Source organism: Acartia tonsa, chromosome 2, assembly GCF_053477335.1.
Source record: "Acartia tonsa isolate MP-2025a chromosome 2, ASM5347733v1, whole genome shotgun sequence".
Lineage (NCBI taxonomy): Eukaryota > Metazoa > Arthropoda > Copepoda > Calanoida > Acartiidae > Acartia > Acartia tonsa.
The window spans coordinates 13,923,757-14,212,114 of record NC_137261.1 but is presented as its reverse complement, the minus strand read 5'-3'; the positions used below and the strand labels follow the sequence as shown (position 1 = coordinate 14,212,114).

Genomic DNA, 288,358 nt, shown 5'->3' with positions numbered 1-288,358 from the left:
CCACTCAGAATGAAAATCAGTTTTTTTTCATGTATTTTCTATAAATTTGTGTGTCGACTGCAATTATTAAGGCAAAGTGTTCTTAATTTTGGCCGAATATTATATATTAAATGTTCATAATTAAGAACAGTATGACTTAACAAACGCATTTGACTAAACCTAAACACAGAACTTTAGGGAAATACGTGAAAAAATGACACTCTTTTTGAGAAAACAAGGAGGACATTCGTAAAAGCAAAGTTCATAATAGCTTATTGATGACCGTACTAACTTTATTGTAGTATCAAGAATCCTAAAAAAAGTTACAGATTATAATGATATAGGTGGTAATTTTTTTCTTGTATTTTCCGTAATGTCAAATGTTCTTATTAAGTCAAGCTATTCTTAATTTTGACCGTTTCATATATATATTATACATTTGGTCAAAATAGGAACAGTTTGACTTAATAATCGTATTTGACTAAACACTAACACATAACTTTATGAAAAAAATTACCCATTTTATACTGTTGTAAATAAATAGTCGATGCAAGCTAGGCATTGAAACAAATATTTGGATATTATTTCCGCCTGGCAGACATAACCAATATTGGACATTCGGATCTTCTGCAGTTCGCGGTAAAATGCTCCTGGTAACGAATATCTCCAACGGCTTAACGTACATCATGTACGTCAAGTCCATACAATGTGTTAAGAAGTCCTACGAACAATCTAGAATAGCCAAGATCCAGAGATGCGCATGCATAAAACAACTATTTTTCGCGAATTCATTTGTACAGTGGGATAACTGTGCATTATTTATTCCAGATTTTTTGTAGGCCTTCTTTCGTCGGTTAATATTCTGTGCAAGCAAAATCTATACGTTCCACCGTTTGGTCGTTAGCAGCCTTTAAAGTCATAGATTTTTGGAGATATTCGTTACCAAGAACTTTTCACCGTGAACTGCACTTGTCCCGGACATTCTATACTTTAATTTATTCTTCAACAATCATGTCACATACAACAAGAGAAGTCGAACACAGGGATCTAAAGGGATAAGACAATAGCCTATAAATTGATGTACATCCCCAATGATAATACATAAAATTTCCCTTTCGGTATACTAAAATTACTGGCTGAAACGATTAAACACTCAACTTAATGAACCAATCAATCAAAATGTAAAACAAGTCTCCAAAGTTGTTAAGCCAATGGATAAGAAGATGTTATTATAAAACTTTGGTGACTAGTATAATAAACAGCCCAATGTCCCCCTCCCTCCCTGGGAAATAAAGGTTTCGAACTTGTTATAAAAATAATATTAAAAATGCTTGTTTATTTTATTGAAGTCGAAGGTTTCTTCTTCATTTAGGTATAGTCGCCAGTCCAGTTTTGATAGCAGTATAATTATATAAAAATTATACAGCATGACCCTCAAAAATGTATTTTTAAGCATCTGCAGCCCTTATTTCTCAATGAATTATAAAAAAAATGCATATGTCCTTGTTCTCCATAGTATTCCACATAAGTAGATATAAAAATATTTTTTTTACCTCCATTAACACCGGAGATTTTTAGAGCTAAAGTTTTGAAAAAGTGACTGAGAAAAAGAATTTTTTTTTGTTTCTCTTATTTTTTGGATGGTTATATTATGTTTTTCTGGCAACTGAATAATGAGACACAAAGAAAAACAAGTTAACTAATTATTTCTTTTTTATTCCACCAAAAAATATCAATTTTTAATGGCAAAAAATACTACTGAATGAATTGATTATTTGCAAATTTTAGGTTATTTATTAACCCTTATTTGAGAAAAGGATTAATTATGACAGTTGCTCCGCCTACTTTTTTGACATCTCAATAATTTAATAGGGGGTTAATTAAGCTTTTTAGACAAAAAAATCATTATGTATTAATTTTATTTTCTTTATAACTTTTTTGTTATTAAAGTTAGGATTATGAAACAAAAACAATTTTCCTGCTATATTCATAAAGATTTATTTGGTTTTTTAATCTTTGAAAATTTTGCCTAATAAGTAAGTTTTTCAAAATATCATTAAACTAAAAAGACTCAAAAAATATGTGTAAAAAAATGCTTTTTACTCAAAAACTAAATTTTTTATTTCATTTTTGTATAAAGTTTCTGCTAGTAACAAAAATAAAAGGATTTCTACCCTAATTTTGCTAAAAAAGTCGTTTCATGTTAAAAGTTACTTTTTCCTCAGTCACTTTTTCAAAACTTTAGCTCTAAAAATCTCCGGTGTTAATGGAGGTAAAAAAAATATTTTTATATCTACTTATGTGGAATACTATGGAGAACAAGGACATATGCATTTTTTTATAATTCATTGAGAAATAAGGGCTGCAGATGCTTAAAAATACTTTTTTGAGGGTCATGCTGTATAAAAATACTAGAATTGACCTATCAATGTAAAATTAGGCCTGATGATTCCTGCAACAGATAGGTACAATTTAGAAAGTGTAGCAACTCTGCAAACATTACTAGGAGGTTAATGTTGCCATTTTAACATATTAGTTCTTTAGATACTTTTAATACATTTTATCATATGATGTTCTTATTATATTCATTTTGGAATATTTATTTCTATTATGTTAAGTAGGATGTTATAAGCAAAGCATCTCTACTATTAAGTCATAAGATGTAAGTATGCCATTCTACATTTAGGGCTTCCTGTATTTAAGTAATTTTTTATTAGCTTTGTATTGATGTTCTTTGGAATAAAACTTTCATATGATTAGATATATGTTGTTGGGGAGGGGTTAGATAACTCTATGTCCCCATCCCAAAGACATTGTGCCGATTATCAATTGGGTCTTTGTCGGGAATATTAACAATGCCAAGTAGCAGAAAACCATTTGCTATCAGATGTATGTATGTAGCCATATTTTCTTAGTGTTGGACATAAGTAGTCATGGAGTAGGACGAGAGACTTTTGTATGCTAGCAACAAGGGTAGCTCAAGGTCCACGCTCAAGTATAAATACTTGACCCGCTGTCTCAAGGGACCTATTTTTTATTACCTCACCGTCGCCGAGTATGGCAGGTGTCCCAAATTAAGTCACCATAATGAATGACGCTCTCCACAGAGGAGCTTGGGTAAAGGTTGTACTGAAATTATGTACTTGACTATTGAGTATCCAAAATACCCAATTATCACCCTTCTTACACAACCAAGGGGAAGTTGCGTGAATGAATTACGACTGAGAAATTTGAGTTGCCACATGGGGACTTGAACTCGAACTCTAACCATCGTAGCTCAATGCGTTACCACTGAGCTACGACGCCCCTTATTTGCTAGCAGATAAAAAATGTCCTTGGAAAAGAGGGACAGGTAGTTATCTATATATATATAATATCTGTACTATAGATCTGTTGTTAAAACTGTGTTTAAGATAAAGCATGTTGTTTGTACTCTAAAAAAAGTTAATTTGACTTAAAGTTCTTTAAACGATAAAAGTTAATGCAAAAATAAACATACTTTTATCTATAAAATGTAGTTTAGAAAGTAAAAAACAACTTAAACCAAACTTTCAGCTAATTTGGAAAAATTTTAAGTTTAAGATTCCAAAATACGTTATAGAGTACAATTCTACCAAATAATCTTTTAAAATTGTACTTTATTTTGCAACAAGGAAATACGAACGAAGAAAGTGAAAAATGGAATTGACCTATATTAGGTCTACATTCACCTATAATATTATGTGTTAATGGAAGGATAGTAAAAAAAAACAACATTTAGCAGGCGAACCAACAAATATTATTTTAGAGAAGTTTACTAAAAAAAGTTTCCTTAAAATATTAAATATTTCTAAAAAGTTTAATCCAATTTTTTTAGATAATCTTTGCACAGTACATATTATAATATTTTGCTGACTCTAAAACGTCGGCTTAAGATTTTCAGGAAGATTCCCATAAAAATTTAGTGTTTCTTTAAAATATTCATACCTTTATATTATATTCATAAAGAAGTATTTTTTTTATTCTATAAGGTTGGGTGCAAGCTTCCAGTCAAAATAATTATGACCTTTTCAGACATATAAATAGGGTCAAAATTAAGTACAGTTTGACTTAATAAGCGCATATGACTACAACCCAACGATGCTGTGAGTATTGGTGCAAAAAATGGGGACATGATTCCAGTGACGTCATATTTTTCTTTCCCGAAAAAGGGAAGGGGGAAGAAAATCTCTTCAAAAGAGATGGGGAAAACCCCCTCTTCTCCCATCTCTTTTTTTCTTCCCCCCTTCCCTTTTTCGGGAAAGAAAAATATTACGTCACTGGAATCATGTCCCCATTTTTTGCACCAATACTCACAGCATCCAACCCAACACCAAACTTATGGAATTACATGAAAAAATGACACTCTTTATATTATTATGCACTCTAGATGATATACAAATAGGGGAAGATATATGTCAATACAATTCATGTTAATTTCAATTTTTTTTTGTATGTGGGGATTGATTTTTTTCAATAAACTTGGTCTATACAAGATTTTCTTAGAGGTACAATAGCTATCTACTGACTGACCGTTTATAAATAGGAGCTATAGGACATAGTTTGTACAAAAAGGCGATTTGATTTGTTCCACTTTACATTTTCGGAATATTACCAAATTCCATGGGAAATTTGGTCTGTCGTGTGTTGTTCTAGGAATCCAGAAATTTTGTCAAGTCAGTTATACGTATGAAGGTTCATATAAAAAGACTTATAATCTAGGCCACAGAATTAAAACCTTTTCCAGTATGGCTTCAAAACCGATCAATATCCGCTGGATTATAACCGGTTCTCCGCCATACTGAAAAATTATGTATAGCATCGTATTACAATCAATTTTTTAACGAATATTGACATAAAAATCATAAAATTAAAACTTGTTTTCAGACCATTGAACAAACAAGGCTAAGAAAACTGGATTTCATTTTGATAACCGAGGAAAACTTTAATACGATGCGATAAATAACTATTACAAATTTATTTAGTAATGATTGACTGCCTAACCTTACATTATTCAATTTTTAAGCACTAAATTCCAGGAAGTAAGGGGACAATCAGCTATTTATTACACCAGTCCCCAAGGTTTTATGATAACGTTTTCTAATTTGTTGGCTTATCAACTTTGGGGACTTTCAATTTATATTTCAGTTTTATAATATAGAAATATTTGCAAAAAAATCCAATGAATTTTGTCTCTATCTAAAATGTATTGAACTGTGTATTGAACAAACAATGATTTATAAAATGGAATTCCCAAATGTTCATTTATTTTCAAAGATTTTTTTTGGCTGTAAACAAATCATCACATTCACAAGAATGACAATATCCCAAAAAGCTTCTAAAATCAGACGGTATAATAAATAATCATTAATAAAACTGACCCTACTCTGGGAGGGAGGGGGAAATTTAATATCCCTTTTTAATGTTTTTTGCCTATTATTTTGATATTATCCTTATACTAAAGTAACAAAATGTTTGTTTGTCTTTGTGTCTGTGTATTCTCCTTAACAGGGTAGCTTCTCATAGGTCCCGGGAAGGTTTATAGCTATTTTCTTGGGGTATAGGACACCCCCAACCCGCACAAAAATTAAAAATACCCCCCCCGAAAAAAAAAAAATTAATTTTTTTAACTAAAATTAAAAATGATATGGGGTGCATACCCCCCCTCAAAAAAAAAAAAATTTACACCACCCAAAAATATTCAAATTCGACTCTCCATCCTCAAGTGCCCCTAGAGGCCTCTATGGGCGTAGCCGCTAGTGAAAGATAAAGTTACAAAATTTTTAATCGACACATATATGCGACTTTTTCAATTTTTTACCGCCGATTGATATACCGGCTTTTTTGAAATTGCAACTGAAAAGTATATTAATAACTATCATAAAGCTGGTTAATTGAGAAAATTCTAACAAACATAATCAATTTAATCCCCTTTTATTTTTTCAGGTTTCTTGCCGTTAAAAAAATTGTATATGAATATGTTAATAATTGAACATAAATATACTATTTAAGAACATAATTACATTTTAGGTCTTGCTTAAAATATTGTACCTTATTGTCCTAGGAATCATTATTTCAAAATTAGACGGAACAAGACATTTCTAAAGTTCTATAGGCTAGGGCAACAGCCTTATACAATTCCCAATTTGTCCAATTTCTATTATTTTTATCGCATATGACAGGCAAAAAATATTTTGCAGAAAAAAGCTGAGAAAAGTGACGAGAAAATATGATTTGATAAATTTAAGTGCATCGTAATGTAGAATATTAAACATGGGAAAAATGCCTTTTCCTTACTCAGGGTATGAAAAAAAATATAGAGGAAAGTGAAAAATATAAAATAATTAGGGTTGTTGTTGTTGTAGCCATGATTCTCTGAAGTTAGGACTCAGATGCATACGGAGACTGGAAGTGAGAATCCTTTGGCCAATCTTAGATTGGTAAGCTTCGCGCACAGCTGATTGTATTCTATGGTACATTACAAGCTGACCCGCAATTCTCGTGGATGCTACTCAATTATTACATCACCCTGGCCTAGAGTTTTGGCAGGTGTTCCATATTAAGCCACCCTAATTAATGGCACTCTCATACGAGGAGCTTGGATGAGGGAAAGCATGGTTAGAGCTGCTTGATTTGTAGAATCCTAACTTCCTACAAATCTCCCCCCTTACAACCCTAGGGCATCTTAGGGAAGGTTGCGTGATCATAATCTCACAAATTGCAACATTATTTGTCAACTAAGTGCAAATTCTATGTGGGGACTTGAACTCGGTTTCACCCAACCACAGCGTAGTGCGCTAACCACTACACTATGGGACACCCTAATATTAGGGTCGGTTCCAAGTCCGTCCGTCTGGAACGGATAGCTTTATTCGTTAATTAAAGTATGTTATAATTGTCCCATTGATTTGAAATTTTGCATGGTGATTTAGAAAGCATAGCAACTTTACAATTGTTATCAGAATGTCCGTACGTTTATTTTAAACATGTTGATTTTTTATTTTTTTAACAAATTTTTTTTTATGATTTTTGGGAATAGTGATTCCTAGGATAACAAAGTACAATGTTGTAAGCAAGGCATCTCTATAATCAAGTACTACACATATCAGTATGTCCTTAAACATTATCCTGTATAAAGCAGTTTTTAAAGAAAATTTACTTACAATTTTGTTTCGACTGTTATACCTATTCTGATTATTAGGTTTTGACAAGTGTTAATATTGGTTTCTCCTACCATTTCAGAGTTTCGCTTTTATGGACGCTGCCATCCTTGTTCAGTGTATGATCAAAGGCAAATACAAACATACAGCAAGATTTTAAACAATTAGATTTTGTTTATAAAAACAAACAAACAAAACTTTCTTAAAAATGGTCAATAAATGAAACATGAATTAAAATTTAAAGAGTAGTTAAATAGTTTGGTTTAATTAGAATTCAAAATTAAAGGTAGTAAATTTGACATATTCTTACATCCTCACTACTTTACCCATTTTCCACAAACCCTCGTAAGAAAAAAAATCTATAAGTTCGTCAGTCCGTCTGTCCGTCTGTCCGTCCGTCCGTCCGTTTGTCTGTCCGTCCGTCTGTCTGTCTGTCCCTTAGGATATCGGTAAACACTGAACCGATTGGATTCTACTCTTAAGGGAATATACCTACTGGTCCTGTGGTGGTTTTAGGCTATTTTCTTGGGGGGTGAAACACCCACAACCTCCTCAAAAATAACCCCCCCCTTTTTTTTTTAGGCAGTTGATTGAAAAATAGTGGTTGCAGCAACAGAGGTACTTATTTTTTTAAATTACCTAATGGGGCAAAGCCCCTAAAGGCTAGGGGCGAAGCCGCTAGTTTTCAATAAAGTAACCTAGTTAAAAGTGTAAAAATCACAGATAATGAAATACTTTTTACCATAAAAATGTACTTAAAGCACATAAATTTCAATCCTTTCAGATTTGAACATATTTACATTTAGAAGATTAGACGTGCATATAAAAAAAGTTTTCTTCCTACAATAGCTATTTTATTAATTGTTTGTTTATTGCGTGTTAGGTTAGGTAAATGTTAATGATTACCCCGCAATTTTAGGAAATTTGCCCCGCAGGGTTGGAGTCCCTTATTTAAGCAGCACATTTTAAGAGAACTTAAAGCAGTAGAGCAGCTGCGAGTATGTCATCAAGTCAAACTTTCAATTTCAACATTTTTTTAACAATCTTCGGCTTTTAATTTAATCTTTAATGACAAGCCCTCAAAAACGAGCAAATCTTACTTTTTTTCAGAAAAAATTATTTTGGTTGAATATTGCTATTACATGTGTTTAATTTTAATGGTTGAACCATGATAGAATTATCTGAGACGGATTACGAGATAATCCTCCAATATAATGTCCTCCTACCACTATTTACATATTTTTTTTTTAAAGCGAAGCTTTTCTATAGTTAGGGTCGGCCCGTCCGTCCGTACGTCCGTTCGAGACAGTTACCTTTTTTCGTTAATTTAAGCATTTTAGAATTGTCCTATCTATTTCAAAGTGTGCATGGTGATTACTGTATTAGTTATTTACGATTTAGAAAGCGTTGCACCTCTATAATCATTACCAGATTATCTGTACGTTAATTTTAAACATGTTGATTTTTCTACTTTTTTAACAACAAAAATTTTTATGTAATCTAATTATCCAATTAATATGATTTTTGGTATACTGATTCCTGGGACAACAAAGTGCATTATTATAAGCAAAGCAACTCTATAATCAAGTCCTAAAATGTAAGTATGTACATAAACATTATCCTGTATCAAGAAGTTTTTCAACAAATTTATTCAGAATTTTGCTTTGTCTCTTATTCATTTATATTCTGATTATTCAGTCCTGACACTATACAAGTGTTAATGTCTGTTTGTCAAACCGTTTCAGAGCTTCGCTTTTATGGATGTTGTCATCCTTGTTTGTTTAAACAATTCTACCGTTTACAATAACTCAATGACTCAATGTAACACCAAAAGTATAAAGGATAGATTATATTTATCAAGGTATACCATTTTTTACTTACTTAGCCTTTCTTTTTTACTTTTGCTTGCTGAAACTTTGTTGTAGACTTTAATGTACTTCAATCACTAACAAAATAAATCTAAAGGGACCAGACAATGGCAAATACATTTAATGTACATTCCCAAAATGATGACCAAAATTACCCTTCATGTATATTAAAATTGAAACACTCAACTCACTCAATCAAAATTCACTAAACTCCCAAAGTTGTTATCGTAATGAATAAGAAAACGTTATTATAAAACTTTGGGAACTATTGTAATAAAAATCCCATTGTTCCCTCTATTTCCGTATTTCTTTACTAACCCAACCAGACCTAAAAATTCAAACCTAATTTGAAATGCTTGAAAAGAAATATAAATTTATTTCCTATGTAATTTGGTAAAGTTTTTATTCTTGTTAGATGTTGTCTCTTGTATATTTTAGCATATTATATTTGTATAGACGCACGTAACATATTTATTTATACAATACACCACAAATCAATATATCACAAACTTGTTCAAAACTTTTCAAATACCTTTTTTGTATCTAAGCGTCTGTTCAAGTATTAAGGCATATTAGTTCTTTGTTTTCCTGTCATCATTAGATAATAAATTGACATAGAGGGATAAGACAATGGACAATAAATTGATGTGCATTGTAATTACCCTTCCAGTGGGATACCAATAAATTGCAATTCATTGAACTAAGTACCCAAAGTTTTCGAGTAATATAACGGGGTTATAAAACTTTGGGTACTCTTCCCCCCTGGTATCTGGATCTATGGGTCTACAAGTTGTAGGTAAGCTTTATATTGGACATGGCCAGATTATTTTCTTTTTTTTACATTGGTCTGTAAATCACGCTAAATTTTTACCCGTCTGCAAAAAACGATTAGATGTTCTTTCATTATATTACGACGTATATTTTATTCATTTCTCAATAAGCTTTCTTATTGAATGAAATGTTCTTGTTCTTGAGAGATCTAAAGGGATAAGACAATAGCCGGTAAATTGATCTTAATACCCTATGATGATACACAAAATAACCCCTTCTTTAGATGTGGTTAAAATGTTTGGACACCTATTTTATCGAACGAACCAATCAAAACTCAATAAAAGTCCTTAAAGTTGTAAAGCCAACAAATAAAAAACGTTATTATAAAACTTTGGGGACTAGTTTAAAAAACAGCCCATTGTCCCATTTCTCTCTGTGTTATTACAAACTTGTATAACATATTGTAATTTAAATATTTGCTGTTTACTTCTAAATAAAATTTATTTATAGTTACTCCATCATATTTAATTCAGTGTAATTTTTGTGTATGAATATTAAAAATCAATTGTACTTAACTAAAAAGAACATGCAATATATTTGTGCCAATTGCTGAGCCGTTTCATATGGTTCTTCATTACAATTAATCTTCCTATGGTTCCGTTAAAGTCTTTATAACTACTTTAAGGAAGAGTGCGAATCGCCCCAATGAAAGTCCCCAATAATATTTTTTTCTTCTTTTAAAAAACTAGAAGTATGAAAATTCATGTCCTTCTTCTCCCTTTCTTCAAATGCCTCTTGGGGCGTAGCCTCTAAAATTATATATAATATTATGTTTATAAAAATAGAAAAAAGAGAGGAAAGCGGCGCTATGACCGACCATGGGACAAGGATTACCTCAAGTATTTTTCTCCTCATATCCAAGTTAACACACATTCCGAGCAGAGTGAAGCTTAGAGCGCATTATCGCTAGCTTAGCCCAAGAAATTTTCTTATTTTTCATGTTTACATGTTGAGGGAGACAAGTATAAACGACCATAAATACTCATAGAGTAGTTTCGCTACTTTAAATATTCAGAGAGAGAAGGGACAATGGACTGTTCAATACACTAGTCCCCAAAGTATTAAAATAACGTTTTCTTTATAACAACTTTAGGAACTTTAGTGAATTTTGATTGATTGGCTCAATAAGGTGAGTGTTCAAATGTTTCAACCACTATTTTGAATTTAGGAGGGATGATTTTGTGTATCACTGAGAATGTACTTCAATAAATCTGCCATTGACTTATCCCTTTAGATACCTGTTAAATATTAGTCGCGTGTCTTTTATTTGTTTGTGTGTACATTAGCGGCTTCGCCCCTAACCTCAAGGGGCTTTTCACCAACAGGTAATTTAAAAAAAATAGAAAAAAAATATTTTTCTGGTGCTGCCAATTTATATGAAGTAACTGCCAAAAAACAATTGGGGGGGGGGGGTTGTCCCACCTACCAAGAAAATAGCTTAAAACCACAAAAGGACCAATAGGTATATACCATTAGGAGTAGAATCCAATTGGTTCAGTGGTTACCGAGATCTTAAGCTTTAGAGGGACAGACAGATATCGTTCTACTTTGTATTATAGATATATTTTCCAGCCATTAGTTGTATCTAAACTATCCTCAATGGTTTGTAACAAATATCCATTCATACTGAACTTTTTATAATCAAAGCTACTCTAGACTTAAATCTGAACGTCTGTTTGAATAGCGGCGTTGGGAAGAGTTCTCATTATGAAAACAGTCATTTCATAAAAAAAAATCGGCATCAAGAAGCATGCATTTAAGCCAATTTCTAACTTAATGAAAAGACACTTACAGTTTATTTGATTCAAAGCAACAATATTTGAAGCTAATGTTGTTACAGGGACATCCAAGCTTTTTATTTCGAGGGGGGGTGGGTATAAATAGGGTGTAATGTATGCACTTTAGGGGTTAAATTAATGATATCAAAGTTTGATGGGGGTAAACACCCCTTAAACCCCACTCTATGATTTGTTAGTCCTGGGACTATGACTTGAGATATGCTTGTATTGTATTGTTCATCCTTGTTTATCTATCAGAAAGGTCAGCCAAGCATTCCACAAAGATTTATAGTCTCATAAAAAGGGTAAATACAAGGTTTGTGGGATTGTATTTGTTGGATCAGTAATATTTGACATAATATCATTTAACATAAATTCATTTCACATAAAACATTTGACATAAAATCACTTCACATAAAGGTACATTTGACATAAAAACATTTGCCATAAAGGTACATTTGCCATAAAGGTACACTTCACATAAAAACGTTTCACATAAAGGTACATTTGACATAAAGGTACATATTATATAAAGGTACATTTGACATAAAGGTACGTTTGACATAAAGGTACACTTGGCATAAAGGTACATTTGGCATAAAGGTACACTTGGCATAAAACGTTTCACATAAAGATACATTTCAAAGTCTACCCGAGGTTGTCATTTTTTTCCCCGAGCATGGCAACCGGTGAACAGAATCTCAGTTCTGCACCACAAGCCTCGCACGACTGAAGTTCCCATGTCTATACAGTCATATTTATATGAAAATATTTTTAGAAGATTTTTGAATTTTTTTTGAAGATTTTCCATTTTTTTTAAAGATTTTAGAAAATTTTATTTATTATTAAAAGAAAATCTTCAAAAAAAAATTCAAAAATCTTCTAAAAATATTTTCATATAAATATAACTGTATAGACATGGGAACTTCAGTCGTGCGAGGCTTGTGGTGAAGAACTGAGATTCTGTTCATCGGTTGCCATGCTCGGGGTACCTTTATGTGAAATGTACCTTTATGTCAAGTGTACCTTTATGTCAAATGTACCTTTATGTCAAATGTACCTTTATGTCAAGTATACCTTTATATGAAATGTATCTTTATGCCAAATGTACCTTTATGCCAAATGAGTTTATGTGAAACGTTTTTATGTCAAATGTACCTTTATGTCAAATGAGTTTATGTCAAATGATACTTTATGTCAAATGTTTTATGAGAAATGAATCTATGTGAAGTGATTTTATGTCAAATATTACTGATCCGTATTTGTTGCCCCTCCACCACATTTGAAAATAAAGGCCAGTTTAAAATACAAATTTCTTTCAGAGAGAGAGGAGACATTGGACTGTTTTATACACAAATCGCCTAAATTTTATAATAACATTTTCTTATTCATTGGCTAAACAACTTTGGGGAATTTATTCAATCCTGATTGGTTGGTTCATTAAGTTGATTTTCCAAACGTTTTAATTGTCTTATCACTTTAGATCCATGGATTTCTCTATTATAAATATGATAATTTAATTTTTAGAATTGATTCAAAGACAAGATTAAGTAGGTAAATAAACAAAGATTTTTAAAGGAATAATAAAGAATGTATATGATGACATATATTGCTGGAGACCTGGAGGATCAGGAACTACTGGATCATAATTAGAACCTGAAATTGACTTGAACACCTATGTTTCACATTAGGATGTATTACTTTAGAATATTATAATATTTTGGTAACATAAAAAATATTTTTTCTCTTTACCTGGATGACCCAGCTAGTTTTGCTGGCATACTGTGCCCGCCAGGATTGAGATTTTAACTCTTAGTTATGCGTCATACACATTTTTAAAATTTACTTAGTTGTATCTCTCTATCTTTAACACAGAGAAGGTGAGACAGAAAAACTTGAGAGGGGGCGTTCAACAATATATTTTGGAAATAGGTGGGAAAAAATGCACAGTCATCCCAAACTAACTTTTATAGTCTCACCAACTATTTAATATTTTTAGAAGTGTAGTAACTCTATATAGATAGGATATACGTCCGTACGGACAGTCAGACTTGGTACCTACGCTAGATCTTTAAATCTCAGCGATGCCTGCAGTAAGCAGATTTTGAAAGCAGCCCACCTAATGGCAGTGGTGAGCCGGGAAACACTTTGGAAACATTCACCAAATCACTGCAACTCAGCCGGTGGGTGTGTCCCGGCTAACCACTGTTATTTTGATTTGGAGATCAATGTTTTACTGACAGCAATGGCACAGGCAAAATAAGAAACTTATTTTTTTAAATTTTCATTGAAATTTCTAGAGCCACCGCAAGACAAAATTGTTCTTGTTATAGCAAATATTTAGAACATTTTCTGTAATAATAGCAACAAATTCCTGACAAAAATCTTGAAAATCTGTACAACAATACTTTCTCCTAACATTCTTTTTGTTATTAATATAATAAATAAAGGGTCCATTGGTTGTTAATATAGTTATAGGTTCGAGTATCTGCCCAAACAGTAAAATTGTGGAAACTTATTATACTATTACTATTATTTAACCCCAAAAGTCAACTAGCATTCTAGATTTATTATAACATGGATCTTAAACGAGATTTTTATCTAAAATACAAAGTAGCTTGATGTCTATCTGTCTGACTGTCCCTTAAGATCTCGGTAACCACTGAACCGATCGGATTCTTCTCTTCAGGGTATATACCTACTGGTCCTGTGGTGGTTTTAGGCTATTTTCTTAGGGGGTGGGACACCCCCAACCCCCCCAAAAACAAAAAATCCCACCCCATTTTTTTTCAATTAGAAAGTAGTGGGGGCACTTTAGTGGAGGTACTTATTTTATTTTTTTTTAACAGAAAGTAGTGGGGGTACTTATTTTTTTTTTTATTACCTCTTGGGGCAAAGCCCCTAGAGGCTAGGGGCGAAGCCGCTAGTTTCTCTTATAAAGTGGAGCACGCAAAATAACAATTTTCACCTTCCACTCCAATTACCCTATCCTCTCTCTCCTAATGGATGAACGAACTGACCAATAAATGTGTTCCTTGATAGCAAGCTAAATTGCCCCCTGTTATTATATCTCCGTATATTCTTTATCTAATTCTAGAATTTCTACATCTTAAACTTTTGACTTTCTGTAAGGCTACGATAAGAAAATGTGCCTATAATTCTGATTCATAAAATGGCCGTTTGCCTGTTTGTTATTTAATATTTCGTTAAACGTTAAATCAATTGGAAGACAGTATATCGGTCTTGAGCAGGTTTAGATCCATGTTTGAAAAGGACAGCACCTTTTATTTGTCCCTCCAAGACAAATTGTGGGTATAGTCCATTTCGTTACAACACCTCTTAATCGGTGTTTCACAGGTTTTTATAAAAAAATCACGAAACCTATACGTGTTTTTCAGCTGTCGTTGGGGGGCAACACATCGTAAAATTGACGACCTCTCCATTTGCCCCCCAAATATTATTTTAGATTTATTTTGCTTGTTGGTTATACCTTATTCCTGGGTGTTTCATCGTTTCACATTGGCTTTTGACAGGTTATTTTAGGTTAGGATAGGTTAAGTGATTGCCCCGCAGGATTAGGCAATTGGCCCCGTAGGGTTAGAGCCCCTCGCAGAGGCTAGAAATAGGAAAAAATCTGCTGTAAATATACGAAGAAACGCCCCTTAAGAAGCGTTGTAACGAAAGGAACTATACCCCAAACTGTCCTTCCTAAAATTATATCTTCATCTTTAAAACTAAAATTTTCGCCTCCCTATAAAAAGGGAGGGGGGGGGGGGCGCACTCACTAGTAATGTAATAAATTTGACAAAGTAAAATATACAAATAGTCTTTTTGAAATATGTCTAATTTTGTAATGCATGGTAATATAATGTCATAAATATATGTAATTTTACATGGTGGAAATGTAATCTTTATTTAAAACCTCAAATATTATAATAAATGTGCATATTTAAATATACAAACATATGTATTTACATTAGCCCCGTTCATTATAAAATTTTTAAATATTCTTTGGTTTTTCAAAATAGAGGGGGCTGGTTATGGAACAACTTATCCAATTTTATTAAAGAAGAAAATACAACACAAGACAAGGACGTCCAAGCTTTTTTTTGTTTTTTTTTTGTTTACAAAATCTCAATAAGGGCAAAAATATAAATAGGTGGATTATTCTCCCCCTAGATAAAATTTACCTGTCTTTAAACCATAATACAAAGCGTCCAAATTTGTTTCAGGGGTTTAAAGATATTTTTGAGATTTGTCCCTCTTTATAATCATCATGTCTTTATTTGACAGCTAACAGCTGATTGATGGTAGAATTATAATGAACCAGTTCTAATGTGTACATATTGCATTCCACGTGTATCTTGTATTTCAAATTCATATAAGAGGCAAAATTTTAACAACCATTATTCCCAGAATATACAGGTAATATGTATCACAAAAAAACATATTCCTAAACTATATTGGCAGTTTGAACAAGGATGACAACAACCAAAAAGTCAAAGCTCTTTGTAATCTTTAAAATAGCAAATAATGCTCTGAAGAAATGATATAAGTTTAAGGGGAAGTTTTGATTAAATGTCTGAAAACTTCTAATCAAAATCAGTTTTTTAATAATCTCTATTTTATACAACAGCTCGGCTCCTTAAAATCATCTGATATAAAAAAAAGGATTAATACAAATGTCTTATTTGCTTAATGATGGCAAATAAGCAGAATAATTTTGGCCTAATTAATAAGTTGCTGATTTGATGAGGTATAATCAAATAATCAGATAAACAAATATATGTATAAATATATACATCCTTCTGATAAAGTAATATGATGTTTGTCTCTCTGTTTGTTTGTACTAAAGGATCTCGGGTTCTCCTTTACAAGGTAGCTTCTCATAGGTCCTGGGAAGGTTTATAACTATTTTTGGGGAGGGTACCACCACCCTCCCAAGAGAAATCGCCCCAGAAAAAAGTACCCCCCCAAAAAAAAAATTCATCCACACCAAAAAAATCTTTTTTTCTTAAATCTAAAATAAAAACTAAAAAACTGATTTAACTCCTCCCGCCTCAAGTGTCCCTAGAGGCCTCTAAGGGCGTAGCCGATAGTATACTTATAATTTTATAACATTCCGTTGTACACCAACCAAAAAAAATATATAAAAAAAAAATCAGTGGTTTCCGTCAAAGTTCAGAGAGCACATAACCCCCTACCTTAATTTTGAAAAAGATTTAAATAAGTGATGTGGCGGTATTTTCATTTTTTAATTATAGTACCCAATATAACCTAACCTAACCTAACCTGACCTAAAGACACAAACACGAAAAACTACCTTCCCCCCTTATTTTCAATTTATTTCAAATTAAATGGGTTGATTCTGCAAGAAGAAACCGCCTAAAATTCTTATTTGTTTATGTAAAATTAGTGGGACATTGGAAAGTTTTATGTCTGACGTCATAAAAATTCCCCAAAAATTGGGAGATGAGAGGAGATGTAGGAAAGAAACCCCTAAAAAATAGATGGATAATAGACGTATTTTTATGACGTCACAAATGACAACTTTCGCTGGCCCAAAATTAGGTTCAGGAGATTCACCTATAGCTTAAAATGCATACAATATATGGGCAGTTTATGAAAAAAAACTATAAAAATAGAAAAATTCTAAAGATAACTTTTACTTCCTGACGATTTCTTGGAATAAATTTTCTGGTAGGCTTTATGTAATGTGATAAATGGCTGGATTTTATGTATTTTATATTTGCATGCCTCCCTTTGTATTCTATTTGAATTTCAAGGTAAATTAAGCATTACAGTGGCTTCCCCTTATGATGCTCATTCAAACCTGATGAAATGATCTTGATAGTATTATTTTATATATTTTTAAAAGATTTCCTATAATTAGGGTCGGTCCATCCATCCGTACGTCCAAAACGGCTAGCTCTTTTATATAATTTTGATATATTATAATTGTCCTATCGATTTTAAACTTTACATGATGATTCTTAAAATAGTTAGGTATGATATAGGAAGCGTAGCAACTCTATAATAGTTACCAGAAAGTCATTAAGTCCATTTCAATCATTTTTTTTACATTTTGACAAATTATTTTAATAATATTATTATTATATAATTATCCTATTCATCTGATTTTTGATATACTGATTTCTATTACAACACGGTATAATGTTAAAGCGGAGCATCTATATAATCAAGTCCTAAATATGTCAGTATGTCCTTAAACAGTATTCTGTGTTTAAGAAGTTTTGCAACAAATTTGCGTATTATTTTGTCATAACTTATATTTTAATATTTTGCATAATCGGTTATGATACTCTACAAGAGTTAATGTTCGTCTGTCATACCGTTCTTACACTCTACAAGTGTTAATGTTGGTTTGTCCTACAGTTTCAGAGCTCTCTTTTTTTTTGGATATTGTCATTCTTGATATAATAAAGATCGAGGGATGGTATGTTTAAAAGCGGATGTGTAAAGAATAATCATTTTTTTTTAAATGTATGATGTACTTCATAGCTAATTAATATTTAATAATATTTGCTGATTTGTACGAATGTTTTAGGTTTCACTTGAAACAAGGTTACCAAATCTAAAAAATTACTTTAGGAAATAGCCAACTTAAAATTCATATATGAAATGTGTGCTAAGAAATAAGACATTTTTAATATTTATCCTGAAAACTTCGTTCTTTAATCACTAAGTTTTGATGTAGGTTTTCATTTTTAAAAGCGAAAATTTTCTATAATAAGGATTCGGTCTATATGTACGTCAGGAACGGAGAGCTTTTTCATTAATTTAGGCATGTTAGAATTGTCGACTTTTATACATTTATATTCTGATGATTCAGTTCTGATACTATACAATTGTTTACGTTCGTTTGAGCTACCGTTTTAGATCTACGCTTTTATGGATGTTCTCATCCTTGTTGATGTATGTACACAGTGAGCATGAGTAACATGATTTTTATTTTTACGCAACAGGACGTAACAGACCAATGCAAGGTAAACAAAACTAAGAAGTTATAGATAAAGTTCATCTTTATATATTATAACAATCCTATATTGGATAAACGAAGTGTTCAATAAATGATATCCTTATTAGCAACCTTAATTAACGACATATTATCTATATATATTCTACTTCCATTATAATTAACGGCAGTTTAACTTTAGTAAAGCAGTTAATCATGTTTGAAAATCTACCTAACATTATTATTCTTCTATCTATTATATAAAGTAGTTTTTGTTTATCATTTTATATCTCTCTGACCATTGCTGTATACATTAAGGGAAACCATAATACAAGTCCTAAGGTGGTTTTAGGCTATTTTCGACCAAGCCGCTAGTCTTATTACGAAGAGTTTCCGTGAACCATCATATAAGTCCTTTTTAAAATATTTCTGATAAAAATCATTAAAACACAAAAGAACGTGTCCTAACTTTTGTGATTTAAAAAAGGCTATTCGGTCCTTTTAGTAAGTAGTAGATGTAAAATACTCCATAGAATTTAGATATGCAATTGTTTTTATTGTAGACATAAAATTTTTGAAGTAATTTAAGTTTTTAAAAAAATAAGTTGGTTTTAAAGTACTAAAAAATAAGAAAATTGTCATTATGAACATTTGATAACTTACTTTTTGAATTCTGTTGAGTAATTATTGAAAAATTTAATTTGTTGGAGCCCGGTAAATCAAAATTTTGAACTTTTGGAGCTCGTCACGAATGGGTTAAAACAGAATCACAAAAGTTAGGACACGTTCTTTCTGAAGAAACTTAATATTTACAGCAATCCGGTTTATATCAAGTGTATTGATAATTCCTATAGTTTTTTTGTTCCTCAGGGTCAACTATCAAAATTGCAATAGATTTAACTGCATTGTTTGCTTCTTTATTTTTTTGAGAAAAATTGCATTTAAATTTACAAATTAATAAAAAATATAACATAATATTTTTAAAAACTTTTAAGCACTTTCCGTATCTCTGGTTTGTACGCATAAGAAATAGTTAAATTAAAAAAAAAGAAAAGAGTAAAAAAATACTTTTTTGCGATCAATTACGTACTCTTGATTGTTTTGAAATTACTTTTTTGATTCCGATATTAAAGAGCTACCCACAGGCAGGGATCCTGTACTGACTTTCAATTGGGTCTTTGAATATCAGCCAATATTAAATAATAAAACAGCCAACTAGTTATAAAAGAGCAAAAAGCAATTTGCTAGTAGACTAAAAAGGTATTCACCCCTTAGGCCAGGTAGTTTTCTGGGTTATACATCTTTATTTATACATTTACTGTTCTGATTTCCCTGCTTTATATGAATGTATACAAATTTCACAAAGTTTTGCCTTCCTGACTTTTGTAAAAGTTTTACCACATACAAGACCCAACAAACCATTTTCATGTCTTTATACCCAAAACAGTTGTACAAGGAGAACAAACAAAAATACTTAGGAGGGAGGGAGGGGACATTGTGCTATTTGGTATACTAGTCCCCAAAGTTTTATATTAATGTTTTCTTATTCATCGGCTTATCAACTTTGGGGATTTTTCTTGAATTTTGATTGGTTGGTAAATTTAGTGTCCAAAGGTTTCAACCACTAATTGTAACCTACAAAATTGAATTTTTTTGAAATCATCATTAGTGATGTACATGAACTTATCGTCTATTGTCTTTTTCCTTTAGAACCCTGCAAAATTCACAAAAATTACTCATAATTATTCCAATAATAAGAAGTTAACACTAATTATGTTAAAACACAAATTACAACATCCATAAAAGCGAAGCTCTGAAAACATTCAGTAGACCAAACGAACATGAACACTTAAAGCGTGTCAAAACTTATTAAGCAGAATATCAATTTAAAGGTATAAATTACTTCTACATTAACTTCTTGAAAAATCGCGCAAATACATGGTTGTGTTCAAGGAAATACTTAAGTGCTTGATTGTAGAGATGCTTCGCTTAAAATATTGTACCTTGTTATCCTAGGAAACATTGTTCCAAAAATCAAATTAATATGGTAATTAAATCACACGAAATTGTTGTCAAAAAGTTAAAAATCACCATGAAAAGTTGGAAATCGGAATGCCTTGGCCCTAAACAGGCGCAACTCATTACCATGCACATTTAGGACTTCTCAGACAAAGGTCGTTCAATCAAAGGGTTGATTGTCTGATGGGTGTTACTAAAACTAATACCCCAGGTGTTTGTACAGAAAAGAAGACAATTGGCTCCCCATGGGTATCCTGGCTTGTTGGATCATGGCGTTTAAATGTCATGGACGGCCGTATGAGGAATTGACGAGCTATACAAAATAACACTAAATAAAAATTAATTAAATTATAGATAGTTATGAAATATCAAATATTTGATATTACATTTTTAGATGTAACTCCAATTTGAAGCGATTTATGTTTTAAATTTTCAAAATATGTCAAAAAGAACTTTATCTTTTTATGTATATTTTGACATATAAAATTATAAATGATTTCAACCATTATTTCGACCTTTTTTACTTCAAGGTTTCTTTAATGTCCTTTTTTCCTTCTTTTCTTTTATTAAATATTTTTGCAAAAATGCGCGCAGTTCAAACTAAAGAAATTTAATTAAACAATTATTAAAAATTAATGATTTCTGCTTTTTTGTAAAATTGAAAAATCTAGAGGCTTTGTGCAAAATTTGACAGAGAAAGTTTTGTCCTTAGGTAGCGTAACTTGCTAAGGATCTAAAGGATTAAGACAATGGCCGATAAATTGATGTATGTCACCAATGATGATGCACAAAAATACCTCTTCTGTAGATTAAAAATATTGTTTGAAACGTTGAACACTCAACTCAATAAAACAACCAATCAAAATTCAATAAAAGTCCCAAACATGAACCTAGTAAAAGTGTCTGACTCTGATTATGACGTAAAAAAAATTAGCCAATGAGAGGCCACTATAAATTTTACCATTGGTCAGATACAGTGTATTCTGGCCTCTCATTGGCTATTTTTTTTACGTCATAATCAGAGTCAGACACTTTTACTTGGTTCCCCAAACATTATTAAGTCAACGAATAAGAAACATTGTGGACAAGTGTAATAAATAGCCCAATATCACCTCTCTCCCTGGTTATTATCGCAGTAATGATAATCTGCAATATTTTGAACTTAAAGAAAACAATAAACCATATTATATAAGCAATAAAGAAAATCCCCCAACTCTAAAAAAATAATGTTTGACAATAGTCAGAAGCAGCTCCCAATAAAAAATGACGTTATACATTACAAATGACCAACAATAGACCAGTATGCAATTTACCATTGGGCAATATATATGTATACTATCATTGGTCATTTGTATTGCATGGCATCATTTTTATTAGGCACTATAAGATTCTTAAAATTTAGCATTAATCAAAAACATATCATGTAAAGAAAACGAAGCAGGGGGTTTCATGGAATTTTTACAGTAGTTTTTCTCCTGTTTATAGCCCCTGAGGGTCCGATTTCCTAACCTGGCGGGCCAATCATTAACATTTACCTAAACTAAAAACCTATCAAAGGCTACTGTGAAAAAAAGGCTACAAAACCCTGCTACTTTGTTCTTTTTTCCATGATCCAACTTTTTTTAACCGTTCATACCCTATTATAAAGCAGCTTCGCTCCTTTAAATCGGATGGCTCAATCTTACTTGACAAAATTAACAATATAATGGAAAGAAAACATTAATCTTTTGTAAGAGATGTTAAAGTGGTATAGACTTGTGGGACAATAGAGACACATATAAGCTCTGTATGTATCTTATTTCCTTCCGATATTCAAGCATACAGATAGAAAAGGTAGTGTACCTACATTAAAACCAGAGGACAGCTTATATTTTGATATAATCTTAAAAGTTGTTTACCGCGTCGAATTATAAACAGCTTTCCGCGGATATTAGAATGAAAAATTATAAGATTAAAACCAGTTTTGTTAACCCCGTGTTGCCGATTGCACCAGATAACAATAATGGCTTCAATTAGGTGATTATATTTTAATATTCGTTGAAAATTGCCTGAAATCCTATTCTATACGTGATTTTTCAATCTGGCTGAAAATCGTTTCTAATCCAGCGGATATTAATCGGTTTCAGAGCCATTCTAAAATATTTACTTATTTTCTTTTCGTCAATAATCTTGGCAGGCTATTATTAAAAAAAAATGCAAAACAATAAATTTAAAGGGTAGGTTGATCATATTTTATGGCTTGATGTAATGATTCTTGCCTATACTTTTTATTTTACAACAATTATAGAACGTTCTTTTATGTATGACATTCTCAACTGTACAAAAGTATAATATACATAAAAAAGTTTTGAGAGATCACAAAGAACCATGTAAAAGGGTATAAGACCTAATAATGAAGTATATATTCAAGGAAAATGCCTGGTTATTCTATTTGAAAATCGATAAAATTATTTAGTTGTTATGTTGTTGTTAAAAAAATAGACAGAGTTAAACCAGGAATGAGGTATAGCCAACAAGCAAAATAAATCTAAAATATTATTTTTAGGGCAGATAAAAATGTCGTTTTTATAACCAAACATTGCCCCCCCCAAAATTACCAAACATTGATTCATTGTATATTCAGACAACTACCCGGATCCTCCTGTTGGGGACTTTTAACGTCTGCTAGCAAATTGCGTTCTGCTCAGGGTCCTCGGTAAGGGGACATATGGGCGAGGCTGCTGTAAAAGTAATGAGTTGCGCCTGTTTATGAGGCATTCCCCCTCCTTGTCATTTCTAACATCTTTAGTTCTGACGCGGTGTTGGGCTAAAAATCGAACTTATCACCTTCCCAACAAAGAGCGAATGCGCTACGTGTTAAGCCACGATCTTTGGTCTATTAATGATTGATGTAAATATTGAAATAGCTACCTGACCTTTCATCTTTGGTAATCTATGTTTTTAGCTTTTAGGTCAATTCAAAAGAGACAGCATAATTTGTCACAAGGCACGTTTCTACTATCCTATTTACGCTAAAAAGAATCACTGAATAACCCTCCCCCCTCGATTTTATTACCTAAACAAAGAATAACTTTTTTGAATATTTCTATTTAGGAGGGTTGACTTCCCATTACTTCATAGGGCGAAGCCGCTATTTTTCTACAAAGTGTAGATAAGTGCTTGTGAAGCTGCAAGTAATTGAAATTGTTTAGCGTATGACTAGCATAAAAAAGAAATATAAATTTAACCACTCAGCCGATGTCATGGTCCATCTAGGAGTTCACAGAGTGATTTCCAAGCAATCATCGATATATTGTTGGAGTCAACCATCATCGCTTTCTCACGCTCAGGACATGACATTCAACTCATCATCATGGCTTAGCTATGATTAAGTTTTGAAAATGAATCAAAGGATATATACTACAGAAATGATTCTGTGAAGTATAATCTTATCAGACACCGATCTTTTTAGGATATATGTCGAAAAAAACTATAGATAGGTTGCTGACCAGCTCTAAACCTCCACACACAGCTTGATTCAGTTGCTGTGTCGCCTCAGAAATGCTATCTTTATACTTTTTCAAATAGCAGGTGATACACTTTGTTGATGTAACCTCCGGTTGGAGGTCTTCTATTGAAAAAAAAGAGACGCCTAGTGGCCAAATTATTGTCTACATAACACACGTGTTTGTAGAGAAACTCTGCAGCTGCTCCTTGGCAGGTTATGTGTGAGTAACTAAATAGAGGTTAATTTTATTATAGTTATTTGCGGCGAGAATGGACACGTCATTACAGTTACTAAACTACCTAAATTTTTCCCCCTTCTGTTTTCCTTTTTTCAAAAATAAACGTAGTTCAGACACTGTTAGACTCTATTAATATAGCCGGGACACTAGTTCTTACGTAACCTAACCATATTCAGTCAAATAACCAATATGTGCAATTTATAAAAATAAAACAACATGTTTTGTTGAAATATAAGTCGTATTATTTTAAATTAAGGTAATCAATTTGCCAAAGATCAGCTCTTAACGTTTATGATTTCTGTTTAAGATCTCAATTTTCATCTATTGTATTTTGGATAATTTTCCGCGGATTTAAAAATCAAAAGATTAAGGACTAAAGCCTGTTTTATTAGACCCGAGTGGCAGCGGCCAGATCTAGCTATACATATATTAAATTCATAATTAAGCCTGTTTTATTAGACCCGAGTGGCAGCGGCCAGATCTAGCTATACATATATTAAATTCATAATTTTATTTTAATATTCTTGGAAAATTGTTTGTAATACTATGCTATACATGCTTTTTTAGTATACCTGACAACCGGTTCCAATCCAGCAGATATTAATCAGTTTTGAAGAGGTACTGGAAAATATTTTCTGTTAGACTTTGTGATTCTTAAATCCTATCAAATTTTATCGAGTAAAATCTAATATTTTTTTTCGATGAGTATAATGTTGCTGTTGCTATTACAATGTAGCAAAGGATTTAAGTTGAAATGTTAAATTTGGTACAAAAGCATTGTTGTGGGGATTTGTCCTCAAAATAATAGGTTAAAGGATTATTCCAGAAGACTGGAGCTTGAAATCATTAGCTTGGGTGTATATGTATTTATCATAATATGTACTCAGAGAGGGAGGAGACATTGGACTGTTTATAACACTAGTCCCCAATCTTTTATAATAACGCTTTCTTATTCAGTAGCTTAACAACCTTGAGCACTTATTTAAACTTTGGTTCATTAAGTTGAGTGTCTAAATGTTTCAACCACTAATTGTAATCTACAGAAGTCGTAATTTTGTGTATCATCATATTGGGGATGTACATCAACTTATCAGCCTTTGTCTTATCCCTTTAGACCCCTGGGGTATATGTACTATATTCATTTAGATTTACTATTTCAAATTATGTTACATTTAAATCATTTATTTAAAAGATGTATCTGTAAAAAAGAAAAATATAAATATTTTATCAGAAATGTTCACTTTTGAAATAGTATGGCAGCTGTCACTTATCTACGACGTTTTTGGTATTCTTTTATAAAATGAAATATCTTTGCATTTAAGAATATAGGGGTGTTTAAAATACAGTATCCACGCAATAATTTTTATGCATACTATTCCAGTTTTTTGGAATAATATTGTTTTTATAGTGTCAATAGTGTTTTTAAACTTATTACTCTTTATAATTACATTTTTTTAAAATCACGAAATGTTTCTAAAAAAATTACCCATATACACCTAACAAGTTAGTTGTCGATTTAAGGTCCTTTTGATTCTTACATATTCAAAAAAACCTTTTTACCAGCTAATAATCATTTTAATTTCTTAATTATTTTTAATAAAGAAAACTGACACATATTCTTGGTTTAGAAAATGACAACTCTCTAATATTTGTCTTTGCGTGTCAGGAAATAAAAGTAAATAAAATGATAAATTACAGCAAAAACAGTTGGCTGCAAATAAAGGTATTAAATTATACCCGTCTCTCTCTCTCCATACTTCACTTGATAAATTACAAATACTCGAATCAGAAATTCAAATATGTTATTTTAATTCTATAGTCTGGAAACAAAATAACAAGGCTCCTTCCATGTCAAAGAGTGAAATAGCGTCCCAAAACAAAAACAACCTATTTTGGCTGCCCAGGCATCTAAAGGGATAGGACAATGGTCGATAAATCAATGTACATCCCGAATGTTGCTAAACAAAATCACCTCTTCTGTAGTTTATGATTAGTGGTTAACGTTTGGACATTCAACTATATGAACCGACCAATAAAATTTCAATAAAAGTACCCAAAGTTGTTAATCAAACGATTAAGAATGTTTTAAAAAAACTTTGGGGACTAGTTTAATAAACAGCTGCCTTCTTTGCCAAAGAGTGAAATAGCGTCCCGTGTCGATGGAAATATCATGATCATGAATCTATCGTCCTACGGACAATCTACCCATTTTACTTATTTATTGTTTGATTTATACTGTTAGCGACATAAAAACAGTACGAACCAAAGACTTTAATAATGTACGATTTTTAATCAAGACTTACAAGGTTACAGGAGAAGTCTTTGGGAAAATAACAAATAATAATTTATAATTGTAAAATATACATTTTTGGGCTGGGTATCGATTTTATTTTGATTTGATTAATTAATTTACTTAGTTTACTATTAATTATCTATAATTTTGTTGCAATAAAAAAGGAAGGAAAATAATTCACTTCATACGTGTTAAAGGAAACATGTAAACTTATGTACATTATTATGTAATTAGAGAGTTGCCACGCATAAGGCATCTTGCTTCATAGTTCCAGGAACCACCATTTCAAAATAAAATAAAAATTGGGGTTTGACACATAATTGAGATTTTTTGAAATATCTCCAGCCTGGCGAGCACAGGATGCCAGCAAACCTGGCAGAGCCACACTGATAAAGAGCAACAATATTTTTTTTACCTAAACAAAGAAATCTATGTTACAAAAATGAAAAAAAAAATATAGGCGTTAGAGTCAATTTACGGTTCCAGGTATGATTCTGCAGGTCCTGATCCGCCAGGTCTTTAAATGACTCGTGTGACCGCATTTTTTTTACTTAAACTTGGATTTAAAATAAATCTTCTAAAAATATGAACCATAAATATTAATGAGAAAAGTTTCTAAATTCAAATTTTGTCAATTTATTGCATGTATATATATTAATTACTCTTTTGTAGTGGATTTCGGACGTGACTTGCCATTTTATAATTGAATTATTCTTTTTTTCTATTTAAATGAATTGTTACACATATTTTAGTTTTAGTATGTTTAATGATTTCCAAAATAACAAACATTTTTCTAAAACTTAAAGAAATGTTATTGATCAAAGGTCACATATAAGAACTAGAACATTTTGCAAGGATTTTTGCAATGTATGTAGAATATACGTGGATATTATGACAGGGTAAAAAATTCAGGCTACTATTTGCTCTGCCATCTATTAATCAATTCGTTCATCAAGTAGGAGGGGAGGGAATGGGGTAAAGGGGCTGGAGGGAGGCCAGCAACAAGTTTCACTATATTAAAGTACATAATAATCCGGTGTAAAATCCAAGTAATAAAGAATGCATTTATCTATATCACCAAGTAAAATGATGTCTGTCTGTCTGTTTGTAACGAAGGATCTCGCTGACCGCTGAACCGATTGGGTTTTCCTTAACAGGGTAGCTTCTCATAGGTCTCGGAAAGGTTTATAACTATTTTGGGGGAGGGTACCACCACCCTCCCAAGAGAAATCGTAGCCGCTAAAATTGTTTAAAGTATCAAGGAAGCTCCATTTCAAATATTTTATCTGCTTACAATTAAAGTCATCAATTTGCCTGAATAAAATTCGTTGAAATTAAGAACAACATTAAACATAGAAACTGAGATCAATTGCATTTCTGTCTATTTCGGGTACAAATGTTTAAAGTCTATAGAACCATTTGTTTTACGTGAAAAACAGACGTTCTGTTTTTATTTATTAAAAATATTATCTTATAAATAAATTCATAGCATCTACTTTTATAAAATTTAAAGAAAGTTTCTTTTTGCATTTTTGGATTATGAAATAGTGTATAACCAAGGCTTTCGGGATTTTACAATGGACGATGTAAAATCTGAACTGTAAAATGTTTCATATGTTTTAAACTTCCAATGGTATCTTTAATCAGTGTGTAGGACAGATTTATAGTATAGATGTATATACAGATAACTTCCTCCCTCCCTCTTTCAATGCCCTTTTTCGTCTGCTACCAAATTGTTTTCTGCTACTTAACTGTGTTAATATAACCAGCCCCATTGGTTGATTTTCAATGACCCAATTAAGAGTCGGCAGAAGGACACTGTGATGGGGAGATATAATTATTTAACCCCTTCCCCATCTATTGTTTACTCTAATGTGTGTAAAATATAGTATGAAGTCAAGTTTTTCTTTCATTGGCCTTTCCCTCCCTGTGTATATCGAAAATCCATATTATATTTGGGCTTCATATCAGCGAGGAAATTTTTAATCATTCTGATATTTATATTTGGGAAAATTCATTGTCAATTTTTTTCAATTTATACGTGTGTTTTTTTAAACCGATTTATTTATAAATTAAAATAATATTCAGACTACAGATGTAATATTCTTTCATTTAGACTATTTTTTCTTTATAAGTATGTCCAGACTTTTTATACTGAGTTATCATAACAAATAGTCAAAGTATATTAATCTGCCCTGGTTTACTTTGAAAAAAGTTTTGGATCATGAAAAGAAAACGAAGTAACGGGATTCGTCGTATTTACACAGAAGCCCTTCTACTATTTCTAATACCTTCGGGTGGCTCAAAGAAGGTGTCTTAACTTTTATTTTTATAGCTAGTCTGTGTTTTTAGTAAGTAGTAGATGTAAAATTTTCCATAGAATTTAGATATGCAATTGTTTTTTTAAGTAATTTAATTTTTTTTTTTAAATGAAGTCAGTTTTAAGGTACTAAAACGCAACAAAAAAAGAAGAGAGTTGCCATTATAAACAAAAAAAAGTAAGATCCTTATTTAACACCTTACTTTTTAAATTCTGTCAGGAAATTATTGAAAAAATCGATTTTTTAAACCTTGGTTTAATCAAAACTTTAAACGTAATTATTTCCTATCACAGGGATAAAAATATGGGTGCATTTATACCTAATATATACTAATATAATATAATATTCTCATATAAATTCTTTTATTGTAGTTAATTTACTATTTTGTAAACTTTTTATTTCAATTTAGCTTAGAATGGATTTGTAATATTTTTCTCATTTTAAAAGTATATAAAACACCTATTTCTTATGCCTGTGTAATTATATATTCAAGTTCAAAATTTCTATTCTTGTGGGTTAAGAAAAATAGATTTTTTCAATAATTACTTGACAGAATTTAAAAAGTAAGGTGTCAAATTAAAGATCTTACTATTTTTGTTCATAATGACAATTTTCTTCTTTTTTTTGTTGCGTTTTAGTACCCTAAAACCGACTTAATTTAAAAAAAAATTAAATTACTTAAAAAATAAGAGGTCTACAAAAAACCGACTGCATATTTAAATTCTATGGAAAATTTTACATCTGCTACTTACTAAAAATAAAAGTTAAGACGCCTTCTTTCCTAGAAATGACCGATAAATTGATAAATATCAAAAATTATGAAATACAAAATTACTGCTACTGTAAATTACAATACAATGGTTGAAACGTTTGGACACTCAACCTTCTGAACAAAGCAATCAAAATTCAGTAAAACTCACCAAAAATGTTGAGTTAAATAATAAGAAAATGTTATTATAAAACTTTGGGGACCATGGTGAAATATACATCCCAATATCCCCTCCCTCCCTGTCTGATACCTATCTATAGATAAAGTATGGTATACTTGACTAGACCTCATCAATGTATCATCAATTTTCAGATAAACATTACAGTTATCAAAACAAAATAAATGATCATAACTTATTAAGTATGCTTGGCAAAGCTTTTTTACAAGTCGTTGTGTCAGTGAACTAGTTAGTATGATAAAAACAAAGCATTGTTATTTTATATTACCACTAGAATGAAGCATAAGATTAGCTAATATTTTGCCTCTAAAACGCATGATTTATTTGACTGAGGAACAATGTGTATAAAAGTTTTTCTTTATTTTACAATTCAAATTTTCATCTAATAAAGTAGTATTCAAAAAGTTGTTATAACAGGGAATGTGTAATTAAAAATCGACACACACTTTGTACCTGATATAATTACGGAAATAGCTGCGCTATTCTTTGATTGTAATCATCCTTATTAAACAAACGGCCCTGAACAGTTAGGTTTATCATATGGAAAGGGAAAGGTAGATACATCATTAGTAATACAGGAACATAAAAAATGTACATAATCATCTTATACCAACAACGATATTAATTCGAAAAAAATCGCAAAACCTGTACGTGACTTTTAAGCTGTAGTTAGGGGTGCAACACAGTAACAAGTATAACAGTATAACAACAAATTATGGATAGTATTGTCTAATGCAGTTAGGAGGTTGGTCGATAATTATGGTTTTGTCCCTATAAAAAAAAAGATAATGTATAATTCCAGTTTCCTTTCTCTTGTTAATAATATTATTTTTTGTACCATTCCACTTTTACTGGAGACAAAACTGGAATGGTGCATTTGCTATTTTTAGAACTGTCGAACAAGCTAAGAAAAGACTTTAAAAACAAGGACAATCGTGGTCACATAAATAGCAGCAAAAAATATTTTTAAAGCAAATAAACAAGATACAAAATCACAGTCAATTGGCTATTCATTGTATTCAAGGAGGACTCATTCTTTTTTAATTAGTGACCTAAAGTCAGTTGGACCTAATACTTCTGCATTTGCTTATGTTTCATATAAACTTTCTATCTCATATGCCATAAAATTATGTTAATAATTTCAGTATTACACTTTATAATTATCTTCTACGTTTAATGATCTTGTTTTCTAATAAACAAAAATATAATTATCTGTATCTATTAAAAGAAAAAATATGATACATGTAATTCTGGATTCATATATTGAGATATTATTGGCAGTAACTATCATTTTACCAGTGGAACATTTCTGGACCCCCCCCCCCCCTAACTTGTAAATCGTAAATAATAAAAGAATGATTCTGACAAACAATTATGAAACTCTACAATACAAAGTGTTCGAAAAAATGAGCCATGTGAAGTCTTTTAAAGATGTTTCCTTTTCCATTTCTCCTCTCATCTCTCCCTTTTATGACGTCACAAGGCAATTTTTTTCGGACACTTTGAAAAGTCTCAACAGTATTTTTTTTTTTTTTTCCTCTTCAATGACATCCCAAAACCATATTTATCTCTCGTTTATCCCAACAAAATACCTAAGTTTTCTGCTTTTAAAGTTGAATCTCTAAATCATTAAAAACATCAATAACAAAAATATACGGACGGACAAAAGAGTCAATAAGAATTATATGAAGGATTGAATCTTCCTAAAATATTTTAGACTACTTTTTTATTGACAGCTTTAACATAACATTTCTCCGAACGAATTCCTTTTTGAAATCCACATCCTAATGGATAGAAAGAAACTGTTATTTAGTAAATTTTTATTCATAATTGGAACCATGGACTGACAGACGAAAGGACAATCATGTGTAATTATATTGTAGCTTTGTTCTTAAAAGACCATAAGCAATCAATAAACAAAATAGAAAGATGTCTATCTGTCTGTTAGTCTGTCTGTCTTAAGCTTAAGATATCAGTAACTACTAAACCCATTGGGTTGTATTCTTCAGGGAATAAACCTTCTGGTCCTGTGATGGTTTTAGGCTACTTAAAAATTAAAAAATATCCCTCCCCCAAAACTTTTAACATTTTTTATAGACTAAAACAAATAAGTGGGGTTGTAATTATATTGTAGCTTTGTTATGAATAGTACCAAAAGCAATAATTTCATAAAATATGAGGAGGTTCTATGAGTGGTCGACTTGTGTTATGAGAATTTGTTGTATTATTTGTAAAAAGCTGCATGGATACCATAATTATAAAGGTAATTATTACGCATACATATGTAGTTTGGTATGCATACAAAAATAAGTAAAATTTATACGTTTTAATGAATAATATCTTTCTACTTTTCCTTTTCTTTTCATAAAGCTAATTTCAGCTGTCGTTGGGGGGCAACAAATCGTAGAATTGAAGATTTTTTATCGCTCCCCCCCCCCCCCCACCAACTATTATTTAGATTTTTCCGCATGTTGATTTTACCTTATTCCTGTCATTTTCTTACCCTTTGTTAGGGCTTGATTTTATATGGGCCTTAATCTTATATACTATAGTCGAAATTGGTTGAATATGAGCCAAAATTTTAAATTTCTTATAATAATTTACCACCACACTTATTAGTACTTTTTACAACCATTTTCATAATTTTTTTTATTTTATGAAAAATATCTAGAAAACAAGGCAGAAACATCCATGAAAGCGAAGCTCTGAAACGGTATGACAGACGAACATTAACTCTAGTAGAGTGTCAGAACTGAATATACAAAATATAAATATATAAGTTTTGACAAAATTATACGTAAATTTGTTGCAATTGTGGTATCCGCCGAGGATCAATGGCAGACACCGGAGTTCAATTAGATTACGGCAGTGTGACAGACGTGGACACCTTACTATAGAGAAGCTACGCTTCTCTAGCTTTCACTAGATAATGATCAACATCTACTTTCAGTTGTCACTTTATTGAAGGGTTAAGAGATACTGGAGTTATATACAACAAACAATAATTACATGGATAGGAATAAATAATCATAACATAAAAGCATAACTAATACATATACAATGGTCAGTTTGGGCAATAATGATTCCCCCATCCCTGGAAAGGGTGGGGGAGAATTAAGAATACAGTTAACCATAATAAACATGACAGATTCAAATCATTAATTCTAAGCGTAGGGAGGGGGTCACTAGACCCCTTCCCCAGGACTCGGGGGAGGGCCATTGACCCTCCACCGAACCCCAGATCAGGGGTGCCATAGACATGGCTCACGGTTGCCGAATACCACAACTCTCCCCTCGGAAGGCTGGGAGATGATTTCCCTGCCAGACTTCCGACAGTGGTTGAGGCCTTCGGCCCGCTCCTTAGGGCTAAAATATATATACAAACGATAATGATTCAATGGAATCCTAGTGGTGAGTATCTTCTTAGGGTTGATGGGCTCCCAACGTGGGATAGAAGGCAGAGGCTGACTTGGGTTGGATACGTGGGTCAGCACCGGCAGGTATCAGGTTTGGTGGTGGCACATTTGTTGCTGGAACGGTCAGCAGTGGGACCTGCGGGTTGTTGTTGGCAGCGGCTGGGGCACTGGCTGCCAGGTTGATTGTCTGAGCAGCGGCCTGTCCTCCTGAGGGGCCGCGGGGTCTGCCAGAGGGCGGTCCTGGCCTACCTGGGCGGTCATGCCCGCTGTCCGTTGATTTCATAGACACCATTTCCTCGGCTGCTTCCCTGCCGATGGGAATGGCATCCCAGTCCACTGAAAAGTCCCGGGACTTGGCATGGTTGAGCCTGGCTCTAGCCATCGCCTTCTTATACAAGGCTGGGTGGTACAGGAACACTTGTGATATCGCATTCAGGGCGGCCCGGACTCCTCCTTGTGCTGCTGCCAGAGAAATGATGGTTAGGTCCCCCAGCAGTTTGAGGATCAGCAGCAGCAAGCACAGGATGGCGGCGCCATCTCCCCACTCGTGGATGGCTTGTCTAAATCCTGCCCAGACATCCAGGGCTGCCTCTCCTTCCTCCGCCAGTCGGTCAATGTTGTAGGACACTATCCCATGGTCTCCTGTGGCCGAACAGCTGCCTTGCTGAACGCAGGAGCCATAGGATAGGCCGGTCAGCATGGCACTCTTGTATGCTGGGAACGCCAGCAGTTGTTGCCAGTCGTTCAACTCAGCCTGTGAATACAAACCACCTGAACTGAAGTCATCTAAGGGGTCTGTCAACAACTGCTTAGGTGTATCCAGCGGGGGTGGCCTCTTCTTGGGAGCAGGGGTTAACTCTATCCAGCCTTCCTCCGCGTGCACAGTCAGGGGGTAGGTGGAGGAACAGGGAATCTTGGTGGCGTGCTCACTGTATACCCGCGTCACAGCGTCTACAAACCCTGTGGGCTCCACTGGCACTTTGTCCCAACACTCCTTGTGTTCGCGGACAACATACTTGTGCCTTTGGCAGGTCAGCTGCAGCAGGATGTCTCCCCTCAGTACCGAGAACGTGCTCCCCTGGACACGCACCGGGTGGGCCGGATCTAGTTGCTGGAGCTTCCAGCAGTTGGCCGCTACTTCTTCTGCGGCAGTGCTTCTCATGCGTGTTTCCAGGGTAAATCCAATATAACCTGCATGGATCTGTGCTTGAAGGGGAACGTCCACATCCCTGGCCGACACTCGGGGCAGCGCAGCCGCGGCTGGGTCAGCTGCCACAAACAACGCTGGATGGTTGGTGGCATGGGCCTCGAAGTCGCAGTTCACAATTGAGGTGGGGCTGGTCATGTTGATGAAAAACTGGGCCTGATGGTCAACCAGATATGCATCCCTCACCAGGCTGGGCTGGAGGCTGCGGATCAGCCTCAAGGGGCAATCTCTTCCCAGGTGGTCCCACACGTAGGTTGCTTCCCCAGTGATACAGGACAGCTCAGAATGGGGACAATCGAGGGTCAGGTGGTCAGACTGGGACTCCACCCGTCCATCCTCCACCACATAGGTCTCCTCCTTGACCAGCAGCCGCCGCTCCTGGAGCACTAATTCATTGCGGTAGAGCTGGCCCTCATAGTGGACGTCCTCCCCCTCGCAACCCACCCCCTCGGGGCTGTTGACGAGGGCGCCCACCATATCAATGGTGAAGAACAGGGGGTGGTTCAGCTGGAACGTCAGTGGCTGGGTCTTGCCTGGCAACGTGTATACTCGGTTCCTGGCCAGGTCTCGGCACGCTTCTGGGTCTATCTTGGTTGGCCTCATGAGGGTGGGGACCGAGGTCACCTTGAGGTGACCCCATACCCCACACCTGAATGTCCACTGGGACACGGTGAGCTGACAGCTGAACCCAGTGGTTTCCCTCACCTTGACTTGCTGCAGGACGTGGATGTCATGGCCCAGGGGCACCTCCTGGTGTAGGGGCTCCGTGTCACACATCTTTTCTTTATTGTAAGACGTGACATGGGTGGGGTTGGCACAGTCCCACCCCACCAGGACGTAGCTGGTTGTAGGCCACACGGCTGCCAGTAGGAGGCCCCACAGGACCATCCACCAATGGGAGAGGCTTCCAGGTAACCATCTTCCTCGTGCACGCGGCTGGGGATCTCCGGCTCTGGTCACGGCTGCTTCTTGGGGCTGGACACGGCTGGGCTGCTCCTGGCTAGACACAAATTTCCATTGAGCGTTATCTGTATGCGGCCGAGGCACCCCGATACCCTCCCCAATGACAGACTGGCAAGCGACTGGCACTTGCCTGGGTGTCGGCTCCCCTAGCCCTAAGTGCTCCCTTCCCTGGTCCAAGGCATGCCCAGTGGCATGGGGCTGAAGTGCATGTGGCACAGGCTCGCCCTTACTCAATGCCCTCCCCTGCCCTAGGAACTCAGGTGCATGTGGCACAGGCAAGTCCTTATTTTCCCAATTTTCAATCTCCCCAGCCTCAAGTGCAGGGGGCACAGGCAAGGCTGGGTGTTTACAAGGTTTTGGATTCAATACATTTAACAAATTCAACTTATCCTGATGGTGAGCCGCTGGGTTCCCTTGGCTGGTAGAGGGCTCTGGATGGCATGTAGCTGGACTCTCCCTGCAGGCTGGTGGCGCTGGCTGGCATGTAGCTGGGCTCTCCCTGCAGGCTGGTGGCGCTGGCTGGCTGGGGGTGACGGGTGTCACCCCTTCCTCTGGGACCGCTGGCTCGTTCCAGGACTCAGGTCTCTCGGTGGCGGCGACGGTTGTCGCCCCAGACATCAGGTTGGAGGCTGGCTCGTTCCAGGATCCAGGTATCTCGGTGGCGGCGACGGTTGTCGCCCCAGGCACACGGTGGGAGGCGCTGGATAGCACCCCCCCATCATCCCAGGTGGCGACGCCGGGTGGCGTCCCATACATCGATGCAGAGGTGCTGGCTAGCACCTCCTGCCTCTCTCGTTCCGCGGCTGCCAGGGCCTCCCCATACACCGTCTCAGGGACGCTGGGCAGCGCCCCTCCACTCTTGCTGGGTAGGCTCAGTCGGGCAGGTTCCATCATGTTGAGGCTGAAAGGCTGGGGCCTCAGCACCTCTGGCTCGGCTATGTTGTTGGGCTGTATCAGCTCTGGCCCCAGATGGTTAAGACTGAAGCCTAGGCCAACCCGGTTGGGCTCAGCCGCGCCGCCCAGTACGTTGATCCTAGCTGGGACAGTCCCGAACTGCGGCATCCCATCGGCTCGGTCCGCAGCTCTGGGGGCGGCTGCTTGCGGTGGTGGTGCTGGGGGCGCGCTCCCTTCCATATGGGCCACTCTGCTGGGCTTCCCTGGAGGGGCACCTTTGTCGGCGGTGCGCCTGCGGCTGGCTACCTGGGCCCAGTCAGCTCTACACTCGGCCGCCGTGTGGCCGTCATAGTGGCAACGCTCACACTTGGCAGAACGGTCACGGCGTGGCTGGGTGCGCCTCTCCTCTAGGCTAACTTCCACAGGCGTTGGACAGTCTCGAGCTCGGTGGCCTCTCCCCTGGCATCGGTAGCAGCGGCCTGGAACCTTGTCATCTGGAGCGACCTTCCCCATCTGGTGGAGACCCGGAGCCAAGGAGCCAATCTCCATTGGCTCCGACTCGTCATATTGGGGCAACTGGATGCAGGCAGATCCAGTCAGCCCGTCGGTCGAGTCCACTAAGCACACACCTTCCTTCAGCTGCTTAGTAACCATGGTCACGGTGAACATGGCCTTGCGAGTGTACTCAGGTACACTCGCAATTTCATGGTTCATCATGAGGCGTTTTACATTGGCGTTACGAATTCCACGGTTTAATTCGTCCACCAACAATTCAAGATCCTCATGATTGTAGGCGTCCCTATACAAGGCGCACTTTGTTGATATGTACGCCTGTATAGGTTCTGTCGAGTGTTGCTTGTAGTCCCTAAACGCTTGTTTAAGCGTCTGGGACTCAAAAGCAGGGCGAAATAACAATTCACACTCGGTCTTGACCTGTTCGTAGGTCAAGGCTTGGCCTGCCTCGCCAAACAGATGGGACGCCATTTCCGCCGCTTGCCCTACCAATGACAGTAGTAGGGCGTTGCGGCGGTTGAGGGAATCATGAGGTGGCACGCGGTAAGCCGCCCATGACATCTCCAGTCGGCGGATATGTGCCGACCAGGACTGCTTGGGCGGCCCTCTATACTGCGGCAGATTGCTCAGCATCAGCTTGCGGTACTCGGCTGGGGCCGGCTGAGGGTCATCCTGGAGCCATACTGGGGCTTGGTCACCTCCTGGGACTTGATGCTGGTCCATTGGGTCAACGGTGAAACGGCGGGCACAAAGTTATACAGGACTACAATGAATGGGTTGTCACTTGAGGCTTCCTAGCCTAACAGCCAACACTGTTTGTATCACTAGGTTGGGAGTTTTAGTTGCAAAGATATAACTTAGCTGTGCTTATCAATAGTTAGGTGTTGAGGTAGATAGATGTTGAGGGTCTGAACTGCTGTCAGGAACTGATTGGGTTTTCCCTTATCACACTAGAGCTAGGAGGAAAGAAACTTGCAATTCTTTATTTGCTAAAAATACCCCTGTTAGATGCTATGGAGTAGCTCTGCTCTGGTGTGAAAGTGTGTGTGTGTGTGTGGGTGTGTGTGTGTGTGTGTGCGTGGAATCTTCTGTCCTTGTAACGCGCGTTCGCGCCGTCAAATCCGCGCACACGGGGAAAACGCGCTCTCACCCCTCAGCTCGCTCCCTCATTGGTCCGCTTCGTCCGTTGGATTTATGATGTTTTCCGCACTTTGTTGCGTTACCCGTGAATGGCGCTCTGTATATCCGATCGCTAGCTCCACACTACAGACGGACTTAGTCTAGTGTGGGTAGGAAGGGGGAAGCGCGTAAGGGGACGGGGGTAACTCCGTCCGTTCCCACTGTGAGGGAGGGGGTAACTGTGTGCTGGTGTAATGGGGCCTCTGCTTCTTAATCTTAGGCTTATCTGTTATATAACCCTGATTGTATTTGTCTTCAAATGGAGAGGGGCCCCCTCCCCTTCCCTTGGAATAAGGGGTGTATTGTTATTGTGCTGTGGGCTTGAGATTGTTTTGATTATATTACATCTAGCTTTTATTGCTGTCCTTATCACAATTGCATAACAGATTTGTTGACCAACTCTGTTCTATTTTTAGCTGTTATCACAATACACAGTAATCCAAGCCTGTTCTATTCTTAGATTTATCACAACACAACAATTTGTTTGCCAAGCTTTGCTCATAAATCTATTGTTTGGTCATCACATTAGGGTGGTAATCCCTGCAAATGTGATATAATATCTGTCTTCTAGATGGGTGGCTGCGTTGTAGCTTCTCAGGATACTCGGGGTTGACGTAGTTTTTCTCTGTTCTGGTGCACTACACCCGTATGTTAGCTCGCAGCTTGCAGCTATGTGGCATGTTTCAGCCTATCGGCGGCAGGGAATGTCCCGTCCTGCTAGCGCCACTGGTTCGGATCCTGCTATTTCTTGCAGTAAAGTTGGCCTATTTTCAGCCGTCTACACGTATTTGGCTTGTTTCAGCCGGTCCGCAGGCCTGTTTCAGCCCTTTTGGCGCTCAATTCTCCGTTAGATATCAGCGCTGCTCGCGGTTATTCGTCAGATTTCGCTGTTTTGCTTCCACAACTGCCGGATGCAGAGTTAAACTTTGCTGTCCAGGGTGGGTAATTTCAGGTTGCTTGCGTCAGTTTTGCCAGATTCACTGCTGGGAGTACCTTAGCCTCAGATGCGCGTCTGCTCTACACTTGTGGTTCGCCGTAATCTCACACAGCTGTCACCAAAGTTGTGGTATCCGCCGAGGATCAATGGCAGACACCGGAGTTCAATTAGATTACGGCAGTGTGACAGACGTGGACACCTTACTATAGAGAAGCTACGCTTCTCTAGCTTTCACTAGATAATGATCAACATCTACTTTCAGTTGTCACTTTATTGAAGGGTTAAGAGATACTGGAGTTATATACAACAAACAATAATTACATGGATAGGAATAAATAATCATAACATAAAAGCATAACTAATACATATACAATGGTCAGTTTGGGCAATAATGATTCCCCCATCCCTGGAAAGGGTGGGGGAGAATTAAGAATACAGTTAACCATAATAAACATGACAGATTCAAATCATTAATTCTAAGCGTAGGGAGGGGGTCACTAGACCCCTTCCCCAGGACTCGGGGGAGGGCCATTGACCCTCCACCGAACCCCAGATCAGGGGTGCCATAGACATGGCTCACGGTTGCCGAATACCACACAATACTTCTTAATTACAGAATACTGTTTAATGACATACTGGCATTTTTAGGACTTGATTATAGAGATGCTTCGCTTATAATAATGTACCTTATTGTAATAGGAATCAGTACTCCAAAAATCAAATCAATCGGATGATTATATAACATAATTTTTTTAAAAATAAACTAATAACTAAATAAACTAACCAGTTACCATACTAAGAAATCATACTTACACAGAACATGTTAAAAAGGATAATAATATTGAATTTTTGAGACTTTTTTGCGTTCATCAATTAATTAAAATACCAAAAGATCCTTAGTATACAATAAGTGTTAAGTCCAGAGAGTAACTCTTAATTGCAATAGTCCCCAAAGTTTTCTTGTTTGTTAGCTTACCAACTTTAGGGGCTTTTATTGATTTTTTTTCTGGTTGGTTCATTAAGTTGAGTGTTCAAACGTTTAACTACAAATTTTAATCTACAGAGGTGTAATTTTGTGTATCATCATTGGGGATGCACATCAATGTTTTAACCATTGTCTTATCCCTTTAGATCCCTGTGTTGAGTGACATTGTAAGAACACAGATTGTTTAGTCTGTATGTTATCAATAAGCTATTGTTTAGTATCATACAAATATATTCAGAAACTTTTTGTTCAAGCAGCCAATCATTTTTTTTTGTAGCGAGGCTACTCTATAATTTACTTTGTCCGTCAGTCCGTATGTAGTGCTATGGGGGAAACGTGATTTTCTCGGCTCCTATACAAGATTCCTGTGACATATGCCCATCTAACCTATACATTGTTTTGTCCATCTGTCTGTAACTTGGGGTGCTAGATCGATTCCTAGATTTTTAAGTTTTCGTGATTTTAAAGGTTGCGTATTTTAAAGGTTTTCCATTTTTTCTATTTTATCATGTTAAATGTTGATTGTATGACACTGCTCTATAGTAAATTTGGCTCAATACCAGCTGAGTATCCACATGGATATTCAGCTACTATTGGGGTCATTTTTGGATACTCAGCTACCATTGGGAAAGTGTGAGGATATTCAACTACCATTGGGGAAAAAAGTTTTTAAACAATTATTTTGGTTAGCTTTTTTGTTAATCTATACATGTTAGAATTGTTCTATCGATTTAATACAAAAGGTACGATTTAGGAAGCGTAGCACCTCTATTATAGAAAGTCCGTCGGTCAATTTTAAACATGTTGCTTTTCAAAAAAATTTTTTCAAATAATGTAATAAATGAAAGCAAAGTTTTTCTACATTTCTAGGAAAATATATCAACTCTATAAAATCGTGGCTTTAGGGAGTTTTGGTCCATAAAAAATATTGGATTATTAGCCATGTAGATTGATTATTTTAAAAGCGAAGCTTTTTATAATAAGTGCCTGTGCGTCTGTCCGTCCGTCGATTTCAAACTTGGCGTTATCATTCCTGTAAAGCACATTATAAAGAACGTAATTACCAACAAATCAAATTGATTATTGTATGCCCAAATACGCTTTAAATTTTTTTGTCATCCTTGTTTTAAAGTGCAAGGTGCAATAAGTGGGTGGAGATTTTTCGGCTTCTTTGTCCAACTTAAATTCAAGACAAAAGCATACGTGGATTGATTTATATCTAAGTGGTATTTATTATTTATAAGTTTGAGGATATCTAATTTATGGAACACTGATTCTTATTACGAAAAGGTACACTGTTATAAGCGAAGCATCTCAATAATCAAGTCCTAAAAATGTAAGTATGTCCTTAGTATGGCAGTAGCATATACTTAAGCAGTATTGAACAAATTCACTATATTTCATTAGAATAATTTTAAATAGACTTATGCATTATTATCCTGTTAATTTTGGTTTGTCCTTTCATTTCAGAGCTTCGCTTTTATGAATTTTCAATAATTGGTTCCTAAATCTGTATTAAAGTTAATGCATTAATGTGCTTTATTGTCATGAGAATCAGCATTATGAAAGGATATAATGAAAATACCAATAGGAAACTATTGTGGATATTCAACTAACATAGGGAAAAGGTGTGGATATTCAACCACTCTTGGGAAATATGCGTGGATACTCAGCTACTATTGGGGAATTTGTGGATACTCAGCTGGTATTGAGCCGTAATTTTTTTCCCAATGTCAATTCGTAATTTTTGAGCTTCGCTACTTATGGATGTTGTCATCCTTGTTACATTTATGCATTTATTTACATCCTAATATAAAAGTAATAGAATCTCTGTCTGTCTATCTGCCTGTTTGTACCGAAGGATCTCGTTAACCGCTGAACCGATATAGTTCTCCTGTACATGGTACTTTTTCATCCCCGGGAAGGTTTATAACTATTTTGTAGGAGGGTACCACCATCCTTCCAAATTAAAATGGAGGAGTGTACACTGGGGTCGAAACCGCTGGTTTTAGATAAAATATCAAGGCATGGCAGCTTGAGCCGCATTTATCGACCATTGTCTTATCCCTTTAGATCCATGAGCATAATATTTTAGAGAAAGAAAGAAAAACAAAGTATAAGTTTTTATGTTTTTGAATATTAAAATTTTGAATGAAAGCGCAAATTAAAGTATTAGCACGAACAAGTTGATATTAATTAAAAGCAAATATTTAGCTATATAGTACATTCAAGTGTTCACCCCGCATATAATTAATTTTCTCCATGAAAATATGTTTTAACCTTAAACAGATTTGAAAAGAACGAATTCAAATTTGAATTTGACAAAGGATTTAATTTATTGGAAAAATATATATTTGATTTATTAATCTTTTCTGCCAATCTTTTGTCATATTAGAATTTAAAATTTATTTTGTTATAAAATTTTTAGTATTTTTTCTCTTACAGTAAAATCGAATAAAAATATCTTGCAAATAACAAGAATTGCATATTAAAAAACCATTCAGTATGACTAAAATCTCGCTAACCAATGAACCAATTAAATTACCGATTTATAATAAAGCTAATTTTTAGCGTTTGGTTGATTTTAGACTAATTTTTCTACCCTTTCAAATATAGTTCATTTAAATGTAATTGGTTTATTGTTTGTAAAAATCCTTCATTGTTTACCACATTACAAAAATCTAAAAATTGGGAATAGACTTATCGTATCTCATTATAAAAAGCTTTCCGCGGATATAAAATGTACATTTATAAGATTAAAACCAGTTTTTTTAGCCCCGAGATGCTGAAGTCATGTGCAAAAATCTGGTTTAAATCTTTGTACATGATTGTACATATTCGTAGAAAACTGAAAATAAAATGATGCTAGACACAATTTTTTGTATGGGTGAGAACCGGTTCTAATCCACCGGATAATAATCGGATTCAAATGAATGCGAGGAAATAGATCATGTAGGCAAGTAATTACATAATAAGAAACGTGTAAACCTAAGGTCATAAATTTGATGGTGCCCATAAATCAACCACAACCCTGTGTACAACATTAAAATAATAATATTAATGTTCCAAGCTAAATATTACGCCACGTTTACCTATCTAGAATGCAAGACTAAAAGAAGAATGATTACTTACAATTAAATGAACAGTTCTAAAATGTTCAGATATTGTCCCTTTCGTGACAACGCCTCTTAAGGGTCGTTTCATCGTATTTTCACAGTAGATTTTCACCTATTTCTAACCCCTTCAGGGGGCTCTAATCCTGTGGGGCAAGTAGTGTAACCCTACGGGGCAATCACCTAACCTAACCTAAAATAACCTATCAAAAGCTACTGTGAAAATACGATGAAACGCCCCTTAAGAGGCGTTGTCACGAAAGGGACTTAACCCAAATGTTCTATACCAATATACTAATTTAAAGCTTATAGTTAACTAACCCAATAGGATCATAAATTCAGGTATTTAATTCCATTTTAAAAATTGTATATAAAATGAATATTGTATTTATATTTAAAAATTTCACCTAACCCTATTTATATATTTTTTCTATCACACTTTGTGTAAAAGATAGATTGCTATAACTAACTGACTTTTAAAATCTGCTTATTTACGTATCTGAGAGTTAAAACTTTTTTTTAAATTCTCCATCCTGGCGGGCATATGATGCCAGAAAACCTTGTGGGGTCATCCAGGTAAAGAGCAAAACTATGTTTTGACTTAAACAAAGCGTTTTATAGGATCAAATGCCATTTATCAGTATATCATAATGAAAGGTAATCTATCTGAAATAATAAGAACTAACAATCTGAAATTCATCTAATAGCCTATATGATTATAATTATCAAAATATGATATGATTAAATCCTATAGTAGCTTCACTCTGACATATAATAATAAACCATAATCTGTAATCTATCTGTATAGTCTATAGGATTATAATTATCAAAATATGATATGATTAAGTCCTATAATAGCTTTACTCTAACATATAATAATAAACCATAATATGTAATCTATCTGTAAGACTATAGGATTATAATTATAAAAATATGATATGATTAAGTCCTATAATAGCTTTACTCTAACATATAATAATAAAACATAATCTGTAATCTATCTGTAAGACTTTAGGATTATAATTATAAAAATATGATATGATTAAATCCTATAATAGCTTTACTCTAACATATGATATGATTAAGTCCTATAATAGCTTTACTCTAACATATAATAATAAACCATAATCTGTAATCTATCTGTAAGACTATAGGATTATAATTATAAAAATATGATATGATTAAATCCTATAATAGCTTTACTCTAACATATAATAATAAACCATAATCTGTAATCTATCTGTAAGACTATAGGATTATAATTATAAAAATATGATATGATTAAATCCTATAGTAGCTTTACTCTAACATATAATAATAAACCATAATCTGTAATCTATCTGTAAGACTATAGGATTATAATTATAAAAATATGATATGATTAAATCCTATAGTAGCTTTACTCTAACATATAATAATAAACCACAATCTGTAATCTATCTGTATAGTCTATAGGATTATAATTATCAAAATATGATATGTTTAAATCCTATAATAGCTTTACTCTAACATATAATAATAAACCATAATCTGTAATCTATCTGTAAGACTATAGGATTATAATTATAAAAATATGATATGATTAAATCCTATAGTAGCTTCTCTCTAACATATAATAAAAAACCATATTCTCTAATCTATCTGTAAGTCTATAGGATTATAATTATCAAAATATGATATGATTAAATCCTATAATAGCTTTACTCTAACATATAATAATAAACCATAATCTGTAATCTATCTGTATAGTCTATAGGATTATAATTATAAAAATATGATATGATTAAATCCTATAGTAGCTTCTCTCTAACATATAATAATAAACCATAATCTGTAATCTATCTGTAAGACTATAGGATTATAATTATCAAAATATGATATGATTAAATCCTATAATAGCTTTACTCTAACATATAATAATAAACCATAATCTGTAATCTATCTGTATAGTCTATAGGATTATAATTATAAAAATATGATATGATTAAATCCTATAGTAGCTTCTCTCTAACATATAATAAAAAACCATAATCTGTAATCTATCTGTAAGACTATAGGATTATAATTATCAAAATATGATATGATTAAATCCTATAATAGCTTTACTCTAACATATAATAATAAACCATAATCTGTAATCTATCTGTATAGTCTATAGGATTATAATTATAAAAATATGATATGATTAAATCCTATAGTAGCTTCTCTCTAACATATAATAATAAACCATAATCTGTAATCTATCTGTAAGACTATAGGATTATAATTATCAAAATATGATATGATTAAATCCTATAATAGCTTTACTCTAACATATAATAATAAACCATAATCTGTAATCTATCTGTATAGTCTATAGGATTATAATTATAAAAATATGATATGATTAAATCCTATAGTAGCTTCTCTCTAACATATAATAAAAAACCATAATCTGTAATCTATCTGTAAGACTATAGGATTATAATTATCAAAATATGATATGATTAAATCCTATAATAGCTTTACTCTAACATATAATAATAAACCATAATCTGTAATCTATCTGTATAGTCTATAGGATTATAATTATAAAAATATGATATGATTAAATCCTATAGTAGCTTCTCTCTAACATATAATAATAAACCATAATCTGTAATCTATCTGTAAGACTATAGGATTATAATTATCAAAATATGATATGATTAAATCCTATAATAGCTTTACTCTAACATATAATAATAAACCATAATCTGTAATCTATCTGTATAGTCTATAGGATTATAATTATAAAAATATGATATGATTAAATCCTATAGTAGCTTCTCTCTAACATATAATAAAAAACCATAATCTGTAATCTATCTGTAAGACTATAGGATTATAATTATCAAAATATGATATGATTAAATCCTATAATAGCTTTACTCTAACATATAATAATAAACCATAATCTGTAATCTATCTGTATAGTCTATAGGATTATAATTATAAAAATATGATATGATTAAATCCTATAGTAGCTTCTCTCTAACATATAATAATAAACCATAATCTGTAATCTATCTGTAAGACTATAGGATTATAATTATCAAAATATCATATGATTAAATCCTATAATAGCTTTACTCTAACATATAATAATAAACCATAATCTGTAATCTATCTGTAAGACTATATGATTATAATTATCAAAATAAGATATGATTAAGTCCTATAATAGCTTTACTCTAACATATAATAAAAAACCATAATCTGTAATCTATCTGTTTAGTCTATAGGATTATAATTATCAAAATATGATATGATTAAGTCCTATAATAGCTTTACTCTAACATATAATAATAAACCATAATCTGTAATCTATCTGTTAGACTATAGGATTATAATTATGAAAATATGATATGATTAAGTCCTATAATAGCTTCACTCTAACTTATAATAATAAACCATAATCTGTAATCTATCTGTAAGACTATATAATTATAATTATCAAAATAAGATATGATTAAATCCTATAGTAGCTTCACACTAACATATAATAATAAACTATAATCTGTAATCTCTCTGTAAGACTATAGGATTATAATTATAAAAATATGATATGATTAAATCCTATAATAGATTTACTCTCACTGTGGGCTACAATTGAATCAAGACAAAAGTAAGTGCCGAGCCCTGGGACCTATGTAGGGTGAAAATAGACATAAATTCTTGATGATTGCAGGTGGAGACAAAATATTTTAGCGGGGTCTTTTGGTTTTTTTTCAATTTAAAGTTCTGAAAAAAAATTGAAAAAAATATAAAAATCTTTAATAAAAAACAAACAAAAAATAATTTTCAATATTTTTTTTTACTAAAAGATACAAACAACTTATATAAATACTATAAGCTTAAAAAAAATCACAATTTTCAAATTTAGACTTTCAATATAAAGATTTGTAGAAAAAACCTAACAACAAATTCTAACATATTTCTGATCAACATAGCAATAAAACGTCTTTTGCAAAATCTTTATCATCAAAAATAAATAGCACTTACTAAAGACTTTTTTTCATTTAAACTTATACTTTTCACATTATTTAACTTTAAAGATTGATTTTTTCTAAAAGAAAGGTTGCGTGATTTTTTTATTCATAATTAATTGCCTAATTTTGAGATTCAGATAAAAAACTTTACTACTTTATATTACTGGATAATCTTATAGCAGCGGCTATGCCTCTAGAGGCATATGAGGCCCTTGGGTTGGGGGGGAAGTCGAACCACCCCTTACAATTACAGTTTTTTTTAATGAATAAGTCAAAAACATTTATTTTGGAGAGTTAATTCTCTTGGGATAGTGGTGGTACCCTTTCCTAAAATAGTTATGAACCTTACCAGGACATATGAAAAGCTACCATGTAAAGGAGAACCATAGTTCACAAAGACTCACGTAGAACCTGTTACTTTATTATAAAGATACATATATACACAGAAACTCTACAATCAGAGTATGTCTGTTTGTTCATCCGTCTGTATAAAAACAATACAGAACATATTTATTTTGCTATAGCGGCTACGCCCTTAGAGGCCTTTAGGGGCACTTAAGAGGTGAAGAAGGGGTTGAATTCAACAACTATATTTTTATTTCAGGCTTAAAAAGAAAAAGTTTTTTTTGTGTGTTGTGGTCCTTTTTTAAGGGGCGATTTATCTTCTCTTTCTCAAGAGAAGTTATAAACCTTCCAAGGACCAATGAGAAGCTACATAGTAAAGTAAAAAAAGAACCATATCAGTTCTTAAGCATCAGAAAGATGGACAAACAGACATCAATCTATTTTGTATCATAAATAGTGCTTTAAAGCAGGGAGAGAAATATCATCTGGAAAAAAAAATTTTCCTATGGTTTAAAAGTTATATCCCTGTATAAAAAAGATAGGATGTCCGTGTGTTTCTCTGTCTGTGCCTAAAGTTCTTGCTAACTGCTGGACCAATTTGGTTCTTCTTTATTGACCTATCTTTTAGACTGATAATAGGATCAACATATTAAGGAGTAGTTTAGTGTCTATTAATCCTTATATAAAAGTAACAGTTTCTGTGTCTGTATGTTTGTGTGTGTGTGTGTGTGAGGGTGTCTGTCGGTACCGAAGATTCTTTGTAACCGCTTAACTGATATAGTTCTTCTTGGTTCAAGTTTTTCATGGTCCTGAGAAGTTTTGAGTTTGGAAAAAAATAGTTCCTATCCAACATTTAAAAAAAACTTTTTCTTTTACATACTAAAACTGAAAGTAGGGAAGGGGTCAACTTCCCCCCACTTGTCAAGGGCCCCTAGATGCCTCTAGGGGCAATACCGCTAGTGATAAAATAATTTTTATCATTAATTAAATTGTTCTTTTTCCATTTAATAAAATATAATTGTAATTATCAACCTCAAAGAATATCCAGAATTAGGTAATTGGATTTAACAAGGGAAAAAGACAACATCCATAATTAGTGAAGCTCTTAAGTTTAAAAGAATACAAATAAAGAAAATAGCAAGTGTAACATACAGATACAAAAATATATTAATCAGAGCGAGATGGGACAATGGGCTGTTTATTAGACTAGTCCCCATCGTTTAATATAGGAATTTGTTATTCGTTGGCTTAACTACTTAGGGGACCTGTTGCGATTTTTGTTTGGTTGGATTAATAAATTAAGTGCCCAACATTTCAACCATTAACTGAAACATACAGAAGGGTTATACATGTATCATATTTGGGAATGTAAATCAATTTAGCGGTCATTGTCTTATCCCTTTAGATCCCTGAATAGTAATTAAAAATGATCAATGGTTCTTTTTTTTCTATGTAGCTTCTCATTGGTTCTTGGAAGGTTTATAACTTACTTTGGGAGGGTACCTCCACCATCCTAGGAGAAATCAACCCCTAAAAAAGGACCCCATTTCACACACAAAAAATAACTTTATCTTTTTAAGTCTAAAATAAAAATCTAGTTGTAGAATTCAACCACTTCTTCCCCTCTCAAGTGCCCCTAAAGGCCTCTAGGGGTGTAGCCGCTAGTACCAAATAAATATATTCTGTAATGTTTTTATACAGACAGATGAACAAACAGACATACTCTGATTGTAGAGTTTCTGTGTATATATATGTATCTTTATAATAAAGTAACACGTTCTATGTGAGTCTTTGTGCACCAAGGGATCTCACTAACCACTGAACCAATATGGTTCTCCTTTACATGGTACCTTCTTATATGTCCTGGTAAGGTTTATAACTATTTTGGGGTAGGGTACCATCACTATCCCAAGAGAATTAACTCTCCAAAATAAATGTTTTTAACTTTTTCATTAAAAAAAACTGTAATTGTAAGGGGTGTTCGTCTTCCCCCCCAACCTAAGGGTCCCTATATGCCTCTAGAGGCGTAGCCGCTGCTAGTAGAGTATCCAATGATATAAAGCAGTAAGGTTTTTTATCTGAATCTCAAAATTAGGCAATTAATTATGAATAAAAAAATCACGCAACCTTTCTTTTAGAAAAAATTAATCTTTAAAGTTAATTAATGTGAAAAGTATAAGTTTAAATGAAAAAAAGTCTTTAGTAAATGCTATTTATTTTTGATGATAAAGATTTTGCAAAAGACGTTTTATTGCTATGTTGATCAGAAATATATTAGAATTTGTTGTTAGGTTTTTTCTACAAATCTTTATATTGAAAGTCTAAATTTGAAAATTGTGATTTTTTTAAAGCTTATAGTATTTATATAAGTTGTTTGTATCTTTTAGTAAAAAAAAATATTGAAAATTATTTTTTGTTTGTTTTTTATTAAAGATTTTCATATTTTTTTCAATTTTTTTCTCCGAACTTTAAATTGAAAAAAAACCAAAAGACCCCGCTAAAATATTTTGTCTCCACCTGGAATCATCAAGGATTTATGTCTATTTTCACCCTTCATAGGTCCCAGGGCTCGGCACTTACTTTTGTCTTGATTCAATTGTAGCCCACAGTGACTCTAACATATAATAATAAACCATAATCTATAATCTATCTGTATAGTCTATAGGATTATAATTATCAAAATATGATATGATTAAGTCCTATAATAGCTTTACTCTAACATATAATAATAAACCATAATCTATAATCTATCTGTAAGACTATAGAATTATGATTATAAAAATATGATATGATTAAATCCTATAATAGCTTTACTCTAACATATAATAATAAACCATAATCTGTAATCTATCTGTAAGACTATAGGATTATAATTATAAAAATATGATATGATTAAATCCTATAGTAGCTTCACACTAACATATAATAATAAACCATAATCTGTAATCTATCTGTAAGACTATAGAATTATAACTATACAAATATGATATGATTAAATCCTATAGTAGCTTCACACTAACATATAATAATAAACCATAATCTGTAATCTATCTGTAAGACTATAGAATTATAACTATACAAATATGATATGATTAAATCCTATAGTAGCTTCACACTAACATATAATAATAAACCATAATCTGTAATCTATCCAAAAGACTATAGGATTATGATTATCAAGATATCATATGATTAAATCCTATAATAGCTTCACTCTAACATATAATAATAAACCACAGTCTGTAATCTATCTGTAAGACTATAAGATTGTAATTATCAAAAGTATTTGCCTTGTAGGACATCGTCTGTGCTTTTCAGGGAGACAGGGATGTAAACCTATGAGATAAATAAACCTTCCTCCAAATTATAAATGATAATAATGTTATTGATTGAAGATTTAAAGTTAACTTTTTGAAAATTTAAATTCTGAATTGAGAAGAATAGTGTAACATTAAATTATATCTTTCTTTAACCTATCCTTCTATTCCTGCAAGTTTTTCACTTGATACATTGCAAAGGTGCCAATAAAACTGCAAAAGACAAAAGCTTTGTAGCTAAATCTACTTTACTGGACAAAAACACACATGGTAATGGTACATATAAACTATTTGAAATTAGGGGCATCGTAGCTCATTGGTAACGTACTGTGGTAGGATGGTGAGTTTCGAGATATATCCCCCTGTGATACCTTGAATGTCGCAGTCGTAATACATTCAAGCAACTTCCCCTTGGTTGTTTAGAAAATGTAATCTCAATGTGCTGGGACGTTAAGCCTGATCTATCTATCTATAATACAAAGTTGCTTGATGTCTGTCTGTCTTTCTGTCCGTCCGTCCGTCTGAAGCTTAAGATCTCGGTAACCACTGAACCGATTGGATTCTACTCTTCAGGGTATAGGGAAAAATCCCCCCCCCAAAAAAAAATTCTTTTTAAAACTAAAATTAAAATTGCCTCCCCCCCCAAAATTTTTTTTTTTAATTTTCTTTTAAATCTAAAATACGAAAAATTGTTTTGATTAAACCTCTTGGGGCAAAGCCCCTAGAGGCTAAGGCCGAAGCCGCTAGTAAACTATATAAAGTGCTTCACCTACTCCATGACTACTTAGGTCCAAACACTAAAAGAACCATGGCTTCACACACATGTAAAAGTGGAAATATTTTTTTATATTTCAAGTAACATTGAGCAGGATAAAAGTGCTAGTATGTATATTAAATTAGCAGTTTTGTTTTTTTTTAACTTTTTTTACAGGTATTTATGACAAAAAGCTTGACATTAATTTTGCTTTGCTGTTTATGGATATAAATATCATATTTTTTGTTGTAGTTTTGTAGGCACAGAAATCCTTTCTCTCTCTCCATCCATCTCTATCTGTCCTTGTCCCTGTTTTGCAACAAGAAAAAAGTAAAAGTATTCCTTTATTTAGTTAGATACACAAAACAATTCCTGTGTTTTGGTAGCGTTAAAGTACTATTTTATTTTTATCTTAAAAGTTGGGTGTCGTATCCTCTGAAATATATCCAGCTGTTATTGCTTTTTTTTAAAAATATATTGTTTTTGTTTCGATTAGGCTAGAAATATTTCCCCTTACTCTCTTCACAAAAATGTATTCATGTATTCAACTGTTTCTTTAGTTCCAATATTGGCATAAATATTGATAATAAAAAAGCTATAAATCTGTTGTCTTCATTTGATGTTGGAAATTTGGCTGTAAAAAGTAGTGTGGCCTGCTGTAATTGTAACTTTTTATTTTAGTTTTCCTTTATGGATATTTTTTAATGAATTATCCTTATTATAAAGTAACGGGATGTATGTCTGTCTGTTTGTCTGTCTTTGTGTACCAAAGGATCTCGTTAACCGCTTAACTGATATGGTTCTCATTACCAATGTAGATTCGCATAAGGAACCTTGTAATAGTGTCTGACTTTTATATTTGTGACGTAACAAAAATCCATCTCTTTTTTAGGGGTTTCCTTTCCCAACTCCCCTCTCATCCTTCGATTTTTGTTACGTCACAAAGATTAAAAGTTAGACACTATTACTAGGTTCCGCATAAGTCCTGGGGAGGTCTATGACAGTTAATACCAAGATCAGGGTTAAAAACTGAAACAAGCAAATCTTCAAGTTTACATATTTTAATTCTCCCACTACCTATTCAATTATTTTCATAAATTCATAAAAATCGGCAGATACTGTTAAAAGTTAGTGAAGAATTTAAATTTGTATATTCCTTAAGTAAAAGAATTAGGATGACTATCAGTCTCGCGGCCTTTATCTGCTTGTTTTATACAAATAGAAAATAAATTACTTAGGCTTTAACACAAGAAAAGTAGCGCAAATACTGTACGCTTAGGGCATTTCCTAATACCTGTATATCCTAATACCTTAAGGCATATCCTGATACCTGCATATCCTAATACCTGCATTTACTAATACCTTAGGGCATATCCTAATACCTGCATATACTGTTACATTAGGGCATATCCTAATTCATTAGGGCATAACCTAATACCTTAGGGCATATTCTAATACCTTTGGGCATATACTAATACCTTAGGGCATATCCTAATACCTGCATATCCTAATACCTTAGGGCATATCCTAAAACCTGTATATCCTAATACATTAGGGCATATCCTATACCCTTTTATCCTAATACCTTAGGGCATATCCTAATAATTGCATATTCTAATATCTTAGGGCATAACCTTATACCTTAGGGCATATCCTAATACCTTAGGGCATATCTTTATACATTAGGGCATATCCTACACCCCTATATCTTAATACCTTATGACATATCCTAATACCAGCATATCCTAATACCTTACGGCATAACCTTATACCTTAGGGCATAACCTAATACCTTAGGGTATATTCTAATACATTAGGGCATATCCTAATACCTGCATATCCTAATACCTTAGGGCATACCTAAAGCCTATATATCCTAATGCCTTAGGGCATATCCTAATACATTAGGGCATATCCTACACCCTTATATCTTAATACCTGCATATCCTTAGGGCATAACCTTATACCTTAGGGCATAACCTAATACCTTAGCGTATAACCTAATACATTAGGGTATATCCTAATACACTAGAGCATAACCTAATACCATAGGGCATTTCTGATACCTACCGGTCACACTAAGTTCTAAATTTACTCTAGAAATAGTTTTTTCTCACTTAATTTTGTGAATTGTAAATCTAAAACATACATTGCTTGATTGTTGAGTTGACCTAGCTCTCTAAATCAAACATATTATTATTTATTATTTCTGGACGCATTGTTACATTTAAATGTCTGAACTAGTTATAAGTTTTGTTAATGCTAAAGCTAACTAATCCTTAGCCAAAAGTAACAGTAAAAGTCCCCTTAATTTCTATCTATTATTCGTTTTTTGAAATATATAAAAATGGGGACTGGGGATCGAATCCGCTAGAATAATGATTAAAGCTATATAAAATAAACTAAACATATTTATTTGTTGTTTTACAGTGAAATGGTTGATTTAATTTTGTGTATTCAGGGTGCTGTCATTAACACACAAATTCACTAATTACAACACAATATCCTTGTAGTTTATTATGGTACAGTATTAACTACCACAGTATTTTGTCTTATTCACAATTTCAAGCATATCAAGACAGAGATCTAAAGGGAAAATACAATTGCCAATAAATTGATGTACATACACCCCTAATAATGATACACAATTTATCCACATATTTATATTACAATTAGTGATCGAAACTTTTTGAAACTTAACCTAATGAACCAACCAATCATTGAACGTCCGCAAAGTTCTTAAGCTAACAAATAAGAAAACTTTTGGGACTGATTCAATGAACAGCCCAATGTCCCCTCTCTGATTTTGATATGAATTTTCACTTATAAGTCGCGGCTTAAAGCCAAAAATTTAATAAGGCCGATCTAATAAGTAAAAGATAAAAAAGACTTTTTTGACTTTTAAAAAAAATTATATTTCAGAACTCCACATTAATTTTGTTCATTTAAAAATTGTTATAATATTAAAAACAAAATAGGTATTAAAAAAATATATTAGAATTTAGCAACTAATAAACGTATTTTTTTAAGTTGGTACAAAATTGATATTATAAGTGTAAAAGTTACTTTCAAATAGAACATAGATAGTTCATTTAAAGAAAATAACAAAGTATCTGAAATCAATGAATTACTATATAAATAAATTTATTATGAAATGGGCTCGGTTGCTGTCATTCTCCCCAAAAATCAACATGAGTAAGAAAACGTTTTCCACAGAGGTCATATTTATATGGGAATTACTTACCCCACACATAAGTTCAGCCGCAACTGACAGAAATTGTGTTACTTTTGCAACTGAAAAATATTCTAAAATTATAAAAAAAATATTAGGTTAATCTATAAGCGAACGTTTATTATTTTTGTCTTATGTTACTTCATTGTGCTTTTTAGTTTATTATTTTTGATAATATTCTAATTTTCTATTGAAATATTTATTTGTAAATCTGCAGATGGCTAGCTAGAGATATTGGCTAAAAATACAACAGGAGTATTTTTGCAATATTTTTCTTACAAATTTGCTCAACACTTTCATGTGTAAATAACGTTATAGGTACATAAATCACATTTTTTATTGCAGAAAAACAAAAATAAACTAAGGAACAAATATCTTTTCTTGTAAAAAGTATTTTTTATTTATCCTAATTTATGGCAAAGCAAAAAATACAAAAAAAGAGACAAAGTTTGATTTTTCCTTCTTCAAGTAATCTTACTTTGATACAATTGATTATAAAAAATACAACTTTTTCTTTGTTATTTTCAAGTAATTTTCACCATTTTAATGTTTCTTTACTAAAAAATATGCTGCTTTTAAAAAAATATGTAACTGATTTGATAATACATTTATGAAATATGGTTAATTTTTTAATGTTGACAAGGATTAGATGTAACTGATCAAAAAGTTTCTTGGTATCTTTAAATCCGTCTGAAGGCTGCTTGATTAGATACTATACTGAATACTAGATCCTTAGCTATTAACTATGTATTTTGCACAATTATGTTCTTGCTGAATAATAATATTTTATAGAGCAAATTAGAGTATTGGTGAGTAAACATTCAAATTAAGCAAAATTTAATATTTTCAATATGACGTAAAAGGGATAATAATTTTGTAATTAGCGCAGCAACACTTCTTCAGATAAAAAGTACATTTTCAGTAAAAATTGAAATATGTGAATTATTTTACAAGCTGTTTTTTTAAATCACAGCAGATATCGTAAATAAATCATTAATTAATGATATTGAATCTTAAACACTGTTTTTTTTAATTGTATTGAGCAAAAAGTCCAATTCCTCAGTTGACTTATTGCAGGAATAAAGACAGGCCTTAGTTATAGAGTAGCTATACAAATTTTTAAGAGGGACAAAATGACTCAAAAATCAGCCATGTGACAACTTAAAAATGATTGATTTTCCATCACTTTTTTAGGGTTTTTTTTCCCACTTCCCCTTCCATCTCCCTCATTTTTATAACGTTGCATGGCTGATTTTTAAGTCACTTTGTCCCTCCACAAAATTGGCATTGAAGTCAAATATTAAATTTATTGAAAAATGAAATTGTCTAAAACTATTGAGTAAGTTGTCCAATTAGATTTTGTCATTTTTCAATTTATCCAATTTGTCTCATTTTTGTTCCAACCCTTCTAATAATCAGGGGTAATAGTGGAATTGTATTCTGAATTTTTTTTTTTTTAAAACAGGGCGCAAAGACTTCAGACAAGGGAGTTTTCAAATTTCTACAAAAAAATGTAAAGTGCCTCCAAAAAAACCGTCATACAATAAAATGACCAATGAGAGGCCAGTATAAATTTTACCATTGGTGAATTACAATGTATACCGGCCTATCATTGGTCATTTTATTGTACTACGTCATTTTTTGAGGCTTTTTACGCTGTTTCAAAAATACTAATTACTTTCAAAAGATATTAAGAAAAATATAAAAAGGTTGAAAACCTTATTAAGTTTAAAAAGCCTTCTTTTTTTACCATATTACTATAAAATCTAAAAATTGGGAATAGTTATTTATCGCATCTCATTATGAACAGCTTTCTGCGGATATAAGAATGTAGAATTATAAGAAAAAAACTGGTTTTTATCTTATGATTGTATATTTTTATATTCTTAGAAAACTGGATTTAATACGATGCTAGTATGGCTGAGAACCGGTTCTAATCTACCGGATAATAATCGGTTTCAAAGCGATACTGGACAATATTTTGTTCCAATGTCTATCCACAAACTATCCCCACATTGTCAGTGTCTATCAGAGTAAAATGTTACAAAATAATATAATTGACCTACAATCTTTTCTCCCCCTATTTTTAAAACAAGGAAAATAATCTACAAAACATTTATTGCAAATATGAATAAGGCATAACGAACAAAGACTTTTAAAAAGATCATTTATCTTTTGATTTCAAAAATACCTCTTCCGAAAACTAGGAAAAACTAGCTATGTATGTATATATATAATATATAACAATCCCTAAGACTTAAAACAATCATTGGACCTAATCCTACCTAAAATAAAGAACCTAATCAGTTCATAAGTTCTTATTCAGACAAAAAAATACTTCTTTATAAAATTGGATGAAAAAATAAGAACATCAAAATCATTTTCTAAAAACTTTTTAAGGACCATACAAAAAACAAGGATGACAACATCCATAAGTAGCGAAATAACAGATGAACAAAACAATGTGTATATTAGATGGGCATATTATATAATGGGAATCTGCACTAAATATTCCAGCTGTCTATCTTGAATAGGAGCCGAGAAAATCACGTTGCCCCCATAGCGTGACGGACTGACGGACAGACAAAGTGAATTATAGAGTAGCTTCGCTACTAAAAAACAAGGGTTTCCATGAATGATTAAACATTGCTCTTTCTTTTCCCGATATTATTATTTAATCCTTACTTTCAAACTTTTTATTTATCTATTTCTAATTCTCCGTATAGGATGATACCATCCATTACAAAATTCATAAGACGGAGGCCAAACAATCAAATAAGACAAACGAACATTAAAAAGTATAGATAGCTTTATATTTTGAAGAAATGGAATATTATTTAGAAGTTTAATTTAAATTCTTAATGTTTTGTCAAATGCTTTGTTAAAATCAAACTGTTATTAATTAATAAACATTGTATAGCTCTTTTAAAGAACAGGGATCTACAGGGGATAAGACATTTAATAATTAATTTGACTAATTTGATAAATTAATGTACATCCTCAAAATTAGATTACAATTCGTGGTTGAAACGTTTGGACACTCAACTTAAAAATATAACCAATTAAAACCATTAAAAGTCCCCAAAGTTGTTAAGCTAACGAATAAGAAAAAGTTGTTGTAAAACTTTTGGAACTAGTGTAATAAACAGTTCTATTTCCTCTCCCTCCCTAGATGCATCCCACACAGAAAGAAGAAGGGGAAGGGGGGGGGGGGATTGTAAATTTTTTCTCTCAAGGGAGTTGCTTTACTCTGACCCCAAAATTGATTCTTTACAAAAAAATATTATGAGATATTTGTCCTTGTTCAAAGCGTCTAATATTTTACATGTATAAATTAAACAAAATACTGCTGCAAGCCTCAGGCGTCATGTTTTATAAATTATTACTTACTATTATTTGCTTTATAATAATGTACATAATTTCCTAATCATTATTTTATATTTTGTTAACTTATTGAATCAATGTATGCGTAAAAGGTCTTTTATTTGAACATTAAGGAAATAATCTACATAGAGAAACAATTAAATTGACTGGCTTGGTAAATTCTGCATAGTATATAGACTATAGTGGATTTTTACTAATTTTTAAAGCTTAAAAATTAAAATTTCAAGAAAATGTCGCATAAAAAATGTTTAGGTCTGTTTTTTAATTATACCTTTTTACACTATCAAATAATTTTGGTTTAATAAACTTTCAGCCAAAACTTTTTTCTTTTGAAAATACAATTAAAGAAGGGGGGGGGTTGACTCCTCCCCCCCCCCCTCTAACCTCTAAAGGCGTAGCCGCTAGTTTAGATTAATGTCTTTAAAACCCTGTAAGTTATAACTTCTTTGTCTAAATATATTTCATTCAAGAAAAGGATTGCATTCAAAATTGCAAATCAGAGCCAAGAACGCATTTTTGTATACTACTGCAACCCACAAAAATTGTTTTTGTGCCTTTGTATTTTATCAATGTATTTTTTTTTTGTCGAGGATATGTCATCCATGACCACTTTTGATTAATACAGCTAAATAGTTAATATGAATAATAATATATGCTATGAATTATGTCAGTCCTGACCACTTTTTACTAATGTATTTCGTTGACAAGTAACGTTTAAGGTCTCGCTTTGACAGGGTAGTATAGCCAAAAATACTGGGCTTTTGGTCTATATTTTTTATCATAGATAATAATTAGATTCTCATGAAGAAATACTAGAATTATCAGTAAATGATTCTTTGTTCACTGATATTGAAAATTTTAAAGTGTTGTCGTCATAGTGCTTAAAATGATATATCTAAGTTCAAAAAGGCATAACATTTGACATTATTTTTACAAAATTAAAAATCAGATAGTCTACTAGTAAACTATGACAAGTTTGTGAACCTAGTTGTTATGCATACATCAAAAAACCTGTCAGTTTTTAACAGATTTATATAACTTAAAACCCTCACCTATTTTTGTTTGTGTGTGACTACTCTTCAACTTACTTAGTCCGTCTAATTCTTTAATATTCAAAATTAAAATCATAGGGTATTATAATAATTCATTTCAAATCTATAATATATTCCTAAAGGAATCATTTTGAATTATTGAATTACTTAGCCATGCACTTCATTGTTGTAGAAAGATGAATGCAAAAATAGGAAATAAAGTAATAATCAAAAAGTATTTGTTTTTAATATTGATGCAAAGAAGTATAATAGCCTAAGTTAATAAAACAAATCTAGAATTGACCATGATCAGGAATAGCCAAAATAACTTTCTTATTTGCATGGCTTTGCCGCCAGCATTCAGAGGCTACATATTTTTAGACGGATGGAGAGGTCAGAAAAGTAGCCATTAACAATCTCATGACTTTTTAATAAAGATAGATTGTCGAAAAATATTCAGGTGATATGTAAAGCTTCAGTTTAGAGTTTGTTGTAGTGTTGGATGCTTGTGAAAGTTATTAACCCTTACAGATCAGGGGGAGGGGGTCTTTGAGCCCCCCCCCTCTAGTTTTTTCAATCTCATTTTTTTGTAGGTAAGATGGAGAGCTGTAACTTCATGACTTTTTAAGTTTAGTAATTATACGTCGGCAAGAGTTGATTTTATTAGGATATCTGGTCTGTGTCGGTCGTGGTCTCCGGTAAGTCGGTAGGGTAGCAAAAAAATTAGAAAAAATTCTAAATAAATCTTAATTTCTACATTATGACTTTTGTGTATAAGGAAGAAACCTAAAATTTTTTTGGTGAATACTTAGATATCAATGACCTTCTGAGAAAAGTGGTGTTATGACCGTTTGACCGCTCCCTGACCGACTTTATGACCGATTTTTGTCCGGCTTTTACTACAGACATATATCATGAATATCGTGACTTCTATTACAGCTAGAGACCTAATTTTTTTTTGATAAATCCTTGAGCAATAATAAACAGATAAAAATATTAGTTTGCGCCGCCAACCGCCGTTTTACCGCCGTAACCGCCGAAAATGGCGGTTTCCGTTAATTGCCGTTTTTCGGCGATGATCAGAAAAAGCAATTTTTTTGTTATGAAAAATAAAAGTTCGTCCTAAAATTTGGTCATCCTAGCTGCAAAATTGGCCGCTCTACAGCTGTTTTAAAATTTAGCGGCGTACACATGAACCACCAGAAAAAAAATTTACGTCTTTATCTGTACCAGGAGCCAAGATAGAAGGGGGGGGGGCTCTTTGAGCCCCCCCCCCCCCCCTCCCGATATATTAAGGTGGGAATTGGGGCCCGATCTGTAAGGGTTAAACAAATTGTAGATACGGAAAATGTCTTGTGTGACACAAAAATACGTCTAAAAAGGAAGGATGAGAGGAGAAGTTGGAATTGAAACCCCTAAAAAAGAGATGAATTTAGACGTGTTTATATGACGTCACACATGACACTTTGAGTATCTCCCAATATGTATAGACATATTTTTTACAATATTATTTTATTGTAATTTTTTAACACCCCAGCAGAAGGTATTATTTTGAATATGTCTAGAACTATCCTTTGTTGCTCAAACTCTAACTCAAAAACCTGACGAAGCCCAATCTGTACCATTTTTTGCACCACTTTTGATTCCTCTGACATAATAAAAATGAGGGATTCTCCATCTCTTACATAGGGGTTTTCTTTCCCACTTCTCCTCTCATCTCTCTCATTTATATGACGTCACATGAAGCAAAAGTGATGCAAAAGTGGAACACAAGTGGTACAGATTGGGCTTCGTCAAAAACCTCCCAGGCTATAAGCGGGAACGCTACTATCTACATAAAAGACGCGAGCTGTCAAAATTTAATAAATGTGGATACGAAAGGAAAACAACAATTAATTGCACTTTTAGAGGAGAAGGTACCAAATTGTTTTTTGTATATAGAACCATGTCAAATACAAGTGGAAAATTTGAGATTAATTGTTTGAAAATAAAAGAAGTATATGGAAGATTCAAGGATACATGTATGGATGATAATATTACTTTTCCCCTTAAATATCTGTGAGTTTGAGGTCAGGATAATTCTACCCATGAATATGATTGTGAAAAAATATCATATTATTCATCTATGATACAAAGTAGCTTGATATCTGTCCATCCGACTGTCTGTCCTTAAGATCTAGGTAACCACTAAACCGATTGGATTTTACTCTTCAGGGAATATACTGGTCCTGTGGTGGTTTTACGCTATTTTCTTGGGGGGTGAGACACCCCCAACGCCCCCCCCCACACAAAAAAAAAATACCTCCCCCCCCCCAATTTTTAAAGAATTTTTTTTGCATATTTTTGTAAATTCGCCATTTATTCGCGAAAATTGATGACTCATTCGCAATTTTTTTCGGCTGGGATAATAGAAGATTCCCGTACTTATTACTTACATCACATTATTTTTAAGCACTTTCCATTTTTTAAATCAAGAGGAGGCTAGGAACGAAGCTGCTAGTAGACATACAACCTATTATGTTTAACATATTTCAAACTGAACCACTTAATAATATGTAAATTATGATTATTTGCTAGTGTCTTTGTCCCTAGTGCACGTGGTTGATTTTCAATTTTAGTTGGAGGGCTAAATTGTTAATTTTTGTGCTAGTGTGAAAAATTGTACACCCGTTTCAAAAGTATTGATACTATATAATCTATGCTAGTAACATATGCAGTTTCTCTACACATTTAACGGATAACAATTTTAGGAGTATATTAGTGTTTTCCCCCAAAGTTCCGAGAAAGCACATAACCTCTTATTTTGAAAAAAGTTCAATATAAAGCTTTTTTATTGTAAGGATCAGTCCGTACATCCGTAACAGTTGGCTCTTTTGTTAATTTAGACATGTAAGAATGGTCCTATCGATTTCAAACTTTGTATACTGTATAATTTTCCTATTCATCTGATTTTTGTAATATGGATTCCTAGGACTAAAAGGTACAACATTAATAGCAAAGCATCTCTAAAATTAATTCCTAAAATATAAGCATTGCTTCAAACAGTATTCTGCAACAAATTTACTTACAATTGTCTTGACAATTATACTCTACTTTTTTAGTTCTGACACTCTACAAGAGTTATTGTTCATTTGTCCTGCCTTTTAAGAGCTTTGCTTTTTATTGATGTTGTTAATTCCATTAATATTGCTTGCCAACACAAATTGTAACTAACTCTGTGCACAAATATGGAGTGTTGCAGGGATCTCAAGGGATAAGACAATGGCCGATAATGGATGTAATTGTACATCCCTAATGGTGATTCACAAAATTACCGCTTCTTTAGATTACAATTAGAGGTTGACAATCAACTTAGTGGACAAACCAATCCAAATATTATAAAAGTCCTCATAGTTGTTATTCCAACCAATAAGAAAACATTATTAAATATATTTGGGGACTAGTGTAATAAATAACTCAATGTCCCCTCCCTCCCTGGAAAAGATGAGTTTTATAAAGTTTGGATGATAATTATGGGATGGTATTATACACAATGCGTGTCAAACTTTTGTGCTGATATTATATTAATAAAATACTGTAGTAAAATTCTTACAAATTTAGAGTTAGTTATTAATATCCGCAATTCTTAACCATATTGTAAAATCATGTATAGCATTGTATTACAGACAATTTTCCACGACAACTAAAAAATTTAAACCATTTTTTTTTAGTCCAGTCGTTTTAATAATTTAATTTTTCATTTTGTATACGTGGAAAACTGCGTATTATACGAAATAACTTGATAGAATTCAAATCGATATTATGTCTGCCATAACCCCCTTTTTAGTAGCGAAGCTACTCTATAATTCACTATGTCCGTCCGTCCGTCAGTCAGTCCGTCCGTAACGCTATGGGGAAAACGTAATTTTCTCGGCTCCTATTCAAGATAGGCAGCTGAAATTTTTAGTGAAGATTCATATGACATATGCCCATCTAATCTATACATTGTTTTGTCCGTCTGTCTGTTAATTGGGGTGCTAGATCGATTCCTAGATTTTTACGTTTTTGTAATTTTCTCGATTCCTGTTCAAGATAAATGGCTGGAATTTTCAGGGATTGAATAAGTTTAGATTTTACATATTTCGATTAAGTTTTATTTAGATGCCTTTATTGGTTGGGGTGCTAGATCGATTCATAGATTTTTAAGTTTTCATGATTTTTTCAATCCCTATACAAGATAGACAGTTGAAATTTTTAGGGATTGAACAAGTTTACTTTATACATAATTCTACCTATTTTTATTAAGATACCTTTATTGGTTAGGGTGCTAGATCGATTCCTAGTTTTTCAAGTTTTTGTGATTTTCTCAACTCCTGTTCAAGATAAACGGTTGGATTTTTTAGTGATTAATTAAGTCAACATTCTTCATATTTTGACCAAGTTTTTTAAAGACTTACTTTTTTTTGGGGTGCTAAATCGAATTTTGATTTTAACGTTTTTTCTTATTAGCTTAATGCTTCAAAAAAACATAATACAATATACATTTTAAAAGGTTTCATGATTTTTGTTATTGAAGTTTTTTATTACATACTCTATAGATCATTTCCAGTTGTCTATTTATAGTTTTTGAGCTTCGCTACTTATGGATGTTGTCATCCTTGTTTAACGTCTAAATGGACCTGAGGTAGATTCTTAAAAAAATTTGCCCCACTAATCGCTTAGTGAGGCAAAATTGTTTTCGTGAAAAATTCTCCAAAATCACATTAAAAATCTACAAAAATTAAATAAAATCTTATGTTCATAACCCTTCTATGATTTTGTTTAATTTTTGTAGATTTTTAATGTGATTTTGGTGGATTTTTCACGAAAACACCTCTGTTAAGATTACATGTCAACGCTTTTCTTCTAGGTTTTACAGAGCTACAGCTAGGTACTCTCTGGAAAAAAAGCATATTTATATCAGATTGTATTTGCTACAGTGTGGTTTTGAAATTTTCATAAATTTTTAAAACAGATATTTTTTTTGTAGTAATTTTTTTTGTTGGTACTTGGCAACATTAACTTCTTTAACCCTTGTTGGTCGGGGGCTCGTAGATAAATTGCAAGATAAATCCCAAATAATGATGCCAAATTATCCCTTTTGTAGATCACAATTAGTGGTTAAAACGTTTGGACACACAGCTTTATGAACCAACCAATCTAAATTCAATAATAGTCTCTAATTTATGGAGAGAACGAATGAGAAATCGTTATTCTAAAACTTCGGGAACTAGTGTAAAAAATAGACTATTGTTTCTTCCCTACCAGGATAAAACGTTATTCATTTTTGCTTACAATATATCGACACAAATTCATGAAAAATTTAATTTTTAAAAGAAATAGAAATAAAAAAAAATATTTGGTAAAAAAATGTCCATACTGTACTTGCACTGCCTGGCATCTTATTGCATTTCTGACACCAAATTGCAAAAGTATGATAAAATATCTAACATTGACTTAAAAAGGTTTGAAATTATTTCTAAAGCTTGTTTTTACATTTATTTTATTACACGAGGATTTATTTTTTTAAAGAATAATAAATCTTTGATTATCTGGTCTTAAGAAATAATTATTTTGAAAATTCAATAATCTTCTTAAGTCTAAAACAAATTTCGTCGTATTTTCACAGCAGCTTTTCTCCTATCTCCTGCGGGGCTAATATTCTATTCCTCAGGGGCAATCATTAACATTTACCTAACCTAACCTAAAATAACCTATCAAAAGTAACTGAAAATACGACGAAACCCGCTACTTTGTTTTCTTTCCATGATCCAAATTTTAAATTACAAGAATTACTAGTTTTACAAATAAAGAAGGCTGTTCGGACACAATAAAAATTAAGTAGCTGCATTACAAAAAAAAGTTTATATTAGGTATTATGTTTGTAGATATTTAGAAAGTTGTTAAACTTTTCCAGAGTAAGCAAACTATTATCATCTTGCAACCGATTTTGAGGTGTAAAGCTGCTCCATAGCTGTTTCTTTTGTTCTTCTGAAAGTAAAAGACTGTTATATGTTAAAGCTAACTTTTATTTTAGTGTATGTAAGCATTTAGTTTTGCAATGGGCTGTGTTTATTAAACTAGTCCACAAAGTTTTATAATAACGTTTTCTTATTCCTTCGCTTAAAAACTTTGAGAATTTTTTAAAATTTTGATTAGTTGATTCATTAAGCTGAGTCCAAACGTTTTAATCACAAACTGTAATACACAGAAGGGGTTATTTTGTGTATCATCATTGGGGATTTACAACGATTTTTCGACCATTGTCTTATCCCTTTAGATCGCTGTATTGTACCAGTATGATTCGAGATTATTCTACAGTCTAAAGTTTTTATTTTTATTGCCAATAATATTGGAGAATAACATTCTTGTATGGTTAGAAGAGCTGGTGTAAAAAATTGTTGATAATCTGTAATCCGGTTGTAAAAATATAGAGAGTGTAAATATCCCTGCACATGTAAATAAAGGGACAGGTAGCTGACACTTTGTAAAAATATAGAGAGTGTAAATATCCCTGCACTTATAAATAAAGGGACAGGTAGCTGACACTTTGTAAAAATATAGAGAGTGTAAATATCCCTGCACTTATAAATAAAGGGACAGGTAGCTGACACTTTGTAAAAATATAGAGAGTGTAAATATCCCTGCACTTATAAATAAAGGGACAGGTAGCTGACACTGTGAAAAAATATAGAGAGTGTAAATATCCCTGCAATTATAAATAAAGGTTCAGGTAGCTGACACTTTGTAAAAATATAGAGAGTGTAAATATCCCTGCACTTATAAATAAAGGGACAGGTAGCTGACACTGTGAAAAAATATAGAAAGTGTAAATATCCCTGCAATTATAAATAAAGGTTCAGGTAGCTGACACCTTGTAAAAATATAGAGAGTGTAAATATCCCTGCACTTATAAAAAAAGGGACAGGTAGCTGACACCTTGTAAGAATATAGAGAGTGTAAATATCCCTGCACTTATAAAAAAAGGGACAGGTAGCTGACACCTTGTAAGAATATAGAGAGTGTAAATATCCCTGCACTTATAAATAAAAGGACAGGTAGCTGACACCTTGTAAGAATATAGAGAGTGTAAATATCCCTGCACTTATAAATAAAGGGACAGGTAGCTGACACCTTGTTCAAATACTGGCCCCTAGCCTCTTAATTCTTTGCCCAATGAGAGAGTGTTTTTTCTTTAATGTAAGGTCCAAACGGTTCAGTGGTTATTTTAAGCTTTAGATAGACAAACAGCTGCCAAATAGACATCGATCTACTTTGTTATAGATAAGAAAGGTAAATATCCCCGCATTTTCTGTTAATAAATTGATAAAAGACGTATGTAATAACCTGCAGTTACGGCTGTGGTAAATTTTGCGGCTAGCAATCCCTCCGCCCCTACAAGATAAATCTAAATCTCTGATCTATATTCTGGGAGTGTTCTACTATCTAATACATCTTTAACTGTATAACAAACATTCGCACAGAGAATTTTACATCAGAATTTTTTGTTTTATACTAGTTCAGACTTTAGATAGGGAGTTTTCCTTAATTATTTCATATAAACTTTCATTTTGATTTATTAAAAGTAATATAATAATGGATATAGGAGACACTTAAATATATATTGACAGTGAAAAATTGTTGTCAATCTAGCTTGCTATTATGGACGTCATTTATTGGTCAGTTTGTTCATCCATTAAAAGGAATGGGGGTAGATACATTTTACAAAAAATGATTCAATTTTCTTCAAATTTTACTTGTTAGATTCTGTCTTAGGTAGCTTTTTTTATTACCGAAAATATAAAAGGGATAATGATGAATTTAACCTTGTTCTCCCACTTAAATTTCTTTTATAGATGTACAAAAAAATATTTAAGCAAAAAGTCAACAAAGACTTTTGAGGAAACCAAAATCAGCTTAAAATTTAGACACCCAACCTGTTTTCTCATTAAGGCTTGAACAGTCTAATTCCTCTGACCAAATCTCCCTCCATTTCTTTCTGCATATGTTCAATAGTTTGCTTTTGTTGTTGTATTTCATACAGGGTGTTCAAATTAATCTCAGAATAGAAAAAAATCAAACCCACACTTTTTTTATGAATGTTGCGATGAATTGTATTTTACTTTAAAAACAATAACATTCATTTATTAGTTCTTTTTTATATAAGCTATGTGTAATGTAATACTCTGTCAAATCATATGTTTGATTTACATAAAATTTTAAAGTGTCAGATTCTAGGGGACACCCTGTAAGATTGAGCTGAATTAATAATTCTTCTGTCTGAGTGTTGTTCACATTTTCTTTTTCTTTCAAAGCTTATAACACACTTTGGCATAATACTTAGGTTGCAAATAGAGTGCCTATACATTTCTATCCCCCCCCCCCTTCTAATTTAAAGATTTTTTTACCTTTTTTAAAAGCGAAGCTTTTCTACAGTTAGGGTTGGTCCGTCCATAAAGGTTAGCTCTTTTCGTGTAAGAACTTTGCATGATGATTCTCATAACAGTTGGGTACGATTTAGGAAGCGTAGCAACTCTATAATCGTCCATTTGAAACATGTTGATTTTAAATCTTTTTAACAACATTTTTTTATGTGTTATATATTTAGTTCTGACACCCTACAAGTATTAATGATCAGTTGTTCTGCCGTTTCTGAGCTTCGCTGTTATGGATGTTGTCATTCCTGTTTCTGTTTAGTTTTGTTCATTAACTTCTAGTTAAAATAATATCTGTTAGATATTTGACATTTTGTTGAAGATGATTAAAGTCCCAATGGTAAATTACAGTGTATACATGCCTCTTATTGGCTATTCTGTCGTAAGACGTCATAATCTGTGAAGGGACTTTAATCATTTTCCATTTTGTTGCACTACTTTTATTTCAAGTTCTGAAAACATATGCCTTTTTTAGAGCCATGCTATTTATACCAATATTAATTTTTAATGTCCAATATTACCGCATAGAAAGGAAATATTTTTAATGTCTTTATTATGACGTAGCAAATAGTATCTAAGCCAACAAATCATCTCATATTTTTCTTAAAGCAGTGGCTATATTCTTCATTAGTTCAGGTTAGAATCTGTTATCAGAGAGGGAGGGGACAATGGTATATTTATTACACTAGTCCCTAAAGTTTTATAATCATGTTTTCTTTTATTTGTTGGCTCAACAAGTTTAGGGACTATTTTTGAAATGGTTATTTTTTGTATCTTCATTGGGGATGTACATCAATTTATCGGCCATTGTCTTATCCCTTGAGACCCCTTAACTCTCATGCTCAGGGGCGTCCAAGCTTTTTATTTTGGGGGGGGTAACATTTTTTGAAGGGGGGGGTAATTCGTTTTGGGGGGGGGGGGTAAAATGGCGAAAATTTTTTTTACCCCCCCCCAAAATTTTTACCCCGGGGGTAAAATTTGCTTGGGGGGGGTAATTACCCCCCCTGAAATCTGTTGGCAGGGGTAAATTTAGTTTACCCCCCCCAAAATTTACCCCCGGGGTAAAATTTTATGGGGGGTAATTTAAATTTGATTAAATATATAGTATAAAAAATGTGCGCGAAGCGCGCAAAAATTTTTTTTATTAGAGATTTTTTATTTTGGGGGGGGTATTTCCCCCCCCCAAATTGTTTGGGGGGGGGTAAATACCCCCAACCATTTAGCGCAAAAATTTTTTTTATTAGAGATTTTTTATTTTGGGGGCAGTATTTCCCCCCCCCAAATTGTTTGGGGGGGGGTAAATACCCCCTCCTAAATGGTTGGGGGTGCCTACGGCACCCCCAGGGTAGGGGTAAATTTTAAATGGGGGGAGTAAAATGAAAAATAAATTTTGGGGGCACCCCCAAAATCGTTTGGGGGGGGGGTAATCGCCCCAATACCCCCCCCCCTTGGACGCCTATGCTTATGCTCTTTATGACTCCTTTAATAAGAGAGAGAGTAAGGGGGTAAATTATTGACCAAATAGCAGATTTTGTGATTATTCCTCTACTTTTGTGTTTTGGATAAACTTTTTCAACATTTTAATAAAGGGAAGTAAATTCAAAAAGTTGTTGTAAGCTTACCAAACTATTTTCTTTCAACAATATCAAGTCATTCTAAACGGATGAGAAACTTTCCTTAGTTTTAAAAATGTTACAAAATAGATTATAAATACCAATTTTTAAATCATCATAAAGATAGGTATACTTTTCTAAAGATTTTGATATCATTATGCGAGTACTATTCTGGTAAGCCGAGCGTTCTCGGCCCACAGGGTAACGAGTTCGAGTTCAACGAGCCCTAGCCTTGAATTATTCTACCAAAACAAACTAGCAGGATTTAGTCATACAGAAATTATATATTTAACTGAATAATATTTACAAGCAATGATTACTATATATATACAACAGATTATAACAATGGTTAGGTTTGAAGGGGGTGTGGGACGCTAGGGCTTAGCTCCCGGCGGTAGACAGGCTGTGGGGGCAGCGGTGGTAAAAGGGAAGGCAGCGCCTCCCGGTTATATAAGCGCGTGAGGGGCGCGTGATAGTTGCATGTTTGAGCCCCTCCCCACATTTAGGCAGGCCAGTTTGACCGCTAGATAGCGGGGTCAACATCGGTCATGAGATAGATGGTGATATAATAAGATTAGTGCAGTGGGTTTGTTATGATAAGTCACAGCGTAGCAACTCTGTAAACTGCCTGTCCGTCTGGTTGTCGTATTACCACAACCTCCCCTTCAAGGGTTGCGTGGCTCTCGAGCCACCAGGCCTTGAACCTGGGGATACGACAACCTATGTCTGCGCAGGACAGGCTCTTCCTGGGGCACAGCCCGATGGAGGACAGCTCTGGCTACACAGGCTCCACGGGACACTCGTTGCTCGGTCTGGCTGTGGTTGGATATCAGCATTGTCAGCTCCTGGTTGGCTTCTAGACGGGGGTTGGCGACGGCCAGGCCCCGGCGCTGGAAGTTTTGCCTCGTCTGCAGGACTAGCTCTGCCTCAGCGGGTAGCTGGACACGGAGGCCTAGGCTAACTCTGGTGGTTCCCAAGGGGGGAATGACGATGGGTGAGGGCGCATAAAATTCCATGGGGGCGCCTGCTTGGTTCAGGTTGCTTGGCCTCCTAGCCCCCACACGGATAGGGATGGCTGTCATTAACAGGGGGCACATGGCTTCAGCTTCGTCCTCTGGGGCGGCCTCTTCCATTGCAACAGCTGCTTCTCCTCCTACAGGCTCGCTGCTGGCTGGCAGGTGCTCCATGTCGGTGTCAGGATTCCAGATGGCATCTCTGGGTGGCTCTGGAACCGGCGGCGGCGGCGGTGGTTCGTTGGGTTGCTCCTGCAGGTCCTCTTCTACTGGGTCACGATCTTGGCCGCTGGGCTGTGGGGCGGCTGCGGCCGGCTGGTGCACTGGGTCGCCAGCTGCGGGCGCCGCCGCTCCAACCGGCAGCTCGGTGGCATCCTCGTCGCCGTCCACATCAACTTGAATGTCTGCTGGAATCTGGTGGGCAGTCACATCTCCAGTATATTTGCGCAGTCGGCCTACATGCGCAGTAACCTCCGAGATCCTGGCTATTGGGGAGGCAGGTTTGATGACATAATGGACTTCTGTAGCTTTCCTCACTACCTTCCAGGGGCCAGTCCATCTTTTGGTGATCTTGGCTGCCTTCCCTGGCACCAGGCGGGGGGCCAGCCACCAGACCAAGTCTCCAACCTCATACTTGGCCGTGCCTTCGTAAGCTGCCGCGCTCCTCTGGATGGCTCCCTCCTCCTTCTGCTGGATGGCATCATACACTGCATAGTAACGTTGCAGGAGGGCTTGGACGTTGGCTGGAACCGAGGCATATTCTGTTTCTGGCAGCCGGAGCACCATGTCCACCGGAAGCTTGGCCTCTCTCCCAAAGAAGGCTAGGAACGGGGTCACGCCAGTAGATCTGCAGGCCTTGGTGTTGTAGGCGAAGGCAATGGCAGGCAAGTGGGGCTCCCAGTTGTTGTCGTCTCTGTCTAAGAACAGACGCATGCCGGTATTGAGCGTCCGATGGAACCTTTCCACTCAGTTGGACTGTGGGTTGTAGGGTGGGGGATGTGTCAGGCCAATCTCAAGCCTGGAGGCCAGTTCCTGGAATACCTGGCCGGTGAACTCCATCCCATTATCGGAGTGGATTTTCAGGGGGCATCCAAACGTGGCCAGGTGGCGGTGCAGCAGGGCTTCAGCCACCGTGAGGGTGCGCTTGTTGGGGATGGCGTAGAGGCTGACAAACCGGCTGAACCCATCTTGGCAGGTGAGGATGTAGCGGTTCCCAGCTGGGGTCTCTGGCAGCGGCCCCACCAGGTCGATGAACAGGACTTGCTGTGGATACCCCTGGCGGGAGGGTACATGTATCCCTTGCTTCAACCTTTCCTTGGTAACCTTCTGGACACATTCAGGACAAGTTTGAACCATCAGGCGGACGTCACGGGCCAGGTTGGGCCACCAGAAGTGCATGGCCACACGGGCGATAGTCGCGTCCATCCCAAAGTGCCCTGCCATGGGGGTCCCATGGGCTAGAAAGAACGCGTCCTGCTGGAGGGCCGAAGGCAGCAGGTATCTTGTCCGCTCCCCTGTCAGGGTCTGGTCGGTGGTGGTGAGGCAACCATGCTCGTCAAGTCCCAGGGCTGAGAAGCGGCTGGCGTACTGCTGCTCGTCTCGGTCCTTGCCGCGCAGCTCAGCCTTGGTTGGGGCTCTGCCATCAGCCACCCACTTGCGGACACGGAGCAGGAGGGGGTCTTGTGTCTGGGCTTCTAGTACTCTAGCTGGGTCCAGTCGGGCGGCAGGGGGCCGGCTGGCTGCGGACTCCCCTAGCTGGCAAAGGTTATGGAGATACTCAGCCTGCTCTGCTAATTCTTCGGCGCTGGCTGTTGGCATGTTGACGTCCTCCCGGCGGCTGAGGGCGTCAGCGTTGGTGTTCTGGGTGCCAGGACGGTGGCAGACAGTAAAGTCTAGGGCCGCTAGCTCCTCTTGCCAGCGGGCCACCATTCCTGTGGATGTGTTCAGTGACTTCATCTGCAGCAAGGCTGAGGAATCAGTGTTGATCTGGAAGCTGCGGTAGGACAAGATGCCGTGGAATTTCCGGATTCCATACATAATGGCGGCCATCTCTCCCTTCCAGGACGGGTAGCGAGTCTCGGGGTCGGTTGTCTTGCGCCCCACGGCGGCAATCAGCCTCTCCTTGCCATCCTGGCATTGACTCAGAATGGCAGAGATAGCGCGGCTGCTGAAATCTGTGGTGAGCTGGAATACCGCTGGCAAGTCAAACCTGGGCGGCGCTCGGATGGGGGCTTGACGGAACTTGTCCTTGAGCTGCAGCAGCTGGGCTTCCATCTCAGGTGTCCAGGTTAGGGTCTTGGCCGTCTTCTGCCGATTCATCTCGTAGGTGAGGTCGGCATACTCTGGGATGAACAGGCGGTAGTATCCAAAGAACCCCAGAAGCGCCAGCAAGTCTTTGGGGGTGCTGGGGGCCGGCCAGTCCAGGATGCGGTCAATATAATCCTCTTGCATGGCTATCCCCTCACGGCTGAGGGTGTGGCCCAGATAATCCACCTTGGCTCGGAACAGCTTAGTCTTGGCTGGCTTGAGGCGGATTCCTCCCCTGCGGTGGGCTTCCAAGACCTCTCGGAGCCTAGCCAGGTGGGCCCAGGTATCCTGGTGGAAGGTCAGGACGTCGTCAAGGTATGACTGGAGGTTGGCTGTGCCTAATGGGTTTAGGACCCCTGCAATAAATCTAGAATAGACGGATGGTGCCGTAGCCAGGCCAAAGGGCATCCTTTTCCATTGATACAAGCCTCTGGGGGTGGTGAAGGCGGTGCAGGGCCGGCTGTCCTCAGACACACGGATGGTGTAGTATGCGGCCACCGCGTCCAGGGCACTGTAGACGCGGTGCCCTCCAGCTCGTTCTACCAGCTGCTGGATCCTGGGCAGAGGGTAGCTGTCCAGCTCCAGGCACTTGTTGAGGGCTCTGTAGTCGACGGCCCAGCGGGTGCTCCCGTCCTTCTTCTTGATGGGCACCAGGGGGCTGCTCCAGGCGGAGTATGACGGCTCTATGACTCCCTCCTGTAGCCAGGTGTCCAGTTGTTTCTCCAGTTCAGCCTCCTGCCGCGGGTTCAGATCCCTAAATCTCTGGCGGATCGGCTGGGTCCCTGGCTTGAGGCGCAGCTGCAGCTCGACTATATCGGTGCAGCCGGGGGTAGAGTTGGAGAAGACGTCCCTGTACTCTGATAGCATGGTCCAGACCTCCTTCTTGAGCAAGGGGTCCTTGCGCAGGAACTCGTTGTCTTCCATCTCAAGGGCCTCCCACAACTCTTGCATGTCTGGGGGCTCAGCAGGCTCTTGGAACGAGTGGAGACTCGGGGGAGGCTTATCAGAAACCTCTAAAATGTCAGGCTTGACCAGCTCCCCTGCCACTGGGAGGCCAGCGTCCAGCAGAAGGGGCGTCTCCCCTTCATTCACCACCAGCACTCGAAACACAGTGGCGGATCCAGGCCTGTGGGCATACAGGCCTTCTGGGATGACAAGATCCTCCCCAAACCGCTGTTCTGGGGCAGCTAGTTGGATGGCATCCTTGGTGCGGTGGCCTACTAGCTCAACAGGGACCGCCATGACACCGCGGCCAGGCAAGACCACCCGCTTTGCCGTGCGCAGTTGGGGTGGCTGGCCGTCAGTTGGAGTGACAGCGCTTAACCTATACGTGGCTGGGGTGGGACCAGCTTCGGCTCCGGGACCCACCGGCCGCGACTTGACGGGCTCGGCCTCGGGAGGGGCTGACGTGTCGGAGCCAGGTGTGGCTCCGAGGGCGTCCGGCCACGATTTGACGGGCTCGGCGCTGGGAGAGGCCAAAGTGCTGGGTCCAGCCTGGGCTCCGTGGGCGTCCGGCCGCGACTTGACGGGCTCGGCGCTAGGAGAGGCCGAGGCAGCGGAGCCATGCATGGTTCCGGAGGCGGCCGGCCACGACTTGACGGGCACGGCGCCGGGAGAGGCTGATTCCTGGGAGTTGAGTGTGGCTCCGGGTACATCAGACCGCGACTTGACGGGTCTGGACTCGGGCTTGGCTGGTGGACTGGCTGGAGGTCCCAGGTAGAGGGGGCCAGGTGGACACGGCTGGCCGTTGATAAAGGTGTCGGCGGAGAAGATTGGTTCTGGAGGGCTGGCAATCTCAGGGAACGTTGTTGGCAGGTTCTCCCGCGGCACCTTGGGCACTGGGGGCAACCCCATGGCTAGCAGGTTGGTCCCCCTATGGGCGTTGAGCGCAGCATCCACCCAGTGCGTGCCTTTCTCGACCACACGCGGCTGCTCTGGCAGCGGGCCTGGCAGAGGCCCCTCATAACTCAACTCTCTCTCGGCTGTCTCTCGGTCAATGGGGACGCCACGGAGTGGGATAAACTCCCCACGCACCCACAAGCAAGGTGGTTGCATGTCGAAACAGAGCCTAGTTCCGAACTCCTTGAGAAAATACCCTCCTAGGTTCAGAGGGTGTGAGAGGTTCCGGACCACAGTCACGTGGTAAAGATGGAGTATGAGAGTGTGTGAGACTGCCATATATAATTCTTTCAATTTTCCTATTACCTGGAGGGGTTGGCCTTCCTCGTTAGCAGTCAGGATTTGGGTGTTGTCCGGAATCAACATGCGTTGCACGCCCATTGCGTGCATGAGGTGTTCAGAAATTACAGCAGACCCTGGTACACGGTTGCCAGAATCGATCATGGCATCAACCTGTACATGCTGGGCAGGGTCAGGAGTAGGAAACCTCACCCTGATATGGCAGGGGAAGTGGAGGTCCTGCCCTTGAGACAAGGGGGCCTCCCGTTCGGCTGGGGTTGGCAGAAACTTCGGTGGTGGCCGAACCGCAGCTATGGTGGTATCGCTTACCATGGTGGCTTAGACTGTAGCTTCGAATCACTAGAGCTTATTAATTATCACTGGGTCAACAATTTTATATTTATTTTTATCACTTGGTTGACATTTATACACACTTATGTGTTGTTATCACTAGGAGCTCTAGGTGTGATTCTGGAAGCACTGGCAGCAGGGAATGTCCGTCCTGCAAGGTTCAGAGGGGTGACGGCGGTAGGGAATGACCCGTCCTACAGCGCCGCTGGTTCGAATCCCGAAAATGGCGGCAGGGAATGGCCCGTCCTACAGCGCCTCGGGTTCGAATCCTGGAAGGCAGCGGCAGGGAATGTCCCGTCCTGCCGTGCCTGTGGCTCAAAATCTGCTATCCGTCGCAGTGGTAGGGCTTACTTGTGTGCTGAAGCTTCGCAGCCACACATTGCCTTCTCAAGGAGACCAGCACCCAGCTGTCTGTCTCGTAGGTTTGGCCTGGGTGTCCTGGGGCTTGTCCCAGCTACACTTGCCAATTTAGACTCAGTTCTGTAGCCGTCTGAGCTAAATTATCCGATTACCGTGGCTGCGCACCTAGCGCTACTCCTACACGGCACGGAAAAAGCGTCTTAACTGGCGCTTTTAGCAGGCTAAATCTGCTTGCCGTAGGCCAGAGGCCCACATATTGCGTTCAAAATGATGGAAATTCGACCTAAAAAGGCCGTCTCGCGGGTCAGTTGGCTTCTCAGTTGGCGGCTGATTGTCCCCTTACTTGCCAAAGGGTCCAATCAGAGGTAGAATAGGCTAGTTTCTGTAAGGCTCGATTGAAACACGCTGACACCAAGTTCTGGTAAGCCGAGCGTTCTCGGCCCACAGGGTAACGAGTTCGAGTTCAACGAGCCCTAGCCTTGAATTATTCTACCAAAACAAACTAGCAGGATTTAGTCATACAGAAATTATATATTTAACTGAAAAATATTTACAAGCAATGATTACTATATATATACAACAGATTATAACAATGGTTAGGTTTGAAGGGGGTGTGGGACGCTAGGGCTTAGCTCCCGGCGGTAGACAGGCTGTGGGGGCAGCGGTGGTAAAAGGGGAGGCAGCGCCTCCCGGTTATATAAGCGCGTGAGGGGCGCGTGATAGTTGCATGTTTGAGCCCCTCCCCACATTTAGGCAGGCCAGTTTGACCGCTAGATAGCGGGGTCAACATCGGTCATGAGATAGATGGTGATATAATAAGATTAGTGCAGTGGGTTTGTTATGATAAGTCACAGCGTAGCAACTCTGTAAACTGCCTGTCCGTCTGGTTGTCGTATTACCACACTATAATTAGGTATAGCCATATAAATCATAATAATAAAGTAACATGATGTCTGTTTGTACCGAAGGATCTCGCTAACCGCTGAACTGATATGGTTCTTCTTTACAGTTAGGCTTCCTATTGGTCGATGGAAGGTTTTTATCTATAAAAAATGCACCTAACCCTCCAAGTTTTTTTACTTTTTGTTTTTTAAAATGGGAGTTATGTGCCCCAAGAGGCTTTTAGGGGCGTAGCTAGATTTAGTTTAACCCGTTACGAAGGTTTCTTTTACTCATAAATTAGGACTTTTATATTAAAGCTGGTTTCAGGATGTAAAGAAATGTTATACAAGTAATGAATATTTACTTTATTATTGGTTTGCTTGCGAATAAGCAAGGCTAGGCAGCCGTTTTGTTTGAGAGCCGTTGACAGCACAGAAAAATCCATTAAATTTTTATATTCTGGTTGAGACTGAAAATCAGTTTAGAGACTAGATAGATTTGTGTTGGTAAAATGTTGGCTAAAATAACAGTTTCCATTTAACATGGTCTACAAGAGTAGTGTAACTGAATTAAAACTGCAGGTTTTTTTTATTAGTGGCGTTTAACTGGTTTAAAGAGTTGCTGATCATATATATCGCCTGTCCAAAATTGGTAGATATTGCTGCGGCTCACAAGGCATGCAAATAAAGAAGCCAATCAACTAAACCTTTAATGGTATGGTAATTGTTTTTCTCTTCCTGTAAGTATTTTCTTCTCAATTATGTCTGTGAATATACATACACACTGTAAAAAAAAATTAGAAAAATTTAGAAATCCTATTATATAAAGCAGTAATCTTTTTATGTCTGTAGAAACCACTGAAAAGATATGGTTTTACTTTAAAATAAAGCTCCGTTTAGCTTAAGGTAAGGTTTTTTACTATTGTGGGGTCTGGTATCCCAACGCTCCCTCAAAAAAAGATCCCCTTTTTTTCACTTTTTTCTTTTTAGAAACTTTGGTTGGGGGTCGACTTATAGCCCTTCCACCTTAAGTGCCCCTAGAAGCTTCTAGGGGGGTGGTTACTAGTTTTTATTATAATTATTTTTTTTCTTTTTCTTTGGGTGAACATGAATGATTAATATATTAGTCTAGTTAGGCAGTCCTAGACACTCCATAGCTGTAGCATGCCATCTCATCTTACAAACCAGCTGCAAACTAATAACACTTCCCGGAACGTAGTACCAAAATTTCTAGATGCAGTATTTTCGGATCTACTTATCCTTCTTTCTGAAGCAGCTTATAGTGCCTGATAAAAAATTATGTTATACAATACAAATGACCAATGATAGGAAAGTATATGTTTTACAACTGGTCAATTACAATGTATACTGGCCTATCATTGGTCATTTATATTTTATGACGTCATTTTTAATTAGGCACTAGGGTGGGTCGATTTCGGACATTTTTTTTCTAAGACCAAAGCGGGGATCTGCAAATGATTTTTATGAGTATAATACATCTCTGGATGATTTAAAATTTATTCTAAGTCTTAAAACCGCTGACGACCAGACATTCAATTGTATAGCTATTTGTAAATGGGTGTCGAAAATTTATTGAATCAGAACTATGGCTTTATGGTGCTCCCAGGAAAGGCATTGAGGAGTAGAATCAGGAACCTTTGATCGTTTCAACAAATCTCGTTCCTAGCCTGAGAAAATCTCAAAAAACCTCTACAAATTGGACAATTCTCAATAAACCTTTAAGAATGGTGGTTTAGTCATTTCTAAAGCTAGGAACGAGATATTTTGAAACGGACAAAAGTTCCTGATTCTACGTTTTAAGGACTTTCCTGGGAGCACCATGAAGCCATATTTCTGATTCAATAATATTTTTACTCTCATTGACAAATAGCTATACAATTGTATGTCTGGTCGTAAAAGGTTGGTAAATAAAGGGTAAGGAAGCAAAATATGATTTTGACTGACTTATAGTCGGAAATTTATTATATAACTGGGGAAATGCACACAAATATTTAGCCCTCTAGCACTACTAGGAACTGAGATAATAAGTGGATAGTACTTGAATGTCGTCTTTGCATATTTTTTTTTATCAATTAAATATATTTTTAAGTAGTTGCATTCTAAATATCAATTCTTTAAAATTCTTTTTTGGTCAGAAATTTTATTTAAGTTGGTTTTATATGTTGCACATCCCCTCTTTGTCTAATTCCGATATGAACCCGGTCTTTTAGGCACTATAAGCTACTTCTTTCTTTAGAAGAAAATGACTAATATGTGTTATTTGTAAGTAGACATATTTTTTTAGAGTTCAGGATATAACATTGCATAAATGTAATGTGAAATACATGCTAATTGTTGCTGTTTACATTTTGAGCAATTTATATGTCTGTGTGTCTCATAGTTTCTTCACATTTTCCCTGATTTAAAACATTTAATGTTTAATTTGGCATTTATAAAAAACTTCCCTTTTCAATTTTTGGGGTTAAAGGTCTTTTTCTGAAAGTCATAACTTTGAACATTAAAAGGGCCTAGGTATTGCCTTGCTATGTATGTAGCACATATAATGCTTTGTGTTCTAGCCCATTAAAGGTTCCAGGACAAACGCAGAAGTGACAAACGTCTGAGTGGACAAACGGAGGAGTATCTAAGATATAAAGTTAATTAAGTATTTTTCTAGGTTAGGTTGGGTTAAGTGTCCAGTGTCCACTCAGACGTTTGTCAATCCTGTGTTTATCATAGGACCATATTAATGACAAATTAAGTAATCATTACAAAAAATAAAAAAAATAGTTTCCAAAGCTTTATGTCTTTGTCATTTATTAATAAATTAACTTTAATGCTTTATTGAAAACATAATAATTAATTAATGGCAATATAAACAAAGTAGCTTGATGTCTGTCCGTCTGTCCATCTGTCTGTCCGTCTGAAGCTTAAGATCTCAGTAACCACTGAACCGATTGGGCTCTACTCTTCAGGGATTATACCTACTGGTCCTGTGATAGTTTTAAGCTATTTTCCTAGGGGGTGGGACACCCTCAACCTCCCTAAAAACTGAAAAAACCACCCCCCCTAAATTTTTTTTTACATTTTGTGTAAAATCTCAGTAACTGCTGAACAAATTGGGCTCTACTCTTCTGGGAATATACCTACTGGTCCTCTGGCGGTTTTAGGCTATTTTCTAGGAGGGTGGGACACTCCAACCCCCCTAAAAATAAAAAAATCCCCATTTCCAAATTTTTAATTTTTTTTTTTTTTTGTAAACAAAAACCAGTAATTGGGTTGGGGTAACCCCACTGCACCACCCCGTGCGAGATATACGCTGAACAACCTGGGTTAAATTTTTACGAATTGAAATTTTTGTGCATACGGCGCACAACCTGGGTTTAATTTTACCAAAGAGTAATTCGGCAAAGAATAACTTTTTTGAAAATATAACTATAAAATTATTCTGGAGGGTTGACAGTTTTGTTATCCCGAGGGGCCAAAAGACCGGGCTAACAAAGCTTGTATTAATTTTATTATTTTAATTTTAATATTAGTGGAAAATTTTATGTAATGCGATACTACACATGATTTTTCAGTATTGCTAAGAACTGGTTATAATCCAGCGGATATCAAACGGTATCGAATACTGGAATAAATGAACAAAAGTTTGAAAGTGTATATTTAGTGTTGATGAAACTATATATATGAGTCAAGGTGGCAGAAACAAAGTTTTAAAAACTTATATTTGACATTTCAATAGGTTGTACAGATCAAACTCTTCAGATTCACACAAATATTTTATTCACAATTCTTGACAAAGAAAGGATTTTCTCCAAGTTTAAATGTTGGTTTGTAGCTAATGTTATATTACTATCTTGACGAAGTACCACTTTTGCACAACTTTTAATTCCTGTGACGTCATAAAGTGAGGGAGATGAGAGGAGAAGTGGGAAAGAAAACCCCTAAAAAAGAGATGGAGAATATGACGTCACAGGAATCAAAAGTGGTACATATTGTGCTTCGAATACTATCTTGCCTAATTAATCACCCTGTAATGTGACTATTTTAAAGACACCCTAATGCAACACACATACATGATCTAGTAGTATTTTCTTTTCAATGAAACACCCTGTACAATGACTATTGTTGTGACACCCTAATACAACACACATACATGACTTTGTTGTATTTTCTTGGCTAATTGAAACTCCCTGTATTTTAACTAATTCTTGTACACCCTACTAAAACACACATACATGACCTAGTTGAATTTCCTCGCCTAATTTTAAAACACAGGTTAATGAGAAAAATCTTTAAGAATCTTTAGAAGTATTTTAATTTGAATATAATAACTTTTTTTTCAATTGCATTTATTACATTTTATATATTTGACCATAGCTAAGGCAATATTCGTAAATATGATCATATTTCCTTATTTTTTTAATGATTCATAAAAAAAATTACTACAAAAAGTATTAAATGCGATTTCACCATATAGTTGTCTCAGTGTTTAGCTTCGCTTTTATGGAGTTTTTATCCTTGTTTTTCTATATTTTGTGCAGATAACTAAAGCAGGAATCTAAAGGGATAAGACAATAGCCGACTAATTGATGTACATACCAAATGTTAATACACTAAATTATTCAGTAGATTACTGTTGAAACGTATGGACACTGAATTAAATAAAACAATTAAAATTAAAAGTCCCCAAAGTTGGTAAGCCAACGAGTAAGAGAACGTCATTATAAAACTTTAAAGCCTTGTGTTATTGACAGCCAATTGTTCCCATTCTCTCTGAACTAAAAGACAACTTGCGGACATAAAATAAATTGTGTAAACATATAATAAAGCAGAAAGTTTTATTATTTTCATTAATAGTTATAATTCCCGAGACACTAGTTCATAATGAAACAAGCAAAAAAACTTTGAGAATTCCTTTTGACTTAATCTGAACCACTTTGACACATAAATCCTTCAAAAAATCATATTTTTTAAAGAAAATTAAATTTAAACTACTTTTACTTAAAGTTGACATAAACCAGTGAAATTGTATGTCAACAATATAATATCAGATTTGATAATAGTTATTAATTTATTTGTCTATTTTAACCCTTAACGGTCGGGGGGGGGGGGGCGTTGAACGCCCCCCCATCCGGTTTTTACTATCTCATTTTCTGTGTGTGAAAGATAAAGAGCCCAAACTGCTTGACTTTTTAAGTTTGGGTATGACACATAACTGAGAGTTGGAATTTTTTGAATATCTCCATCCTGGCGGGCACAGGATGCCAGCAAACCTGGCAGGGACATCCAGGTAAAGATCAAAAATATTTTTTTGACTTAAAGCATTTTATCTTACCAAAATACTAAAATATCCTCTACTAGTACATCCTCATATTAAATACAGGTGTTCAAGTCAATTTCAGGTTCCAGGTATGATCCTGCAGGTCCTGATCCTCCAGGTCTCCAGAAATCTTTAAAAGGCTCCTGTGGCCGCAATTTTTGACTTAGAGACTTCAAATTTTAAACTTAAGCTTTTCTTACATGTCTACATAATGTATTAAAATTTCATAAAGATCCTTCAAATTTTAAACTTAAGCTTTTCTTACATGTCTACATAATGTATTAAAATTTCATAAAGATCCTCCGCCGTTTTCCCGCCGACCGCCGACTGCGGCGGCTGGCAGCTGTCAAGTACAGCTGCGGCCGCTGAAATTTTTGTTTTGATATTTCAAACATAAAATTTACATAAAAATAAACATTTTCTGCAAAAAAAATTTTCTTCTAGCTTCAAAAATAAAAAAATTACAGCCGTTTGAAATTTTTAAGTAAAAAAGGACCTAAAAACAAAGGTTGTTAAATAAAAGGGTGAAGGAAGCGAAAATTGACCTTGATTTACTTAAGGTCGAAAATTCATCATAACACAGGGGACTTGCACAAAAATTTTTAGCCCTCTAGCTCTAATAGGAACTGAGATAATAGGAGGGGGGGGGGGCGTTGAACGACCCCCCCCCCCCCCGACTGATTAAGGTGCGGCAAGGGGCCCGACTGTAAGGGGTTAAAAAAAAATAATTATAAGTCTAACCCCTATGGGATTGTATTCCTGTGAAGCTTTTCTAACCTCTTCTTAACCTAACCAATTAAAAACACAAAAATAGTGGCCCAGTTGCTATTTGAGGGAAATCTTCAGTAATCCTAACTAAAACTTTTTTATCATTCATGTTTTGACCTTAACATATTTTTTGTCATGATTTTTTAAGCAAAATAAAATACTTAATAATACCAGAGAGAGATGGGACAATAGGAAGTTTATTACAATAGTCCCCAAAGTTTTAAATTGACGATTTCTTATTTGTTGACCTTTGGAGACTTGAGTGAATTTTGATTGGTTATCTCATAAAGTTGAGTTGAGTGTTCAAACGTTTTAACCACTACTTAAACCTAAGGAAGGGGTAATTTTGTGTATCATCATTGGGAAATGGGATGTACCTACATTTCTCGGCCATTGTCTTATCCCTTTGGATCCCATTGTAATTTCCTTTGGCTTAAAAACCAAAATTTATTGACTGTTAGTTTAAAATTGGTCAACTACCTTCACATTTTTACTCATTACCCAGCAAAACTTAAAAAAAAGGTAGCATGCTACGTTGTTCGATATCTCAAATGGTAGCTCATGAATTACCACCTAATTGTTTTGGCGATAAACGTTGGAAAATCGGCCTTTCAAGCAGAAAGTAGCATGTGAGTTCGCCATCAATATCGTAGCAGATTATAAAGCCTCTCAGCTATTATTTCTCACTTCTTGTACTTTTATTCTCTCTCTCTCTCTCTCTCTCTCTGTCTCTCTGTCTCTCTCTCTCTCTCTCTCTCTCTCTCTCTCTCTCACTCTCTCTCTCTTTCTCTCTTTCTCTCTTTCTCTCTTTCTCTCTTTCTCTCTTTCTCTCTCTCCCTCTCTCTCTCTCTCTCTCTCTCTCTCTCTCTCTCTCTCTCTCTCTCCCTTTCTCTCTCTCTATCTCTTTCTCTCCCTCTCTCTCTCTCTCTCTCTCAATTTATGCTACTATTGTGCGACTTTGCTTCATACTCTGATACGATATCGATGGCGAACTCGCATGCTACCTTTTGCTTGAAAGGCAAATTTTCCAACGTTTATCGCCAAAAAAAATTAGGTGTTAATTCATAGCGAATGAGGTAGCATAGGACTCGGTACTTAAATTGCACGAGCTCGCAGGCGACTCTATGGCAAAATATCTTGCTGGATAGCATTGAATAGTTGTAGGATTAGAGTAAAACACTAGAGGTAGGAGGGGTTAAACTGTATGTTCCCATCCCAAAGACCTTTTGCCGACTCTCAATTGGGTATTTGAAAACCAACCGATGATGTCGTGTATATTAACACAGCCAAATAGCAGATAGCAATTTGCTAGCAGAAGAAAGTTGTCTGGTTAAATATCTATACCGTAAATTTTGGTATAGGAATAAAAATATTTTTTTTATATCAATGATGTCATCCTTATAAATAAAAGAAAAAATATATATGTCTCAAACAAAGATATAGGAATTTGAATATGGATTATGAATAATTATATTGGTGGTCTTGCACTTTCACACACTTTATAGGCAAATTAATTTTCGATCTAGTGAATAACACATTTTGTGAACTACAGTTTAATGGTATCTCCAATATAATAACATTATTCCAGTAAAACGATTAATATCCGCTGGATTAAAACTGGTTCTTAGCCATACTAAAAATCATATATCACAGACAATTAAGATATAAATCATAAAATTGATAAAATATTTCTAATCTTATGATTCTTGATTTTATTATCCGCGGAAATCTGTCTTTTATACGATGCTATACTTCTAAATTTTAAGAAAAATTAGTCTTGCCAAACTGTTAAAATTCTTAAAGTAAATATATTTTCAAAAGTATTGAACTAGTAGAACTCTGAAATTGAATAAATTGGCCATTCTCCTATCCCATATTTCTGCATCTCAGCTACATACATAAATATAATAAGGTTAGTTTATGTATCAAATATAAAAGGACAATAGATTGATATTCTTTCATATATAATATATACATCCATACAAACAAATATACTTTAGGACCTGCGTTTTTTTTTGTGTGTGAGCAAAGAAAGTGGTAAAATAGACAGCTTACCGTGGATATTAAAATAAAAAAAATATTGGATTAAAACCAGTTTTGTTATCCCCGAGGGTCCGATTGATTGGTCAATTCAGATGTATACTTACCTACCATTGGTATCTAGTCTGTCATTGGTAATTTGTATTGTATGACGTCTTTTGTATACGCACTATTCAGCTTCGTTTTTTTGAAAAATTTTAAGCTGTTGTCTGGTTTCTGTGCTCCAAAATTGCAGAATTTGCATATATTTAGTATAAATATAGACGTAGAAATATCCATAGACACAGTGTTTCGCCCTTTTAGAGCTCATCAGTATGGCTCAATTCATCAGAGTTAATTTTGCACGTGGCAGGCTTGAACAATAGAATTATTAGAGAAGAACTATAGTGTGAACCCTTTTTTCGTAAATCTGACAAAGGAACTCCTCCCGCTGACAAAACACCTAAAAAATTTTCGAGTATATAATTTCTAGAAAGCTAACTTTATATTAAGGAATTCAACAATACATAGCTAACTTATTAAAGGATTTGTAATATGCTTTACACTATACTAGAAAAATAAATTTTTACAGGATATAATTTATGTGAGAAAAGCTTTATCTTAAGAAATACGACTATTTACAGCTGACTCTTTATATGAACAAAATGAAAAAAAAATATGCCCTTTCTTCTTACCCATATGTGTACAGTGTATACACAGTACAACGCTAGATCCTGTTGAAAACGTAACGAACGTACTGTTGTATTGCTATTTGTTGTTATTCTATTTTTATATAATTTAGTTCGAGGTAAACATGAAACAAACTATGTATTTTAAATGTTTATAATAGATATGAATTACGAATTAAAGAATATAAATCATGTACATTTAAAGTCCGAAGTATTATTTTTTTGTTTTAATAGAAACTCAAGAAAAAACTATGATTTTATTAATTTAAATTCATAAAGGGATTTTTATTATTTTATAACGATTGCAATAGATTAAGCATATTTATTATTAATGCACAGATAAAACATAGATGCGAAACAACAATATGAAGGCAGTACTTCATGTGATGGACTTGATTCGAGTAAAAGTTGAAAGAACAGCTCTAAATAACTCTAATGTGTAAAACTAGAAAATTTCAGTTTAATTTAACCAATGACAAGTTATTAAAGTTCTGCCATCCTCCTGCAGAATTTCACATTAGACATTATTTCTCTAGAGTAATCACTCTACTGCTTGAACTGGGAACCCTTAGATTACCAGGCCAACACCCTACCCATTGCGCCATTACCCCATGGCGAGTAAGGAATGAAATTTCGACCAGAGAGCTCAACCAACTTATGATTAGTTGGGGGCCTTGCACTTATAGCTAATTAGTACGGTTTTTCATTCCCCTGAGAGTGCTCTAGTTTAGCCTAATACCTTGTAGAAATAAGTATTTGATTTTATTAAAACAAGGTATTGCTTAATGGAACGAAAAACTATTCTTGGTTTAAAAAAAAAATCATAATAGTATACAATAACATGCAGAAAATTAAAACACTTTAACTTTAATAATATTAATTATACCCCAAGAGTCAAAATATATATCACATGAAATTGAAAGATCCTGTATCCCTGACTATATCCGCATAATCAAGACTTGATAAATTAATCTACATCCCTTTCATTACCCAAATATATAGTCCCTGTATCTCTAACTAGCTCTTCATAATCAAGACTGATTGATAAATTAATCTACATCCCTTTCTTTACCCCAATATATAGTCCCTGTATCTCTAACTAGATCTTCATAATCAAGACTGATTGATGAATTAATCTACATCCCTTTCATTACCCAAATATATAGTCCCTTTATCCCTGACTAGATCCACATAATCAAGACTGGTTGATAAACTAATCTACATCCCTTTCTTTACCCCAATATATAGTCCCTGTATCCCTGACTAGATCTGTATAATAAAGACTGATTAATTAATAAATCTACATCCCTTTCTTTATCCCAATATATAGTCCCTGTATCCCTGACTAGATCTGTATAATAAAGACTGATTAATTAATAAATCTACATCCCTTTCTTTACCCCAATATATAGTCCCTGTATCCCTGACTAGATCTGTATAATAAAGACTGATTAATTAATAAATCTACATCCCTTTCTTTACCCCAATATATAGTCCCTGTATCCCTGACTAGATCCACATAATAAAGACTGGTTGATAAATTAATCTACATCCCTTTCTTTACCCCAATGTATAGTTCCTGTATTCCTGACTAAATCCGCATAATCAAGACTGGTTGATAAATTAATCTACATCCCTTTCTTTACCCCAATATATAGTCCCTTTAACTCTAACTATATCAAATAATCAAGATTGATAAATTAATCTACATCCCTTTCTTTACCCCAATATATAGTCCTTTTAACTCTAACTATATCAAATAATCAAGATTTTTTTTTTAATTCAATATCTTTATTTCTAATGAAACAAGTCATGGAAACATAACAATTACTTGATTACGTTCAAATACTAGAAAATCATAAATTTTGTTCAATATTTTAAACTGGTTTTACTCAGTTGTGATTATTTTTTTTGAATATTTTCTAACAACTCTGTCCCACTGCCCGGGATATTCTCTTTTCATTTTGTTAACCACAAGGCGGACCTGAATTTGATTACAGGTACAACTTCTGCCGCACTTGCCACTTCGGACTGCATCTGGTGCCTCGTCCTTCAATTTGGTTCCTAAAGAGTCACAAGCGCCCACCCCAACAACACAATCCACATTTTTGGACACAGCTGTGGGAATGAAATTCTTCAGTATAAACTGGACGTCTCTGTCAACCGAGCATTTCATAGAGGCAGCGACACCAACACAGATCAAAACAAGTAAAACCTTCATTTTTATAAATTTAGGATGATTAAAACACTTTATTTGACAGATAATAATAATGAACTGACAGATAATAATAATGAACTGAAATAATAATAATGAACTGAGATAATAATAATGAACTGATAATAATAATGAAATAATCAAGATTGATAAGTTAATCTACATCCCTTTCTTTACCCCAATATATAGTTCCTTTATCTCTGACTAGATCTTCATAATCAAGACTTGATAAATTAATCTACATCTCTTTCTTTACCCCTATATATAGTCCCTGTATCCCTGACTAGATCCATATAATCAAGACTTGATAAATTAATCTACATACCTTTCTTTACCCCAATATATAGTCACTGTATTCTTGACAAGATCCACATAATCAAGACTGATTGATAAATTAATCTACATCCCTTTTTATCCAAATTTATAGTCCCTTTATCCCTGACTAGATCCACATAATCAAGACTGATTAATATATTAATCGACATCCCTTCCTTTACCCCAATATATAGTCCCTGCATCCCTGACTAAATCCGCATAATCAAGACTGATTGATAAATGTCTCTTAAGCATTACAACGCATGTAGTGTACACATATTTGATACTTATATTTCTAGAAGCGTAGCTATTCTTCTTTTACGTCCATACGTCAGTCCTTTTCAAACAGAATATGATTTTTTTCTATCGAATTTATGTTAGATATATGTTACTCTATGATATAATATTTTAGCATGTTGTTTTGGGCTACAAAAAGGACGAACATATAATAATAAATATACTTCATCTAAAAAGATAATATAGGTTAATCAAAGATGAGAACATCCATACGAAGCAAACCTAACAATTATATAGAGCATGTAATAACAATTGAAATATTTGCATGATATAAAAAGCTGCTTAGAAATCTGATTTCTCAAATATACATCTATTTCAATAATTTAAAGACAGACAAAAACTAACTAAAAATAGATGATAATTTGATTTTTATAAAAAAATCCATAAAAGTTGCAAATGAAAGTACGTACAGGTTAGTTAAAGTTCAGTCATCTATATGAAGAATCAGCCAAGAAAATCATAGTTTGTCCATATCATTTTTAAGAACAGACATGTATGTATTATTTAACAGTAGCTTTACTACTAAAAAGCTTGATAAAAATGATAATATATAAGGCAAACATAAGTTGTATGTTGAGTTATAATAATAATGATATCTATTGATGAAAAGTCATACATTGTCATCCATACATACTTATCTTTCCCTGATATTTTCCTCAGAGAGAGAGAGAGAGAGAGTGGGTGGGGACATTGGCCTGTTTAATACACAAGTACCCACATAAGTTAAATCGTAACGTTTTAGGTCTTGTGAAGGAAGCGAAGTTGCGGGTTTCGTCATTTTTATAACCCCGCGGGGCAATCATTAACATTTACCTAACCTAAGATAACCTTTCATAAGCTACTGTAAAAATACGATGAAACCCGCAACTTGATTTCCTTCATATGACCCATGTTTTCTTATTCGTTGGTTTAAAAACTTAGGGACTTTAACTGAATTATGATAGGTTGATTCATTAAGTAAAGCGCACAAACGTTTTAACCACTAATTGTAATTCAAAAATGGATAATTTGTGTACGTACAACATAGTATCTGCCATTGTCTTATACTTTTAGATCTCTGGATTTTCCTTCATTTTCCATCATAATAATACAATCAGTATTTGGATATTCTTTTAAGGTTCAGGTAGTATTCGCATTAAAGGAAAACAAAATAGGGGGAAGGAGTTAAATAACTGTATGTCCCGACCCTAAGGACCATGTGACTACTTTCAATTGGGTCAACCATAGAGTCGGAAATATTAACACAGCCAATCAATATAAAAGAGCAGAAAACAATTTGATAGCAGACGAGTAAGGGATCAAGGTTGTTGCCTGGTTATATCTCTATATTTATAGATTTATTGTATACGAGACCGTGGCTTAACATGTAGACATCCGCTCATCGTCAGGGGTTGGTAGATTCGAACATTGGCACAACATTACAAATCAACAAAAGACATACCAACGTTTCTACTGCTCCTGTGACAGATGCTCAACATGAATTGCTATATTTGTCTAACTCATTACCATGCTGTGAACGAAAGCAAAGCCCGTTCCAATGAAGACAATGTTATAAGCTTGCAGTAGAGTTGCATAATTCCCTATTATCCTAAAATGAAATAAAGTTTTCTTTATTTTCACTATATTACAATTTTTTGTTTTTCCAAAAAGGGAATAGGTGCTTTTAAAATATTCCATAAAATTGTGATTAAGCTTCTAGTCAAATGGGCTTATTATAAGTCTAACTGTTCTTAATGTTGACCAAACGCATATTCAGTGGCGTGCGAACCAAAGGGGGCATTTGGGGCAATCTCCCCCCCCCCCCTAGCGACCAAAACGCCCCCCCCCCCTGCCCCCCCCTAAATGTTGAAAATGCCCCATTTTGCCCCCCCCTGGTAAACAAAAATGCCCCTTTTTGCCCCCTACCCTACAAAAAGCAAAACTATCCCAGTTTCCAAAAAAAAAGATCAAGAAATACTCAACAACAAAAAATTTTGGCGCTTCGCGCCAAACAGACAGTTACTATTCAGTTAACCTTACCAAATTTTTAAATTAGTGTAGAAATTAGGTTATAATCTTTTTTCACTGAACATAACAAACCAGGTAATAGGAAGTATTTTATTTTGTATAATCTAAACTTTTTACCAAAGAAATTTTGTACATCCCCAATGATGATACACAAAATTACCCCTTATATAGATTACAATCAGTGGATGAAATGTATGGAGACTCGACTTAATTAACCAACCAATCAAAATTCCATTAAAGTCCCCAAAGTTGTTAAGCCAACGAATAAGAAAATTTTTATGAAATATTGGGGACTAGTGTAATAAATAGCCCAAAACCCCTCCCTCCCTGCATATTTGAAGAAAAAAATTGCGCTGCGGGCCCTTCCAAATGTTTTTATTTTATATAAAAAAGAAACAGCATTGATATTTATCTAAGCCTTTTTCTCAACACTGTATGTCTGTCTAAATGAATAACTATATATGATGTCATATTATTTTCAGGATAAGTTTACCATTTTTTTTGTGTACATACCCTTACAAAAAGACATGTTTTTTTTTATGGCAATTTTCATTAAAAACCCTTAAAACTAACTACACTCTATATTCCTAACTTGATAAAATACGCCACTCTTGTTGTCTTTAATTGATTTTAGTTTTATATATATTTTCAGGTGCGCTTCACGCACCGCCCTTATAAATCATTGGAAACACCACTTAAAGGGACTGTGAACGTAAATTTTTCTCATCTTAATATCAAATCTTAACATTATCTCATTCATAATATCTCACAGATAGAGCAAAACGCGCTTTTGTTTGCTTAAAAAACGGCTTTTTCCGACGATTTTTATAAGGTAAAGGGAAAGGAAGAAATTTTCCGTATTATATAAAATGTGCATTAAATTGCTTTTTTCTCCCATTATAGCTAAAATTAAACTTTTTCACATAGTTCTTGACTTTTCCTAACGGTTAAGCTGGCTTTTAACATAATCCTTGCTTTAAACCAATGTAAAGTTACTTAGAAATTGATAAAATAAGCAATATTTTTTATTGAAAACCAAATAAAATAACAAAGCTAGAACAGGTTATTTTATTAGTATCCAATTAACTTTAGATGGCCCATCTCTCGCCCACCTTTAATTACAAATTTGTAAATAATAAAGACGCAATATTTCTTTATAAACAGTCTTATAAAAGTGTAAACTAATTATTGAAAGTGGGTTATTTATTGTCCAACACAATAAAAAAGGATATTATTATTTCAAATAACCTATGAGATTCAACCCTTTGTAGACAGTGAGGTATTTTTTTGTCAATAATACGAATTTAAAATAGGTCTTTATTACCTAATTACTAAGTTATAAAAAATCTAATTGGCAATCTTATATCATAAAATAAATCTTTAACAGTAAGTAAATTGTTTCAACTATATATGACAAGTTAAATATCCCTACAAACATTATAAGAAACAAAAACATTCAGATTTTCCCTGTTTTTTCCCTTTTCCCTCCCAAAATACCATAAAATCAAGGCATTATTCTTGGATATTTTTGTTAATAGGACGTTTTTGGTTGATCAGTGTAGTGAAATGTGATTAGAAAATGTTAAGATTTGATAATCAGATGAGAAATATTTACGTTCACACTCCCTTTAATCAAAAATTAGCAGAGTTTTAAAGTGCCATTTAAAGAGGGTAGGATATGTTGATATAACTTTTAGCTTCTCTATAATTCAATATGGCTGTCAGTACGTAATGCTAAGGGGGAAATGTGATTTTTTAACTGCAATTAAAGATAGAAGGCTAAAACTTAATGTTAACATTCCCACCATTATGGAGTATAATTAACTATTAAAAATTCATAGAGGTCAGACTGCTTTTGGCTATTTTTGTATCTTTTAAATTTCGGGTATAGTCCCTTTTGTGACATTGCCTCTTAAGGTGCATTTCGTTGTATTTTCACAGTAGCTTTTCACCTATTTATAGCTCCTGCGGGGCCAATTGCCTAACCCTGCGGGGAAATCACCTGACCTAACTTAACCTAGAATAACCTATTAAAAGCTATTATGAAAATACGACGAAATGCCCATTAAGAGGCATTGCCACAAAAGAGACTATACCCCAAAGTTTTCCATATTTCTAAGAGATTTTTATATCTGTAGATGAAAGGACAAGAAATTTTTTTTATTTTTTACATAGTTCTTTATATCTTTGGTTTTTATGGTACAATAAATTTTTTTGTGGATTATAAGATTTAAAAAAAATAAAATTTCTCGCTTTTTCGAGCATCCAGTATGTAATTTACTTTGACTGCCATCACACAACATACAGGAAAAGGATTTGTGACTTTTTCTATCTAAAATATATATTTATTTCAAAAGATGCTCTTTAAATCTACTTGTCTGTATTCTTATTTATGATTTTTTGTGCTTTGCTACTTAAAGATGTTGTCATCCTTGTTGTCATACAATAAAGAAATATTTATAATCAGTTTTACATATTAGGTTAATTTTTGGTAAATTATTTCCAAAATAAGTGTTTTTATCTCCCCCCCCCCCCAATTTTTTTTAATAAGGTTATTCATCCTTTCTGCTAAGATTTTATAACATCCCCTTCCACCCTTAAAAAATGTTTTGTGGGGGGTGGGGGGGGGGGGGAAGGTTAAATTATCTTCTGTACTTTTTTTTCGAAGATGCTTTCTAGCTCCCTTCTCTTCGGTCATTGCAGGGTGGGGAGAAGGGATGGGGGAGAAGAGATGGGGGATATAAATGGGAAATAGGGATGGGGGAAGGGATGGGGAAGAAGGGATAAGGACTAGAAGGCCCATAATCAAATAATCCCACCCCTTAAAACGCCCTTATTTAAAATTAGTATATATAATCAAAATGCCCCCCCCCCTAAAGCAAAGTGCCCCCCCGTGGCACTTTGATTTAGGGGGGGGCAAAATTTTACAAAATCTCCAAAATGCCCCCCCCTAGACAAAGTGCTTCGCACGCCACTGCGCATATTATAATTAAACGCATATTTAAAACCTGTTTGACATAATAAGCGCATTTGGCTGGAATCTTACTCACAACTTTACGGAATTTTGCGAAAGTTACTTTTCCTTTTACTATTATAGATTTACAAACCAAGAAATATAATTCCTATTTTAAAAAAGAAATTATCTTTGTAAGAGAATGAAAATTAATTCATTTTATTTCCGACAGTTCATGTAATGTAACAAAAGTAGAAACAAATTACCTTATTTTTAGTTTATTTGTAGGCGAAATGAAAAATGTTTTTCAAGCAAGAAAGTGTATGAGAGAGAATGAGAAGGAAAGAGATAGAGAATTATAAGATTGCACTTTTTATATAAAGATAATCGTATGAAATATGTCCTTTTGTATGGGGTAATAAATTTAAGTTTTTTGCCTAGTAATGCAATGTAATCAAGGGTTGTATATAGGACGTGTCACCCGCCATTTCCAATAAAACTAAACAACAACCATAACACCTAATAAAAACAAGGATGACTGCAACCATAAAAGTGAAGTACTGAAACGATAGGACAAACGGACATTAACACTTGTATAGAGTCCGAACTGAATAATCAGAATATAAATGTATAAGATTCAAAGCAAATATATAAGTAAATTTGTTGAAAAACTGCTTGATACAATATAATGTTTATGGACATACTTACATCTTTATGACTTGATAGAGTTGCTTTGCTTATAACATTATACTTTGTTGTCCCAGGAATCAATATACCAAAAATCAGATCAATCGGATAATTAGATCACATAAAAATTTGTTGTTAGAAAACTAAACAAATTAACATGTTTGAAATGGACGTAGGGACTAGTAATGATTATAGAGTTGCTACGCTTTCTAAATAGTACCTAACTACTAAAGGAATCACCATGCAAAGTTAGAAATCGATAGGACAATTCTAACATACCTAAATTAACGGAAAAAAGCTATATGTCTCGGACGGACGGACCGATTTTAATTATAGAAAAGCTTCGCTTTTTAAAAGCTATAACAAAAACATATTATTTTCATTCTAAGCTCAAATTAACAACTTTTGAACGCCATTGAAGTTTGATAGGCCTCATTATCATTTACCATAGAGTGCAGCCAGTCGGCCTATTATTTAATACCTATATTTGCAACAACTTTTACCACATAGAATCTTCAATTTTTTAACATTGGCAAAAGGGCCTGCTTCAAGATCAGTGTCAGATCTATATATGAAATACACGTCTATGGGTGAGCTCCTTGTTAATATAGTCAACAACCCACAATTTGCAGACTCATACCATCCGACCCTTGCAAAATTTACCAGCTGTGAGCCCGCAGCCCGAAATCTAGGCGATTGGAAAACCCTGGCTAAATGTATGCAAGTGTGTAAACATAGAATTACATTTATATATTTTATTTAAATATGCACATAAGATTTTAGTTGCAAAACAGCTCTCTATTATGTAAAATAATTGAAAAATTTGGATAAAAAGATCATGAATTATGTATATTTTCCATTTTTTTATATTTGCTGTTTATATATTTGTTTTATAAACCTTAAACGTTGAACTTTTAATATCTTTTCGTTTATACAAACATAATAAATATCTAATTTCTTTCTTACAGACAATTATAAAGTAATTTTAAATAAAAATAGAAAATAAAAATAGAAATATTGTGCAGCTTTTTAACAATTTTTAAGTGATTTTAGTTAAATATTTTTTGTAATGTATATTTTGTATTTTTGGCACCTTTTTCTACCTTAATAATTTCATGTATTAATTTGTTTAATTCATGGTAAAACCTTAGGGTGCTGTGTCTTTAGCGAGTGTATAGTAATATAGGTGTTATATTGGAAGAGGGGTCTTAAAGAAATGATAAGCCCAGAAACAATTATAAATATCCATTCACTTAACCTATTTGGAGAAAGTAAGGATTACGAAATATAATAATTTTTCTCTTATTTATTAGAAACCGATTAATATTCTGTGAATTAGAACCAGTTCTCATCCATACGAAAAAAATCTGTCCAGCATCGTATTATATTCAGTATCTACGAATCTAAAAATGTACAATCATAAGATTAAAACCAGATTTCTTGGCCAGCGCCTTCGGCATCTCTAAGCTGTTTATAATAAAATGCGAGAAGTAGTTTATCCTTAGACAACCATCTCTTAATTTAAGAAGTTATTTTTTGATAAATTAATCAACTTTTGCTAAAAGTTTTTTTTCCCAAACTTATTATTTATTTCAGTTTTCCTTTTAAGATACAAAAACTATATATATCTGAACCTATTTTTAAGGGATACAAGGAATAGACATTAGCCGCTAAATTATTTTCTTGGTCCTAATTTTAATGTGTAAAACTCTTATAAATGTTGAAGTTTAGAAGGGTTTTAGATAAATTGAATTCCCAATGAATCCCCCCTCCTCCTGATATTTATATAAAGCTGTAGAATAAGAATACGATTCTGAGCAAACAAAAAGTTTTACAAGAGTTTTCCAGTGGAATGTTTAATCTACCTTGAAAAATCAATAAAATCCCTTATACTTTGTTTGGGGCATAACAGGACCCCCCTTTCCCCTAATCCACCAACCAAAATTTATGATTTTAGAATAAACTATTTATGACACATAGTAAAATAGACATACATATATACATGACAGAAATAATCACAAACAAGCGGTAAAATTGATCATGATTAATTAATTACAGTATAACAAGGTTAATAATATCCAAATAAGACAAAAAAATGAAAATACGTGTCAAAGGACTAAATAATCTCTCTCAAGGTGATATCTAATGTAGAGGGGGGACGGTAAATGATTGCTTCCCAAAATCTAAATACAACTTTTTGAGAGGTAATTGGGTTTACAGTGTCCCACCAATAAATTTATTATTTTTTTCATCATACTTTGGAATTTATTTTAATTCTTTTTGTCCAATGTCTCATACAGCCTCATCATATTAAGTCTTTTTCAATTTATGAAGCAAAAGATCTTGAAAAATACTGGTCTCAATTGGTTGTACTTTTCTGAAATACTATATAAATATTTTGGGGCGGTTTTATGCTATTTTACTGACCTTTTCCAGAGATTTTGGGGGGGAGTAAGCAACAGGTTCATTTTAAAGTTTAAAGTCTTAGGCATAGGGTAAATGCTCCACTAAAAAAATAAATTTGGAAAACAATTAAGGAGGGAGAGTTTAAAGGTTACCGCAACAAGACCCTGGGAAAATGTCTAAATATCCTAGTCAATGGAAAGGAAAATGTATAAACCTCAGATTTGTCAAATAATTTTGCTGCTCTGACCTTTCCGTTAATACATTCAACACATTTTCTATTACAACATAAAAATATATATAAAATTTGCTTAAATATAAATTGGTAACCATACACAAATTAAAATTTTTTTTTCAGCTTTAAATGTTAAATTTATTTCTTCAAAATGAATTAAGAGATCAAAGGAAATATTTAATTGTGTTCCATTATCAAATAGAAAACGTGACTGATAAAATATGATATTTTGCAACTGTTTGACGATTTTGCGTTTAATTGATTTATTTCTTTTATTAGTATTAAATATCTTCACCCTAATTCTATGGTTGAGGGTAAGCCTTCTTCTATGTTTTCTTGTATTTTTATTAGTTGCTCTAAAAACAAATTTAATTCTTGAGCCATTTAAATTTCAGGTAACTTTGGAAGGTGCAAAAAATACACAAAAGTATACATTATACTCCAAGCACAATAAATTTTAACTTTTTAGTTGTAAACCTGACACAAGAAGTAACTAGAAAGACAAGTTGACTTTAATAGTATTAACATTCACATTTTGTCGCTGACTTTTTGAGTTCATTTTGATAAATCATTCTATTATATCCTCAAAAACCTTGGTTTATAACTTTAAACATAGTTTGATGAGTAGACAGACAAGATATACTATTTTATCTTCAGATAACCTGTCCCTGTCCCTAGGTACTCTGTCTGATGAGTAGACAGACAAGTTATACTATTTCATCTTCAGATAACCTGTCTCTGTCCCTAGGTACTCTGTCTGATGAGTAGACAGACAAGTTATACTATTTAATCTTCAGATAACCTGTCCCTGTCTCTAGGTACTCTGTCTGATGAGTAGACAGACAAGTTATAATATTTTATCTTCAGATAACCTGTCTCTGTCCTAGGTACTCTGTCTGATGAGTAGACAGACAAGTTATACTATTTTATCTTCAGATAACCTATCTCTGTCCTAGGTACTCTGTCTGATGAGTAGACAGACAAGTTATACTATTTTATCTTCAGAATTCCTGTCTCTGTCCCTAGGTACTCTGTCTGATGAGTAGACAGACAAGTTATACTATTTTATCTTCAGATAACCTGTTTCTCTCCTAGGTGCTCTGTCTGATGAGTAGACAGACAAGTTATACTATTTTATCTTCAGATAACCTGTCCCTGTCCCTAGGTACTCTGTCTGATGAGTAGACAGACAAGTTATACTATTTTATCTTCAGATAACCTGTTTCTCTCCTAGGTGCTCTGTCTGATGAGTAGACAGACAAGTCATACTATTTTATCTTCAGATAACCTGTCCCTGTCCCTAGGTACTCTGTCTGATGAGTAGACAGACAAGTTATACTATTTTATCTTCAGATAACCTGTCTCTGTCCCTAGGTGATGAGTAGACAGACAAGTTGGAATTTCTTACATCATTTCTTTTGCTGGAGATAATTATTATGAAAAACAAAAATATGACTTTAGAAGAAAAAAATATAATTGCATGAAAGTTATGTATCCTTATACTAAAGTAACAGGATGTCTGTGTGTCTGTCTGTCTGTGTGTCTGTCTGTGTGTACCGAAGGATCTCGCTAACTGCTGAACCGATCGGGTTCTCCTTAACAGGGTAGCTTCTCATAAGTCCCGGGAAGGTTTATAACTATTTTGGGGGAGGGTACCACCACCCTATCAGGAGAAATCGCCCCTAGAAAAAAATTACCCCTCCCGAAAAAGAGACTCCAACGAAACATAAACCAATTATTTCTGTAATTAGATATTTTAAATAAAAAAAAACATTCAAAGTGCTACTAGAGGCCTCTAGGGGCGTAGCCGCTAGTATCCTACATAAAATTGTAGGTTTTTTTTGTCAGAAGCTTAATACATCGGAAATTGCTGGTCCAAATGGGATTTATTTTTTAGTTAAGCTTTATATATGTCATAGAATGGTTTTAAGTTATTTTTCTATCCTTTTTCTCTCCATCCCCAAAGGCTAGGGGTTAAGCAGCTGGACAAATGTTTGCTGTTGGTTAACAACCTTTTAAGATAGGTTCGATCCACTAAGTGAAGATTTTATTGACTTTTAACACTAAATTGTCAGGGGGTTTCTAAAATATTATTTCCATAAAAATAAACATTTAAAAAAACACTGTTCTTTTGGCTTTAAAATAAGAAAATAACGTAGCCGTTTATTCTTTTAAGTAAAAAAGACCTAAGAACAAACGTTGCCAAACCTTAAGGGTAAAGAAAGCAAAATATGAGTTTGACTGACTTATAGTCGGAATTTCTTTATACTTTGCTATCCCAAAAGATCTCATATAACCTAACTTTTTCCTATTAACATGAAACCAATAAGTTTTTATTAATGTTATTCTCCCTCTGTGATTCTTCCTCTTGCTCTTGAAGTAATCAAGTGCTACTTTAGATTACAACAGAGAAAGGGTTAGATCATCAAATTCTAGAGAAATATATCAAAGAATGGCTTATTTAATCAAGGAATAATCATAAATAATCGAAACCGATTAATATCTATAGGATTAGAACCGGTTCTCATCCATACGAAAAAACCTATGTCTAGCATTGATTTTATCCAGTTTTCTACAAATATAAAAATATTTAATAATAACATTAAGACCAGTTTTTCAGCCCGTCCCTTCGGCATCTTGGGGCTAAAAAAATGGTACATAATAATTGCACCATTTTATATCCGCGGAAAGCTGATTATAATACGATGTTAAAAATAACTATTATTATACAATATAATTATTTTTGGTTCTTGATATTAGCAAAGTGTTTGACGGCTACTGATAAAATAGTAAATGATATTTTCAACTGTGCTCGGCAGACGCGCTTCAACCTCAAATTTAAACTCTTTTGCATAAGAAAAAAATAAAATTCCAATAATATATATTGTCTGATTTTAGAAACAGTTTTAGACATCCATCTGAATTTAAAGTTATAATATGACGATTTTCTGAGGCTTACACGCGGCTGACGCACTACTGCCGAGCCTTGATTTTAAATGATTCAATTTTAGTAGCGCAGTAGGATAATATAGCAAACCATTCTTACAAAAGTTTTAAGAAAATTCATGACAATGAATAATTTTTTTGTGTTCTACTTCAAAAATTCCCAAACATAAGTTACTTAAAATTAGTAAAATAAATAATATTTGCAATTACTTCTTAAAACGAATTATTTGACAATAAAATATTACTAAAGCATTGATTAAGTTAAAAAAGTAGAAATTGTATTTGATTCTCGTGTATAAAAGGATAGGATAATGAATGTTAAAGTACCTTTTCCACAACACTTCCTTTAATTTTACTTTTTTTGAATAAATCAGGCGACATTTCCCTCTCCCTGCCTGCTTTAAATGCACATTATGCGCAGAGAGAGAGAAAGAGAACAATGGGTTGTTTATTACACTGGTCCCCAAAGTTTTATAATGAAGTCTTCTAATTAGGGGACTTTAGTGAATTGTAATTGGTTGGTACATTAAATTGAGTGTTCAAACGTTTCAACAACTAATTTTAATTTACAGATAATTACAGGTAATTTTGTGTATCATCATTGGGGATGTAGATCAATTTATCGGCCATTGTCTTATCCCTTTAGATTCCTGCAATGCAATGTATGTTTTGCTATAAAGTTAATTACTATTGTCTATTTATGCATGAAAACTAAACAAGGGCTATAGTGCAGGGAGAGAGGGGACATTGAGCTTTAAATACGCTGGTCCCCAAAGTTTTATTATAATCACGTTTTTTTTATTTGATGGCTTAACAACTTTGAAGTGGATTTTTGAGTATTCAAACGTTACAACCACTAATTTTAATCTACTATAGGGGTATTTTATGTATAATAATTATGAATATACTTCAATTTATCGAGCATTGTCTTATCCCTTTAGATCCCTGGCTTTAATGTCCATAACAAGCATAATAAAGCATGCTACAGAAGGATGTCAATGAATTACAGTTATCCTATCCTATAAAGAAGTAAGGTATTTTTTTTTGTCCGTAGCTTAAGATTTCGAAAAGTACTGAACAGATTACGTTTTCCATAATATGGATGTCCCCAGGATGGTTTTAGGCTGTTTAATTACTATAGTTTGGTTTTAGGCTATTCTTCTACTATTTTTGCTTCTTCGAACATCTAGGCGCTCCTAGATGCAAGAAGTGAAGCCACTAATTTTGTAATAAAGGAATTAATAGGTAGTACAAGTTTTACAATTTTCAAATTTTAAGACAAATAGATTCTGAATTTAAAGAGATGTTTTGACTATTATCTAAAAGAGTAGATGACAAAAGAGACAATGGTCTGTTTATTACACTAGTCCCCAAAGTTTTATAATTTTAAAGTTATTCTTTTCGTTGGCTTAACAACTTGGGGGACTTTTATTGAAATTTTAATGGTTGGTTCATTTTAACCACTAATTGTAATCTAAAGAATGGCTAATTTTGTGTATTACTATGGGAGTTCCACATCAATGTATTTGCCATTGTCTTATCCCTTTAGATTCCTGGTCATCAACAAATTATAGAAAAATATTGTAACCCGAAAATTTGAAGTTACATGATTATGCGTGTTTATATGTAATTGTTTCCCAGGGATAAGACCTTGGCCTATAAATTGATGTACATCCCTAATGATGATACACAAAATAATCCCCTCTGTAGATTATTGCATCGTATTATAGACAATTCTCCACGGATAATAAAATTTAAAATTCTAATTCTATGTATATAGTCATGTTAGCATATGATGGGCCGTAGGATTTCAAGTTTATTTAATTCAAAATATTCTTTATAACATATGTATTCCTGTTATGTGGGATGAAACATGCGTGTGCTTTTGTGTGTGAGTGTTTGTGTGTGTGTTTGTGTGTGTGTATATTTGCGTGTGTGTATATTTGCGTGTGTGTGAAAATAATCCCTAAGATTGTTGCAATTTTGTTGCAATCTTCAAAATTGAAATCTTTCGCCATAATCATTTGAATGTATAGTTATGGCGACTTCTGGCAAGCCTATCTCACTCTTACATTCACACACAAGGATCTAAAGGGATAAGACAATGGCCGATAACTTGATGTACATCCCCAATGATGGTACACAAAATTAAACCTTCTGTAGATTACAATTAGAGGTTAAAACCATTGGACACTCAACTTATTGAATCAACCAATCAAAATTCAATAAAATTCCCTATAATTGTTAAACCAACGAATAGAAAATGTTATAATAAAACTTTAAGAACTAGTTTATTAAACAGCCCCTTCTTCCCTGTAATCACACACACACACCCTGCTAAATTTTAGTCTTGCCATTGAATCGAATAAAAAATATTGCAAGAATATTCTATTTTGATGTTATTTGTTAGATATAGAATTCTAGTAGTAATCTTTCATGCTTAAATATAATGAATTTTAATATTAAAAAGTTGGCATTACTTACCATTTCACTTCTAAGTTTAACAGTGCATCCTCACACACAAATCCATATATTTTAGGTCAGGGATCTAAAGGGATAAGACAATGGCCGATAAAATCTTGTACATCCCAAATGATGATACACAAAATTACCCCTTTTGTAGATTATAATTAGTGGTTGTAACGTTTGGACACTCAACTTTATGACCAAACCAATCAAAATTTAATAAAAAAAGTCCCCAAAGTTTTTAAGACAATAAATAAGAAAACATTATTATAAAACTTTGGGGAGTAGTGTAATAAACAGCCCAATGTCCCCTCTCTTCCTGATTTTAGGTTCATTTTTCATATCTGAATGTTTTTCTTCGATGGATATTGCACAATTCATTAATTTGATCATTGTATGCAGCTCATAAGGAAAAAGGATAAGAGGATGAATACTCACCCCTTTTTCATGGTAAAATACTACTTCCCCATCCCTAAATTTAGAAGCAGACGAAAATCAAAAACCGCCCAGGGCTTTTTGTAAGTCAATCATAAATAATAATGTGAATAAAAAGAAAAGGGATATTTAGCAAACAGCCGTGGGCGGTCAGAATCAGCTGAATGTTTATTATGAAAAAGATTTCCCCCTTTTTAGAAATAGAAGGATTCATCTTTCATGAACAAATTTTTTAAAATAAAAATAAAATTCTATGTAATTTTTAATTAAAACATTAAAACGAAAATATCTAATCTAATATTCTTGCCCTAAATAAGGAAATAGTAAAAAGTAAAAAAATATTTTTTAAAATAATTTTTAATCCTCCCATTTGAAAAGTAGTGGAATAGCAATAAATTTTAGCGCGGCAACATCGCTAAGTAGGCCTCTAGGCCCACTGCCTATTTTCGTCTTCTAGTTGCTTCGATTCCTCTCTTTTATTTTTTTCTCTATGATGCAGCTACTCTGTATCTTTGTATAGTGGTCGCAGCTACTCTGTAACTTTGTATAGTGGTCGCAGCTACTCTGTAACTTTGTATAGTGGTCGCAGCTACTCTGTAACTTTGTATAGTGGTCGCAGCTACTCTGTAACTTTGTATAGTGGTCGCAGCTACTCTGTAACTTTGTATAGTGGTCGCAGCTACTCTGTAACTTTGTATAGTGGTCGCAGCTACTCTGTAACTTTGTGTTTTTTTTCCTTACTTTTTGGACATACTTACAAAGAACTTTTGATATAAAAATAAACATTGCTAGCTTCAAAAATAACCAAATTGTTTTAATTGACTGATTCTGTTTTTTTATGACAATCACTTTCTTATTTGATTTTGGTAAACAAAACTATTTCGTCAAGCTAGGGTCAAAGCCACTAGTTTCTTTTAAAGCGAAGCTTTTCTATAATTAGGGTCGGTCCGTCCGTAACGGATAGCTTTTTCCGTTAATTTAGGCATGTTAGAATTGTCCTATCGATTTCATACTTTGCATGATGATTCCCGTAATAGTTAGGTACAATTTAGAAAGCGTAGCAACTCTACAATTGAATACGGATTCCTATAACAATAGAATACAATATTATTAGCGAAGCATCTCTATAATCAAGTCCTAAAAATGTAAGCATGTCCTTAAACAATATCCTGTATTTAAGTAGTTTTTCAACAAATTTACTTACAATCTTCAACTTTTAGATAAATTAATTTATATTGTGTTTATTCAGTCCTGATGCTATACAAGTGTTAATGTCCGTTTGTCCTACCGTTTCAGGGCTTCGCTGTTATGGATAATGTCATGTCATTCTTGTTTTTTTTTGTAAAAATTACCAAATATGGCAATTTAGTAAACACTTTTTAAAACAAAATAAAAGGCATTTTACAGAAATCCTTTCTTTTTATTTTTATTTCATTCATTGTTTGAAAGTATAAACAGGATTAAATTTTGATTTATTGTGTTATCTTTATATGTATTTGTATAGTATAAAGAATATGGATAATAAGGGTATCAGCAGCCGCGTAGTTTTAACTGTGAATTTAGATAGAATAATGAATATTTAATTCAATGACAATGGTCTAAAAATTAATGTACATCCCCAATAATGATACACAAAATTACCCCTTCTGTAGACTAAACGTTTGAACAATCAACTAAATAAATTAACTAATCAAAATTCACTGAAGTCCCCAAAGTTATTAAGCCAACGAATATGAAATTACAAAACTTTGGTGAGTGGTGTAATAATCAGCTCATTGTCCCCTCTCTCTCTCTCTCTCTGATGAAAACTGCTCTTTCCCCTTTACTTACCCCTTAAAATTAAATATTCCGACTAAATATTGTTTATGCTTATGTAAAAAAAACTGTTTAATGATTAGCGAAAAAATACCAACTTATAAGTGGCTGTAAAATAAATTGCAAAAAAAATGCAAATTGCTTATTTAAGATCATGTATTTCTCGAATTATATTGGCATTTTATTTATTTTGTCACCTTGTTAGCGGCTGCTATCATGACTTGGCGGCTTGTTGCGGCCAATAATTTGAAGAAAAAAGAAGTCAAATGCAGATGCCAAGCCTTAGAAATATTTGTTAAAATGTGCAGCTGTTTGATTCACATATCATGACATCATGTATAATAGGAAATCAGGGAAAATCTCATATTTGTCAATTTACCATCAAAATATCCTTCCTGCCAATTTTTTTTTATCAAAAAGAAGGAATTTTGTTATTTTTTTCTGGATAGGTCAAAATCCCAATAAAACTGCTCTATTATCAAAATATGCCTTTAAAAATAATGACATTGAATCAAAGTAAACCACAACAAGGATGACAACATCCATAAAAGCGAAGCACTGAAACAGTGGGACAAACGGACATTAACATTTGTAGTGTCAGAACTGAATAATCAGAATAAAAAAGTATAACAGTTAAAGCAAAATTGTAAGTTAATTTGTTAAAAAACTGCTTGATACAGGATAATGTTTATGGACATACTTACATTATTAGGACTTGATTATAGAGTTGCTTCGCTTATAATATTGATCTTTGTTGTCCCAGGAATCAATATACCAAAAATCAGATCAAACGGATAATTAGATCACATGAAAATTTGTCGTTAAAAAAGTAGAAAAATCAACATGTTTAAAATGTACGTACGGACATTTATGGTAATGATTATAGAGTTGCTACGCATTCTAAATCGTACCTAACTACTACAGGAATCACCATGCAAAGTTTGAAATCGATAGAACAATTCTAATATGCCAAAATTAACGAATATAAGCTATCTATCTCGGACGGACGGACATACGGACGGACCGACCCTAATTATAGAAAAGCTTCGCTTTTAAAAATTATATGCAAACACAATTTTTATAAACTTGACTATAAATTCAACACAGAGTCAAATCAATAGAGTTTAAAGACAAGGATCTAAAGTGATAAGACAATGGTCGAAAAATTAATGCACATCCCCAATGATGATACAAAACATTATTCATACTATAGATTACAATTAGTGGTTGGATCGTTTGGACACTCAACTTATTGAACCAACTAATGAAAATTCAATAAAAGTTCCCAAAGTTGTTAATCAATTAATAAGAAAACGTTGTTATACATCTCTGGGGACTAGTGTAATAAACGGCCCTATGTCCCCAATCAGAAAAAAATTCTAGGAAATAAAGAAATAGGTCTTCCATTTGCGAAATGAAAGATTGTAATAAAAATCATGAATAAAATCAGATTAAAGAACACATTTAGATTTTAGTATTTTAGATTTTCAATATTTAATGTATATTATATTTTTAACATGTAAAGGAAACACAGAATTACTATTTGATATTAAGCAAATGATTTTCTGTATGTCACTACTGTATTTCGTCACTAGCAGTTAATTTCATTATAAATTGATTTGATGAAATATATGTCTAATCGCTATCTAATCGCTATGAAACAGGTGTTTGTTTTACTTTTTAAGATGGTTTTCACCAAATTAGGTTTAGAATAACCATCAATCCCACTGCAAAGACATTTCTTAAGACACTAGCCTAGACTTTCTTCAAGAGTGGTGAAACTTTGAAACCCTTCATTTTACCCCAATCAAAATTTTAATAAAATACTTAATATTAAGCCCCTCAAACCTTTGAAACCCCTTATTATATATCTTACCCCCTCAAAATAAAAAGCTAAACGTTTCTGGTGTCTCGTTATTGCTTTTAGCCTAACCAACAACCCTACTTCCTGATGATTTAATGATTTAAAAACCTTACAACTCAAAACCTAAGAAAACAATACAATTGTCCTACATGCTAATTTTTTTTAAAATCTACGTTATATTCTTATAATAAAGTAACAGGATCTGTGTGTGTCTGTCTGTGTTTATATACCGAAGTGTCTTACTGAAAAGATTTGGTTATCCTTTATAGGGTAGCTTCTCATAGGGCTTTGGATGGTTTTAACTATTTTGAGTGAGGTTACTAACACCCTCTCAATAGTTATTGACCCTAGAAAAAAATCCCCCCCCCCCTCCTAATTTTTTTTTTAAATTTTAAAAACTATAATTGAAAGTGGGGTTTGGGGAGTGTCGACTTCCCCCACCCCTTAAAGGCTCCTAGAGGCCTCTAGGGTGGGTTTTATTGTATTATTTAAAAACTTTGAAAAATGTGAACTTAAAAATAGGAAAAAATATATGTGTAAATGCACTACAATACTCAGCGGAATTACTTTACAAAACTTGAATACCAACAAATTTTCAATTTATATCGACACATTTCAGTTTGAGGAGAAGTTTTTGAAAGCCACGTCAAATTTACTTTCGACTTTTGTTCACTTTTTTTTCTTGGTGGATTTTCAGGTAAAATATAAGCTTCTCTCTCTCTCTTTAATAGGGTGTGTCAAACTGGTGATTTATTTTCTAAAAAGAATGTGTTACTGATTTATTTTAAAAATCCAATGTCTGTTATTTTAACACTGACAGCATCAAAGTAAAATAATAGAGGAGGCACAAGCTATATATAACTCTACCAAAGAACTAGGGACCCTGTGTCGACTTTTAATTGGGTTATAAAAATCAGCCAATAGCGTTAGAAATATTAACACAGCAAAGTGGCTACAAAAAAAGTAGAATGTAATTTGCTAATAGACGAAAATTGTCCCCATCACTGCCGAACCAGCATTTTTGATCATCTTCTGACGGCTGTAAGTCTTTTTTTAAGGTAACTTTATAAATGACTTTAAAGTGCCAGAATTAAACTAAAAACTCTGATTTGTAGTTATGTATATGGTTTAGATAACTTAAACTTAATATTATAATAGTAGAATTGTAAGTTGTTTTGAATGGCTTAAGGTGACCAGTGCATTTTTGATATCAGACCACTCTAAGATTTTCATACAATAATTTTCATAGACTTTTGAAGTTCAAATATTTTGATGTTTTGATATCTAGCTTATACTGTTTCGATTGATATCAATTAGAAAACTGTGCAACATCTAAATCCTTAGATAGTTTGAAACTCTCTAGTTCCCCAATTCAAGGAAAGAATTGGAAGTTCTGTTTCTCTGTGTGTGTATTTATTTTAAATTCAACTTGAGTATATGTCTTAAATTTAAGCAATTTACATTTATATACAAAATAATTGGGCAGGCAAGCAAATTTTACAAAGGTATGTTTTGTCATAGAAAAGCTTTTTTTATAAATAAATTAGTTGACAGTCCGTCAGTACAAAATTGTATTAACTTAGTTGGTATAAACATAGTGTAGCAGAACAGACTGACTTATATAACAGCTTAGCTTAATTGCGATCCCTTTGATTAGCTTTAATCTAAATATTTTATAACCTTTTAATATTAAATTGAATATATTACATAAGTTTTTGCAGTTTTTACAACAACAGCAAAAAAACATGAGAAACCTATGAAATAATTTCCGTTTGTCTTACATAATTCAAGTCACTTCAAGTCAATTTTGCAAACAGTTTAAATATTCGACAATGGCATAAAAATTATTAAATATCTTTTTTAAACGAGAACAATTTGGTTGGATTTTGTTTAAAGAATAGGATTAGAAAATGTAAAAAAACAAAAAAGTATAAATAACAAAGAGCTAGCTTAGGAACTTTGGGGACTTTTACTGAATTTCGATTGGTTGGTTTATTAAGTTTATTGTTCAATCGTTTCAACTACTAATTTTGATATACACAAGGGGTAGTGAAAGTGTCCTCATTTGAGATGTACGTACATTAATTTATCGCCCATTGTCTTATCCCTTAAGCTCCCTGATTAGAAGGTATATCATAGTATAGTCTAATCCAGTACCTGTCACTGTCCTTATTCATCATGATAAATTCACCCAATATCAATCTATGGACCTTTCAGACCACGATGGTCTCCTACAAAAAGAAAGTCAATCTATGGACCTTTCAGACCACGATGGTCTCCTACAAAAAGAAAGTCAATCTGTGGATCTTTCAACAACTTATAGACCACACTGGTCCTATGTACAAAGAAAGTCAATTTATGCACCTTTCACCAATTTACAGATCACGCTGGTCCTATACATAAAGAAAGTCAATCTGGGGACCTTTCAACAACTTATAGACCATGCTAGTCTTCTGCATAAAGAAAGTCAATCTGTGCACCTTTTAACAAATTATACACCACGCTGGTCTTTTACACAAAGAAAGTCAATCTCTGGACCTTTTACCAACTTATAGACCACACTGGTCTTCTACATAAAAAAGTTAATCCTCCACAAAACTAATATTCTCTTTAATGTATCTAAAGTGTAAAATTATAATCATTGATATTAAAAAGCTGAATTCATACAATTTTACCTGCAATTTTAGGGTATTTTTGCTTCAACCTTTATCAATCTTGATTCCACAGTGAAATTACTTTATATGAAGCTAATAATAAAACATGTCCTCAACAATATAATACACAGCCTTTACAAAATGTTTTTCTTTCTTTATTTTTTAGTAGTGTAGTAATTTTATACTTATTTTTGTAAAACCTGTAAGTTTTAAACACTTTCAAAATAATACTGGCACCTACCAAAGAAGATATCTTCTTTGGCACCTACCGTTTTCTAAACTCGATTTACCATTTATTACCTTAAAATCTTTTATCATATATTAAGTGGTATCCTTAGAGATAAATTGGTTTTAAACATAAACTACAATAATAAAAAACAATCAAATAAATTTTTAGTCCAAAAGTTTGAAGATCAAAGGTTGTTTACAGCCTAATCGAATACAAATTTTAAACTTACAATTGGAACTAGAGGATGAAATAATTTCAATGTCTCTCAGAATAATTTTACACATAATATTTTTGGTAAATACTAATTATCTACTTTAATTTTTCATGTTAGGTAGGTAGATCACATCGGAGAGGTTACTATATGAGTTATAATTATATGAACAAAACTTTTATGAATCGTCATTAAAATAATTGATACTTAATCGTCTATGCAGGTGTTTGAATTTACGTGCTAGGTTTTATTTTATGTGCTTGTAATTCGCAAATGATATATAAATACGGAAAGAACGTATTTACAAAACAGCTTTGCTCTTAGTATTGGAAAAAAATCTATTTTGCATATTCAATTAAAATCACAATTATAATTTTCTACAAGTTATGTCTTGTATAATATTTTAAGTAGGAAATAAAGAATATCTATTTGGCGCATCGTATTATAAACACTTTCTGCGGATATAAAAATGTACAATTATATGATTAAAATAATTTTTTATCCCCGAGATGTAAAGGCACAGGCTAAAAAACAGGTTTTAATTTTATGATTGTACATATTTTTATTCGTAGAAAACTGGATATAATACGATGCAATCCAAAACTTTTCGATATGGCTGAGAACCGGTTGTAATCCACCGGATATTAATCGGTTTCGAAGCGTTACTGGAAAGTGTTATCATAGGCGTTGCAGTGAAAATTACTCAGGGATAAAGTAAACAGGAAATACGTCGATGATAGGAATTTTTAAGCATGGGAAGAAAATGAATTAGCGGGTTTCATCGTATTTTCATAACATAAAATAACCTATCAAAAGCTACTGTGAAAATACGACGAAACTCGCTACTTCGTTATATTCTCTTTGACAATTTTTATACTTAGAGCAGCAAGTTTACATAAAAATAAATACAAATAAGACAAATGCAGTCAAATTTGTATTAGTCGCGTGGTAGAGAAAGACAAAGGAAGCAGCTTATAGTGCCTCATACAATACAAATGTCCAATGATAGGCCAGTAAATATTTTACTAGTTGTAAATATAAAGGTATACTGGGCTATCATTTGTATTGCATGACGTCATAATTTATTAGGCACTATAAGCTGTTAGACAAAGCCAATCAATGCTGCAACCATATTTAGTCTTTAAGCCAACAAATTTGAATTCAGTCAATCTTGCTCAGCCTGAAATACTCTGAGCCCCAATCAGCCTAAACAACACTAATCCAGGAGGCTTTGTGGAGGAGTGGGAAAGGAAACCACCAAAAAAAAAGATAGATAATCCCTCGTTTTTATGACGTAACATGCTGATTTTATTAGGGACTTTTTTCGTCTTCTTTTTTTGTCTATTCTTTAGTTCCTGAAAGTTCTATAGCATTCAATTTATTAACTGCAACTAACAGAATCATAACTAAACAAGCTGAGTTATATCCATTAGAAGCGTAGCAATATTCAGCTAAAAGAAAATATTTTTCAACAGAACAAAGTACATAATAACATAATACAAATTTATGGTGCAAGAAAAAGATAGAATATTTATTAATTACATGATAAATTCATTTTTTTACCTACTCTTATACAAGATACTTAAATAAACAATGATACATTTTTTGAAATTATCAAAGCTTTCTATATGACCACAAAAATACACTTCTATTTACCGCCCCCCCCCCCCCCCCCCTTACCTAAAATATGCACAGTGCCGCTAAGTCACATGAGTGCCATTCTGATCTTCTGTCGGATAAACGATTTATGTTATTAATCTTATGATATACATACATCTAGCATACGTTTTACTAAGCATCTAGTAAAATATAAAGTGTGTGTGTAAGGTTAAATGTAAGTTAAGAAGATTTTTCGCTAATATGATCGTCCTAGTCAAACCTTGTCACTTGTTTTTTAACTATAGAGTATCTACGCTTCTATAATAACTAAATGCAATGGTGCAATTTCCTTTAATAGTCATTTTCATTCCAACTATGATTTTATTATATGTTTATGGGTATGAATATTAGCAAGAATATGCATGGAACGTGGAGTTTATCAATGAAATATGGAGACAATTACATGCATTGCGTTATAAGGGCACCAAAATACCCCACGGATATAAAGGGATAAGACAATATATTGATGTACATACCCAATGATGATACACAAAATCACCTCTTCTGCAGATTACAATTAATGGTTGAACCGTCTGGACACTTTTTGAATCAACCAATAAAAAATCAAAGTCCACAAAGTTGTTAGGCCAACGAATAAGAAAACATTATTATAAAACTTTGGAGACCAATGTAATAAACATCCCAATGTCCCCTACCTCCCAGAAAATGTCCGCGGTTGTCATCATTACTTCAGTTAGTTTGTATAAATTCATGTAAGATCTTGTGAACGGCTAAATATATAATAATAAGGTAAGAGCTTGTATGTTTTAAGGTATTACCTATCCAAGTATTAAGTAATTTTGTTTGTTTTAGATAATTCTTACCACCTGAACCGATTGAGCTCCTCGTTTTAGGAAAGCTTTATATTGATCCCATGATAGTTTCATGCTATTGCATTTTAACCCCTTACAGTCGGGCCCCTTGCCGCACCTTAATCAGTCGGGCCGCAGCTGTACTTGACAGCTGCCAGCCGCCGCAGTCGGCGGTCGGCGGGAAAACGGCGGCGGATCTTTATGAAATTTTAATACGTTATGTAGACATGTAAGAAAAGCTTAAGTTTAAAATTTGAAGTCTCTGAGTCAAAAATTGCGGCCACAGAAGCCATTTAAAGATTTCTGGCGACCTGGAGGATCAGGACCTGCAGGATCATACCTGGAACCTGAAATTGACTTGAACACCTGTATTTAATATTAGGATGTACTACTAGAGGATATTTTAGTATTTTGGTATGATAAAATGCTTTTTTTAAGTCAAAAAACATTTTTGCTCTTTACCTGGATGACCCTGCCAGGTTTGCTGGCATCCTGTGCCCGCCAGGATGGAGATATTTAAAAAGTTCCAACTCTCAGTTATGTGTCATACCCAAACTTAAAAAGTCACGCAGTGTGAGCTCTTTATCTTTCACACACAGAAAATGAGATAGAAAAAAGCGGATGGGGGGGCGTTCAACGCCCCCCCCCCCCCCGACCGTTAAGGGTTAAAATTTTAATACTTTGGTATTTAGGCAATTTTTCGAACCCTATCCAGTATCCACACTTGTAGAGCACTTGTAGATGTTTTGGGCAAAACCGCTACTTTCGTTTTCTTTCTCACTTCTCCTTTCATCTACCTCATTTCTATGACGTCACATGTATGATTTGTAAAAGAATTTTTTCCAACCTAACCTAACCAAAAAGTTGTTTTAATCAACATATCCTGATTATTTTTTAAAGTTTTGGTTAAATAGAAAAAATCCCAAGTAATTCTACGAATATTTCTCTCGTACTAAGTTTACTGTCTGTGCAAAAAGTATTTCTTTTTAAAAGAAGAAAAATCAAATCCTCTCTGCAAAACCCAAACTTGACACGTAATTTGGGGAAGACACTCGACTCGAGTAGTGAACATTTTCCCAGTTGATGAGTAAAATTAACCCGGTAACATTAAATAAACCTAGCGCTCATAAGAAGACATTCGTAACAGTAACCAATAAATTTAGATCATTTAGATCAGAGATTGTCGTAGATACGGAAATGAGATAGCGCAAAATGGCACGAAAAAAATCAGAGGTTGTCCAATTGGGATGAATTAAGTGTATGCATTTTAATTTTTTAATAGCAATTTGGAATTAGTCTTGGAAATATTTTCGCTGCTGCTTGAGGCAGTGCGATGCCAGTCAAAAGTAATTTCATTTTCTAATCTAAAAAAAGATTATTTTTCTTGACTTGGATAGCAAATCTTATTTTTTTTTTAAGCCAGAACTAATCAGTTCTATAACAACCGTTTTTTTTTTTTTGGGGGGGGGGTAGTTGTCTACTCCTTAAGTAGGAAACTGCTCGAGTCTTGACTCTTTTGTGTAAACAAGTTACAAAAGAAAATAAAAAATTATGTGTTTATGTTTTTGTTTAAGGTAGCGTTTAAAATAAAACATTTAATTTTTTTGATATATTGCGTACATTGTAACCAAAAGACTTTCCAAAGAAAATAATTAAAAAGACTACAAATTTCAAAAAGGTCCACGTTCAAGCTTTCTCTTATTAAGTGGGGAAGGGGGGTAAAAATTTAAAATTTTAAATTTTTGGGGAGTTAATCACCCCCTTCACCCTCCCCCCCCCCCTTGAACGTCCCTGTAATATGCATAAAAAAATAACTAAAATCAATAATGATTTTAAGTGTAAGTTAGGTTTTCTAAATTAAATTTTTGTATTTTTATACAACACATTTTTTATTTACTATATATACATTGTATACATAAAACATACATAATGTGTAACCTAACCTAGCCTAAAACCATCCCTAGACCTATTAAAGAAACTTCAATTAAACAAAGAACTAAATCGGTTCAGTTTTTTATAGAAATCTTAAGCTAGAGACAAAAAAATCTTACTACTTTGTGTAATAGGATATATTCATAGCAGTTTGAACTTAGCAAAGTGTTTGATTATGGTTATATTTAAAAACAATATGATTAAGATATGATTTATACACTAGAAAAATACATTGCTAAGTGGCTGTACAGAAAATAGCTTTAAACCATCCCAAGACTTAAACCTAAAAATTAGATAGCCTAAAACCCTTCTGGAAACCTCAGTGAAACTTTCCTAAAAGGAAAAACTCAATCAATTCTGTAGTTATCAACATCTTAAACTTCTATCTTATCTAACAACACTCCCCCCCTTACATACGAAAAAAAATCTATGATATATATTCTAGCTTTTATATAAATAGCATTTAGGGGCTTTTTATTTAAAGGGGTCAGAAAGGGGCTATAAAAATATTCTAAAACCATCCCCAGGCTTAATATACAAAATACAATTGACAAAAATCAAGAAAACGCAAGGGAAAGGTTAATGGTTGCTTAGCAAACGGAGAGACGCTTGCAAAAAAGTAGCAATGCTTCTGACAATAAAGCATCATGTTTATTGCAAACATTCTCGTTATGTTGAAATCAAATGATGCAAATGCCGAATTGCCGAAAAATGTGAAATAATGCTTGAATTTAACGAGCATTCTGTTTTGTGGCTTGGGGGTTGGGAAACACCCCGATTTTAAGTTAGTTGAAAAAATTTCTTTTAATCTTTAGATTTATCTTTTATAAACCAATAATTTAATCTAATGAAGGGATAATTTTTTATTATCATATTGTGGGACATATTACTTTTTGGCCATATTCTTTTCCCTTAGATCCTAACCATGAATATTTTACTATACATACTTGATAGCCGATATATTTAAGTAAAGAATTTGTAAAAGCTGTTTATAGTGCCTTTAAAAAAAGGGGAAATCTAAAAACTTTTGGCTGAAGTATCCCCAATGATGTCATGTTACAATAATCTATTACTCTAAAATGATATCATTCGGGACACCTCGGTCAATAGTTTTTTTTTATTTATCCCCCTTTTATAAGTACTATAAAGAGCATAATAAGCCTTTGGTTGAAAAGAGGCGTTTCTTTTGCATATTTTATCGGGGACTATTCTAACTACAACCTGAGATTTAACTGTTACATGTAAGAATAGGCATAGTATATCTAGATCATCCATCCGACCAGAATTTTCTTTACATTTGAAAATGGATTTTTAGCAGACAAAAAACTTTTTTTTTGTTATATACATACTATGTAGATAATGGCGACGATTTTTTAAACTAGTCATAACTAACTTATTATATGATTTGTCATATGCTTTACATTATACTAGGAAAGCAATTTTTACATGAATTAATTTACCCAAGAAAAGCTTCATTATAAGATATGCTCTAATTTATAGCTGACTCATAATGCGAACGAAATGGAAAAAATATGCCCTTACGTACACAGATCTGTAAAATATTTTAACCAATGAGATTTCTTGAATGTACCTTTAGTAATCTCCTATTGGCTGAATTAGACAGTATATGTCTTTAGAGTATCTCTATTCATGTGCTAGACAAGTTGTTCACTCATAAAAACAAAGTACAAGCTAAATATTTTAACCAGACAATAAACATAAAATTTACCAGGCATAACAGCCACAATATAGGTAATATATAGAGGGACAAGAAATTAAATGAGTACTAGCAGCTACGCCCCTAGAAGGTCCTAGGGCAACTTAAGGGGGGGGGGGGGAGTCGACCTTTTCATTTTAATATTGAAAAAGAATAAAAATTCATATTTTCATATCCCTTTACATTTTAGTAAAGCTTCTAGCAGCTATGTTAAATAAGCTTATATTTTCCCCTCTTGATTCTTAAAAGATTATTTGTTTCGTGTTCATTTTTTCGAAACAGCGTCAAGTGCCTCAAAAAAGGACGTCCTACTATTAAATGACCAATAATATGCCAGTATACATCGTAATTGACCAAAGTTAAAATTCATACTGGCCTCTCATTGGTCATTTTAATGTTTGGCGTCATTTTTTTGGTGGCACTTTACGCTGTTTCCATTTATTATAGTACGTCTATTGCAAAAAACTCATAATTTTACCTCAGTAAAGGCTAAAATTTAAATTATCGCATTTTTCTGTCTGAAATAAAATTCGCCGCTACTTCGTCGTTAGCCTGAAAGGATTTAAACCGAAGAAAGGGCGAAAATTAAATCTATCAAATTATATCAATAAAGATATAACTATACATGGTTTATTAAAAAATTATCCGACCCTGATTATAAAAAGGCTTCGCAGAAGCTAAATTTAAATGGCCTTTATAAATTATATATTTATTATATGGCCTGTACAAAGATATTAGTTTGACGAGGTAGTCTATGACTGAGATCTAAGATCAATAGCTTTTAAAACTAATGAAAACCTTTCCTATTATGCATACATTATTTGCTATTGTTCATATGAATTAGAAAATTCTGCTACTTTGAATATAATTGTTCTGGATTTTCAGAATTATTTCAATCAATCAAAAAGACAATTATTTTCTTTAAATGAATGATTAAAGAAAACGATATTTTTTATTATAATTTATTCAATAAAACTATATTTCTTTATAAAAGATTCATTTAGTTCATTCTAGACAACTACAATTGTATGGAATTTGAATTGATTATAGTGTAACAAAGCAATGGATCTACAATTCTCCTAATATATGTGCTTTCTTAATAGTTAAAGATTTAGATATATGCCTTTCTTACTAAATATCATACAGTATAATGACTTTTGGCCTACCATAGCCAATATATTGACAAAAAACCTCCTTCAAAGCTATGAAGAGAAAGATAAATAAGTCGCTCTATTACACTTTACCCAATCCAAGTTCCCTACGATACAATGCTTTACAGAAATTAAACTATTTAATAAATCATCCCAATATTAATATTAAGAAATAAATTTATTTCTGTTGTGGCCAAAATATTGTTAATACATTTATGAGAAAAAAAGTTAGGTTTCACGAAAAAAGTTTGTTAAGCTGAGAAATGTTAGTTTGTATGTAAAAAGTTAAACAATAAATTAGCAAATATTATCATTAGTTGGTTTTCAACAAAGTAAATCATAATCCAAGAAGCGCAGCAGTAACAAGCTAACGTTATATTATTATGCAAAAGTATTGGTAATGTTACGAAAATTCATGTTGGGGGGAAGGAAACTGTTTTTATGGACCGCGACGGACAGACGTACGTACAGCCGCTAGTTATTTTGTAGCACCGCTATTAATAAAAGGTGAAACAAAATAATAGTTTTTTTAAATTTAATGACAAAGCTTATATTATCCTGTTGTGACGTCATACATTTCGGGAAAGGGAAAGGAGAACTCCATTTCTCCCAACTCATTTTAAGAGATTCATGTTGGGGAGAAGGAAACTGTTTTTTTGGACCGCGACGAATTGACGTACGTACAGCCGCTAGTTATTTTGTAGCACCGCTATTAATAAAAGGTGAAACAAGATAATAGTTTTTTTTAATTTAATGACAAAGCTCATATTATCCTGTTGTGACGTCATACATTTCGGGAAAGGCATTTCTCCCATCTCATTTTAAGAGATTTTCTTATCCAGAAATTTATGACGTCACAACAGGACAATATTGGCTTTTTCAATTCAATGTGTTTATTATTTGCTTTTGGACTAGAGTTACCTAAAAAAAAATATCAAAAATTTAAATAAAAATTTTGATTGGTCCTTTAAATTACATATTTTTAAATAATTTGGCATTTAAAAGAATATATTAAGTACTGCAGCACCTCTAAAGGTCTAAAAGTCCTTATAACATTGTAACAGGATGTCTGTCTGTTTTTTTGTACCTAAAGATCTTGCTAATTGCTGAATCGCAGTTGTTCTTTTTTACAGGGTACCTTCTCATAGCTCCTGGGAAGATTTACAACAGTTTGAAATCGCCCCTTTAAAAAAACGCCCTGCCAAAAAAAATATAAAATAGAATTGAGTTATCGAATTCAACTCCCCTCTTCAAGTGCCCCAAGATGCCTCTAGGGGCGTAGCCGAAAGTATCTTATATTGTATTAAAATTTACTATTGTTTTCACGTATGCTTTCTTGTGGTGCACTACTTATGGATGAATTGTCCTTGTTTTTTTACAAAGTTAGATTATAAAAAAAAATAATTGTTTTCTGAAATGAAAAACAATAATTAATTTTCTATTAAGTAATATAAATGTATAACATCTACAATGTATGATACAATATAAATAAAATTTTTACTTTTAATTACAGTTGAATTAATCATATAATAAGTTAGTACATAGTTGGTTAGTAGGTAATATAAGTGGATAATTTTTTACTCAAGTTGGTATTTTTATTTTAGTTGACCCTAAGTTTAAAGGCAAATTTATTAACAGTTTTCCATGGATATAAAAATTAACAATTGTAAGATTAAACCCAGTTTTTTAGCCCCGAGATGCTGACGGGCTACAAAAACTGGTTTTAATCTCATGATTGCACATTTTTATATTCGTAATATGGATCGGTTTCGAAGCAATACTGGTAAATGTTTCAAAGTCATCAAACATGAGAAAGCTAGTTTAATCCCATATATTACTAAATGTGCAATACATATACTTATTTCAGTTTATCAAGTCTATTATTAATTAATTGTGATTAGTTTATTCAAAAATCTACGAAAAAATAGTATAATAACCACTCAAGTAAACAATAGTCCACTCATATACCCTACTACATATATTAGTTGTAACACAATTGGTTTAAAAGTTTCTTCTTTGAAGGAGATGAACCAGTAACAGTAAGCATCCTGAGATTACATTTAAAAGTCAATTTATTGAATTCTAGGTTTTTAAAGAGATAAGACAAAGGCCGATAAATTAATGGTAATATCCAATGATGATACACAAATTACCCCTTATGTATTTAAGATAAGTGGTTGAAAAGTTTGAACACTCAACTTAATAAACTAACCAATCAAAATTTACTATTGTCCCAAATTTGTTAAGCCAACGAATAAGAAAACGTTATTATAAAACTTTGGGGACTAGTATGATAAACAGCCCATAATATCCTCTTTCTCTCTCACTAATTTTAATCTAAAAAGGGGTAATTTTATGTATCATCATTAGAAAATCATCATTGAAAATATAATACACCCCTACAGTGAATCAAAATAACGTCGAAATGTGAAAATGCATAAAAAGAACTGATTTTATTCATTATCAAGACTTCAGAAAACAAATTTTGCAAATATGATAATGCTTATTGAAAATGGGAATTGCCATAGATATTTTGGAAAATTCTGCCAGTCATATAATTTGATTTTGTCATTGGTCTTTTCATATCAGCCCACACAGCAAGACCCATGAGAAGTGAGTCAAGACTAATTTAGAATTGTCCATTATTTATATATTGGGATCCTCACATCACAATATTATTCAATAAGGTATATAATGAGAGTCGTAACCATCTGTAAATCAAAACCCGTATGGACCCTTCGAAAAATTTGGGTCTAGTTTAGACTTCCAGTTGATTTCTAAAATTGTAAAAGGTTGAAAAGGTTTTAAAAGGCTCAGAGGCGGCTGAAGCCCGGATGCTAAGACATTCTCCTTATTAATTCCTATCATGAATTTAACTAGGTTGTAACAATGGGATAAGACAATAGCCGATAAATTCATATACATCCAAATAATGCTACACAAAATTACCCCTTTTATAGATTAAAATTAGTGGTTGAAACGTTTGAACACTCAATGTCATAAAGCAACAAATCAAAATTCAAAGTCCCCAAAGTTAAATAAGAAAACGTTATCATAAAACTTTGGGGACTAGTGTAATAAACAGTCCATTGCCCCCCCCCCTCTCTCTCTCTCTGAGTGGTTTGGGGAAATCTTAGTTTCTTTTTAAAAATAAGGATTCTCCAAATTCGATTATAAAATTTCCTATTCAACATTTCCTCTTTTGCCATAATATATTTTAAAATTTGGAAAGTCGTACAAAATTTAAATGTTATATAAGGAATAGTTTTAATCTTATGATTGTACATTTTTATATTCGTAGAAAGATGGATATAATACGATGCTAGACATAGTTTTTTCGCATGGATGAGAACCGGTTCCTATCCACCGGATTCGAATGAATACGAGAAAATATATTTTTGGTTATTAACATTTATTTACGTGGTTTCATGTTAAATTGTGACAATTTTCTATAGGGAATTAACGACAAGGTTGAAAATTTTCACCCACTAAGAGTTTAAATATTTACATAATATTAAAAACAATTATTCCGATAATAAAAAAAACCCAACTAATTTGTATTTAAAATATTACTGGGTTTTATAGTCTCTATATTTTTATAAAATATTTTGTTAAGGTCATGAAAATTCAGGAGGGGAGGACAATGTTTTTGTTTTTTCTTTAAAAATTCTATAACAGCCCAGAGCCGTTAAACTATGCCTAACATTTGTAAAACTAGGCCCGTTTTAAATTGCGTTGGTCTTGCCTAATTTCAGCTTTGTTGTAAGATTTACATAATTCTATTTTTTCTCGTCAAATATCCATAAAGTTAAAAAATAGATTTCTTTATTATAAGTGTTGAATATGGTTCAGAAATAAATGGTCGTCAGGGAATTAGTTGGTCCTCAAGAGTAGAAAATAATAAATGCATGTTTGTCAGGGATCTGAAGGGATAAGACAATGGCCGATAAATTTATGTACGTCCCCAATGATGATACACAAAATTCTGTAGATGAAAATTAGTGGTTGAAACGTTTGAACACTTAACATAATGAACTAACCAATAAAAATTCACTAAAGTCCTCAATGTTGTTAAGCGAACGAATAGGAAAACGTTATTAAAAACTTTGGAGACTAGTGTAATATACAGCCCATTGTCCACTCCCTCTCTGGCAGACAGAGTGACATAAAATTGAACGCCGATATAGAAAAGCTGTGCTACTAGAAAAAAAATATATTTAAATATAAAACCTTCAAATCATATAAATACATATTTCTAGAATGTTTTGGAGGAAAATAAAGTGTACACAATGTTTGATATTCAAGAATTTTCCTTCGCAGTAAAATCTGTTTATTTTCCATTATTACAGAAGCAAAAAAATTTACGTATCCACGGCCGAATATAAATTATTAATTTAAGTGACTTTTTTCCTGTGGTGAAAATTTGTATTGATGGTAAGGTATTGGCTGAACTGGTTTTGTCATGCTGTTTCCGGGGCAGAATCTCACCTGAAATAAAATAGAATTATATAAAAAAATAAAAATATAAATTTTAGGAAATATAAATAAAAGAATATAGCAACAGATCTCGCTAACAGCTAAACATAAATAGGTTTCCCTTACATTTGAAGGGTCTAATAATTACAGGAAAAGTTCATACCTTATTTTCTGGGAGGGTATCTTAAAATAATCCTTGACCCACCAAAGAGAAGTAGCACCTAGAAAAAAAGTACGCCCCCCCTCTCCCAACCCCAACCCCGAGTAAGAGTAAGAGCAAGTCGCTACAAAAGAGCAGAAAGCCATTTGTTAGCAGACAAAAAATGTCTTTAACAGGGGATCAGGTTGTCTGGTTATATACAGGGTGCGCCACATAAATCCGGACTTTTTTTAAACGGCCATAGCGCTAAAACTACTTAATCAATCAGGACGTTTGACCCCACTATAAAAAGCTTAGGTAATGACCTTTTTGCCCATGAAAATCTTTGGACGATGGAGGACGTGTACGCCGAGCTGGCCGCGCATATGTTCAACAAGGCAGATTCGAATTGCGCAGATAAATTACCGTGGATTTATGACTTGGGCCTACTAAATCTGACCTCAGCCCATCTGTAGGTGAGATGGACTAATGAAACTTTCTGGAGATACTACCAGATATCTAGTGAAAACACTAGAAAAGACTAGAGCTCTCTATCCCAGCTGACTTGGCTGTAGTGCTCCGACAAAGTGGATCGTGGTAGATTTTAAGATGTCAAAAACGTCAAAAATCTTGAAAATTTCTCGGTTCTTGACTTCAGGGGCCCATATGGAACCTTGAAACTCGCTTTAGACTATGTATTGCGCTAATAACCCTATCTTAATCTTCATGCTATTTTTAAAAAGGTATAAAACGTTGTTCTAGCTAAACTGTGGCCCAAATGAGAGCCGCTGTGTCAAGGAGTAGCTTTAAAGATGGGTTAATTTGGATCCTGCTGTTACTCACTCCTTAAGGATATGTGGCCTCCCAGCAGCCCCGATCTTAATCCAATGGATTTTTGAGCCTGGAGCGCCATTAAAGCATGAACCAATAGACGCGCCCATACCAAGAAGACCTCTCTCACTGCTCCTATCATGGAGAACTTCGCCTGCTTGAACAGGGACATGGTGACCAGGGTCGGCGGGCGGTTCAGGGGGCGGGTAGAGGCGATGATTGAGGCTGGCGGCGATTTTATTGAATAATCTAATAGTCATATACCTAGTTTGCTTTCCAGTTTTTAAAATTTCATAAAATCTTTAAAATTGACGGTTTTATGTTCATTTGTTTAAAAATAAGAAAAAGTCCGGATTTATGTGGCGCACCCTGTATCTATACTTATAGATTTATTATTTTGATAAAACTTTTTTTAACCTCTTCTAAAACACTTAAATAATGTAATTCCAATCTAAGTAATTTATTTATTGTATAAATTTCCATTAAATTTACCATTTAATCTTCTATTTGTTGTTTTGTTATTGCTGCGCTTTTAATGGATACAAATGTTCATGTTGTAATTTAATTTGTATTATAAAAAAGTAACTCAGACAGAAGTAGTAATTCATATTCCAGTATCGCTTCAAAACCGTTTAATATCCGGTGGATTAGAACCGGTTCTCAACCATACTGAAAACTTATATCAAGCATCGTATTATATTCAGTTATCTACGAATATAAAATATACAATCATAAGTTATATTCGGCATCTCGGGGCTAAAAAATGGTTTCAATATCATAATTGTACATTTTATATCTGCGGAAAGCTGTTTTTAATACGATGTGGGAAATAACTATTATCTTATTTGCTGTAGGGAAACAAATATAGCTGATTTAAATGTATCTCAAGGGGACCACCAAGACGCTTGCTAACCCTCTCACTCGCTCACTATTTTCTAACTTAGTTCTTGAATAAGCATAGATGGAGGGAACAATAGTAAATTACGCAGGTACCCAAATTTTTAATCCTGGTTGGCTATAAAAAAAATAAGTTTATTGTCTTGTCTTTGAAAGGTGTAAATTTGTTTATTATTATTGGTGATGAACATCAATTTCCGTTTTTAAGCGTTCATTGTCTTTTTTCTTACGTTTTTTTTATTTGTCAGAACTTTTACATTTGAGTTTTTTTTTATTGGGGAGGGGGGGGGGGGCTTCTTAATAGTACCAATGTTGACAATGAGAAATTTAAAATTTAATTTCAAGAATTTATCTAATCTTATTACATACACTCTTTTTATCATTTGTAATGTTATATAACTTATTTCTTTCGGTATTTTTTTTAAAGAGATTATAAAATTGTATATTTTTTATGTCTTATTATTTGGATCTTACACCAGATTTACATATTCTCTAATAAAGTTAAACATGCAGCGGGCTAACATAATTAGTATATTGATTCAACTTTTAAATTTTAAGCAATCCGTTTTCATTCGTCTAATTTGTTTCTGCTGATTAATTTCAAAATATTATATATACGAGAGTTTTGTTTCAATATTGTAATATGAGTAAGTATTGGAATAAGAGCTGTTTCTGGTTTCTCATATTCTAGAGGGTGCTTATAAATCTTCAATATTGTCTTCTCATACATATATCATTCAACACAAGTAGGAAGAGAGGGGGCATTAAGCTGTTTATTACAGTAGTCCCCAAAGTTTTATAATAATGTTTTCTTATTCTTTGGCTCGACAACTGTGGATCCTTGTATTAAATCATGATTGAAATGGTTGGTTCATGGGTTGAGTAAGTGTCCAAACGTTTCAACCAATAATTATAATCTACAGGAGGGTTTTGTGTATCATTATTGGGAATGCACATCAAATTAAAGTAATTCAATAATTCCGAATTACAAATACACTATATGTATATTGATATCGCAAATAAGCGCCAAAAACTATTTTACGGGTATAAAACCCATTATACTAAAGTAACAGGATATCTGTGTGTCTGTGTGTCTGTACCGAAGGATCTCGCTAACCGCTGAACCGATCAGGTTCTCCTTAACAGGGTAGCTTCTCATAGGTCCCGGGAAGGTTTATAACTATTTTTTTGGGGGGTGGGACACCCCCAACCCCCCCAAAAAATAGAAATCCCCCCCCCCCAATTTTTTTTTTTTTAAACTAAAATTAAAAATGATTGGGGGGGGGGCACCCCCAAAAAAAAAATGTTTTCGCCCACCCCCAAAAATTTTTTTTATTACTTTTTCTTTTAAAATCTAAAATAAGAAATTGGGTTATTAAATTCGACTCTCTCCTCCTCAAGTGCCCCTAGAGGCTTCTAGGGGGCGTAGTAGCTAGTGGTGTATAAAATGCCAAAATATACACAAATGTTTTGTAAGAACTAATGACTTTATATAAAGCAATCTATTGGACATGATGGGCTTCAAAGATTTTTGGATTGCCTATTTCATTTAAATTTAACTCTACCTATAATCCTATTGACTTATTCTTTAATTTCCAAACTCGTATACACACACACATACAGATACTATAGTTTCTGTATGTGAAGTTTACATAAGACTAAGCAGGTATTTTTACAAACTGAAATAATTTTTAAAAGCGAGGCTTTTCTATAATTAGGGTTGGTCCGTCCGTACGTCCGTCCGAGATAGATAGCTTTTATTCGTTAATTTAGGCAGGTTAGAATTGTCCTATCGATTTCAAACTTTGCATGATGATTCCTTTATTAGTTAGGTACGATTTAGAAAGCGTAGCAACTCTACAATCATTACCAGAATGTCCGTACGTCCATTTTAAACATGTTGATTTTCTACTTTTTTAACAACAAATTTTTATGTGATCTAATTATCCGTTTGATCTGATTTTTGGTATACCGATTCCTGGGACAACAAAGTACAATATTAAAAACGAAGCAACTCTATAATCAAGTCATAAAAATGTAAGTATGTCCACAAACATTATTCTGTACAAGCAGTGTTTAAACAAATTTACTTACAATTTTACTTCGAATCTTATACATTTATATTCTGATTATTCAGTTCTGACACTATACAAGTGTTAATGTCTGTTTGTCCTACCATTTTAGTGCTTCGCTTTTATGGATGTTGTCATCCTTGTTTGAAATACAGATAGCTAAAACTGTTAAATCTGACTCTCAAAAAAATGATATGGTTAATAATAGTTGTTTTAACAATTATCTCTTAAAATTCCTAAATAATTATGATACTGTTCGTTTAAAATACATAAAATACCCCTCCTGTAGATTTAAATTGTTTGAGCACTTAATAAACCAACAAATTAATATTCACTGTCCTAAATCAATAAGTCCCCAAAGTTGGTAAACCAACGAATAGGAAAACGTAATTATAAAACTTTGGGGACTAGTGTAATAAACAGCCCATTGTCCCCTCCCTGACTTGTACTACACCGCTAATTATAAACACAAATATTTCTGTGTTGTTTTGTCTGAACAGAATTAATACAAACTTTGGATACCGCAGTAAATCTCTAGAAAGATACACTTTCATGAAATCAATGTAATAATTTTCTTAATATCATCTGCAATAAATTTCTCCCTTCTAGCACACATATAGCAAATAAGATCAACTGAAAATTGGTTTCCTATTTGTTCCCTAATTTCCGAAGTTGTACGACAGATAACAAAACTATTTTCAGCTACATCATCATTAAAAATAAATAATAAGACGACACATTATACATTCAAAATTTTAATTTTTCAAATTTTTTTTTTGGAAGTTTGAAGCTTTTTTAGCAAGTAGTAAATATTAAGATAGGATGAGAGTGATACGTACAAAATCGAGAAACTAAGATTCAAATGACCGCAAATAAGATTGGACTGTCTAAGTAATAAATATTATAATATTAGAGATTCTAACTAAAAACAAACAAAATTTTTATAACAAAAAAGTATTCAAAAAATATTTGTTTTTCCATGGATCTAAAGGGATATATCCCCAATGATGATACACAAAATTACCCCTTTTGTAGATTAAAGTTAGTGGATGACTCGTGAAACACTCAACTTTAAGAACCAACCAATCAAAAATTACTAAAGTCACTGACGTTGTTAATCATACGAATAAGATAACTTTATTATAAAATTTTGGGGACTAGTGTAACGAATAGCCCATTGTCCCCCCTCTCTCAGTCTCCAAGTACACATGGATAGAACAAGAAACGACAAATAATCCTATATTCTTTACGCCTACAAAAAATCTGTATGTAGAAAAAAATATATACAATCAAACACTTTGATAAAGTCTACAAATCATAGGAACATGGCTTTGTAGTGTTACGTCTCTAAAATCTAGTTCCCTATTGTCTAACTTCAGAAAGGGGAGAAAAAAAGACAAAACTCATAATTTTTCCTGTCTTTCAACGTTAATCTAAAGGTTATAGCCAAGATAATAAATATCTAAAAGTTTTAGTAAAACTAAAAATCAAAATGTTAACAATATCATATATCAAAACAACTTTTAGAAAACTAAATTATTTTTAGACTAAAACAAAATTACTTTTTAGCTGGCTTTTCTTAATATAAATTTTCATATTATTTTTATTTTTACTGTGTAATATTTCATTTATAATTAAACAATATTTTATTTATTACGGTCGCGTTACTAATATTAGCGTAGCAAATAATTATTTCAAAATAACAAGATAAAAACATTTCTGCATGATATATCTTTACGAAGTAATTTCTAGAGGCAGCAATATCAAAACAAAGAGGAAAATTGTTTTTGTAATAATGTTTTTTTTATTATCAAACAAATGTCATAAAATAATAAAGAATTAAGTAAAGTTTTTTTCCCCTCAGAGATATGTAATAAATAAGTTTTTTTTGTTACTTTATGTTCATTTTAATTGTTTAATTGTTTTAGTGCATTACTCAAAAAAAAATTTTATGGATACCTAGCTATGCTTATTGTTGAAAGTATATTTCCTACAGCAATACACGAAATAAATTTTTTGATTGTACGACCTTTGTCTGGAAATTCAATTAGTGAATAATATTCATTTTGGTTCCAGTACAAACGCAGTAGTGACAAACGTCGGATTGTACAAAAGCATGAATGTCTAAAACAGTAAATTACAGGTTAAGTTAGGTTAAGATATGAATATACAAATAAGCACAAGGCAGGTGTTACATATTTTTAAAAAAAACTGTAAAATGGTTTAAAATAGTTTAGGTTGGGTTAAGTGTTCACTGAAACATTTTTCACTCCTGCGTTTGTCCTAAGACCATTTTAATATCTTTTATTATGAGGCCGATGGGGCCGAAAATAGAACCCATTATTTCCCTGACCTAAAAAAAAACTTTTTTTATAATTTCTATTTTATTAAGAATGTTTTCATCCTTGTTTCTTAATTTTTATTCCAACTAACCACAAAGTCCGCAATTGTTCTTGACTTTTAAAGCAGTGTTTAACTGCAAAAATCTTGCAATTCTTATTATTGCATTTTGCAAAATTGTGAATTACAGGTTGCTTCATGATTGAATTTTTATTGTGTTTCTAAATTTAGTTTTTGGGTGGTGGTAATTTCTTGAGTCCTGTCACTCACTCTGTTCTCTGTCACAGTGTAATTAGTAGAGTATTATTTACACTCAGGGATATAAAGGGATAAGACAATGGTTGATAAATTGATGTAAATCCCTAATTCATTAAATTACCCCTTGTGTAGATTAAAATTAGTCATTGAAACGTTTGAACACTCAACTTAAAGAATCAACAAATCAAAATTCACTAAAGTTCCCAAAGTTGCTACGCCAACGAATAAGAGAATTTATCTTAAATTACATTAAGTATAATATTTTAAATATCATTTTAAATTTTGGGGACTAGTGTAATAGGCAGCCTATTGTCCCCTCCCTCTCTGATTTTTACACTGCAAAATAGTTTATTATAATAGTAAAGAAGCAACAAAAAACTTATAGAGTTTAGATATACAGTAATGCAAAGAAAAAAAATTAATCACAGATAATAATTCTATAATAGTTATAGACTATAATACCACACTCTTTAAAGGCATTGTCATTAAATTACTAAATACAACATATTTAAATTACTTACTTAATATTAAAAAAAAATACAAAAAGATCTACAACAAAAACTATAATGGAAAAGAAAGGGTATTTTTTGCGTATTATATGTAACTTTGTGTGTTAGCATTTAATCAAATGCTCGTTTAAGGTCAAATCATTTATAATTTTGACCATTTTATATATATATACAGTTGGTTAAAATTAGGAACAAAGTGACTTAATAAGAGCATTTGACTACAACTCAAAACCACAATTTATGATATTACGTGAAAAAAATTATCCTTTTTTACTATTCATGTTAGCAAACTCATTAGAATTATAATTTAATAATCTAATTTTTAGTCACTTTGCATTTCTTTTGTTGGTTTTAATAATATTAATCTAGAAAAGTGAAGAAATACAAAAAAAGGATGGCATGACAAAATCAATAAAGAGTTCCAGATTTATACATTAGATGGGGTTGCCAAATATAAAATTAACAAAGATAACAACATTTATAAAATCGAGACTCTGGAACGTAAAGTAAACGAAAATTAACACTTGTAGAGTTTCAGAACTGAATAAGCATAATATAAATATATATAAACAACATAATAATTTATTTCCAAAACTGCTCAATTACTGCATTAAGGACATACTTACATTTTTAGGACTTGATTTTAGAGATGCTTTGCTTATAATTTTATACCATGATTTATTAGGAATCTTTATTCCAAAAGTCAGATCAATTGAAAATTATAACACACGAAAAAGGTTAAAGATCAAAATGTTTAAAATGAATGCACGGACTTTCTGGTAATGATTTTAGAGTTGCTACGCTTCCAAAATCGTATCTAACTGTTATAAGAATTATGACAATCTCCATTTGTGTAATAGTTTTTTTAAGAAAAAAAAATATTTAAAATGCGTTGGAAACCCTGTTATATGGTGAACTAATTTATTATCTATTCACGTTTGTCAGCTGTTAGTGTAATTTCTGCATGAAATGGTTAATTTTCTCTGCAGCGCTATAAGTATTTGCATCCCTTGCTTGTTTGTTGTTAGTGTAGAATAAGCGTGTATATTATAATAGGGGAAAAATTGTAGTAAATTTAGGTTGCTATTACACCTGTCATTAATTGGTCAGTTTGTTTATCCAGTAGGAAGTGAGGTGATTGATTAAAGGAGATGGAAGGAAATACTCGGTAATTTAGTCCGCTAAAAGTTTTACTTTATTAGAGAACATGATAATCTGGTGTAAAATTCAAGTAATAATAAATCCATTATATGAATAGAGTTAGTAGTTGTTTTATTGTTAGCGTTTTACTTTTTGAGCAGCTCTCAAGGTTGCTGCATTCATTCATTTTATAAAACAATAAATATATATTGAACAAATTATCTAACTGTCTAATACTGGATTAATAAAGTCAATTTAAAGATACAATAGGTTCCAAATCTATACTTACAAAAGTTTCCTAGAGTTTTGTTTTAATTTATAGCACCCTTCAAAACTCCACATAAATAGAACAATAAAATTGTATAAGAGGGACATGGACACACCTTCCAAAATTTGAATAGTGTTATGTTTTCATTTAATTATTCAGAGAGAGAGACTGTTTATTACACTAGTCCACAAAGTTTTATTATTCGATGGCTTAACAACTTTGGGAACTTTTACTGAATTTTGATTAGTTTTAACCACTAATGGCAAACTTGAGAAGTTGGATTTTGTGTATAATCATTTATCGGCCGATATCTTATCCCTTTTGATCTCTGCTTACTAAATGATAAACAAATTCTGTAAGTGTAAACTATTACATCTTTGTCTATGCTTCTAAATAATTGTATCAGTGTAATTTTATTATATAATGTTGAACAGTTTGGGGTAAACTTTAGAAAGGGGGAGGTCATTTTCTAGTAAATTCCGTAAAGGTGTGTGTGTTATAAGGCCTAAAAATAGTAGTAGAACGATAAGGTGCTCTATATATTTGTATTCCCTATTGAATAGAACAATAGGGAGCACCTTATCGTTCTACTACTATTTTTAGGCCTTATAACACACACACCTTTACACACTTTTACGGAATTTACTAGAAAATGACCTCCCCCTTTGTTGCTGTGTCATCACATATAGATATAGGCCACTCAGTACTTATTATAGTAAAGATACAGAGATAGGTTACCAGAAGAAAATGTATATTTTTTTTGTATGTTTAAGTTTTTCTTAATTCTTAAATATTAAAGTGAAATTAAAATATCTTTTTAGCAAACTACTGAAGTCACTATTTTAAATCTTTCTTTATTTGATTTTAAATTTTTTAATAAATAGGCAGAAAATTAACAAGCATTGTATTGCATATCATTAACAATTTCTTATTCTTCAAAGTGGAGACAAATTGTAAGTCAGAAAATATTAAGAAAATCCTTTAATCCTTTTTATGATTGAAGTCAGTAACTATGGCTAATATTGGGGCAAATTTAACTACATTAAAACAGCATAAATGTAATTTATTTGAGACTTTGCTTTGTTAGTTTAAATATTTAAATCTTTTCAGTGGTTGATATTGTTTGGTTCTCCACTTTAGAGAAGCTTTTAATACTTTTCTCCTTGGTTTTCCACCCCCCCCTCAAAAAAAAAAGTTTAATACAGAGCCCTATATACTAGGGGTCCATAGGCTAGTAAAGTATATAACTTAAAATATACCTTATTTATGAAACTTCATATAAAAACAGCCAAATATGCCATTTCTTTATGCATTTAAATACCATGAATCAAGAAATTGTATAATGGATTTTGAATATATCTGACATTTATTTGTAAACTTATCTAAAGTAGTACAAGCTGCTATATAACTTGCTTAAATAATAAAAAATTAAGGCGTTAAATAATGCATCCGTGACTATGTATAATTATATATAAATAGTGTGTGTAAGAGAAGGAGGGGACATCAATGTGGATGTAACAATTCATTGGTTATTGGCTCATCCCTTTAGATCCCTGGGTGTGTGTGTACATATTGGATTATGGGAATATCAAATTACAAGTGTCGAAATGTATATATGATAATATTCAGTAATCATGGGAGAACTATTTTATAGTAGCGGGACAAAGTGTTTCAAAAATCAGCAATGTGACGTCATAAAAATGAGGGAGATGAGAGGAGAAGTGGTAAAGAAAACTCCTAAAAAAGAGATGGATAATCATTAATTTTTATGACGTCGGTAAATTGTCGTCAATTTGGCTTGCTAAATTGAAACTTTTTTATTGGTCAGTTCATTCTTTCAGTAGGAGAGGAGGGTCAAGATTATGGGGTAAAGGGAATGGAAAGGCCGGGAAAATCATTATTTTATCCCGCTGCGAGTTTTACTTTATTAGAAAACAGGATCCAAGAAATAATAAATCCATTTTTTTCTAATTAAAAATCAAGTAGCTATGTTATGACAAAGAATCTTAGTATTTTTATAGCATAGCTTTGCTGCGATTCTAATCCAAAACTTACCCATAACAACATGTAATCTTACAGTAGCTTCGCCCCCAGAGGACGGACGGCAGGTGTAGTCTCCTTCGTCATCCCTAAAATCAAAATAATATTCATATTTGTATTAGCACAGTTTCTCTTTAACATATAAATATCATTTTAGATGCATGCTAGATATTTGTTTGAGGCATTAGCATAATTGGTAACGCGTCGTCTATATCGGGCGCGTGACATTAATGGTAAGAGTAAGGGGAATAACTTGGCCCATAAACAGGCGTAACTCATCACCATACAACGGTCCTGCAATCAAAGGGTTGCATTGGTTGCATATCGAGCAAATGGAAACTTTACACTGAAATTATAAAAAGCGGAGTATGTTTTAAGGAGCGTGGAGAGATCTAGAACCCGAAGCGAAACTTAGCCCCTTAGAGGTCATCTTGTTAGTTTATTGGGTTTATACTTTTTACTGGCAAATGTATTTCTACTGTATCTGAAAAAAGTAATACTGATTTTTATCTTTATTTAGACTCTACACTTTTTCAATGATTTAATTGATTTAATTTTCACCTTCCTACTCCTCTTATAATAGCTAAATTAATCATCCTACGAATAAATTTCAATTTTTCTTAATTTTGCCATAAAAGTCAGATTATTAAGGTTGTTTTTCTTTTTCTCAATTTTTTATGAATTTATATGAAGATTAATAAGAAGAGCAATGAAAAGGTCTTTCTGTTATTTAAAGGATTGTTTTGTATGTATGATAAATTGTCATTGAAAAGATAAAGAAATAATTAAAAAAACAAAAGCTTTACTAACTTTAATTCTCTCCTAAGACTAAGATTCATAGTTTTATTTTAGTTTTATTTGATTTATTGTAATGGTGGTTCGCTATACTTTGTGATGTTTGTTCTTGTTACAAGACAAACAAACAAGCAGCAATACTCAGCTTTACTATTCAATCACAGGGATCTAAAGATATAAGACAATTGTCGATAAATTGATGTACATCCCTAATGATAATACACAAAATTACACCATCTGTAGTTTAAAATTTGTGGATGTAATTTTTGGAAACTCAACTTAATAAACAAACCCATCAAAATTCACTTAAATCCCCAAAGTTGTTAAGCCAACGAATCAGAAAACGTTGCTGTAAAACTTTGGGGACCAGTGTATTAAACAGCCCACTGTCCCTTCTCTCCCTGATTTCATCATCATACAAATAACAAAAATATTTATAATACCACCTAGCACAATTATCAACTAGACTTAGCAAACCATAATTTATATTCTTTATTTCTTTTCAAATTTTAAAATAAATCCGTCCATACACTTCCAATACGGACAAAGATTTTTGATATAACTCATGTTTTTATGATGTTTTAAATGATAACAATCCACAAAAGTGCAGAAGCATTTTGTTTTATTAAAAGAATGGAAAAGAGAGAGATAGTTATGATTACTACAATTTGGATAAAGGGTAAGAATATAGAGGAGGATTGTGGGGGAGGGGTGCTGTAATGCAATTTGTTTTATAAGGGTAAAAAGATGAAAGGAGGGGTTCATATGACAATAAAATACAGGGGTATAAACATGGTCGTACAACGCAGGAAAAAATTAAAATTTGTAATAGTATGTATTATGTAACTTTTCTTTAATACCAACCTGTCCACCTGTCCGTCAAATCATACGTAATATCATTTAAAAAACTCTTTATATTCAGAAAAAAATAATCAAAAACTTCTGGCTAATTTATTGAAATTACCAAATGTTTCAAGTTTTAATTCTGCAACATCTTAAAATATATTTTTTTTGACTTGCATGTTTTTGAGTTGTTTTGTATTAACATGATATTGTAATATCATGCGATGCAATGCAATTTAAGTGGCCGCGAGGTTTCATGCCACCAGAACCAGGTAATCACATCAAACATCATATTTAAATAAAACTTTTAGCACTTCATTTATGTCAAAATGACGGTTGGAAATTGCCAACTCTTACCAACTTTTCAAAGCTGATATTGACATGATTTTTACTTTTTTTCAAAAAAAACGCGCGGCTAGAGCTAACTACACATTAAGAACACACTTCTTCGTAGAAAATATATTTCGCTTTATTCAAGCCTTCTCAATTCTAATTGTTTGAGAGTTTATGTACAACTTTTTAAAATGCCATATGAACTGTTAGATACTAATTTATACAGTAAAAGCAAACAATTAGAAAAATATAACAACATTAACATTACCAATTGAAGCAAACTAAAGTAAATATTCTAACACAATTTTAATGGTTTTTATCTACTAAATAAAAGATTAAATTATCTTATTAAATATGCAGAATTATAAAATTACAGACTACAAAAAAAATAAAATTAAAAATAAGAAATATGAAAAAGTGTATTTTCCAATCTCGTAATTAAGTGTTAATATCTTGCAAATCTAGTTTTCAAGCATCACTTAACTGAACAAAAGTCTATTTATAAAATGTAATTTAAAATCAGAAAAAATATATAAATCATATCAATTTACAAGTGTTATTATAAAATTGTGGAGTCTTAATTAAGATGAAAATCAGTATCATTATTTACAGATACAGTACACCTTTCTAGACTTTTGACAGAAAAAAGTTTAAATACAAAAAAATAATAAAATGACCTCTTGACTTTAACTTTATTGTAGTTTCATAAAAAAAATTATTAAACTAAAAAATCACGCAACCTTGTAAGATTTATAACGTAAAAATATAGGAATCGATCTAGCACCTCAGCAAATTAGCAAATCTTAATGAAACTTTGTGGGGATATGTAAATTGTGGAGTTATTTAATCCCTAAAAATATCAGCTATCTATCTCAAATAGGAGAAAGAAAATCATAAAAATCTAAAAATCTAGGAATCGAACTAACACCCCAACCAATTAGCAAATCTCAATAAAGTATGCCTAATATGAAAGTATTCAATCCCTGAAAATTTCAGCAGTCTATGTTGAATAGGAGCCGAGAAAATCACGTTTCCCCCTTTCTGTCTCAGACAGACAGACGGACGGACGGACGGACGGACGGACATTTCGAATTATAGAGTAGCTTCGCTACTAAAAAATATTATGTAAATTTAAGTTAGGAGAAAAGTCGGATATTAACATCATCTTTTTACAGTTGGAATTTATTTGCAGGACAACTAATTCAGCTATCATAAGAGGAGTAGAAATCAGAGAGAGGGGACAATGGGCTGTTTATTACATTAGTCCTTAAAGTTTCATAATAACGTTTTCTTATTTCTTGGCGTAACAACGTTGAGGACTTGAATTTTGACTTATAAAGTTGAATGTTCAAACTTTTCAACTTCTAATTTAAATCTACATAAGGGTAGTTATTTGTATCATCCCTAAGTAGAAAGGTAGAAATTAAGAAGAAAAGTTGTTGCAATCTAATGTAACTTAGTGGTCGGATGTTAACACTGCAATTATGAAAACTAAAGTTTCTAACACCTAATGCAGTGGTCAATATACAAGAAGTAAATTCATTCTGAATGTCGAAAAATTACAAAGATATTATACTTCAGACTAGCAGCTATGCCACTAGAGGCCTCCTGCCTTCATTCAATATCGGTTTTAAAAAGAAAAAGTAAAAAAAGATCCTTTGCTAAAGACAAAAGGAGCTTACTACTTTATATAATAGGAAAAGAAAGCATAGAGTCAAAGTATACAGTTTATAGTTTATGTCGACGTTATGGTAATACGTAAACATGGTCATGACTGATATGATATCGACACACAGTGACATTATGACTACAGTGTTATGTTGATATAATAACAGCAAATCTTTTTAATCTTGCTATGTAATTGTTTTCTCTATATATATCCCTTCCTTCTATAGACCTATGGTATGAATGGTACTCTGGTTTTGTAATTTGTGTTATCATAAACCTCAAGTTAATAGTAGGCAACTTACAATACAACTACAATTTGGCAATCTAAAGATATAGGACAATGGCAGATAAATAAATGTACATCCCCAAGGATTATACACAAAATTACCCCTTCTATAGATTACAGTTAGTAGTTGAAATGTTTGAACACTTAATTTAATGAATCAACCAATCAAATTTAGTCATAAAACTTTGGGGACTAGTGTAATATATAGCCCATTGCTCTCATTCTCTGACAAGAGGACAAAAGTGATAAAATTTAATTTTTTTTTATCAAATTGGAAACACACCATAGTTGATATTATGACTATTCAGCATTTTGGTGTAATAGAAGATAGCACTAAAGTGCTTTACATTGATTAGCATGGTTCAGAATTATAACAAAAATGAAACTGTTTGATTTAAAATGATACTTTATGCTGACTAGAGATGTTCAAAATAATGATTAAAAAGGTTTAATAGAACATGGTACTTTGTTTACTAACCTAAATAAAAAAATAATTGTTGCATTGAGTTCAGGAAACTCAATAATTTTTTTAGATTTGAAAATAAATCATAAAAGGGCATATATATATGCTGCATTCAATCATATTTTTAAAGGTTAGATACAAAACCCTATATTATTACTTTATTATTTGGTTTAAGGTAAGCAAAAATGGTAATATTGGGTTAGGCTACTTTAGTGTAGAGTTGTGTAAAGGTAGGCAATAATAATAATATTGGGTCAGGCTACTCTAGAGTAGAGTGGTGTATAGGTGCGCAATAATGGAAATATTGGGTCAGGCTAATCTGAAGTAGTGTGGTGTAAAAATAAGCAATAATGGTAAAATTGGGTCAGGCTACTCTGGAGTCTGGAGTATATTGGTGTAAAGGTACGCAATAATGGTAATATTGGGGCAGGCTACTCTGGAGTAGAGTGGTGTAAAGGTAAGCAATAATGGTAATATTGGGTCAGGCTAATCTGAAGTACAGTGGTGTAAAGGTAAGCAATAATGGTTATATTGGGTCAGGCTACTCTAGAGTAGAGTGGTGTAAAGGTAAGCAATAATGGTAATGATGCTATGATTAATAATTCAACACACACCACACACACACACACACACACACACACACATACATATACATACGTGTGGGGAATCATCTCTCTATTCAATATTTTTAAGATTCTATGCCCTTTTCAGGAATTATAGGATTTGCCTTAATCAAGAAACCTTCAGAAAGCCTTATTACATTCTTACAGTCAACCTTCAAACGGGGCAGGTAAAGAAAATAGCACAAAACCATAGTGAGACATTTTTTAAGCTGCTTCCCTGAAAGGTACAATAAATTTGGACTTGTATTTTCCGATATGTTCAGATAAAAAAGCAATACACTATGTAAAATATTTTAATGAAAATTGAAGATGAAATTGTACACAAACAAGCAGTATTCCTTTATCCGTGATCTGACATTGGTTGGCTAGAAATAGATGTGCACAAAAAGGTTTACTGCATCAAGCTTTAACATATTTTGTCTTCTCTTCCTCTCTCTGTATATTTTTCATACGTGTATCTTGTATCAAAGAGTCAATTTAGAAACATAATTTCTATATGCCAGCAAAAAAACATAAGATATTGTTTTCTAAATTTCATCATATGCTGTGTTAAAGTCAAACTGAATTTAATTGTATGATTTCCTCTGATAAAACTTCAAAAAGTAACAATTAATGTCGGTGTATTCATAATGAGGTTGCGCTAATAATGCTATAATATAATACTAATACTTAAAAGTAGTAAGCTTTTTTTGTTGAACCGATATATTTCTCCTTTGCAGTGAAGCTTCTTATAGGTCCTGATATGGTTTTAGGCTATGTTATTTTTATAAATAAGTCTGGGTATGGTTTTACGCTACGTTTCTGCCCTTCTATATCATTTCTAAAATAAAAATTAATCAGACTTACTTGCGGACAGGCTCTATGGAAAGTATGCTGACCGCTGTGCTGTCTCCAGCTGACTTGGTGCGCACCTGCACTCGACCATTCGCCTCCTCCACCAATCTGGCACCGGATCTATACCTGGAGAAAAAATTCCAATTAAATAAAAGGTCATTTTATGCAATAGCTATATTAGTAGCAATGGAAAGTTTCATTTTTTACGAGAAGGGGATGAAGGGATGAGAAGAGAAGGGGGAAAGGAATCCTAATAAAAGAGAAGGATTTAGATGTATTTTTATGACGTCACACATGACACTTTCGAGCGCTTCGTCATATTGTCAATCAATTTTTGATACCATTAACGTACCTTGACGTTGTAACTGGAAAACCCCCAAAAAATACTTTTTATAGTGCCTATAAAAATGACGTCATACTGGCCTACCATTGGTCAGTTAAAATGTATACTGGCCTAGTTAAAGATCATTTATAGATTTACAAAGAAGTTACACATTTTAAAATAGTTAAAATTTATAAAGAATCTAATAACCTACATCTATCAATTTAATTAGCCTACATAATATTGTGTTGAATTGTTTCATGCATTGTTTGGCAATAATTAAATAATAAATATACACTATAATTAGTAATTACAACCTTGTTAACAATATTAATATGTTAATTGTGTTCGATAAGGTAATACAAATATTTTTGATTGATGAATGGGCAAATTAATTGGAAATGTTAACAAAAAATTGATTCTAAAAATTCTTTTTAGTTTTAGTCTATTGCAGCTCATCGTATTGTCATAATTGGCCTTGTATTCAGGTGTAAACATTTCTAGAACAGTTATTTATCACTTCGTATTATAAACAGGTTTCTGCGGATATAAAAATGTACAATTATAAGATTGAAATCAGCTTTTTTTAGCCCCAATTTGCCAAAGGCATGAACAAAAAAACCGGTATTATTCTTATGATTGTACATTTTATATTCGAACTAGCGGCTTCGCCCCTAGCCTCTATAATTACATCTTCTATTACTTACCCAGCAGAACTGATCGCAAATTTTTGTACCTACCCAGCAGGAAAACATTTTCTCGTTTAAATAACGAATTCGCAAAATTCGTAAGAAAATTAGTCTAATGTGTTCTCAAGAAAATTACTACTGGTGCTGCTCATAGTCTAATGTGTTCTCAAAAAAATTATTTTTTTTTTTTGGTGGGGGGGTAAATTTTCATTTTTTGGGGGGTTGGGGTGTCCCACCCCCCAAGAAAATAGCTTAAAACTACCACAGGACCGATAGGTATATACCCTGAAGAGTAGAATCCAATCGGTTCAGTGGTTACCGAGATCTTAAGCTTCAGACGGACGGACAGACGGACGGACGGACAGACATCAAGCTACTTTGTATTATAGATAAAACTGGACATAATACAATGCTATAGATAGTTTTTCAGTATGAGAACCGGTTCTAATCCACCGGATATTGTTCAGTTTCGAAGCGATACTGGAATATGATTTGTAAATAGAACAATAAAACATGTGTTTCTGAACTTGACTACACTCAACTTTAATTAATATTTAATATCAGAGAAATGATATATGTATCATATGAGTTGGGAGGATGAAAACTTACATTTTCTTAACAAATCTATTAAGATTATTATTTTCCCTCCTTTTAAATGGTCATCCTATTATATAAAGTAGTAAGGTTTTTTGTCCGTATCGAAGGATATTGCTAACCGCTGGATCGATATGGGTCTCCTTTACAATGAAGCTAATTATAGAGCCAGGGAAGGTTTTAAGCTGTTTTTGGAGAGAGTATCTGAACCCTCCAAAGAAAAACCACCCTTTAAAAAATTACCCCACAAACTTTTTTTCACTATTTCTTTTTAAATAAAAAGTAAGGGGCAGAGTCCACTTTCCCCTGCTCTCACCTCAAGTGCTCCTAGAGGCCTCTAAGGGGCGTTGCCGCTAGTGCCGATTATATAGTATTAAAATAAATTAGTCATGTCTGACATAATGACGAATTTTAATTTATCACATTATTGATTATCATATGGCTTATCATAAAAGTGATCATGATTGACATATCATCTAAAGTGTAATAACATTAAATATGGCTAAAATAATCAATAAAATTAAGATTTTTATAATTGGTAACTTTAATAATAGAAAATTTAGTTACTACTATTCTAGTAGTAAGATTTTTTATCCGTAGCGAAGGATCTCACGAACAACTGAACCGATATGGCTTTCCTTTGCAGTGAATCTTCTAATATTTCCAGAGAAGGTGTATAACTATTTTGAGAGGGTTCTCCACCCTCGCAAGATAAACAATCTCTAGAAAAAAATACTTCCTACCCCCCCCCCCCCCAGCATCTCAAGTTCCCCTAGAGGCTTCTAAGGGTCGTAGCCGCTAGTATTCAAAATAAAGTGTAAAACCCGTATCCATAAAGAGAGTTGAAACATTTTAATCCTCCAAACTAATGTTTGTTAGTGTATGTGTGTGTAGATATATTAATTTCTAACCCAATATAAATCTGGCCACATTTGGTAAATAACATTATGTAAAATATTAAACAAATACATATTTCAAATTAAATGGGTAAAATATGCATTTTAATTTAGTTTTATGCATACTATCATTCATTAACAAGAATGATAGGCTTCATAAAGGCGAAATTAAAAAGTGAACTAATTTGTGAAAAATCTGAAAACTATTGGTAATAAAAAATTAGGAAATTAGGATCATGGAAAGAAAACGAAGTAGCGGGTTTTCACAGCAGCTTTTGATAGGTTATATTAGGTTAGGTTAGATTAGGTAAATGTTATTGATTGCCCCGTAAGGTAAGGTAAGGTTATGAATTCGGCCCCGCAGGGGCTAGAAAAAGGAGAAAAGCTACTGTAAAAATACGATGAATTCCACTACTTCGTTTTCTTTCCATATTTCAAAAATTGTAATTCCACAAAGACAGTTATGTTTAGCAGTAGCGCAGCGGAAAGAAAAGAAAAAAAGAATATAAAAGGAAAAAAGTTTAAAGAGGGACATAAAGCCTTACCCTAATATCAGAGTTATGGCGCTACTATATAAATATTGTAGATTTATGAACTTCATTTTATATGAAAAAAAGCAAACGTTGCAATATGACAAAAAAACGGCTAAAAAACAGTCATGGGGTTGGTCTGACATCAAAAAAGTAGTAATTGTAATTAAATGTACCAAATTTCAACTTTACTTCTTGGATATATTTAAAGGAAGATCCTAAAGCAGCTTATAGTGCAATACGTCATGCAATACAAATGACCAATGATGGGAAAGTTAAGATTTTACCATTGGTCAATTACAATATTTACGGCCTATCATTGGTTATTTGTGTTGCATGACGTATTTTTTTATTTGGCACTATAAGCTGTTCGAAGATCCAGTATATCATATTTAATAATTTATATTATATTGCCCTATTCCCCTAAGTGATAATATCAAAACTTATTCCCTTATAAGATAGTTATTATTTACAGTTTAAAAGCATACTAGTAAAGTTTTTGTCATTAGTGTTAAAATAAATCCCCTATAGATTTTGCTTTATTTCCAAAGATAATAATAGTGTATAGTTTAGTTTACCAAACTTATGTTTCTTCAAATAAACTAGTTTTATAAATAGCAAAATAAAATTTGAAATAATAAGCAGGATATAAATATATATGTTTGAACAACATTTTAAGTAATTTTTTTGCAAAACTGCTTGAATAAAATTTACTGTTTAAGGACATACTTACATTCTTAGGACTTGATTATAGAGAAGCTTCGATTATAATCATTGTAATTGTAATGCGATGTCCTAGGAATCAGTTGTCCAAAAATCAGATGAATAGGATAATTACAATACATGAAAGTTTGTTGTCAAAAAAATCAGCATTTTTTAAATGGACGTACGGACTTTCTGGGAACGATTATAGAGTTGCTACACCTTTTAAATTTTACCAAATTGTTATAGGAATCGTCATAAAAAAGTATGACATCAATAGGGTAATTCTAGCATGTCTAAATTAACGAAACGAGTTAACCCTTACTGAAGGACCGACCCTGAATATAGACAGGCTTCGCTTTTAAAATAAAGAGTTTCTAATAATAAAAGAATTAAACGAAATTTGGTGGTTTTGTATGAATACTTGCTCGTCTGTTCCAGTGATTGTTATTGTAAACAAAGGTAGTAGGACATGCAAGCCTAAACTTTAAATAGGAAATAATAATCCATAATAATGGTAATAATAACTAATATTTAATGTTAATAGGAATTTAAATAATTGTAATAATCATAATTATTTTTAAATTTATGATAATTTACCATATGTCAATTTTTACAAAATTAGGTTTTAATATTTTTTCCATAATAATCCAAATAATGTCTTTAAAAAAATAACCTCATACATCGAATTGCCAATGATAGGCCAATTTACATTTATATTGACCAATGGTAAAATTTATACTGGCCTATCATTGGTAATATATATTGTACGGCGTCATTATTTTATGGGCAAAATAAGCTGCTTCAAGTTATGTTATTTTCTATAATCAAAAAAGCTTCTTGTATATTTTTAATTATGCCTTTTTTTTGGATAAAAATCACTATGCGATTGTGACTGCCCACTGCAATGGTAAAGGACAAAACATTGGCCAGCCCGCCACCACAAAATATTGGTTTTAACTTCAACTTTTAAACAACTAGATTCACTTGAAATAACATCAATTTAATTAAGATTGCCCGAGAAAATATTACGTTAGAAAAAATTATGTTTCGTTTTTTTTATTTCTTTCAACAAATGAATTGATTAACCTTTAACGCCCTCCCCCTATTATCTCAGGTTCTATTAGAGCTAGAGGGCTAAAATTTGTTGTGCAATTCAGATTCTAAGTAAGTCAAAGTAAATTTTCGCGTTCTTAACCCTTTCATTTAACAACCTTTGTTTTTAGGTCGTTTTTTACTTTTTTAAACGGCTGTAATTTTCTTATTTTTGAAGCTAGAAGAATTCTTTTTTTAAAAAATGTTTATCTTTATGTAAATTTTATATTAGAAATATCAAAATACAAATTTCAGCGGCTACAGCTGTACTTGGCAGCTCCCAGCCGCCGCAGTCGGCGGTCGGCGGGAAAACGACGGCGAATCTTTATGAAATTTTAATGCGTTATGTGGACATATAAAAAAAGCTTAAGTTTAAAATTTGAAGTCTCTAAGAAAAAAATTGCGGCCACAGAAGCCTTTTAAAGATTTCTGGAGACCTGAAAGATTAGGACCTGCAGGATCATACATGGAACCTGAAATTGACTTGAACACATGTATTTAATATGAGGATGTACTACTAGAGGATATTTTAGTATTTTGGTAAGATAAAATGCTTTGTTTAAGTCAAAAAATATTTTTGCTCTTTACCTTGATAACCCTGCCAGGTTTGGTGGCATCCTGTGCCCGCCAGGATGGAGATATTAAAAAAATTTCAATTCTCAGTTATGTGTCATACCCGTACTTAAAAAGTCACGCAGTTTGGGCTCTTTTCTTGCACACACACATAAAATGAGATAGAAAAAAACCGTTAAGGGTTAAAACCGATACGATTCCCCTTTACAGTTTATCTTCTCATAGGTCCTGGGAAAGTTTATAGCTATGTTTGGGAGTAGTAACCCCTCCCCCCCCAAAAAAAAAAATTAACAGCAGTTTGAATTTATTTTTTTAAAACTAAAATAAAAAGGGAAGGGGGGGGGGGGTTGAATTGAAACCCCAATCACCTCAAATGCCCATAGAGGCCTCTAGGAGCGTAACCGCTAATATCATTACATGTATCTCTTAATTACAAACAATGACGTAATGTTAATAAGTTTAAAACATATATTTCCCCTGTGTGTAATGTATAGACACATTATAAAACATAACTTCATTTTATAACAATAATTGTATTTTTACTCCAATAAAAAAGTTTCTCAATTAACAGTCCAAACTAAGTAATAGAAAGTTTGATTGTTTGATCATAAGTTTATTGGTTGTACAATAAATCTTTACTAGCGGCTTCGCCCCTATCCTCTAGGGGCTTTGCCTCAAGAGGTTTGATCAAACCAATTTTTCGTATTTTAGATTTAAAAGAATTTTTTTAAATTTCTTTGGGGGGGGGATTTTTTTTTTTTTGGGGGGGGGGGAGTTGACCCCACTATTTTTTGGGGGGGGAGGTGGATTTTTCATGTTTGGGGGGGTTGAGGGTGTCCCACCCTCCAAGAAAATAGTTATAAACCTTCCCGGGACTTATGAGAAGCTACCCTGTAAAGGAGAACCCGATCGGTTCAGCGGTTAGCGAGATCCTTTGCTACAAACAGACAAACAAACAGACATACATCGTTCTACTTGTATAATAGACAAAAGTTGTTTCTACAGGATGAAACGTACGTGAAACTAATAGATATATTTAATCTAGATGATACATCTGACCCCATTTTTCGTCAAACTTAAACAAGGATTTTTGAAGACATAAACCTTTGTTATATACGAGATATGGGCGACATTATTTGCGACAAAATTTACTCTATAAAAGCTTTATCCTAAGATGTGCAACATTTTATAGTTGACTCAAAATGCAAACGAAATGAAAAATATATGCCCTTTCTTACCAAGCTCTGTAAAATGTTTCAACCAATGAGATGTCTTGAATGTACCTTTAGTATTCTCCAATTGGATGATTTAGACAGTATGCCTCTAGAGTATCTTTATTGTTAAAGTTAAGAAATAAGATAAAAGATTATCCCTCTAGCTCTTTTATAATCTTTTTCCTTGTCTGTTAACCAGAAAAAAAGACAAAATCTTATTATGTTTTTTTTTTTAATTTATAAAAAAAAACAACATAATTTCTATAGTGGATCCGAATATAACATAAATCGTCACGTATTTATATGGACAATTTCAACACAAAAAAAAATTATGAAGAAAAGCATTCTTTAAATGATTATCAATTATGTACTGTCCTATTCTAATATCTGCAAAAAACTGTTCATAAAAAGACGCGATAATTTGTTATTAAATTCCTTTTGTTTTATTACTTTTTAAAGTAAACTATTTATTCGTCTCTAGCTTCTAGGGAAGAGCGAGGGTGTGAGGAAAACAGCCTAAATCCTCCTTAAAACATTTATAACGCTCCCCTTAAAAGTGTAACCCATTCAGACAACTAAATTCCAAGATCTATTGCCTCAGACAAAAAACCTTACTACTTTATATTATAGAATAGAGTTGAGTAAATGGACTGGGCGAAAATAATAATTTTTGAAACCATCACTTGCATAATATTACTTTTTAAGTGAAAAGGTGCTTAACTACGGGACAGCAGAAAAAGTGTCATGTGTGACGTCATAAAAATACATCTGTTATCTATCTCTTTTTTAGGGTTTTTCTTTCCCACTTCTCTCATCCTTCCTAATTAGACGTGTTTTTATGACGTCACACATGACACTTTAAGCTGTCCCCGCAACTACTAACAAATATGCTTACCAGAAAACGTAGGTAGGTTTCTTGATACAGTTTGATATTGTACACTCCAGGTGGACAGGAGACCCTGACATCACATGCTTCTCCGTATCCCCGTTCACTGACACTGACGGTACTGAAAATGAATAATTTTGTCAGGGATCTAAAGGGATGATAATTTGATGTGTATAAACACAAAATTATCCCTTCTGTAGATAACAATTAGTGGTTGAACGTTTGGACACTCAACTTGATGAACCAACCAATCAAATTATCCAACCACAGAATAAGAAAACATTATTATAAAACTTTGGGGACTAGTGTAATAAACAGCCCATTGTCCCCTCCTTCCTGAATTTTGTAAAATCTGTTGAGTGAAGCTACTATGTAATTCAGTTAACTATCATTGTTCTATTAATTGATTAACCATCTATAACATAATGTTAAATTAATATAAGCAGGTTAGGATCTTGGAAAGAAAACAAAGTAGCAGTTTTCATCGTATTTTCACAGTAGCTTTATTCCCATTTCTAGCCACTGCACTGCGGGGGCTCTAATCTTGCAGGACAATCATTGACATTTACATCGAAAAATAAAAGCTACTGTGAAAATACGACGAAACCCGTAACTTCGTTTTCTTTCCATGAGCTGTATATTTTTATTAGGAGTTTTAAAAAATCTGAAGCACTAATACACAATTTTTAATGGTTTACATAATTTTATAAATTTAAGAATTAGAAAGATGAAATTTTCAATTATTTGTAGAGAAGCAAGTTCAATTTTAATTTCTCTCTTTGAACAAACATCTGAAATGAAAAGTATTTAAGAATGTTATTTCCTCAAGTTTAAAATTGTTTCAGATTCAGGCTTCTATTGTTTAAGCAAAAGGCTTTTAATATTTCAACTCTCTTTCTACCTTTCCTCTCTCTCTCTCTCTCTCTCTCTCTCTCTCTCTCTCTCTCTCTCTCTCTCTCTCTCTCTCTCTCTCTCTCTCTCTCTCTCTCTCTCTCTCTCTCTCTCTCTTTCTCTCTCTCTTTTTCTTTCTCCCTCTCTCTCTCTCTTCTTCTCTCTCTCTCTCTTTGTTCCTTTCTGATTCATACTTTACTCTTATTTCTACCCTTTTAAATTAATTTTACCTTTTCTTATTTACCTAATACCAATTTTTTCATTCTTTGAATTATGAGTTGCTCTTACCAACTAAATTAACCTAACTCCATTAATTTATTTCTTTATATCGTGCTTTTTTGTCTCTCTTTAATACCTCGAGCCATCTGACTTTTCTATCTCTTAATCTGTCTGTCGGTCTATCATTTTTTTGTCTACCACTTTTAATGTCCACATATCTATATATATCCTATGATAAAAACTAGTTTCTTATATAAAATAAAATCTAGGAAATTTGAGGATAATGGCAGATTAAAATAAAAGATTAATTACAGTTTTGCGTCACATGGCTGATTTTTGGGACACTTTGTCCTGCTACCACTTTTAAACCCCCGATTTTGTTTGCCATCTTTTACTATTAAAATCTAGAAATCTATGACCGTTTTTGATCCTGTTTAGCTAGAAAAGCTAAACATTTGAATTTTAAATTGGATGGAAGGGAAAACTATTTATCATCCATTACCCTTTCCCTGACTCCCCTGAAAGATTTGAAGATTGACCAGTGATGGGAAGGGACAGGACAGGATATTAGATACCAGAACATTAAACAGAGGTGGATTCTTAAAAAACTTTTTGGCTCACTGCCTCCCTAAAATTAGTGAGGCCCGTTAAAAAATTTTGTGAAAAATCCTCTAAAATCGCATAAAAAATATACAAAAATTAAATAAAATCATTAAAGGGTTATTAATATAAGATTTTGTTTAATTTTTGGAGATTTTTAATGTAATTTTGGAGGATTTTTTACAAAATTTGTTAGCGAGCCTCACTAATTTTAGTAAGGCAGTGAGTCAAAAAGTTTTTTAAGAATTTACCTCAGATATCTACAGGGTGTAAGAGCGTCATTTTGTTAAATTGGGTAAAGCTTCCAATCAAATGCGCTTATTATGTCAAACTGCTATTAATTATGCGTTTAAGTATACTACGCCTTTGGGTAACATTCAGTACAGTTTGACCTAAATAACGCAATTGACTGGAAGCTTGACCCCAATTTTACGGAATATTGCAAAAAAAATTACGCTCTTTGTTAATTAATTTTAATATATGGCTCAACTCAAATGTAAATCATGAAAGGTTTTAGAAGTTTTTAAATGACGGTTTTATTCCAATAATACACACTCAAAATCTTCATATACAAAAGAATTATTATTTTTCATGTCTACATGGTAGCAAACTGGTTCTAATCTATTGGGTATTAATCGTTTTCGAAGCCATACTGGAAAAATAATTCCAATCAAATCTTTTAAATATAAATACTTTTGCATGATTAAAAATAGCCTAAAACTTACCAACAACTGTGAGAGAGAATATCTTGCTGATCATGGGATTTGTGGAGACTTGACATTCAAATTTTCCAGCGTCCTCCGCCTTGCTAAACTTCAGCCTTAGTCGGTACTCCCCAATCCTGAAATAATTTTAAACTTGTCAATATCAGGCATCTAAAGGGATAAGACAATGGCTGATAAATTGAGGTACATACCCAATGATGATAAACAAAATTATCCATTCAATAGATTAAAATTAGTGGTTGAAACTTAATGATAAAACCAATCAAAATTCTCTAAAGTTTCTAAAGTTATTAAGCCAACAAATAAGAAAACGTTATTATAAAACTTTGGAGACTTGTTTAAAAAAACAGCACATTGTCCTCTCTCTTTCTCTGTTGATATGGTATTCAAATGAAGATTCGTTTAACTTTTTAACAATTTACAGGTCTTCAAGAAAATGCTAAATAGTTGAATAAATATTGTTAAATTCATTACTTTATTACTTATGAAAAGGCCTACATAGTTAAATAGGTTTCAAGTAGTAAGTATTTAGGTTGGATTTAGTGTCGATGTAAATATCAATATAATATGGAGAACCATATCGGATCAGCGATTAGATCCTACGGTACAAACAGACAGAGATCCTGTTATTTTTATATATGGATATCATAACAAAATTTATCTATTTAAAATAAAAGTTCTTTTACAAAATATTAATATTAAATAACATTAACATTTTGTTATTTTAGTATGTAGCAATATTAAAACTTGTCAAAGATTGGTTTTAGAATTTTGTTGAGCCCACAATATTGAAAGTGGTTTGTAAATAGCAATTTTCACTTGAAAATATTGTCATCCTTAAAAATTTGCAAATATTTTAATGCAAAAAAAACCAACAACAATATTTTGCCTCAAGAGCATCTTATACAATTTTTGTGTTATGCAAAAATCTTTATAAATATATATTAAATTTTGGGTTCAAGTGTTTTTTAGCGTGTGCAAAGAAATTTTCTGGGGGATTGGCAGAATGAAATGCGCGAAGCCCTAGAGGATTTCAATTCTAAGAATCAATAAATGTAGTATTTTAGACCGCATCTTTGTGTAATTGGGAAGAGTGTATAAAAATCATGTGACGTCATAAAACTGGGTAATTATTAATCCCTTTCATAGGGGTTTTCTTTCTTACTTCTCCTCTCTTCTCCCTCATTTTTATGACGTTACATGGCTGAATTTTGAGACGTTTTCTCCAGTTACACCTTTTCCACCAAGTTTCTTGAGTTTCATGCGAGAAAGGCTTATATTGTCTGCGTCTTCTGAATTTTAGTATTTGTTAGTTTCGCTTCTTAAAGAGGATAACATTCTTGTTTAAATTTATGCAATCCTATTATACAAAGTAGTAAGCTTTTTTTGTATGTAGCAAAGGATATCGCTCACCGCTGAACCGTTATAGTTCTCCTTTACAGTGAAGCCTTGTATAGGTCCAGGGTAGGTTTTTAACTATCTTAGGGTAGGGTATCTCCACCCTCCCAAGAGAAATATTTTTAAAATCCTAGGGTTGGTTGATTCCCCTCTCCCCCCGAAATAGTTCCCCTAGATGCTTCTAGAGGCGTATCCGCTAGTATGTTAAAAAATAAGATCTAAAATATTTCAAAATATCATCAAGTGACCTTTTTCTCTATTGGAATGCACATTTTTGAAATATTGAAATATTTTCTATTCTAATGATGTCCTGTATTTTTGTAAAAAAAAAACAAGTATGATTGGATCCATGAAGAGTCGAAGCAACTTTAAAATCATAAACAATATAAATATTTTGAGGCATTTGACGTTTTATTAAGAACTAGCAGCTACGCTTCTATAGGATTTTAGGGTAACTTGAGTGGGGGGTTTTTTAACACAAACCATTTTTTTGTATTTTAGATTTAAAAATAAAAAGCAAACAAATTTTTTGTTGTTTTTTTTGTGGTAGGAATTTTTAAGTTTTGGTTCTACTTTGTATTATAGAAAAAATCCATTTATAAGAGATATCGAAGCTATAATTTCAAACACAAAAAGTATACCTTAATGTTATTATGACAAAGTTCTTTGTTCAATACCAACGGACAAGGGGACGGACGAACGATCACTAAATGTAGGAAGCTTCACTTTTAAAAATATTCCAATATTATAGATATTGATGATTTCTGGTTGAGGTGAAATAAGCTGCATGTTAGTCAGGGATCTAAAGGGATAAGACAATAGTCGATAAATTGATTTACATTTCTTATAATAATACACAAAATTACTTCTTCCGAAGATTACAATTAGTGGTTGAAACGTTTGGACACTCAACATATTTAACCAACCAATCATAATTTAGTAAAAGTCCCCAAAGTTGTTAAGCCAACAAACAAGAAAACTTTTTTTGTAATACTTTGGAGACCAATCAAATAAACAGCCCATAGTCCCATATATCTCTGATTTTACCGGTTTTAATTCAAAATAAAAACAAATTTATACTTGTGATAGAAATAGCTGTTAACTCTTTTCCGATGGTGGGGGGGGGGTTCTGAAATTCATTATTCATGCGGAGGGTATGGGCTCCTTTGACCCTCATTGTTAAAATAAGTGATGTCAAAATCTAAAAAGCAAAGTTGCATCTAATAAAAAATCAGGAAGATTGACATCTATTAACACACTTTATCTGAGAGGCAAAAAGAACCTTGTGGATGGTGAAATGTTCCCCCCCCCCCCTCAACCTCTAATGACCTAATATACTAAATTTTTCATTCAATAATTCAATAAAAAAGTATGTATTACTTCTTAAAAAAACAGTTTATAAGCTATACATATATTATGTTCAAGAAATGGTCGTCGCAACTCCAACCCCCCCCCCCCCTCTCTTTTTTTAATAAACAGATGAACAGAATTTTGTACTTTTTACATAGGGTGAAACTCAATGTCTTATCCCTTAATATAATTTAAAATGATTAAACTTACTCCATTAGTAAACAAACATTAAAGATTCTATATGTAGTCTTTTTTTTTAATTTTGCTGTTTTATTTTGACACTGGATGCCAACCATACTTGCATACACCTTCTAGCTTTTGTTAAGTCAAGGATAGTAGGATAGTTCAATGGATAATAAATATTTTCTCAGTTTGATTTGTAAATTAATGTTTTGAAGCTAAAAAATATTAGGGAAGGAATAGTTATTTATCGTATCGTATTATAAACAGCTTTTTGCGAATACAAAATGTACAATTATAAGATTTAAACCAGTTTTGTTAGACCCGAGATGCCGAAGCACGGGCTAACAAAACTGGTATCAATATTATGATTGTATATTTTTATATTCGTAGAAACCTGATATAATACGATACGATACATGATTTTTAGTGTTGCTGAGAACCGGTTCTTTTTTGTCCTTTTTTTCGTGAGTAAAGTGCATATATATTATCTACATAAATTTTCACACAGTCAGAAACACTGACATGTATTCACTTATCTTAATCGATAGAAACAAGCAGGTTTTTTTTATATTTTTTATTTCAAATTTTGCTTGTTGATTCCTATGACAGTTACATACGATTTAAAAAGCGTAGCAACCTGTAATAGTTACCAGAAAGTCCGTATGTCCATTTTTGACAACAGTTTTTATATGATATGATTATCCTTTTAATCTTTTTTTGGAATGCTGATTTTTATTACAACAAGGTACAATGTTATAAGCGAAACATCTCGATAATCAAGTCCTAAAACTCTAAGTATGTCCTTAAACAGTATCCTGTATTTATGCAGTTTTGCTACAAATTTACTTATAGTTTTGTTTTGACTTATACATTTATACAGTTATGACACTCTACAAGTATTAATGTTCGTTTGTCTTACAGTTTCAGAGCTGCGCATTCGAGGATGTTGTCATCCTTGTTACATTTCCATATTCCGAGTGAAGAGTGTTTCATTCCCCAACTTTTCGACAATAAAAAATGATAATTACTATTATCTAAAAATAATTCACACACAGAAAAAATTCAGATAGATCTTCAAATCTTCTAAAACCTATCTCTATCGCTGCACCAAAGCGGTTACATTCAATTCTTTATGCCAAACTAATAAAACGGTTCATTTTTTACATATGCACAAAAAAGGAATGATTTGAAAGCAGACCTTTCTTGAAATTTTTTGAAGAAAAAATACTGAAAAACTCAAATATGATAATTAAAAATATATTTCCAGTATGGCTTCGAAACCAATTGATATTCGCTTGATTAGAAGCGGTTTTAGCCATACTGAAAAATCAAGTAAAGCATCGTGTTACAAACAATTATCCATGAATATTAAAATTGAAATCAAAACAAGTTTTGTTAGCCTCCGGCCCCTCGGATTAACAAAACTGGTTTAAATCTTACACTCTTTGCTCTTAATATCCGTGGAAAGTTGTCTATAATAGGATGCGATAAATAACTATTAACTTTTTTATGGGAAATTAGGATGTATTTTAATTATGGTTTTAAAGTATAGAATAATTCAGAGCAAATTTAATTAATTATTTTTTTATCTTTGATCCAAATTAAATACCTAAATTATTTAAATTTTCAAAGTACAAGATGAGTAAAAAAGAACAAAATTATTTCAAATTCTAAAATTAGATATACGTGATTTCATTATTTTGATTAATTATTTAAGTCAATTTTTACTTTATTAAATATTTTTGTCCAACTTTCAAAGTACAAATGTTTTAAAACTTTTTTAGTTTGAAGGTTCAAACGGTTCTGTTGAACCCGTTAGCAACTTATTTACTTTTGGGACTAGTGTTTAAACAGCCCAGTGTCTCCTTCCTCCCTGTAAGACACCACTGATAAGAAGCTCACAGGTTTAGTACAATTTAAGGGTTGGTTAATAATACATAAACCAGTAACTGGAAAAAATGTCTCAAAATCAGCCATGTGACGTCATAAAAATGAGGGATTATCAATCTCTTTTTTAGGAGTTTTCTTTTCCACTTCTCCTATCATCTCCCTCATTTTATGACGTCACAATCCTAATAAAGCTTTTATACAAGTTATAAATATATTTATGTTTATATTATTTACATACAAAAAGTAAAAAGAACAAAATTAAATATAAAATAAATATATGGTGTTCTAATGAATAAGTTAAATTCAATGAAATTCATTCAATACAATATCTATATCAATATTTCCAAATTTAAGCCTTATTAATTATAATACCTTTCCTAATTTTATCAAACCCCTAACCTTTTTTACCAAGACATTTTTTTAAAACCTAACATTTTAAAACATTTTTTTTGTGATTTTGTAAGAATCCTGTAATATTAAAATGCATTATATTGAAGCCATATTAGGGAATAAATATACGCCTTCTTTTATATATAGACATTGATATAGGTTTAATACACATAATGTGTGGTATAATCTTATTAGCATTATCATATCAATTATAATACAATCTTTTTATTCTATTTCAGCAATACAATTGTCTATAGAATTATTATAACTATGATAATTATTTGGGTCTTTGTAAATCAACCAATAGAGTCGGGATTATAAACACAGCCAATTCTCTATAAAAGAGCAGCAAGCGATTTGCTAGCAGACGAAAACGTATTTAACAGGGGGATCTGTTATGATGAGTTGTTCAGCAAAAGTTATGCTAGTTTATTATAGCCAGATAAGGACAGCTTTCCAATGATGATACACAAAATTACCCCTCCTGTAGATAACAATTAGTGGTTAAAAAAATGGACACTCAAATTAATGAACCAACCAATTAAATTCAATAAAAGTCTACAAAGTTGTTAAGCCAACGATTAAGAAAACGTTTTATAAAACTTTGGGAACTTGTGTAATAACAGATCATTGTCCCCTCCCTATTAGATTGTTACAACTCTCTGAGACAATGGGCCCTGGTTTTAAGTGGGTGGAATCCCAAGTGTGAGGAATTCTAATGGAATCAGCAATAAGAAATCAGAATCTTGATATGTTCAAGTACTCTTATCACCTTCACTTACGAGATTACAGCCAAATAGTTTACATAATACACAAGTCTATTCACTATATATATAATATCGGCTAGGCCTCTAAGGGCACTTTGATTTCAGATTTAGATTTTAAAACCGGGGTTACTATTTCCTAGAACAATTTATCTTAGGAAGGTGGTGAGAACCATATCGGTTCAGTGGTTAGCAAGTTTCTTCTGTACAAGAACACATATAGACATCATATTATTTTTTATTCAGAAAAAGTATAATTGTGTCCATAAGTAGTTCATATAATAATATTAAATACAAATTATCATTAAACTACTCAAATATCCGATCAAAAAGACCATACATATACATAGAAAACCATAATTAAATAGAAGCTGTGCTATCTTTTTTAGTAGCTGGACAAAGTATCTTAAAAATCAGCCTTGTGACGTCATAAAAATGAGGGATTATCCATTAGGGTGGGTCGATTTTGGAATTTCACATTAGTAGACATTTGCAAGGGATACTTGGCCAATATAAAACCCTGTGAAACTTGAAAGAGTTTTTTTAATCCAAAAACAACGGGCGCGCGGGGGGTATAAAATGTGCCCGCCCCCTTATAAAACCAAAAATTGAAATTCCTTCAAACACAGGCATGTTGCATATCAAAATGACCGCATTGAAATGCTGATTACAGATCTGAAAACCGTTTTGAAAAATATTAATTCAGTCTGAAATGATTTTCAAATAACCTACCAAAATTAACAATTTTGACTAAATCAGCTGTTTTTAGGTACCTAATGAGGTCTTATTCGAACTAGGAGCAATATTTTTCCAAACGGTTTTCAGATTCGTAGTCAGCATTTCAATAAGGTCATTTTGATATGCAACATGCCTGTGTTTGAAAGAATTTAAATTTTTGGTTTTATAAGGGAGTGGGCACTTTTTATACCCCCGCGCGCCGGCAGCCATAAGAGCCAAGTCACTTTTGAAACTTGAATGGGGCTTATCATACATATATAAGACTTCCACAACTTATGATGACAGTAAAATCTAAAAAAAGGGGGAAATGGGCCCACCCTATTATCCATTTCTTTTATAGGTTTTTTCCCACTACTCCTCACATCTCCCTCATTTTATGACGTCACATGACTGATTTTTTAGACTGTTTGTCCAGCTACTCTTTTTTACTAAATATTTCAATTCATATACAAACTTGTACTTTTTACATTTTAGCAAGAAATTAATTTGATTAAACCCACAAACTAAATTGTATGGTTTATAGGTCGGTCAGATTTTTAATGTATGGTAAAAATAAAACAACTTGTACTGAATTTTCCGTAAAATATGTACATAATTTTACAAATATAGTACACACAAATTTAGATTTTACAGTTGGGAAAATGATACTATCTATACTCACTTAACCTATTCAATAAGATTTAGACAAAAACCTTTCTGCTTATATTTTTGGGTATAATTTTTTTTTCTTTTGAAATGCTTTGTTTTAGTCATAGAAATCTGTTTTTTTTTATAATTGAATAACTTATGTCTTTGGCTGCTTGATCAGGAGAATCTACAAGATCTTTTGGTCAAATTATGTCACAAATGCTGAGCTTTTAGAGCCTAGTGATATGTCAGACATCAAACTGACAATAAGACAGAGAAATTGGAGATTGCTGGGGCACACTCTAAAGGAAAGGAAATGGTAATTTAACCAACTAGGTCTTGGCTTGGAATCCCAAAGGAAAAAGAAAACCGGGTAAACCAAAAACAACCTGGAGAAACTCTCATCTTTCAGCTATGCCTTTAGTCTTGCTAAATCCCAAAAGATTGTAAAGTCATTGTGCGTGATCTATGCTCTGCGAAAAACTGGCTCTAAATTTGACAGCTGCCATGATAAAATCAAATCAAATTAAAGTTGTGTATGATGATAAAAGTAACTTCATTCTAGCATCACAAATTTGTATCTGCTACATTTTTTAACATCCTTTTAAGAAAAGAAAGAATTTTCAACTCATATGTTGAGAATATTTTGAAGAAAGTGTACAAGTTTGCTAGCTTGTGATGCCCAAACTTTGAAAAGGAAAATATCAACTTTTATTAGAAACTGATTGTCTCAATAATCTCAAACTTTTGTCCACACATTCACATATTTATGTCAAAACCTTTCTCAAAAATTTTCACAAAATGTGACAAAAAAAGGTGAAAATCTTATTCAAAATAAGATTCAGATAGATATTGTTAAAGAATTAAAAGATCTTTTTATTTCATTTATACGTACAAATGAAACGATGCATGTCAGTCCATCTAATTGTTTAAAGCACAACATATTCTATCCGCTAGAATGACTGGGTTCTGCATTTTTAGAGATTATACATAATGGTTATTCATTCGTTGATTTTATTCCCTTTTCCTCAAAAGCTATATACAGGGTGGAGGAAAAATATAAATTCTGACTTTTCTAATTTATAAACAATTAAACGAACATAAATGAATATGAAATCTTCAATTTTAAAGATTTTAATGAATTTTAAAATCTTGAGAGCAAAGCATACATATACTACCAAACATAGAAGAATCAGATGAACTCCAATTTAGTTTCCGAAAGTGTACCTAGTGTCCACGTCCTATCTCGAAATTTGCTATTAGCTAAAAAAGCTTCAAACTTCCAAAAAAAAATTAAAATTTTGAATGTATAATGTATAAATCGCTTTGTTTTCACAAATTTCCGGAGTAGCTAAAAAAAGGGTCTGCAATAATTGGGTTATCTGCTGTACACTTTAGGAAACTAGTGCTAGAATAGGAAATCCATTTGGAGTTGATCAAGAATCAAGTACACCAGGAAGGAAAGGGACAATGTCCTGTTTATTACACTGGTCCCCAAAGTTTTTAATAACGTTTTCTAAATTGTTGTCGTAACACCTTTTGGAACTTTTAATGAATTTTGATTGGTTGATTCAATACGTTTGAGTGTTCCAATAATTGTAATCTACCGAAGAGGGAATTTTGTGTATCATCATTAATGATGTACAATTTATCAGCCATTGTCTTATCCCTTTAGATCCCTGAAAGTACACACGTGAAAACTTAAGGTACATAAATAGAATACTAGGTATAGAAATATTCATTCATCAATGTAATCAATTTCCTATACTTTTAGTTAACTATATATAATTAGAACTTTATTTATTCTATAATATAAAGTGGAGCGCTTTTTTGTCTGTAGCGAAGGATCTCACTAACTGCTGAACGGAAATGGTCCTCATTTACAGTGAAGCCTCTTACAGGTCCCGGGATGGTTTTAGGCTATTTTTATAATAAGTCTTAGTATGATGTTTGGCTATTTTTCTTCCTTCCATATCCCTCCTAATATAGAGCCCCTACTTGCTAGGGGCGCAGCCAATAGTAGTATATAATATGGTTATGAATCATTGGTTTCAATAGTCGCAATAATAGTGCTTTTAAACTTCTAGCGGCTGAACCCCTTTTCAGGTGCTCTATATTTTAAGGGGTTAGGAATGGGTAGTAAATAGCCTAAAACCATAACAGAAATATAGTTTTTTTTAATAGCCTACTACCTTGTAATGTGTTTAAAATCGGTAATGTTAGTTAGCAAAATCTTAACAGAAAACAAACAAAAAATCACTACCTTATATCTTATGATTATACTTTGTACTGCTAAATTTCACCTTAAAATTTATTCTTGAAGATTAAAGAAATTTATTACAAAACATTAAACTATTTTTTTCTGTTCTTTTTGTACTTACAATAAAATGTTTCATATTTAATTTTTAAGTAGAATAAGGTAGAACACTATTTTTTTATGAAATTATCCTTTTATATAAAGTTGTACGTTTTTTTGTGTGAAGCTTTAGATCTCAATAACTACTGATCTGGTTGTTTTCTGTATTTTACATAGGTCCTGTGATGGTTCTAGGTTAATCATTTTTAAGTCTTAGTTTTAGACTATTTTCTGGTTTCTTTCTGTCCCTTTTGATAGAGAGCTCCTAGATGCTAGTACATTATAATTGAGGTGCATTCTCTATTCCAAAAATCCTCGATTTAAATTAATTCAAATTATATAAATGTATCTTTTAACAAAGATGTTCACGAAGGGAAAATTGCAAAAAGGAATCAAATATCTCTCCACCTTTTTAAATATTTATAAAGTTAAGATTAAAAAGGAAAGACGGATCAAGTCAGTTTTATAACGGAAGGTTTATCGCATCATAAGACACGTCATAAATTCACAAAATAGTCATGATCCTATAATATGCCGAGAGCGAATGAATAAACAAACGCCTCTAACTTTATGGTTTGGACTTGGATAATTCTATTTTTTTTACAGGCTTGTTATGATAGTTTTAAAGATGTGCAATAAAGGACTTTGATGCTGTTAGCATCGTTTAAATTGCATTATTCTTCCCTCATATTTTCGACATGATCCGAAAAGGCAAAATTGTGTAGAATCCTTTCTGATTCTGTATAATACAGAAGAATAAATTAACACCCTCTCCTCTAAAACAAGAATAAACTTCATACTTTTAAACGTTGGAAAATAATAGCCACAGTCGTTCCGTTAAAATAAGCTAATAAAAGTAATATTTATATCACAACAAGATATTTTTAATGGATTTTGTAAATATGAATTTAGTGGATTTTTGTCCACAAAACTTATCAAATTTTTTAAAATAAATGAGGACTTCTTTATATTTCCTTCTTTTTTTACTGTTTAATACTTTCCTATTCTTTTTCATAAAACTATTGATTGCTTGTTTATAGTACAATATTTATTGGCAAAATTGTACTATTCATAAAGATAATATCATTTTAAGTTTATGAAAAGCAAAGTCTGTTTTTCTATGGGTAGAATATTATTTTGATAAAGAATATATTCTGACTATTCAGCATTGGATAAAAATTCAATTAGTGTTAGTTAGACTTTAGCAGTGCATTCGATGGAAACTGAGTTTTCATAATATTTTTCCAATATTTATATAAGATTTCTGTTTTCATGCCTTAATTCAGGCGATAGTTTTAAGGTGAATCTTTTAAATAGCCAAGACGTTAGTTTTATGAGGTACTACATAAATTTTAATACTATCGGTTGCGCCCCTAGTATCTTCGGGCACTTTTTTCCAAAGGAGGAAGAGAGTTAGATAGCCTTAAACCATCCCCAGACTTATATTTAAAAGTAAAATATAGCGTAAAACCAACCTTGGACCTATTTAAGGCATCCCTAAAATAAAGAACTCCTTCGGTTCAGTGAATAACATTTTAAACAGAAAACTTTACTATTTTTACTATCTACCAGAATAGATTGTTTTGACTTAATGCAGATAATTAGATGTCAGTGCTGATTTGTCTGATGTTTACGTCGTTATTATGACCAATATGACATAAGATATTAATAATATGACAACGATATTATGAATATATTTAGAGTTATACGACAACAAATTATCATGTACTTTAATAAAGTAAAACTTGTAGCTGGCTAAAAAAAGATTCCTTCCATTAACCCCTTTACCTTATCCCGTCCCATCCTACTGGATGAACAAACTAACCAATAAGTGATGTCCATGTTAGCAACCTAAATTGACGACAATTTTTTCCCAGTCTAAACAAAATTGTATCAAAACTTACTTGTTTGAGATGAGTTCAAATCTATCGTCGTTGATAAATTTTTCCTTGCCAATGTAGATAGGATATCCATCTTGCTGTCGCATCCAGGAAACCTAAACAATAGTTTTTCACAGATTTGTTTCTTATTAAATATTACGAGAAGCTACCCTGTAAAGGAGAACCCGATCGGTTCAGCGGTTAAACATAAACATAAACAAACAGACAGACAGACATAGTTCTACTTTGTATTATAGATTACTAGCTGCTTCGCTCCTAGCATCTAGAAGCTATTTATTCGACGGAGTAAATAACGTTAAAGCAGGCTTAGATACAAAAAATTTGATAGCCTAAAACAATCCAGGGACCTATAAGAAGCTTCCATAAAAAGGGGAACTTAATCTATTCAGAAGTTATTGAGATCTTCAGCTTCAAACAGAAAACCTTACTACTTTATATAATAGGATATATAGATTTGTTTATTTTTCGATTTGACCCTTTAGTGTAAAAATGACTCAGTGGCCTTCTAAATAAATATTGAAATAACTTATGAAAAATTAAGCTATATCATGTAGCCCTTGGAATATTTGCTTTTTAGATTTAAGTCTTGCAGGGTTTTCCGTTATATTCTGCCCTTGTTTCTAAAAAAGCTTGTCTGTTATAATCTGCATATTAATATAAATTATGCCTTTACAAGTAAGGTCAATGAGACGTAATTAATTTTTGATAAATTGGACTTTTTTTGTAAAGAAAGTAATTTCCGCTGTTGTCTTATACTTATACTTGTCCTAAATAATCGTTCACCAAAAATAAAACAGATTCTTTATTAGCATATCAAGACTGTGTATAAAGTTTAACAAACAGCAGTCGCATTATTACACGCCCTCAAATTTCAAAGATCTGCTGCAGCTAGTTAGACTTACCTCGTAAGGGTATGATTCTCCTTCGTTTTTTAAGTGATCATCTAGAGAATTCAGAGCATCCTCCGCATGTAATGGGATAGGATAGTCTAACACCCATGGAGAATAAGTTAAGTATTATCAAACAGCCAACCAACCCTCTTTATTGCACGACCTTTTTCAGAGAAGTTTTAACTGTGCATGGTAATGAGTTTCGCCTATTTTAGGGCCAATACATTCCCCCTACTATTTTTATACATATCACGCACCTGACATAGCAAAACTTTAAAAAAGAATAAAAATGACAATTTAATTTAGTAACCATCTTATATTTTTTTAGAGTTACATTCGAAGGCACTGAAAGCATTATTTGTCTACCTTTATTTGCAACCTTTCTCTCTTGAGAATCTGGCATTGAAAATAGTGATATATTCCAGGAATCTAAAGGGATAAGACATTGGCCGATAAATTGGTGTAATTCCTAAAGATACTCAATTATCATATCTGTAGATTAAATCTAGTGGTTGAAACTTTTGGACACTCAATATAATTAGCAACCAATCAAAATTCAATAAGATCCCCAAAGTTGTTAAGCCAACGAATAAGAAATCTTTATTATAAAACTTTGGGGACTAGTGTGATAAACATTCCAATCCCCCCCCCCCCTCCCTGGATATATTCTATATAGAGAAGTGATATATACTACGTCAGGTTTTTCCCATTTTCACGCCCATTGAACATGGAATGTTGTACATGTAATATACAGACAGACAACAACCTAACCTACAATATCCTCAATTATTTTATTGGATCATTTAACCTCTCTCTTTTTAAAGGCAAAACATTTAGTAGCAGGGCTCGGCAGCCGCTTGTCAGATGCGTGTAAGCCTCAGTAAAATCGTCATATTAAAACTTTAAAATTCAGCTGTAAGTCTAAATCTTTTCCTATTCAGAAAATCTATCTTTTTGAGAATTTTTTTTCACACTAGTTTAAATTTCAGTCTTATACGCGCCTGAGGCGCGGCTGCCGAGCCCTGAAAAGTATTTCAACATTTCTGAGAAGATTAATCTTTATGCTATAACTTATTTTCCGCAACAATTTTTCCTACATTATACTTGGTAGAAAAAAGAAGAGCATCAAATACATTTTACAGGAAATAAGATTTTAATTTGGCTCTTTTCTGACAGTTTTTGATTATAAAAATCAGCTGAAACACACTATATTTTTTTAATACTTTTTTCTATCCTAAAAGGGTCCAATTTAAGAAGGAAAGATATTTTCTCTACAACATAACATCCTGGAATTTTTCAATACCTAAATTCCGCAATCTTTTATACAAATTAATGAAACAATTTGTCCATGTTACTACACAGTTTTACATCAGAGGTTAGTTCAAGGTGAAGATTTGGATCATGGAAAGAAAACGAATTAGGTTATTTTATTTATATTGATATATTATTTTAGGTTAGGTTAATGTTGATGAGTTCCCCGCATGGTTAGAGCCCCCCGCACTGGCTACAAATAGGATAAAGGCTACTGTAAAAATACGACGAAACTTCCTTTTAATTACATGATCAGAAGCTTTTTCAACATTTATAGCGTGTTCGAACGTTTATCTGTTGGTTTGTAATGCTTAATTAAACTGCATTAATTAATTAAAATGTTTCGACTTAAGTCTAACATCCTTTTGAAACAGTTTTAACAGAATCATCTTGATACTTGAAAATCTTTTTTATGTTTATAAAATTACAAATACAAACTGTGTATAGACGTGTATTTCTTATATTTTTATTTTAAATATGGCCAAAAATTTAACACCCATTGATAAATTTGTTAAATTTCTAAATAACTGAATTTTTTGTTTAAATTCTTTTCGTTGAAATTTTAATTAGTTACTTTAATTAATAAATTTGTCAATTTGGTGCTAATTATCATTAAGTATAGGTTAAATTGTTTAAATTTTGTACAAAATTAAGAATAAGTTTTAATACTTTAAAATTTATAAGCAATTAATGTTCATATGTAGTAAATAGAAATAACAAACATATCATAAATGAGTTATTTAAGCAAACAAAATTTAGCATAAATGGATATTTAAATCCCAAGGTATTAAATGATCGAGCGTTAGCTCATCATTTAATACCGAGGGATTTAAATATCCATTTATGCTAAATTTTATTTGCTTAAATAACATTCTATTGCAACAAAAAGGTGATGTTAGCAAATAATTTCTTGAATAAAATCATAAAACGTTTTTTCATTTAATTTTCATTTTTTTCACTGTTGTGTTTTTATTTGACATTAAAAATAAAAATCATAAAAAATCTTCCAAATCAAAGAGAAAAAATCTTTGAATTATTGGTCAATTTAAGTTCAAAGATTTTTTTATTGTAAAAAGTTAATTTTTAAAAAATATTTTGGAAAAAAAATCTTCTAACAAAAAAAAATTATCATAATCCAAGATGGCGTCAATACATGTAAAATAATATTTTCAAAACAAAAAATTAAAACTTGAATATCTTTTTTCACAGATTGAATTTCAAAAATCGGTCTGACAGTTTTTCCAAAGTCAGTATGATCTATCGAATGAAAAAGGTTTGAAACTGATAGAACATTTATTTATACTAAAACATATTTTTTCTCCCGTTTTTTCCCACACTTCAAAAAAATGAAATTCAATGAAAATTAAATGGTTCTCACGTTAAAAAAATTTTCTCACGGGTCCAAAAAATGAATTTAAATGAAAATCATATGTACCATTTAAATCAAAATAAATGGTTCCCACATTCTAAAAATTTTCCCACGCTTGACATTCTTGAAAAATGCTAAATTAATGGACATTTAAACAAACCAAAGATCGCGTTTTTTGCAATGGAATGAAAGTTTATAACTGATATAATTTTACAAAAAAATATACTTTTTAGAAGTTCCTAATTATGATTAGGATTAAGGATTCCTAAATTTAATAAAATGTATTTTTCTACATTGGCAAAATGTACACTCTTAAACTACTGAATAAACAAATTAAAAAACTTAAAAATCAGCATGTTTAAATGGACGTCTGGACTTTACTATATGATAAAGATTATAAAATTGGTACGTTTCCTAAATTATACCTACCTGTTTTAGGATAAATCATGAAAAATATAGGACAATTCTAACATGTCTAAATTACTGAAAAGACCCTAAATATAGAAAAGCTTCGCATTTAATAATCTAATCATATGACTTACCGTTTGATTTGCCAGATTATGAACATGACAGTTGAAGAAAGCGACCTCTCCCTGTTGTACAACGACGCCCTCAGTCTCGTCCCCAAAATATGGTTTGGATACGTACTGAGGACTTGGATTTCCAACTCCTAAAAATATGAAAAATATTAGGCTTTAGATTTTTTTTACATTTTTTGTCAGTTTATCTGTATGATTTTGCGTTATTTACATATCTTTTTGTAACGTAGGTATTCAAGACCTAGAATTTGTCCATACGTATTACGTACGTCAGTCTGCCCTTATCTCTTAATGGAACTCGTTTTATCTTTACTGCAGAATAAAATATTGACAAAAAGACAGGAACACCTTATAGTGCATACCGATAAAAAAATTATACAAATGACCAATGATAGGTCGGTATACATTTTAATTGACCAATGGCAAAATGTATACTGGCCTATCATTGGTCATTTTTATTGCATTGCGTCATTTTTTTATAGAAGCTGCTTCAGGAAGTGGTGGCAGTATAAGAAAAAATTGTTACATTGAAGTGGAAAGAAAAAAAAAGTTTTACCAAGTACAATAATCTCCATTAAAAATTCATTAATATAACACCAACAATTTGGCAGTAAAAATTTTGATATTTTATGAGAAAAATTATATATTTTGACTTTAGTGGACCTTTAACTCTAATGTTTGAAATTCTTTTAAAACCTTCAAAAAACAGGGAAGTTGCACGTTATACATTTTGGATTGGTGAAACAACAAACAACCTTGTTATAGAGAGGCTTTGCTGCTAAAAAAGAGGAAAATTGGGAGAGAAGGTTAATATTATAAAAAGCCTGCAAATTTGATAAATTACCCGCCATTTCATTTGTTCGTAAAATACACAATATATTTACAAAAGGGCGTGCAAGTGGGGGGTGTCATTTATGCACTTTATGTAAACGCTTCCAGAGTGGACACAAAAAATACTTATTTGCTTATTGAGTTCCAAACAGAAAAGTTTTGCTCAAAAATAACATGGCAAAACTGTTTGTGTGTGCATTTGCTTTGCATTATTTTTTTGTGTGCAAAACTGTCAATTTTGAGGAAGTTAGCAATGGTGGATGGTGCCGTGGTGGTGGTTAATTGTGTGCAAAGTGCAAAAATGAATTAGTGGCAATGCTATTCAATGCTTATGGTGATTCTGTATGGGTCAGGTTATACCTTTGGTTTAAGTTATACTTGGTAGTTATTTGTTAATTCGATCAAGGGCAAGTATATTAAATTGACATTAAGAATATATCAAAAAAAAAAAAAATGACAACAACTTTCAGTAAGAAAAGATAAAGTCATTTTCTTGCCAAAATTAAATATATTGAATTGCTAAGAATAAAAATACTGGTAGTAATGCCTGCACACCCGAAAGCTGTTGTTAATTTGTAAAAATACATAATTAGGCACATTTGGTAAATTTGGTAGATTAGAATAATTGGTTGCCATAAACTCTAACAAAGTGGCACATACACACACACACATGTGCACACACACATACATGTGCACACACACACACATGTGCACACACATTTGTGTACAAACAAATCCACACACAAATGTAGCAGGAAACTAAAGGGATAAGACAATGGCCATACATTGGTGTGCATCCCAAATAATGATACACAAAATAACCCCGTCTGTAGATTAAAATCAGTGGATGAAACGTTTGAGCACTAAGCTTAATAAACCAACCAATCAAAATTCACTAAAGTTGCCAAATTTGTAAGCCAACTAATAAGAAAGCGTTATTTAAAAACTTTGTGGACAAGTGTGATAAACGGCCCATTGTATACACTTACACACCCTATTACTTACAAACACACACGTACAATCACACCAAAATATGTGAAAAATTTAGAGCGTAAGTAATAAATATAATGGATAATTTTATAAATTAGATGGCCAAATAAAGGGACTAAAGACTTTTTCAACCTTAAGTAAAATAAAAATAATAAAAGATAAATGAAAAAAAAGACTATACAATCTTTATATGTAGAATGCTATTGGTTTCGCCCCTAAAATATATGAGCCCTGTGATTAAAGCAGAAGGTGAGGACACAAACATAGCTTAAAACCATTCTAGGGCTTAAATCTATAACCAAAAAAGTCTAAAACCATACTGAAGATCTCCTTAAATGGACAACTCATTCGGTTCAGTAGTTATTAAAATCTCAAGCTACAGACAAAAAACCTGACTACTTTATATACTAGGAATGATGTCCTGCTTAATCTTATTAAAGTAAAGCTTACCATTTATTATGAGACAAAGGAATGAAAGAAAGAAGAGGATAAAGTCTCCTGGAGGCCGAACCAACACCCAAGCCATCTCCTGAAATAAAAAATATGAATTAGTACAATAATAAAACAATTTTATACCAAAATATTTTACAGCATAGTATATAAACCCATTGCCTTATAGACTAACTAGCGGGGCTTTGTATTCAAACTGATACGTAGGAGACGAAAGGTATACAATCTACAATAAAAATAGCCTAAAACAATCCTATGACATACGTGAAGGATAACTGAGTTTAGTCTAGGGCCTCTACAGTCAACTATTTTTAGGCTAGTTATAAGAAGAAAAACAAATATAAAATACTTTTTTAATAAAAATTAAAAAAGAGTGTTTTTAATAGGAGGAATAGTGATATCAAAAGGGAATTGCGAGCATTGGTTTAATAATTGGGTTGGAGGAACAAAAAAGTACCAGTACTTTTAATTGTGAGATGCTTAGAAACTTTGTCCTTTATTTAACGCACGTATATTTAAATATAGATTTGAGTTAATCAAACCCTTATTTTAATAAAGCTGTGCTAATAAAAAAACAAAGAATAAGATGCGTTGGAAAGTGTCATGTGTGACGTCATAAAAATGCGCCTAAAAAGCAGAGAAAAAAGGAGAAGGGGGAATGAAAACCCCTAAAAATGAGATGGATTTAGACGTATTTCTATGACGTAACACATGACACTTTCCAGCGCAATTTCAAGAATAACATGACATCTTTATTTCTCACTATGTCCTAATCTAATCAATTAACAACTTCTTCATATCATACATGGATAAAGAGATAGATGGTGATACATTAATTCAATTTATGTATTAGGTTTATTTATCTGTGTATAAAATATTTTGACATTGATATTAATAAAGCAACAACTATGCGAAGAAAATTAATTTATAGCTAGTTTTATCCTATACCATTATTGTTATTTGAAGACTTTAACAAAAATGTTGATCCTCCAAATATTTAAAAATATATAGGTAAAGGGATAAAACACAAAGTTTTTGTGACTTCTGTCTATCTCTATCTATTATATATCTCTCTATTTCTATCTATCTATCTTCTATTTTTTCATGCTCTAATTATCTAACTCTGTCTCTTTTTCTCTAATCAAGGGATAGGACAAAGAATAATAAATTAAACTTCTCCTGAAATCTTTACTATTTTGTATTATAGAGACATTATTGTATCATAGGACATAAAAAATATTGTTCTAATATGAAATGTAAATTCAGCTTTTTAATCTAAAGTTGGCTCTTTATCCAAAATAAGACTTAGTTACTTCATTTCCTGCCTATACTTTTTGGCAATCTCTTTTTCAGCATACAAATCCGCACGTGAACTAGAATCAAATGCTAATGAGAGCTCCCTAAAATTAGCTAGGAAGACCTACACACTAATCAAAAAGTCTGCTCTCTCCCTCTGTACAAACAAAATATACAGTTGTACAGGGTGGCTCACAAAAATAAAAACAAAGCGAAGAACAACATAAATTTTGACACCTGTCATGGGATTTTTAACACCCAACTGAAAGGATCTAAAAGGATAGGGCATGAGTCCATGAATTAATAAACTAATGGTGATACACAAAATTACTCCTTCCGTAGATTACAATTATTGTTTGCAACGTTTGGACACTAAACAAGTCCCCCAAATTGTTAAGCCAATGATTAAGAAAATCTTATCATAAAACTTTGGGTACTAGTGCAATAATTCAGTAATAATTTCACAAACTTAATAATGTAATCCTATTATTTTGGTCTGTAGCAAAGGATCTCGCTAACCGATGAACCGATATTGTTCTCCTTTACAGTGAAGCTTCTTATAGATCAAGGGAAGGTTTATAACTATTTTGGGGGATGGTATCTCCACCCTCCCAATAAAAATGACACCCCCCCTCCAAAAAAAAGGCCATCAAACCTTAAATTGAAAAGAGGTGGGTTGATTCTCCCTCTACTTTTCCCTACTATTTAAATGAAACAAATCAATTTTCCCAAAGAATATGTTAGTTGTTCACCCTGTATGTAAATAAGTTAATGATGAATGATGTACTGACAGCTTTATTAGGATTCAAGTACCGGATCTGAGCAAGGGTTATTAATCAACTTTTTACAAATATTATTTTCCTTACATTTTAGTTCTATTGTATGTCCGTTAGTCTAGACGTTTAAAAATAGGTAAAAAATTAAATTTAAACTTTAGGTATTTTTTTCTAAAGTATGTATTTATTTATCATAAACGTATCTTTGCATGATGACTTCTGTAACAATTTGGTACGATTTAGCAAAACATGCTATTTTTTAACTAAAAAAAAATTTGCAGAATATAATTATCCTATTCATCTGATTTGTGGAACAATGATTCCTAGGATAACAAGATACAATATTATATAAGCGAAGCCTCACTATAATTAAATTCCAAAATGTAAGTATGTCCTAAAAATATTGCTGTATTTACGTAATTTAGCAACAAGTTAATTAATTTATATACACTTTTATTCATAGTTCTAACTCATATAGCAACCGATAATTTAAATTTGAACTTAAACAGACATATCAAATTAGATATAGAGTAGCTTTGCTACTAAGAATATAGATGTGATGTATTAATATATTGACCCTAAAAAGTTCAGCCGCAAAGAAGCCTTAAATTTAAACCCGTTTAAATACATTGAAAATTTTCTTAAAAGTGGGACTGCCAAATTTGAATGAGGTTTATACTTTCAGCTGATTTTTAAAATTGTAAAAGGTTGATTTTAGACGAGCCCTACATTTCAGAGAGAGGTGGAGGGTTGCTTGTGGTCCATTATAAAGAAGTTAGAATCTAAGATTTCTTTCACAGCATAAATGATGGTCAGTTGAATTTGAGTTGCCGACTGTGTACACAGTTTCCTCGGTGTTTCCTAGTCCTATCTCAATATTGACTACTAGCTAAAAAACTTTAAACTTCAAAAAAAAAAATAATTTAATGTATAAACGAATTATACATTAAACATTCAAAATTTTAATTTTTAAATTTTGATTGTTTTGAAAGTTTTTTTAGGTAGTGGTAAATATTGAGATAGAATGAGGAAACACCGAGGAAACTGTGTACACATTCGTCAACTCAAATTCAGCTGACCTAAATGATGGATATGTGTCTACTTTTTTCTTTTTATTATTAAAAGTATCTCTATTGATATTGTATACACATATCAAAGGCAGGGATCAACAACCAACAAAATAATTATTAATTATAAACCAAATACAATTAAAACCAGAAATGAAAGGTGGATCTTTCTAAAGAATTGGTTTAAAAATCCAGCTAAATTTTATAGCTATTATATGACGTTTTCACCGAAAATCGGCTCACGCATAACTGCTGAGATTCGATAACACACAATTTTCTTTTATTTGGGCTTTTCCACTTGATATTTACTTCGACACTACTTCGAGTTGGTTAATCTGAAGTTTATATTAGGTTGTTAATTCGCTTACGAAGTTAAATCGATATTGTGAAGTAAGAATTTCTGAGGTGAATAAATGCTTGTCCTAGATGGAGCATAGATCTATGAATTTAAACAAGATAAATGTCTTAAGAACCTTTCACATTTAACCGTCCCTATCTCATGTCCTTGACAAAAAAAGTGATGTTGTACGGGTCCTCCAGTGCATGCATTAGGTCACACACAAAGATATGAAAATAAATTGAGTACTCACAACTAAATAGCAGGGATATTAAGGGATAAGACAATGGCCGATAAATTGTTATACATCCCCAATGGTTATACACAAAATTATCTATTCAGTAGATTACAATTAGTGGTTTGGACACTTAACTTAATGAATCAACCAATCAAAATTCAATAAAAGTCCCCAAAATTGTGAACTCAACGTTATTATAAAACTTTGTGGACTGGTGCAATAAACTGCTCAATGTCCCCTCACTCCCTGACCAAATGGTCTTATTTACCACTATATGAAGTAACATTGCAGATATGTATAAATATATATGAAGAGGTATATTATTTGTATATACATTATACAATATACATACTTTTGTCTTAGTTTATTTGTGAGATTCAAACAAAGGAGTTAAATATAGAGTCACTCCCCTTCTCATACTTAGATGTCTTATCTTAATATAGGAATGTAAGAATCATCGTAATACGGATAAACCTTACTTAAAGATTACTGGCCGTTTTTTTACTTTCCTAGTATGGCTGTCTTATCCTAATTAATCTTTTTTTAAACAGCCAGGGTTATTCCCTTTTTCTTCAGTAAGAAACGTAGTTTCTTAATTTATTACATTAATTTATTTGTTGATAATAATCACTTCATAATATTGCACATTTATAGACAAACATAATGAATTGGAGATTTTGATCTTTATTAAAAAAAAAGAACTTATAAGTTTTCTTCCATTTTAGTGTCGTGAATTTAAGTTGTCTGATAACTAGAGTTATATTATTCATCAAAGTCTATAGTTTTCTGTTTTGTCTACAACGCACAGCTCTAATGTATATATTTATAATTTTGTTTGTGTTTCCCACTTGAAATTATCTACTTTATCATGTCTACGATTCTACTTGGCTTTTAGGACTAATTAAAAACTATCTTATATGTTTTTAGTTCTCCTCGTCTTTTTTCCTCAATTTATATCTACCTTGACGCATTATAAATGAAATAAATTATGTTTTATATATGTTAATGTTATTATATATTATGTCAATTGTCGTAAATTGATCAGTTATTGGATATATATATTTGGGTATCCATGAATTTAACAATCTTAGAATATGAAAACCAGATCATATGATATTCAGAATAGCAAAACAATGAGCATCACAAATAAAGGTCCCCAAAATTAGCTATTGGCATTATTTATGATCCTAAAGTTTTGGGTAAACCCAATTAAATGGCATTGAAGTATTTAAATATATTACTTACCTTTAAAGAGCTTCATTTTTTCGCAATATTCTGTAAAATTGGTTGCAAGCTTCCAGTCAAATGCGCTTATTAGGTCAAACTGTATTTAATTTTGACTAAACGTATAGTTTAATTTAACTCATAATTAAAAACAGTTTGACCTAATAAGCACACTTGACCGGAATCTTGCAATACAACTTTTCTGAATAATGCGAAAAAATAGAAATAGAAGAGTAGAAGAATATTCTGAACCCTTTTTTCGTCAAATCTAAGAGAGAACATTCCTAGCAGACAAAAGTATTGTTTACTTTCGACTCAAGCTGATGTGGATTCTTAAAAAATGATAGACTCGCTATTCGATAGTGAGGCAAAATTATTTTTGTGAAAAATCATCCAAAAGCACATTAAAAATCTACAAAAATTAAACAAAATCATATGTTAATAACCCTCTTAAGATTTTATTTCATTTTTGTAAATTTTTTTATTCGATTTTGGAGGATTTTTCACAAAAATAATTTTGCCTCACCAGCGAGTTGCCAGCCTAACTTTTTTTTTAAGAATCCAACTTTGTTTCAAGCTTTCAAATTGTAAACGAAATTTTTGGGCAATTAATTTTGATTCCGCAAAGCTTTCTACTAAGAAAATATACTGTTAACAGCTGACTTTTATGTATGTATGAAATGAAAAAAAACATGCCTTCGTAGGAAAATGTGTACATAATTTCAACCAATGAGATCCAATGTAAATTCCGATGCGATTCTCCTATTGGCTCAATCAGACATTCCCTCTCTTTCTTAGTACCTTTATTTGCGAAAAGAATGACGCTCTTATATCTGGTTTCTTTTTCCAACATGGCCTAATAGTTGGAATATATATGTGTTGACTATCATAATAAGATTTAGTCTTTACATGCAATATGTGCAATTACCTTTATTCATATAATCATATATTATATACACACTATCCAATATTCTTAGTATTCATATTATCTAGACAAATATCAATAGTTATTTTGATATAAATCAAGAATATCAAAACAGGACAGACAATAATTGAAGTATTAAATAAAAGGAAACAAATACATAAATTTCAATTTAACATTTGTTTCAGTTTTTTTTATCTAGCTAATGGTGTTTTGGTTTCATTATATTTTTCTGGTATTAAATATTCATTTGTGGAAAAATGGTTTTTACTAGACTTTCAGGTTTGAAATAAACAGCAAAACAAGGATATAAGAATCCAATATTTAATAACAAAACGCGGAATAATTAAAATATTATTCAATCACAGTTTGAAAATAGATATCCCTAAAGGATTCTTCATAATATTAACTTTGTTTTTATCTATCCATCGGCTGAAGCAATCGATAAAAATTTTATAAAGCTTGGATTGTCTTTAAACATTTTTTTGCAGATTTGTTTAAATGAATATGAAATAAAGTAAATCAAAAGAATGTAATTTCTTTTACAAATAAATATGAAGTTTATTTTCGTTAATGACGTGTTCGTTGAACTAACAAGAACTATCATGTCTATAAATAGCGCATTATACACTATTACATTAAATCTCAGCATTCAACTTTCTTTTAGAAAGATTGTCTGCCTTATGTATAGATGAATAACCCAGACAAATGCCTGGTTCAAGTGGTGGGGACCTTATTCGTCTTCTAGTAAATTGTTTCTGCTCTTTGTAGTGACTTGGTTATGTTAATATTTCAGACTCCTTTGGCTGATAGTCAAAGACCAAATTGAAAGTTGGCAAAGTGTCCCCAACAAGTGAATATAAAGTGATTTAACCCCTGTCCCCTCTATTATTTTATTTTAAAAGACTATCATTGTATTTTACTAGCGTGGTGACAGACCATTTGAAAAAAGTATCTACTCTACTTAAAAGTTGGTAAATACTTTAAAAGGTTTATTTTTACTTTCATATTTGAACTGCGCGAGAGAAATAAGAGGATTATTTCTTTTCAAATGATGCAAAATGGTTTAAATTGAAATATTTACATCATTAGAAACTTATTTAGAAAATAAGGGACGAAAAGCTTTTTTTGAACTTGTAGGCTTTCAAATTAAGTTCATAAGACACATAATAAAAGTAGTTGTTCATTATAGTCTTTCTGCTAAAATAGAAGCTTTTTGTAGTGCCTAAAGAAAATAGCCTAAAACCACCACAGGACCAGAAGGTATATTCCCTGAAGAGTAGGATCTTCAGGCAGACAGACGGACAGACATCAAGCTACTTTGTATTACAGATAGAGTTTTGAATGGGCATTATTGCAAGTAGCTTAATTTGATTTGATATCTGCATTGGAAAAAAGGAAATCATACATAGCATTTTAAAAATATTAAAGACAACCCTATTTGTAGGACAGATTTACCCTAAAAACCTTATACATATATTATTTAAAATTGAATTAAATATTTTATGATATTCCATGTTTTTTGTGAAAAAAGTGAATCAAATGTTTAAAATAAATTCTTTCTTTTCAATGTCAAGAATTTTATTCTTATACCTCCAAAGAAGGAAAATAGCTATTAGATTGCAACTAAGGCAATAAAAATAAAACTATTATGTTGATTGGTTGTTTCTTTTATTTACCTTCCCAATAAAAAAAAACTACAACAAAAAGCCTTATTTACAAAATGTCTTTTACAGTTTTTTCTGTATGAAAAAAAAATGTGAAAATTGCAGCCACTTACCAAATAATTCAATAAATAAACAAGGCCCGGCAGCCGTTTCAAAGTGCTTCTTATTTTGAAGAAAAGAAAGCGGATTTCTGCGGTTCAAAGCGTGGAAAAAAAGGCACGGGCAAATGCGGTTGTAAATCGTCAATAAAAATATTGTTGAGCAGCATTTTTAGAATGTTGAAAATGTTAGAAAATTAAACTAGTTTCGATTGGAAATTAATAAATGGCCTGGTAATTGAAAGCGCTGAAAATTTGATAGGATACTCCTAACAAAAAGATGGATTTAGACTTTTTTATGACGTCATACATGACACTTTCCAGTTCTTCTGATAATGGTGCAAGTCCGATGTGACAGTTTATTAGAAAGCGCGACTGTACTCAGTTGCGGGTGCCGAGCCATGATAGAAGATATAAAAAGGAAGAAAAAACTGCATTGCAATAATGTTGATGATAATGAGAGATGGCTGTCGATTGATTCATAAATTTTCTCCACTTTCCTGCTAAATTATTAAAAGAAAAGATATTCCATAGTTAGGCTTTTCATACGACATAAGTGATAAGTCATTTCAGCCATATTTACATAAGAACAAAGACAATCGACATCCTATTATATAAAGTTTTGTCTGCAGCAAAAGACTTCTCTAACAGCTAAACCAATATGTTTCTCCTCTACAGTGAAGCTTCCTATAGTCCTAATTTGGTTTTAGGCTATTTTAAATATATGAATAAGTTTGCCATTGTTTTTAGCTATTTTTCTACCCGTCCATACCTCTTCGATAGAGCTCCTAGATGCTTGGGGCACAGCCGCTAGCATTTTATATAATATTTTGTACTAATTACATGAACTTCAGTTCCATTAGTGAGGTTAAATGATCAAAACAACAAGAAAAGTTATGTCCAAAATGGCACAGTACTAACAAGTTATATAAAGTTGTAAGGTTTTCTTGTCTGTAAATTAAGATCTCCATTAAACTTCACATTGGTACCCAGATGGATTTAGGCTATTCATTTTAGATGAGTCTTGGGATGGTTTTAGGCTACTTTTCTGCATTTTCTATCGTTTAAAATAAACAGTCATAAGATGCTAGGGTCGCAGACAAATTTAGGTTAATTAAAAAGTTCATAATTCAGTTATGTTTGAATACAAAAATTAACAAAAGAAGATAAATCTCTAATTATGCAATGAATAATTAAGCCATTAAGTCATTAACTGCTTAGACATGATTACAAATCTTAGTTTCATAGTAGCTTCGATATTAAATGGTTAAACTTCCGCCATTAAAAATAATTTCCATGCATCAAATGCACAATTATATTTCAGACAACAAAAAACAAAGCAGGCCAACTAAATAGTTTGGAATTTCAATTGATTACAGCTTAGTTGAGATCTTGGTTTTATGATATTTTTTTTATAAATATCATAAAGAAAGAATATTTTAAACAAAACGGCCCTAGGACAAACGCAGGAATGAACAAACGCCAGAGTGGACACTTAACATAACCTAACCTATTTAAAACCATCTTATAAGATTTTTAAATGTCTAACCCTAGCTAGGGTTTATTTCTATATTCATATCCCTAACCTAACCTATATAGAAATACTTTTATTATTTTAGATGTTCCTCCGTTTGTGTACCCCGACGTTTGTCACTCATGCGCTTGCCCTGGAACTTTTAAAAAGAATATACATGACCGTCTAAGCTATTTAAAATCAATCTAAATAACGCACTTTTAGCTTAATAAATATTTTTGTCAAACGCTGGTAGTGGGGAAAACTACAAGTTTACAGGAATCTAACGAGATAAGACAATGGCCAATAATTGAAGTACATCCCCATGACTATACACAAAATAACCCCTTCTGTATATTACTATTATTTAAAGTTGTTAAGCCAACAAATGGAAAACGTTACTGTGAAAAACTGGGGACTAGCGTAATAAACACTGGGGACTAGTGTAATAAACATCCCAGTGTCCCCTCCCTCCCTGACAAGTTTACCACAAAGTTGTGATTGAATAAAAATATGCTGGCCATTCACTTGCGCATTAATGGATGTAGAATATACGTGGATATTATTACAAGGGGAAAAATACAATCAATTTAGGTTGCTAATTCCCCTGTCATTTTTTGGTCAGTTTGTTCATTCATAAGGATGGGAGGATATGGGGTAAAGAGGGGGATATATTAGTTTTTTAATTTAGCCGGTTACAAGTTTCACTTTATTTTCGAGTTTTATCAAACCTTCATTGTATTTCATATTCGCAAAAATAAAAATAAAAGGTGTTTCATGCTATTGTATAATGCTGAAGCAATGCTGAACTAATAATATGCAGTTCTGATAATTTAAAAGTATCATACATTTACGAAAGTAATTACACACCAAAAAAAACACTATAAACTAGAAAAACACGACAAAACATCCATTAAAACCTCGGGAAATGTAGACATAATCCAGAAAGAAAATATTTTTAACAATAAAAGAATTATTTTTTTGAAAAACTTCTTCAAATCCCAATTGAGCCCAAAATTTCCCCACTCTCTTCTATATTTTGTTCTTAATTTATTTAGTGTACATGGTACAATTACAGGGTTAAGACATCCCCAAATCTCCCTTTCTTATCCCTACCTCTTTTTTTATTAATAAGTTGTGGAGGGAGGTTTTTTAAATGGCCCAATAGGCACTTCAGAGGATAGTGCTTTTTTTTCTGAGAACTGAGAATTTCTTTTAAAAGCTGATGAAACAATAATGAGATGGGAGGAAACAAAACAAAAAAGAAACAAGAACAACTATTTTGATGAAAATTATAATTCTTTATTATAAACTAGCAGCTGCGCCCCTGGCATTTAGGGGCTCTATGCTAAAAAAATAGGAAAGAAAAAAAATTGCCTACAACCGTAAAAGAACCTATGTAAAGATTCTCTGGAATGGAGAACTAAATCTGTTCAGCAGTTATATAAATCTTAAGCTGAAGACAAAAAATCCCTACTGCTTTATACAATAAGATAGTATAGTATTATTGTATGAAAATAAAGTTTTGTTAAATTACTAGTGGGAATTAATTGAACTTTTTAGGGAAGCTTTTCAAATGTCCTGGGGTTGTTTTGAGATAAATTCCTGACCCAACATCCCCTAGATGCTAGGAGCGAGGCAACTAGTTAAAATATTATTGAGAATTTATTTCGAATGTCAAAAAGAATACAAAAGAATTATCAGGTTTAAAAAAAAATAACAAACAAATCTTCTTTGAGCAGCTAAACACAGGATTAAAAAAGAGTTCCAGAAAAATACTGAAAAAAATGCAAAAAAAATAATCTTTATACTTATTTTTATTAATATTTCATTAACATTTTAATGCCAAATTATACAATTTAAAAAAAAAACTGGATTAAAATTATAAATATTGTAATCTATAGAAGCTCATGTTTAGCTGGACGATATCGGTTCCTAAGGACCTTATTGTAAATCAATCAAGCACTTCTGGATATATTTCAACTCCTGAAAGAAAACCAATCTTTTTATGTCACCGGCCAAACATAGTAGCAGTAAAAATGATTTTAATGTAACGTGAGTTGGTCCAGATTATAACTCGACAATTAGCAAAACGTTACCAATAACGATATTGGCAAAAGTTTTTTTTTAAAAAATATATATATCCAGTTTTATTTTTGGCAAAATATACAAAGCTTAATAATACTCAAAGTGACGATAATATGTGTCAAAAAATTAATAATTCAAATATTTTTCTACGTCATTTTCAACAACTTTATTGTTAAAATTATTATTATTAGACATTTTCTTCAATATTTTAAGGTTATAAAAGCTGGCGTTTTTTGCTATTATGAAATTTGCTGAATTAACTTACATATGCCAAAACGTGACACGAATCTAGAGAACACCTACTTTACAAAAAGAAATGTTTGTTTGTCTGTTATATTACAATACAATTTTAATTACTATTTTGTGCTGAAGCTAGAAAGTCACCACTGATATGTACTTGTAAATGTGTTTTATGTAAATCATAAATCTACATGGATAAGACAATGGCTGATAAATTAATGTATATCCACAAGGATGTTAAACAAATTACCCCTTCTATAAATTACATTGTAATGGTTGACGTTTGGACACGCAATTTAATGAAACAACGAATAGGAAACAGTTACTTTTAAAACTTTGGGGACTAGTGTAATAAACAGTCCAATATCCCCTCCCTACCTGTATCTAGATACTACATGTATTTTATGGATGTTGTCATCCTTGTTATAATGTAAATAACTGCTGGAAAACCTAATAATGTAACACACATAAATTATAGATTAAAATATCAATATAACCTAGAAAATTATGCCAAAATTGAAAACACGTTTACTCAACCTTACCACTCAACCATTTTTATCCTATAGAGCTTATATTTGACATGGATTAGGACTTTTTAAAAATCGTTAAATATATTTTTATATATAACAATGATACTTAAGTAGGGAGGAGGGGGAAGCGTGTTATTTTTAAAGGGATAGGTTTTTTTTCTAGGGTGGGTTTCCTTCCCTTCCTAAATATAAATAAACAAGGATGACAACATCCATAAAGCAAAGCTTTTAAACAGTTAAGTAAATTGTTAAAAAAAAACGGTCAAAAAATGAATTACATTCTTAGGACTTGATGTAGAGTTGTTTCTCTTAAAACATTGTACTTTGTTGTCCTAGGAATCAGTATCCGAAAAAAATATTTTTTTTAGTAGTTTTTTTTTACTTTACTCTACTTTATTTCTACGTTATTTATGAATAATAGTCCTATGTTTATGTAAACTATAAATAAGAATAATGATAGGTGAAGGAAAGAGGAACAAATGTGAATCCAGGCATGGCATATCTGTTATGACTATTAAGACAGGTTTATTCAGGAAATATACTCTATAATGGATGTGATACTTATATACATTTGTCAGATTTATCAAAGCATACTATGAACACAAGGATGACAACATCCATAAAAGTGAAGCTCTGAAACGGTAGGACAAAAGGGCAATAACACTTATAGAGTGTCAGAACTGAATAATAAGAATATAAATGTACAAGAGTCGAAGCAAAAAGGTAAGTAAATTTGTTGTAAAATTGTTTGATGCAGGATAACGGTTATAGACTTGTTACGCTTTCTAAATTGTACATTACTACTATAGAGACCACCAAGCAAAATTTGAAATCGATAGGACAATTTTAACGTGCCTAAATTAACGAAAAAAGCTATTCGTACGTACGGACGGACGAACTGACCACAATTATAGATAAGCTTCGCTTTTAACAAGGATGACAATATATGTATAAGCAAAGCTCAACATGCAATCATTATCAAATAGAGAATAATAACTTATTTGACATTTAAGATATTTGATAGAAAACCAAACGAAAATTTTGTATAAATCTATTTTGATAAGGTTGCTACGATTTAGAACAGTAAATAACTGTTGCGGGAATTTACTGGCCAAGTTTGAAATCGATGGGACAATTCTAACATTCTTAAGCTTAACAATAAAAGCTATAATAGTATGGCTTCGAAACCGATTAATATCTGCTGGATTGGAACTGGTTCTAAGCCATATTGAAAAATCATTAATCACATCGTATATTATAGGCAATGTTTGATAAGTAATAAGTAATCCTAAAATTAATAAGAGTAATTATATAAATATTTATTATACTATCTGAGGAAGGCTGTCTTTAAAACAATGCGATAAAAAACTATTGTAATAATTTGAATTTGGTCACTCCTAATATTTACAATTTTGTTATTCAAGTCATTTCAACATTAATATTCAATATTGTTAAAAAATATTTGCGAAATTGATGACACACCCAACCTTTTTTTCTTCTGTGATTGCACAGATATATTTCTGATTAAACCAGAATACCATACAATAATATAGACATACAATAAAGATAAAAAAATTTGTAATAGTTATTTATAGCATCGTATTATAGATAGCTTTCCGCGCATATTAAAATAAAAAAAATTTAAGATTTAAAACAGTTTTGTTAGCACTGGAAATAGGGATAATTCTTTCATGTCAAATTAGCAATCCGTTAAGTACGGACAGACGGAAGTAAGGAACAAACCCAAATTATAGAAAAGCTTCGCTTAAAAAAAAATGAAAATGAAAATTAGAAAAAAAACGAACAATAAAGTTCTAATTTTTATGTTATACTTTCATATATTTATCTATAATACAAAGTAGAACGATGTCTGTCTGTCTGTCTGTCCGTCTGTCCGTCTGTCTGTCCGTCTGAAGCTTAAGATCTCAGTAACTACTGAACTGATTGAGCTCTACTCTTCAGGGAATATACCTACTGGTCCTGTGATGGTTTTAAGCTATTTTCTTGGGGGGTGGGACACCCCCAACCCCCCCAAAAAATGAAAAATAACCCCCCCAAAAAAAAAAATTTTTTTTTTACTTTTTCTTTTTCAATCTAAAATACTAAAAATTATGTTGATCAAACCTCTTGGGGGGAAAAGCCCCTAGAGGCTAGGGGCGAAGCCGCTAGTGTTGAATAAATCAGAGAAATCCAGACAAGATTCATTTTCTGTTAGACGGACATCTCAACAATGGATGAATTGGAATATTGGCAAATCAGACAATTGGACTTAAAAATAGCCTAAAACCATCTTTGAACTTTGAGAAAGGTTAATAACAGTAACTAGTCTCAGAAAACACTGTAACAAAACGTTATTAAAGATAAAAAAACTTACTTTTAACAGATTCTGATTTAGTTTTATATGTTCTTTAATTTACCTGAAATTACAATAAGAAATATGAAAAATTATTTATTTTAAAAATAATACTGTAAACTTTAAAATCAATTAGTGAATTTGATTGGTTAGTTCATTAAGTTGAGTGTTCGAACGTTTCAACTACTAATTGTTATCTAAAGAAGGAATATTTTGTGTATAATCAATTGATCTGCTATTTGCTTATCCCTTTAAATCCCTGACTTTTTTGTCATATTTCCATATAGAAATATTTAGAGGTTTGATAGTTGCCATGACCTCGGTCTGTCCTCTTATATGTAAGTAAGAAGGCCTAGAGAGATAATTTATTCTGTACAAGGAATAATCTGTTGTCATAATATTGAGATATACCAGGGAGGAAGGGGACATTGGGTTATTTAGTTTACTAGTCCCCAAAGTTTTAAAATAACTTTTTCTTATTCGAGGGAACTTTAGGGACTTTCATTAAATTTTGATTGATTGGTTGATCAAGTTGAGTGTCTAAACGTTCAACCACAAATTGTAATCTACAGAGGCAAATGAACATTAATTGCTATATTAATTTACATAACCTTCTCTCTCCAAAAGATTTACCATCTACTAAATTACAAATTTTACATATGTACACAAATTTATTAAAGAATTTTTCTACAGTTGACCTATACCCGTGTCCTTGATCTGTAAGGACAATCAAAATATTATAAGAAAACAATAGAAGACGAATAATACATACATGCATAATAATATTTATATGCTTATCACTTCCGCAGAGTGAATCTCATTGCTAAATCATCAGAACCGCAAATCATTACTTTTATACTTTTCCTCTGCTAATTAACTCCCGCCCTTGATAATTGGGATCATGGAAAGAAAACTAAGTTGCAGGTTACGTCGTACAAAAAGTGCAAACAGTAGGGTCCGACAGGGAAGGAGTTGGAATCTCGACCCCAAATTTTTCACAGTAGCCTTTCTCCTATTTCTATGGAGTGACTTCGCCAATATTGTTTTTTTTTTGGGTGGAGGGTGCTATCTACATTTCTTCAGTAAATAGTTTTCATTTTTATTCACTGTATTAATTTTTATCTCTTGTTTTATCTGTTTTAATTAAACTTTTTAATTAATTGAAATAAACGTAGCTTAAAACAACACAGGAGGTGAGATCTTAAGCTTCAAGCGGACAGTAGACTATGACAGATGGACAGGCAGGCAGAACAGATATTTTTCGATAATATATAAAAAGCACATTATACGGAGATGAAAGTACACGAATAATATTCTAGGCATATACCAAGTAAAGTGAGGCAGCGCCTTAGTTGGGCCAATATAATAAGTAGCGCTCCTACGTCATACCTACGTCACACGTCTAAAAAATGTTAAGTTGACAAGAAAAATTGCTGAAAATTTAACTTTTCATCAATATGTAATAACTCATATTCAAAAGGAAATGGAAGGGCTGAAAAATAACATAAAACCATACCAAAACTTATTCATAAACAAATAGCCTAAAACCATCTAAGGCCCTATAAAAAGCTTCACTGTAAAGGAGAACCATATCGGTTCAGCCGTTAGCAAGATCTTTTGCTACAGACAAAAAAAAGCTTACTACTTCATATAATAGGATTAGGCAATCTCCTATAAAATTGCCTAGGCTAGCAATACATTTACGTAAGACTTAGGAAACTCAGGCTTGTCTATGAAATTTTGTAGGAATATCCCATTAAAATTGTATTTAGCTTAATGTTACTGCGCTACTTATGGACAATACTTTTCTTGTTATATTATCTCTTACATTAAAATATGCACCCACTCTATGTGTATAATGTGTATAATGCAACACACAAAACACAAAATTAGGTCAACCAAGATATTTGCCAAATTTTTTTTAAGTGGGGCAAAGCTACTCTGTTTTCAATTGACGTGAGCTTGCCTGTCTGTCGGTTCGTCGATGCTTTTAAGGAGCTCTGAAAGGTAATAATCATTATGAATCAATAGATAAGCCCAACTAATTGATGCGAATATTGCAAGTAATCTCAAACTATGTATAAATTTGTTTATCCCCAAAATATATATTTTTTATATCTAATTACACAGAAAAAATTGTTAAGTTATCGTTCCAATATTTTACGAGATCTTAACATGTATAAACATAAATATACATATATAACACATACAATTACAATTTAATTAGGAAATTAATTGCTTTAGGAAACTTTGAATGTTGATGTTCTTGCTTTATTCATAAAATGTATGTTTATAAAAGGCAAAGTGCACAGAAATGATGATGATAAAAGAATGCAAAGGCCCTGAATTTTAATTGACTTTTTCAAGCATAATCAAATTATGAATTTATAAAGAAATGAGGACAAAAATATCCATAAATAAAGAATTATAATGAGAGAAAAGAAAACTATAATTCTATAAATTGATAAGAAAAATAAGTATGTATTTGAAAACATATTGTAGAAAATATTCCCAGAATAAAACAAAAAAGATTGTTATGCTTTTAGTATAATCTAAGTTCAATTAACTATTTACTAAAATTTACTATATAAAATTGGAAAATATTCTAATATCGTATGCTTGTATTTTCTTTGGTGTAATGGTAACTTGTAGCCTATTATATAAAGTAGCAAGGGTATTTTGTCTGAAGCTTAAGATCTAAATACCTACTGAAGTAATTGGATTTTATATTTTAGGTAAGCTTGTCATAGGTCATTTTCAGATTTAAGGCTGGGGGGGATTTAAAGCTATTTTTCTAGGGCAGAAAAAAAAGATACAAATTTTTCTCTTTTTTAGAAAGTACAATTGAATAAAGTTTTAGACGTGAATATGAAATGGATATTCCCACTACTAAAATAAAAAGTGTAGAATTTATTTTTTTGAAATTGGAAAATCCTTGGCATTATTATCTAAAATAACAAAAAAATATATTTTTGTGTAATACCAATTCTTCTCTTATATTAACTTATTTTGTATTAGCTCTTAGTAGCCATTCCTAAACTGAGTACAGCAAACTAGAGGAGATACAATAGCCAATCGTAATATTTTTAAATAATACAATATAAATAATAAGTCATGAGATCAGAATAATATAAGAAATTTCAACCAGGGATCTAAAGGGATAAAACTATGTCCGATAAATGGATGTACATCGCCAACGATGATACACAGAATTAACCCTTTATGTAAATCAAAATTAGTGGTTAAAACGTTAAAGATTTAACTTAATTAACCAACTAATCAAAATTCATGAAAAGTCCCAAAAGTTATTAAGCCAACGAATAAGAAAATGTTATTATAAAACTTTGGGGACTTTTGTAATAACTGCTATTTGTCTCCTCTCTTTCTGCGGTGCTTCACTAATAAAATAAGAGATTTTACCAGATATAGTTTACAACAAGAAATAAAAATACCTGACATATTTTACTCTACGTGTATGTAAATACCTATGCTGCAAAAACATAACTAAAACGACATAATAGAATGCCAAATTTCAACCTGTTTTTGCAGACTAGGCATTCTTTGCAGGGTTAAAAGACAATTTAAATCATAAAACAAGTAAAGGCTAACATTATCTAATTTTTAAAATTTAATTTGTCAAATAAAAGTTAAAATCAATACATTTCTACAAGACAATTTTATCCGTTTATTGCTCAGTAATAACAAGATCATTTGTTATTGAAAAAAGAATTTGAAAATTAATTATTAAAAAATATTGATAAATTGTACTGTAACGAAGGAACTTGCTAACTGCTGGACCGTTAGGACTAACAAAACTGGTTTTAATCTTATGATTGTACATTTTTATATCCGCAGGAAGCTGTACCTCTCATCCGCTTTATATATAAAGATTTATTTTTTACTTTTAAGACTAAAATTACCCACCACCCCTTATATTTGCATCTGGTGGCGTAGCTGCTAGTATTACATAAAGTAATAATACAAAGTTATTAGTATGGCTGTAACTATTTATCTATGTCCTAAGTTTCAGTGACCTGTTGGCTATTTGCAAAAAATCATTAGTCCTGCTATGCCCACATACGACCATTTGTATAGAGAAAGTTCTTCTCTTTTTTATCTGTGTCTGTCTGTCTGTTCCAAAGGATCTTTTTAACCACTGATTCTCTTTTACAGTGTTGCTTTAAATAGGTCCTGGGAAGGTTTCTAGATATTATATGGGAGGGTACCACCAATCATTCAAAAGAAATCACCCATAAAAAATGGCAAATCCTAAAAAAATCCTAAAGGGAATAGAAATGCATATTGGAACACATGAATATCTATTTGTCTACCATTAATTTACCTACAGTATTTCTTTATTTGCTTTATAATATGAATAGCGGCCACGCCCCTAAAGGCCTCTCAGGGCACTTGAGGGAGAAAGGGGGTTTGAATTTTAAACCCTTTTTTTATTTTACATTTGTTTTAAGTAAATTTTATATTGGGGGTTATTTTTTAGGGTCAATACTCTCCCCCAAAATAGTTATAAACCTTTCCAGGACCTGTAAAGGAGAACCATAACGGTTCAATGGTTAGCGGGAACAAAGGCAAAGGAAGAAAAAGGGGCTAACATTCTCCCCACTCTCTATTGTTTTCTGACAATAAATACCAATGCTTTACAAAACAATGAATGACAAACAATTTGTCTTTGCCCAAGACCTTCACAAATATCAGTGATTTGCCAGTATGGCTTTGAAACCTATCAATATCTGCTTGAGTAGAACCGGTTATCATCAATATAAAAACAATATGTCTTGAATTGTATTATATCATGTTTTCTACGAATATACAAATGTAATTGTACAATCATCAGATTAAAACGAGTTTTTTAGCAAGTGCCTTAGGCATCTCGGGGCTGAAAATTGTTTCAATCTTATAAATGTACATTTTATATCCGCGGAAAGCTGTTTATAATAAGATGCGAGAAATAACTATTCTCGGATACAGGCTTAGGTCAATCTAGTATAAAAAGTTCTCCACATATGAAGCTTAGGATCTCGGTAACTGCTGTGCCGATTGTGCTCTCCTTTCTTAAAGGGAGGGAGGGGACATTGAACTGTTCATTACACTAGTCCCCAAAGTTTTAGAATAATGTTTTCTTAACAACTTTGGGAACTTTTAATAGATCATAAAGTTGAGAGTCCAACCACTAAATGCAATCTACAGAAGGAGAAATTTTGTGTATCATCATTTAAGATGCACATCAATATATCGGCCATTGTCTTATCCCTCTAGATTACTGCTTTCTTTCCTGTAGGGGGCTGGTCAATCATCAAATGAAATATGTTATGATATCTACAAAAAGGGGCAATTTTATACTTTTAAGTACAACTTTAGTTGTTATTTGTTTATAAAAATAATAATAAAAAAGTCTAGCTAATCTTTTTTGCAGAACTGAAACCATATAAAAATTGTTTAATCTTTCAATGACTTAATATTTTTAATTTGCAAATCTCAGCTGAATTAATAATAAGCTATCTTTTCAGGTCAGTTATGTATCAATATGTTGTTGGTGTTTTCTTGACTGCAGTGTTCTCTTCTGCAGTTGTATTCACTCCCTTGGCAAAATTAAGTAGGGTGGATACACCCCATATGTGTCCAACCCCCCCAAGCCCTTGATAAAAAAATAGTTATGTGGTTGTCAAAATTGTCGACCCCCACCTCTGACAAAACCCTGAGCACGCTCCTGGTTCTCATGTATAGGGCTGCAGGGAGGGAGGGTACATTTGGCTGTTTATCCAACTAGTCTCGAAAGATTTTTATTTATGTTTTTTTATTCGTTTGCTTAACAACTTTGAGAAAGTTTTAATAGAATTTTGATTATTTGGCTTATTACGATAAGTGACTAAACGTTTCAACCACTAATTGTAATCTACAGGAGGATTAATTTTGTAAACCATCATTGGGGATGTACATCAATTTATCAGCCATTGTTTTATCCCTGATAGGGATGTGATATCATAGATATAAATGAAGAAACTAATTAATAAAAATTAAATTATTTTCGACAGAAAAAATTATGGGAGTTTAATATTTAAAATAGTCTTTAATTTAGAGGGAAGAGTTTAAATAAATTGCAATTTAAAATAAGAAATATAGAGATCTTATGATTTTTCAAACTTAAAACATAGTTTTAATAGGTTTTGCTTTTTTTGTTTTAAACACTTTCACAATTTTTGTAAAAATAGTTTTACTAGATTAAGTGTTTGCCTACACTCGATATTCAAGAGTTCTCCATACTTGAACAAGTTGTTTTCACAGCTATAGAAGAGAGAGGAAGAGAGAGACCTGATAAAACATTAAACAAATTTCATTTCAAGGACTTAAGACGGTTAGGCTGCTGAAAATCTTCCTTTCTTCCAACACCAATATGTATTACATGTATTATTATATGTACATATATAAATGTAAAAACAGTTAGGCAGCTGAAGAGCATACATTTGATTTAATTAGCCAAGAGAAACCTATCTAATTCTTAAATTCAAGAAGTAGTTTAAAGATCTGATATAACACTATCATAATTCCATTTCAGTGGCCTCAGACGATTAAACAGCTGAATTTTTCTAATCACAATATTACGTCATTACTTATAAAATCGATAATTTAAAAAAGGATGATTTAGTTTACATAGAAACTATCTTAAATAAACAAATATTAATTATTTTATTTCGCTTAAAATATAATCAGGATTTTAACTGATATTAGTTTGTATTAACTAAGAAATTTCTAAGGTGTTATGGTTGTCATAAGATTTGTTAATTTTAACATGAAGTCAAAAACAATATTTAGATATTTTTTTTACTGAATGAAAAAGAAGCATTCATATTTTTCCTTTAAATAATTTAGCTATAATATAAATTTAAACCATTAAATATGTATTATTTAAAATCATGAGCTCTTTTTATATAGTTCAAAAGATACTTCTCTTAATATAAGATACATATAAATATTATTTTATAAAGAAAATCTTTCAAGAAAATAGAAATAAGAATTATAATTTTATGTTTTGTACTCTTGTCTATATGTGTCAAGGATCTGAAGGGATAAGATACTAGACGATGCATCAGGGAGGGAGGGGACATTGAGATGTTTATTACACTAGTCCTCAAAGGTTTATGATAACGTTTTATTATTCACTAGCGGCTACGCCCCTAGAGGCCTCTAAGAGCACTTGAAGAGGAGGGAGTCGAATTTAATAACCCAATTTCTTATTCAAAATTTTTTTTAAAGTAAAAAAGAACCTAGTAATAGTGTCGGACTGATTATGACGTAAAAAAAAGAATGGGAATTCCAGTGTCCCCTTCCTCCCTGAGTTATGTACATTGTAGATGTGACAAGGTACCCAATGGGAGGTATGGAATTCCAGTGTCCCCTCCCTTCCTGAGTTATGTACATTGTAGATGTGACAAGGTACCCAATGGGAGGTATGGAATTCCAGTGTCCCCTCCCTTCCTGAGTTATGTACATTGTAGATGTGACAAGGTACCCAATGGGAGGTATGGAATTCCAGTGTCCCCTCCCTTCCTGAGTTATGTACATTGTAGATGTGACAAGGTACCCAATGGGAGGTATGGAATTCCAGTGTCCCCTCCCTTCCTGAGTTATGTACATTGTAGATGTGACAAGGTACCCAATGGGAGGTATGGAATTCCAGTGTCCCCTCCCTTCCTGAGTTATGTACATTGTAGATGTGACAAGGTACCCAATGGGAGGTATGGAATTCCAGTGTCCCCTCCCTTCCTGAGTTATGTACATTGTAGATGTGACAAGGTACCCAATGGGAGGTATGGAATTCCAGTGTCCCCTCCCTTCCTGAGTTATGTACATTGTAGATGTGACAAGGTACCCAATGGGAGGTATGGAATTCCAGTGTCCCCTCCCTTCCTGAGTTATGTACATTGTAGATGTGACAAGGTACCCAATGGGAGGTATGGAATTCCAGTGTCCCCTCCCTTCCTGAGTTATGTACATTGTAGATGTGACAAGGTACCCAATGGGAGGTATGGAATTCCAGTGTCCCCTCCCTTCCTGAGTTATGTACATTGTAGATGTGACAAGGTACCCAATGGGAGGTATGGAATTCCAGTGTCCCCTCCCTTCCTGAGTTATGTACATTGTAGATGTGACAAGGTACCCAATGGGAGGTATGGAATTCCAGTGTCCCCTCCCTTCCTGAGTTATGTACATTGTAGATGTGACAAGGTACCCAATGCAATGGGAGGTATGGAATTCCAGTGTCCCCTCCCTTCCTGAGTTATGTACATTGTAGATGTGACAAGGTACCCAATGCAATGGGAGGTATGGAATTCCAGTGTCCCCTCCCTTCCTGAGTTATGTACATTGTAGATGTGACAAGGTACCCAATGGGAGGTATGGAATTTCAGACCTGATAAAAATCAGAGTGTATACGTTGCTGCCATAAAGTAAATACATGATCCAAAGAACTTGGATGTCTTTCCGAATGTTTGACAAAAAGAAGCACATTAATCAAAAAAATTTACATTATAAATAACAAATTTTTCCAAATATTAGTCGATATATTTTGAACAATTGCTACATTTATGATACATAATTCATTTTGAAATCAACTTCACTCATTGTGCTATAAAGAGGATCATTAGTTAGGTGGTGGGTTGTAGTCAAATGCTCTTATTAAGTCAAATTATGGAACATTCCATTTGGTTATAATAAGAACACTTTAACTTAATACGAGCATTAAACTACAACCCAACACCCAACTTTATGAAATTATTTGAAAAAAAGACTCTTTTTATTAAAAATGATTACAGTTAAATGAACCACCAAATAAATAGGTGTATATGTATCAAACTTTAATTATCTTACAGAAAAACAACTACAAAATTATTAGGATAATCACTAAAATTGGTGTTATTTTTCACAATGTACAAACACCCGCAAATCTTATCTTATTCTAGGTGACAAAATTATGTTTTCTTTATTTGAAATGTAAAAATATGAATTATCTCTCTTCTTTATCAGCTTTAGGATGGTGGGGAAATAATACCCAAAGTTTTATAAACATGTTCCTTTAGTTGCTTAAAAACTTTGGGTACTTTATTTAATCTTGGTAGTTTCTCTTCTTTGACCTTTTTTACCAAAAAATGTTATTAAATTAGTTATTCAACTCTATGCATGTCATATTTTATCCCTAGAAAACTTAAATTAAAATGAAATTGACAGAAATGACTTCCTGACTATAAAACTTAAAGTTAGGCTTTCTGCGCAATTAATATGAACAAGACTGCATGCGACCAAAATAAGAAATGTTTAAGGGATCTCATCAATAGCATTTTTCCAGTATAGCTTCGAAGCTGATCAATATCTGCAGGATTAAAAACGGTTCTCAGCTATACTGAAAAATCATGTGTAGCATTGTACTACTGACAATTTTACACAAACATTAAAATAAAAATCATATTACTATTAAACCAGCTTTGTTAGCCAGGGCCTAACAAAACTTGTTTTGATTTTAAAACTTTTTTCAAAGTTCGCGGAAAACTGTCTATGGATAAATTAGCATGCAGAGTCCTATATTGAACGCAGCTAAGTTTTTTAGAACTTACTAATTATTTGTTGCATTGCTTATCACATAATAACCAAATTCATTGACCTAGATGTATAGAGTTTGCGCTTCTATAACAACAGCTAGGTTCACGAGTGGATTATAGTATACACTACCAGATATCTACAAGGAGAATTTCGAATATAGTATTAAAGATTTTTTTTTTTTGATAAACTTTAGAGGCTGCTCTTTGCTAAACGGGTCGCAGTTCATCAGAAACGTCATACCAAGCCCCCCCCCCCCACACACACACAAAATTCTGCGTACTTTGCGGGCTGCAATCATAGGTCTATAGAGTTTTTTTTTTCAAATTCAAAGATGCATTTAAATAAATGACAAGTTGTATGGTCCTTTTTTTTATAAATCCGTAGAATCAAGAAGTATGTTCGTTTTTTCTAATATTATATATTAGTATATTATCAATATTAGTCTTAGGATTTTTTTTTTTAGCTTTTTTCTAACATAAAAGTTGATAAGTTCTAACATTTAGGTATGTTTCTTGTTAAGACTGATTTTTTTTTTTTTTTATGTAAACGCAAAACAAATTATCTTGTACTTATATAAATCAAAGAAATAGTACAATTTTTTAAGTATAAAAAATTTCAAAACTATTACTTTTAGAAAACCAATTTATGAAATTGTAAACCGTAATCCATAACCGTCACTGGTTAAGTTTATGGAAAGTTGCAAATATTTACATAATATCTGCAACCCCCCTTTTTTTTATTGTTTTCTGCCAAAAGTTTGGTGGGCCATCACTTCCGCCTTCATATAGAAAACATATCATTACAGTTTATTATGCTAATAAAGTTTTTTGTATTTAATTTTTAAAAAGATTTTATGTTATATATTTTGACATTTGATAACCTGAGGTGGATTTTTAAAAAAATTTGGATCCCTAAATTAGCTATGGTAGCCAAATCACAAAACTTTTTTTTGGTGAAAAATCCTCCAAAATCACAAATAAAAATCAACAAAATTTGAATCTTATGTTAACCCATTAGTGCCGAACTTCCCCCCTGTCGTCAGAATCACTTGAAATTTTAAACACAGCTTCCTTAAGGGATTGTAAGACATTTGTATTTTTAGATTTTTTGATTTGTGGCATACCAAAGAAGTTTTTTTTTTGCGTCGTTTCCGACGCATTCGGACTAATCATTTTTCCCATGCGTCTATTATGTACCATATCGGACTAATCATCTTAGGCTTTTACTGTATAATCTATTAGTTGCTTCGCCCCTAACCTCTAGGGTGGGTGGGGAATGTCAGAAAAATAGCATAAAACCATCCCAAGATATTTATAAAGCTTTCCTGATAAGTAAAACCAATTCAGACCCGAAATTTCTATAATCTTTAGCTTCAGACAAAAACCTTACTACTTTATAGTATGGAACACTATACTAGCAGCGGCTTCGCCCCTAGAGGCATCCAGGGACCCTTGGGTTTGGGGGGAGTCAAACCCCCTCTTTCAATTACAGTTTTTAAAGAAAAATTTTTAAAAAATAATGAGAGGGGTTTATTATTTTCTAGGGGTGATTTCTCCTAGAGCGGTTGTGGTACTCTCCCCCAAAATAGTTATAAACCTTACCAGGTCCTATGAGAAGCTAAAATGTAAAGGAGAACCATATCAGTTCAGTGGTTAGTGAGATCCCTTAGTACACACAGACACATGTATGTAGAAAGTATTTAGATCCTGTTACTTTATTAAAAGGATACATAACACAGATACTCTACAATCAGTGTCTGTCTGTACGTCCATTCGTCTGTATAAAACAATTCAGAATATAATTATTTGGTACTAGTGGCTACGCCCCTAGAGGCCTTTAGGGGCACTTGGGATGGGGAGAGGTCATTGAATTCTACAACAATATTTTTATTTTAGATTTAAAAAGAATTAATTTCATTAAGTTCATTCTATTTTTTCTTGTGTTGGGGGTCTTTTTTAAGTGGCGATTTCTCTTTGGAGGGTGGTGGTACTCTCCCCCAAAATATTTATAAACCTTACCAGGTTCTATGAGAAGCTACCATGTAAAGGAGAACCATATCGGTTCAGTGGTTAGTGAGATCCCTTTGTACACAACACACAGACACATGTAGAAAGTATATCCTGTTACTTTATTAAAAGGATACATAACACAGATACTCTACAATCAGTGTTGGTCTGTACGTCCATTCATCTGTATGAAACAATTCAGAATATAATTATTTAGTACTAGTGGCTACGCCCCTAGAGGCCTTTAGGAGCACTTGAGATGGGGAGAGATCATTGAATTCAACAACAATATTTTTTATTAAAAAAGAATTAATTTCATTAAGTTAATTCTATTTTTTCTTGTGTTGGGGGGTCTTTTTCAAGGGGCGATTTCTCTTTGGAGGGTGGAGGTAACCTCCCCAAAAATAGTTGTAAACCCTCCTAGGACCTATGAGAAGCTACAAAGTAAAAAAAGAAGCATACCAGTTAAGCAGATACACAGATAGATACCCTTTCACTTTATTACAATGTTTAGCAAAAAAATATGATTTTGTCGACAATTATATTGAACATGACAACCCCTCAACCCCCCCCCCCCCATCCCCTATTAATCCTTAAAGTTTTATAATAACTTTTTCTTATTTGTTGTCTCACCAACTGTGGAGAATTGTATTTGTATTTTGATTGGTTGGTTTATTAAGTGTCCAAATGTTTCAACCACTAAATGTAATCTACAGAAAGATTTTATGGTATAATATCCCTGAGTAAGTACATCAATTTATCGGCCATTGACTTACTATTTTAGATCCCTATCCAATACATTTTTTTGTTGTAGCGTAGTTGTTAATTATTTGGATGCAATTATATATATACAGACGGACTGATGTACAGACAGACCACAATTGTAGAGTATTTGCGCTATTTTTATGAATATATTAACAGCTAGGCTGCAATAAAAATTACGGAAGTATAAACATATTTACAGTCTTTAATTGGCTGTAATTTTGGATATATAGACAGACATACATACATTCCCTAGTTGTAGATAGCTATTATTGATTTGGATGCAATTATGGAAATACAGACAGGTGGACATACAGACAGACCCTAGTTGTAGATTATCTGCGCTACTATTTTTATATCCTTAAAATAAAGTAACATGTTATTGTATGTCTTTGTGTGTGTACCAAATGACCTTGCTAACCACTGAACCTATATGGTGCTCCGTTACATGATAGCTTCTACTAGGTCCTGGTAAGGTTTATAACTATTTTGAAGGAGGGTACCACCACCATCCCTTAAGAGAAATCATCCCTAGAAAATAAAAAATTAAAAATAAAAAAAAAAACTTTTTCTTTAAAAAATTGTAATTGAAGAGGGGATTTGACTCCCCCTGCAATCTAAGGGGCCCTAGATGCCTCTAGGGGCGTAGCCGCTGCTTGTATTGTATTCCATACTAAAAAGTAGTAAGGTTTTTTGGCTCAAGCCAAAGATTACAGAAATTGAAGATCTGAATTGGTTTTACTTATCAGGGAAGCTTTATAAATACCTTGGGATGGTTTTAAGCTATTTTCCTGACATCCCCCACACGTCCTAGAGGTTAGGGGCATAGCAACTAGTAGATTACAGGAGATTATACAGTAAAATCCTAAAGTGATTAGTCCTATAAGGTCAAAAAGGACGCAATGGCTAAAATGATTAGTCCGAATGCGTCGAATACGACGCACAACAATTTATCCAAAAAAAGTATATAAACTAACTAAAATTAAAGAAAACTTAGCAGAAACTAAAAATATATAACAAATGCTATAATTAATTATAAATAAGTATGTTTAAATTCTTTAAAAGAAAAAAGTTAGACCTGGTGTGGAAATTTTTTCCTATTTTTTCCACCTCTGCCATGAAAATATGATTTCATCTGGTCATCGAATGAAGTGAGAGGCCAAGCAATGTAGAGGACAAAACTTGAAGCTCTATTCAGTTACTTACAAACATTTAAAAAGGACAGCATAAAAAAATAGAGTGATAGTATAGGTTTGAATTTGTGCGTCGTTTAAGACCCTATTGTCATTAATGGGTTAATAATCCTTCTATGATTTTAGAACACTTTTCTTTAAATTTGTACAAAATAATTTATTTGATCTGGCTACCTTGGCTTTATTTTTTTAAGAACCTACCTCTGCTGTTTTCTGGTTTATATTTCAAAATTATGGTTTCAGTGGAAGTGATAAAACACCAAAAAGTTTTCATTTGTGTAGTATATAATATGTGTATATACATAGATATATTAATGTCTAGTGCATGTTATTTATACTTATTTTACCTACTTATATAAAAAACTCTTTAAACTTTCGCTCATTTATTAATTGCTAAATAAAAATCCTCAAAAACTGTTCAATAAAAAAATTTAAAACTATTTTTTAAATATTTCAATAATAAATAATGTGAAAAATAACGAATATGATTAAAAGCAGGAATTTTGAAATTTGATGAATTTATCTTTTTTTACACATTAAAATTATTTTCACTTAAAATAATTAGTTAATAAAAGTTTTTTTCCGTAAGTTTTGTTTTATTTCATGTTACAACTAATGTCCATAGACAATAAATGGAAAAAATAGTATATTTGCTATTTAAATAGTTTAATACTATAAAGTTTAGTAAATTAATGTTATAAGTTAAAATATTAAATTAAAGCAAATCAGCATTTGTATGTTTCTAAATGAAGGATAAGAATGAACGTTCGACTACAGCTAGAAAGTAGTGTCACAGCAAAAAAATGAAAAGTTGGCATTTAATTTTATATCCTTTTAATGTTTTTTTAGCAAAAAAGTTTTGAAATTTATGCAAATTTAAAAACATTTCTTTTTAATTACACGAGAGAGACTTACTTCAAAAGAATGAAAAGTATAAAACAATTAGAGAAAAACAAATATCCCATTAAATGCTTTGTACCTTTTACATAAAAAGTTTTCAAAATATAAATTGTAATTGATTATATTGAAATTTCAATAATTCTGACAAACATAAAATAAATGATTGAAAATAAATATTTAAAAAAAAATTGACGTTGTTTCGGTATGTTTTTCTTGTATTCCCTGGCAAGTTCGAACCCATTAATCCCTGTTTCCTTACACCAAATTTCCTAGAGAATGAGTGTGTTACGCGGCATTCCTATCTATCTCCGCGCGGCGCGTGGCTTGTAAACAGACAAAAGAAACGCGCACTTTTTCTTTGATTAGTCCCACGTGAAGAGCTACGTGATTGAAAATAATGTATTGCTTGAATATACATGTGCTCTGATGTGTGGAATATCTCAAATAAGCCTTCTGCTTAGTTTGACATCATAATGTGGTAAGAATTTATCTTCAATTCTTAATAATAAGTGTAGTATGGTATATTTTTACGAAGAAATTTAAAACATTAATTTTTCAACAAATAGACCATTTAACTGCTAACTTTTGACATACAAATATTTTCCTTAATTTTATTGATCATTTGAATCCAAAATTATCAATTTCTGATGCTATTTAATATGTTTCGTGCCAATTTAAAGTTTTTTAGAAATTTTATATTTTTAATTAAATTGAAATCACGCAACCTCGATCTACAAAAATAATAAACCATTAATATTATGTAATTAATTTTTATATTTTTGTTTTAGATTCACTGTTTTCATGGTAATAAATACACATTCGTAAACATTCACATGTTGGTCATTCGGAGGGCTTGGAGATTAAGATTTCGTGAACGGCAAGGCATGCGTTCCGAAACAATGAAAACAAGACAGAACAGATGCAGCTAAGAACATTCTGTGAAGTTTTGTGAATGTGTTGGTTGTGATACCTTACCACACATTATTATTATAGTCATAATCAGTACAGTTAACTTTAGTGACAATTATGGGTCCTAAAAAGAATAAAGGTGAACAATTGAGTAAGCGGCTGCGTCCAGCCGTTGATGCCCTAACCAGTGAGCTAAATAGAGTGATGAAGTTGGTCAGTGATACTTCAGAACTTAATGTTAGACATCTCACTAAGGAATCAATCCTTGTCCATGACAAGTTCGAGACATTTGACAGCATCATGGTCGGTTTTAGCAAGCTTGGTTTGAGAATCCAAGAGCTTGATGAGTTTAGTGACATTTATTCTGATATAGTTACTGTACAAAAAGACTATAGTTCTTTGAAAGATGCTCTTGATGCTATAGAAGAGCTTAGTGACATTCAAAGTGTTGTTGATGTTGTTGGTGATAATTTGCCTAACCATCAGGCTGAACTTTATGATCGATGTTTGAAGATTGTGAAAGTTATTAAAGGGCCATACTTTCCCTTGCCTGATGCAATTATAAACACTTTGTCTGCTTTGATGAAACGTCTGGCTGAGGTTAAGCTTGAACCTGTGAAGCCACCCACGACGACGGCGGGTGCCTCGACAGCATCGCCATTTGTGTCACCGTTTGGCACACCACAGTTCGTCGCCGGTTCTATGTTCACGCCAGGATATATGAATCGTGTCGACGAACGTCTTCTTCCATCTTTCGACGGCCTGGAAGCTTCCTATGTAAGTTTTAAAGACACTTTTAAAAAGCTTACTGTAGGACAAGACCCGTCGTATTTACAGTTATTGTTGAGCAGTGAAAAGGTCTGTAAAAATAAAGAGCTTAGACTCCAGTTAATTCAGATTCAATCGCATGAATCTCAGTGGGCCTACCTTGACGCACGTTTTAAGTCCAAAACACGTCAGATGCTCTGCCTTTTCAACCAATGGGAGAAGAAGTCTAAACCGTCGGACTCCAACCAGATTGTGACTGTGTTAGCAGAGTTTGGCGGAGCAGTTAGCCAGCTGGAGCAGCTGACTAAAGATGATGAAGATGATGAAGTTACCACTAGCCAGTGGTTGACTGTGATACTTCTTGAGATGTTATCCAAGAAGTTGCCACGTGATTTTCAAGATAAGCTCAATTTATCATTGGGCTCGATGGATGTCCCAAACGTCCCAAAGCTGTTAAAGATTATTGAAGAACAGCGTGGCGCCATTTTAATGAGGTGTTCGACTGATATGGACACCCCCTCTAAGAAGAAAGGTAACCCTGCGACAGCCGCTACCGCCGTAGGTAAACCTGGTAAATCTAAGATGAAGCAGTCATGTTTTGTAAATGGCTGTAATGATATGCACTTACTTTACAAGTGCCCAAAATTTCATGACCTGTCAGTGTCAGACAGGAAGAGTATTGTGGAGAGTGCTGGATGCTGTTGGATTTGTTTGCAAAAAGGGCATAAATCTGTGGATTGCCCGAAGGCAGATGTAATAGGCGGCTGCAAAGTGGACAATTGTGGTCAGGCCCATAACAACCTTTTGCATGAGAGTGTTGATATGGCTGCCGCCGTCTATGAAGTACATACTTCCCCTAAGGCGAACCTAATGTTAATGTTACAACAGTTAGACGTCGTTGACATTAATCGCCAGAAGGTCCCAGTGAACGCCATGTGGGACACTGGTTTAACTACTTCAATGGTAACCCAGTCACTTGTTAATAAACTTCAGTTACCTTTTACTGGACGTTCAGCAAGAATTTCTCTAGCTGACGGTGAAGTTAAATGTTTCCCGACGGTCAAGTTATGTTTAATTGATCGACACAAGAATTATCACATATTGGAACCTGTGGTAGTGCCTCTCATTGGTCCTGAAGAGGCGATCTGCTCCATAAATCCTGTGGAGGCAGCTGTTTTGTTTGATATGAAACCTGAAGATTTTACTTTGGTTAATGGGCAGGTTGATTTGCTCGTAGGGCACCTGCACCCATCGATGTTTCCCTACTCTGAACGTTCAGTAGGAGAAACCATGCTTTACTCCAGCCTGTTTGGATCTGGATATTTTGCTGTTAGTGCTAATGGTTTAGCAAAGAGTAGGTATGTTGTCTGCTCAGATGTTCAGCCGCAGCCGACTGTTGGTGCTGCTTGTGATGCTATTATTGAACCTGTTGGTTTTGCTTGTAACGCGGCTGATGAACCTTTTGGTTCTGCTAGTGCCGCAGCCGTTGACAACATGGCTACGGCGGGTGTTGCCGTGGCTAATATTGATAATGATGTTAGTTGTGCTGCAGTTATTCCTGATGATATTGGTAACGATACTGTAGTCGTTGATAACTTTGTTACGGCGGGTGTTGAGCCGCTGAATGATTCGGTTCCAGCCGGACAAGAGCCGACGGGAGTTTCGGTTCCGGCTGGACAAGAGCCGATCAGAGTTTTGGTTCCAGCTGGACAAGAGCCGACGGGAGTTTCGGTTCCAGCTGGGCAAGAGCCGATAAGAAATTCGGTCTCGGCCGGACAAGAGCCGACGAGAGTTTCGGTTCCGGCCGGACAAAAGCCAGTAGATGATTCTAAGTCTTATGACAGCCACACTTTTATTACGTGCCCTGGTGGTGTTATGAATCAAGAATCGACTTGGTTGCTGCCAAGCTGGCCGCCCGACGCAGGGTAAGAGGCCTGCCAATGGCGGGTGGAAATATGGCGGGTGTTGCCGCCAGAAAGTCATTGAAATTTTCAAACCACACATATCTAATCTACAACATGAATTATTATGTGAAAATGATCTTTAAAGAAAAAAATGTCACAAGTTATATATTAGGCTTGTGAAGGGAACCAAATGGGTTCTGTAAAGAATAAGTATTCATTATTCAACTAATTTTATTGTTCATACCTAAGCACAAAAATTCTACAAAACTGTTTAGACTTTTAAAGCAGATTTTAAAAAGATTTTGTTTCTTTAAGTATGATTTTGAAAAGCAAAAGTTCGTGAAATGATTTTTGCAGATTTTAAGTTGAGAAAATTAGATTTTTTACAAATTATTTTTCTAGTTTTTTTTATGGTTCACGTTTACTTAAAAAATGTTATTTCTCAGATTCTCATATGAAATAATGCATTAAAGTAAAGAACACAACATGTAATATTATTATGATAATGTTTAAAATATTCCTCATTATTATTTTAAAAGATTATCGCAAAAAATCAAGATATTTGTTTAAATTTGTAAGCAAATCAAAGATTTTCTTTCATTCCGGAGGCAGAGATTCTTAACAATTCATGTACAAAGTTTTTTTTGTTCACTCCGGAAGCTGGGATTCCTATTAATCCACGCATAAAGATTTTTTTTCATTCCGAGAGCAGAGATTCGTAGTAATATACGTACCTAGCGGTTTCGGACAATTTTAAACCTTGAGAAAATACTTTAGCAATTATTTTCCTAAGTATATATATTTTCGTTCATGTTTAAGCATTTATAATAACGAACGCGATGTATGGTATTATTAAAATATTGATTATTATTTTATCTGAATGCCACAGAATTAATTTAAGATAAACTATGCATATTTTAAATTAACTTTACCTTCATTTTTATCGTATATATTAAAATACTGCTTCAATGTATTTATTTTTTAAAAAAGAAATTAACCATTTCTTAAGATTTATAAGTAACGCAAATTTTGATACAATTTCGTTTAAACTTTCAGATCGATGCAAGATTTTTTTCATTTGAAATGCAAACTTAAGTTTTTTATACGTTTACGCAAGTTTTTTCAATGATTTAAGTCTTTTCGGGACCAGGGATTTTTTCGCGGAAAATTTCCTAGGTACCTACACAGATATAAACATTTTTATCCTTGTTGGATTGAAATTTGATATGATAAGAAATTAACAAAATGAGATTTTACATCATTTAAATATTTCTTTATGATTTATTACAATCACATAAATAATTTAATATTATATGCATATTAAAATTATTACTATTTACCTTTGAACTGATGTACTTAAAGAAAAATTGCAAATTCAGCATTTAGAGAAGTTCTTTTCTTATATTGAGCTTTTGTTTTATTTTGGTAATTTAATTTGCATATTTCAATTGCAATTTTATTTTACGCAATTTTGATTCACGAAGATTTAAAATTATGAAATTTTAATTTTCCGATGTTTGATGATTTTTACGGTCATATTTATTTAGATTTAAGTATCTATTTTATTAAAACATGTTAGATTTAAGGATCTTACCTATCTTATCTTAAAAATGTTTAGATGTAAGCCCGAGTATTTTTCCGCTGGAAACAATGCTAATTATTGAGAAGTTTTTTATGAAATTTTACTTTTCTTTTCTAGCAAAAAGATTTAGTAGAAAAAATGTCATTATTTAATCTTTCTTTCTTTTGATGAAAAAAAGTTTGAGTTGATTATTTAATTATCGATGCGATTTTTAGTATAAAAATCATTTACCTATTTTATTATGTAGGTGCCTAATTGAAGTTTAGGTACTATTGATTATTAATTCATGTATTCGCAATTACATGGTCTGTAATTCTAATTTTATTGAGATTATGAGGCCATGATATAATGAGATGTGTGAGTGGTAAATGTGCAATTCATGTATATTGAATGCTTTTCCCATTCCTTATTCCTATCCTTATGCGGTAGTGGACTCGGTTTGAGTTATTGTGGTATTCGCGAGTTACCATAATTAATTTTAGGCCTTATGGCCATAACATTTTAAACTCTTGTGGTTTATGTGTTGTGAGATTGCGATTTCGTGGACACTGTCTGCACGCATATTGCAAAGATGAGGTATTGTGTTCGATTCCCAGTGAATAGACGGGTGTGTTTCGGTATGTTTTTCTTGTATTCCCTGGCAAGTTCGAACCCATTAATCCCTGTTTCCTTACACCAAATTTCCTAGAGAATGAGTGTGTTACGCGGCATTCCTATCTATCTCCGCGCGGCGCGTGGCTTGTAAACAGACAAAAGAAACGCGCACTTTTTCTTTGATTAGTCCCACGTGAAGAGCTACGTGATTGAAAATAATGTATTGCTTGAATATACATGTGCTCTGATGTGTGGAATATCTCAAATAAGCCTTCTGCTTAGTTTGACATCATAATGTGGTAAGAATTTATCTTCAATTCTTAATAATAAGTGTAGTATGGTATATTTTTACGAAGAAATTTAAAACATTAATTTTTCAACAAATAGACCATTTAACTGCTAACTTTTGACATACGAATATTTTCCTTAATTTTATTGATCATTTGAATCCAAAATTATCAATTTCTGATGCTATTTAATATGTTTCGTGCCAATTTAAAGTTTTTTAGAAATTTTATATTTTTAATTAAATTGAAATCACGCAACCTCGATCTACAAAAATAATAAACCATTAATATTATGTAATTAATTTTTATATTTTTGTTTTAGATTCACTGTTTTCATGGTAATAAATACACATTCGTAAACATTCACATGTTGGTCATTCGGAGGGCTTGGAGATTAAGATTTCGTGAACGGCAAGGCATGCGTTCCGAAACAGACGTAGATATTTGGACTCTCATTAGATATTTTGACTAAAGGTGTACAAATTACTCTGTATGCTAATAATTCTGTTGATATAATACCAGCATCAAGGCAAAACATGGAATGCCCCCTTGTTTAGTAACAAATTACACTGCATGCTACTGTAATTTCAAGGTATTGTTTGTTCAACTTTTTCTCTCAGTGTGTCACAAGAAAATGGAAGGTGATACAATATTACAAAGTTTGTCTACTGTTTTTTGTAAATCAAAAAATAGGAATCTTTTTTTTACTAAAACATCTTTCATTTCTAATTTTCAACTTAAACTTCAAAACTGTTTTGATATAATCTATAATACAAAGTAGAATGATGTCTATCCGTCCCTTAAGATCTCAGTAACCACTGAACCCCTAAGATTTTACTCTTTAGGGAATATACCTACTGGTTCTGAGGTGGTTTTGTGGGGGGACACCCCCAACCCCCATCATCATCCCCCACCAAAAATTTTTTTTTTCTTTTTTAAAGAATTTTTTTCGCATATGTTTTACAAATCCGCCATTTATTTGCAAAAATTGGCGACCCATTCGCAATTTTTTCAGCTGGGTAGGTAGTAGAACATGTAATGATTCCCATACTCGCATTATTCTTTATGGCACGTACAATTTTTCTTTTAATTACCTCTTGGGGCAAAGCCCATAGAGGCTAAGGGCGAAGCCGCTAGTTCTTTGTAATCTAAGAAATATTTTACATTTCAAATGTTTGATATTTTGAATCACTGACAATTGTCACCTTTTCTCCATGTTTTGTTAACCTTTATAATCTCCAGACATCATACAAAGATTAACACACGAACACATACACTCTCATTTTTTCTTTTTCTCTTAACAACTAACAAAAATGAATAATAAAGCTTATTTTTCAAGCTTCTCATTTTAGTAATTTAATAAATTTGATGATTAAAATTTGAAAATAAGTCAATCCTTAATATTTTTTATAAGCTTATAATAATGATATTTATTGATGAATCATTTTACAAAAATTAAATAAATAAAATTACCCCTTATATAAATAAAATGCTTTAAATTACCAACCAATGAAAATCAATAAAAGTACCAAATGTTTTTGGCCAACGAATCCAATAACGCAATAATAAAACTTTGAATACTAGTGTAATTTACAGTCCATGCCCCCTCCCTACCTGGATTTAAGTGTTATTTTTCTGAAAACATCTACATTCCCCTGGAGCTAAGCAAATATAATCAAATAAACCTTGCTGCTTGTATCTGCATAATAAACTTTATAGTAAAACATGGTGGGGGTGTGGAATCACTTCCCCCAAATGTATCAAATTGTCAGATTCTATTTCTGCAATTCACCTATATCCTATTATATAAAGTATTAAGAGTTTTTTGTCTGAACCTTAAGATCTCAAGAACTTTTGAACCGATTGGGTTCTCTATTTAGAGAAACTTCACATAGATCCTGTTTTGGTTTTAGGCCATTTTATTTTCATATTTAAATCTTGGTATTGTTTTCACCTATTTTTCAGCCTCTCTGTTCCTTCAAGTACAGATTCCCAAGATGCTAGGGGCGTATCCGCTAGTAATTATCATAAAATATTGACTCTTATTTAATTTTCAATGTCTCTTTTTAGTAGCGAGGCTACTCTATAAATATCAATGTGTCCATCTCTCAGTATGTCTGTAGTAATACACTTGGAACGTAGGATTGTCCGTCATGGTATAAAAGACCAATCAAATTTAATTTCAAAATGTTTCGTATTTTTTTCTAGACAATGTTCATTAATGTTTATACACAAAATTACCCCTTCTATAGATAAAAATTAGTGGTTAAAACGTTTGAATACTCAACTTAATGAACCAACCAATCAAAATTTACTCAAAGCTGTTAGTCCAACAAATAAGGAAACGTTATTATAAAACTTTGGGGACTAGTTTAATAAACAGCTCATTGTTCCCCCTCTTTCTCTAATTAAACATATGCAGAAGTGAATGTATACACTAAACAACATGTAATATCAAAATTACACAAGTTCTTTTACTATTTCATTCTTTATATTTGAAAATTGAAATATAGTATCAAAAGTTTTCCCATAAAAAGCTGTTCTTATCTTATCTTAATTCTAAACTCCTGTTTTTTTTTAAATAACAAGTCTATTTTCGGTAATAGTCCCTTTCGTAATATCGCCCCATATTGGGCGATTCGTCGTATTTGTAAAATGGCTTTTTATAGGTTATTTTAGGTTAGGTTAGGTTATATTGGGTTTGGTGAATGCCCCACAGGGTTAAAGCCCCCCGCAGGGGCTAGAAATAGGAGAAACGCTACTGTGAAAAATACGAAGAATCGCCCCCATATGGTGCGATGTTACTAAAAGGGACTATACTCTGATTTTTATTAAAACAAGATGTCTGTAAATCTGTCTGTATGTCTGCAAAAATATCCCTTACGGTAAAACTCAAAAAAACAGGGATCTAAAGGGATAAGACAATGGTCGATAAATTGATGTACATCCCCAATGATGAAAGACAAAATTACCCCGTATGTATATTACAATTGGTGGTTGAAACGTTTTGACACTCAACCAAATGAACCTGCTAATCAAAATTCAATAAAAGTCCCAATAGTTGTTAATCCTACGAGTAAGAAAACGTTATAATAAACAATAAAACTTTGGGGACTGGTGTAATAAACAGTCCATTGTTCTCTCTCTCCCTGCAAAAAAATGCACCTACTAAGTGTAATTTAATTGTCATTATTATAATATAATTACCATATTTATATATACGCAATGAATAATTAATATTATGTTTGTTTTTCTCTGAATTTTATTTTATTACTGTAGCTACTTTTTTATTTATTTGTTGGTTAACCAACGAATGTAAAAATCTTCTAAAATAAGAAGAGAAAATTGACGTTTAGCCAATTTTCTATTAACAAAGCATCGGTTTTATTTTTTACTTGAAAAGGCACAGACAACAAAAATGTGAAATAATATTTTGCTGCCCTTGTCATGAGGAAGGTCCTCCTTGTTTTTCCCTTCAATGTTTTTAAAAACATACCTGTAAAAACAAAACATATAACTATTATTTTAAAAGCGGAGATTTTCTAGAATTCCTTACTTTAAACAGACTAGAATTATACTATCGATTACAAACTTTACATGAAGATTCTAATGGCAATTAGGTACAATTTAGGAACTCTATAATCGTTACAAGAATGTTTGTACGTCCATTTAAAACATGCTGATTTTTTTACTCGTTTGACAAGAATTTTCTGTATGGTATAGTTATCCTATTCATCTTATCTTTGGAATACTGATTCCTAATACTTATACAATGGTTTAAGCGAATCATTTCTATAATAAAGTTCTACTAAAAGTGTAAGTACGCCCTTAAACAGTATCCTGTATTAAGAAAGTTTTGCAACAAATTTACTTACAATTTTGTTTAGACTTATGTATTAATATTCTGCTTATTCAGTTCTAACACTCTACAAAAGTCAATAGTTGATTTTCCTATTGTTTCAGAGCTTCGTTTTTATGGATGTTGTCATCCTTATTTACATAACTCTAAGCCGCATTTTGAATAGTACATATTTTAAAGGTACAAAAAGTTATATCTTGTTAAGTTTCTATATTTAAAACGATAAAACTACGTTGTATTAAATATTTTGTTTTTTCTTTTATTACATTCTTCTAAAATCCTTGTTTTTTTTAACTTGTTGTTTTTAGTACTTTTTATACCTGTAAAAATACTAATTATACTGCTGCTGTGTCAAGCGCGTAACATTAAGAAGAATTCGCTTGAAAACTTGCATTACAGTTCAAATATAGGTAAATTTGATAGTAAAATTAAATAGCGATTTTTCGGGTCATCCTTATGTGAAAGTCTGTCCGTCTGTGTGTGTATGTCTCTCTCTCTCTCTCTCTCTCTCTGTCTGTACCGAAGGATCTTAGTAACCGCTAAACCAATAACGTTTTTTATTACAATCAAGCTTCTCATAGACCTTTGAAAGATTAATAATTATTTTGGAGAAGGCGCCTTTGGAGAAAATAAATTAAGGTGTTTCCATTCCATAAAAAAAGTATATAAATCAACGAAATTCAAAGGATAACAATTAATTTTGTCTTGCATAACATATTGAGCAGGCTTCCTTTTCGATAAACAAATAAACTACAAAAAAGTTATTATAGTAGGTTTACGGAATAATGTGCATTCACTAACGCATATGTATTAAATCAGTAAAACAATCTGAATCGCAATTTTAAACAAGCCTTTATTTCTCCTCTGATTTGCTTTGTTCTCATTATTAATCACTTTATATTTTTCTAATATGTCTTTTTGCTAAGAAAAAACCACAATGCAGAATAGGATAATCTGCAGAATTGATTGCACACCCAACATAATATGTGATATTATAAAGTTTGTTATAAAAACTTGTTAATTGGTGGACTATATGGGAAAGAAAAGACTTTATCAAACTTTTTATTGTTTTCTCAGCTTTTTGCTGATAAAGATGTGTTCAATATCTCCTCCACCTTTAGAACTGTGTGCAATAAAAAGGGCTGAAGTTTTCAATAAAGCAAATCTAACTTCCGTTTCCATGCATGAAAACCTTATAATCTGATGCCAATTTTTAAGCGTAGCCGCTCTATATCTAGGATTAGTTTATAAGTTATCCTTAGCTATATGTTATAATAATTTACAAAGAACTGCCCACTTTTCATGAAAACAATAAAATCAAAATATACAAAGCCCAAATTGTGTCAAAAATGATCCATGTGACGTAATAAAAATGAGGGAGATGAGAGGAGAAGTAGGAAAGAAAACACTTAAAAAAGAGATGGATTAGCCATCATTTTTATGACGTCATATGTATGATTTTTGACACAATTTTAACACAATTTGGGCATTGTCGTCAAAATAAACCTTTGAAATTGCATAACGATATAATGCCACCAATTTTAACAAGGATTATCGGACACTCTTTTAAAAAGGTTATCAAGTGGTAAATCTATTAAAAACTTTTTCCAAGATTTTCTTTTTTATATAATAGGTTATTGATATCGAACAAATAAAAAGGTAACAGAAAAAAAACATATGATTTTGGCCAAGTTTAACCTTTATGTAAATATATCTTGTCTACATTCTACTTTTTACTACCTGTTAAAAAAAACTAGACTTATGTAAAAATTCTTTTCAGAACAAAACCTGCATAAAATTAGCCTTGCATTTTCTAATACCTTTGAATAAAATATCCTAAACTTACTCTTTGGTATTCAATTGCTCTACAAGAAAACACAAATTTCATTTTCTCAGAAAACAGCAAAATAATTAGAACAAAAAATAGCAAAATAAGTTGTTTATGAGTACAATAAAAATAAATTTATTCATAAATTCTGAATTCTTGAAATTTTGCCTTTTTTGGCTAGGAAATATTTGGGGAGAAAAAAATTATTTGTAATTGTTATCTCCCTTCATTGCGAGCCCAAAAAAAAAGAGAGAAAGGGGACAATGGGTTGTTTATTACACTGGTCTCCAAAGTTTTATAATAACATTTCCTTATTTATTGGATTGACAACTATGTGGAATTTAGTGAATTGTGATTGGTTGTTTCATTAAGTTGAGTGTTCAAACGTTTTAACAACTAATTTTAATTTACAGAAAGGGTAATTTTGTGTATCATCATTAGGAATTGCATCGATTTATCGGCCATTTCATTATCCCTGAATTTTAAACCTTTAATTTTTTGCTGCCTTTTCAGTCTTTTTTGTAATATTGTATGGATAGGTGCAATTTGGTGCGATGCACAGAAATACAATAAATATCAGTATTGTTTAGCTTAAACTAAAATAGCACTCTATACCTTTAGTATAAACGGGAAAATCTATCTCAGAGATAAAAGAATATGCTCTGTCTAGCTTACAGATCTGCAGTATTGATGTATATACAAAAAATTATCTTCTCTCCTTTTCCAATGACCTTTTTCGTCTGCTAGCAAATTGTTTTCTGCTACTTGGCTGTGTTAATATTCCCGTTACCATTGTTTGATTTTCAAAGACCCCATTGAGTTTCGGCACAAGGTCTTTTCTATAGGGAAATACAGGTATTTCACCCTTTCTCCCTCTAGTGTTTTACTCTAATGTCTAGCCCTATCTAAGAATAATAATGTTAAAATATTTTCCTAATAATTTAAAGATAAAGGAAAAAAAATTATTCAACTTAAATATGTGATTTAATAAAGAGGGTCATTTTTCGCTTAATTCCATAAGGTTGGGTTGTAGTCAAATGCTCTTATTAAGTCAAAGTGTTTTTAATTATAGCCAAATGTATTTTTATTTTAATTTGTCCATAATTAAGAACAGTTTGACTTTATAAGAGCCTTTGACTGCAACCCAACACCCAGCATTACTGAATTACACAAAAAATTACCTTCTTTGTATTTGAATTTTATGATTTAATTTTTATCAACTCAATAAATGTCTTAAAATGTTAGTTTTTAAGCATTCTTACTTTTCATTCTTTTCGTTGATTCCAATATATACAGTGAACAAATTGTATATATTATATTTTTACATTTTTACAACGGTATACTCTCTGAGGCTTTTTTATTTAAAAAATTGAAAAGGAAAACTCAAAACCAATTAAACATCTTTCCAAAATATTAGATTTCTTTGTCCAAAAAAATATTAATTTAGAAATGTGATATAGTTTAAGACTAATTGCTTTTCTTTGTAGCAGTCATATCGTTAGTTTCAAAAACTAATTTACGGCTTCAAAATATTAAAATTGGTGCCAAATATTGCTAAATTCCCTAATTTTCATACTGGGGGTTAAACGTGTGAAAGAAAGGGGTTAAATAGGTATTTGATAAATATTGAAATAGCTATACATTTTCATACGGCCAGGATATCGTTGTAAATCACTAATTATCCCTTTCAAAAACTTAGCTAGACCGTTTAATTTTATTGGGCAATTTGAGTTTTTTAAAAAATAGTGGATTTCTCAAATAAAATAGCCTGTTCATATGATCACGGAACCTTCGCATATTACAAAAAAAAATTTCTAGCAAATTTTTTTTTTTGTTGAAATATACATGAAAAAAATAATGGAATTAAATACATGAAAAAAATTTAAATAGATATAAAATTTGTATAATAGATAAGATTTTTAACACTGAAAGGTTTTTTTACTTAATATTTACTTAATATGCACGTCATTATAAAGTATAAACATTGTTTACTGAAGCAAAATGTTGTCCAGATTAAATAGTGATTGTCAAAGAACCACTTTATCTTGTTTGACTTGTAATTTTACAGTTCGTATTTGTAAAGTAACGGCACTGCAGAAAAAAATTTATCTTCAGTTAAAATTTCCCTCCTTTTTATGAGGTTCTTATGATAATACTCCACCCCCCCCCCCCCCTCTTTAACAGTTCATCTTAATAAACGGGTCAACATATGGGAGAGGGAGAGGATTAAGAATCAAATGAGAGATAAAAAACAAGTATGACAACTTCCTTAAAAGCAAAATAGTAGTACAAACAAACATTAACACTTGTATTTTGTCTGTTGTTATAACTGAATAATCAGAATATAAATGTTTAAGTGAAAACTAAATTATAAGTGAATATTATAGAGTTGCTATGCTTTCTAAATTGTACAATAGAACAATACTAACATGCCTAAATTCTAAAAAATCTATCTGTTCCAGATGTACAGACGGACGGACGTGCAACCAACCCCAATTATAGAAAAGAAAATTATGATAAGAGATATCAGTAAAGGACGGAGCGGCCTTGATTATAGAAAAGCTTCGCTTTTAAAAATTAGTCCTTAGAAACACATTCTTACAAAGGTATATCTAACATTGTCTCACATAAAAGTTAATTTTTAAAAGCGAAGCTTTTCTATATTTAGGGTCGGTCCGTCCATACGTCCGTCCGTCACTCCGTACGTCCGTCCGTAACGGATAGCTTTTTTTGTTAATTTAGGCATGTTAGAATTGTCCTATCGATTACAAACTTTGCATGATGATTCCTGCAGTAATTAGGTAAGATTTAGAAAGCGTAGCAACTCTATAATCAATTTTGCATCGACTCTTATACATTTATAATCTGATTATTCAATTTTGACACTATACAAGTGTTAATGTCCGTTTGTCCTACCAGTTCAGCGCTTCGCTTTTATGGATGTTGTCATCCTTGTTGTTTCTATAAATGCTCATATTTAAACTTCCTATTGTATAGGATTATGGGGGGTGGGGTGTGTTCACAGGGTTTTTTACCCCCCCCCCCCCCCATATTCAATTGAATATGATTTACTTTACAAGGCATAGGAAAAAAACAAGCCGTTCTTATTTTCTCCCTTCCTGAACTACAAATGAATTCTTAAGAGCAACTTTTTTTATAGGGAGGGGGAGGGAGATTAGAATATAGAATTAGTTTTTTTCTTCGGCACCTCGGGGCTAAAAAAACTGGTTTTAATCTTATAATTGTACATTCTATATCCGCAGAAAGCCGTTTATAATACAATGAAAGAAATAACTATTATTGTCCATGTTTTACCTTTTACTTTTATTTTGGCAGAAAATAGAAGTAAATCATATTCAATTGGATATGGGGGGGGGGGCAACTCTGTTTAACTTTAGCCAAATAAAGGAAATCGGAGGGTTTATCAACAAGGATGACAACATCCATAAAAGCGAATCAGTAGTACAAACAAACAATAACACTTGTAGATTGTCAAAACTGAATAATCAGAATATAAATGTATAAGTATAAACAGAATTATAAGTTAATATTATAAAGTTGTTCCACTTTCTTAATCTATCGGTTCTAGATGTACTGACGGACAGACATGAAACCAACCCCAATTATAGAAAAGCTTTGTTTTTAACAGCAGTAGATATAATTAACACCCCTTCCCATAAATCTTTACAATAGGAACTTGATATGTTTAAATATGAGCAGTTTTAAAAGTTAAAAGAAACAAAATTTAACTTTTCACTTAATTAAGAAGCTTTATTGTTCATTGGTTCAGTGGTTAGTGAGATCCTTAGTTAGAGCATGACCTGGACCTTTCTAGGGAATAGGTAGAAAGCAATCAATTACAAATCTGCAAAATTAATCTTTTTTTTTAAATAGAATCTGTTTGTTTTGTATTGATTCTCTGCTTGTAAAACTTATATAATAAGCTTTTTTTTAAGCGAAGCTTTCTATGATTAGGATCGTTCCGTCCGTTCAGAACAAATAGCTATTTTTTGTTAGCTAAAATTTAAATTGGATAGGGAAATGGGCGGAGATATGTTATATATAGAATCTCTACTTATACTTTTGTCTTTCCAACCCCTTCAGTATTCTCATGCAATAATTTTTGTATGCATTAAAACAGCTATTTTTTTAGAAAAATAAAATATCATTTTGTATGTAATAAAATAAAAAAATCAACATGTTTAAAATAGTTGTACGGACATTCTGGTAACCATTACAGAGTTGTTACGCTTTCTAAATTTTAATTTTAATATGAGCATTTATAAAAGTTATAAAAACAGAATGACAACATCCATGAAAGGGAAGCTCTGAAATAGTAGGACAAACAAACATTAACACCTGTAGAGTGTCAGAACTGAATAACATTATACATTGTTGTTCTAGGAATCTGTATTCCAAAAATCATATCATTCAGATAATTATAATGCATAAAAATTTGATGTTGAAAAACTTGAAAATCAACATGTTTGAAATGGACATACGGACATTCTAATAACGAAAAGAGCTAACTGTTACAGACGTACTGACCGACTCTTAAAATAGAAAAGAAGTTGAGGTTTTGATTTGAGCAAGGGGTTGAACTGGAAACCTTACTTTTAATAAAGCAGAGCTTTTCTATGATTAGAGTCGGTATGTCCGTCAATTACGGTTAGGTATGTCCTTTAAACAGTATTCTGTATTTAACAATTTTACAAAAAAAATGACGTATGATTTTGTCAAAAATAATACAGTTATAAGTCCAATCAAACGAATGAGAAAACGTGATTATAAAAGGTTGGGTACCAGTATAATTTACACTTTACAGTCCATTCAATCCCTACTTGCCTTCCGGGTTTTTAAAAATGGACAAACAATGAAATAATATGAAATATACATGGATATATTGAGAAAGAAAATTTGTAGTTAATTTAGCTTGCTAACATAGAACTCGTTTATTGTTCATTAGTTCATCTAGTAGAAGGGGAGTGGGTAGATTGGGGGGTGGGGGGTATGGTTATTTTAGCCAGCTATGAGTTTCACTTTATCATAATACATGAAAATATGATGCAGCATCCAAGTAATAATATTTCCGTTGTAGTAGCGCCTCTAAAATGGAATGGACACACACACAAATAATCTATGGTTCATACCCAGGAATCTGAGGGGATTAGAAAATGGACTTTGCATTGATGTACATCACCAAAAATTATAAATAAAAATCTATACAATATAAAACATTGGTTGAAAAGATTGGGCACTACAAGTTCGGACCCTACCAATCACAATTCAATTTTGTTAACCTACGAGTAAAAAAACTTATTAATAAAACTTTGAGAACTTGTGTCATTAATTATCAAATGTCCTTAACAGTGCAGTGGTCCTTTTTTGGGATAGTATCAACTTTAAAATGGATTTATAATTACTTGGACATTACATCAGATTTTTATGTTCTATTAAAAAGTGAACTATTCGGCGGGCTAAAATTTATATCTCCCCCATTCCTCTTCTTTACCCCTTCCCTTCCATCCCGACCAACAAAAGTGAGGGAATATTGCAACCTACATTTTTCTCTTCTTGTAGTCGATATAAACCAATAAAATTGCATGTTGACAAGGATATTGATCAGAGATCTAAATTGATAAGACAATGGCCGATAAATTGATGTACATCGCTAATATTAATACACAAATTTACCCCTTTTTTTACTACAATTACTACAAATACTCTTCTTATATTTATTTAAGTCTCGTTGTAAGTAAAAGATCCCTCCCCTCCCCCTATTATGATGTATGATATATGATGAATGATCATCGGTCAACTTTTGCTAAAAGAGATGGGGGGGGGGGGGGGAGTTCAGTATAGGTCAAATGAAAGTTAAATCCTAAAGGGTATTATTTCCTTCCATCCAAAGTTGCAAGTCAAATATGAATATGAAGGGGGGGGGGGTGAGGAATATTTTTAAGGTTTAATTATATCAACAAGGATCACAACATCCATAAAAGCGAAATGGTAGTACAATCAAACATTAACATAAGCATAAATGTATAAGTATAATCAAAATTATAAGTAAATATTATATAGTTGCAACGCTAACCCACCCAACTCGAACTCTCATTGGTCTGTTTGTTTCGTGTCGTCCGACAGATTTTGCGCTCTCCTTGGTTAGGCTCGGAATTGGTAAAGTTAAAGCTAAGAAGATGTCTTTATTTATATTACTAGTAAGTAGTAAAGAGGAGGGAGGGGACTCGAGTATTATTATTATAAAGTCTCCTGTATTTATTTAAATGTATGATTTATGGGGATTAACCCTCGGAATATGGGGGGGGGGGTGGTGGTAAGTAACTGGTAACATGATATTACGGTCAGCCAAGGTGTTCGTACAGAAATGTTGTAAGAATTATTCTTTAGAAAATTCAAGCTATATTTTAAATTTGAGAACTTAAGTAACTGATATAGATATTATATTAATTATTATAAAAAAAAATTTTGTTTGGTATATTAGATAAATAAATAGCTATTTCTGATCATTGATACATCAAAGTCAAGCAATATTTTGAAAAATTAAGTATCACATATAGATATTATAAAAAAACCTTTGGTTGGTATATTAGCTACTTCTGAATCTGATGCATCATTGTAACCCCCCCCCCCCACGCCAGAATTCATTAACAATATATATGCACCTGTTTCTCTACTTTGTGTGTGACTCACGTATAAGATATTTTAAGAAATATGATTGGGGGGGGGGGGGGGGGGGTTACATAACATTTTTAAAAAATAATACATAATTAATAAATCTACAAAATCCTATTTCTTTATTTGAACTGACAAACACAACAGAACATAAAGTAACTGGAAAAGTCAAAAGATAAATTAGCAATAACAACTTTGGAGACTTTTTTTCTTTAATTGTGATTGGTTGGTTTATTAAGCATGAAATGCTGCCAAAATGGAAATAAAAAAACAAGCGAAATTAGCAATAAGAACTAAGATTAACTATCTTGATAATCTGGCTACGAGATTGCGTGATGCTATAAAAAAAAACTATTCACCAAACCTCTATTATTCCAAGTCATAAAATTCTAGTGAGGTCATAAACCTTCTTCGTATGTTAATATTTTCCGGAATTTTTATGATTTTCTGACAATGTTTGACCGTAAAGATATGTGAACATATGTAGTATTTTACAAATACATCCCAAATCTAGCATAAGTTGACCCCTTCTCTCCGTATGAAAATGTTAACAGAGGTGTGAAGTCTCAATTTCCGGTCGTTTGAATATATCGGGGAATTTGTATATTTTTAGGGTTATTTTAGTATTTTGAAAATATTGAAAACAGTAACATTTCTCTACGAAATCACCCATCGTTTACGATTTTGAGTATGTTTTGAAAAATACTATAAACTAAAACTATCATTGCTTTGTAGTTAATTGCATTCTTTTAATTCAACTAATTTCTACATCAGTTCTAAGAACAATTTACGTACAAAACTGCTGTTATGACGCGTGACATCAATAGTAAGAGTAATAGTAATACCATGGCCCTTAAATAGCCGCACAGTTAGGACTTCCAGACAAAGTTCGGGCAATCAAAGGGTTAGTTTTCAAGTCCCATAGAGGTTACATATGTAGAGCATAAACTTTTGATTAATTTGAAATATTATTAAATTTTTAATAATAATCAATAAAAATAGACAAAGACAAATAGCTGTAAAAATACTTTTAAGAATTTAAATTAAATTCTGTCATTTGCAGATTCTGTCAAAATTATATAATTTTTTTCTGTAAAAAAGTTAAAGCACACTTGTAAATATAAAAAGCATTGAATCAAAAACTTTGAATTGCTCGCTCCGGCAAAATATTTCTATTTTCTTAGAATGAAGAATTTAAAAAGTTTTGTGGATGATATCTTGTTTTTGTGCAATTTTCAAGTTTGTGTTTGCATGGTCCATACCAGGGCTGCTGCTACCAATAATGGTCCTACAAAAACGGACATATAATTTTGTATAAATTCTCTTGTCTTTTTTTTCATAAGTTTTTATAATATGTTAAGTATTTTATATATATCTAGCGGCTACGCCCCTAGAGGCATCAAGAGGCACTTGATCGGGATAACCCATTTTTTTTTAAATGGATGTGAAAAAATCTAAAAAACTTTTTAATGGACGAACTGACTTTTTGATAAAGGTCATAGAGTTGCTACGCTTTCTGCATCGTACTTAACAGGAAAAGTCATCTAAAGTTTGAAATCGATAGGACAATTCTAATATGCCTACATCAACGAGAAGAGCTCATTGTGACGGACGTCCAGACCCTAATTCTAGAAAAAACTTCGCTCTTAAAGGTTTTAGGAATTGCATCATATTTTAAAATATTTATAAACCCACCTTAATGCTATATTTGTATAATTTTTAAATTAAATAGCTAAAAATAATAAATCTCAATATGATGAAATTTTATTAGAACTGTAGAGAACTTTTTACATAAATATAAAAATATTCCAGATAAACTGGTAAATAACAGTAAATTGCGAAAAATATAAAACTCTGTGCCTTTTTTCAGTATATGTAAAGTTTAAACAAAAACTATAGTTTAACTATTCGACATTTAGAATTATCAGTTACATGCAATTGTGTTTTTTTATTGATAATTGTAAAGAGAAACAGATGCTGCATAGACATGCTTCTCAATTAGAATTATAATTAATATAATTACATTTATTTGGATTCAAATTTTTTTTGTATCACCCCCAACGGCCTTGTGCATGATAGTGGCGTCAATCTTTTAAACAAACCAACAACAGCACCCCTGTACACCCCCTACATATAAGCACCCCCTAACATAAAATTTACCCCCCCCCCCTTTAACTGTGAATGAAAAGAGATATCCGTCTTTATCTATACCACTAAAATGCATTAACTTTTTGTTTGTGATGCCAAATATACATAAATATAATTTGGTGTATGAGCTGAGCTGCAAGTAGAAACAGGAACTTGTATTCCAGTAGAGCTTCTAAACCGATCTACATCCGGTGAAGTCGCTCAAAAAAAATCTGACCTCTTAAAAATGAGGGATGAGGAGAGAAGGAGTGGGAAAAGAAAACCCCCTAAAAAAGAGATGGATAAGCCTTCATTTTTATTACGTCACATGCTGATTTTTTGAGCAACTTTCTTCACGTATTCAGTGGATTAGAATCGGTTCTTAGCCATACTGAAAAATTATGAATAGCGTTATATCATATTCTACGAATAAAAGACTGTACAATCTTAATATTAAAACCAGTTTGGGATAGAGTTGCTACGCTTTTAAATCGTACCTAACTGTTATAGGAATCATCATAAAAGTTTGAAAAAAATATGACAATTCTAACCTATCCATATCAACGGAAAGAGCTAACCGTTACGGACGGACGGACCGATTCTATTTATAGAAAAGCTTTGCTTTTAAAAGTTAAAATATTAAAATAACTGTTCACATTTGTGATAATAAGATTAGAAGAACCATTTGTACTTGTTGTACTCTTATTTTCTTTAAAAACTTTTACTGTGTAAAAACATTTAGAAAAATTCTTTGGAAAGTATTCTTAGATATAGTTTGTTATGCGTTTTATTAATATAGAAGCTGCACTATTAAAACAATTATTAAAATGATTATTAAGTATCTGATTAAATGTACTACATAACTAACAAACAAAAAACCTTCTACTTTTTATAATAACTAGCGGCTACGCCCCAGAGGCCTCTAGTGGCATTTTAAATGTTTTTTTTTTTATTTCAAATATGTAATTATTTTCTATGTCGTGTTCAAGTCTCGATGTAATTTTTTTTTTATTTTTCAAAAGCGAAGCTTTTCTATAATTAAGATCGGTCCGTACGTCCGTCCGTCCGTCACGGATAGCTTTTTTCGTTAATTCAGGCATGTTAGAATTGTCCTATCGATTTCAAATTTTGCATTGTGATTCCTTTAGTAGTTAGGTACGATTTAGAAAGCGTAGCAACTCTAGAATCATTACCAAAATGTCCGTACGTCCATTTTAAACATGTTGATTTTTTTACTTTTTTAAATAGCTTTTTTCGTTAATTTAGGCATGTTAGAATTTTCCTATCGATTTCAAATTTTGCATGGTGATTCCTGTAATAGTTAGGTACGAGTTAGAAAGCGTATCAACTCTATAATAATTACCAGAATGTCCGTCCATTTTAAACATGTTTATTTATTTTACATTTTTAACAACAAACTTGTATGTGACCTAATTATCCAATTGGTCTGTTTTTTGGTATACTGATTCCTGGGACAACAAAGTACAATATTATAAGCGAAGCAACTCTATAATCAAGTCCTAAAAATGTAAGTATGTCCATAATCATTATCCTGTATCAAGCAGTTTTTCAACAAATTTACTTACAATTTTGCTTTGACTCTTATACATTCGCATTCTGATTATTCAGTTATGACATTATACAAGTGTTAATGTCCGTTTTTCCTACCGTTTCAGAGCTTCGCTTTTATGGATGTTGTCATCCTTGTTTGTGATGTAGTTATAAACCTTCCCGGGAACTGTGGGAAGCTACCCTGTTAAGGAGAACCCGATCGGTTCAGCCGTTAGCGAGATCCTTCGGTACAAACATATAAACACACAGACAAACATTATGTTACTTTATTATAAGGATATCTAAAAAACTAATCAAAGTAAAACATTTTGCGGATTATCGCTTGATTTTCGAAAGTACTTAAAAATTTCACTTTATTTACAGTTATTTTAATATTGTTATTACTGTATCACAGTCTTATGTTCTTTGTTATTTTCATTATAGAAACAAAAATAGAAGAATAGAACTTCTACTGAGAGGAAAAATAAGTGTACATTTTCTTATAAATTGAAATATATGATTGAAACACTTTCTCTCACAAATCCTATTTTCTTTATCTTCCTTTTGATTTGACTGGACAGTTGCTTTTGTACTAGTATATACCAGTTGAAACATGCAATATTATTTAGAAAATTAAAAATAATTTTCTTTAATTTTTAATATTATGAACTTTAATGATAAGACAATGGGTGACAAATTTAAATGCATTCCCCATGATGATAAACAAAAATATGATCAGTGGTAAAATGTATACTGGCCTATCAATGGTCATTTGTATTGTATGGCGTCATTTTTATAGTAACTATAAGCTTATTCACATCCTCATTTAATAATTCACTCTCATCTTTATAAACACCACAGTTTTTCATAAATAGTTTTTTTCACAAATATGAAACACCATGCGAAAATTAATACTATCGGAAACCGTTAATTTTTAGATAAAATTCAACTTCCCAACTGGTTAAAGATTTTATATGAAAATATACTTTTGTTTATATATTTATATATTTTACAGGGTATCACAAAAAATTTTTGGATGTCAATTTTAAGATATTTGAATAAGGTTGTTGTTTGGTTTTTTCATCTACTTTGCTCTCTACTAGCGACTTTGCCCCTAGCCTCTAGGGGCTTTGTCCAAAGAGGTAATGAACTGCGCTTGATTAACCACGTTTTGTATTTTAGATTTAAAAAGAAATCTTTTTCTTTTTTTTTGAGGGGGGGGGGTTTCTTTTTTTGAGCGGAGGTGTCCCCAATTGTTTTAAACCATCACAGGGCCCGTAGGTATATTCCCTGAAAAGTAGAGCCCAATCGGTTCAGTGGATACTGAAATCTCAGGCTTCAGACAGACAGACAGACATCGTTCTACTTTGTATTATAGATTTGAACACTTATTTCACCCTTTTATAATACCAATCTTATAGAAAAATTGTCATTTTCAACATATTTAGGAAATTCATATAAAAATTATAACCTTTTATTTACATTTAAAGTGTATACATCAAAAGTGCCCACACTCTATGACTATAATAATAATAATGATTATTAAATCAATAACGTTAGTATTCGTTGGCTTAAAAACACTGGGAAATTTTAATTGGTTGGTTTATTGAGTTTATTCAACCACTGACTGTTATCTACAGAAGGGGTAATTTAGTGTATTTATATAGGGGATATACGTCAATTTATCGGCAATTGTCTTATAACTTTATAACCCAGATTAATACAGAGCACCCTGTGAAGCTAAAATCCTAAATCCAGTATCTATGATGAAAAATGACTTAGGTATCAGATAACAGGATTATTTCCAGCGTCTAATGGAAAAGGATTACATCAGATTTTCACCTCGTTCCCTTCCTATATATAAAAGCATGGCTATAGGGATAGAACAATTGAATTGAATAATATGAAATTATTTTATACCGGAAGTAGGAACAAACAGAATATTATTAAAGGGAATAAAACGGAAAGTGTCATCTGTGACGTCATAAACATACGTCAAAAAAGGAATGATGAGAGGAGAACTGGAAAAGGAAACCTCTAAAAAAGAGATCGATAATAGCCGTATTTTTATGACGTCACACATGACGAATCAAAATTCAATACCAAAAGTTTTTAAACCAACGAATAAGATAATGTTTTTATATTTTAACCCAATATTTCTAGAAAAATTATAGAATGCTGGAAATTTATTTAATTTATGAATGTCCCATCCTTTTATCCCTGTCTTAACACTAACACCTTCAGTTTACATTTTCAAACATTAATCTTGTGAAAAAAGAAAAGCAATATTATCATAGCAAATTTTCTACAAATTTTTACACAACGTTCAAATAGTTTTCCTATTATGTAAAGTAATAAGCTTTTTTTTGCCTGTAGCGAAGGATCTTGCTAACCGCAGACTCGATATGGTTCTCCTTTTACAGTGAAGCTTCTTATAGAACCCGGAATGGTTTTAGGCTATTTTTTTTTTTCATAAAAAGTCTGGGTATGGTTTTAAGCTTTTTTCTGCTTTTCCATATTAGTTCGAGTATAGAGCCCCTAGATCCTATGGGTGCAGCCGTTTATGGTTTTATATAATATAGCTCCTAATTTAACTCTGCTTAGGGATTAATATACTAGGCATAATAACATCAAGATCACTTTGCATAATAGATAAAAAATGTATTTGTTGAAAACAGCTAACCTGTTATATAAGATCACAATAACTACTTAGTCATCGACTTTTCTAGTATTGGAAAGCTTAATAAAGCTCCTGGGATGGTTTAAGGCTATTCAATTTTCATAATTAATTCTTTTTTTGGTTTTAGGTTTTTTTCTGTCACTTCCTTCGCTTTTGAATAGATAGCTCTGATGGGCGCAGCAGTTATTAATCATGAGTTGAAAAAAAATATCTTATAATTTAGATTGAATATATTTTTTTCTTTCCTCTAGTATATGTTATTGGAGTGAAGCAAAATACAAATTCAAATTGAAATTTGAATAAAATTATTGAATAAATAGTAAATACATCCCTCCTACATGTTCACAGTGTGTATATCTAATTTTAGCAACAAAGCTACTCTAGAATTCCGTCTAATATTAATCGTTTAAAAAAAATAAGGTCTTATAGGATAAAAAATACATGAATTTTAATGAAGCTGTTTAGCGAAAATTCCACTATAATTGATTTTTAACAATACATGTTAAAAATTTACTTCAAGGTGACCTGTATATAGAACCCGTTATCATGTAGTAATCATTTGAATTATATTTGTAACAAAGCTTACCTGAAAAGTAAGAAAGGATATCTAGTATAGCTTTTATCTCCTTTAAAGTACAATAAATAGAATGATTTAGGTTGGACTTTTTGGTTTACCCATCTCCCTAATTCTCCCCCAATAGAAATTTAGGTTGACCTGTCTTGAATAGTAAAACTCATGGATCAGCAGGAATAAGACAATGGTCGATAAATTTTTATACATACCCAGTGATGATATACAAATTTACCTCTTCTGTAGATCACAAAAAAGTGGTTGAAACGTTAGACACCCAATTTAATAAAGAATCAATAAAAAACGATAAAAGTGCCCAAAGTTGTTAAGCAAACTAATAGGAAACGTAATCATAAAACGTTGGGGACTAATTCAATATACAGCCCAATGTTCCCTACCTCCCTGAAACAAGATAGATGGATACAATTGTTTATGCTCTGGGGGAATTGGATCCATTGAAAGTTCATGTCTAGCTAAAACATCTGTATTTTTCATTTTTGTCAATGTAAAAAGTAAATATTGTGAAATAAAACAAGAAACAAGGGTGATTATATTGTACAAAAGCATTGCTTGTAAATTCAAAAAGAGTATGCTTATATTAGAGAAAAACAATAGATGGGGAAGGGGTTAAATAACTGTATCTCCCCTTACTGTTGACTTTCAATTGTGTCTTTAAAAATCAATCAATAGCGTCGGGAATATTGACGCAGCCAAGTCGCTATAAAAGAGCACAAAGAAATATAATTGCAGACGAAAAAGGTCCCCGACAGGGGGATCCAGGTAGTTGTCTGGTTATACATCTATACCATAATTTTATTATGATTATTAACAAAATATTTAGTAGTTTGATTATTTTAGCATTAGGCTCAGAATTTCATGTGATGTGATTCAGTATAAAAATACGTACAAACAAGAGCAGAGTAGACTTGCTACCAAAAAAAAAAGATACTTATAGATAGAGTTATGTTATATGTATATTTTCGATACTAAAAGGGATATTTTATCAAAAAAAATATTCCTGTAATATTTTTCATAAGTTATTTTTTTGTGTACAAAATCATCAAAAACAAAAAAAAGATTAAATGAATTTTGGATAAAAAAATTTTCTAAGTTAAATTATCCCCCCCCCCCCCCTGTAGGTATATATAGGGGAAAATCCCGTTGAATTCAATTTCTACAATACATCAAAATTCCATTCGAGTTGAAATAAAAAGAAATAACTTTCACAAATTTTAGCCAAACATCTAAAGAAATCAAATAGTGGAGATGAAATAAAAAAATCAGTAAAAATACAAAAAAAAAATTGTGAAATTGATATAAGAAACAAACTTTTAAAAAACTGCGCCTGTAAAATGTTGTTCATTGAAGGAAAAATATTTGTTACATTAAAATAAAATAATGGTTATAAACAGACAAAATAACTCTAAACGGATCATTTCACTCCAAATAATTGTGTTTATTTAAAATGTATGTATATTAAATTTCAATTATGGGACAGCGGAAAGTGTCATGTGTGTCGTCATAAAAATACGCCTAAAAGGAAGAATGAGAGGAGAAGTGGGAAGAAAACAAACCTCTGAAAAAAGAGAAGGCCAATAGAAGTATTTTTGTGACGTCAGACATTACACTTTCCGCTGTCCCTTGAATTATTAACAACGAAAAACTTATGGCTTTGTTCATAGACGTCCAAGGGGGGGGGGGGTAATGGGGCGATTACCCCCCCCCCCCCAAACGATTTTTTCATTTTTTTCAATTTTTTTCATTTCCCCCCCCCCCCCCCATTTAGAATTTACCCCTACCCTGGGGGTGCCGTAGGCACCCCCAACCATTTAGGAGGGGGTATTTACCCCCCCCAAACAATTTTGGGGGGGTAAATACCCCCCAAAAATAAAAAATCTAATAAAAAAAAAGTAAAAGAGGTAGAGTGATGTTTTTGTTATTCAGTGCATGATTCAGTGAATTACCAAGGTAAAAAGTTAACAGTTCTAGGTACTCTTGTCTTGTAATGCAAGATTTTAAGGAAGCGGCAGCCGCAATACTTTTTTTTCCACTGCCATACATTTAACTACAGGCGTCCAAAAATTAGAATAAAACACTAAATGGGAAGGGGTTAAAAACTGTATTTCCCCTTCCCGTGGTCCTAGTGCCGACTTTCAATTAGGTCTTTGAAAGTCAACCAATAGTCTCGGGAATATTAACACAACTAAGTACCTACAAAAGAGCAGAAGGCTATTTACTAGCAGACGAAAAAGATCCTTACCAGGAGGATCCAGACAGTTATCCGATTATACATCTATACTATAAATTCAAAGTCCAATATTTGAATAGTATATAGTCAAATCCGCAACCGGCAAAAATTATAATACATTAATGAGGCTTGTGAAACAATAAATAGCCGTGCAAAACAAAAATTTGGCAACTGCTAAGACCTACTAGTTTGTTTGTTTACTATTTACTCTATTGAAAAGAAAATTCGGTAATGTTTAAAAGGATGCAATGCAGTATAGTAGCTTGTAAGTTGTAGGATTCTAGATCTACTCAGGGATCTAAAGGGATAAGACAATAGCCAATACATTAATGAACATCTGCAATGTTGATACATACAAAAAAATCCCTTCTGTAGATCACAATAACATAATAGACCAACAATTTAAAATTCAATAAATGTCCCCAAAGTTGTTAGGCCAACGAGTAAGAAAACGTTATTATAAAACTTTGGGGACTAGTGTAATAAACAGCCCAATTTCCCCTTCCTCCCTGATTTCTACTACTATTTACCTGCTAACATTTACAAGAGAAATATTGTATTATTTTTCTTTCTTATACCAGCCTTTCATAACCACTTTAGTTTTATTTATTATGTATGATATTATTTTTGTCATAACCTTGGATATCGACAAGGAAATACATTTTAAGATTTTTTAATGTAATAGATTAAAAAACTTGTCTCCTATTTCTTTTAAAACTTAAGCTCAAGTTTACAAATACATAAATTCAATAATGTATTCTTAAGAGAAAACTTTTCAATTGTATCTGTGTTTTTTTGCGTTGATGTATTTTGGGTTTGGTTCTGGTAGCTTCTAGACAATTATTCCTTTAATTTGAAGCCTATAACTAAAGTGCCTATAGAAAAATGGCGTCACACAATACAAATGAACAATCATTGCCAAGTATACCTTTTATCACTCGTCAATTACAATGGCCTATCATTGGCCATTGTATTATATGACGTCATTTTTACATGTACCATAAGCTGCTTTTTTAATTAAGGGGTTTTATAATTCGACGGTTAAGAAGTTGCTATGCGGAATACCAATGAAATTGTACAAAATCACCCAAAAAAAGGCAATTGGTATAAAGTAGAAGAATAGGCATTTGTTTATAGGGTATACACATTACTCTACCTTTACTTCTAATCAAGGAGAGAGAGAGAGAGAGAGAGAGAGAGAGAGAGAGAGAGAGAGAGAGAGAGAGAGAGAGAGAGAGAGAGAGAGAGAAAGAGAGAAATAGAAATGAAAAGAGAAGAGTAATCTTTGAGAATTGTAAAGTAGGACATCTTGTTTTAGATTAGCAAACATCAACAACTTGTACATTACTTTCAGTTATATTGGATGGATACAGGGATCTAAAGGGATAAGACAATGGTCAAAACATTGATATAAATCCCCAATGATGACACATACATTATTCATTCTGAAGATTAAAATTAGTGGTTGAAACGTTTGAACACTAAACTTAATAAACCAACCAATCAAACAGTCCCCTAGGTTGTTAAGCCATCGAAAGAAAAAGTTTTTTTTGTAAAACTTTGGGGACTAGTAAAATAAACAGCCCATTGTCCCCTCTCTCTTTGAAGGGGAAAACTTAATGGGGTGCAGTATTTTTTTATATTTTACCTGCATTTTTGTGTGAATTAGGAAAGTTGAGTGAACATATAATTTCATAACATATAATTTCATAACATTATCGTACAGTTTATTTTGAAAAACTGTACATTATTATAATCCCTTATTTAAAGTAATAAAGCTCCTCTTAAATTCAAAATGTTCGTCTGTCAAATCAGTTTGGGGGTAGATCATTTAAAATAAAGGGCATGTAATCTTTAACTGTTATGTCTATAATTTGATTTAATCATAGGAGCTTCTCCTGCGTAATTTACTGTGTCCGTTTCACTGATAATTTGGATCATGGAAAGAAAAGGAAGTAGCGGATTTCATCCTATTTTCACAGAAGCTTTCGTCCTATTTCTAGCCTCTGCGGGGCCAGTTTCCAATCCTACGGGGAAATCATTAACATTTACCTAAACTAAAATAAACTTTCAAAAACTATACTGTGAAAATACGTCGAAACCTGCTACTTTGGTTTCTTTCCATGATCCGTAAGTTATTTTCTGGAACTTACTTTGTTTTGAAAAAACAAGGATGACAACATCCATAAAAGCGAAGCTCTGAAATGGAAGGACAAACGAACATTAACACTTGAGGATTGTCAGAACTAAAAAGAAGAAGAATATTAATGCATCAGTACAAACAATATTTTAAGAAAATGTGTTGCAAAACTGCATAAATAGATGATACTGTTTAAGGACATACTTACATTTTTGGGACTTGTTTATAGAGATGCTTCGCTTATAACATTGTACCTTGTTGTAATAGGAATCAGTTTTTAAAAAATCAGAAGAATCGGATGATTTTAACATACAAAAATTTGTTGTCAAAAAAGTTAAAAATCGACATGTTTGAAATGGACGTACGGACATTCTGGTATTGTTTATAGAGTTGCTACGTTTTCTTAATTGTACCTAACTACTATAGGAATCATCATGCAAAGTTTGGAATCGTTAGGACAATTCTAACCTGTTTAAATTAACGAAAAGAGCTAACTCTCTTTGACGGACGTACGGACGGACCGACCCTAATTATAGAAAAGCTTCGTTTTAAAAAATATTTTATTATTTCCAATTTTTAGGTGATTTCCTAATAGTATGTATAAGTATTTATTGACAAATGTAAGTACCAATTATTAACACAATATGGAGATTAGAATACTTGTTTGTCAGGTCATGTGGAAAAGTTTTATACATTTTTTATAAATAATTATAATTTCTACTTTTTGTAACTTAAAGCTCTATGTTCAAAGGGATATTGAAGGGTAGAAAAATAACCTAAAAAACCATACCTAGACTTATTTATAAAAAATAAAATAGCCTAAAACCATCTAAAGACCTATAAGAAGCTTCACTGTAAGGGCAAACCATATCAGTTGAGCGGTAAGAGAGATCCCTCGCTACAGACAAAAAAGCTTACTACTTTATATAATAGCATTAAATATGTTGATCTCTTTTTAAATTCTCTGCAATAAATATAAAGTTTAAGTTACTAAATTTCTAAAATGGAAGACTTTACATGTTATGTTATTGTTAAACACAATAAAAAATTATCAGAAAAGAATGCATATTTATACCGCATGCTTTACCAAAGTCATACTGACTCAAATATAATATATATAATTTTGCAAAGCTTTTCTCTACTACGGTATGTCGGTCAATCCTAAGTTTAGCAACTAGTCCCCAATGTGGGATTAACAACCTTGGGGGGCTTTGATACCATTTTGATTTGTCAAATCATTAAGATAAGTGTCCAGACGTTTCAGTTTATTGGCGATTGCCTTATCCCTTTAGGTCAGTGTGGTATAATACAGTATAAACAGTATATATACAATTTAACCTTGACAAATATACTCCTTTCAATATTAAACCAAATAGTTATGATTTAGTATTTCGTAAATAGTATAATGGCAGCTTTGTTACATGAATAAAATCAATCATTCACCAAAATTACACACAATCATACCAATATTAGAGTAAAATAGTAGAGGGGGATAGTGTTAAATAACTGTATGTCCCCTTTCCGAGGACCTTACGCCGACTTTCGTCTTTGAAAATCAACCAATAGTCTCGGAAATATAAACAGAGCAAAGTCACTGTAAAAATCAGAAAACAATTTGCTAGCAGACGGAAAAGGTCCCCAACAGGGGGATACAGGTAGTTATCTGGTTATACATCTATACTATAGATCTATTATACCAATTATGAAGTAACATTTGTACTGTTTCCTGAAATACCATCTATTACATGTTTCCCCGATTTTCCGGCTAGAAAAACCACAAGAAAAAAATAGTTTGTTAAGTAAATTTGTTTTGAAAGTAAGTATAAGTTCGGGTTAGAAGTACTGTAAATGTTTGTTTTATAGGTTTCCTCTTTAGAAGCTGCTCTATAAATGTATTTGTTGGTCTAAATGACTGTCCACCCGACGTATAGTCTGGCAGTGATTATAAGCACCATACATACTTCAGATCTAAGTTTTTAGTATAAAGCATCTTACTTTGTTTATAAAAAAATGCTATACTCTACATATTAAAACTTTTGAATACGGAATATTTGAGTACGGTCTAAAAAATTAAATTCATGTTTTTCTTGTTTCAAACTTTTCTGTACTTTCAGTACATTCAATAACATAGAGGATACAGGGATAGAACTATGGATCTTAATTTGTATTGTTATAATTCTCACTTAAAATGATCGGAGGAAAAGTTATTAGAATATCATAAATAAAATATTCTCGTACTCCTAAAGCCCTCACCCCTCGCTACGAAATGAATTTTCTGACATTGTATTAAAAGTTTGGGGATTTATTTATAGTCCATTTGCTCTTTTTCTGTGAAAGCTCTCCCCCTTTTTTGGGCATAACATGAAACGCTATAGTAACACTGAAATTAACAACAAAACATTATATTTAACAGACATCGTAATTTTGTATTTGTTTAATTGCAAATATTCGTTTATTAAATTATTAATTTAAATGATTTTACATTTCCATAACATGGATTGGAAAATGTTTTCCAGTATGGCTTCGAAACCGATTAATATCCGATGGATTAGAACCAGATCAGCCATACTATAAAAAAAAACATGGATAGCATCGAATTACAGAAAATTTTTAAGAATATTCATATAAAATCAAAAAATTTATACCAGTTTTGTTAGCCTTCAAATAATTTAAAATCACTGAAGATACAAATCTATCTCTGTACAAATGACACCTTCTGAATTATTCTGTTTGTTGTTCATTACCGAATATTACAGAACAAATTTATCCTAATCAATTAGAGCAGCATAATTTCATTTGGTAAACCCTCACTTCCCCTTATTATCATTATCAAAATTGAGGTGTACCGATAACCCTTCCCCTCCTTTATTTGAAAAAGTAAGTGGGGGATGCTCTCATGGATTCTTTGCGTGAAAGCACCAAATGTTTGTAATCAGAATATTAACTAACTATACAATAGGAATTCTGTTTATGATTATGCTCTCTACAGTGCATATAAAAAATACGTCATGCAATACAAATGACCAATAATAGGTCAATACACAGACTAAATCTACCAATGGTAGGCCAGTATTTAAAAAAAGATACACACTTTAAAAAGCTTCAAGATTGCCCTGTTGTAATATTATTCAGTTTTTATGACTAGATAATGTGTAATGTGATAAGTGGGCGGAATTAAAGGCACATCTAATTTACATTTGTACAGAAGCGTGAAGGGGTGCAGTAATACCAGGGATCTAAAAGGATAAGACAATAAGAATGTATTGATAAACATCCCCAATAAAATTATATCTTCTGTTGATTAAATTTAGTAGTTAAAAAGATTGGACACTAAACTTAATAAACCAACCAATAAACATTCATATAACGGCCCTAAAGTTTTTAAGCCATCGATTACGAAAACGTTATTATAAAACTTTGGGGACTAGTGTAATAAACAGCCCTTTGTCCTCTTCCTTCCTGTGTAATAATACCCTTTCAAAACTAAAAAAATTGTTGAACAGTTTTACTGCTTTAAAAATACGCACTTAGCATCTAGTAGCTTTGTTTTTGATAGGATAGGGTATCTTGTACTGACTCTCAATTGTATCATTGAAAATCAGCAAATAGTGTCGGTAATATTTACACAGCCAAGTAGCAGAAAACAATTTGCTAGCAGACGAAAAAGGTACTTGGAAAAGGGGGCAGATAATTATCTGTAAATACATCTATACTATAGATCTGTTATTAGATTTACATAATTGAATATTAGAGTAGGTGAATCTAATCTATTATCTAATATCTTATTAAAGTTCTAAAATTGATTCTTCTTATTAATACCTATTCCAAAAAAATATCAGGTTTTTAAGAGCCTTTCAAGATTTGATTAAAATTTGAGTCAAATTTCAATGTTCTGTAGAAAGCTCTTAGTAACTTATATTAGTGTTTCATTATAAGAGCAAAGGGCGGTAGTTACCCTTATTGCACCAGTAGACCACCCTGGTAAATTAGGAACCATTGAACTCATTTTCAATTTTAAAGAAGTTTGTCGACAACATAAATAGAATCGAATGAATTAGTATCTATTAAAATTGATTAAAAAGCATTTTAAAAAGTAGTAAAATTATTAGCAAGGAACAAGTTTCCTGACCCTACATGGATATTTCTACCTTAACCTAACTTGGGGCTGGATCTGTTTGGTATAATACTAGAATTGTTATTTATCGCATCGTAATAAAAACAGTATTCTGCGGATATAAAAATGTACAATTTTAAGACTAAAACCTTTGTATTAGACCCGAAATGCCTAATGCACGGACTAAAAAAACTGGTATTAATCTAATAGTTGTACATTTTCATGTTCGTAGAAAACTAGGTATAATACGATGCTATTATACATAATTTTTCAGTCTGATTGAGAACCGGATCTAATGCATCGAAGCGATACTGAAATATAGGATTTTACTATGAAAAGGTTCAAGTTTAACCAGGACCTGGGTTGGGGTTAGCAGCAAGGCTTGCTTCTTATTTTACTTTCAACTAAATATCAAACAAAATTTGTCACAATGGCTATATTTCAGTAACATATATTAATTGGTATTAAGACTCTTTCTGGCTTAATACATTTTATATACGAAGAGGTAGGGTATATTTTTTTCCTTTTTTAAAGAATTTACTATAAAATTTAACTTCTACTGGCTCAGATTTGGAAATTAGATTAGGGTATAGCAGCAATAGTTTTCTAGAATTTTTTGCAGCGAAAATGTAGGAAGAAGAATTAAAATTAAAACTCAGAACCTTTAAAATAAATTCTTATCAAAAGTTATAAAGATTCATCTGTTTGATGTTAGGTAGGCAAATCAATAAGTTTTTAACTCGAGTTTAGCTTCTTTCATCAAAATCTTTATGACATCTCGGAGGCAGGGATCTCAAAATAAGACAAATGCCGATAAATTGCTGTACATCCCCAATACACAAAATCATCCTTTCAGTAAATTTTACATAAGTGGTTGAAACGTTTGGCAACTCAACTTCATGAATCAACCAATAAAAATTTAATAAAGGTTCCCAAAGTTGTTGAGCAAACGAATAAGAAAACTTTCTTATAAATCTTTGGATACTAGTGTATAGTCCCCTCACTCCTTGTATATTAGACTATAAAAGTTTTAAAGATTTTTAATCAATATAATAGATTTGAAATCTGCATAAAATTTTAAGGATTTTTATAAAATTAGTTTTTTATATAATTCTTTATTTAAAGGCGCAAATACAAATTAAGTTAAATAATTTTGAGATCTGTGATTGGTGGATTGAAAACTATCTGCGCTCTGATTGGAGAAGCTTAAGTGACGTACATCATTCAACCAATTAGAGCGTAGGTAGTTTCCAATCCAGCTATCCTATTGGTCAAAATTTATTAACTTAAATCGTATTTGCGCCTTTAAATAAAGAATTATATAAAAAACGAATTTTATTAAAAATCCTTAAAATTTTATGCAGATTTCAAATCTATTATATTGATTAAAAATCTTTAAAACTTTTATAGTCTATTGTATATTTATACATATAAATAGGTGAGGTTGTTTTAAAAAGAGAAGAAAAAAGGAACTAATAGATATTTTTCTATGTTATTATATAAGGTTGAAATATTTAAAGCGCATGTATATATGTCATGTATAAAAAACACGTCTATATCCATCTCTTTTTTTAAGGGTTTCCTTTCAAATTTCTCCTCTCATCACATCTTTCTATTCGTATATTTATGACGTCACACATGAAACTTTCCAGCGCTTTAAATATTTCATTAATGTGCGGAAATGAATGCCCACCCATCTTGTGAACCTTAGGTAGCAAAATATTCGAGAGATACATGGACAAGATCATGAAAAATAAATCAGATTCATCCCAAAATCCATATTCGATATCTTATCCTTTGTAAGAATAAAATTTATAAAAAAAAATTTAGTATTAATTTTTCTGCCAATCATTTACCTTTCACACATTTTTTTATCACAATAAACTAATACGTAAAATGCTGTTTTTTTATAATAGGAGTGTTGAAAAATATATTCATCCCCCATTTACCTATCTCTGTTTCTTTAAAAGAAAGATCCCACGTTAGATATTATGAAAAGTTTTAATATCCAAGAAGTTAGAGTCAAACTTTCTTTAGTTTTATGTAGGCAAAGAAAAAAACGAATGGACAGCTATTCAAAAGATTGACGTATGAGGGGATGTACAGACAGACCGGAATACGAGTATAGAGTAGCTTCGGCGCAATTATATATTAATACTATAACAAAGGTATTTCTAAAAAATACAAGATTTATTAAGTAAATAAACTGGTTAGAATAGGCAGATTAATGGGATGATTATTTATTGGATATATTTAATTATGATATCAATTAAAAGCTTGGACGTCTCGTTTTCTGTACAGGACAGAAAACCACGTGCACAGGAATATGGAACTAAGACTGTCGACAACCTAGCATATAGGTATACAGTCTACCAAATGTAAGCTGGTGGTGAGATGTTCACACAAGGCCTACATAAAATCAACTAGTCCCTCAACACAGCAGGATGGAGTATAATGGCGGTTATAAGTGGAGGTCTGACTCAGCTAGAGAAGTATAGGAATGTGGACAGGGATGGAAATGCATAAACTTGAATGAAGAAGGCTCCATGCCACACTCGCCTCCTTCTGAGGGAATATGAAATATTCCCTCACAGTTGACCTGCACGCCTGCTTCTGCGGGTTGTTGTTGTACTCGCAGGTTCTTCGATTTCGGCCATAGCCTTTTTTACGATATCAACAGGATTGGGTTCTGAGGGAGTAGGACCTTCTGGTGCTTCTGGAAACTCTGGAGCAACAGCATTCTGGAGGGCCAACACACCTTCGCAGGGAGCCTGGGCCACTGGGTCCTCAGAGACAGCGCCAGCCTGTGGGTTAACGGGCAGATCGATTCCAGATGGAAAGAGCTCGCTGATTTGAGCGTCAAGCTCTTGGTCACTGTTTTCCCCCTCTGCAGGATCAAGGACCACGGGATTGCCTTCTCTGTCGGTGGGTCTGTATTCATCAGAGCACTCAGAACCACCGTAGTGGGAAATCAGCTCAACCCCATCATCATCTGGTCGGGGTGCGTCCTCAGCGGGAAGGGATGCCTCTATGGTCGCCACATTCTGCCCAGGTACATTTACAATATTACAACGAGTATTAATATATTTAATTACCCTGTCAGAGTTTTGGTCCAACAGTCGACTAGTGGACTCAATAACAGAGGTCATTCGTGCTTTTAGCTCGACGGTCGAGTCCTCGGAGACAGTGCGAATTTTTTCGCGCAATGTTTTGCGGTTCTGCAGTAATTCGGCGGAAATTTCAATAAGGCGCTTGCCATGGTGTATGTGTGCTTTCTCAACATATGAGGCATTGTTAGCAATTTTAGATTCCAGACTTCTCTGGAAGGGGAGAAGGGCTTCTTCTATTGCTTCTTTTACGGTGGAGGATAGAACTTTTTTCCATTCCTCAGCAGTCACCCAAAAAGCTTTAGGCTCATTTTTGCTTTCTGCTAATGTCTCTTTCTTTTTAGGGGGTAATGGAGGCGGTTGAGTTTCCACCTTAGCCTTCTTGGCTGCTGGGCCGCCGCTGCCTGTTGGTGTTGGCGGTCGTTTTTCTACCGCTTTTGGGGCTGACTTTACGGCGACTACCTCTAGTTCAGGTGAGGCATTACGTTTTGGTGGCGATTTTGTACGCGTGAATTTTGGTGCAGGCTAATATGTAGATGATAAAAACGACGCATAATAACGACCCTATTCCTGTAAGGATGGCTGCTACTACAAGCACCATATGGTACCAAGTACTAGATAGGAAATCAACCACTTTATGATACGTTTGAATAAACCAGGAGTCGGTAATTTTTACTTCAAAATTATTAGAGTCCGTGGCCAATTGGCTGAGGTATAATTCCTCGGCGCTTTCTGAGAAATTAGTTTTTTCTAGGCTTTGCCAAGAATGATAAAGAAATAGGCTAATCGGTTTATCCATAAGATATTGGTTTACATTTAATATTTGCATACCCTGCCCTTGATTCCCAATGAATTTTCCTTGGTACAAATGTAAGAAAATTGGATTTTCGGAACATTTGGTCGGAGTTAGATGGGTGGTGTTAACCAGTCTGCGTGAAAACGGTGATATCCCCATAGTCTTATTATTGATTGAAACTGAGAAATGATCCACAAAACAGGGTAAATTTTCTCCCACAGAAACATTGATTTTAAGGTTATTGCACTGTATTACCAGATCCAGCTCACCGAGCGCCCTAACTAACTTTTTACGATGGGTCTGAATACTACTTTTAGACAGAAAGTGGTTCTGTAAGCAGCGATTTTCGGGGACAATTAATTTACTATATTGTTGGTAGGAATAAAAAATCTCTAGTGGTAGCATGTCATCTTTTTCCTTAGCGTTTAAAAGTGGAAAATATGGTTTTACAGAGTTTGTGAACCATACCATTAAGTTATCAATATTAGTTTTGTAATAAGATAATTCAGGAATTAGATTTTCAAAATGTCTTTTATCTTTAAGTTCTAACGCTAGCGTAATTTGGGGATCGATCACTAGATATTTTTGGTCACCCTGTTCTCCTTCAAATGTAAACAATGAAATATTAAAGATGTCTACCGTTCGCCAAGGAGAAGTGAATTTTTGTGCGTTATCAGATTTATCATCCGAGATAATTCGATCGTAGCCTAATCTAAGATTGTGATCTAGACAATTGTTTCCCACCCAGTGACTACCCAGGTAACAGCCCGCCTTTGTTTGTAATAATTCAACAGGTTCAGCCTGGACCCCTATTTGTTTTTCCTCAAATGTCCCAGGGATAAAAATGCCGTTAATGGCTACGCCGTGTCCCTCGCAGGCGGGGTCAATGCCGTTAAGGAGGTCGTTGGGGTAAGAAAGCGTCCCGTTTACAATGAAACGCGTGTATGACATCTGGTGTTCATACACTGAGACTGATTTTCCTTCAAAGTTAAATATTTTAGTATTGGACATGGTGTAACAGTCTTCATAAGATACGAGGCTCGGTATCTCCACCAGTGCTGGAGCAGCGAGGTGGACGTGGCTATATCTGCCACAATACCAGTAGTGTGTACTGGTTCGGAGGTGGCAACGAATTCCAGGTATAATTTTTCTTTCAACCTTTTGAAGCAGGTGAAATTGTTTTTGTTCGATATTAGTAATATTAAGAAACGCAGCGCATTCAGAGATTTTTAAACGCGGGTTTTCGTTTGCTACACATTGAGTCGCATCTATTTGTATTATTTCGGACGCATTTGATTTTGCCAAAATAATAAAAAGCCCCAAGAATCCCAAAATAAATTTACCTCGAGCTCCTGGTGCTTTTGCCAAATGATGCTGCATTTTATTTTTATGCTTCTTGTTTTTCTCTGAAATATGTTAATTCGTTAGTTTTAACGTATATTTTTTTTTGTTTACTTTCATTATTATACATACATAAGTTAAGCTATATACATTTGCCACTTTTGTTTTATATACATTTTATTTCTTCCTTTTAATTGGGTTATGCAGTCCGATTTGGACGTGTATGCGGTTATCCCCCCCTTGTGACCTAGTTTTTCTTTCTTCTTCTAATATATATTTAGGTACTATGCTTTGTTTGTTAATAACTTAACATTAATAACTTTTTCAGGGCTGGATTGTTTGGGTTGTTGCGCAAAGAAGGATGCCTCGGACGGGACAGTCTCTTCTAAGAAACTATTTTCGACATGGATGTTAGGACCGGATGACCGATCTGCGCCAGGGGGTTCTTGGTTATTGGGCTGTGGCTCAAATGGTGAGTTTTTTTCCATTATATCCCCTCCCCCATCGCAATCCACCTCCCCTTGGGGTACATCCTGATTAATTTCAGGGTTTTCTTCGATAAATTCATCGCTATCATTATCTAGGTAGGTAAAATCGTCGTTTTCTATACCTTTATTATCGTTTATTTCGGTTTGTCCGGTATTATCTATGGTCAATGTTATTTCCTCAGACGGGACAATTTCTTCAATTGGAAAGACGTTAAAGGAAAGTGTTTCCCCCAATAATTCTACTTTAGAATCTATTTTTCGTATTTTATCTCGGCTAACAACTTGGTTAGTTTTTATTGGATTTGACCCAAAGGGACTAAGTTCAAAAAGGGCCTCTGAGAATATTTTTGTTACAATAAAAGGACCCCCATAGAAAGATTGCAATTTTTTGCTGACCCCTATCTTGACTAGGTTAAAAAAGGCAAAGCATACGTCGTTAACGAAAATGGGGGATGAAGCCTTTCTAGATTTATTTTGAAATTCTAAATAGATTTTAGATTTTTTGGAAACCTGTGCAATAATTTCTTCCAAATTTTTTAGGTAGTTTAAGTAAGACCTGCAATCAATGTCTTGCCTGTTCTGCAGAATTGGTGAAAAGAAATCGAGATTAAGAGTTGGTTGTCTGCCGAACATAAGGTAATATGGCGTATACCCCGTTCTTCTAGACGTACTTGCGTTAATTACAAAAGTGGTCAAAGCTAATTTTCTTGCCCAGTCTTTACTTTCGAATCGGTCATCAGATCTTAGACCTGCATAAATGCTTTGATTATGCCTTTCGCATGGGTTACTATTAGGGTTTCTTGGGGGAATAAGTTTAGTTTCGATACCTAATTCGTCCATAACTTTTTTGAAAACTTCCCCAGTGAAGTTTGTTCCCCTGTCACTCCTCAATGACCGAAATAAGCCGTAGGTGGGTACCACCTGTTCAAGAATTACTTTTACCGTGCTCTCCACGGTGGCGTCTTTGATAGGATGAGCGATTATGTACCTAGAGAATAGGTCAACTAGGATAAATATGTAGCGGACATGTTGTCCTTGAAAGTAGTTAGGGGTTAAGGGACCGATAAGGTCTACCGATACTTGGCCAAAAATCTCGTGACTAATGGCTGAAAGGGTGATGGGTTGTTTATGTTTAGGTACCTGTCCTATTTTTCTTAGGCAGGTGATACAATTTTTAATGCGTGATTCTACAAACTTATTAATTCCTATAAGGAAGAATCTTTCGTTTATTTTGCGTATTGTTTCATTTACCCCCTTGTGACCTATAATATTATTATGTGCTAATTCAAAAACTTTATTATATAATCCAATGGGTACGACGGGTCTTTCAATGAATGTTCCATTGCTAAGAGGTTGTCTAAATATTAGAAGTCCTTCCATAACATATAAATGTTCTATTAATTTAAAAAGGACCTCTTTCCGGCCGGTTAGTTCTGCTCTTTCAAAACTCGACAACTTCTTTTTTTCGAATATCCACCTACGAATGTCAGATAATACTTGATCTTTTTGTGTTTCAGATTGCCAGACATTGTGCACACAGACTTCAGACGCCGCATGTAACTCAAAAATCTGGTCTTGGTAGGGACAATCCTGTTCATAAGGATCCAAGGTAAATGAACTAGTGCATTTTTCACAATCGGTTTCCTTATGTTCTTTGCATAAAAATTGCCCTCTAGATAGATTGTCGGCATTGCAATGGTCCTTACCCTTCCTATGAATTACTGTAAAGTCGAAACTTTGGATAAAGAAAATCCAGCGCAGAGTTACCCCATTTATTGTTCCTTTTTGCCATTTTTTGTAATGAACTAAGGAAATCGAATCTGTTCGTACAATAAAGTTTCTAAATCTTAAATAATGGAGAAAGGTTTTAAGAACAAATACTAGGCATGCTAACTCGCCTTTATAACTTGGATAATTTTTCTCTGCCCCGTTACATTTTTTGGAACATATTCCAATAATTCTTTCTTCACCCCCCTGTTTTTGGCTGAGAATTCCAGCGAAATAACTTGTAGAAAAATCTACATCTACTATAAAGGGGTTTGGGTTATCCCACTGGGGATAGCCTTTACTTATAGAATTTGAGAACATATTTATAAAATTTTCCCAATCTTTTGATAGGGAATCGGTCCATTCGATAACTTTATCGTTTCTGTGTTCATCTAGAGTACAAGAATTTTTTGCATAGGATGGGAAATAAGCCCTATAATAATTGGAGAAGCCCAGGAAACGCTGGAGTTCCTTGCCTGTCCTGGGCCTGCTCCAATTTTTAATCTGTTCTAAATATGCGGGGTTCATTTTAAGTCCCTGGGAACTGACTATATGACCTAAATATGTACATTCAGATGTAAAACATTTGTACATTTGGCTAAATTTAACTTAAGTTTTGCTATTTTTAGGACTCCGAAGAGTTTTCTGAGATGTTTCAGATGTTCATCAACATTTTTTGAGAATATAATAAGATCATCAAGGTAAGAAATTATGAATTCGTACAAGCCAGGGATAAGGGTTAGGACTCTGTCCATCAAATGGCAGAAAACACTTGGCGCGTTACACAGTCCGAACGGCAGTTTCTTGAAAAGATACTGCCGGTTAAGGGCTGTGAAGGCCGTCAAATGTTTACTTTCCTCTGAAATGGCTAGCGCATGGAAGGCGCTAGTCAAATCGAGAGTGCTAAATACATTGCCAGTGCCTAATTTTTCTAAATTACTAGAAATCAAGGGAAGGGGCCAGTTAATTTTTCGTGTTACACTATTAAGCGCACGTAAATCTATTACAAACCTAAGTTTACCCTCCCCCCCAGCCGTCGGTTTTTTCTTTACGGCAAAGATCGGGGAGGACCACTCGCTGTAGCCCTCCTCAATGACGCCCCCCCTTAACCAATTTTCAATTTGTTCTTTTAATTTGGCTTCGTACAATGGGTTTAATTGAATGTTTCTAGCCTTAGTAGGTTTAGCCCCGGGGATCAAGTCTATTTTATACTGTAAGAGGTCGCAGTTACCGATATCGGCATCGTCAACCGAAAATATATCGAAATGATCAAGGCATAATTTTACTACCTTTTCCTTCATCCCTGGGTTATTTTTGATTAAGTCGCTATTTTCTAAGTCTAATTTTTCTTTAATGAATTTAATTCTTTTAAGAAGTGTAGTTCCTGACAATTCATTTATTTGATTAATATTTTTATTGCAGGAATTCTGGGGATCTGATTCAAATTCAAAACAATATCCAACTTTAACGTTATTCAGTAAGGTAATATTTTTTCCTGCTAAATTAACAAAATTTACCCAACATTCTCCCTTCTCATTTACATTATAAATACCCTCCATAAGCATCAAGCCGTTATGGCTTGTCATTTTAGAATTATTTGGAGATATATACAGCTTCCCGTTTTTTCGGCGGGTGGGTATTGTTATTACCGTTGTATTCCCTCCCGGCAGAAATGTTGTTTTCTTTGCTAGTTTTACGCATGTTTTATTTTGCTTTAATGTCCCAGTCCCCCCCTTGTTACTCCAATTTATTCCTGGGATAAGGGAATTTTGTTCTGTATGAACATTGTTTGTAGGAATTAAGGGTATGTTTTTACTCTCTTCAACTATGTTAATTGTTGAATTTTCTATTGGAATTTGCTCGCCAGTGGGGAGCTCAAATGAAAACTTATCTAGTAGCAAATTAATTCGATTAATTTTAAGAAATTCATATCCTAGATTTATAATTTTAGACGTCGTTTCAGGGATGTAAAATGTTTCCTCGAATATTTTATCTGATCCATTAAAACTGAATTTTAAGTTTACGTGTCCTATGATATTTACTGGTTTTAAATCTACAGACAGGGCGCTAAGATTGGCAGGGGTAAATGTGATTTTATTATCATCTAAGATTTCTTTAGAAATAAGGGACCTAAAGTTATTTCCTGTATCCACTAAAGCGTGTTGCAGGAATTCCCCCCCCGCGGGATTAAAAACTTTTAGTTTTGCACAGATTGGCATTATAAAATTAATTATATTTTTAGGCGAAACCTAAGATGCATATCTTCCAAGATCCCAACCCCAGCGGTTAAACGGTGGTAATCCTCACACAGAGATTTCCTGTGCTCCAGGTATAGTTGTTTGTCGAATCTTTTTAAATAATGAAATGTTTTAACAATGTGGTTAATTGTTAAAATAATTTTATATAACTTCCTGGGTTTCATTAAGTTTTATTTAGCGCTTTTTAGCTCGAGAAATTTCTTAATAAGCATAAGAATGTTGATAGTTCTAAAGAAACTACTAAACTTTAATACGGGTCCTTATTTATATACCTGGATATATGATAAAAACCTATAGGAGTAAAATTTTTTTATTGAAAGATTGAAAGGCTACAAAGTAGCTTAAAAATAAGTGTTCAGCTTGCAACTAACAAGACATTAAAAACTGACTGAATTATTTTTTTATATCTGTCTGTATTTATACAAATTATAGTTTTACTAGTTTAATATTTGAATCACAATTTTAAATAATATAAAGTTAGCGCTGTGTTACAGCTCAAAAAATATTAGATATGACTAATATAATAGAGAGGATCAACCATGACTGATTTATTATTCTGATATTGTTAGTATTTATACTTAATTTTAAAAAGTTTTTTCCACCTATGGGGTAGAACATGTATATGTATTTACTATTAACAATATGCATTCACTTTTATATAGTGGCCCTTTATTCCGCTGATTATCCTAGCGGAAGTTAATAGAACTAAGATATTTTTAATTTGCTAGTAGTCCTAGCGAAAAATAATTCAATCAAATTTTAATTGAAATAATTTAAGATTTTATTAATCACGTTTTAAGTGATTTAAGTTTTTAATTTTTAAATGCTGCTTGATTGCAGCTCAAAAAATCAGAGAGGAAAAGATAATTAAAAATCTTTCTGAACAACTGAATTAGATTTGGATATTCACTCGTATCTATACAGATTTTCCAGTAGACCCCCCCCCCCCCCTTTTTCTTATTATCTATTTATATGGACCGCGGTAGCACTCGAGGCGACATCTTTCGGATACATAATAAATTAAATATAGTTCTATTATTGTCACTGTGCAAAATACAATGATATTAACCCATACAAATCCGTTATTATACATAATTGCTGAAAATGAACTGAAAATGTGCAACTTTCAAATAAAATTGATACTGAGGATTTAGCTCTAAAATCATTGTTTATATACAGATAATTTGCTTACAGTCCCCTAGCGGTTAAAAATCGAATTCAAATGTTTTAGATTCATATGTATATACACTTAAAAATATACGCTATTTACATTTTAAATAGATCATGCGATATCAAAAATAAGTACTACTAAATAGTAAATAAGTATTCACTTGTTGGCTTCTTTATAAAGACTATTAATTTTTTAAAAGGAATGGAAATCTTAAGTGCTTGTGAAATGCTCCTCAGGTTACCTCCCTCTTTCCCCCAATTTCCTGTATCGGCTACAGTTGGATAGGGAAAGGAGGGGAAGGAGTTTATTTTATGTTGCTTAGTCATACTTAATAATAACAATTTGTTTTATTTTCCCGCGCCAAAGCATTGCCTGGTAAGGGATATTTGATATTAAGGAATTTGCAAGTTTAGCTTGACATGGGATATTTTGTTTATCTTTCCATATCAAAATATGAAATTCATTCAGCCAATTTTTATTTTCTAGGATAGGGACAATTAATATCGCATATATCCATTTATCTTTTACATATAATGGACGTGATTTTTAACAATCGCTTGTACATGTTTATCTATTTCAGATTCATCGCTGGCTTCCTGATCCATTTGGTTGATGGTTTTACGTGCATACTGCTCAGGTATTTTATTACTATTACCTGAAACTTTTCTAGGTGGGGTGAATTTACTTCGTGTTTTACCAAAGCGGGACTCAGGATGTGGGGGCTCCCCAGCTTTCTTTTTGTTGCAGTTCTGCACTACGTGGCCAGGGATATTACAATGCCAGCATTTAATATTTTTACTCCTCCCATTAAAGGCTCCTATGACGCCCTCGATTTGATCCCAAGCAATAGGATCATCCTCATGATCTACCCAAGAAGGAACCTCATCAGGTTCTTCGGTTAAGTTTTCCTTATACACTGCCGTGTTAGTGGGGGTATTATCTTCGATAATGCTGATTATGGGTTGTTTTTTCGTTTCCGCAGAATTTTTAGGTAGGAACATTTCCATGGCTTGGGAATAGCAAGCCGAAAGGTTTTCCTTGCTAATGTGGCCAGACCCGTCCCAATTAACGTATCTTTTTTCCGAGGGTAATAAGTTTATTTAAGTAAGCGTTGTAGTCGTCCAAAAATTGCATATTCTCAACATAATTGGCCATGTCCATGGCAAGGTTTGAATACAGTAGATTTTTGCTAACGTTAAGGTAGAATTCTTTCCACTTCTTTTTAGGTATTATGCCAGGGTTCATGAGTTTGAACACCTTAAGTTTGTTTTCAAAGTAGGTGTCAAGGGGTTGATTAGTCTCCTGTTTTAGGTTATAGAAGTACTGCGAGGCTACTTCTGGATCCGAGAAAGGAGTGACCAGCCTTCTGATCATCAGGTAATAACTTAAGGCAGATAAGGCCTGATTTCTTTCAGGCGTAATTAGGTCCCCTAATCGTTCCCCTCTAGAGTCATAAATTCGCTGGTATAGAATATCCTTAAAAAGGATTGGGTCACAGATTCTGTATGTTTTTGCAACCCTCCACAAATTAGAAAAGAAATTATCAAAGTCGGCTCTACCGTCCCACCTAGGGGCATCCCTCGCAAAGTCGGAATCCCATTTTTGTCCCTTAATAAAGCATTCTTTAATAAAATCATCGTCGGCGGCGCTGGTTGCTGCCGTCGCGGGTGTGCCTGGTGTGCTTCTTGTAGAGGGTCTTGTTGCTACATTGGGTGCAGACCGTGTAGATCTACGGAGAGGCTCTAACGACTTAATCCTATCAGGGATAAAGGGAAACCTTTCTAATAAAGTTTTTTCGTATTCCGTTAGGGAAGTTTCTCTTACATTCATCCAATTGTCGTTATCCGCCGGACCTACAAAGCCTACAATTGAATAAGCCATACAACCTGGGGCTGTAATTCTATCCTTGGCGACCCATTCAGTCACGTTTATCTTTTGTTGGACCGATAACCGGTCGTAAAAAGTGGCATTAATTGAGTCATCACCTATGGTGTTAAAATGAGTCGTGTTGAGACTTTCGTTTAACGTTTTTTCCGCAAACAATGGGCCTAGATTTCCGTCCGCTGGGAGTTTTGATACCCTACGTTTTAGGTCTAAGATGTCGGTATCGGCTAATAATCTGCGATGTGATTCCGTGTCCTTAAACCCTGCCCATTTTGTTTCTATTTCGAGCTTCATAATCTCGGATTCTTGTTTTATTATATCTCTATAATGTGACGAGTATTCGTTTAATTTAACATTTAACGCTTCCGTTATGAGTTCTTTGATTTTTTCAGGGGAAAGTGGGTCTGACTGCAGCTGCGTGTTATCAGGGATGGCCGGAGCCGGCGGAGCCAGCGGAGTTTTGGTTTTATCATCCCCCTTCTTGGCATTATCGGTCATGGTGCTGGAGCTGTAGTGTTCGTTAACACTTATTTGTCTACCACGAACTTTTTAAGAACTTGGGAGTATCCCTTTCTTCCTGTTTTAGGGAGAAAATATGGAAATATGTGAAATTAAATACTAGTGTGAAAATAAAAGGCGGGTTCCTTTTTATCTTTATTTGGCAGTTTGCCACGAAATAATTATTAGCAATATTCTGTAACAAATTGTTACTATAAACTGTTTCTGTGAATAAACTTAGTTATCAGGAAAATATTAATTTCACTTTGCAATCGAAGCTACTTTACAGTTTGATTTTGTCTGAACGTTACTAATTATCTATACCTTCCCCCCTCAAAAATTGAGTGGTAGACAAGACTGCGCCAAAATGACGTATGAGGGGATGTACAGACAGACCGGAATACGAGTATAGAGTAGCTTCGGCGCAATTATATATTAATACTATAACAAAGGTATTTCTAAAAAATACAAGATTTATTAAGTAAATAAACTGGTTAGAATAGGCAGATTAATGGGATGATTATTTATTGGATATATTTAATTATGATATCAATTAAAAGCTTGGACGTCTCGTTTTCTGTACAGGACAGAAAACCACGACCACAGGAATATGGAACTAAGACTGTCGACAACCTAGCATATAGGTATACAGTCTACCAAATGTAATCTGGTGGTGAGATGTTCACACAAGGCCTACATAAAATCAACTAGTCCCTCAACACAGCAGGATGGAGTATAATGGCGGTTATAAGTGGAGGTCTGACTCAGCTAGAGAAGTATAGGAATGTGGACAGGGATGGAAATGCATAAACTTGAATGAAGAAGGCTCCATGCCACAAGATTAAAACATAGTCTAAAAGGGCTTTTGATCACATAGAGGTATTTTATTTGAAAGTGTAGTTATTCTAATTTAGAGATGGAATGATAAGCCTGAAATTGGTCCTGGTCAGATATTTTTTGGGGTCCTGGTCAGATAATAGAGCTCTTTTTTTTTTTTTTTTTTGGGGGGGGGGGGGGGGGTTGTAAGGAAGTCTAAATACGGTTTTTGTTCAATTCAAATAAAAGTAATTAGTTGAAGTCCGTGGATTTTTTTTTACTGTCGTAACCACTAGTTGAAAAAATACGCCAAACTTTAAACAGATGAGATTATTGTTCCAAACCTTGCATAACCTGACGAAATTTAGGATTTGTGTTAGATTTTTAGACCAAAGAATTTATAACTTTATAAATAAATGGTCATGTAGCTTTTTCTGCACCAGCATTCGTTTACAAAACATTAAAACAAAACTAAGGCTAAATCTTATTGGGTAGCTGAGAAAGCAGCTTGGGTGTTGTTATACCCTTCTCTAAGCTGCGCGGCTGATAGTGGCTGCGGCTGCCGAAACTTGGTTTTAAAGTACTTATTTATTGAGTTGGTACATTTAATCTTTTGTATCTATATTTATCAAATTATAGGTTGGATTCTCGGCAATGTAAAATGATTTAAAACCCTTGCAGAATTTACTTTTTAGATCAAACCCAGGGATAAGGAATAGGAAACCTGGCCATTAATTAGGTCCCGGCCTAGATTCTAAAGGGATATTGCAACTATTACAAATTCCTATCAAACTGGCGGACGCTCCCAAGTAGCTATTGCTCTAAACCAATAAGAATCGGCCTGTTTTTAACAACCAATCACCAATTGGCGGTAATTTTAGAAGCAGACAATTCTAGAAAAAATAATGATTTCGTCTGCTACTAAAAAATAAATATAAATGGTGTTATATCACATTAGCTTAATTATTAAATCTGCTTAGAGTTAAACATTAAAAAAGGGCCATATAGAAAAAACAAAAATAACGGGATTATTTTTTGGAAAGAAGGTAGCTACGAATTTTCATTTGGTAGTTTATAAATTAGATGTTGTATTTTAAATTTTAAAAATTTAATACGGAATTGATACAACACCTTAACCCTAATATATGTACAATACAACACAGTACAAATATATCACTACATAATAGTATCCAAAGAACTTGATATAATGTTGGTTGTGGGGAATATGGTGGGTCCACGCATGAGGTGCATGATCAAATATCTCATGATTTATCGTTCTTAATTACTGACTACTTTTATACAGTGGGAGGCTTAGTGAAACAAATTAGTTGGGGGGGAAAAGACCAATTCAACGGTGTGCGGTCATTTCCGCATATTATCGCATAAGCATATTGTTTTATCAATACACAAAAGCAAATTAAATTAGAAGTTGTATACAGTAGTGAGTGTAATGGATGTAAAGGGATAAGACAATGGCTGATAAATTAATATACATCCCCGATGATGATACTTAGAATAACCCCTTATGTAGATTATAATTTGTGGTTAAAAAGTGTGAACACTCAACCTATTGATGCAACCAATTCAAATTGACTCAATCCCCAAAATTGTTAAGCTAATAAATAAGAAAACGTTATTTAAAACTTTGGGGACTATTGTCATTGCCCACTCTTTCTCTGCTGTACAAAGTTTATACTGTGTTAACAAGGACAAAAGGGATGAAAAGTAGAAAATGTTTTTTTTCATGAAATAAAAGAAATATATTTTTTTTCATTAAATAAAAAAAAATATATTTTGTATCATGTATATCAAAATATTGTAGACCCTAAATAAATTTAGCTGAGTAATTTACCACATCATATTATAGACATCTTTCCGTGGATAATAAGTGAAAACAAGGTTCCAAATGCCTGAACTAACAAAACTGGTGCTAATATTGTGATATTTACTTACTACTCATTTAAAAATTTCTGTAATATTAATAGTAATAGAGTAGCCCCGCTACTCTAAATTATTTTGTTTTATACCAACTAAGAACTAACGGCAAATTTTCAGATATTTAAATTAATTTAAAAAAAAAATTAATTAATGATTATTGAAATCTCAAAAGCTTTTTTTCTAAGTTTGTTTCAAAAATTAATTTAAATACTATGAAGAAAAAAAATACTTTATCGATGTACTTAATAGCTTAATGTACTTTTCTTCAATTTATACATGGAAACGTTTTATGGGGGCGTTGTTCAAAAAAGTGGTTTAAACACCACCAATAATTAAAATTTAAACAAAAATAATAATCTGTATATTAATGTATTTTATATACATAGATATATATAAATTTTTTATTACAAGCGACTTTAGATAAAGTATCAATTAATTCACATGCGTCGCATGTGTTTGAATGTATTCGCATCAATGTAAATTATGTTTGCAGGGATAAATGGAGTTGAAATATGGATCTTGAAATTGTTGGCGAATTTTATCTATAATTTAGATGTCTGTCAACCCTTAACGGTCGGGGGTGGGGGCGTTTTTTTTTCTATCCTGTTTTTTCTATCTCATTTTCTGTGTGTGAAAGATAAAGAGCCCAAACTGCTTGACTTTTTAAGTATGGGTATGACACACAACTGAGAGTTGGAATTTTTTGAATATCTCCATCCTGGAGGGCACAGGATGCCAGCAAACCTGACAGGGTCATCCAGGTAAAGAGCAAAAATATTTTTTTGACTAAAGCATTTTATCATGCCAAAATACTAAAAAATCCTCTAGTAGTACATCATTATATAAAATACAGGTGTTCAAGTCACTTTCAGGTTCCAGGTATGATCCTGCAGGTCCTGATCCTCCAGGTCTCCAGAAATCTTTAAAAGGCTCCTGTAGCCGCAATTTTTGACTTAGAGACTTCAAATTTTTAACTTAAGATTTTCTTACATGTCTACATTACATATTAAAATTTCATGAAGATCCGCCGCCGTTTTCCCGCCGACCGCCGACTGCGGCGGCTTGCAGCTGCCAAGTACAGCTGCGGCCGCAGAAATTTATATTTTGATATTTCTAATGTAAAATTTACATAAAGATAAACATTTTCTGGAAAAAAAAATTTTCTTCTAGCTTCAAAAATAAGAAAATTACAGCCGTTTGAAATTTTTAAGTAAAAAAAAGACCTAAAGACAAAGGTTGTTAAATAAAAGGGTGAAGGAAGCGAAAATTGACTTAGACTTATAAAAGGTCGGAAATTCATTATCAAACAGGGGACTTGCACAAAAAATTTAGCCCTCTAGCTCTGACAGGAACTGAGATAATAAGGGGGGAGGTGAACGCCCCCCCCCCCCCGACCGATTAAGGTGCGGCAAGGGGCCCGACTGTAAAGGGTTAATGTAACTTTTTTACTACATTTATTTTTAATTTTTTATATTTTTTAGGTATTTTCCTTATAGGATTTCAAACAGAGTGATAGATTAACAGGGAGAAAAAACAAAGTGAGTTGCAGTGTAGATTTGCTTTTAAAGGAAGCCTGCAAGAAATACCACGCTTTAACTGCTGAAAGACTGCCACAAGTAGACCAAATACCCCAAATTTAAAGCCTTCAGCTTCTATAACAAAAAAGTTCTAGACATTTTAAAATGACATTTTATGTACAATGAAAATTTTGAAAGAATTGCAATGCTCATGTTGAAAACTTTAAAATTAAACTACGTGGCCTAGAAACAAAATTTTAAGCTTATTTTTGTCATAAATTTAGGTTTCCAGTAACTAATTATATTTTTACAATAAAAATACCGATTTTTATAGTCAAAATCATTAAAAAAAATTAAGTTTAACTTGCGTTGTACCGAGTGTACTGTAGCCAATCAGAAGGCTGAATCGGCTTAACAACCAATCACAGCTGAGCTTCCCCCTTTGTTTCCGCTATGATTTTTGTTTAAAAATGCAATTTAAATCAATTTTTTTTCATAGATTTTGACTATGAAATGTTGTGTTTTTATTGTAAAAATGTAATCAGTTACCGGCAATCTAAGTTTCTGACAAAGATAAGGTTATAATTTTGTGTCTAAGCGACGTAATTTAATATTGTTTTTTTCTTTTATGAGCATTAGAAATCTTTCAAAAATTTCATTGTACATAAAATGCTATTTTGAAATGGCTAGAACTTTTTTGTTATTGAAGCTGAAGGCTTTAAATTTGAGGTATTGGGTCTACTTGTGGCAGTCTTTCAGCAGTTAAAGCGTGGTATTTCTTGCAGGCGTCCTTTAAAAATTAGTTCATTTGCCAACATTTTCCCGCCATTCAACTTTCTCCTCACCCTCAAATGGTTAAAGATTCAAAAATAAAACAAATATATTCTGTTCAAGTGTACTCTGGTTGAGAAAAATATTGGAAAATTAATCAGTATTATTCTGTTAGTGAGTAAATTCATATCAGCTTTTTAAAAGCAAAGTTTTTATATAATTAAAGTCTGTCTGTCTGTATGTAAGTTTATTATTCTGGCAGAGTTAGCTCTTCTGGTTAAATTAAACAGGTTAGAATTGTCCTATTAATTTCAAACTTTGTATAATGATTCCTATAATAATTAGGTATGGTTTTTGAATTGTAGCAACTTTATAATTGTTACTAGAAAGTACATCTAAAACATGATGATTTTTTATTTATTCAGCTAATTTTTGGGATTCTGATTCCTATTACAACAAGGTACATTGTTATAAGCAAATCATCTCTATAAATAAGTTGAAAATGTCCTTAAAAATTCTCCTGTATTAAAGAAGATTGCAACAAATTTACTTTACTTCAAATTTTTTTTAGACCTGTGTTTAGTATTCTTCTTATTAAGTTCTGATACGCTACAAGTGTTTATGTTCGTTTGTCCTACATTTCAGAGGTTTTCTTATATGGATGTTGCCAAATGAGGAAGTCTGTAATAAGATATGCGCCAAAGGGCAATAATAGGTAAATTTTGTTAATTTTATTATAATTCATGTATAATCATATCCATATTCCATAAAAAAATTTAAGGTGGGAGTTTGTACACTTACAGATTTCATCCTGGGACTTTCCCTCTAGGGGCTAGTGGAGCAAAACAGCTCTAGACCAGCCAATTTTGTATGTAGTCTATTACTGTAATCATAAACATATAAAAAACTTAATTGGCGTCGGCAACCGCCGTAAACGCCGAAAATGGCGGTAACCGTTATTTGCCGTTTTTCAGCGATGGTCACAAAAATATTTTTTTGTTATGTAAACTAAGAGTTCGTCCTAAAATTTGGTTATCATAGCTTTAGAATTGGCCGCTCTACAGCTGTTTTAATATTTAGCGGCTGGCAAAAAAAATGAAATAAGGGGGGAGGGGGGAAGTTAGTACACTTATAGGAAATGAAATTCAATAGCAAATTTTGCCCTGGCTTGTTTTTCTAGTTATCAACCTAATTCTTTTTGTAAGCTCTCTTACATGACTGGATCTACCCATAAAACTATAAAAATTTAATTTTGTGACTTTCCCTCTAGGGGCTAGTGTGGCAAAAGAACCCCCCAAACACTAAAAATTTAGGTTTTGAGCTTATTTTTAGAGATATTGAGATGATTTTTTTTTCCAGAAAACTTTTTTATACAGATTTCATTTTGAGACTTTCCCTCTAGGGGCTAGTGGAGCAAAAGACTCCCAAACAGTAGAAATTTTAGTTCTAAGCTTATTTTTAAAGATATTGAGATGTTTTTTTTTCAGAAAACTTTTTTAACATAACCAAACTAAGTAATCATTACAGATTTCATTTTATAACATTCCTTCTAGGGGCTAGTGGAGCAAAAGACCCCAAAACACTGAAATTTAGGTTCTGAGCTTATTTTTAAAGATATTGAGATGATTTTTTTTTGTAGTAAACCTTTTAACATAACCGTACTAAGTAATCATTATAGATTTCATTTTGGAACTTTCCCTCTAGAGGCTATTGGAGCAAAAGACCCCCCAAACACTAACATTTTAAATCTGAGCTTATTTTTAAAGATAATGAGATGATTTTTTTTCCAGAAAACTTTCTTAACATAACCAATTAAGTAATCATTACAGATTTCATTTTGAGACTTTCCATCTAGGAGCTAGTGGAGCATAAGACCCCCAAACACTAAAAAATTAAGTTCTGAGCTTATTTTTAGAAATATTGATTTTTTCCAGAAAACTTTCTTAACATAACCGTACTAAGTCATCAATACAGAATTCATATTGGGAATTTCCTTTTAAGAGCTAGTTGAGCAAAAAACCCCACAAACATTAAAAATTTAGGCTCTGAGCTTAATTTTAGAGATATTAAGATGTCTGTCCATCTGTCTGTCAGTCTGTCCATCAGTCTGTCAGTCAATAATACTTTTGGGAAAATGTGATTTTCTAAGATAGAAGGCTAAAATTCTTTGTCAACATTTAATTTGTTGAAAAACTGCTTAATACAGGATAATGTTTATGGACATACTTACATTTAGGACTTGATTATAGAGTTGCTTCGCTTATAACATTATAGTTTGTTGTCCCAGGAATTAATACACCAAAAATCAGATCAATCGGATGATTAGATCACAAAAAATTTGTTGTTAAAAAAGTAAAAAAATCAACATGTTTAAAATGGAGGTACGGACATTTTGGTAATGGTTATAGAGTTGCTACGCTTTCTAAATCGTGCCTAACTATTAAAGGAATCACCATTCAAAATTTTAAATCGATAGGACAATTCTAACATGCCTAAATTAACGAAAAAAGCTATTCGTTACGGACGGACGGACGAACGGACCGACCCTAATTATAGAAAAGCTTCGCTTTTAAAAAGAATATTTAGCAATCCTCATAAGAAAATAACAGGATGTTTGTTAAACCCCCAAACCTATTAAGGTCCAGATAGGGTACCGACCGTTTAGGGTTAAACATAGAGTAAATTCGCTACTAAAACTTAAACTCTAAAGTCATCCTAGATGTAACACGAATGTTATTTAGTTTCCTGCGAAGTTGTCTCCGATACAACCGCTAATTTTTAAAATCAAATTAATGTTTTTGATATACAAAATAATAATCCTTTAATAATTTTTAGTGCATTTAAATATAGAATGTAAATATTCTAAATAGAAAAAAATAATTTCTATCTAGGCGTTGCAAAGTTTTAAGTTCGCCAAATTTGAGATATGCCAGAAAGCCGGACCCACCTTTTTCCCCACAACCATAATGTTACCCAAGTGCATATTAATTTATTTATTTTGAATTTTAATTAGCAATGAAATTTTCAAATATAATTTTTACTCATTAATAAAAATGCAAATAATACAAACTAAAATCTGTCTGAGGGAAACCCAACGATAGCTTTCTGACAGTTCAAATTACCAAAGTAAAAGATAAAAAAATTTTGGGAGAGAAAAAACTTCATTTTAACAAAAGCCATTAATATATAGGTTTATAAAAGTTATGTTTTTTACTTTAAACTAGCTACCTGAATTTGATTCTATACTTTATCTACACACACACACACAGCTTTTTCATTAGCGTTTTATACGAACCACTGCGCTATCCCAAAACTGGTTTATTAGGCTAGAAATAGGCCTAGGCTTGAAATAGGCCTGAAATAATATTTTCCTACGTTTCCCATCCCTTATACCTGATCAAACCTAACCCTCTAAAGAAATATTACAGCAACAACAACAAAGGGGGAGGTGGGTTGTGCTAAAATTCCGTAGAGGTGTGAGTTCTAAGGCTTAAAAACAGTAATAGAACAATAATATTCACTACATATGTGTGATGCTGTGAGTATTGGTGCAAAAAATATGACGTAACAAAAAAAATTAGCCAATAAGAGGCCTTTATTGACCAATGGTAAAATTTATAGTGGACTCTCATTGGCTAATTTTTTTTGTTACGTCATATTTTTTGCACCAATATTCACAGCATCCATATGTGTATTCCTTATTGAATATAACCATAGACAAAAAAATTTATTTATTTGTATTTAGTAAATAGTATCGTTCTAGTACTGTTTTTCAGCCTTAAAACTCACACTTTTTTTAGCACAACCTACCTTCCCCTTTATGACGTGTGAAAAACGTCACACTATTATTCTTTGTTACAATATAAAGGAGAACATGGATTTTACATTTAACCAAAAGGCAACATATTCTATAATAACACAAAAGCTAAATAACCGTTGCAAAAGGAACATCAGCATCGCATTTACCCTCTAGGTGCGTTTAACGAAAACAACAAGCAAATCAGTCAAACAGTTCTGAGATATTTTTCTCTAGATCAAAAATCCTACTGCTTCCTATGTTCAGTAATTATTTAATTTGCTTCAAGTTAAAGTAACTTAATGTATATTTTCTTTAATGCACAGCACAAAACCCACATAAATTTAAACAAAAAATGTATTTCTTTCCAAAAGAAAATAAACATACTTTGACTTAACTGGTATTATATGTTTTACAGTATTTTGTGTCTGGCATAGTTTGCCTATGCATAAATAGAGGAAATATCTTTACGTGTTTTTGCACATAAACAAATATTGACATTTTCCTAATGGGCGTCTTTGGACCATTTTAAACCCAACTTCAAAACTTAAAAAAATATACTAATTTTAAAAAAAAATCAATGTTTTTACCAGTTATTTTAAAGAAATACAGTGATAGAGAGTATTAAAAAGTCGAAGCATAGTAACATAAAATCCGCACATTTTTTTTTTGCAATTTTTTCAATGGATATTCAGTGTTAAATAAGCTACTTGTATATTCATTTTTTTTATTTAAACTTAAAGTTAGGTTATACTCGTTAAAAGGGTGAAAAATTAAGGACAATTTCAAACATTTTGGAAAATACTGAAATATTTAAATTTGTATGAGTAAGGAAATCTGTAACATGGTAAATGCATAAAGTCTATATGGGGCAAGCAAAAGAAAATATAATAAAATCAAGAATTATTGCGTCCAAAATTAGGACACCAATAAGAATATAATAAAGATTTTAAGTAAATAAACGATGCTTAAAGTAAAACACTAGAGGGAACAAAGGTAAAATAACTGTATCTCCCCATCGCATCAACCTTGTGCAACCTTTCTATTGGGTCATTGAAAATCAACCAATGGTGTAGCTTATATTAACACAGCCAAGTAGAAGAAAATAATTTAGAAGCAAACGAAAAAGGTCATTGACAAGGAAGGGAAGTAGTTGTCTGTTTATACTTCTATACTATAGATATGTTAAACAATGCATCAATGAAATTTAATTGCTTATAATTCTTGAAGAAATTTGAATAAATATAATTTGTTGCTTTATATATTTGTTTAATATAAGATTTTAATAAAATTGGAATTTTGATAATAGAATCGGCAGTTGTGCAGAATGGCTACAACTTTTTTTGGGGTATCTACGATTCTAACAAAAATTATGACGGAAAAAAGGGGTCAAAAGATAAATATTCATAAATGCACACCTTCTAATATTTTTTTTAGAAACTGAGAATTTCTATTTCATTTTTTATTTGGTTTTATATTTTGGCTGATGGTGCCGACTCCTGTTTGAGACCATGAATGTTTCTTTTTAAAAGCGAAGCTTTTCTATAATTAGGGTCGGTCCGTTAGCTGTTAGCTTTTTAAAGTGGAACGGTTAGCTCTTTTTGTTGTTTTAGATATGTCAGAATTGTCTTATCGAATTCAAACTTTTAATGATGATTCTTATAATAGTTAGGTAAAACTTAGAAATCTTAGCAACTCTATAATCGTTACCATAAAGTCCAAACGTCCATTTAAAACATGTTTATTTTTAACATCTCTAAGAACAATTTTCTATGTGTTAGCAAAAATCTAATGTTACATTTTCTTAATACTTTTCCATCTAACACCACTTGTTCTCAAAATATTTGTTTAACTTATGGTGTTTGTTAGTAAACCATACTTCATAGTGAAGAAAAATACACAAGTAACCAGGTAAATCATCTACAAAGTCAAAAGAAAGCGAGCATAAACTTAATGTTTAGTTACATATAGGAATCTAAACGGATAAGACAATGGCCAATAAATTAATATACAATTACCCCTTCTGTAGTTTACAAGTAGTGGTTGGAACGTTTGAACATTCAACAATAAAAATTAAGTCCCCAATGTTGTTAAGCCAATGAATAAGAAAACGCTATTATAAAACTTTTGTGTTACGTGTAACTAAATTTCTTTGTCAGTCATTCAATTTTAAATAACATCATAATGACTCTAATATTCAAAAACTGTTATTTAGGGCCTTGGTTTTCATTATAAGACAAAACCCTAAAAAAGCTTGAATAGTTATTTATCGCATCGTATTTTAAACAGCTTTCCGCGGATATTGAAATGAAAAATTATAAGAATCAAACCAGTTTTGTTTGAAGGAACGGGCTGACAAAAATGGTATTAATCTGATGTTTTCATTTTAATATTCTTGGTAAATTGTCTGTAATACGATGCTATATTGCTTATAATCCAGCGGATTCGAAGCCACACTGGAATAGTTATTTCTCGCATCGTATATACAGCTTTCCGCGGATATAGAATGTACAATTATAAGACTAAAACCAGCTTTTTTAGCCCCAATGTGCCGAAGGCACCGGCTAAAAAAAACTGGTTTTAATCTTATGATTGTACATTTTTATAATCGTAAAAAGCTGGATATAATACGATGCTAGACATAGTTTTTTCGTATGGATGAGAACCGGTTCCTCTCCACCGAATTCGAATGAATACGAGAATAGTTATTTCTCGCATCGGATTATAAACGGCTTTCCGCGGATATAGAATGTACAATTATGAGATTAAAACTAGTTTTTTTAGCCCCGAGGTGACGAAGTCACCGGCTAAAAATACTAGTTTTAATCTTATGATTGTACATTTCTATATTCGTAGAAAGCTGGATATAATACGATGCTAGACATAGTTTTTTCGTATGGATGAGAACCGGTTTCTATCCACCGGATTCGAATGAATACGAGAAAAGATGTTATTACACGAATTAAAAGCAAATAATACATACACATAATCTAACATGAATAAATAAATAATTGGAATTTAAAATTAATGTTGAATAAGAAGATGATTCAAGTCCCTCTACAGATTATGACGTCATACGATAGAATAGCCAGTGTTAGGCCAGTATACACTGTAATTGACCAATGGTAAAATTTATGCTGGCCTCTCATTAGTTATTCTATCGTATGACGTCATAATCTGTGGAGGGACTTTAATCATCTTCTTGTATAAATGATATTCAGCGAGGACAAGGTGTGGATTAATAGTAACTTAAGTGGCTATATTCTTATTTATAGATATCTCTGAAAATATGTAATTAAGCTGAGATAGTAAAATAAGATTTTCATTTTATATTTGAGAAAAAAAGAAAAATATGTTTTGATAAAAAAATCTAATTGTTTATTTATGGTTTAAAATCATTATTTGTGATAAAGTATATATTATGTTGAATAATTGCTTGCTGAACTGCTGTCTTAGAGGTGTCGAGTTTAAGTCAAGACTACAGATTTGAGACAGTAATAATTATTTCTCGCATCGTATTATAAACAGATTTTTACGGATATAAAATTTACAATTAAAAGATTAAAGTTTTAGAAAAAGTGCAAATTTAGGTTTCAAATTTTATATGAACGAATACCATAAAATCAACAGAAAAAAATACTTTTCTCTCATTTTTTAAGTTTGATTTTATTTAATTACTCTTTTTGAAGGAATACATATATTACAGTGTAAATAAAGCTATTTAAAAAAATGTAAATAACATTAATTAGTAGTCACTATGCAGTTGTATTAATGATATTCGTAAATCATATATCCTCTAATCTGCAGGGAAGTAGATATGGTTAAACAGACTGTAAATATTTGATTTTTGTTTAGAAATCTTTGTATACTAAATATGTTTTTTTTATATATAGAAGTGCAGCTACTATAAAACTAGAATATAAGTTCAAGCTCTTAATGGATTTTCAATATATATCCACTTTTTTATTCAAAACAGGTAGCGGGACAAAGTGTCTCATAAATTAGCCATGTGACGTCATAAAAATGAGGGAGATGAGAGGAGAAGTCAGAAAGAAAATCCTTAAAATAGAGATGGATTCTACCTCATTTTTATGACGTCACATGGCTGATTTTAGATACACTTTGTTTAACTTAACATCCGCAAAGATTTTTGAGTTCAAAGTATATAGTTCTCACAACGTTAATTATTTGCTTAATTGATTTCGTTTCAAATCTACATTTTTAACCTTCAAAATAAAAATATCAGCTAAAAATAATCAGAGAGTAAAAAATTAACGCTTTCCTTATGTTAAAATAGTACTAATTGAACAGGTTTTTTTCCCTACAGGAAAATAAAATGTAGAGTTGTTTATCATTGCAACCCTGGTTGAATATGTAGGAAAGTAAGAAATCTTCTAATCAATCACACTTCACCACCTACCCACAACAGGGAGGGAGGGAGCATTGGGCTGTTTATTACGCTAGTCCCCAAAGTTTTAAATAATGTTTTTTATTCATTGGCTCTACAACTTTGGGGACTTCATTGCATTATGATTGGTTGGTTCATTTAGTTGAGTGTCCAAACGTTTCAACTACTATCTGTAATAAACATAAACATAAACATATTTATTTGGGCATAAAAATTAAACATAGTCATAAAATCAAAAAAAAAAACATAAAAACACAATTCAAATTACTATAACAATGAACAACCTAAATCCTAATCAGTTCTGCCCGGGTAGCCATGAATAGATCACTATGATCTGTCTACTTTGTCCAAAATATATTAAACAAATCTACAGAAAGGGTATTTTTTTGTATAATCATTGGGGATGTACATTAATTTATCGGTTATTAACATATCCCTTTAGATCCCTGGCTACCCACAATGTTTTACAACATATAAATAAAAGTACAAAAGTATGTTATTAGTGCATTTTTTACTATCATCAATATTAACCTTTTCAAATTTCGGTAGCAAATTAGTAGATGGTCAATTTAAAGATTATTTTTTGTTCTAAAATAAGTTGTCCCAAAAGATCGTAGGAATGATTTTATAATTCTTAAAACTGCATTTTAAAACACAAAATTTTACTTTATAAAATTGTGCTGTTTTTAATTATAACATAGATAATCTATAATACAAAGTAGAATGATGTCTGTCCATCTGTCTGTCTGTCTGTCTGTCTGTCTGTCTGTCTGTCCGTCCGTCCGTCCGTCCGTCCTTAAAGATCCCGGTAACCACTGAACCCCTTTTTATTTTGGGTAGGCTGTAGCACTAGGCAGCAGCCTGTAGCAGTGTCTATTTTTAAAAACAAATTCTGCACTAGGCGGCAGCCTGTAGCAGTGCCTATTTAAAAAAAAAAAATTCTATATAAGAGGTTTAACTTCCCCTTACCTCATAGGGCGAAGCCCTTAGAGGAAAGGGCGAAGCCGCTAGTTAATAATAAACTAATATGTAACCAAATTTTAATCCTGGTTACAAAACTACTGGGGGGAGAGAGTTTTGTAGATTGAAATACATATGTTCTTTCTACAAATTATATAAGTAAAAAAATACTTTTATAGTTTTACCTTTCCAAAACTTGTGGGATATATTACATTCCATGGATCTAATGGGATAAGACAATGGATTATATATTCATGTACATCCCCAATTTATTTTTTAGATTACAATTAGTGAAACAATCAATTAAATTTCGACAAATGTCCCAAAAGTATTTGAGCCAACGAATATGACAACGTTATAATAAAACTTTTGGGACTAGTGTAATAATCAGACCATTTTCCCCACCCTCCCTGATTGCATTCTTCACCGTATTAACTTACATAATATGTTTAATTAGGAACTATTATTGTAAAATATTATCTTTGATAATTATGTTTAGGTTTAATCAAAAAATGTCTAATCTGTGTAAAACATACCTAAAATAAAAAGATTTTTAAAGTTTTCTGTATTAACCCTTTATTGAGGTAGCAATAGAATTGACATATTATTAGATAATTCAAATAACAAATAAAATATTATATTTTTAAGTTAGTTTACAGTGCGTCAATTTAAAGAAGGGCATCACTCTAATAAAATTTTCACTTCCCCCCCCCCCCTCCACACCACAACCCAAAGAACCTGTCCTAACCTTTTTTATTCCATTCTTGACGAGCTCCCAAAGTTCAAAGTTTTGATTCAACGGGGTTCAAATGGATTTTTTCAATAATTACTCTACAGAATTCAAAAAGTAAGGTGTCAAATTAAAGATCTTACTATTTTTGTTGATAATGGTAATTTGTTCTTTTTTTGTTGCATTTTAGTACTTTAAAACCAACTTAATTTAAAAAAAAACTTAAATGACTTCAAAAAAAATACGAAATACGAAAAATACTACAAAAAATACGATTGCATATCTAAATTCTATGGATCATTTTACATCTACTACTTACTAGAAGCACGGACTAGCTATTTTTTTTTTAAATCTAAAAAGTCAGGACACGTTCTTTGAAGAAAAAGGGTTCATAGTTAGTTAATAGTATATTTAGTTACAGCCCATATACAAATATCCTGCTAATTAGTTAAAAGGAACACATTACATGTGATAGTTGTAAAATCTACACACAATTTAAATCTTTTTTTTCCTTCTACATACTAATGTGTTATTTATAATAAAAAAAAGAAAAATTGCATATAAGTCATACAATCAAACATTAATATGGAGCGAAATTGATTTAAAAATGTAGAAGCAAAATACCAATAAGAAATTTAGAAGAGAATAGTTATTTCTTGCATCGAAAATGTACAATTAAAAGATTGAAACTTATTTTTTATGCCTCGAGATACCGAAGGCATAGGCTAATATAACTGGTTTTAATCTTTAGCTTGGGGCTAAAAATTGGTTTTGATCTTATAATTGTACATTTTCTATCCGCGAATCGTTAGGACAATTCTAACCTATTTAAAATAAATAGAGCTAAATTACCATGACGTACGAACCGACCCTAATTATAGATAAGCTTCGCTTTAAAAAAGGGAAACCTTTAAAATTTGCATGTTTTAAGTATGTATTTAAGTTTTTCTACACAAATTTGTTTTTAGTTGCAAATCTACTATACAAGTGAACTTGTGTTTGACTTGTTTTTGTTATAGCATCGTATTATAGACAGCTTTTCGCGGATATTAAAAGTAAAAATTATAAAATTAAAACTAATTTTGTTACCCCTTGGGGGGGGGGGGGGGGGGGGTCAAAGATAAGTGGTAACATAACTGGTATTAACTTTATGTTTTTCTTAATGTTCATGGAAAATTGTTTGTAATATGATGCTATACATGAATTTTTAGCAAGGCCGATAACCGGTTTTAATCCAGAAGACATTAATCGTTTTTTATTTTTTTAAAATTTATACTCTAAAATACTTTCCTTTAGTTTTAAATCCACGTATAGACCTACAAATACAGCAGTTGTATAAAAAAAACTGTTGATAATTGGAAGTAAAAATCTTTAATAAATTTACTAATTTGTCCAAAAAGCTTCGCCAAAATTGTTACAATAATCATTGTTTTGAAAAGAAATGTTCACCCATTGTTTACAATTAGGGTTGAAACTGAATATTTTCTAATATTCATTCGAAACCTATTAATATTCGGTGAAATAAAACCGGTTCTCTTCCATACGAAACAACTATGTCCAGCATCGCATTATATCCAGTTTTCTACTAATATAAAAATTTACAAAAATAAGATTAAAAACTGTTTTTTTTATCCCGAGCCTCCGGCATCTCAGGGCTAAAAACAATGCAAAAAATAACTATTCTTTCAACTTAATGTTAATAAATGTAAAGCTATAAATATGTATTATTTTTAAAAGTTTAATAATGATAGCTATTCTTTTTATATTTATAAAACTGACAAATAATTTGTAAATCTTTGCATTTATTTGACAGTTTAAAGACATGTCATTATTTTTAAATAAGCAGTAGTTAACATTTTTAATCAATATTAAATATTCAGAAATTTGTGAAGTAGCTTTGTGGTTATATACAATTATACTTCCATGACACTCTAACGTCATGTCAAACAAACCAGGACAACGTATGAGAGCCAAATCTCTCTTTTTCTGTCCAAACTTTTGGGGTATTTGGTTAAGTAACACCCAACAGACTACCAACACTTTGATTGCACGTAATGATGGTAAGGATTTGTGTCTGTTTTGGGGCCAAGGCATTCCCTTTCTCTAACTATTAATGGTGCGCACCTATCATAGCAGCAGTATGAACCATTTTTAATGTCTTTAGTTATGATGCAGTGATAACTCGAGATTCGAACCTATCGACTTCCCAACAACAAGCTACGACTTGATGATTACAAGATCCCAACAATTACCCCCCCCCCTTTTTTTTCGTCGCAACCCTAAAATATTTCAAAAGAGAAAAAGAACAAATCCGAGTCATTTTCATGTTTGCAAACACTTTACATAACAACTAAGTAGTTTTTACTATAGAGGAACAATAGAGTTACATGATATCTATAGAGTGAGTAACAATAGAGTTACAAGAAATCTATAGAGTGATAACAATAGAGTTACAAGATATCTATAGAGTGACTAACAATAGAGTTACATGATATCTATAGACTGACTAACAATAGAGTTTTATGATATCTATAGAGTGAGAAACAATAGAGTTACATGATATCTATAGAGTGAGTAACAATAGAGTTACATGATATCTTTAGAGTGAGTAACAATAGAGTTACATGATATATATTCAAATTCAAATTCAAATTCAAATTCAATTTATTAACCATAGATCCAACAAACCCCGATCTTGGACAATTATCCTCCACCGGGAAATAAAAATGATAGATTATACATGATAAAATACATGATAATATTAGATATGATTTAAATGCATATTATCACATTTACTATAATTATATGATGGTTTATATTTATTTCCCATCCAATCATTATGACATATTATTAGCGATAATAATGACTAAACAATTTAATAATGATAGCGGATAATGCCCATGTCTGACTAGCCAGGTGCAGTACGTAGCCCTAAGGCTGGAGCACGCCCTTGATGACGTTCGAGCGCTATTGCTGGCCGGCATAGTCGGACTAGTGAATTTGAACATTGCTGTTATAGTTCAATAATAATAAAGTTCCGCAATTATGCTTCAATATGCTTGCTACACCCCCAGAAGTCTGTCCGCCTCCGTCTTTGGTTGTCCCCCACCGCCGCGCAATGCCTCCAAATGTGATTCCTGAATAGTAAAGTTAATACAATTCTTTGGTCCTAGGACCAAGGAACAAGGTTATCAAATAGATAGAAGCGCAACTCGTAATAACAATCCATAATTTATCCCATACGTCTATATTTAGTAGGACTAGGTACCTATTTATAAAGAAGTAAACAAAAAATAAAATTAAAATTAAAATTAAAAAGTCAAGAAGTCTTAAAAAAACTTAAGAATAGGTACCTAAAGAATTCTACTTGCAGTAACCACGCTAGTAACCACGCTATGGAGAAAAAAAATTTTGAAAGGGATAAGGACAAAAGAAAGGTTAAAATTAAAATAAAGAATGAAAAATAAATTAATTTGAAAATTTTTTTGGCTTTGATTAAGTTTTTAATTTTGGTCCAATCCTAATAAATGAATATTCAAGCGTAGAAAAGATTGAAGAAAAGTGTGCCCATGACCCCCCCCGCTCGGGTTGCCGCGCCCCACCTGCCAATGTCCGAACAATTATGCATCATGATTCATGCGTCATGAAGAATAAACGAATAAAATTAACAAAATTTGAAAATTGGATGAGTTCCAATATTCATGAATGCAACAGAGAATATTCAGAATTAAATATTCTAAAACGTGTGGTTTGTTGCAACAAAAAACTGCGTCAAAATTCAATTTTGACAGAACAAGGACAAAAAATCTTCAAGCGAGAAAAATAACACATTTTGTCCGAAAAATGGCATAGAACGCTGCTACCGACGCGGCTGGAGTCACTCACCACAATTTTCTTCAACTAACCCCACAGCATTAAGCCGCAGTCCCTGCTCAACAACAACCCCTTAAGACAGAAAGGATTAGTAAACAGCTTAAGTTGAAGGAAAGATAAATTACAACCAGGAATGTAGTTTATAAAACTAAGAATATTAAGAATATTCTTCCATCCGCAGCCGCAACCCGCAATCCCAGCCCCCGGACAAACTTAGCTTCGAGTTAAATAAATTAAATTAAGAATGACTAAAAAATAGTCAATAAATTGATTAAATTAATATTAATCTGTCACACGTCATAAAAGATTTAAATTTAAATTCAAATGCAGCTAAGAAAGTGAAAAATGAAAGTTAGATTAAAACAAGTTAAAATAACATATTTGTGGTTAACATTTTACACAATTCTATTTAGTAGGTAGTCAAAGACTCTTTTTTTGAAAAGTTTAAAATCTTGGATAGTTTTCAAGTTTTCTGGTAAAGAGTTATAAACTATTGGAAATTGAATTAAAGGTAAATTGAATATAAAATTTCTTGTTGTACTGTCCACATGTAAGTCATTTCTATGACGTGTGTTATAGGAGTGTAACTGACGTCTGTATTGCCAAGTATTATCAAAAATCTCGGGCTGTTGGCCGTTGATATATTTATGCATAAAAAGCATGATATTATAATCTCTCAGCTCTTTGAATGGTAAAATACGCAATTGTTTGAACAAAGGAGCACTGTGTGCAGTGCTGGAGCTGTTTGTGATTATTCTAGCACACTTTTTTTGTAGTTTGTGTATAATACTTGCCTGTCCGTCAGTTACACCTGTAAAAATTATTATTGAATACTCGATAATGCTATGTACGTACGCGAAATACAGCATCTTAAGATGCTGCATGTCGAGCACGTTCTTCATGACACGGAGGCTAAAGATTGCGCGCTGCAGCCTGCTGTGAAGGTCCCCCCAGTGATAAGTAAACTTCAACTTTGAATCTAACCTAATACCTAAGTGCTTAGCCCATCTATTCTTTTCATTTTCATGGTTGCAGTCAACTTTATCAAGCTTGACAATTTTGCCAGGATCCCTTTCCCCATAGTTGTTAGAATCAATATAAACAGGAAATTCATTAAGAAGGTCAATTTCATTTGCAGGAATTACTTGTCTAGGAGTTTTAAAAAGGATGATTTTTGTTTTTAAGGAGTTTATAATTAATTTATTGGCAGCATACCAGTCATTTGCTTGAGGTAGGACTCTATTTATTGTTTGGATTAAATTTGTGAAATTATCAGATTTTAAGAAGATTAGGGTGTCATCGCAGAATAGGTTAAAAATGGCTTCTCTGCAGCTGCTGTCTAGGTCATTAATGAATATTAAAAACATTAATACGCCCAGACAGCTGCCTTGGAGTATGCCGATAAGTATCTCCTCCAGGGTGGAGGAGTACTCCCCCCCAAAGAAAACTTTCTGCCTACGAGAAGAAAAGTAACTAACAAACCAATCATAGATGACACCTCTAATCCCATAATGATATAATTTAGCCAACAATATGTCCCTGTCAACAAGATCAAAGGCTTTCTTGATGTCCAGGAGCAGTATACTGCATACCTGTCCATCAATGAAAGCCTTTGCAACAAGATTCATTAAGTTCAGAACATTATGACTAGTATTATAGCCGCGACGAAAGCCAAATTGACGTACATTAAAAAAATTACGCTCATCCAAGAAGTCATAAATGGAAGTGTATAAATACCTTTCCAGAGGTTTGCTGAATGACGCTATCATGCTGACGCCACGATAGGCTTCAACAACTTATGCTCAGATTATAGATGTATTGCAACGGAGCCGTAATCGGCCCCGCTGTCCTACATAACAATTTCATGGATACATCAAAAAAGTCCTGGCTTTCCTTTGGCTTAATACTAGTTATTAATTCAAATGTTTTCTGCAGTGTAAGGGGGGGAACAAAGATGGTATCTTCAATTCGTGGAGGGAGAAACTCCCTAAAGTTTTTGTTTGAGATAGGGATGTCTGGGGTTAAATTAGCACCCAAATTACTAAAAAAATTGTTGAAATGATTAGCGATTTCTTGTTTATCGGTGATCTTACGATCACCGACCTCAAGATAATCCATTGTTTTTGTGTGCTTTTTCACCCCCAGAACCTCCCTAAGTACAGACCATACTTTTTTCCCATCCTTACCCGCAGACTTGATTTGATTCTGAAAATAATTTTTCTTAGCCCTACGGACGCTCCTAAAGTACTCATTGCGGTACGCATTGTACCGTGCAGTATTAAACTCAGAGGGGTCATTGCATTTTATCCTATAAAGTGTGTTCTTGAAGGCTTTGCATTTTAAAATATAATTATTGATATAGGGCTCTTGGGGTATGCAACGCCTGTTGTTTCTGATAGAAACTTTGGGACAGTGAGTGTTATAAAGGTCAATGAATATCTTTAGGAACGTTTCATAGGCTAAGTCAACATTATTTAGAGTAGTAACCACAGACCAATCGGTATCATTTAGCGCATTGCAAAGGTTATCATAATTCTCATCTGATAACAGGCGCTTTGTGAAATTTTGAGGTTTTTTTGTCTGTTTGAAGTTTTCTTCATAAAAAACACCAATAGTTAAAAAATGATCCGAATAGTCCGTGGGTACAATCATTGACAGGGCTACATTTTGTATAAAGTTTTTGCAACAAATTAAATCCAATAAACTATGACTAAAGTTGTGTATACGGGTAGATCTAAGGGTTATATTAATAAACCCATAAATAATTAAGTTATCAAGAAATTGAGCTGCCGAACTACCCGGTAAAACTGCTTGGAAAAGGTTTAGATTCATATCGCCCGTGAGGAAAATAGGATAATTGGCATAATTGTCTAAGCTATCAAAAAGTTCAAGGAGTTTTTCAAGAAAGGGTTGAATGGTTTCTTCACTGGGGGTCCTATAAATATTGACTACAATTCCCTTAAAATTGCTATAACTTATCTTTAAAATCAAACACTCAAAGACTGATTGCTCAAAAAAGTTAGGAAAAATCTCTTCAACTTTGAACCTAGATTGCACATAAGTACAAATGCCCCCCCCCCCTCCCCTGGGGCCTAGGTTTCGAGTACAAGTCATACCCATTAAGTTGAATTAAATTTAGATTACTGTTAGCATTGAGCCAAGATTCCTGCAAATTAATTACTGTGGGCTCCACGCCCGAATTTTTATAACAGTCTATACTGGAACTAAGCTCTGTAAAACACGAATTAATGGATCTGCAATTTAAGTTAAATATTGAAAAGACCGGTCTATTGAGTGATTTAATTTTTTCTATTGCATTCTGCTCTGTAATATAATAGGAGTCTATATTGAGCTCCTCTGAAAAGTCCGAAAAAATGTCCCCATAAATATGCGACGTAATATTAAAATTCGGATTGTTATTAAGTTGATTTACGCTACCATCTACCTGAGAAACCATACTGCTAAAGGTTCACATCCAGAAAGCATTGCACGACAGATAAGGTTCTCCCTCCAACTTCGACTTCTAGAGCGTCCCGTGTGCTGCGTACATACTGAAACACAATTATATGAATACATGATATTACAATGTAATGTTAGCATCATACCCAAAAATCAATGAGGTATCTAGGTACCTACTGAACTTATAAAGTTGACTAATGGCTTACAAGGCTTAGACTATTCTTATATTATTGTTAAATTATTAGCCTTGTTAGATATATTAACTATAAATATTTAAGTTCTATGTACACACATAATAATAATAATCCTAATTAAGATGTTTAAAAAGGACTGAATTTACTAGGCTTCAAATTAATATTGACATTAGTTGTTAGTAGAGATGTTAGTAATAGTTATCAATAAGTTGGAAATGAGGGATAAGACTTACTGCTACTAAACTTTGTTTTAAGATTAACTTGAATAAAAATCTATATCACTAAGTGATTAATGTTTATAAAGGACAAGTTCTATATGTTTTGTATGGAAGATTAATAAAACTTATACTGTCCTTTCATTTAGTTGGAGCTGTAGAGGTAGGACTAGAGGTTGACACCGTCGATGCTGCAGCTGCTGCTGCGGCAGCTCGCGTACTGGCCGCTATCGCTGTGGGCGCTGTCTGATCCTCTTTGGGCACGTCATCTCTGGGAGTGTGGGGGGAGGGTAAAGCTGGAAATGCGTCGGCTCCAGGTGCCGCACCACCGGTTGGTGGGAGACCCTCTGCCCCTCCTTCCTGTCTGACTGTGACCCCAGGGTCTATTCCTCCATCCTCCTCTGGGCGCTGCTGCTTGGCATGCTGGTCAGCAACCTTAATAATATCTGACAGGTTAAAATCAAGGCCGTCAAACAACGCCTTATTAGGGACGTTGGCCTTGAAGGCCTCCAACACGATGGACTTGGCGCTAAGAAGGGAATTTAATTCCGGCAGAGGCTCAACCATGCCTAGAACTGTGGGGGAAAAGGGGTTGTGGATCTTGATCCATTTGCCCTTGTGGCCAAGGGGCATGAAAGAGACCCCTGCACTCGTGGTCTTGCATTTGTGAGCAAGCTTGGCTGTGTGTAGGAAAGACATTACTTGGCGGTTCATATCCGCTAGGTCATGTGACACCCTAAGCTTCATCTTGGGATCGTATTTGACCGCCGCCGCCGCTGATGACCACTGGCTGCGGTCCGCCGCACGCTTCTCTAGGCTAATCAAGTGCTCCCGTTTATTTAACATAAACAGGAATAAAACCCTGCGCGAAAAAAACCTAAAGATCATCAGGGGGACTGCGCCTCTGCGGCTAGGGCCAAGAGGATGGCTGAACTCAATATTAGAGTAAAAACTTGTGTTGAACGCAACAGAATCACCTGACTGTATCATTGACCGTAGGACCGGTTCGATGACCTCTTCATAAACATCCTTGACGTCAGGGGTGGTGGCTCGCCACGGCGACTGGAATCCGTAGATCCGTAGGGACCAGCATCGCTGCCTCTGTTCCCTCTTGACCGCCTGACATAAATGATGATAATTAATAAAACGGTCACACTCTCTATCCTCCGTCCGTAATTTTAATAGCAGATCAATTTGCGCCCCTAGGCCTTTAATTTTGAGGCCCGTAGCCTCATCAGGCGAGACATCAGGGTCTTCGAGTCGAGCCCTAATCGAGTCAATTTCGGTTTGGTATTGCCCCTGTAACCCCTCTATACGCTTACCTATATCTACCAACTTCAGGTTCACACTGTTGAAACTCTTCGTTGTTTGTTCCGTGTACTCCTTTATTTTCGAGGCCACAGAAGTATCAATGAGCTTAGACATCCTGGCCCAAGTGTCCGGGCTAAGATTAACGCCGCCATCTGCCGAACCGTCGGCCTCCTCATCCGCTATGGCAGCTCTAAGCTTGTTGCCTTTGCTGGCTTTGGACATAATGACGGCAAAAAGTGCCGACAAAAAATAATTATTAAAGCACAGATAGATGTTCACAGATGCGTGGTATAGGTAAGACTAAGCGTAGTAGAGAGGGATTACAATTAAGGGGTAACCTGAACCAATGACGTGAGGGCGAGGAATAAAGTTGACCAATGAGATGGCACCAGTTGTAGGGCAGGACCAATCACAGCTCTCCACAGAATAACTCCCAACCAATGGCAGGGCTCCAACACTAGAGTGTGTATATGTGTAGTGTGTGTGTGTGTGTGTAGCGTAGGCTCTCCTCCACTGTTGTAGATGAACGGGGGGGAGGAGAAGGGGTGGTAGCGATACTCAAAAAAAAGGGGTAGGAAGCTTATACAGCAGCTCTACATTAGAAGATGTGTATCGCTTGAAGGACGCTAACTAACTAACGCTATATAGAGTTAGTAACAATAGAGTTACATGAATTATATAGAGTGAGTAACAATAGAGTTACATGATATCTATAGAGTGATAAAATAGAGTTACAAGATATCTATAAAGTGAGTAACAATAGAGTTACATGATATCTATAGAGTGACTAACAATAGAGTTTCATGATATCCATAGAGTGAGTAACAATAGAGTTACATGATATCTATAGAGTGAGTAACAATAGAGTTACATGATATCTATAGAGTGAGTAACAATAGAGTTCCATGATAACTATAGAGTGACTAACAATAGAGTTACATGATATCTATAGAGTGAGTAATAATAGAGTTACATGATATCTATAGAGTGACTAACAATAAAGTAACATGATATATATAGAGTGAGTATTAATAGAGGTACATGATATCTATAGAGTGAGTAACAAAAGAGTTACATGATATCTATAGAGTTAGTAACAATAAAGTTACATGATATCTATAGAGTTAGTAACAATAGAGTTACATGATATATATAGAGTTAGTAATAATAGAGTTACATGATAACATGATAGTAACAATAGAGTTAGATGATACATATAGAATTAGTAACAATGGAATTACATGATATCTCACAGGTCTCCTTAACAAAACCTTAGATTAAAAAAAATCTCCAAAGAAACGGACAACGGGGCCTTCAAATAGGGTACAGTGGTGGTCAGAATCCGTTAGAGATTAAATCTTATCTGCTCCTTCTTGCCAGATATTGCAATTTGAAGTTTTGTGGTAAAAATGCCTAAAATTTCAAGAATTCCAAGGATATATGCATAAGTGAACACCTTAATTCATCAAATAAAAAGGGTGAGTTTAACTTTTGAGGAGTTTATATGTCTCTGCATATGTAAACTACACAGTCCCTCCTCATTTAGAAAATTTTAATACTTTAAAGAAATTATTTAATGAAAAAGGTACATTGTCCAGTTTACAACTTTAGGCTAGGGGCTGTTACCCTGTAACCAGTAGAGATATTTTCAATCCAAGTTTACATATAACTTAAGTAAATTTTTAAAATACTCTCAACACTCCCCCCCCCCCACCCCTTCAACCCCCCCTTGCAACCCATAAATTCTAGGGGGAAGGAGTTGGGCAAAGTAATAGTATTATGTTTTACTCAAAACTACTTGAAGTATTGTGAGAAAAAATTATATGTAAGATTCTGAGGCCCAAAGTTTCTGGAAATATTGTTGACTACCCCCTCCCCCCCCCCTAATGAAATCTAATTAGAAGGTGGTGAAGAGGCAGACAAGTTCTTTAGATATCATTAAAGAAATATATAAGCTTTAGTACTTAAACTTTAGAAGGCATCAAAATATCTTACAAATATTGCTGCACCCAGCCCCCTCCCCAATGGAAAATACTCGGTAATATCCTCTATGAAATTTTTTTTCAATTTTGAAAATTCAGTACACCCCCCCCCCCCCTCAAACAACGAACAACTCTGGTTGCAGCGCTCAGCTCCCTATCCTGCCTAGCAGCAGCGCTTGGCCCCCTTGCCTGCCTGGCCGCAGCACTTGGACCCACTTGCCTTCCTAGCCGCAGCACTTTGCTCCCTAGCCTATAACCTAACCTAACCTAAATTAGTTGTTTGTTGTTGGGGGGGGGGGGGGGGGAGGACTCAAATTTTCAAAATTGAAAAAAAAGATTCTAAGAAGAGAATGCCAAATACTCTTGAGTTACTTTGAAATCACTGAATTTTATAAAGCAAATTTAAGCTTTTTTAGGATACTTGTTACTTTTACAAATATTGCTGAATCCCCCCCCCCCTCCACCCTCCATCTGTTGGTAATAGTGGCTAGTGGCATAGGTAAATAATATATACTTTTATAAAAATCTATTCCAACTACAACCCTTCCAATCTAATACAATTATTTTGCTGCATAATCTCCTACAACATATTGGACTAATAAAAGAAATATTGTCAACCCATTGCTCCTTCCCCAAACATTGAATAGGTAATACATATAAAGTATTTTGGAAATTTAAAAGCTTTATTCCAAAGTTTGCTTATTATTGCTATAGTGCTCCTGAGTAAAACACAGGTGGTGAGGTTGTAAGGAGGGTAGCTATAGGGGGAGGGCAATCAATATTTTAATATATTTTTTATGGGGGTAGAGGAAATTGAGCAGCAATATAATTTTTCTGGATTGGGTTGGATCAGGTTGGGGAAAGGTCAGCAATATTTGTTCTGAGTATGAAGTAATTATGGACCTACTAAAGTTTAAATCCAAAAGCCCTCTATATCTTAAGTAATCTCAAAGTAAATCACAAGGGTATTGCTGTACTCTCTTCTATTACTTAATTGGAGGAAGAGGGGAGGGGGGGAGATTGTAAAGCAATAGGGAGGGAAAGGGAGGTTGGAGGGAGGTTTCAGCAAAATTTGTAAAAGTTACTTTTAACTTACCAAAGCATATCTCAAAGGTTTGCTTTGCTGCTATAATTCTATTGGTTTTTTAGTAACACACCATAGTATTGCCCTTTCAACTGCAATTCTCCCCCCCCCCCCCTTCTAACTTTACAAAATGTTATGTTTTTGATTTATGAGGGGAGGGGAAGAGTTCAACAATATTTGTAAAAGTGCTTTGGGTCCCACAACAATACAAATCCAAAAGCTTATATAAATCTCTAATAGTTTCTTAAAACACATTGGAATGATATTCTGCCCCCCCCCCCCCCAAATTTGTTAGGACGAGGGGGGGAGAAGGTGGTTAACAAAATTTCTACAAAATTTTGGCCTAAAAACCTTACATAAAAAGTTTCCCACTATACTTCAATTAGTTTTTGAGAAACACATAATAGTATTACTATGCTCCCCCCCCCCCCTCCACCCTAAAGTTTGCAGGTTGGGAGAGTATGGGGGGGGGGGGGAGCAGAATTACTAAAAGTAACTTGGGCCATATGTAAACTTAAACAGAAGTTTTTCCTACTGGTTCTAGGGTAACAGCCTTTAGGATCAAGTTGTATATTGGGAAAACCTCTTTAAACTCATAGTACCTTATTTATTACTCTTATTGGAGTTAAAAACACCACTTATAGTCGTAAAAATTGTTCTAAATGTGGATGAAGTGTGTAGTTTACATATGAAGAGATATCTAAACTCCTCAAATGTTAAACTCACCCTTTTTATTTGATGAATTAAGGTGTTCACTTTTGCATATATCCTTGGAATTCTTGTAATTTTAGGCATTTTTACCACAAAACTTCAAATTGCAATATCTGGCAAGAAGGAGCAGCTAAGATTTAATCTCCAACGGATTCTGCCCACCACTGTACCCTATTTGAAGGCCCCGTTGTCCGTTTCTTTGGAGATTTTTTTTAATCTAAGGTTTTGTTAAGGAGACCTGTGATCTATAGAGTTAGTAACAATAGAGTTCCATGATATCTAAAGAGTGAATAACAATAGAGTTACATGATATCTATAGAGTGAGTAACAATAGAGTTACATGATATCTATAGAGTGAGTAACAATAGAGTTACATTATATCTATAGAGTGACTAACAATAGAATTTCATGATATCTATAGAGTGAGTAACAATAGAGTTACATAAATATCTATAAAGTGAGTAACAATAGAGTTACATGATATGTAAAAGTAACGGGATCTATGTGTCTGTTTGTCTGTCTGTCCGGAAGGATGTTGCTAACAGCAAGTCCGATATGGTTTTCCTTTACAGTGTAGCTTCTCATAGGTCCTGGGAAAGATATAACTGTTTTTTGGGAGGATACAACCAACCTCCTATGAGAAATTAATCTTTTTTTTAAAAACTAAAATTTTAAATAATGTTAATTTCGCATGTTTGAATTTAGTATAGCAATCGATAATAAATAAGGTGATTAATCTCAATTCCAATTTTGATTTTTGGAAAAGCTTATTTCCACTGCGATTGAATCTAACCCCACGGAGCCCAATCCTTGATTTACTTAACTTAACTTAAATATTAAGAAAGAAGCCCGTATATTGTCTAATATTCTAATATGACATAATTCGTGAATTTTTGGCCAAAAGTTTTTAATCTTAGACCTCTTTTTAAAATCCAGAATTACGTCATATTAGAATAATGGACTATTCTAAAATGTGGTCGCTTTTGTTAGGCACCATAGAAAGCTCCTTAAAAATGCTTTAGAAAAAGTTATTTTGTGGAATATATGGAAGACGAAGAAAGACCCTTAAAAAATCAGTATTTTACGTCAAAAAAATCCATCTTTTATTAGGGGTTTTCTTTCCCACTCCTCTTCTCCTCATCCCTCATTTTTATGAAGTCAGAATTTTTTTTTGAAGGCCTTTTTTAGTCTTTAATGCATTTCATGTTAGGGAAACCTCTTTGTTTTATTTAGTCATTCTATAATTCATAATGTCTGTTATTTCTACAGCATTGAAAATAAACATGAAACCAGTTGTAATGAATTCTCCTTTACTTGATTACCTTGCCTCAAGTCTACTGGGACATTATTTGGAATGTTTTACTTTAACAAATGAATATAAAAGTCATTTATCGCATTGTATTATAAACAGCTTTCTGTGGATATTAAAATGTTCAACAATAAGATTAAGATAAATTCGTAGAAATATTGTTATATTCGTAGAAAACTGGATATAATACGATACGATGCATGATTTTTCAGTATGGCTTAGAACTGATTCTATCTATCTGATATTAATAGGTTTTCTGATTAATACTGGAAAAGAATTTCTTATTTTATAATATTAAACTTAATTTTAGAAGGTTAAGATCATTATTGTTTATGTTTTTTTATTGCTTTATTTTCTTACAGCATATATTGATGTCCTTGTCAAAAATATTCTCTTAATAGGTATCAAATTCTCTTGGAGAGGTTTAATTAAAGTTCGCTATATAAAAAACCTATTAATCTATAGATTTATGTTTATGACACATTCTATTAATCCTTTACAGGAAAATTAAAGGATTATTCTATTGATAGAAATTACTATTTATTGCGCTATATTTATTAATGTATTGGTTAATCCTACATTAAGTAAATGCGTATTTTTCTTTTTTAACTTTTAGATTTTAATATCATATAGCTGAAAATATATTATCCATATTCATTAAATCAAACATCTTACAAAGATATAAAGTAAAATTAACCAGACGGACATACAAAGTATGACATAAAATGTTATATTATATCTCAAAAAAAAGGCAAATAAATTTTGGGGGTCTAAAATCAGTTATATAAAAGGATAAGTTGATGTACAATGTACATTGTACATCCCCAATGATGATACACAAAATTGCCCTTCTGTAAATTAAAATTAGTGTTTGAAACGTTTAAACATTCAACTTAATAAACCAACCAATCAAAAGTCACCAAAGTGAAAGTCCCTAAATTTGTTAAGCAAACGAATAAGAAAACGTTATTATAAAACCTTTTGAAACTAGTGTAATAAACAGCACATTGTCTCCTCTCTCTGAAAATAGCCATCCTTGTGTTGTAAGGTAGATAACCATCAACCTAATCCCCTCCCTAACCTATACCTACGCTTACCAACTTTACCAAAGTTTAAAGTCTGGTAGTAGTCATTTATAGTTGGGCACTTGAGTAGGCTACTCATTACTTCAGTGGCTATTTCTTTTTGTATTTAGAATATATATTTATCGCATCGTATTATAGACAGCTTTTCGCGGATATTAAAATGAAAGATGAAAATAATGAAAAGAAGATTTTTATTTTAATCTATAATACAAAGTAGAACGATGTCTGTCTGTCCGTCTGTCCGTCTGACCGTCTGTCCGTCTGTCTGTCTGTCCCTTAAGATCTCGGTAACCACTGAACCGATCGGATTCTACTCTTCAGGGTATCTACCTATTGGTCCTGTGGTGGTTTTAAGCTATTTTCTCGGGGGGTGGGACACCCCCAACCCCCCCAAAAACCAAAAAATCCCCCCCCCCATTTTTTTTTTTTTTTTTTTGAAAGAGATTTCCATGGTCCTTTACGATTTTCGCAATAATTTTTTTTTATCACCTCTTGGGGCAAAGCCCCTAGAGGCTAGGGGCGAAGCCGCTAGTATTTCAAAAAAGAATAATTGTTCGTAATACAATGCTATACATTATTTTTCCGTATGGCTGAAAACTATTTCTAAACCACCGAATATTTTGTTTTTTATTCATTTTTGAAAGTAATTTTTATTTTCATACGCAGATAATCTGTCAATAATAATGCATTGGTAGTTGGCAGTTTGTGTTTAAATTGAAAAGAGATACTTATTTATTTAAAATAGAAAAATAGAATTTCCACTTAATTCTGAATAAATAAATTTAAGCTACTGACTGTAATATTTGAATATTTGCCAAGAGAGATTTACAAATTGCCTTATTGTGCCTCAACCTTGTTCTATAAGGTTTTCCTCAACTACAACAAATAACAAAACTTGCTTTTATAGAAAATTTAATTCTTTAAGGTGTCTTTAAAAAAAATGACGTCATTCTTGCCTACCATATTGGTCAATTAGAATATAACTGGCCTGTCATTGGTAATTTAGTCTGTGTATTGTCCTATCCTTGGTCATTTTTTGCATTCTATGACGTAATTTTTTAGAGGCACTATAAAAAGCTTTTAAAATCTTTTAGTCATTAGCCTAATTGGATAAATAGGTTAATAAAAGTGAGTTGTTTTCATTGTGACTCAAAACAATTTTAAATTACGTTCCTATTAATTGTTAAAATTTCGCTGTTTTCTCAACTAAATAAAATTTATTCTTGCTCTTCCTTTATCTGTAACAAATTTATACAATAAACTTTACCAAATTGATAATTTGGATTAGTTTTGGGTTTGTTCTTTAGTAAAATAGATTTAGAAGGAAAAAAATGTGAAGAAATTCACATTTAGTTCATTGTATTAGTACAATTTATATTTTCATTGTAATTTGCAAACTTATCCCAAGTGCTTTTTTTAATTTGAAAATTATATTCTATAAATTTCTAAAAGTTTGTGATTATTCTACATGTCACTGGTCTAATTTTCAATTGTACTAATTTGTATTTGGCATTTGTAGTATAGAACAAGGACAATTTTGTGTAAAGGCAGTGCAGCATAAAGAATCTGTCATAAAAAAGTAATCTGAGATACAGTAAAAATGAATTGTGATATATTCAGAAAATGTTATGTTTTGATGTTAATCCTTAAACACTGGCGATTCATCTGGGTGTGAAACCAGTGGAAGGTGAAAAAAGACAGGCCATACTTGTTAAAAAAAAATTGGGGGGGGGGGGCGGGTTGCCACACACCCTGGCCCTACCGTACGTTACTGTTATGAACGTTATTAGGATAATATTTGCATTAGATTCTTCCTTCTTTGTTTTAATTGAGCTAGTGCAGTGTATGCCCCTTATTTGACCTTACAAACATACTTTAATTCTAGAGTAGCGGCGCTTCTAACAATGTTTGACAGGGCCTAAACCTTGAAAAGCTTACAACAAGTTACCAAAGTTATAAAGGAGTAACCAGAAACAGAACTGATGTATGTCAATACATACCTGCAAAATAATATAAATTAGTAAATCAATATGAATAGGGCTTATTGTTTTTTTTTTAATTTTTAAACCTCTAATACATTTTATGCAAGAATACAAATACTTTCAACTCCCTAGTCTTATTATATAAAGTAGTAAGATTTATATATATTTACTTAGATTTAAGCATTGGAAAAGTTTCAGGCTATATTTCTTTACCATTCTTAGCCCCTACAAAGAAAGGTTTACTAGATGCTAGGGGAGCAGCCAATAATTTATAATTCTAGTTCTCGGAATTTTGTGATTCTTTGGGGACACTAATTTCTGGGATCCAATTTACAATAATGAGAACAATTTACATGCGAAATACTTCTATTTAAAGAGCTGCAAACACTTTTCTTCCTGTAATTGTTTTAATGTAGCAGAGCTACTCTATGACTAGGACAAGTCTGTACGTCAATTCGAGACAGTTTATAAAAATAAAGATCACTATTTTCCTTGTAATTTTCAGCAGCGCAGCTAAGATAAAACACCTATTTCTAGTTATAGATAAAACATCTATTTCTCAGACGGGTATAGTCCCCTTATCATAAAATCATAAACTAAGACAAAAAAACCTTACTACGTTATATGTATATAATGAGTTAGTGTTAAAACAAGTCTTTATAAAACTTAGTGAAAATATGTAGAATGTTGACTTAATCAATTCCTAAAAATTCGAGCCGTTTATCTTGAACATGAACCGAGCAAATCAAGAAAACTTAATCTGAAGATCTCAATAACTACTGAACCGATTGAGTTCTTTACTTCTGGTAAATTTCACATAGATCCTGTGATGGTTTTAGGATACTTTATTTTTGATTGTAAAAAGTATTTGTTTGGTTTTAAGCTATTTTCCTAGCCAATATATATGTTCCCTCGAAATCAGGGCTCGTAGATACTAGGGAAGTTTTTTTTATATAAAACTAGAAAATATAAATTTTGAAAAGAAATATTACAAATAAACTTATTAATGCTAATATATTTTATTTGAAGTAGAATTAAAGAAAAAGAGTTAATACTGGAAACCATATAAATGTTTAGGATATTAAACCTACGGTTCTTTTAGCATATAATGGTAAATTTAAATACATTATTCTATTTAAATACAATATTATAAGGCTTTTAGTTTTTGTTAAAATGTACTTTAAAAATACGATTTCCTTTTTTTGTTAAATATCTGGTTAAACATAAAAAAATTTGTTAATTATAAGATCTTATCTTAGTAAATCCCTATGAGGATCCTTGTCTGTTTTTCTGTCAGTCTGTACCAACGGATCAAGCTAACCGCTGAACCGCTATGGTTCTCCTTTACAGTGTAGCTTCTCATAGGTCCTGGGACGGCTTATAGTTATTTTGAGGGAGAGTAGCAGCGCCAAGTAGAATTTAATCATTTTTGGTAAACAGCTGATCTTTACTTAGATTGACATTTTACGTGCCACTAGAGGCCTCTTGGGGCGTAGCTGCTAGTATAAAGATAAAAAAGTCTTTGTGATTCTAAAAAATAAAATCAAGGCCTATAAATAGTTTCTAGACCATAAACAGACACAACTATAAATAACAAAAACTCATATCTACTTATATATTTTCCTAAAAATTTCTCCACAAAACTAACAAAATTTATTTTACTTCCCACATTAAAGCTTTAAGTATTGTATTTTACTATTTTATATGTCTTGTCTAAATCCCACTTGAAATAAAGGATTTACAATCAAAATTAGGAAGAATAAGACTAGATATTTAAGTGAACATTTTTTAAGAGGAATAAATTTGTACACCCTTCTATTCAATTATTAAAAAAATTATAGGTTCAAAACTTTTAACTGATTGAGTGCTCCATTTATAAAAGCTTCACTTGGATCCCGAGATGGTTTTGGGCAATTTAATTTTATATTAAAGTCTTGGAATGGTTTTGGGGCTTTTTTTTGTTTTCCTAAATTTTTAATGTAGAACTCATAGTTGATACGGCAAAAATAGGGCGAATTCACTATATTTTATTACTAGCGGCTGCGCTCCTAGCATCTAATTACTAAAGAAAGTAGAAAATAGCCTAAACCAAAAATCATATATAAAAATTAAATAGCCTACAACCATCCAGGGAACAAAAAGCTATTATAAAATGGAAAACTCAATCAGTTCATTAGTTAACGAAATCTTAAGCTTCAGACAAAAACTCTTACTTAGTTATATAATAGTATAATGAATTAAAGTTTAATAAGTAATTTAATATCACAAACATATTTTTCAAGCTTGAATCTCAAGGGGAAAATAGCTAAGCATGATTCATTGCCTAACTTTAATGAATTTAATTTTAATTATTTATTCTGTAAAACTTATTTAGTAAACTTTGTATTCTTACACTGATCTACAAGGAAATTTTAGAGATTTTGTAACAGTTGTTCAATGTACCCATGCTTTTTTCCTTAGTATGGCTTCGAAATTCATTTGTATCCGCTGGATTAGAAGCGGTTCTCAGCAATACTGAAAAATCACGTATAGCACAGTATCATAGACAATTTTAGAGGAATATTAAAAGAAATATCATAAAATTAATGCCAGTTTTGTTAGACCTGAACTTCGACCCCTCGGGTCTAAGAAACTGGTTTTAATTAATTTTTTATTAAAATATATAAAATACAACAAACAAATATACAATTTGTACAGCCAATATGTATAGAGAGAGCATATCTAATGTTAAAAATATAAATACAGAATTCAATCAGTATAAACCCTTACATTCATTATCACCTATCTATTCATTCATAAAACTAGACTCAAGACTTGCAACAATAACCTTGCAATAAACTTTCCTACATATTATAAAGTACTTATACTTAACTGCTAATATCTACAGCTTTACGTGTCATTCAATTAAATCTAAATCTAATTATTGTTATCTAATCTTAACAGACATTAGATTTTTTAAATTTTGCACATCCATAGCCTTTTCATGTGCAATCAAAAACACCAACCCAAAAACTCATCTTTAACAACCTATCTTTAATTTTAACCTTAACATGTTTTATCAATATGAAACTTATCATCATTGTTTTTATTAAATTTATACTGAGCCAATCTTACCTATTTGTTATGTGCTTGACAAGAAATACTTCCCAAATTTTGACGTACATTTCCTTGTTTTATAAAGTGGGTCATTTTTTCGCATATTTTGCGTAAAGTTCTCGAATACCTAGTCAAATGCGCTTATCAAGTCAAACTGTTCATACATGTATATTTATAAAATGTGCATAATTATGAACAGTTTGACTTTTTAAGCGCATTTGACTAAATGGTAACACACATCCCAATACATATAGTTACATCACCTATAGCAAACCTGATCTTTTTTATTTGCTTTTAGAATCTTAAGAGACCTTTATAGCAAAACTTTGGCCAAAATCGTCTATGTTTTTCTACAGTATTTTAGGATTACCCGTTTAATAAAGTATGTAAAGTAAATGTATAATGTGTATGGTATGTATAGAGGTGAATAATAGTGTATAATAGTGCACATTGCAAACACACACAAACACACACATTCACACACACACACACACACACATACTCTGTACATTAAACATTCTATTAAGTGTATAAACTTGAACTTGAGAATTACAACACCTTTACCAGTTAGGTCTACGAACTATTATTTATTACCTTGTGTAGCTAATGTTTTTTTTTCTTTGTGCTATTCATAAAATTAAATTTGTTGATTGTTTGAATGGAAAAGTTAAAGATAATAATGTCCTACCTATTTTTGTTTTAAATGTAAAATATTCAGGTTTTACTTTACCTATTATATTGTGTTTTTGAGGCAAATCTACATGCAAAAAATCTAAATTTTCCATTAAAGAAGGTAAAGGATTTTAATGAAATTTTTTTTTTTTTTTAAGTATAAAAACTATAATATTTTCAGCATCTTTAAATCTACAATATAGTGTATTTTTTTCCTTGTAATAAACAGTAATTAGTTTGTAGACCTAGCTGTTTAGTTAGCATGGCACGGGCAAAAAAAATGTGCAAAAATGTGAGTATTAATTTTCCTACATTTAGCAAGGGTAGCAAGAAATACACATTTCACCTCATTTAGTGTGAAATAATTTTGTATTTTGTAAAGTTTCTTTTGTAGATGTTTAGCATCTTTATAATTCCTTTGTTTAAAAAAGAATATGGACACTTGTAACCAAAAATAAAGAAGCAACTAATTTTTTTTTAATATAAAAGGATGAAAGTAATATTTTTTTAAGGATTGAAAAATCGAAACCGATAATAATTATCCGATGGATTAATACCGGTTCTCTTGTTAAGAGGGGAGTTGAATTCGATAATCCAATTTTCATTTTAGATTTAAAAAGAAAAATTTTTGAAAATTGAGACCGCCTCCCCCCTTATTTTTAATTTTTGTTCGGGGGGTGAAGGCTGGTGGAACCTTCCCCCAAATTAGTTACAAACCTTCCCATGTAGCGACATCCTGTGGTACACACAGACAAACATCCTGTTACTTTGTTATAAGGATATGTAATAGGATAGAGTCAAAATCTAACGGTTTTTTAAAGTAATTTTAATTATCAGAAATAAACCAGAATCTATTATTTTTTATTTGTTAAACGCCAATGACAAATTGAAAATATAATTATGTTAAAAAAATATATTAAAAGGAAAATCATGGTACAAAATATTTGATTATATACGAGCTTAAATATTAATATTATGTGACTTAGACACATGTTACAAGTCTAGTAATATAAAAGTTAGGCATATAAATACTTGTACAAGAATATCCTATACTATAAAGTAATTTTCAAAAGCGAAGCATCTTTATAATCAAGTTCTAAAAATTTCAGTATTTCCTTCTGTATACAGAATTCTGTATTAAGAAGTTTTTGTATTTGTTGTATATTCAAATTTTGTATATTCAGTTCTGACACTGTTACAAGAGATAATGTTCGTCTGTCATACCGTTTCAGAGATTCGCTTTTATGGATGTTGTCATCCTTATCTTTATGAAGATATAGACTGTAAATCAATTTATCTACCATTGTCTAATATTTTTAGATCTCTAATTTCATTAGTTAAAAGTTTAGTTTATTTATTTTTTTATTAAAATCTTTGAAGCTTTATATTATTCTAGTTTTTGAGGGGAATAAAGTCAAATAACACACACAAAAAAATAATGAATATAAGAATAAAATGCTTTAAATTCGCCTGAGAAGAGTTCCTAGAGGCTAAATTACTATCACCAAATTAATATGAAAAAAAAATATTTCAACATTATTAAAAGTTAAATATTTGAAGTTGGGTAAAATTTGAGAGGTAATTAACCTTTTCTCTTCATACTAAGAATCAAGCGACAGTGGGAGATTACTTCCACCTAGATATCAATTTATATTAAACTAGCTGCTACGCCCCCTAGAAGCCTCTAGGGGCACTTTAGGTATGAGGGGGATAAGTCGACCTTATCTAATTTTATATTTGAGTTTCAAATGGGTAAAAAAATATTTTTATTTTTTTTGGGGGGGAGGGAAGTAAAGACACCTCCCCCAAAAAAGTTTAAAACCTTCGCAGGACCTATAGGAAGCTTCACTATAAAGGAGAATAATATCGGTTCAGCGGTTAGCGAGATCCTTCAGGACAGACAAAAAACGCTTACTACTTTATACAATAGGAGGATATAAAATTACAACATGAAATGAAAATCACATTTGCAAATATATTTTTTATTATTCTGTTCAATTTATTACATTCAACAGATATTCAAATTAAAATAAATATATTAAAGTATCTATACATACAGTTATCTTTTATATTTAGGTATTATGATATTTCAATATAATGTTATTTTCTTTTAAGGGTAATCTGAATTTTTCTTTTAATAACAGTAATTATATGAAAATTATGTTAATTTTTTGTCATAGCGATTATAAATAAATAATATCTTAAACATAATTTTAGCGTTTTTTATTAATACATTTTGCAGAAGTGATGTTTTACCACAAGAGACATAGACAGTAGGATTTAATATTAATATACAGTTACCATGCCATTTTAAGCTTAGCTACTCTTTAATTTACTTTGTTGATTGTTAGTTTGTCCGTCTTTTGGTAAGTTGTTTTCTAAAAGCATTGGGTTTCGATTTATTTATTTAATATTTGTCTAAATCAATTAAATAGTTACAAATTTTAAAAATTAAGCATACACAAAAATTTCCTTGCTTACAATTTAGAAATTTTAATTTTAATTTCTATTTTGATTTTGCATTCTGTTTAATAATCTTGCACCAACCTTAACAATAAAATTTTCCTTCAAGTCAAAATACAAAATTCTCTTTAAGTCTGATATTTGAAAGGATTGGATAAAGATAAACAAAATGTACCAGTGGCAGTTCAGGGATAAACTGATAGGACCATTGAAGATAAATTCAATTTTTCCAAAATTTAGTAAACAGAATTTCTTCTTTGATAGGGAAATATGGAATTAATGAAAAGTGTCATGTGTGACGTCATAAAAATATATCTAAATCCATCTCTTTTTTAGGGGTTTCCTAGTCCACTTTTCCTCTTATCCTGCCTTTTTAGACGTATTTTTATGACGTCACACATGACACTTCCCGTATCTTTGGGAAATATTATGAATAAATATTTAGCAAAACAGTTTTTTTTCATAGGTATGTAGCTAAAAAGATCAATTCTAATTACATGGATATTAAATGTAAAATGTTTAACAACTTAATGAAAAAGGGCAATGAAAGCGTTTTTGATCTTCTATAAATGTGTACAGCTGTATGTAACGGTATGAAATAAAAGAAAAAACCCGAAAAGATTGACTTGCGAAAATACAATATTATCCGTAGATTTTTTACCTAATAGATTTTACAATATAAAAAGTACGATAAAAGAACTTACATGGACATATAAAGATTACTAAGAAAAAAAGTTTCTAAGTGACCAAAAAACTGCATAGAATATTTCTCTCCTACAGTTGAAAGGATGGAAATATTTTTGGCTGCTAAGATAATAATCCTACAAATGTTAAGATATGTTAATATAGGATGAACGTAAGTGGTTTAAAGAAGAATAAAATTAGCATTGTAAGTATTGAAAAAATCTGCGAATAGTATCCTTTTTAATCTAAATAACTAGAAATTAATTTATAGAATTTGAATGTGTTTTGCTTTTAAAACAGTTATAAGCTTAGAGTAAAGGGAAATAAATTTCATTGCCCAACTTTCTTATTCTAACCTGAGCTCACGGAGACCAGCTTGATTAACCACATTAATTGATTTTTCCAAGGTTTTATATCACGATTTGCTTCAATACTTTTTAAACATTTTTCAATAACACAAAAAAGTCCTGTTTGAATTTAAATAAACGACCTTTTAAAGTATTTATTGGAAAAAAGTCTTACTTTAGAAAGAATAAATTGATCTTAAATTTCTATTTTGATATTATTTAACATGTTAAAAAGTCTTGTTTAAGGCCTTTTTAGTCGTTTGTGGCGACTTCATTGAAAAAAAATCTTGATTGAACATTTGTCAGCGTGTCTACCTCAACTTACACTTACTATACTTAATTACTTGTAAAAATACTAAATTACAAACAAAACATTAATAAAACATTAAAGTAAATCATGCTAATGTTTCTCTGCTATTATATTTTCATTATTATAGGAAAAATATATTGATAATGTTTTAAAAATACATTATTTTTACACATTTAATTCCGTATAACATAACGTCCCAATTTCCCAAAAATATAGCAAAGTTGTGACATTAAATTGTATTTAATGTAGTTTAGACTAAAGCAAAACGTTTGACTACTGACACCATTTCAAGTTCTCATATTTTTTTAACAATTAGTATTTCTACTCTATAATCTAGGTATGACCGACTGTTTGACCTCCAAACACTGTTAAATATCTTTTTATTTTTAAAAAACCCAAAAAAAATCCCCCATCCAAAAAAAAATCTTCTAAAATCTAAAATAAAAAATTGGCTTGTCGAATTCAACCCTCTCAACCCCCTCCCCCCATCAAGGGGCCCTAGTCCATATATAGAACTCTATAGTACATTAAAAGTAGTAGGAATTTATCCTTTAAGAGTAAGACCTTGCTAAACTGAACCACTGATTAAGTCTCCAGTTTAAGCAAGCTTCGTCTATGGCCTAGTATAGTTTTTTTTTCAATTTCATACAGTTATATAAAAATGTTTTATTAACTAAAATTTCAATTAAATTTGCTGTATTAATAGCGTGTTGATAAAATTATTTATCATATATGATAAATAGTGTTATTTCAATTATTACGTAATATATTTATAATATTCAATACAAAGCCTTAACTGAAAATTTGAAAATTTGCATATTTTAAACCTAAAAAGAAAAAAATAATAATCGGAAAATCAATTATTTAAATATCAAATGGGAGATTTAATGACAATCAATTTAAACTTCAAAAAGGCAACAACCCTTTTAAATATATAGTAGTAAGCTTTTTTGTCTGTAGTAAATGATCTTGCTAACGCTGAACCGATATGGTTCTTCTTTACAGTAAAGTTTCTTATTAGCCCTGAGATGGTTTTAGGAATTTCATTAATTTCTTATATGTAAGTCTGGATATTATGGTTTTAGGCTATTTTTCTGCCCTCACATATTCCTACCTAGGAAGGGGGCCGCTGGTTATGTTATAATTTAACTGTCTCGATTTTACCAGACATCAAATAATCACAAAAAAAATAATTCAGTTAGAAAATGAATTTGTATTCCTAAGTCTTATTAAAAACCTAATCCTTTATTTGAAAAAAAGACTTGCATTTCTAATATATTTGTGCTGTGTGCATCTGGAATAAAGCGATAGGACAATAGACGATAAATTAATCTCCACCCATTTCTTAAAGTGTGTATTTGTTAGCTTTATAAATATTGGAGAGAAAAAATGGTAGAGCACAAAGTGATAAAAATTAGTTTTTTATCGCATCGTATTATAGACAACTTTCCGCGAATATTAAGACAAAATATCATAAGATAAAACTAGTTTTGTTAGATCTGAGAAGCCAAGGGCCCGGGCTAACAAAACTGGTATTAATTTATGATTTTTATTAAAGTACGTAAAAGTGTCTGTAATACGATGCTATACATGATTTTTAGTATGGCTGATAACCACTTCTAATCCACCGGATATTCTCATCCTTTATTGCGTTATATGCAAGAAATTAAAGCCATAATTTCACTATTAAGTGGAAGATTTTTACCTCCATTGGCCTATCTTCATCTCTGTGTGAGTGTGCATGCATCAAATTTTTACATAATAAAATGCCTGTTTCAAGGGCAGATACATTTTATGCGTTTTTTAAGGAGCATGGTTACTCTTTAATTTGTTTACACGCTATTCTTTGTGTTAAGACTTTATTTAGCTACGCCCCTAGAGGTGGATAGTGGGATAGTGACCCCCTATTTCTAGTTTGGTTTTAAAACAAAAAAATTTTACCCTCCTCAAATGAATTTGTGAGTGCCTCAACATTTTGAATAAAAAATATTTACCCCTTTCATAACAAATATATACCCAAATTACCCTAAAATAATTTAGACTGGGGTAAAAAATAAGAGAAATATTTCTTATAATCTTAAAAGATTAAACTTTCCCATTGTACAAAAAAAAACATAGATACAATGTATCAAATATATCACTTAAACAGTAAGACTCTATGTGAAAACTACTTCTAGGTGTAAATAAGCTTAGAAAAATATAAACAAAGTTGCTGGGTAAAAACAATATCTTCTTCAGTGACGACAATTACAGGGTTACGTGTAACATAGAGATACTAGTATTTTATCTGGAAATAGGTTTAGAAATATATAAACAAAGTTGCTGGGTAAAAACAATATCTTCTTTAGTGACGACAAAAACAGGCTTGTGTATCACATAGAGATACTAGTATTTTATCTGGAAATAGGTTTAGAAATATATAAACAAAGTTGCTGGGTAAAAACAATATCTTCTATAGTGACCACAATAACAGGGTTATGTGTAACATAGAGATACTAGTATTTTATCTGGAAATAGGTTTAGAAATATATAAACAAAGTTGCTGTGTAAAAACAATATCTTCTTTAGTGACGACAAAAACAGGCTTGTGTATAACATAGAGACGTCGATATTCTATCTTTAAATAAGTTTTGAAAAATATAAACAAAGTTGCTGGGTAAAAACAATATCTTCTTTAGTGACGACAATTACAGTGTTATATGTAACATAGAGATACTAATATTTTATCTGGAAATAAGTTTAGAAATATATAAACAAAGTTGCTGGGTAAAAAGAATATCTCTATAGTGACGACAATTACAGGGTTGTGTATAACATAGAGAGGCTAAATCTGAAAATACATTAAAAAAAGTAGCTGGGTAAAAAGAATATCTTCTATAGTGAGGATAAAAACAGTGTTATGTGTAACATAGAGATACTAGTATTATATCTGGAAATAAGTTTAGAAAGTTGCTGGGTAAAAACAATATCTTCTAAAGTGACGACAATAACATAGAGAGACTAAATCTGAAATACATTAGAAAAAGTAGCTAGGTAAAAAGAAAATCTTCTTTAGTGACGACAATAACAGGCTTGTGTATAACATAGAGAGGAAAGTCTTTCATCTGGAAAAAAGTTTAGAAAAATAATAAACTTTGTGTAAAAGAATATCTTCGATAATTGCAATGTATATCATAGAACGAAAAAGCTACAAAATTTTAATTTTTATCAATCATTTTTTAATACTTTGCCCCAAGAGGTTTGATGAAACAAATTTTTCGTATTTAGAATTTAAAAGAAAAATAAAAAAAATAAAAAAATTGAGGTGGGATTTTTTTTTTGGGGGGGGGGTATTTTTAATTTTTTGGGAGGTTGGGGGTGTCCCAACCCCCCTAGAAAAAAGTTATAAACCTTCCCGGGACCTATGAGAAGCTACCCTGTTAAGGAGAACCCGATCGGTTCAGCGGTTAGCGAGATCCTTCGCTACAAACAAACAGACAGACATCGTTCAAATTTGTATTATATATGTTCCTGTATAACCTTATTGATCTCTAGTTTCGGAATACAAACCATCCAATCACAATTCTTTTGAAGTGAAAAATGACAAAACTAAAAAAAATGAGGGAAAAAGCCTCTCTGTTAAAAATCAAATTAAGTTATTGCCTTCACTTTTGTAAATATATTTTCTAAAGGGGAAAAAAACTTCACCGGTCTAGAAAATTGTTAAACAAGGATGTTGTGTGTTTATAAGTAGCGCAGCCTTGAAAAGCAATCAAAAGCTTTTTATAGGTCTAAACTGTAAAACAAAAATTATATAATAAATCTTATATTCATAAAATATTAGGTTGAAACCAAACATTAAAAATGTTTTAGCAAACTGAAGTAAAATTTTGTTTTACAGTAATGTGTGTAAGTTTTCTAACGGGATAAGACAATGACCAATAAATTGATGTTCATCCCCAATTATTATACACAAAATTACAGATTATGTAGATTATAATTAGTGGTTGAAACGTTTGGACACTTAAGTTAATGAACCAACCAATCAAAATTCACTAAAGTCCCAAAAGTTGCTAATCCCAGAAATAAGAAAACTATATTATAAATCTTTGGGGACTAGTGTAATGAATAGCCCATTGCCCTCTCTCTCTCTCTCTCTCTCTCTCTCTCTGTGCATAATTATAGAGAAGCTGCGCTACCAAAAAGAAAATAGCCTGGAAGCTAGAAAACATTTTATCATATTTTTTCCAGGTTTAAACATAAATACGAAGGTTGCTCCATTTTTCATCCTTAAACCATAAATAATATTTCTAATAATTAGAATTACAATTACTTTTATATTAATAAAACATGTTGTACATGTTGTACCATTTTATGGAAGCTTTTTATAGCTTTTGGCTCTTTAATTCTTATATCTAAGTTTGGTTTTACTGCTTCGAATACATAGCCCCTAGATGTTAGGGGCGCAGCTGCAAGTTACAATAAAAAGTATGCAGGTTTATCTTCATTTACATAAGTGTATACTATCTTTAAAATAGGTATAACTTATAATAATAGGTATAATTTTAATACATTTACATTATACAACATATGTAAATAATCTTGTGATATAAATTAACTTTTTTTTCTAAATTCAAAAGGTGGGGGGAAGAGGAAAGGAAATAGCCTAAAACCATATAAGGACCTAAGTTGAAATTCAAATAATCCTGAACCCAAGTGATGCTATAACCTTCACTCAGCTCAGTGGTTATAATTTTATTTATTTGCCATTTCATATTTTCTAATTCAAATTTGATATTTCTACATTAGAATATCTTTTCTCTAAAAACCTCCTCCACTCTTTAATCAGAAAGGGAGGGGACAATAGGCTGTTTATTACACTTGTTCCCTAAGTTTTGTAATAACGTTTTCTTATTCGTTTGCTGACCAAATTTGGTGACTTTTACAGAATTTTGATTGGTTGGTTTATTAAGTCGAGTTTACACCACTAATTTCAATCTACAGTTAGTGTGTGATCATTGGGAATGAACATAAATTTATCGGTCATTGTCTTATCCCTTTAGATCCCTGCTCGTTAACTGCATAAGCTGACAGTACTAATATAGGATATACAGAATTGCAAAACAAAATTGAAATGGTAAAACTATTTTGCCTCAATAGATGACTTGACTATGCACTTAAACATCCATTCATATTTCAGTCAGGTACTACCATCATATGTCAGGGATCTAAAGGGATAAGACAATGGCCGATAAATTGATATACATCCCCAATGATGATACACAAAATTACCCCTTCTGTTAGTATATAGTCTTCTGTATAGTAAAATTACTTTCCAACACTCAACTTGATAAACCCCCCAATCAAAATTCATTCAAGTCCCCGAAGTTGTTAAGCCAAACTATGGTGACTAGTGTAATAAACAGCCCATTGTCCCCTCGCTCTCTGATGATATGTACTTTTATTTTGAATCTGTGTAGATGCTACATTATAATTTAGGTCTTTCCAAAAATGCATACTTATGATCAAAACCATACTTTTTTTAATATTTGACTTTTTTGTATATAGGGCAATTTTTTATATCGTAATTAAATTTTATTGGAAAACAATAAATTGTATAGTTATATTGCTAGATTAATTTTTTGATCTTTTTTCTTTAATTCATTCTTTTTATTTATAAGGTGATTGGATTTTTGATAAATCTTTTGAATAATCAAGAATAAATAATATACAAATTAATTTATCTATAATACAAAGTAGAATGATTTCGGTAACCACTAAACCGATCAGATTCTACTCTTCAGGAAATATACCTACTGGTCCTGTGGTCGTTTTAGGCTATTTTCTTGGGGGGGGGGGGGGTGAGACACATATATTCTAGCTCAAAAATTATTTCAAGTAGAATAAATTTATAATTTTCTTATTCTTTTTCTGGATTTGCATTAACTTTTTTTTTATAAAATCTTCCGTTTTTTTTCTTATTTGGCCCTATAGATGATTTCTTACGGGAGGGTATGGATTACTACCTTTGAATGCATTATTGGAAATATGATAAGATTATTGATAATTATTCACTTTTTTCAATATGAATGTGTTACAAAGTCGGAAAATTTTCTAATAATTATTTATCGCATCGAGTAATAGTCAGCTTTTCGCGAATATTAAAAAGGAAAAATATAAAGATTAAAACCAGTATTCTCAGCCCCGAGGGGCTGAAGGCTCAGGCTAAGAAAACTGGTTTTAATTTTATGATTTTTATCTTAATATTCGTGGAAAATTGTCTGCAATACTTTTTTTTTCAATTTTCTATTACCTGATGAAATGTTATTATATCCTGGGTTTCAACTAATAATACTGTAGCACTAAAGGCCTAGCACAAATAGCTTTGATCCAATTTTCACTGGATGTATATTGCTATTAGCTGGGCCTAGGTTTGTTTCACCTAATCAAATCAGTTTAGTCAAACCTTTTTCTTTAATAACAAATATTTTAAACCACTGCTTTTTAGATACTATAGACCTTCAAAAAACATTCATTTTATTTAAAGTTTAAACAAAAATCACTTCAAATTTGCTTTTTTATGCAACGCTATTATTTATATTATGAAAATGTATTGGTAGGTAAAAATACAAATTGTTATGGAACAGACCTTGTAAGGTTCAATATACAACTATGGACTAGAGAGGCTGTGTATATGTTTGCCAGAGCCGAGGCTAGCAAGAGAAAGAGAAAGGGGAATACAAAAAAGTGCGAGGGAAAAAATGAAGAGAGAGAGAGAGAAAGGGATTAGTTATGCAAAAATGGAAGTGGGCTTAAAATAGCCCGGAAAATAATAGTAGACCCGGGATTATAAGGCAGAAAACCCGCGAATGTAGTTTAACCCCCTCGGGATGTGACGATTTCGTGGTCGTACGTAAAGCATTCTATTGATTTACATGCATTTATGAAAAGGATAAGGCCTTATAAGCTTTAGGACATTTTTGTTATAAACAGAAAGATTTGAAACTTTTAAAAAAAATATTTAGGTTTGATTATCTAAAAAATATTCTATTTTACTTTCTTGAAAACTTTTCTATAATTAGGTTAGGTCCGTCCATCTGTAACGGTTAGCTCTTTTCTTTAATTTAGGCATGTTAGAATTGTCCTATTAATTTAAAACATGCACATTTTAAACTTTTTGACAATAATTTTATGTAATATAATATTCCTATGGTCTGATTTTTGGAATAATGATTCCCAAAGCACAAAGGTACAATAACAAGCATCTCTATAAAGTGCTAAAAATGTAAGTATGTCCTTTAAGATTATTCTGTAATAAGAAATTGTGAAACAAAACTATGTACAATTGCAAATAGATATTTTGTTTGTTAGTTCTGACACTCTACAGATGTTCAAAATTAGTTTTATTTTTTATGGATGTTGTCATTCTAGTTATTTCATATTTAAGTTTGCTGTCTTTAACGAATAGAATTTTATAATTTACGCACATTTGAATAGTTCCTTGTTGGCTCCTGGCTCCAAATCTGTCATATTCCAGCTGTATTCAAACCAGATCTTAGCCATACTGAAAAATCAGTTATCGCATCATAATATTAAAAAATTGATAAAGTCATAAAAAGGCCTCCTGGGCTAATAAAACTGGAATAAATCACGTTATTTTAATAACTGTTACGAACATTGATACTTGTAGAGTGTCAGAACTGAATAATCAAAATATAAATGTATAAAAGTCGAATTAAAATTGTAAGGAAATTTGTTGAAAAATTGCTTAAATAAAGAATAATGTCTAAGGACATAC

At 32.7% G+C, this 288,358-nt stretch overlaps 2 protein-coding genes and 1 non-coding gene across 3 annotated transcripts; all 3 read right to left on the bottom strand.

Moving 5' to 3' along the window:
* Positions 1–23,854: 23,854 nt before the first annotated feature.
* LOC145312903 (small nucleolar RNA U3) lies at positions 23,855–24,059 on the bottom strand. Its single transcript, XR_013877174.1, has one exon. It is a non-coding gene; the product is annotated as a small nucleolar RNA U3 (small nucleolar RNA).
* Positions 24,060–86,922: 62,863 nt separating this feature from the next.
* On the bottom strand, positions 86,923–87,432 carry LOC145305110 (uncharacterized). The gene has a single exon (XM_080146732.1). It carries the CDS (start codon positions 87,372–87,374, stop codon positions 87,042–87,044), a length of 333 nt encoding a protein of 110 aa, XP_080002858.1. The 5' UTR covers positions 87,375–87,432; the 3' UTR covers positions 86,923–87,041.
* Positions 87,433–116,453: 29,021 nt separating this feature from the next.
* LOC145305094 (cell adhesion molecule 1-like) lies at positions 116,454–287,239 on the bottom strand. Its single transcript, XM_080146731.1, has 10 exons — positions 286,874–287,239; positions 164,885–164,963; positions 162,617–162,744; positions 158,508–158,599; positions 146,908–147,023; positions 144,482–144,593; positions 136,984–137,097; positions 131,142–131,215; positions 120,570–120,644; positions 116,454–118,207 (listed from the first exon to the last, which is right to left on the bottom strand). Exons 2-10 carry the CDS (start codon positions 164,958–164,960, stop codon positions 118,158–118,160), a joined length of 837 nt encoding a protein of 278 aa, XP_080002857.1. The 5' UTR covers positions 164,961–164,963; positions 286,874–287,239; the 3' UTR covers positions 116,454–118,157.
* Between the last annotated feature and the right edge of the window lie 1,119 nt (positions 287,240–288,358).

Bases quoted from the DNA above. Each gene is read 5' to 3' on its own strand.
- LOC145305094 (XM_080146731.1), bottom strand. From the start codon at position 164,960: ATGGCTTGGGTGTTGGTTCGGCCTCCAGGAGACTTTATCCTCTTCTTT. The intron at 162,745-164,884 runs GTAAGCTTTACT...TCATATTTTTAG, and splicing joins CCTTTGTCTCATAATAAATG to GAGTTGGAAATCCAAGTCCT. The intron at 118,208-120,569 runs CAGGAAAAAAGT...TAAATGTAATCT, and splicing joins ATCAATACAAATTTTCACCA to CAGGATGCTTACTGTTACTG.
- LOC145305110 (XM_080146732.1), bottom strand. From the start codon at position 87,374: ATGAAGGTTTTACTTGTTTTGATCTGTGTTGGTGTCGCTGCCTCTATG.